At 40.1% G+C, this 255970-nt stretch overlaps 3 protein-coding genes and 1 pseudogene across 9 annotated transcripts; 1 reads left to right on the top strand and 3 right to left on the bottom strand.

Moving 5' to 3' along the window:
- Nucleotides 1–12819: 12819 nt before the first annotated feature.
- SYAP1 (synapse associated protein 1) lies at nt 12820–45411 on the bottom strand. The gene is made up of 9 exons (XM_081278168.1): nt 45103–45411; nt 39057–39175; nt 37662–37728; nt 29867–29940; nt 27458–27597; nt 19538–19686; nt 17741–17799; nt 17143–17290; nt 12820–14429 (listed from the first exon to the last, which is right to left on the bottom strand). The coding sequence occupies exons 1-9, from the start codon at nt 45293–45295 to the stop codon at nt 14302–14304; spliced, it is 1077 nt and encodes a 358-aa protein (XP_081134294.1). The 5' UTR covers nt 45296–45411; the 3' UTR covers nt 12820–14301.
- Nucleotides 45412–50895: 5484 nt separating this feature from the next.
- Nucleotides 50896–154988, top strand: CTPS2 (CTP synthase 2). 6 transcript variants are annotated; one of them, XM_081277061.1, is made up of 22 exons: nt 50896–51496; nt 54444–54596; nt 58788–58991; nt 63012–63047; nt 66429–66599; nt 68334–68434; nt 75752–75868; nt 76013–76096; nt 77671–77751; nt 81121–81272; nt 86517–86649; nt 89949–90037; nt 91050–91144; nt 94589–94651; nt 94742–94785; nt 121657–121753; nt 132442–132497; nt 134295–134391; nt 142599–142743; nt 148281–148298; nt 153040–153150; nt 154046–154988. In XM_081277061.1, the coding sequence occupies exons 3-21, from the start codon at nt 58826–58828 to the stop codon at nt 153107–153109; spliced, it is 1815 nt and encodes a 604-aa protein (XP_081133187.1). In that variant the 5' UTR covers nt 50896–51496; nt 54444–54596; nt 58788–58825; the 3' UTR covers nt 153110–153150; nt 154046–154988. The 6 variants fall into 6 exon arrangements, with proteins under 6 accessions (XP_081133187.1, XP_081133188.1, XP_081133186.1 ...); XM_081277062.1 differs by lacking the exon at nt 54444–54596 and having other exon boundaries at nt 50896–51425; XM_081277060.1 differs by lacking the exon at nt 54444–54596 and having other exon boundaries at nt 50897–51496.
- On the bottom strand, nt 61421–62110 carry LOC308639083 (large ribosomal subunit protein eL15-like; annotated as a pseudogene). Its single transcript has one exon. The product of its transcript is annotated as a large ribosomal subunit protein eL15-like (transcript).
- On the bottom strand, nt 108215–111904 carry S100G (S100 calcium binding protein G; the record flags this gene model as incomplete). The annotated part of the gene is made up of 2 exons (XM_081277067.1): nt 108215–108319; nt 111770–111904. The coding sequence occupies 2 exons, from the start codon at nt 111902–111904 to the stop codon at nt 108215–108217; spliced, it is 240 nt and encodes a 79-aa protein (XP_081133193.1).
- Nucleotides 154989–255970: the final 100982 nt, after the last annotated feature.

Here is a 255970-nt window from a genome sequence, read left to right as displayed (position 1 = left end):
GTGGCTCAGTAGTTGAGTACCCTTGAGTTCAATCCCTAGTACCAAAATAAATAAATGAAAGTAAAAAGGACTGGGGATGTAGCTCAGTGCCCTCAGGTTCAATGCCCTCCCTGTACCAAAATAAATAGCTGGGCACAGTGGCCAGTCCTGAAATCCCAGCTATTTAGCCAGATTGTATTTCAAAACAACAACAACAAAAAATAAACTCTGGTGTGCACATCTCTAATTTCAGGGACTGAGGAGGCTGAGGCAGGAGGATCAAAAGTTCTAGGCCAGCTGCAGCAATTTAGTGAGGGTCTAAGCAAGACCCTGTCTTAAAATAAAAAATAAAAAGGAAGGGGGCTGCAGTTGTAGCTCCGTGGTAGAGTGCTTGCCTAGCATGTGTGAGGCACTGGCTTCAATCCTTAGCACCCCATAAAAATAAATAAATAAATAAATAGTAGTGTGTCCACTTACAACAAAATTTTTTTTAATAAATAAAAAGGGCTGGGGATGTGGCTCAATGGTAAAGCAGTCCTGGGTTTAATCCCCAGTTCCACATTTTTTTAAATAAATATAATAAAAAGGGTTGGTTGTATAGTTGTACAGTGCTTGCCTGGCATGTACAAGACTCTAGGCTCAATCCCCAGTACCAACAGAAAAAAAATCAGATTATCACAATTTTCCAACCCTCAGCCCCCATGAATGAATGAATATGGAGCTGAGCAACAAAGTACCTGCTAGCATTCAAACAGGGAAACCAACTGCCATTTTATGTCTACAGATGGAGGAATTGTAGAGTCTAGCCTTGGACTACCACTCACATGTGCTCGTGCAGAAGCAATCAAAACTGATTTGGGGGGCACTGGGGTTGTGGCTCAGTGATAGAGTGCTCACCTAGCATGCTTGAGGCACTGAGTTGGATCCTGAGCAACACATAAATGTGAAATAAAGATGTTTAAAAAATAGTGGGTTGGGGCTGGGCGCAGTGGTGCATGCCTATAATCCTAGTGGCTTGGGAGGCTGAGGCAGGAGGATTTTGAGTTCAAAGTCAGGCTCAGCAATTTAGCAAGGCACTAAGCAACTCAGTTAAACCCTGTCTCTATATAAAATAATAATAAAAAAAGGGGCTGGGGATGTGGCTCAGTGGTCAAGTGCCCCTGAGTTCAATTCCCAGTACCCCAAACTCCTGCAAAAAATACTGACTTGGTCAGGGTGCAGTGGCCCACACCTATAATCTCAGTGGCTCTAGAGGCTGAGGTAGGAGGATTGTGATAAAAGCCATCCTCAACAATTTAGCAACACCCTAAACAACTTAGCAAGACCATGTCTCTAAATAAAATACAAAAGAGCATCCCTGGGTTCAATTCCTGGTAACCACCCCCCCCCAAAAAAAAAAAAAAAGAAAGAGAAAAGGAAAACACAAGTAAGTGAGACTGTATAAATCAGGGTAGCCTTTGTGGGAAGGGAGGGAGCTGTGAGTGGGACAGACTTTGCAAGTGTGGGAATTCTGGGGATGACTGAGAAAGTTGTATTTTTCAGTATTGTGGCTAGAAGTCAGGTGGGCTCTACTACTGAATCATATTTTCAGGGTTTTTTTTTTTGTTGTTGTTTTGGTTTTTTTGCTGTCAGGATTGATCTCAGGGCCTTGCACATGAAAGTATATTTCTAATTTTTATTACTTTGTTGCTGGGGATTGAACCCAGGACACTTTACCACTGAGCCACATCCCCAGTTCTATTTATTTCTATGCTGAGGGTTCCGCTGAATTGTAGAGACTGGCTTTGAACTTGTGATAATCCTGCCTAAACCCAGAACTGCTGGGATTACAGGTGTGCACCATCACACCCTGGTAGAGACTTCTAGTTCTCAACTCTGAGATCAGTTCCTTAGTAAATAAAAAACTTCCAAAATATTACTTGGACACATGGATGTCCTGAATAACACTATATTTCCCATTCTTCCCTGGCTGGAGCCGTATTAGCTAAGTGGCAAAGTCCTGGCCAAGGGGAGGCTTATGGAAGTATAGTGACTGCTTCCTCCTTACAGGACAGCAGATGGTGCCATTTGCCTCTTGGGCATTTCCTCCATTTTGCTGCTGGGTAGGCAGATAAATAGCACCCTTAGGGAGCTGAGGACTAGAAGGCACCAGAATCCCTAGTTACTTCTTGGAGCAGCCCAATCAGGCCTGCTGCACCTTCATCTGGACTTTATTAATATGAGATGGAATAAGCATCCACTTTAGACCACTGTCATGTTAGATTTTCTGTCACATACCATCAAACTTATTCTGAAATCATAGAAAACTATTCATATAGCCAGGCATCCTTGTGCATGCCTATAATCCCAGCAATGTGGGAGACTGAGGCAGAAGGATTCCAAATTTGAGGCCAGCCTCAGTAATTTACCAGGGCCCAAAGCAATTTAGTGAGACACTGTCTGAAAATAAAAGCAAAACAAACTAACAAATAAAAACAAAAAAGAAAGAAAGAAAGCAATGAGGAAAAAGCTCTGATGCTTTTATGTTGGCCCTCTCATCACACCCATGTGTGTACACACACACACACACACACACACACACACACACACTTCACCCTTTCTGTGATTCTTTTCTTTTTTTAAATTACTTTTATTTGGTGCTAGGATTGAACCCAGGGTCTTGCGCATGCAATCTACCACTGAGTTACATCCCAAACCCACACATTATTTCTGTGTCAATATTATCTACAACTTAGTCATATAGTGTCTTATGTATACATTCTTTTTCTTATTTAACTAGTGTGTGTATGTGTGGTGCTGGAGATGGAACCCAGGGCTTCATGCATGCTAGGCAACTGCTCTGCCACTGAGCTACATCCCCAGCCCAAGAATATACAGTTTAAAATTAGGCCAGACGTGGTGGTGCATGCCTGTAATCTCAGCGATTTGGGAAACTGATCACAAATTCCAGGCCAGTCTCAGCAATTTAGCGAGGGGCCCCAAGTAACTTGGCAAAACCCTGTCTCAAAAAATAAAAAGGGGCTGGGCGCAGTGGCGCAAGCCTGTAATCCCAGCGGCTTGGGAGACTGAGACAGGAGGATTTCAAGTTCAAAACCAGCCTCAGCAATGTCGAGGTGCTAAGCAACTCAGTAGGACCCTGTCTTTAAATAAAATACAAAATAGGGCTTGGGATGTGGCTCAGTGGTTGAGTGCCCCTGAGTCCCTGAGTTCAATCCCCAGTACCAAAAAAAAAAAAAAAAAAGATATAACTGCTGTTAACATTTTGGTGTAAGCCTTCAACATCTGTTTTTCTATGCATATACATGCCTAACACATACATATATACATGTGCATATTTGGAGGAATAATATAATTAAGTATAATAATATTAAATATTTTCATAACTTGCCTTTTATATTTAATTCAACATTATGTGATGAATTTTCTCATGTCAAAAGAAGAGCTTCATCTTTTCATCTTTTCTTTCTTTTTTTTTTTTTTTTTTTGGTTGTGGGCATTGAATCAGGGGTCCTGTGCATGCTAATCACATGCTCTGCCACTTAATGACACCCCCAGCCCCAGAGCCCCATCGTTTTAAGCACTCAACAAAATCCCTTATTCAAAAGAAATCACAAGCAGGCCTGTGCAACGAAACAAATCGACTCAGTTGCCCAGATAGACTCAGAACTAGGCCTTTCCCTTCCCCATAAGCCTCAGGCTTGCTGGGAGCTACAGCGTTAATCTGAAGGGCAATGACTCAGCTTCTCATTTGCATAACCATGGAGCACTGCATGCAATTGATTTTCAAGTTAAAAGCTGTATGTTTCTTTTAATGTATTATTTTGAAGAATGAGACCTTTCTTTACACATGCCTCAAAGAACTGCTGCAAGCATTTGAGCTGGGATTCACCCTCAGTGTGCCAGTAGCCATCACCTGGCACTTGTCTTTCCAGAAGCATAGCTTTTTCTTTCTTTTCTTTTTTTCTGTTGCCAATTATTGCAGGTTTTTGTGGAAATGAATAAAAATTTGAGAGCCTTCTTTTTGGAGGGTTTATCTTTTCATTATTTTATGTCCCTGTTAGTTTTTTTTTTTTCTTTTTGTTTTCCTTGGTCTCTGATACAGTTTCTCCTATTTTTTCCCTAGCTATGTGGTATCACAGGTTGATGGTAATTTTCTCTTTTGGTTAAATTTTTCACATAGCTTAGTTTATCCTGTATTTAAATTTTATGTAGGTGGGATCATTCTGTCTTACTTTTTCTGCTTAACCTTTTATTTGTGAGTCTTAGGTTCATTCACATCACTGTGTGTAGCTGGGTTTTTTGTTGTTGTTGTTTGTTTGTTTAGGTACCAGGAATTGAATCCAGAGGTGCTTAACTACCGAGTCACATCCCCAGCCCTTTTTATTTTTTATTTTGATAAAGGGTCTCACTAAGTTGCTTAGGGCCTTCATAAATTGCTGAGGCTGGCTTTGAACTTGTGATCCTCCTGCCTCAGCCTCCCCCACCCCCAGCTGCTGGGATAACAGGCATTTGCCACTGCTCCTGGCTTAGCTGTTATTTTTTCATGCTCTTTGTTTCTCACTTTGGTACCATAGTATAATTCCAATCTGCTGTTGTTGGACATTTGGGTTGGGTACAGCCTGAGGTCATTAGAACACCAGTATTATGGATATTATTGCACAGTTTACCTAATGGCCCATGCCTTAGGATATATTTCTCTTCCTCTTTACTAAGTAACGGTAATTATCTTCATAAGTGGTTATTCCATTTTGTGCTCACTAGGACAAGTCAGAGAGAGGGACATAGTCAACTTTTCATTTAAGTAATGTCAGTTTTGGCTTTTCCCAAAGAGACTGTGACTATGCCAGCCTACATTTTCTCCAACTTTTCTATTGTTTCACATGCTTAACTTTTGCTAGTTTTAGACTTTTATATGTTTGACCATTGGTGGGTATGAAATCCATTACTTAGGGGCTGGCATTGTGGCTCAGCGGTAGAGCGCTTGCCTAGCACAGGGTGGGGCCCAGGTTCGATCCTCAGTGTCAGATCAGGCCAGGCAGGCAGCCATCAAAGGAGGCAGGTTTAAAAGGGCCACCGAACAGGCTTTATTGAGATATCACTCCCTGGCGGAACTCGATCAGACCCACAGAGGGACAGAGGAAGGGTCTGAGGAGAAACCGCGTGGAAGCTCGACCGGACTGGACTTTTATGGGGCTTACAGCAGGAAGGGAAGAGCTTAGGACAGGAAAAGGTGTTTTTAGAGTCCCTTGCCCCCTTGGAGTTGGTCAGGGAAATTGGCTGAACTCCAGGATTGACCAGAGGGTCCTGCTGACTGACAGGCGTTAGTCAGGAGATCTGGCTGATTGACAGGCGTTTCCGCTGGCATCTGATTGATGTTCTTTTCCAGCGAGGGCTGCTTTGTTCTAAGTTGCCACTAAGTCGCCACCACCGACCTAACACTCAGCACCACATAAAAGTAAAAAAAGGTATTGTGGTATGTCCATCTACACCTAAAAAAATAAATATAAAAAAGATATCCCTTACTTAAAATATTTGTATACAATTTTATTATATGGGTGAGTCATCATTTGTTCAAATCAAGCTTATGGCAGCCAGGTGAGGTGGCATACACCTGTAGTCCCGGCAGTCTGGGAGACTGATGCAGGAGGATCACAAGTTCAAAGCCAGCCTCAGTGACTTAGTGAGGCCTAAGCAATGTTGTGAGATCCTGTCTCTAAATAAAAACTAAAAAGAGCTGGGGATGTGGCTCAGTGGTTAAGTACCCTGGATTCTATCCCTGGTACAAAAAAAAAAAAATATATGGCATAAGATATGTGCTTAGTTCCCAATTTTTCTATTTTACAATCGAAGCAATGTTTGTTCAATTACTTCCTTTGAATAAATTCCAAGAGTAAAACTGCTGGATTAAATGTTCTCTATATTTAAATTTTGATCCAAATTACCCTCCTGCCATTTGGAAATATTGAACAATTTTACATCCCCGTGGACAATGTTTTATATACCATTTCCCCTACACACCTGTCAAAAGTAGGTATTTCTTCTCATGTGTGGTAGCACACTCCTGTAATCCTAGCAACTTGGGAGGCTGAAGCAGGAGAATCACAAGTTTAGGCCAGCTTGGGCAACTGAAGGAGACACTTTTAAAATACAAAATGAAAATGACTGGGGTGAGGGGCTGGGGTTGTGGCTCAGCGGTAGAGCACTCGCCTAGCATGTATGAGGCCCTGACTTCGATCCTCAGCACCACACACAAAAAAATAAAAAAGTAAAATAAAGGTCTTGTGTCCAACTACAAGTAAAAAAATAATTAAAAAAAAGAAAATGGCTGGAGTGTAGTTCAGTGGTGGAGGACCCCTGGTTTCAATCTCCAGTACTGCCAAAAAAAAAAAAAAAAGTTGATGTTTCTTTAAAAAACACCTGAGTGAGGGGCTGGGGATGTGGCTCAAGCGGTAGTGCGCTCGACTGGCATGCGTGCGGCCCGGGTTCGAGCCTCAGCACCACATACCAACAAAGATGTTGTGTCCGCCGAGAACTAAAAAATAAATATTAAAAATTCTCTCTCTCTTTCTCCTCTCTCACTCTCTCTTTAAAAAAAAAAAAAAACACCTGAGTGAGGCATGTATTTAGAAGTCAAATTACAAAGTTGGAGAATTCTAGCTGGGCCTGGTGGCACAGGCCTATAATGAAAGTGGCCTCGGAGGCTGAGGCAGGAGGATCGAGAGTTCAAAGCCAGCCTCAGCAATTTAGCGAGGCACTAAGTAACTCAGTGAGACCCTGTCTCTAGATAAAATACAAAATAGGGCTGGGGATGTGGTTCAGTGGTTAAGCATCCCTGAGTTCAATCCCTGGTACTAAAAGAAAAAAAAAATCAAATTACAGAAGGCTTTTAAAACAACAGAGATCCTATAATCTGCCCTTCCCTGGGTTTCCTACTTCCCAGGAATCACCATTTAAAACTCTTTGTCAGTTTCTTCTATTTGCTTCTATATCTCTTATAATAATATGCTTATACCATTCAACCTTGATTTTCATTTTTAGATAGTGGCAGAAACTGCAAGTTGCTTACCGTGCTACCAGTTTTTCCTTATGCTTCAGAAGTAGCTGCCTGTAGAATTCCCAAGCCTTTCCTGGCTTCTGAAGCATGAAAATGTTCTTGTCATCACTTGGCTGCTGTTGCAAGCTCTTCTATTTTTGTCATTTATGAATTTATACCTTTTCCTCTTCATCTTTCCCCCCACTCCCCCTTGTGTACTGGGGATTGAATGCAGATGTTCTTTACCATTACCGCAAAACAAACAAAAAATTGCAGAGTGACTTGGTCATTTTGGTGTATCCAGGTTTTGCATTGTCTAAGTGCAGCAATGGTAGAGGGTATTATATACTTAATGAGTATTATCAGGATTACAGTGTATTACTATAGTAGGAGTCAACAAAATCTTCTATTTTGATTAATTGATCCATTTTTTCTATATAAATGTCATAGAAGAGGGTAAACTTCAGAGTTTTAGCTCTTGCTAGCAGAAAGCATAGTTACCCATAGCTCATCAAGATATCAGAAAAGAACAAGGCAGAGCACTGCATATTATCATTGTTGACATGAGAAATCACACCATAGCCTTATAGTACAAGATCCATTGAGTCTGTGGGGTAGAATGATTTTTTTTGGTAGGGAGGAGGTGATATTGGGTATTGAACCCAGGAGGAGCACTTTAACACTGAGCCACATCCCTAGTCCTTTTTTTTTTTTTAATTTTGAGACAGGGTCTTGCTTAATTTTAAGTTGTTAAGGGTGTTGAGGTTGGCCATAAACTTGGGATCCTCCTGCCTCTGCCTCCTGAGCTGCTTGGGATTACAGGTGTAAGCCAGATGTCTCTCTGTCTCTGTCTCTGTCTCTGTCTCTCTCTCTCTCTCTCTCTCTCTCTCTCTCTCTCTCTCTGTGTGTGTATGTATGTATGTGCATGGCAGTACTGAGGATAACCTCAAGCAAGGCAAGTGGTCTGTCTACCACTGAGCTACATCCTCAGCCTAATGATGATGTTTTATTATGAAGGACAATTCATTGGACTGGAGTAAAAGGCTACATTGAAAGTAAAATGTGTTATTAAAACTCCACATTATCTCAATCTAACATTGGAGCCTCCTGTGCAGATCTGGCTGTGCCCTGCCCTGAGTTACTCCATGATGAATAGAACAGCAGTTATCAGACTGTGCCTAGCTCTGAGTTATTTCATTCTGTGAAGCACTAATCTGCCATGAGTTATTCCATTTTGAGTACAAGTACCAAGGTTGAATGACTCTATACCTTGTTTGTACAAGTAAACAACCACCATCTGCACAGCACAACCATAAGGCTCACATTGATAAATTAATTGTGCGCTTACCAAATTAAATCAGAAGCACGTGGCTGTGTGGGTGTGTTGGTCCATGTCAGAGAAACCAGGCTGGTGGTGGGTTTAGCAACCTCTCTGGATGTTCCTCCCTCATCTGAAACCCATAAGAGGAGAAGCACCCCAAGACTTTACAGAGACACACCAACCTGTCATCAGACTATCCTGTGAAGGAGGTCATCAGACCATGCTGTGAAGGGAGTTGACAAGGGATGAACCTCTGAACTCTTCCAACTCTCTGTCTAGCCTAGAATAAATTCTGAGCTCTGACAACTGCACATCCTGAACAAGTTCTTTGGTTCTTATTTTGTATGTGTGGTTCTGGGGACTGAACCCAGAGCGCTCTACCATTGAGCTACATCCCCAGCCCTTTTTGAGCAAGAGTCTCCCTAAATTGCAGAGGCTGGCCTGGAACTCTCTATGCTCCTGCCTCAGCCTCCAGACTCCCTGGAATTATAGGCAGGTACCACTGCTTTGGCAGGTTCTAAACCTTCATCTGACTATCTACAGTGACTCTTTTGCATTTGTATTTGTTCTTGGCTTTGGCTCTCAGTGTGGCCTCCAAAACCCCTGTGACTGAGTTACCCTTACCTCACCTCTCTGTGTTAAAATATATGTGTGTGTGTGTATGTGTATACACACAAACATAAGTATAAATATATATAATTTGTGTAACATATGATATAGGACTTGAGTGTTATACATATTAGTGGTTAAGATTAGAATAAAAGAACCTGTGATCACTGGCCTTATGATTATCAGGTGACCCATGAATATTTGCTAATGTAGCCTATGAATTTATTGTTATCCAATAAATTCTTATATTGTGGAAAGACACAAATGTGTTTGGTCTATATTCATTGAGTATCTCACCCATGATATCTGCCTACAAGGTACCTTTGAAATATTTACAGGTTCTCTCTTCCAAAATAGAATTTTTATCTATTCAGGAACAACCATTATAACTTACATTTACCACTAAAAGCAATGTTTGCTTATTCAGGACAAAGTGTAACATAATTTTCATTTTGGAAATAAATTAGGATTGAACAAATACTGTAAAAAAAAATCATAGTTTAAACACTGAAATTATACATGGCTTACTTCTTTAGTGTGAAAACCAGATAAATAATTTGGTGTGAGGCAGACAGTGGCTGAGGGTTGGGCTTGGAAAAAAATTCTTATTTTTCAGCCCAGGAGGAGTTTATTACATTTTTGTTCATTCCATTTTCTATACCCACATCATTTTTACATAATTTTTCCTGCCTGACAGACATCTTCACAGCAACCCACCAAGATAATGTTACAACAGCACAGGGAACCAGGTTAGCAGTTTACAAGTAATGATGCTAATAAGTCAGATTTGTTCCTGAGATACAAAATCAAGGGTAAATGGTCTATCCATGCATGTGCAAAGCACATCTATAGGAAAAAAAATGTTATGATGATTGTTGAGAACTACATAATGACTTGTGATTAAAGTTTCATATATGTATATCATCACTCATGACTTTTTTTTTTTTTTTTTGGTGGTGCTAGGGATTGAACCCAGGGCCTATGCATGCAAGGCAAGAACTTTACCAACTGAGCCACATCCCCAGCCAGCCCTGTCATGACTCTTTAGTTTTCTTTTTTCAGTAATGGGGATTGAACCCAGGGATGCTATATCACAAGCCCTTTTTATATGTTTTTGTGGTGCTGGGGATTGAATTTTGGACCTCCTGAACACTAGGTAATTACTCTATCATTGAGCCATAATGCCCAGCCTGCCCTTTTCATTTTTTTTAATATTTATTTTTTAGTTCTCAGCGGACACAACATCTTTGTTGGTATGTGGTGCTGAGGATCGAACCCGGGCCGCACGCATGCCAGGCGAGCGCGCTACCGCTGGAGCCACATCCCCAGCCCGTGCCCTTTTCATTTTTGAGAAACGTACTCCCTAAATTGTAAAGGGCCTTGCTAAATTGCTGAGGCTGTCCTTCAATTTGTGATCTTCCTGCCTCAGCCTCCTGAGTCGCTGGGATTTACAGGTGTGCACTGAGGCTCTCAGCTGCCTCGTTAGTTTTCTAAGCACCATCATTTTGTGGTACTATAACATATATTTTGAAATTTTCTATTTTGTTTTGTGGTTTTGGGAATGGAATCTTGGGCTTCAACATGCTAAGCTCTACCACTGAGCCATGTCTCCAGCCCTTATTTTTTTTTTATATATAAACAGTTTGTGGAAGTAATCATTTACTAAAATGGCCCACATTTCCCTTAACAAAACTGATTGTAGGGCTGGGGCTGCAGCTCAGTGGCAGAACACTTGCCTAGCATGTCTGAGGCCCTGGGTTCAATCTCTTAGCACAACATGGAAGTACATAAAGGCCTGCTGTTCATACACAACTAGAAAAAAATTGAAAAAAAACCCTGTAAACTATAAGCTGTATAAAAATTTCTACCAGTTTATATATATTTTGGTCCTGGGAATTTAATCCCGGGCTATAGAAAATGCTAGGTAAATCCTGTACCATTGAGCTACATCACCACTCTTTTTGTTTTTGAGACAGGATCCTGCTCAATCCATGACACTGGCCTTGGAATTTGTAATCCTTTTGCTTCAGTCTTCAGAGTAGCTGGGATAACAGCCCTGTGCCTCTATGCCTGCCTGGCTTCAGTTGTATTTTTAAAAGCTGAAAAGCAAATTTGCTAAGATTGAATGTACCTCATTTTCATAATTGAAAAATGTTTCTTTACTTAAGAATGGGTGGGGAATCTCATTAACAGAAAGAACAACCACAACCAATTTAAATTTTAGAAACACACTCAGAGCCCTGGTTTTAAAAATTCTTTTGGTACTAGGGATTGAACCCAGGGGCACTTAACCACTGAACCACATCCCCAGCCCTTTGAGACAGGGTCTTGCTAAGTTGCCCAGGCTGGCCTCAAATTTGTGATCTTCCTGCCCAGTCTCTGAAGTTACTTGGATTACTGGTATGCTGGGGTCAGAATCCTATTTTTTTTTTTTTGTTGTTGTTAGATGGACACAATACCCTTATTTTTGTGTGGTTCTGATTCGATCAGTGCCTCACCCATGGTAGGCAAGTGCTCTACCACTGAGTCACACCCGCACCCTTTTTTGCATTTTATTTATAGACTGAGTTGCTAAGCGCCAGGCCATTGCTGAGGCTGGCTTTGAACTCGTGATCCTCCTGTCCTAGCCTCCTGAGCCCTAGGGATTATAGGCATGCACCACCATGCCTGGCCTAGAGCCCTGGTTTTTTAATACCAAAGCAAAGGAGGCAAATCAAATATTCCTAGTTAGATATGATCTTTTTTTTTTTTTTGATAAGTGTCTTAACATTCATCAGTAAGCTTTTTTTTTAGTGTGTATACTAAGAGCCAGGCGCTGTCATGAACAGATGTGCTTGGATTTTTTTCATCTGCTTAAAAACACGTAACATGTTTCTTTTCTTCCAGTAAATTGTTAAAAAACAAAATTAAAAATCTCCCTTCAATAGGGTTATTTCAGAAGTTGCCAGTCATCTATGAATCCAAACTCAGAAATAAACAACTGTGGCACTACAAGTAGAAATTTTTCTTCTTTTTTTTTTTTGAAACCAGGGATTGAACTCAGGGGCACTCGACCAGTGAGCCACACCCCCAGCCCTATTTATATATATATATTTTTTAAGTATAGTTTTTAGGGGCTGGGGTTGTGGCTCAGTGTTAGGGCACTTGCCTCGCATGCCTGAGACACTGGATTCAATCCTTAGCACCACATTAAAAAAAATTAGATAAAATAAAGACATCATGTCCATCTACAACTAAAAAAATTTTAAAAAACATTTTTAGATGTTTATGACCTTTATTTATTCATTTATTTATATGTGGTGCTGAGAATTGAACCCAGCGTCATACATGTGCTAGGCAAGTGCTCTACCACTGAGCCACAATCCCAGCCCTGTTTTTTGTATTTTTATTTAGAGACACTTAGGGCCTCACTTTTGCTAAGGCTGGCTTTGAACTTGAGATCCTCCTGCCTCAGCCTCCTGAGTTGCTGGGTTTGCAGGAGTGTGCCACCATGCCTGGCAACAAGTGGAAATCTTTTGATAATGAGGCTGATGTTTCATAGCATACATGAGTTTATTGCTATAACCCAAATAACACTATCTGAAGCAGCCTGGCTCATTCACATGTGCCCATCTACAAACACAAGGGTAATGCTTAAGATCCATTCCCAGTTGACTTATTGCCTATGCCTTTGCCAGAGGACCAGAGACTAAGCTTTATGAGTCCACGAATATCAATATGTACGTTTTTCTTATAAAGAAATGTCTTGATTTTATTCCCCTTTATGAAATAAAGGTTGCTTGAAAAATACAGAAGGTTTGGGAAAACAAATGCTTAGCAAGTTCCTAATGTTCAACCACCTTGCTCCTTTAAAAAAATCGTATTCTACGAACATGTGCCTGCTGCTATAGCAGAATACAAGTTTTAATCAATAAGTTCTAGAGTCGTACTCAAGAACACAATTCCATAAAGACTGACAGTTTAATTAAGACAAAGCTAGAACATGTACATGTAGTGACCATTAAAAGAACAATAGACGTTAAGGTGAATGGGCTTCTGAATGTGATTAATACAAAAAAGGACAGAGGACAGAAGGCTCCACTGTGTACAAACTATGAAAACCATGAAGTGAAATTTGTGGTATAGTTTTTTTTTTTTTTTTTTAAGAAGAGGCCCAAGGGAATTTTTTTTTTGGTACCTGGAGATACTTAATCATTGAGCCACATTCCCAGACCTTTTTCTTTTGAGACAGGGTCTCAATAAGTTGCTGAGGCTGGCTTTGAACTTATGATCCTCCTGTCTCAGACTTTCAAGTCGAGCCACTGCAATTTCAGGTGTGCACCATAGTGCCACAGAAAGACACATTTTTTACAAACACGTTTGCACAGTTTTTTTGTCGTTTTGGTTCTGGGTACTGAACCCAGGGACTCACACATGATAGGCAATCACTCCACCACTGAACTTACACCTCCAGTCCTTTTTATGTTGAGAGAAGATCTCACTAAGTTGCTCAGGCTGGCTTCAAACTTGCATCCCTATTATCTGTTTCCCAAGTAATTGGAATTACAGGGGCTCCCCACCATGCCCAGATATTTTTTTAAAATTGCTTTGCTGGTGATCAAACTCAGAGCCTAGAGAGTCTATCACTGAGCTACATCCCCAGCCCTTTTTATTTTTTGAGACAGGGTATTGCTACATTGCCCAGGCTGGCCTCAAACTTGAGGTTCTCCTGGCTTGCTCTCCTCAGTTGCTGGGACTACAGGAGTGCCCCCTGTGCCAGGCTATAGCTTATCTTAATGTCAAATTGTGTGATGTTTATATAATTAAAATCAACTTCACTATTTTACCTTTTGGCTTTCAGATGGAATTTTAGAAAATGCCTAGCAAGGAAATAGTCCTGAAAGTGCTTCCTCTTAAGTTCTTTGGTATAATTTGGTCATTTTGATAGTAATCAATCCATTAAGTACTTTAACATCATGTATCAACAAAAATGCAATGAGGAATTTGAATGTTTTGAAAACCACGACTGAAGACTAAATTATATTTCTGTCCTTGTGGAAAACATAACCTAAAATTTTACCTGTGTTTCTGTGGCAAAGATATTCCCTACTGCCTATAAGAACATCTCTAATTCAATTTATATTAAAGAAATGCTATCCATAAAACATCCCTTTTCTTGATTATTAGAATAACTGTTCTATACACTTTTTTAAAGTAGAAGAGGAGGCAAGTTTCAGCTGGAAAAAAGAATAATTTGGAATTTCATAAAGTTACGCTCTTGTGCCTTCTGACTCATCGAGCGAACGCTTAACATTTAGAATTTCATGTCACTTTGTAGAATGTTAAGGATTATTATTATTATTTTAATTTCAGGAGGCAGCTAGTTTTCTTCCTGGAGCATCTTCTCTATTTCTTTATCCCAATTTTCATCCCGCTTCTCTGATTCTGTCACCACTTCATATTCTTGAAGCTCCTGTTGCAGCTCCTTTTCCCAATCAGCAGAATCTTCTGCAAGGAACAAAGGAGAAGGAAAAGAAAGATTTTTTGCTGAACTCAATGCTGGCGGTAGTAACAATTCAGGCAACTTTAATTACCTATGCGAGTCCTAGCCATGATAATTTATTTTTGTGGCTCTGGGGATAGAACCCAAGGGCCTCACATAAGCTAGGCAAGCTCCCCACCACTGAGCTAGCTCCCCAGCCCAATGTCTCAAGCTTCTTTATGCACTCAGAAAAAAAATTAAAGTGATCAAGGAACAATATAATTAGAACAATTTATTAATATGGAAACAAAGATGTCAGCCTCTGCTTGCCTCCTCAGGGGTCTCTGCTACTAGTGTCATTACCCATTAAAGGAAGCCGTGGAAAGTTTTCTCTTGCTATTGCCTACAACACACGGGCTCATGCACTCCTTCCTTCTGTGGTGGCCAGAACCTACCCTTCTCTTATCAAAAAACAGACAGGAAGTGGGTGGGCTCCGGAGTGTAGGTTTTCACTTGCCCACTTACTTCTCTTGGCCATGCCCTACACCCTTCTTTCTCAATTCTGTCCTCAGAGTTTCTCTGAGATGGTAAGCAAATAGGGTTCAGGTTCACCTTTCTAGGCCACTTTTCTGAACAACTGTGGGAACTGCTGGTTTGTTGGATGTCCTGTAAATCTGAAAAAGGTTTCAGGAAACTGTTTACTTGCTTTTTTTTTTTTTTCCTTTTGGGTATTGGAGATGGAACCCAGGGGCACTTTACCACTGAGCTACATTTGGTGTCCTTTTAATTTTTTTTAATTTTTTTTCTTAAATATTTTTTTTAGGTGTAGATGGACACAACACAATGCCTTTATTTATTTATTTATTTATTTTTTTTAAAGAGAGAGTGAGAGAGGAGAGAGAGAGAGAGAGAGAGAGAGAGAGAGAGAATTTTTAATATTTATTTTTTAGTTCTCGGGGGACACAACATCTTTGTTTGTATGTGGTGCTGAGGATCGAACCCGGGCCGCACGCATGCCAGGCGAGCGCGCTACCGCTTGAGCCACATCCCCAGCCCCTATTTATTTTTTTTAATGTGGTGCTGAGGATCGAACCCGGGTCCCGCCCATGCTAGGCGAGCGCTCTATTGCTGAGCCACAATCCCAGCCCCTTAATTTTTTATTTTGAGAAAGGGTCTTGCTAAGTTGCTGAGGCTGGTCTTGAACTTACCATCCTCCGGTGTGAGCCAGTGACTTGGGATTATAGGTGTGCACCACTGCACTCAGCTAAACTCTTCATTTGATAATGATTAACTCAATCTTTTTTTTTTTTTTTTTTGTGGTACTGGGAATTGAATGCAGGAGGAGCACTTTACCACAGAGCTACATCTCCAGCCCTTTCTGGTTTTTATTTTGAGATAGAGTTCAAAATAAGTTGGTGAGCTGGGTGGCACATGCCTATAATCTCAGTGTCTCCAGAGACTGAGGCAGGAGAACTACGAATTCAAAGTCAACTCAGCAAAAGTGAGGCACTAAGCAACTCAGCGAGACCCTGTCTCTAAATAAAATATAAAATAGGGCTGGGGGGCTGGGGATGTGGCTCAAGCGGTAGCGCGCTCGACTGGCATGCGTGCGGCCCGAGTTCGATCCTCAGCACCACATACCAACAAAGATGTTGTGTCCGCCGAGAACTAAAAAATAAATATTAAAAAAATTCTCTCTCTCTCTCTCTCTCCTTTCTCACTCTCTCTTAAAAAAAATTAAAAAAAAAATAAAATAGGGCTGGGGATGTGGCTTAGTGGTCAAGTGCCTCTGAGTTCAATTCCAAGTACCCCACCCCCCAAAATAAGTTGGCAAGCCTGGTCCTGAACTTGGGGGTTTCACCAGGGGAGCTTTAATATCAAACCAAACTCCCAAATCTTTTGGGAGTGCTTAAGATAGAGGAACATAAGGTCTGATCATGTTTGCTAGCATCTACCTTCTAGTAGGAACAGAAATATATACTTTTTTGTAGTGCTGGGCATAGCTTCATGCAAGCTAGGCAAGTGCTATATCCCTAACCTCTATTCTGCAGATTTTAATTGGCTTTATTTACAATTCTTGAATTGGGGCAGCAAGTCCTGATGACAAGGGGTACAGAATGCCATTGAGAATCAAATTTTTTTCTTTTTTTTTGTGGTGCTGGGAATGGAAGCCAGGGCTTTGCACATGCTAGGCAAGTGCTCTACCACTGAGCCATAGCCCCAGCCCTCCAAAAATCAACTTTGATGCCAAATTTACATTGCAGTTTTATATACTGGCTTTCCCTCTCTCTTTCGGTTTCTTGTTTTTCCATTGTATTTTTGGTACCAAGGATTGAGCCCAGAGGCTTTAACCACTGAGCTGCATCATCAGCCCCCTTAATATATATATAATATTATTATTATATATTATATAATTAACATAATATATAATCATATTATTATATAACTTTGTTACATTAATTATATATTACATTAATAATATACAATATAATATTATATATAATTAATATAATTTATATATATAATATGTATATAAATAATTTTTTTGGGATGGGGTATTACTATGTTGCCCAGGCTGCCTGCCTTTGAACCAATTTTTCTGCCACGTATCTGGGATTACAATTGCATGTCACCATACCTGGCTGTATATCAGCTTAAAGATAACATTTTTATGCAATCAATGTTGGATTTAAGGAAAAGAACAAGTTTCTTTCTTTTTTATTCATTTTTTTTTTTTACCTTCGAGTCCAGCTGTCTCATTTTCCTTTTTGTCAAGCACAAGTTGCTCCATTTCCTTCCTTAAATCCTCCTGATTTAAGTTACAGGCATCGAAGGCATCACTGACAAACTCAGAAACGCCTGGGCTAGTAGAAATCTCCTCCTCATCCTGAAATGCAACACAAGAGTTCTTGAAATGATTTCCTCGGTGACATTTATGCGCTAGAATTCTGGCCTACAGTTGTCTCAGTGGAATACAGCCTGGTTTTTGTTCTCTCCTCTGCTAGCTGGAAGACAGTGACCACTGCTCTCCAACAGTCTAACTTGCACAGTTGCTTGGTAACTAAATGAGTTACCACCCGAGGCTATTATTTGTTCTCACAGTCTGGATCACTCTCACCATTTCTTCTAATCCCTGCTGAGCACATCTAGAATGATTTATGCCAGCAAGTCACCTAGTGTCAGCTGTTGGTCCTTGACTATTCAAATACTGGACTCCTTATCTTAGAAACAGATAAGACCCACACTCCTAAGCAGTCTTAAGCAGTATCAGAGATCGTTAACTCAGTTACTTCATTTTCAGACATCAACTACTAGGTACAACATAAAACTGTATTACCTCTTGAGTTTTAAGCTGAGATTTGATTACGACAGGTGGCGTTTTGGGCCGTACTGCCTCTAAGAAGCGAGAATAAAAGAGAATAATTGCTTCAGTTCTGAATACATATTACAATAACTGCTAAAATATCCACAAGTATAATGATACTAAATAATTTTCAGAAATGATATTCTATATTTTCAGCTTTTTGTTAAGTTATTACAAGAAATAGCCATGAGCAACCATCTCAAACTCTTGCTTTTGGGGATATTTTAATGTTACCATATTGATTGCCCCCCTTTTTTGATGGGGGTACCAGGGATTATCTCAGGGGGCACTCAGCCACTGAGCCACATCCCCAGCCCTATTTTGTATTTTATTTAGAGCCTCGCTGTTGCTGAGGCTGGCTTTCAACTCACCATCCTCCTGCCTCAGCTTCCCGAGCTGCTGGGATTACAGGCATGCACCACTGTGCCCAGCTCTTGAATGCCCTTTATATAAAAATTTCCAGCAGGGAATAATTTTTGACTTCAGTGTTAGCAAAATTAATTCTGATCTTTGAGGATAATGAGAATGGAAGTTGTTTAGCAAAGTTTCCCTGTTGTCAATACTCAGTCACAGTATTCTTTTTCTCATGGGCCTCGTATTTCTATCTTAATAAACTTAAAGATTGACAGTCTTTACCAAATACTGTCTTAAGTCCATTTTGTTACACAGGCAGTATTTGGCAAAATGGTTATTTTTCAGTAAAAGTAATATTAAAAAAAAAAGGATAGACCATTGGGATGCAATATTAACATCTATAGGCCAAACAACAAATCACCCTGTGGGGAGGAACTTTATTATATTTACCTGACCCTAATGCAGTTTTGGAGTCTTTTCAACAGTCTATACAACTCTAATCTTAGGTCATGCTGTTTTCCTTAATCATCTAAAATTCTGCAAACTAAAATTACCCCACTTATTGTGGGATGAATGTCCAGGTGCAATTAGTACCTACCTATACACAGCGGGTGCTCATACAAAATTAAAAATATTGCACAAAATACATTTTTTGGGGGCTGAGGATATAGCTCAGTTGGTAGACTGCTTGCCTTTCATGCACAAGGCCCTGGGTTCAATTCCCAGTACCACAAACAAACAAACAAACTACAGTTTATTTTGTATTACTCAATCAAACCCAAGGCCTCATGCATGCTAGGCAAGTGTTGTACCACTGAGCCACATCCCCAGCACCCACATTCCTTATTTTAATTAGTATAAGATATTTAATAGGTGCAAATAGTTGCTGATATCATAAAAGTCTTTCTCTCACAACCAGGGCTAACATGTCACAAGAAGAAAACATCAAATGTTTAACTGAATAGAACTGAGCTTGGAGCAGGACACTTGTAATTTGGGGCACAATGGAGCTTTGCTCTACTCCACAGACCACACATACAGAGGAAACAAGGTTGAATGACAGTCCGAGAAACAAAGGGAAGGAGAGTGACTGAATGACAGTGGAGGTCAGGAAGTAGAACATGGTAAAGGGAAAGAATAGAGATGTGGGGAGGATGATTGGTGTTGGAGAGAGAAAAAAAAAAAAACCACCAAGAATAGCAAAGTAATGGAAGGCCTGGGGAAGATATGGGTGAGCTGGGTCAGAGAGAGGGCAACAAGAATGAAAATTTCCTCTGGAAAGAAAAAGAATTTTTCTCTATAGTGATGTCAACATTTCTGGTACATACAAGATGACAAGCTCATTAGCATCTCTAAGAAATTTTTTTTACAGTAATTCTCTTTTTCTGGAGTTGAAGTCTTATCCCCAGAACATACCTGTCAGAGGCAAATCATTCTCTCTATTGTTGCTTTTCTCCTCCTTTCCTGAGGCCTGCTGCTGGGCGGCCAGGGCAGTAAGCTGAGCTGACTGCTTAATCAGGGAGACGCGGTAAAAGTAGTTCCTCCAAAATACTTCTTCCTTCACCCTTTTAAAGACAGACAAAGGTGCAGGTGAGAATGAATGTGCATGCAGGGGCTATCTGTTGCAGAGGAGACCTGAATAAATGATTTTTTTTTTCAGTACTAGGAGTTGAAGCTAGGGCCTTATGCATGCCTGGCAACTGCTCTACCGCTGAGTTACACCATAGATGCTGGAATAGATGAGTTTTAGGAGAATTTTTATTTTATTTGAAATTAGCTTTATATAGTTATATATAATATCTGGGTTCATCCTGATAAGTTCATACATGCATGGAATTCGATTTCAGTTCATGACCCCCCGACTTCCTCCCCTCCCCTGTTCTCCTTCCTCTATTCTAATAGATTTTCTTTCACTCATCTATTTATATTTGATTGGTTCTCTCTACCTATACAAGTTGAAATTCCCTATGTATATTTATATATACACATGTTTTTTTAGATGTTGATGGACCTTTATTTTTTAGTTGGAGGTGGACCCAATACCATTATTATTATTTTTTTTAATGTGGTGCTGAGGATCTAACCCAGTGCCTGACGCATGTTAGGCAAGCACTCTACCTCTGAGCCACAACTCCAGCCCCACATAACATGATTTTTAAGACTCCATTCTGAGCCGGGCGCGGTGGAGGACACCTGTAATCCCAGCGGCTCCGGAGGCGAAGGCAGGAGGATTGCAAGTTCAAAGCGGCCTCAGCAATTTAGTGAGACACTAAGCAACGCAGTGAGACCTTGTCTCTAATAAAGTACAAAATAGGGCTAGGGATGTGGCTCAGTGCTCAACTGTCCCTGAATTCAGTCCCTGGTACAAAAAAAAAAAAAAAGAGAAAGACTTCATCTGCATTGCCTTCCCTTCCTTATCCCTCCACTCTGTCTCTTGATCTCCTTCTTCTATGTTTCTATGTTACTGATCCTCCCTTCATCTTTATGTTATCCTATCCTTCCCTCCCCCTCTTTAGGAGCATTTTTAAATCTGAATGTGGTTCAAAGGAAATTCTCATTTGCTTTACAACTCAAAGCTGAACAACAGAATAAACAGAACAGCTATCTCCTCCTTAGTGGCAAAAAAAAAAAAAAAAAAAAAACAAGTTATATAACACCAATGAAAGTGCAGCATTTTTTTTTTAGGTACTGGGGATGGAGCCCAGGGCCTAGTGCATGCTAGGCAAGTGTTCTACTACTGAGCTACATCATCCATCCATTTCATTTTTAAATTTTATTTTGAGACAGGGTCTTACGAAGTTGCCAAGGCTTGCCTTGAACTTATGATTCTCCTGCATCAGCTTTTCAAGTTGCTGAGATTACAGGCATGACCCATCATGCCTGACTTCTTGGTATTTTAGTCTATTCTGTCCCACTGTCCCAGGTGTGCAACACGTACAAAAACTTAAATTGAGCAACACATATTAACCTATTTTAATGTACCTGTGCTGTTGAAACATTTACAGAGTTGAAATCTTGGGACTTAATGGGTTAAGGAGACCAACACTGCCCTTGGTAGAGGGAAACAGAATTGTTGTGAGGCAGTGTGACCAAGGCAGGGGACTGGAAGCAGAGCCAGGACTCCACCAATCATTAGCTGTTTCCTAGAGGATTAAATGCTTTCAAACAGTAAGAAAGCATTGTGGGTGTTGTTCCTTATGAAAGAAAGGGGTGGGCAGCTTGCTAATTAACTAGCAACTGGTAAGAGTTAGTGATGTGGCAGGGGATGATTACAGAGCTTACTGCCCCCCTTGCCAGCTCCTGGTGCTGGGGACCAAACCCAGGGCCTCACCCATGATAGGCAAATGCTCAATCACTGAACTATATCCCCAGTCCTTTCGGGAAGTGGTTGATAAAATGAGTGAAGTGCAGTTCAACTTAAGAACTGTCGCTGATTCTCAAACTTGGCTGCATATGAGAACTGCCTGGCATGGGGTGTTGGCATCCAAGTGGGTTAAGCTAAGTGCCTATGATGAGTGACCTGGAATGGAGTAAGAACCAAGGAGAGGAGGGGGTGAAGGCGAAAATAGAAGCTTGGTCACATGCGGGATTTAGCCCGGTGGCAGAGTGCTTGCCTAGCATGTACAAACCCTGAGTTCAATCCTCAGCACTGAAAAAAAAAATGCAATGATATTATGGTCATCACAACTGTGAATGGTGGAGCTGGGCCAGGAAACTAGTTTTTTAGTGTCGGGGACAAAATGCAAATAATCTACACAAGCTAGGCCAGGCAACAAGATGGAATCTGCTGCAAGATATGGCCCATCTTTTATTTTATGAATTCCACTAATATTTATGAAGTGTCACATGTGTCAAGCATCATGTTAGGTGCTGGAGGGATGCAGGGATGGATAAAACAAGTTGTCTGCCATCACAGATAGTCAGTCACAGGCATAGTAACCTCTCACTTGTTAAACTCTTTTTGGTACTGGAAATTGAACCCAGGGGCACTTTACACTGAGTTACATCCCTAGTCCTTTTTTAATTTTTATTTTGAGACAGGGTCTTGCCAAGTTGCCCAGGCTGGCCTTGAACTTTCAATCTTCCTGCCTCAGCCTCCTAAGTCACTGGGTTATAAGCAAGCACCACCCTGCCCAGCTTATTAAGTTCTTACTATGTACCAAGCATTTCCCGAACCCATGTGGTTACATGTCTCTTTTTCTCTTTCTCTGTTATTCTTTTGCAGTGTGGTGATTGAACCCAGGGCCTTATGCATGTTAGGCAAGTGCTCCACCACTGAGCTATATCTCTAGTTCTATTTATTTATTTGGTACCAGGGATTGAACTCAGGAGCACTCAACCACTGAGGGACATCCCCAGTCCTATTTTGTATTTTATTTAGAGACTGGGTCTTGCTGAGTTGCTTAGTGCCTCACTTTTGCTGAGGCTGACTTTTAACTCAGCGATCCTCCTGGCTCAGCCTCCCGAGCCGCTGGGATTACAGCCATGTGTCACTGTGCCGGGCTATTCATTTATTTTTAAGAGAGGCTAGTCTCACTATGTTGCCCAAGCTGGCCTTAAACTTTAAGCCATCAAACTGCCTCAATCTTTTGAGCAGCTAGGACGACAGGCATGTACCACAGTGCCTGGCTCACAACTCTCTTTTTCTCATAACATCTTTTGGAAATAGTTCTGCAAAATGGAGAGCTGGCTTACCAGCAGTTTATAACTGGTTATAGCTGACCGCAAGTTTAACTGAGCAAGCAACAGTATATTACAGCTTCCAAAAGAGCTAATGAAGCAGGCACAGTGGTACAGACCTGTAATCCCAGCAACTCACAAGGCTGAGGCAGGAGGATCACAAGTATGAGGTCAGCCCAGGCAACTGAAAGAGATCCTGTCTGAAAATAAAAAAATAAAAGGGTTGGGGTGTAGCTCAGTAGTAAAGTGTTCCTTAATCCTCAGAACCAAAGCAGGGGCAGGGTGTGGGGAGAGGTAATGAAATCTTCACCTACATTAAAAATTGCACAAGAGAAGTCTTCTGCAAATAGGAAACATCATATTCACTCCTGAGAATTCATTTTAATGGGGACACTGACAATTCAAAAGGTATCTAGAGCTGGAGTGGTGGCACACGCCTGTAATCCCAGCAACTATAGAAGCTAAGGCAGGGGAATTGCAAGTTTGAGGCCAGCCTCAGCAACTTAATGAGGCCCTAAGCAACTGTCTCAAAAAGAAGAAGGGCTGGGGATGTGACTCAGTGGTAAAGCACCTCTGGGTTCAATCCCTAGTAGCAAAAATACCCCTAAAAACAAAACAATAACAACAAAAAAAATCAACAATGGTATTTGGAGGTAAATCACCTATATAGTAAGGAGGATACAGAGGTAAAGAGAGGGGCTGGGTGTGATGGCACACACCTGTAATCCCTGTGACTCGAGAGGCTGAGGCAGGAGGATCACGAGTTCAAAGCCAGCCTCAGCAACTTAACGAGGCCTTAAGCAACTCAACAAGACCCTGTCTCTAAATAAAACACAAAATAGGACTGGAGATGTGGCTCAGTAGTCAAGTGCCCCTGAGTTCAATCCCTGATACCCCCACTCCAAAAGAAGACCCCCGAGGAACTAAGCATTGGGCCTGTTTAACCTGACAAGCTCCAGGATCTTAAACCATATAACATTGGAACCATACAAAAGTGAACTGGCCCTTCCCAGGAGGTAGTGGGTTGCCTAAATCCCTCTTAATTCTAAGCTCCATGAAATACCCAACATGAACCGTGGGTGTACTTATGTCTCCATGGTGACTCATGGGCACTGTTTGCTCTTCAGATTAACAAAAACAACCATTCAGCCAGGCATGTCTTTAATCCCAGCAACTTGAAGTCTGAGGCATGAGGATCACAAGTTCAAGGCAAGCCTGGGCAACTTAGTGACACCCTGTTTCAAAATAAAAACTACAAAGGGGCTTGGTGGTGGAGTACTCTTGGGTTCAATCCCCAGTACCATAAACAAAGAAAAAAATTATCAGCAGAGAGGATCCAAAATAGTCAAGAACCAAAATTGTGGATATTCCTGCCCTAAGTACCTTGGGCTATAGGTCCCACCAATTCAGCACTTGATGATACTTGACATGAGTTATGGCAGGGAGCCCAGCACATGGCCCAGAGTGATTTGAATGATCCTGAGGTTAATGGAGTCTAAAGGTCATGAAGCCCACCTGGACCCCACAGCCTTGCTACTCTTCCCTCGGAGGCAGTTATACAGACTAGGCATGATCTCAAATTATAAGATGAAAGAGCTTCAAACAGATAGGCACTCATACACACATTATATATATAAAGGGTTTAAAAGTCAATGCCTGGGGCTGGGGTTGTGGCTCAGTGGTAGAGTGCTTGCCTCACACATGTGAGGCACTGGGTTCGATCCTCAGCACCACGTAATGATAAACAAAATAAAAATTTTAAAAAAGTCAACGCCTGCTGGGCGCAGTGGCACATGCCTGTAATGCCAGCTACTTGGGGGGTCTGAGGCAAGAGTATTGCAAGTTCAAGGCCAGCCTGGGCAACACAGCAAGACCTTGTCTCAAAATAAAATTAGAAAAGGGCTGGGCATATACTTTGGTGATAGAAGCCCTGGATTCAATCCCCAGAACCACAAAAAAAGCCCCCCCCCGGCCCCCAAAAGCAAATTTCTAAAGTTTTATGAGCATATGCAATGAAACATTAGATGGGGGCTGAAGTTGTGGCTCAGTGGAGCACTTGCCTGGCATGTGTGAGGTCCTGGGTTTGATTCTCAGCACCATATAAAAAAATAAGTAAAATAAAGGTATTGTGTCTATCTACAACTAAAAGAAATATTTTTAAAAAATTAGATGGTACATTTTCTTTATATCATTGACTTTTAAAAGGAGCTATTTTTAGACAGATCTATAGATGAGATTTGTAATGAAATTTTAGCCATAAAACATGTTTTTGGGGGCTGGGGCTCAGTGGCAGAGCGCTTGCCTAGCATATGTGAGGCACTGGGTTAGATTCTCAGCACCGCATAAAAATAAATATATAAAATAAAGGACAATTGACAAATTTAAAAAAAACATGTTTTTCTTTGGGGAGGGTAGGTAAAGCTGTAGAAATTTACCACCAATATGTTAATAATTGTGGAGAGAAGAGTTTCACTATAAAGAAAAAAAAACAGAAAGAAGGGATTCTATATAACTGGTTTTTCACGTCTGGAAGATCATTTCAAAAGAGGTGCTTTCATAGAGACAAAGACCTGTGCTCCTGTGTGGACCCAAAGGCTAGGCAATATTTGTCAAAATCCCTATGTGGCCAGCTAAACATAGCAAAACAAACATGTGCTCATCTCAACTCCCTCGGAAAATGCCACGGAAATAACAGAAAAGGAATTAAACAGATTAATCCCACAAGGACGACGAGAACAGGAGAGCGAGGGACGGTGGAAGCTGAAAAGTCAACAGGCAAATAGTAACCTACTTTGTTGACCAGAGAAAGCTGCGCCGGGCTGCCTGCAGAAGTGGGGGTGTGCAGCCAGAGAGAAGCAGGCCCGTTTATTGGGTGGGAGATGCCAGGCCTTTTCTGTTTCCTATCTATAGCCAGCCAGGAGGCTGAGGAGACTTCTATGGGGAAGCTACTCTTTTTTTTTTTAATTTATACATGACAGTGGAATGCATTACAATTCTTATTACACATATGGAGCATGATCTTTCATATCTCTGGTTGCATATGGGAAGCTACTCTGTTATAGCTACTGAGCTACCACAATCCAAAAGGCCTGTCCCAACATGGAGTGTCCAAGTACCCTTTAAGCACAGCACCATTACTGCAGAAGAATGGGTAAGCAGGGCCTGCGACACAAACAACAGAGCCCAAAATAAACAAAGAGATTCTGAGAAAACCACATAGGAGGTAGGCGTGGTGGTGCATGCCTGTAATCCCAGCGGTTTGGGAGGCTGAGGCAAGAGGATCACAAGTGCAAGGTCAGCCTCAGCAACTTAGTGAGGCACTTAGCAACTCAGCAAGACCCTGTCTCTAAATAAAATATAAAAAAGGGCTGGGGATATGGCTCAGTGGTTAAGTACCCCAGGGTTCAATCCTCAGTGCCAAAGAAACAAAAAACCAAACAATCCACATAGGAAAAAAAAATGTATGTCAAGAAAATTATAATCCATGTCTCAGGGAAGAGGAAGATCATGTATCCAAGAACAAGAGTAAGAGTGCTAAAAGTGCCTGTGATGCCACCTACTCAGGAGACTGAAGTAGGAAGAGTGCAAGTTCAAGGCCAGGCTCAGCAACTTAGTGATATCCTGTCTTCCTGTCTTAAAAAATGAAAAGAGCTGGAGGTGTTGCTCAGTGGTAGAGCACCCCTGGGTTCAATCCCAAGTATTCTCAAAACAAACAAACAAACAAACAAACAACAAAAAACCCAGTATTATTAAACATGACAGAAACCTGGTGTGGTGGAGCATGCCTGAAATCTCAGTGGCACGGGAGACTGAGACAGGAAAATCACAAGTTCAAAGTTAGCTTCAGCAACTTAGTGAGGCCCTAAGCAATTTAGCGAGACCCTGTCTCAAAATAAAAAATAAAAAAGGGCTGGAGATATGGCTCAGTGATTAAGTGCCCCTGGGTTTAATTTCTGATACCAAAAACAAAAACAAAAATCCAAACAAACAAACAAACAAAAAAACCCAACAAATGCACACAACAAATTCAACACAAGGAAATGAACTAGAAAAGGATGAGGAAAGGAACACAAAAGCCAAAGGAAGCAGCAGAGGAGAAGGGTGCCCCCTGCTGGCAAAGCCAGGTCTGAGAGCACATGCTTATTTATGATGGAGCTAAAGGGACAGCAGGGATTTTCTGAGTGGGGAAAGGCCTTCGGGTGGAGGAAAGACTACAAGAACAAGAACAAAACACAGCTGCTGGAGAGCAGAACCTGAATAGAGACCATCCTCGGCTTGAAAAAAGGCAGGAGCCTGTTCTAAAATGGCAATGGTCTTAATGAACTCTGTAGACCTGACTTTTATTTGAGGAGACACAGGAATATTTGTTGTTTCTGAAAGAAAATGTGTTCCACCTTCTAACTGGGAGAAGAGCACATCCTATCCTCACCACAAACTTCCTGCCAAGTCGGTCCTGGGTTTGGAGTCGATGGCACCCTGCCAGCTGGGAACTATGAAGGGCTGCAGGGCCCATTTTTATGGGTGGATAGTCTTGAGACTATCCTGGCCCTCTCTTTGATGATTCTTCCCTGTCACTGTGCACATAACCATGGCCATCAGGAAATGGAAGTCAGAGCTGTGTGAGCAGTGCCACTCCAGCTTGGGAACAGTGCTTACAGTTTAGGAACCAGGGCGAATCTCATCTTGCTCAGTAACTCGTCCTCTTGGAGCATGACCAGGGCAACGGGGTACATCTGGTCAAAGTCGAAATTAAATTGCACACCAGCTGGAGGGTCGCGAAGGAAATTCCTCTTGTCCTTTGATGAAAAGGGAGAAAAACATGGGGGGGGGACCACAAACTGCAATTAATAGGTCACAATGTTCATAGATTGGACAAGTATTGAATTCTACCTAGAGCCTTCAGCCACAAAGTCCACTAAGCTATCACTGACCTACCCACTTAAGAGAGACTAGAGAACAACAGATCCTTTCATGGATTTTTTAACACTCACCTGGAGAGAGCCTCTTGGGAGGCCAGGCAATTCAATCATGTGACTGGCTGAAAGCACATATTTTGAAATCATACAGACACACGTTTGTTTTAGTGGGCACCATTAGGTATGTGAAAAATGAGTGTAAATCCTCTTAGAAACATTCTAACCCAAAGTTGAAGAGTCAGTGAGCCGTGTGGTCATGTGGGAAAAGTGAAGTCCACAACCCATCTCATTTCTTTTTTCTTTTTTGCAGTGCTGTGGATCAAACCCAGGGCCTCACACATCCCAGAAAAGTGTTAGGCGCTTGCCTATCACTTTTGAGCTACACCCCCAACCCTTTTTCTTTCGTTCTTTTTTTGTGTGGTGCTGGGGATTGAACCTTCTTGTGCATACAAGGCAAGCACTCTACCAACTGAGCTATATCTATAGCCCTTTCTTTCTTTCTTTAGAAAATGTTTTCATTTATTTTTTTTAATTTCCAGCCCTTTTTAACCAGTAAGGGAGACAGTGGTTCTTCTCAGAGTGGGTACAAATTATTGCTCAATACTTACCCACTATTCTGGCCTATTTGCTAAGGATTCCAGGAAGCAAACACCTCTATTCTTATTTTACACATGAGGAAAAAGGGTCAGGGAAGCAAAAATGGCCTGTCCAAGGTCAGGCATGTGGTCTATTGAGGGGCACAGCCAGAACTCCAAGTCTGCCCCTCCCAGGTACAGTTCTGCTTTAGCAGAGTTTCAAACTCAGTGTGCTATCTTACACATCATGTAGGTTTTCTGGACACTTTAATCCAGAACAATCACTTGACTCTGCAAGATGAACACTGCCACAGGGTGGGATACTACCCACAGGGATGGTGACACAGCAAGATCCTGCCACCTTAGGATTATGAACTTGAAAGTTAGTTGCTTCTAACTTTTTCACACAATCCTTTCAACAGATCACTCCTGGACACCTGGTGCCTCTTGCTAATTTCTTTTTATTTAAAATTTTTGGTGCTGGTGATCAAACACAGGGCCTTGAGCATGCTAGGCACATGCTCTACCACTGAGCTACACCCCCAGCCTTCCTTATGCAAGTTTCTGATGCCAAAGGCATTGTGCTAGGATGCACACAACAGAGAGAGGAGAAGAGAATAACTGGCTCCCCTCAACTTTTCCTTGACCTGTTATAAACCAACCTTTTTTACTTTTAATACCCAGGGATTGAACTCAGGGGCATTTGATCACTGACTCCGCAGCCCTATTTTATATTTTATTTAGAGACAGGTTCCTAATGAGTTGCTTAGCGCCTCAAAGTTGCTGAGGCTGGCTTTGAACTCATGATTCTCCTGTCTCAGCCTCCCAAGCTGCTGGGATTACAGGCCTGTACCACTGGCCCAGCAATCTTTTTTTTTAGTTGGGGATTGAACCCAGGGGTATTTAACCACTGAGCTACATCCCCAGCCCTTATTAATTTTTATTTTGAGACAAGGTCTTGCTTATGGCCCTTTCTAAATTGCCAAGGCTGGCTTTGAATTCGTGATCCTCTTGCCTCAGCTTCCCAAGATGCTCGGATTACAGGTGTGCACCACAGCATCTGGCCTAAATTACTTTTTATTTTGAGATAGGGTCTCATTAAGTCTTTGAGGCTGGTCTTAAACTTGGGATCCTCCTGTATCAGTTTTCTAGTCACCGTCTCCCAAGTCACTGGGATTATAGGCATGTGCCACCATACCTGGCCAAAAGTGTCCTTTTAAGGCTGAAAGAATTTTCACATAATAGGCTATACTTTTACATTATGAAAAAAAAACCTTAAGGATAAACTAATTGAAAGTAAGAAGGGCTGACAATGTAGTTCAGTAGCAGAGCACTTATCTAGCATGTAGTAGCCCTGGATTCAATCCCAAGCATGGCCCAACAACAACTAAAAAGCCCAAATCTAGAAAGTTAATAAAAAATAACAATAACAGTTGATGTGGACATTTCTAACATCTCAAAATGTTTAAGAAAAACTACAGAAGAAAAAATTCAGTTAAGGACAATAATATCTACAGAGATGTACAAGGATAGGAAGTAAGTACTTTATATTCAGGATATCTCAAGAAACTTACAGCGGATAAGGCCAAGATTTGTTGTTGAATTGTTTCTTCATCATTACTGTCGACCCATGGTGGCACAGCTGCTTCTGTATAGTTTTTAATGGCAAAGAAGAAAGGATAATAAAATAGGTTATAATGGTTCCACTGTAATCTATGGTTTCAAAGAATGAGAAAGTTTCTACATGATTACTTAAAATGGCAATTTAGCAATAAGTTCCCAGACATGAACATTCATTGTAATATCCAGACTTAATTTATGAATTTGATGCATTTGGTAAAACTTTATGAATTTGGTAAAAAATAACTCTACTTGAATATACGATGGAGAAACTGGATAATACCTTAACTAGGTGATCAAAATCAACGTCATCAACAAGGTGGGAGAACAACACTGTAGACCTCCAGATGTGATATCCTGAGGATACACCACCACCTACATGATATACTGGCCAAGAATTCATAATATGAATCTAATGATGAGGAAGCATCAGACAAAGCCTGAATGTAAAAGGAGGAAGAGGAGTATTCTTCAAAAACATTAATGTCATAAAAGAAAAAGAAAGGCTACTGGAATGTTCCATATTAAAGGAAGTTAAGTAACATGTCCAATATCTTGTCCTTGATTAGATTCTGTACTTGGGGGAAATGTTATAAAGGCTGTCACTGGGTCAACTGACAAAATTAATGGATAAATGATAAAGCATTATACGAATGTTAAGTTTCCTAATGCCATTAACTATACTATAATTATGAAAGAGAAGAAGCCTAGGTTCTTTGGAAGTGCATACTGAATGGATCAGGAAAAAAAAGACACACAGACACAGCAAGAGCGAGGAGATACTACACAAATGAACAAAACTTTAATGTTCTAGGTACTGGCAATTGGGTGTTCTTTGCATTATTTTTATTATTGCAACCTTTCTGTAAATTGAAATAATTTTTCAAACAAAAAGATTTTTAGGAAGTTACTGTAACTGATTTATGACAAAAGGTGATGAGGATTGGTTCTAAGTGAGTGATCAGGTAAGGACAGGGTAGTGCATACCTGTTGTCCCAGCTACTCAGGAGGCTGAGGAAGGAGGATCCAGGAGTTTGAGGCCAGCCTGGGGAACTTGGAAAAACCCCATCTCAAAATCAAAACCAAAACCAAAGCAAGATATGTGACTGGGGGGCTGGGATTGTAGCTCAGTGGTAGAGCGCTTGCCTCACACTCATGCGGCTCTGGGTTCTATCCTTGGCATCACATAAAATAAATAAAAATAAAGATATTGTATCCATCTACAACTAACAAAAATTTTAAAAAAAGATATGTGACTGGGAATGAGAAAGGGTTTTGGGGAGTGAATGTAAATAAAAATTAAAAGACAAATCAAAGGCAATAAATAATAGGCCTGGATCAAATCCTCAATGAGCAGTTAGAACCTAAACACTGGGAATACCCAAATGACACAAATGCAGCCCAAGTGTTTTGGGGCCTACAAAATAGAGATGATTAGAATTCAGCTCTGTAAATTTCATGTCAGACAACAAATGACAATCCCCTGGAGAAGTGTGTCCTCTAAGGTTTCCTGGGTGTGTTCCCTAAGGTGACCTGGTATTTTTTTTTGTGTGTGTGTGTGTGTGTAGGGGGGGGTACCAGGAATTGAACTCAGGGGTATTTAACCACTGAGCCCCATCCCCATTTTATATTTTATTTAGAGACAGGTTCTCATTGAGTTGGTTAGTACTTTGCCATTGCTGAGGCTGGCTTTGAACTTGTGATCTTCCTGTCTCAGCCTGCCAAGCTGCTGGGATTGCAGATGTGTGCCACTGCACCCGGTCCATAAGGTGACCTGGGAGCCCTGTCTTAGACTAGAGGAGAAGGAGGTTCATGATGGATGGGGTGGGGTATTCAGAGTGGAGAGGAAAGCAATGAGGGGGACGCTTTTTTCCCACCTGAGCAGTGTGCAGCTGGAGAAGGTCACTATACACTACAAAGAAGCCAGGAGTGGGGCGAGGGGAAAGAGGGAATGGTGTGGAATTGGGAGACCAGGTGTTGGGGGGGAGTCTTTAATACTCTGCATTCAGCAGCCCCCAACAACAAGACTAGGATGGGAAGTGCTTAGAGCACAAATTCCACATCACCCCTCCAGCGGGTATCAGATTCTAGCACTACCAATTGCGTGACACATGTCAGACCCAGGGAAATCCATTTCAAGGTGAAAAGGCAATTGTGCGCTGGAGTGCCTGCTTCTACTCTGCCCTCATTCTGCACTCCAATGAGGTGACCGTCATGGAGGATCGCTCAAAGCCCTCATTAAAGCAGCTGCTATAAATATTGAACCTTTTCAGCCTGGCTTGTTTGCAAAGACTCTGGCCAATGTCAACATCAGGAGCCTCGTCTGCAATGCGGGGGCTGGCAGACCTGCTCCAGCAGCTGGTGCTGCAGCAACAGGAGGTCCCGCCCTTCTGCTGCTGCTGCTGCCCTTCTGGGCAGAAGCAAGCAGAAGTAAAGAAGGAATCTGGTCTGATGATCCTTCTTTATTAAAGAAGGGGCTTTACTAAACCCCTACTGTAGCTGTTCAATAAAAAAGGTGAGCTTTTATTTAGAAAAAAAAAAGTGGGGGGAGGGTAAATTTTGCAAAATGCACAGTCAGAAAAGTGACTCTGGAGAAAACTGCCTGCATTACCACAAAGCCACCAACAAAGAGGACCCGGCAGTTAGGGCAGCGATAGCTGAAGGAAACATAAGTCTGGTGACCTAGCAGATACTTCAAAAGAGCTTCTGAAGACCAAGGGGTGATCATGACGGGCTCTTGGGAGAATGAATACTGTCTTGGAATATTTTTGTAGAAATAACCCTTTTATTGCAATAGTCAAACGGAAGGCACATCCTTATCGTGTACCAAGTATGAGAAAAGTTATGCGTAAGTATGGATGGACACACGGATGGCTGGAGAGATAAGCACATAGTTCTTTCTTTGGTTCATCCTAAACCAGCAAATGGTAGCAATTATTGTGGGGAGCCACATTGAGTTACCACACTTTCCAGTCCTGATGCATCATGGAGATCTGAAAGATCACTGTACTCTGGTGCAGTAGTGCCATGATCTTTTCCCCCTGCTCAGATAGCAAGGCCAGTCTTCTGAGTAGGCATACCCCTAGGGGTGAGCTACACTCACTTATTCTTTTGTAATCCTAGCCCTTTGCCCTGTTCGGGATAGAATGCTCCATGGAAACTCCCTTTGTATGTCCTCTTCTCTTGCTCTGCCTTTGGGTGTGGCCTTCCTAGATGTTAGTCAATCTGCTGACTGAAATCTGACCCCTTGCTTCATTTGAATGGCTTCTCCCCAATAAAAGGGTTCAGCATGTGCTCTCTCTCACTCTCTTTCTGCAGACCCCTAAGGTCAGAGGAGCGGTCAGAGGACCCAAAGAAAAAGGTATCTCTGTCTCTGTGTGGTTATTTTGTGTAGCCCAGTTCACCTGGAGTGATCCTGAGTGTTTAGTCGTGGAATGTGATACATTCTGCTAATTTTTTTGGTACCAGGGTTTGAACCCAGGGGCACTTAACAATGAAGCCACATTCCCAGCCCTTTTTATACTTTACTTAGAGACAGGGTCTTGTTAAATTGTTCAGGGCCTCACTATATTGTTGAGGCTGGCTTTAACTCACAATCCTCCTGCCTCAACCTCCCAGGCCTCTGGGAATTACTGGTGTGCACCACCACACATGGCTACATTTTAAGATAATATAAACATATTTTCATACTTTAGAGAAAAAAATTAGAGTACAGCACCCCAAGACACTTTTTCCCCACACACTTTACTATAAACATTTGGTGCCCATTTTAATACATTTTTTTTTAGAGAGAGTGAGAGAGGAGGGAGAGGGAGAGGGAGAGGGGGAGGGGGAGAGGGGGAGAGAGAGAGAGAATTTTTAATATTTATTTTTTAGTTTTCGGCAGACACAACATCTGTTGGTATGTGGTGCTGAGGATCGAACCCGGGCCGCACGCATGCCAGGCGAGTGCGCTACTGCTTGAGCCACATCCCCAGCCCCCATTTTAAGTTCTTTACCTTGGGTCACCTCTCCCAGCACTGCTTATCTTCAGATGAGGTCCCTCCCAAGGCCCAAGTTATTGGGTATGAAGAAGACTTCCCCTCCCACCCCTGATTCTTCTGAAATTGCTCTTTGTAGGGTGGCCAATAACCTCCTGGTTACCTAAACTCCTAAGGATACTTCTTAATTCTTTTTTTTCTATAGCAGGTTTCCTTATCTGCAAATTGATAAGGAAAGTACTTCCCTGGGTGCTATGACCATGAGAACAAATGCAGGAGAAACACCCCCCCCCCCCAGTGCTTTTTGTTGGTGGTGCTGGGGACAGAACCCAGGGCTTTTCCCATGCTAGACAAGTACTCTATCACTGAGCTACCTGCCAGCCCTGCATGGTGCCTTTTTTCATGGTCACTGTAACTGCACCTCTCAGCCTATTCCTGGAAATTCTCCCCCTCTGGGCTTCCATTATTTGTCTTGCCTAGGGGTCTTCTCTCTTGGGTAAATGGGCATTGGAATTATTTTTTGTAGTGCTGGGCAATCAGACCCAGGACTCTATGCATGCTAAGCATGCATTCAATCACTAAGCTACACCCCTAGCTCCGGGGATTGTTTTTTGTGAGGGGGGCAGTACTATCGACTCAATCTAGGGGCACTTTGCCACTAAGCTGTATCCCTAGCCCTTTTAATTTTGCGACAGAGTCTGGCTAAGTTCCTAAGGCTGGCCTTGAACTTGCAATCTTCCTGTCTTATCCTCTTTCAGTCACTCAGATTACAGGTGTGCACACCATCATGCCTGGTTGGGCACTGCTTTTTTTTAAAAAAAATATTTTTTAGTTGTTGATGGACCTTTATTTTATTTATTTATATGTGGTGCTGAGAATCGACCCCAGTGCCTCACACATGCTAGGCAAGCGCTACTCCACTGAGCCACAACTCCAGCCCCTTGGGCATTGGCTTTAATAGTAGATTTCAGTTTTGTCACTTTGTGACTTTCAGCAAATTTCTAATTTTGCTGACTGCATCTTTTATTAAATGAGATGCTGTATACAAAATGTCTGTTACTTAGCAGGCACCGGATAGCTGTCAATTCTTCCATTCCTCTGTTCCCTAAATACTGTGAATCTTCTCATCTCCCTTTATGCTTGACATACTCTTATGGAGGAGCTCATCTATTTTTATGTGACTTGACTATTAATCTGTATCACTACACTGAATTCTGTTCTATGCTTTAGACAGGAGCAAATGACTACAGGAACCAGATAATTTATTTAAAGCTGAAGTGATGAACATGACTTTCTATAATGATGGAAATGTTCTAGATGTGCAGGGTCTACACAGAAGTCATTAGTCTTCTGCTGGTTGGGGTGGTGCATGCTTGTAATTCTAGTGACTTGAGAGGCTGAGACAAGAAGATCTTAATTCAAGACCAGCCTTACCAATTTAGTGAGACCCTATCTTTTTTTTTTTTTTTTTTTGAGAGAGAGAGAGAGAAATTTTTTTAATATTTATTTTTCAGTTTTTGGTGGACACAACATCTTTATTTTATTTTATGTGGTGCTGAGGATCAAACCCAGTGCCCCATGCATGCCAGGCGAGCACGTTACCACTTCAGCTACATCCCCAGCCCAAGACCCTATCTTAAAATTTAAAAAATAAAATAAAAAGGGCTCAGTGGTAAAGTGCCCCTGGGTTAAAACTCTAGTACCAAAAATAAATGAATAAGTAAATAAATAAATTTTAAAATAATAATAATAATAATAAAAAGGAAGTCATTAACCATGTGTGGTTATTGAGCACTAAAAAAGGTGGCTAGTGCAACTAAGGGACTACATTTTCTCCAGATAAACCACCTGTGTTCCCTTCTCTGCCTCTGTACCCCCTTCCTCTCACCAGGATGTCTAATGGGTACCTCAAAACTGAAATCGTCTCCAAGTTTTTCAGTCCCACTCCCTCACAATTCCTAACGCAGAGGCACCTACAGCAAGCAGCCCACCAGATCAGCTTTATTGCTTCCATTTAATCACAAAATTATGCTAACTTGTATAGTTTGTCCAAAAGAGCTCTTCACATTTTTTTTTTTTTGTCCTAGGGATTGAACCCAAGGGCATTTAACCAATGAGCCACATCCTCAGCCCTTTTTATGTTTTATTTAGGACAGGGTCTTGCTAAATTCATTAGGCCCTTGCTAAACTGCTGAGACTGGCTTTGAACTTATGATCCTCCTGCCTCAGTCTCTTGACCAATCCCAGGGATTATAGGTGTGTGCCACTGTGCCCCCAGCTACTTCACACTTTTTAATTTCTTTTTCTTTTTCTTTTTGGGTACTAGGGATTGAACTCAGGGGCACTTGACCACTGAGCCCCATACCCAGCCCTATTTTGTATTTTATTTAGAGACAGGGTGTCACGGAGTTGCTTAGGCCTCACTTTTGCTGAAGCTGGCTTTGAATTCGAGAACCTCCTGCTTCAGCTTCCCGAGCTGCTGGGATTATAGGTGTGTGCCATAGTGCCTGGCTGCTTCACATTTTTTAAAGTTTTTTTTAATATATATTTTTAGTTGTAGATAGATACAATATCTATCACATTTAAAAAACTTTATTCTTCTTTTAATTATTTTAATGTAGTACTGATGTTTGAACAGTGCCTCAGACATGCTAGGCAAGTGCTCTACCACTGAGCTACAGCCCCAGCCCCTGCTTCATACTTTTGAATTCACCTAGGCACAATAATACCTGGTGGGAACTTATCATTGGCTGAACTATGGCACAGCTCAAACTGAATCTATGCTACTTTTGCCAAATTCAAATACAGGAGGTTGGTTTTAGGTATGCATATCATCAAATGGTAAAAGTAGGCATTTTTGAGTCCTTATAATTGCAAACATTTAAGCAGGCATTTGTCAGTAAAGAAACCCCAAGACTTTTCATAGTGATGTCACTTGCAGGTGTCCTGGCTCCCCCAGAAAGCCACTCCATTTCTTTTAAAGAAAACAGGAAGGGCACCAAGATTTAATAAGTGCCCTTTAGGTACACAGTGTTCACTGCGCTGGGCATGTGGTATGAAATGAGCAATGAAAGCTTACTTGCCCTTTCAGAGCCAACTCCCTAGAGGGGCTGTTACAGGCTTGACCTCACACACTGTCCCAGTCACTGGGAACAATTTACTCCCTTTCTTTAAACCGCAAATGTTTATCAGTATGTCTTCCCCACTACTCTTTGTGCAATCCGAAGGATGGGGGCTGTTACATACACTTTTTTTTTTAATGCTGGAATGGAACACACATTTTACCACTGAGCTACATCCCCAGCCTCATACACGTTTAAAAAAACATTTTTTTTAAGTTGTTGATGGACATTTATTTCATTTATTTTATTTATTTATATGTGGTACTGAGGATCGAACCCAGTGCCTTACACATGCTAGGCAAGTGCTCTACCGCTGAGCCACAACCCCAGCCCTCATACACATTTTTTTTAAATATCATAGCCTGGGGCCCAGGATGTGGCTCAAGCGGTAACGCACTCGCCTGGCATGCGCGGGGCGATGGGTTCAATCCTCAGCACCACATAAAAATAAAATAAAGATGTTGTGTCCACCGAAAACTATTAAAAAATTCTCTCTCTCTCTTTTTAAAAAAAAGCAGAGGGGGAAGCGGTGCCCTTCTGAGTTAAAAACAACTTTAATAAATAAATAAATAAATAAATAAATAAATATCATAGCCTTAGTATCATTCCAGCACATAACAGGTATTTAAGATAAAACTATACTGTACCAGACTTCTTTGTGTGCTGTTCCTCGACAAATTTTTTCTGCTCCTTCTGAAAATCTCCTATAATTGTCTGTTAAAAAGAATACATAAAGAATCAAATTACATTTCTTTCTTTCTTTCTTTTTGGTACTAGGGATTGAACCCAGAGGGTCTTTACCACTGAGCCACAACCCAGCCCTTTTTTAATTTTGAGAAAGGGTCTCACTAGAGCATCTAAGTTGCTGAGGTTGGCCTTGAACTTGCTATCCTCTTGCCTCAGCCTCCTGAATCACTGGGATTACAGGTGTGCACCACTGTACCCGGCTCAAATTACTTTGAAAAGTTTACTACTAGATAACAATTTACATTCAAGATTTTGAAGTCTAATGGGGATATTTTATCCATTTCCTTTGAATAAAAAGGCTAAAAATGCAATACTTCTCCATTTCCTCAACAAGAATGGATCCTTCAGTGTTTTTCAATTTTGAGTATAAAACTTCCTTTATGACACATGATCCTTTTCAAATTAAAAAATGAAACCCAGGGCTGGGTGGCTCAGTGATGGAGCTCTTGCTAGCACATATGAGGCACTAGGTTCGATCCTCAGCACCACATATAAATAAACAATAAAGTTATAAAAAATGAAACCCAATTTTAAACAATAAAGGAAGCTGGGCACAGTGGTGCACACCTGTAATCCCAGCAGCTTGGGAGGCTGAGGCAGGAGGATCACGAGTTCAAAGCCAGCCTCAGCAAAAAGCGAGGCACTAAGCAACTCAGTGAGACCCTGTCTCTACATAAAATACAAAACAGGGCTGGGGATGGGGCTCAGTGGTCGAGTGCTCCCGAGTTCAATTCCTGGGACCAAAACCAAAAACAATAAAGGACACGTTGAATCTCATTCTAATAGAGTATACACAACAAAAACATCTAACAACATATCTAAGTCTGAACTAATGACCTCTTTAGTTCAAATCATTATCAACATAAATGAAATTCCCTAGGCTTGCACATTAACACTGGAAAAAAATGAACAAACTTTCCCCTTAAGAGTTGTTCCTAATGGGCTTAGACTTTAAAAAACTTAACCAAATTACACAAAGATATAAATAGACCCTGAGATAGCCATAGTTTATTACTAAACTCACAACATGAAAAGTTTACTTATATAATTCAACAGTATAAAGGCATTTCAACTATATTCAAATAAAAACCAAAGCTATTTATAACCAAAGTAATTAATATCTCAGTCACTTACTGTACAGGGAGAAAAAAAAACCCAAGAGTCTCAACAATCTAGATTTTTATTAGAATATGATACCCTACTTGCATTTTTAAAAAGTTCCTAAGAGAGGACTGATTGTATTAGCTGTTAATAAATTTCATATACTTCTACTTCCAAAAGATATTTAAGTGTACCTTTTCAATGATGTCATCTATTTTTCCTTCTTCTACAGATCTCTTTATTGTCTGTGCCGTTTCAGCAACTGATTCAGTTATCTTTTTTGTGGCAGCACTTGCGAAATTATATAGATAGTCTATAAAGGATAAAAAGAATCAATGTTTCATTCCAGTATAATGACTACAGGTGTCCCTCGGTATCTGGGAGGGGGTTTGTTCCAGGACCTGCTTGGATATATCAAGATCTGTGGATGCTAAAGTCCCTCATATTGTTATTAATTATTATTATTTTGGGTACAGAGGGTTGAACCCAGGGGTGCTAATCACTGAGCTACATTCCCAGCCCTTCTTACATTTAGAGACAGGGTCTCACTGAATTGCTTAGGGCCTTGCCAAGTTGCTGAGGTTGGCCTTGAACTTACAATCCTCCTGCCTCAGGTCCTGAGCTGCTAGGATTACACATCATACATATTTTTTTTTCTTTCTTGGTGATACTGGGGGTTGAACCCAGGGCCTTGTGCACGCTAGGCAAGCACTCTACCAACTGAGCTATATCCCCAGCTGCTGCTGGAATTATAGTTGGGCACCACATGGCATTCACATGATAACTTATGCACATTCTCCCATATAATTCTGTTATATTCTCCCATATAATTCTGTTATATCTCTAGATTACTTATAATACCTAATACAATATAAATGCTGTATAAACAGTTGTTATACTATATTGTTTAGGGAATAATGACAAGAAAAGTCTATACATGTTTAGTATAGACACAATTTCAAATATTTCAATCCATGGATGGTTTAACCAACAGATGTGGAACCCATGGATATTATGTTTCTCCCTTAAATAGAGATTTTATAAGAGCCAAGTGCAGTGGTGCATGCCTGTAATCCCAACATCTTGGGAAGCTGAGACAGGAGGATCACAAGTTTGAGGCCAGCACTAGAAACTTAGTGAGAACCTAAGCAACTTAGCAATACCCTGTTCTCAACATAAAAAATAAGATGGGGGCTGGGGATATAACTTAGTTGGTAAAGTGCTCACATGCATAAGGCCCTGGGTTCAATCCCCAGCACAACACATACACACATAAAAAAGAGATAGGGATATAGCTCAACTGTAAAGCACCCCGGGTTCCACCCTCAGTACAAAAAGAAAAAAAAAGTAGATGCCCCTAAGATGTGTTCCGTTGGCATATTTTGGGGATGGGGACAACAATCTATAATACTCTGTTGATAACTTGGTGAATGTCTTCTTAGCTAAAGGCCTATCCTAAGCCCCATTAGGGCAGGGATTGAGGCTGTCTGATTCACTACTATATCCCCACTGGGTGACCAGTAAATACTTGTTGAATGGATGGACCTAATTAATGCTGAGTTTTAGAAAGAGCATCATTTCTTTGGTTATAACTATTCACTCCTTTGGTTACAAATAGTTTAATGTGCAATGTGGTATGATAAAATGTATAAACAAACAGTCATGCTATTTATGTAAAATTATTCTTTGCAGATAAAGAAACAAAGTTTTGAAAGAAGAGTATTCCTTTTATGGTTTTCTCATAGCTGGGTGAGGTGGTGCATTCCTGTAATCCCAGCAATTTTGGAGGCTGAAGAAGGACGATTGCAAATTCAAGGTCAGCTTCAGCAATTTAGCCAGACCCTGTCTCAAAATAAAAAAGCTGGGGTTGTAGCTCAGTGGTAAAGCACCCCTGGGTCCAATCCGCAGTATCAAAAAAAATTTTTTTCCTTCAGAAATCCATTTTGAATTTAAACTGTCATTTTAATCTAAGGGAGAAATTTTAAAAATACCTTTATTTTATTTGTTTATATGTGGTGCTGAGGATTGAACCCAGGGCCTTGAGCATGCTAGGCAAGTGCTCTACCGCTGAGCCACAACCCCAGCCCCTAAGGGAGAAATTTCATTGAAAAAGTGGTCTTTTAGCATAATAATCTCAATTCTTACATTTTAGTGACTACCTGGGCATTTTACTGATGCCTTGAAAAAGCATAATTCTCACCTTCTAGGAATTTATTAGCCTAAATAAATAAAGGAATCAAAGACAACAAGAGTATTCATTCAACTGGGCAGGCCCAAGACTGCTATCTTTGGAAAGGCCTGTGTGTGTGTGTGTGTGTGTGTGTGTGTGTGTTTGTTTCTAGGGATCAAATCCAGCACCTTGCATGTGTTAGGTAAGTGCTCACTCTACCACTGAGTTATACCTCACCCCCTAAAAGGCCTGCTTTCAAGATTGGCTATTGGCTAGTGTTTGGGAACTTGGATTTCAGTAGGGTTTCTACCACTCCCCAGTATGCGAGTGGCTCACTGAACTGTGTGTGAATATTATGGTTCATAGTCAACACCTGCTTTCCTTCTGGAGTCTGGAATTACAGTACACTGTAGACATAGGGTGCCCGTGTGACCTGCCATCCATAAAAATCCTGGGCACTCATTTTCTAAAGAGCTTCCCTGGTAGAGAACATCTCACATGCATTGTCGCAACTCACTGCTGGACAAATTAAGCATGTCCTATGATTCCACTGGCTTCCTCTGGACTTTGCCTCATGCACCTTTTCCTTTTGCTGACTTTGCCATCTTCACTGTGATAAATCAGAGCTGTGAGTCCTCCTAACCCATCATTGAACTGAGGTGATTTTGGGGACTTTGAAGGGCAGCAAATTATTACTTTTACCCACATCTAATTAGAAATTTCTTTTCACTTCTCATATGACACTTTCACCTGTCAATTTTAGGTCTGACATCTCACAAAATGAAAATCATTTCTAAAGCAATGTCCCTAAGATATTTCTTTTTTGAACTAAACCCCCAATTCTAAAGAATATTGTGCATAAGCCATGGGATTCAAACTCATGACCATTTGTACTGTGTATCTGACTCTGTCATCAAAACTGTGGTCACTGGAACTCAATTAGATAGTCTACTTCTACATGAAAGCAGACACATTACTTTTCCTATGTACACACTAACTTTTTGAGTCTTCTTAGTTTCTAAGTCAGGCATCTGGAACTTGAGATGGATTTTCTCTATAGGGGAAAAAAAGGGAGGATGCCTTCATTCACAAAGTCCCACCGCAGTAGCAATCCTCAAAAGAGCAATTAGAAGAGGTGGCCAGACCTCCATTCCTGGGCACAGGCTGGTCTTATAGGGACTACGCTGAAAAAGCCATAACTTGAAAATATTGGCTATCTTCCCAAAAGTATAAACTGTGTGAATGGGCTGGAGTTGTGGCTCAGTGATAGAGGGTTGCCTAGCATGTGTGAGGAACTGGGTTTGATTCTCAGCACCACATATAAATAAATAAATAAAATATAGGTCCATCAACAACTAAAAAAATTTTTTTTTAAAAAACTGTGTGAATGACTCAGATTCTTAAAACTCCCAGAAATACAGGGTATTTTTTGTTGTTTTGCTTTTTAAGAGTCCAGATAATGCTCTGATTTGGTAAACTAACAAACACCAACCAATCTGTACTGAATAGAAGTTACTTTGGGGCATGGTGCCTTTAAGGGGAAAGGAGAATATATATATATTTTTGTATCAGGGATTGAACCCAGGGGCACTTAATCACTGAGCCACATCCTCAGCCCTTTTTATATTTTGTTTAGAGAGAGGATCTCACTAAGTTGCTTAGGGCCTTGCTAAGTTGCTGAGGCTGGCTCTGAACTCAAGACTCTCCTGCCTCAGCATCCCAAGTCACTGGGTTTACAGGTGTGTGCCACCAGCTGAAAGGAGGAATTCTTGAGTTCCTGTACTGTTCCCTCTTTGAAGACAGTGACCATAGGACATCATAAACTTATGGGGGTGGGAAAGATCCAAGGATCAGGTTTAGTTTTGGGTAAGAGAGAGGAATGTAGCCTGGATGTCTATCATTGGTAACTGGTGAAAGGCCTAAATTCATAAATAGATCACTATCAACAGAAAACACCTAAGGTCCAGTTGAGGCAGGCACTCAACAAAGGTGTGCAGAACAAAGGAGGTTCCTAGGAGAATCCATGTAGATTTCAAAAAATTAAAGAAACCAATCTACTCATGGGGAATTAGGCTCAGAGATGTTTAATTTCAGTTTTCAAACTATCTGATCATCTATCTTATTTCTCTCAAAGTTTGTGTATATACTTGAACCTTTACACAGTCCTAGAACCACATAAATTTTAGAAGAGCTTTCATTTATTCTGAAACTTTCAAATTACAAACAATGTGTGAGTGGGCAGGTACTTCCGTCTAACCCCAGTCTCCTCAAATATCAAAAGAGAACCTGGTGAGGAAAGAAAGATGGCAACATTAGCTCCAAAGTAGTCAACCCTATCAAAACTACATTTTTTCCTCCTTGTGATGCTGGTGATTGACCTCATAACCCATGATGTCATAAATGCTAGGCATGTGCTGCACCCTAAGCCACACCCCCAGCCACCCAGAAGACATTTATTAAAAACTGTTCAGAGGTCTTTATTACTAAATTGAAATATAAAGTTTCAAATCAACAGTAAAGCCCTAAGTTTTAAGAAACCAACTTTGATTCTCTCCTTATGACATGAAAATGGTTCTATTTAATCATGTAAATACCTACAAGCTATAGTTCACAGTTCATAACTTTATCCCACTTTCATCTATCTCAACCACCTAATAGACCTTCTCTGCTTTAGCTAGGCCTATGTTTCTTGAAGGTTTCTTCAGAATCAGAATCACTACAGCATGCATTTATATTTTTCATGCGTATTGTACTGCCTGTGCCCCCTATAACTAAACTGTAAATTCAAAACAGAGAGGTGGCACACGCCTGTAATCCCAGCAGCTTGAGAGTCTGAGACAGGAGGATTTCGAGTTCAAAGCCAGCCTCAGCATTTTAGCGAGGTGATCAGCAACTCAGAGAGACTGTCTCTAAATAAAATACAATATAGGGTTGAGGATATGGGTCAGTGGTCAAGTGCCCCCAAGTTCAATCCCCAATACCGCTCTCTACAAAAAAAAAAAAAAAAAAAGCACCGCTTTGAAATTAGACAGATTAAAATACCACCTCTACCATTTACTATCAGCATAACTTCAATCCAGTAGCTCGGGCTTGTTCCCCCAAATCACGAGGATGTTAAACCCATTTTGTCCCACCATCCCAGATGTGGATCACCTGTAAAAACTTAAATTGAGAAACATATCACTTATGGTAGCTTCAAAATAGTATTTGAACATCTGTGTTCAAAGAATTGAAAACTGGGGACTTAATGGGTTAACAGATGAAATGAGACATGGTTCATAAAACATCTAAGTAATTTGATAATTGACCGCTCTTTTTCCACATCAAGAAAAAGGTCCTACTGCACTCAAGATGACCAACCAGGACTTCTACCCTAAGGGCAAAAAAGCATTTTTTTCCCAAGGACTCCAGTCCACTGTGGGGTGATTGGGTAAAGGTGAAACGTGACCTGTTGAACAAAGCAGATTATTTGTAAAACCTGAAGACAAATGGGACCAGACCCACTGCGGCCCTGCTGCCAATGATTAAAAAACTTTGCAGAGGGGCTGGGGTTGTGGCTCACTGGTAGAGCACTTGCCTTGAATGTGTGAGGCAATGGATTCCATTCTCAGCACCATATATAAATAAAAAGTAAAGGTTTGTCAACAACTAAAATGAATAAAATAAAAAAAAAAAAACTTTGCAGAGAGCTGGAGTTGCAGCTCAGTGGTAGAGTGCTTGCCTAGCTTGCACAAGGACAGATCTATGTTCGATGCCAAGCACACCCCCCCCCAAAAAAAAAACTACTACAACAAAAAACAAACAAACAACAACAAAAAAAAACTAAGTAAAAGAAAAGTGTGATTAAAAAAATTTTTTTTCAGGATGGCATGTCACCAGGAACTTCAGGGACAGGATTTGACTGCTAGACGAAACTTTGGCTTTGCTCAGATTCTCACCAATCTCTCATCTCTAGAGGACTGATCCGCAAATCCACCTTCCTCCCAGGCCCCCGCTCCTGCCAGCCAGCCTGGCTCGTAAATCAGGGACACCCCGCACCCCCTTTCAATCAAGGATCGCGAGAGACTCACTGCTGAGGCCTCTGGCCTGGTGGAGGAACTCTTGGTCCTCCGTAGACTGCTGCTCTATCTCGGTGGACTCCGCCACCGTCTCCGAGGGCTGCTCAGGAGGACTGTCTCCCGCTGACTGCCCGTCTCCTTGGGATGGCTCGTCCACCGCCGCCGGCTGCTGCAGGCCAAACCAACTACTCAGCCCTCGGAACATCCCGCCCGCCCGGCCGCCGCCGCCGCCGCGGTCCGGATCCCCCTAGACCCCTGTGGGAACTGCCTAGTAGCTACTCGACTCTGCGAGACTCCGTGGGAAATGGCCGGAAGTCGCAGAGACGCTGGTGCCGCCCATCTACCATCTACCCAGCTTCTGTGACGACGCTACCGGTGGACGCGCAAGCCTCATTTCCGTCCAAAGGCTCCACCCCGCCCCCTCCGCAGCGATTGTGACAGATTGGTTGCCAGCGTGGAAAAAGTACAAAGGGCTTTCCCCAGTAGCTCAGCCCCACTCCGCCCCTTTCCCTCCTTCCCAGATTTGTAGGTGATTTACCTGAGTGTTTGGACAGCTTTTTTTGTCACATTCATACCTAGTTTCATTTTATGATTGCCTCTAAGAGCTGGGCTGGTGACATAGCCTCACCTTTTTAGGTCCAGCTAGACCTGCCCCCCCCCCCCCCCCCGCGGAAATTAACCTCCACTGAGCCCAAGTCAAAACTAACCCAAGGCCACGGCTGCTGATGCTGCTTCTTTTTTAGCTTTTCAAAGATTTTTTATTTTATTTTTTCTAAGCAGTTATACGTGGTAGTAGAATGTATTTTCACATATTATACATATATGGAGTATAACGTCTCATTCTTTTGATGGTACATGATGTAACATGCATTGGTCGCATGGCGAATGGGAATAAAAGATAATAGAATGAATGGGGCATTACTATGCTAACCCAAGTCTTCTAAATCCAATTTACAGGTGAAGTGGCACCCCCTTTCTCCACATTAAAGTCTTCACTGGGCTTCTCCAGAAATCTGCACCATGGCTGATTTTAGGACTGCCAGCAAGAGTCTCTGCAAAAGAGTTCAATGTAGATAAACTTCCTATTTTCCTGTAGCCCTGTTTTATTTGGCCACTGGCCAAGAAGATACCAGCACTCCAGGTGCTGGATACCCCCTTACTAGTTTCTCACAAATGTATCCAGTATAATAGTTTGCAAAAATGTGTAAACAAGGCCTCTGGCCTTGAGCTGGGCTTCACAGAGATGTCTACATTTTTAAGATAAGTTAGCAATTGGGCTCCATGGTAACAGCTGGCAGGGGGAGGAAAGAAAGGGGAGAAGAAGCTCTCCGCTTCCCAGGTGTTGTCCTTGAAGGATTAACTTGCCCAAAACAGTGAAAGAAAAAGCTGCTTTTATGCGAACTTCTGCAAACTGTGAACTTGAGGCCCTCCCTTTACATGCTGGGTATAAAACTACCAGAACTCGGGGTTCAGGGGATTAATTGATTACAGCAAAAGCTATGCCCTCTGAACCTGGCTGCAGACAAATAAAACTGTTCCTGCTATCTTTGGTGCCTTGCCTCTTTTGTCCCTAGAATACAGGGAGAAAAGAGGCTACTTGTACATTTTATTAGGATCCTAATTCAGCAGAAACTTTGAAAAAAATTATGATGCTTATAATTGGAAATTTGGACACTGAATAATTGTGAAATTAAGGAATTGTGAAAATTTGAAAAGTCTTAGTGAAGCACACCTGTAATCCCATCTACTCCAGAGGCTGGGGAAGGATGACAAATTCAAGGCCAGCCCCTCTACAACTTGGACAGGCCCTCAGCAACTTAGACCCTGTCTCAAAATAAAAAATAAAAGGACCAAGATGTATTAAATGCCCCTAAGTTCAATCCCCAGTACCAAAAAAAAAAAAAAAAAAAAGTGGTGATGGTATTATATATGTATGTTCTTAAAGTTTTAAATTTTAAATATAAACTGTACTGTACTGAGGAATTGACCAAAGAAATGATACCATGTATGGAATTTGCTTCAAATTAATACAAGATGGGGGCAAATGGACAGGTAATAGATTAGACAAGTCTGGCCATGTATTGGTAATTATTGATGCTGGATGATTATGTTTATTACATATATACATATATATAAATACATATACATACACACACACACACACTCACACACACATACCTCCAGCAATCTATTCTGGATGGTTGCCAATGATTCCTTCTCCCCCACCATTTTGAGATCAGTAGGACAATTCCAGTGACCTATGGTATAAGTGAGGGGACTGATTACAATTCTGATTTCATCACTGTTCACTTTTCCAAACTGAGCTATATTGACATTTTATTCAGGTTCAGGGCTTTATCTTAACAAGTCTGACCTGTTTCCCGCCCCACCCCCTCAGCTTTACTGACATATTTAAAGTGTATAATTCAATGGCAAATGTGTGTATGTGTATATGTATATGTGTGTGTGTGTGTGTGTGTGTGTGTATGGCTTTTTTGGGGGGGGTACAGGGGATTGAACCCAGGGGCACTTAACCACTGAGCCACACCCTAGCCTTTTTGTATTTCTTGCTGAGAAGGTCTCACTGAGTCGCTTAGTGCCTGGATAAATTGCTGAGGCAGGCTCTGAATTCACGATCCTCTTGCCTCAGTCTCCCAAGATGCTGGGAATACAGGTGCACCCACCACGCCGGCTTCTTTTTTAAAAAAATCAATGTCATGTGGGTAGTAGTCCATGAATAGACACCTACTGAATGAGGACACACCTTTATCATGTACAATTCAGTCAATCTGCACCCCCACCCCATTTTTTTTCCATTACTGGGAATTGAACCCAGGGGCACTCTATCATTGAGCTACATCCCCAGCCCGGGCCTCGAGAGTCTCTGGTATTACAGGTGAGTGCCATTATACCTGATCAATCTGCTCTTTCTTTTTTCTCACCCTAACCAAGGGTTTTTTCCACTGAGCCACATCGCCAGCCCCTCAATCTGCACTCTTATCAAAAAATTTTTTTTCTGTCTATGTTTTTCATGAGCAGATGCTCATGAACTGTGCCCTGTGCCCAGGTCATAGTTAAATTTCCAAACTCCAGATGCAATATTTACCATAATAGCACCCTTCCTTTGTATTTGCAAAATATCTTTCATCCACTAGCCTCATAGAATAATAAAATAAGATAACTGGATCAGGTCCTGTATCCTGTAACGAAGAGTCTGGCTGTGGGGACAGACATTTGACATTGATGCCCCTGGCTTTGCCACTCATATTAACTAATTGTCTTTGGTCAAGACATTTCCATCACTGGGAATTGAACCCAGGGGCACTCTATCATTGAGCTACATCCCCAGCCCGGGCCTCGAGAGTCTCTGGTATTACAGGTGAGTGTAATACCAGAACCTCGGGCTCCTCATTCCAAAAAGGGTAAACGGAAAGTGAAGTTCTGAAATGTGCAAAGGAACCTTACAAACACCCCAGGTGTAAAGTATTATTACCCACATCAATCCCTTTAAAAGCATCCCTTCCACTCTGCCCTCTGTAAGAAGACTTGTTTCATTAACAAGCTTCTCTGTGCTTCCAGCCTTTTTACAAGGTAATCTTTTATTTTATTCTCCCTCACTGGGGCAGGATTGGGGGGAGACCTGGGGTCTTCTGCAAGGATACCCTGCTAAGTGATGTCTCTGCTTATTTTCCCAAAAGAACTCAGTATCCCAAGCTCCTCCTGTTTCTTCCATAACACTACTCTTTCATTTGTGGCAGGGAAAAATCTGCTTATCTTAGAAATTCATTAGCTTTTCAGTATGGAGATTTCTTGGAAAATTGGGAGTGGAACCACCATTTGACCCAGCTATCCCACTCCTTCATCTATACCCAAAGGACTTAAAAACAGCATACTAGACAGGGTCTCACTGAGTTGCTTAGGGCCTCACTTTTTGCTTAGGCTGGCTTTGAACTGGTGATCTTCCTGACTCAGCCTCCCAAGCCACAGGGATTACAGGCATTAGCAACTGTCCCTGGCACCAGGCAACCTTCTTAGTTGCAGTCATCTGTCAGCTTTGGGGACACTCCCCCACAGTCCCTGGAAGTTCCTTGGTTTCAATGGAGTAAGCTCCGTTCACCATCCTTCTGCCCCCCTCCACCATGTTCAAAAAGAGGGCCTCCAGGCACTAGACCCTATTCCTGGCATTCCCATCTCACTTTTCTATTCCATTTCAGCAGCCATCTCTTTGTTTCATCTTCTGGAATTGCTTCCTGTGTGTGTGTGTGTGTGTGTGTGTGTGTATGTGTGTATGTGTGTGTATGTGTATATGTTTTTTTTTTTTGTACCAGGGATTGAAACCAGGGGCACTCAATCACTGAGCTCCCCAGCCCTATTTTTTATTTAGAGACAGGATCTCACAAGTTGCTTAGTACCTCGCTAAATTGCTGAGGCTGACTTTGAACTCCCAATGCTACTGTCTCAGCCTCCTGAGCTGCTGGGATTACAGGCATGTGCCACAGTGCCCAGCCTCTTTATATTTTTTGGTACCAGAGATTGAACCCATGGGCGCTTTACCACTGAGCTACATCCCCAGCCCCATTTATCTATCTAATCTATCTATCTGTATTTAAAGACAGGGTCTTGCAGTCAGGCGTGGCGGCACATACCTGTAATCCCAGCAGCTCAGGCGACTGAGACTGGAGGATCCTGAGTTCAAAGTGAGCCTCAGCAATTTAGTGAGGCACTAAGCAAGTCAGTGAGACCCTGTCTCTAAATAAAATACAAAATAGGGCTAGGATGTGGCTCAGTGGTTGAGTGCCCCTGACTTCAATTCCCAGTGTGTGTGTGGGGGAGACAGGGTCTTGCTAAAATGCTGAGGCTGGTTTGGAACTTGGGATCCTCCTGCTTCAGCCTCCTGAATTGCTGGGACTACAGGTCTGTGCTACCGCAACTAGCTCCTGAATTGCTTCAGCTTTGAAGTCTTTGCCTCCAATATCACACTGCTGCCAACTGGCCAGTCCTCTAGTACTCTCTTTGGGCCTTTCTCTCAGCCTATCAGTTCTCTGCTGGTTTCAGTTCCTGTCCTCTAGGACTAGACCCGTCATCCATTACTACAATTGCATCCTTCTAGCACTGTCCAATTCTGCACCTTCCTCTTGCCCTACTGGATTCCACCAGCAAACTCTGGTCTTGCCAATCAGATCTTTATCTACTGATAGATATAGATATGTTGCAAAATTATAACTGGACATCACTACACAATTATTATTTGTTCCTGTTGTGCTGTTGCTGGGGATAGAACCCAGGGGCTTGCGCGTAGGTCAGGTCTCTACCACTGAAGTATATGTCAAGTCCTATTTAAATTTCATTTCTAGACAGGGTCTTGATGAGTTGTTCAGACTTGCCTGGAATTTGATCCTCTTGCCTCAGCCTCCCTACTTCAACCTCTGAGAGTTGCTGGGATTACAGGCAATGCACCCCCACCTCGCCCCCCAATTCACAATGATAATGTCTAAACTCCGCCAGGTGTAACTTGTCGTGCTAGTGTCTCACACTGGTAATTTAAAAATTTACGACTATCCTGAATCTTTGGTTTACTTCAACTCTTTCTATTGTTCAGTTAGTCTTTCTCCTTCAGAGGTTTGTTTACAGTTTTGTGTTCGCCTAAACAACCTCCCAGGTCCCTTCCTAGTACCAACCATCCTACAAACCCTTTAAAAAAAAAAAGTCACTCTGTAAAGTCTTAGTAGCCGCCCCCCCCCCCCCCCCCCCGCGTCGTCCCTGATGCGCAGTAGCAAGTATTGTTCTATGGAAATTCACTGCTTCCCATAGATATGTAAACCTCCCCCCAGACCTGAGCTCAACTAGGGCAGAAACGCTCTTTCGTTTTCCTCCTAAATCTTCTTAGGAGGAAAGAGAATTCCTGCATTTTAGTGATCCACAAACGACTGTGAGTGAAGTTCGCTGGGGACCCGATCGAAGGTCTCGGTTGGCCGGGAAACCAGATCTCGGCGGGAACCGTGGAATTCACTGCGCACCCGAAGTGTCTGTGCAAAGTGAGCCACGGGAGGGAGGGAGGAGCAGGCCTGGGCTGAGCGAGGCCTGAGGCCACGGGCGGCCAGAGCAGGGGGTGTCGGGAGCTGCCTGTGTCCGGAGGAATCACTTTTTAGGCGCTTGTTTTGGACCATCGCACAAAACACGGTTGCAAACCCAAGCTCACTAGCGTGAGTCAGCGAGGCCAGTAGCCAAGCGGAGAGGGGAAGGTGGGCGAGGAGGGCTCCGCGGTGCGGGCGGCAGGAAGGACCCGGTGGTGACTCCGGACAACCCCAGAGGCGGCCCCCTCCTCAGCTCGACAGGTGAGCGCCAGGCTGGCCGCGGGGCGGAGCCCGCACCAGCCTCCCTGCAAGGCGCCAGCACCACTGCGCAGGTAACTCCCCTGCTGGGCCTTCCCCCGACCCCCAGGGCCGCGGCGCCTGGGCCATCCCAAACCCCCTGGGCCTCCCTGCCCCCGTCCTACTCCCCTAGTCCCTATGCACAGGAGAGCCAGGAGCCTTTGTCCCCTCCCGATGGCGCCCGCGCCTTCCCTGGCGCAGAGTCCGAGTCCCGCTGGCAGCGGAGTGCGCCCTACACTTCGCGCTTGCAGACCTTCGCGGCCCGGCTGGACGCCCACTCTTGCCCAGGGCGATCAGAGACAGTCCTAGGGCTGCCGGTGTTCCGGGGTCAGGAGCGGCACGTCCCTGGGGCGCACTCCCCCGCCACCCGCGCCCCTAGCCCCATTTCTCCTGGCCCCCCAGAGCCCCGAGATGGCGTTGGCGGAAGTGAAGCCCGGCGCGGGAATCGAGCGAGGCTGGTGATAGCTTAAGGAACAAGGTCTTTCTGTTCCCTCCTGGCCCTACTGCCCCGGTTAGACAACGACCCTCGCTTTCCTGGTGTATTAGCTGGTTACTGCACCGAGTGCAGAACTATGCTATTGCCACAAAATAGCTTTTTTGGGAAAAATTAAACAACAAAAAAAATCAATGCATATATAATAAAATGCCACGTTTTAAGTCTGCAGATCGATGGGACTGACAAATTATACATCCATGTAACTACCACCCATCGTAGACTTAAAACCATTTATATCACCCCAGAAAGTTCCCTTGTGCCCCTTTCCAGTAACTCCACCTTCCCACCCCCACACTGTTTTGATTGCTGTTCTTGGCTTAGTTTTTCCTGTAAATTTTGAACTTCATAAAATGGGCTCTTTCAGAAAGTACTCTGTTGTGTTTGACTTACATTGGTTTGTAAATGGCGGTTATTGAGAAGGTGTATCTTGGTGCCTCTGGGTGCTTTTAGTTGCTCTTTGCTTTTCTGATCTAATGTAGAAGCCACTGGCCACATGTGGCCACTGAACACCTGAAAGTTGGCAAATCTGAATTGAGATATGCTTAAGTAAAAGCACCTGATTAGTAAAAGGTGGTAACATGAGGGGCACAGTGGTGCTGGCTTGTAAGCCCAGTGACTGGGGAGGCTGAGTCAGGAGGATTGCAAGTTCCAGGCCAGACCTGGCAACTTAATGTGACCCCGTCTCAAAAAATAAAGAAAGGGTCACAATTGTAGCTCAGTAATAAAGCACCATTGGGTTGGATCCCCACTGCTGCCAAACAAAACAAAAAAGGAACAATCTTACGCCTAAATTCTTTTATTGATTGTAATTGTGAATACATTGTTTGATAAGATACGTTATTAAAATTAACCTCATTTCTCTTTATTTTTAAAAAATATTTTTTTAGTTGTAGATGGACACAATATCTGTATTTTATTTATTTATTTTTATGTCATGCTAAGGATTGAACCCAGTGCCTCACACATGCCAGGCAAGTGCTCTACCACTGACCTACAACCCTAGCCCTCTCTTTATTTTTTAAACGTGGCTACTAGAAAATTTTAAATTACTAACCTGGCTTACTGTGTAGTATTTTTATTAGGCAGCTCTGCTAACACTGTTCTATTTCCTATTTTATAAACATTTGGTTCTGTTCACCACATTTGAGTAAATGAAAAACTTGGATCTTCATACTAGAAATCATCCTTATTGGAGGAAGTGATTTAAAACAGCCTACCTTGCAGTTTTAAAACTTCTTTCAAACTTGTTTGTTGAGATGAGGTAGAATTAGGCCCACCTTTTAGAATTAAGTTATATTTTTCAAAAAGGACTCTTAAGTATCTATTGTACTTTAAAAGGGAATCTTGTGTTTTTGAAAATACTGAAAACTAATAATTGTCTAAAACCCAATCACCTAAATACATTAAAATTTAACATGGTGTATTTTTAATATATTTTTAATTTGTTTTAATTAGTTAAACATGACAGAATGCATTTTGACCCATCATACATAAATGGAGTATAACTTCTTGTTTGTCTGGTTGTACATGATGTAGAATTACACAGGAATATGGTGTTTTTTTTTTTTTATCAAATTAAGATCCTGAGGGGTGGGGATATAGCTCAGTTGGTAGAGTACTTGCTTTGCGTGCACAAGGCCCTGGGTTCAACCCCCGGCACCACCAAAACAAACAAACAAAAACTTGACAATTAAGACTTTGATCTTAATTTTTTATATATATATATATATAAATAAATAAATAATTTGGTACTGGGAATTGAATCTAGGGTCGCTCTACCACTGAGTTATATCCCCAGTGCTTTTATTTATTTTATTTTTTAAATGTTTTTTTCTTTTTTTTAATACTTTATTTATTTAGTTTCCGGCAGACACAACATCTTTGTTTGTATGTGGTGCTGAGGATGGAACCCCGGGCCTCACGTATGCCAGGCGAGCGCGCTACAGCTTGAGCCACATCCCCAGCCCCTTATTTATTTATTTTCTGTCTCCTCCCTTCCCCCTCCCCCTGTTGTTTTTTCCTTTTTGAGGTACTGAGGATTGAACCCATGGTGTGCTGTACCTGAACTACATCCCTAGCCCTTTTTATTTTATTTTGAGACAGGGTCTAACTAAATTTCCCAATCTAGCCTGGAACTTGCAATCCTCCTAAGGGGTGGGACTTACAGGCATGTGCCACCATGCCTGACTTATCTTAATTTTAAAAAGCATATTTGAGATAATATTTTTATTCAATTTTATACCTGCTTCTTTTTTTTCCAAGTAAAATAAGCATTTTCTTATATGAAAAATTCTCAGGCATCTTGTGACTTCACATGATTGTCTTCCAGTTTTCTTGACCATTACTTTCATGGCACACTTTGATTTTTGCTGACTTTAACAAACAGGAAGTCAGTCATTTGACAGTTTACTTGCTGCTTAATCTCACAAGAAAAGTAAACTCCAAGAGGGCAGAACCTTGACTTTTTGTTCATCCCTCATCCCTAGGACCTGGGAACACATCAAGCATGAAATAAGTGTTCAATAAACACTTGTGAGCTCACTGATGGAATCAGTAAATAGGTGGATGTGAAGAATAACAACTGGACGCCATTTTGCCCTTAGGCACCCTGTTTGTAAATTCTTGCACAGCTTTCTAAGGTAGCTACTATCTTTAGCCCTGTATATTGCATGAATTGAGGAATATAAAGTTTTGAAAAGTTAAAGAATTTATTTAGGATCATAGATGTAAGTGAATCTAGTTTGTCTGACTATAGATCAATAGTGGGATAAGGAAGATATGGAGCAATAAAAGTGGAAAGATGAATATCAATTACATTTGGGATCTACAAGAGAATTCTGGGTTTGGATTGAGAATCATTTAGGCTATAAATATATAGATCAGATTAATAGGAAGAAGTGTAGTGATTCTGAATGTGACCATACCATGGTAGAGTAAGGCAGACCCAGGGATTTAGGGAGGACATTTGGGATGGAACAAGTATATCTTAATTCAGCGGACCAATAGCTATTTCAAATGAAACTCGTAGCTCTGAAGTGAGATTAGTCTTAAGTGCGGTAGCTATTAAGATAGTTTATTTTGAAAAATAAGCAGAGGAAGGTACAAAATCAGAATGGGCATTTCTTTGAGGAAGAGATACAAATAATGGATGGGTAACTGAAATTAATGCATTTGTGCTTAATTTCCAAGTACTTTAAAAATGTGTGAATTATAACAAAAAATGAAATGTATAGTTATTAACTTTTGTTAGTTTCTCTTTTTTGGCAGTTGTAATTTCATATTAGCAGTCTCAAGGAATTGCCCATTTGCCTGCCACGACTACACAAATAATATCATTAAGGAACTACTTTGTTGTACTGGTAAAATTACAAGAGCAGATGGCCTCTGCATACACTCAAAGGAAAATGATGGTACTTAAAGAAAATCAAGATATTGGACTTTTTAAACATTTGCATCAGACAACAGCAGAAAAAGAAAAATTCCTTGGGACATATTTTCTTTTTTAAAAAAATATTTTTAGTTGTAGATGGACACAATTCTTTGTTTTGTGTATGGTGCTGAGGATTGAACCCAGTGCCTCACATGTGCTAGGCAAGTGCTCTACCACTGAGCCACAACCCCAGCCTAACATATTTTCTTTTAATTTTCCTTTTTGGATTTTTTTTTGGGGGGGGTACTGGGGATTGAATCCAGGGATATTTTACCACTGAGCTATAGCCTCGGTGTTTTTTTTTTTTTTTTTTTTTTTTTTTTTTTTTTTTTTTTGCTCTGGGGATTGAACTCGGGGCCACTCAACCACTGAACCATATTCTCAGTTTCATTTTATATTTTATTTAGAGACGGGGTCTCACTGAATTGCTTAGTGCCTTAGTTGCTGATGCTGGCTTTGAATTTGTGATCCTCATGCCTCAGCCTCTGGAGCCACTGGGATTACAGGCATGTCCCATCACGCCCGGCTACCCCCAGGTGTTTTTTTTTTTTTAATTTTTTTTAGTTGTAGATGGACACAATATTTTTATTTTTATTTATTTATTTTTATGTGGTGCTGAGGATCAAGGGCCTTACACATGCAAGGCAAGCATTCTACCACTGAGCCACAACCCCAGCACCCCCAGTTTTAAAAACTTTTTTTAGTTGTAGGTGGAGACAATACCTTTAATTTATTTGTTTTTATGTGGTGCTGAGGATCAAACCCAGTACCTCCCATGTATGAGGCAAGCACTCTACCACTGAGCCACAACCCCCAGTTTTTTAAGAAACATTTTTTTTTTGACACAGGGTCTTGCTAAATTGCCCAGGCTGACCTTGAATTTGGGATCCTCCTGCCTGAGCCTCCCAAGTCTTTGGCATTATAGGCTTGTGCCACCACACCTGGCTTGGATATTCTTCAGTAGTAAAACTGAGTAATGAAAAAGATTATGTTCAGCACTCTTAGTTAAAATGGATATATTCATAATAATATGATATAATAATAAATAATCATAAACGGGGGGTGTAGGTCAGTGGTACAGCACTTGCCTAGCAAGCAAGAGGCCCTGGGTTCCATCTCCAGCACTAGAAAACAACACCAACAACAATCAAAAAGCAAAAAAGATGTTAATAGTTAATAGCTGGGGCTGGGGTTGTGGCTCAGTGGTAAAGGGCTTGCCTGGTATGTGCGAGGCCCTGGGTTCCATCCTCAGCACCACATATAAATAAATGAAATAAATGTAAAAAAAATAAAACAAAAAATACTTAATAGCCAACTTTGTTTTTCTTTTTTTATTGGCACTGAGGATGGATCCTAGGGCCTCTTGCATGCTAGGCATGGGCTCTACTACTGAGCTACACTCCCGGCCTCAAATCTTAAGCTTTTACTCTATGCCCTCCCCATAACATCAGGCATCAGAAAATGTTTTCTGTAAAAGACAGGTAATAAATATTTCAGGCTTTGTGGGACGGAATGTCTCTGTTGGCACAAGATTCAACTGTGCCACCCTAGTGTGAAAGCAGCCAGTAACAGTAAGTCAATGGTTCTGACTCACGGATGAATGAATCCCAGATTAGTCAATCAAGAGTGAAGACAGGGTTGGGGATGTGGCTCAAGCGGTAGCGCGCTTGCCTGGCATGAACGGGGCACTGGGTTCGATCATCAGCACCACATAAAAAATAAAGATGTTGTGTCCACTGAAAACTAAAAAAATATTTTTTTTTTTTTAAAAAGAGTGAAGACAAAGCCTGCAAAGGCACTTACTTTGGGTCCTGGGTGAGAGGCTCAGGGAACCAATGATGAAGCTGATCCTATCTGAGCCATGGTACCTTAATTGTTAAAAAAAAAAAAAAAAATCGTTCAATGACACTTGTTAAAGCACTATAAGAAGAGTTTTTTCGGGGCCATTGCAATAGGTATAGGGACCACTGTAATGGGGTCTGGAATCAGGGGGGAGAGATTGGGCTCAACTCCAAATATAGCATGGAAAAGGGGGGATTAATACCTGAGGAGCAGGGTATTGGGGCATAGTGGCCAGTGGATTGGAAAAAGAAGGTAACAGCAGTAAGAGAGACAGACTAGGATCACACATCACATGGGAGATGGCACAGAATGAGGATTCTGATCAGATATCAATGATGATCAAACATTGAGGGTGCAGTGTTCTTGCTAAATGAACTTATCAGGGTTCTTTGCTAAAACTGGCTTTACATGGAAGTGTACAGAATATTCAGAAGTTTGGCCAAGCAAAGAATCTTTGTCATGACAAATGTGTAATGCCATGTATTCACCATTATCATATCATACAGAGAGTATTGTCACTGCCTTTAAAATCCCTCATGTTCTGCCTATTCATCCCTATCTCCCTCCTACTCCCTGGCAACCACTGATCTTTTTTACTGTTGCTGTAGTTCTGCCTGTTCCAAAATGTCATATAGTTGAAGTCGTACAGTATTGATTGGCTTCTTTCACTTTGTAACATGCATTTAAAATTCTTCCATGTCTTCCGGGCTTGATAGCTCATTTCTTTTTCTTTCTTTCTTTTTTTTTTTAAACCAGGATAAGTTTGCAAGAGAGAGAAGAATTATTCTATTTATTTTAGTTGTAGGTAGATACAATATCTTTATGTGGTGCTGAGGATCGAACCCATTGCCTCACACATGCAAGGCAGATGCTCTACCACTGAGCTACAGCCCCAGCCCGATAACTCATTTCTTTTTAGCATCAAATAATATTCCAAGCATTTGGTATCTTTATTCCATTTCACAGATGAAGAAGCAGACATGGGGGCTTGGGTTGTGGCTCTGTGGTAGAGCACTTGCCTGGCATGTGTGAGGCACGGAGTTCGATCCTCAGCACCACATAAAAATAAAAAGATATTGTGTCCATATACAACTAAATTTTTTTTAAAGAAGCAGACATGGAAAGGACAAATACTTGCCTATGTGTAGCTTGTATAGATCTGTCTGACTTTAGAGTCTGAACTTGTAAATATTTTACTATGCCTCTGATTCCCAAATAAATTTGATTTCTTGTGATACATTTGGCCAAGGTACAGAGCCAGCCACTTTGCTTTCTGACTTATTTTTTTTTTTTTTTAAATTTTTAGGTGATACTGGGAATTGAACCCAGGGCTTTGTGCATGCAAGGCAAGCACTCTACCAACTGAGCTATATCCCCAGCCTTCAGCTTTCTGTATAGTGACAACAATTAAAAGCCCACTAGATTACACAAAAGTTTTGGGTATTTAGTTCAAGTAGAAAAATGCAATGCTATGTGCTTTTGAAATTCTAGTTTAATGCACTTTGATATTTTGAGAAAATGTTTCTCTTCCTTGACTATTAATTTTATTGCTTGTCAGATTATACCTGGGTGCTGGCAACCAGCCACTCTTCACCAATGAAGTATATCCTGGTTACTGGTGGGGTCATCTCCGGCATTGGTAAAGGAATCATTGCCAGCAGCATTGGGACGATTCTCAAATCATGTGGACTCCGAGTTACTGCCATCAAAATCGACCCCTATATTAACATTGATGCAGGGACTTTTTCACCTTACGAACATGGTATGAAAGGATCATTTCCTTCTTTATAAAGCACTGCACTAAACTGCATTTCTTTCTTGTATTTTGATCTGTTTCTTTAGGACAGAGTTCCAGAAGTAGGCTTGCTGGGTCAGGCCTTAGGAATGTGTCGATGTGCTTATGGTCATTGATAGTATTTCAGATTACTGATAACATTCCAAGTTAGCCAACCCTTTTAGAACATTGTGTCTTCTGCTATGGATTATGTTTTGTTTTATTTTATTGTAAAGGTTATATATTTCTGTTAATACTTCCCACTGCCTGGGGTAACTATTATTAATGTTGACATTTTGATGTATATATTAATTACCAAAAAAGGTATGAACCTTTACATAGTTTTTTTCATGTTTTCATTAGTGCATTATAGTTATACATAATACTTGAGTTCATTTTGACATAATCATACATGCATGGAATATAATTTGTTCCATTTCGGTCCCCATTATCTCTCCCTCCCCTCCTTCTCTTCCTCTGCTCTACTGGTCTTCCTTATATTTATCTATTTACTTATTTATTTTGGCACTGTGATTGAACTCAGGGGCACTTGACCACTGAGCCCCAGCCCTATTTTGTATTTTTTTTTTTTTTGGGGGTGGTGCTAGGGATTGAACCCAGGGCCTTGTGCATGCGAGGCAAGCGTTCTACCAACTGAGCTATATCCCCAGCCCCCCTATTTTGTATTTTATTTAGACAGGGGACAGGGTCTCAATGAATTGCTTAGCACCTTGCTTTCTGCTGGCTTTGAACTCGCAGTCCTCCTGCCTCAGCCTCTTAAGCTGCTGGGATTACAGGTGTGTGCCACCACACCTGTCTTTATTCTACTGATCTCCTTTATTCCTTTATTCCACTGATCTCCCTTCTTTCTTCATGGGGTTCCCCGCTTTTTACCCCTTATTTTGCTCTAGTTTCTGCATATGAGAGAAAACTTTTTTTTTTTTTGGGTGGTGCTGGGGACTGAACCCAGGGCCTTGTGAATGTTACGCAGGCACTCTACCAACTGGGCTATATCCCCAGCCCAAGAAAACATTTTTTTTCACTTGTTTAATAGTCATTTATTCCTTTAGTTGAACAACTTCTACACACAATGAAAATGTTTGGGCTTTTTTGTTTTGTTGGGTAAAAAGGAATTTGATTCTCAAGGCTTTATGAGCCGGCTTCAGATTATTTCCTGGAAATCAATTGACTTGAAATTGCTTAAGAAAAATCAGTTCAAGAAGGGCATCAATTAGATTTTAAAATTGAAACACCTATAATGTCAGCAAACCCAGAATTTGAAGACTAAGGGGAAATTCCTCCACATTCAACTTCACCCTAGGAAAGAGCAGCCTAATCTACAGGAAAAGATTAACAGAAATGAAACAATGTGGTAATATTCTTAATTGATGGACCAACTCAAAGATCTGGGGGATTGCTTCACCAGGAATGAGAAAAATAGACACACAACATAAAGTTACGCAGGTAACAACTTTTTAAGTACCCTTGTCTGAGTTCCTGGTGACTTGACTGAGCAAATAAGTGCTTTTAAATAGCCAGACATACATTTGCACATGTGGCTTGAGGATTCAATATGGTTTCAAACTGGCATTATGTACTTTAAAAGTCTTGATCAGGACTTTTTTCTAATCTTGCAAATACTTAGCAAAAGCCACCGATTCACCAGCTACCCACCCTAGCCTACAAATCTTAAGTTAAACAATGAATACTCGAACCTGTTTCAAAAATACACTGATGTAAATGTCACAGAAAACTGTTGCAACAAGTTCAAAATGCTGGATCCACCAAGCCACATTATTAAACCAGATTTTACTCTTTATGTGAACTTATAGGACGTGGTGAAGACTTTTGCAATTTTGTTTAGCCTAGATTTTTTTTTAATTTCTAAGATTCTTTTAATTTTCTAACAGATTTATTCCTCTGAAAGTTTGACTGCATTTGGGAAGCTTTTCCCCTCTCAGAAGCAGCAATTACACAAATGAAACACTGAGTTAAATTTTAAAATGTGGGCTTTAAAATTGAATGCACATAACCATGTTATAGGATTAGGATATCCTCCTCCCATCTTAATCAAAATCTAAAGTTTGAACTGCCACACTCCAAAAAGCCCAACCACTAGTGGAGCATTACATCATCCCAATGAAGTTGTAGGTCTTGTCACATGCACCAAAACAAATCTATAGGGCTAGTTCCAGCACCCCTCTTTTTAAAGAATTTGACACCTACTATACCACATAGCATATTTTAAACAGACATATAACTCCCTAATAAGATAAAGCAAGACAGAAAGTTTATCTTATTAGAAACAATCACTTATTGTCTTCAAACATTATTGCACTTTAACTTCCATAATTTGACAAAGCATTCATGAAATAATCTGCAGACTAGTTTTAACAAATAACACCTTTAAGCAGACATGACTGTCCTAAATTGTTTATTAGGTATGAACTTTACAAACATCATACTTATATTAGCGATAACGGTGGAGCTGGAGAGTATTGCGCCTTCTCCAAGCTGCACGGCGAGAACCACCAATAGTGTGGTGGAACTTGTGGCCCTTTCCAAGGCCAGGACTCTTCCGGCCTGCAGATGTTAGGCCGCGCATCTCCCTGTGCTTGTGGACTGGTTTAGTGATCCACTGAGTGTCAGGATTTCTTCTGATAGCTTTATGGAATGGATCAATGAGGATAACCTCAAAGAATTTATATGTGGAATCTTCACCAACCCAATAAGAATTCAGGACTCTCAGAGCCCCACAGTGGCGTCCAGCTCGCTCCTCAGCAACAGACTGAAGGCTTCGTGCAAACTTTAGCTGGTTAACACCATGATGGACAGGCTTGCCATAGGTGGCACCCTTAGGAACTGGGCGTTTGCGGCCACCACGGCACACACGAATCCTGTATATGACATAACCTTGCTTGGCCTTGTATCCCAGTCTGTGCGCTTTATCCGGCGGGGAGCCCTGTGGAGCGCCGAGAGCTGGCGGTATTGCCAGCAGCGGACCTGCAGAAGAAAGCGCATCACATCCGACTGCTTCTTCCTCCATAGCTCCTGGTTATACTTGTACGCGCCCATCTTGGCTTACCTGATGGCTGCCGCCAAACCGAAAGCCCAAGAAAACATTTTTTAAAAAATGTTTTTTTTTTACATACAAGCAGAAAAATGCATAATCATAAGTCCTGATTTGATGAATATTCACTAAATGAACCTATTATATAACCAGCCTCTGATCAAGGAACAGAAATCCTGTTTGTGTCCTTTGTTCTCAATCCCAAACTCCTAAGAAAACTGCTCTCATGTCTTCTGACACTGTGCATTAGTTTTGCTTTTTTTGGGGGTGGGGTGGGGGCGGGGACAGGGTCTTGTTATGTTGTCTAGGTTGGCCTTGAACTCCTGGGTTGAAGCAATCTTCCTGCCTCAGCTTCCTAAATAGCTGGGGCTACAAGTGCAGCACCACGCCCAGCTAATTTTTTGTGGTTTTGAACTTTCATTTAAACTTTGAATTTAGTTGAATTTTACAGTTATAATATCTTTTTGTGTCTTTTTTTTTTTCTTTTTCTTGTGGTACTGGGGATTGAATCCAGGCCTCATGCATGCTAGGCAGTGTTCTACCACTGGGCTACATCCCCAGCCCTTTTTCTTTTATTTTGAGACAGGGTCTTGCTAAATTGCTTAGACTAACTTTGAGCTTGTGTTCTTCCTACCTTGGCCTTTCTAGTAGCTGGGATTAAAGGTGTGGGCCACTGTGCCCAGCCGCAATACTTTTTAATCTAATTTTTAAAATTTAATATACTATGGACATATTTATATATTCTACACTGCACAGAACCTATATAATAACAGTAAATGATTTTTAATTCATTGACATTGTGAACAACACCATGATAGAAATCTATAAGATTTAATTTTTTAAGCATGCATTTCTAGGTGCATAAAGTTCTGATTTGAAAAGTAAGGATGTTTTTCAGTCTTTTAATACATAATGCATATTTTGTTCTTTTTTTCCAGTGCAGGGGATGGAACCCAGGGCCTCGTGCATGCTAGGCAAGTCTCCATCACTGAGTTACAGCCCCAGCCCACAGAATGTATATTGCTAAAGGTTTTTAGGTTCACTATCCCTTGTCTTCAACTCTGAAGTCTGAAAAGTTCTGAAAATTTAAAATACTTTGTAAATTTATGGCTATTTGTAGTGGGTTTTTTTTTTTTTTGTACCAGGGATTAAACCCAGAGCATTCAACCACTCAGCCATATCCCCAGCCCTTTTTTGTGTTTTATTTAGAGGCAGGGTCTTGCTGAGTTTCTTAGTGCTTTGCTAAGTTGCTGAGGCTGGCTTTGAACTTGTGATTCTCCTGCCTCAGCCTCTAGAGCGGCTGGGATTATAGGTGTGCACCACCATGCCTGGCAGTCAAAATTTCTGAAAACTCTTTATATGTTTGTGGCTATAGATTTTTTTTTCTTTTTTTTTTTTTTTTTTTTTTTTTTTTTGTGGTGTTGGGGTTCAAACCCAGGGCCTTGTTGCAATCGAGGCAAGCACTCTAACAACTGAGCTATATTACCAGCCTTATAGATTTTATTTCACTTTATTTCATTTGTAATGTATTTGATTATGGGGGTATTATTATTTCTTTCTTTCTTTCTTCTTTCTTTTTTGGCAGTGCCTGGGATGGAACTCAGGGCCTTGAGCATGGAGGCAAGCACTGTACCACTGAGCTACACCCATAGCCCATTGGGTATTTTTCTTTTTGGTACTAGGGATTGAATCCAGGGGCCCTTGACCACTAAGCCAAATCTCTGGCCCTTTTTACTTTTTTTATTTTGAGACGGGGTCTCACTAAATTGCTGAAGACCTTGCTAAGTTGCTGAGGCTGGCTTTGAACTTGCAATTCTCCTGTCTCAGCCTCCCGAGTTGTTGGGATTTCAGGCATGTGCCACCACACTCGGCAACTATAGAGTATTTCCTAATATATAGGACATGTTCTATATTACATTCTATAATCCCAAAAAGTTCAAATTCCAACATCCATCTTGTTCCCAAGGATTTTCTGATGAGGACTGTGAATTTGTACCATACGTGAAACAATGTCAATTTCTTTATCTCCTTGCTGAATATTATTTTTAAACTTTATTAACCTGACAGTAAAACAAACAAAAAATATTTTGTTGTTTTAATTTAGATTTCTTTGATTTTGATCTTGTGAATGACTTACTCAAGTCTAGAGATTGTATTTTTGTTTGAATAGATCACCCAACATCTTTCTGTGGAGTACGTTTCCCACCTCTAGACGTTAGACTTTGGCCACTTGGGGTGGCTAACTTCTCCTGTTTTGTTTGGAACCTTCCAGCTTTAAAACTGAAATTCCTTTAGTCCTAGGCTAATGGAAGAGATTGGTCATTCTCTTTGGCAACGTGATTTATTTTGCCCTTTGAGACATTAGCAAATGTGACATGCCTTGTCGAAGGAGAAATGTTAAATGCAGATGCACGATTTGGTTCAGTTTCTCTTGTGCTTCTGCCATCTGCCATGAGAACAGCTTGCTCTGTGTACGGATTTCTTATTCATCAGGGGTCCTGGAAAGAGGAGACATAAAGAATAGACTCTCAGCTAACCCACAGCCCCTCATGAGGGAGAAATAAATGTTTTCTAAGTTGGGAGACTTGGAGGTTACTTGTTTTTTCTTTCTTTTTTTGGATACTGGGGATGGAACCCAGGGGTGCCTAATCACTGAGCAACAATTCCCCAAGGGGGGGGCATATTTAAGGGAATATCATGCTTCAAACATTATTTTATTTGTTTTTTTGTGATGCTGAGGATTGAACAGAGTGCCTCACACATGCTAGGCAAGTGATCTACCACTGAGCTACAACCCCAGCCCAACGACCCTTTTTAATTTTTATTTAGAAAAAGGGTCTTGCTGCCATGACTGTGTGAGTAGATTAATGTAAAAAGTAAATAAGTAAGTAAATAAATAAATAAGAAAAAGCGTCTTGCTAAGTTGCTGAAGGCTGGCTTTGAATTTGGGATCCTCTTGCCTCAACCTCCCAAGTTGCTAGGATTATAGGAGTGAACCACCATGCCTGGTGCTTAGTTTTAATTTTGAGACAGGATTTTGCTAAATGCCCAAGTTGGCCTTGAATTTTCCATCCTCCTGCCTCAGCTTCCTGAGCTGCTGGGATTTCAGGTGTGTGCCACTTTGTCCATCCTCACTAGGATTCTTTACAGGGTATATTCATTTTTTTTTTTTGGTTTTGGTAATCTCACCTATTTTTCTTCCAAATTAACTTCAGTGTCTTTGTCAAGATAAAATCTACTGGAATTTTTATTATGACATATCTAAAAAACTGTTTTTATAGTTCATCTTTCTTTTCTAAGAATATAATATGTGCATATTTTTTAACATTTGGTAATTTAGACATTTGAGACTTTGACATATACATGGAGTTTTGCCAACCTGGATTTAATGTGAAGTAATTGAAGAAATTTCAGAGGTTGTGCACTCCCACCCCAATCCCCCAAAGAATGTGTTGGACGTTAAGAACACAGATCAAAGGGGGAATACTTTTCCATCAATTGGTGATTCCTGGTGAATATGAGAGAGTAGAATTTGAACTTGAACTGGAATTTGGAAAATATAAAAATATTTAAATTTCATGTTGTGTTCTTTGATCCTTAAGTTCATCTTCCCACTTATGTATTTTATGAAGAAGATGTAAATGAAGTTTTTGATTAGGTTCCTAAACTAGGCAGCCTTCATTTTTTGTTGTGAGCATCTAGCAGTAGGAGTAAAGGAGAGTTTCTTGATTAGGGAGAGGTTCAGTTCTTACAAGATGGCTTTAGAACATCTAACTCCCAATTAGTACCCTCAAGTGACAGTGGAGATCCAGAGACTACCCAGTAGTAAAGGCAGTGTGACAAAGTCCATATCTAGATTCTTTGTCACAATGCTGTTGTGCAGGTGGCTTATTGTACACACACTGGTCTTTTTCCTAATTTCACAAAGTTTTCCCATGGGCTAGCCATGGACCTTTGTGACTTTGTTGTCTACCATCTAATAGTGGCTTTAACCAGATGACAATTGAGAATATCCTTATACCAATTCCAGAGACCAGGATATGGTTGCCTTGAAGTAAATTGCTATTTGTTTTCAAAATTGCTGTCTTAAAATTCTCTTTTCAAGTGGTACCTGAGGAGTTTGGAAAAGCTAAATCTCGAAGACAGAATTTCAGTGTGACTAAAAAGATACTATGATAGAATACCAGAATTTTTCTAATGCATTTTCATAGATATAATCGAAATTTTAAATTTCCCCATTAAAATAAGGATATGGTAGTAGAATACGGCTAATAAATACAGTTTTTACCGGCTTTTTAATAAAAATGTGTCCATCTTGGAAAAGTAATCAATTTCTACATTGCCTTTTATCCTAGGCGAAGTATTTGTCTTAAATGATGGTGGAGAAGTTGATTTAGATCTTGGAAATTATGAAAGATTCTTGGATATTAACCTTTATAAAGACAACAACATCACCACCGGGAAGATATATCAGCATGTGATCAATAAAGAGAGGCGTGGTGATTACTTGGGGAAAACAGTTCAAGGTATGCCATACGCAATATGGAACCCTGTGTGTCAAGAACCAGCAAGCAGGCTGCTCAAAAATAGAGCAAAAATGTCTTGGGCCCCAAGCTCCATAAATTCAAATCCTTTTGAAGTCTATTTTTTTTTCCTTTTCCATAAAAATGTAGTTTACCCCTCCCCCCATGTTACTGATTTTATTTTCATCAGTGTTTCTTTTCTCCTCCTCCTCCTCTTTTTTCTTTTTTTCAAAAATTATGTCATTGTTCCCCTTAGCCCATCCCTTCTTCCCTCTCTTTCAGCTTTGGTTCAGAAAATCTACAGAGAACCATTTAATTATTTTTTAATTGGAAAGCTTATTTTTGTCTTTTATTTAATGTATCTGTATTTAATATATTCTTCTTCATTTTTCTTATAATTTGCATGGATGGTGATCATGCCCGTTTGAAGAGGAGTAGCACTGGGGAGGGATAGAAGGATTGAACTGGAGTGTCAGGCAGCACCATCTGCAGATTCCTGACATTTTTTTTTCACTAACCCTTTTCCTGGGTGGGATGATTCTATTTTGTCTTAGAAGGAACCCTTTTGGTACCCTCTAGAGTGTTTTTTTTTTTAATCTTTATTTACTTATTTATATGCAGTGCAGAGAATTGAACCCAGTGCCTCACACGTGCTAGGCAAGCGCTCTATCACTGAGCTACAGCCCCAGCTCCCCTCTGGAGTTTTGTATCCTTATTTTCCTATGGAGGTGAAAATTCCCATCCCCTTTAAATCATTTTCAAGTTGGAGTCAGTTGAGCAGTAGATAGTTGGAGATCTGAAGATCAGCTGTGAAACTGGGCAGTGTGCTTAGACCTCAGCTAAATTGTGCTTCTGAGGTGGTTTTTTTTTTTTCCCCCAAGTGACAGTCTTGGGAAGATCCATTGGAGGTGGAGTTGCTGCCTCACACTTGCCACATCCCAAAGATGGGAGAGAGCAAGGCTCCTGATTTGGGCCCTGTGAGCTCTGACACCTTAGCCCCCAGGTGGAGGCCCACTGCGCACATGCGCAGTGGATGGTTCACCAATCAGGCAACTTTCTCATTCAAAGTAGCCTAAGGGCTAGTTGGAACTCCTTGTTCCTTCATTTCAGCCTCCCAGATTCCATCGTTTCTACTTCCTGCATCAAGTTAGGAGGTTGAGTCTCTGTGAACCTGTGGACATGTCACCTTTTTTTTTCTTCAAAGCTGAGACCAGCAACTTTAGGCCTGTTCACCTCCTATGGGACCCCTGGGTTTCAAGTGTAGGTGAACATGCACCCTTTAACCTCTTCCTCTGACATTAACAGTCATGGGCCTCTTCACCCCTGCAGGGGTCCCTGGTCGGTGGGTAGGCTTCCCTCATGCTCTTGAAGTGGACCTTGGTGGCCTCCCCTGGTGTCCCAGCTGGGTGTCCTTCCCAGTGGAGTCTAGCGTTCAGCTTGCTTGGCATCCCTCGTTGCATGGTTCTTAGTAGGTATTATAGGTGTTTTCTAGTTTCATCACAGATGCCACTTGTACTTTCTGTGTCTTGTTCTCTGTGACTGGTCAGTTTCAAAAGAAAAGGCCTAACATTTAGGTGACTCAACCTAAATTATATCAGTACCTGCTCATTTCAGTAAAGGAAGCATGAGACCTGCAGCTTGTCTTATTTGACAGGTGACTTTCAGATCACCTGAGAGGTCTAAAGTACTTCCCTTTCTCTTGAGTGTGAAATAAGCTGTTATTACTTTTTTTTGCAGTTGTCCCCCACATTACTGATGCTATCCAAGAATGGGTTATGAACCAAGCCAAGGTGCCTGTGGACGGTAATAAGGAAGAGCCCCAAATATGCGTTATTGAGGTAAGCATAAAACTTTTCTTTATAAACTTATACCCTGCTGGGTCTTTAAGCATCTGATCTTTGTTCACTCTACATATGTGTACAGATGGCTTCCTGGGTGCTGAACACTAGGCCAGGAGGTAGGGAGGAACAACATAGAGGGTCCCTGCCCTTGTGGTTACAAGTCAGTGCACAAGATTGTCATTAGATGAAAAATGGCATGCATTCCTGGGGTGGGTGTGCAGTGATCTGCTTGTAGAGACAGATCTTTAACTGATCAAGTCAGTGTTAGGGCCAGGGCCTGGAATGGGCACAGTCTCTGTCCTTGAGCTTGAAAACAGCCTATTCCATGCACAACAGAATGTATCCTAGTACATATTATTTGAAAAAATAATCCTAGTACATAGTATTTGAAAAAATATTTGTAAAGTGCTTCGGAAGTCGACTGAATTGGGCAAGCTAGATGGTAGAGGTGAGAAGTAAGTATCAACTGATAAAGAAAGGGAGGTAGAAGAAAGAAAGTAGTGTCTGAATTGGGCACTTGGCATAGCTTTCACCTTCTTCCCCTCCTCTTCATGTGCAGAGTGAGAATTACATTTATGTCCATCTCATCTAAATGTCAGTTAATCTAATTATCAGGCATGGGAATAGAATGTTGGATAGTATTGTTCCTAGAGTCAGACTTCTCAGGTTCAAATTTCTGCTGTGACCCCCCCCCACCCCCCAAGTGACTTTTTTTGGTGCTGGGGATTGAACCCAGGGGTACTTTATCACTGAGCCACATCCCAGCCCTTTTTAGTTTTTATTTTGAGACAGAGTCTCACTAAGTTGCTTAGAGTCTTGCTGATTTGCTGAGGCTGGCCTCAAACTTGTGATCTTCTTGCTTCAGCCTCCTGAGTCACTGGGTTTACATGTGTGCACCACCACACCAGCCCCAGGTGATACATTCTAGTGGTTGAGAGTCTGGTGCTGGACTGCTTGGGTTAGCCCAGGTGGGTCTTTTGCCAGCTGTATGGTCTTGGACAAGTTCGATTAACTTCTCTATGCCTCAGTTCACTCATTTCCTAAATAGGCATAATAATAATAATAATTATTATTATTATTATTTTTATAATTAAGTCTCTATACCTAGTGTTTAGAATGGTGTCAGATATAGGAAGTGCTCAAAATTATTAGCTAGTATTAGGATGCCTATATAATTTTTAGCACATTACTTCTTATTACTCAAAAGTACTCATTGATAATAATATGATACTATGTAATACTGTAATAGCAAGGTGATAATGAAAGGATTGTTGAGAAGATTAAATGCAATAGTATAAAGCACTTGGCCTTATCTGGCATTTAGGAAGTGCTCAGTAAACACTCATTAACCAGACCAGGTGCAATGGCACATACCTATAATCCTAGCTATTCAGGAGGCTGAGGCAGGAGGATTACAAGCTTGAGGCCAGCCTGGACAACTTTGCAAGACCCTGTCTCAAAATGAAAAATAAAAAAAGGACTGGGGATGTAGCTCAGTGGTAGAACACCCCTGGTTTCAATCCCTAGTAACACATGCACACACACACAAACACACAGACACAAAATATGCTAGCCAGCTGGGCACATGCTTATAATCTCAGCTACCTGGAAGATCTGAGGCAGGCTTGTGAGTTCAAGGTGAGCCTCAGCAACATTGTGAGATACCATCTCAGAAACAAAATATATCTATGAATATATTAGCTGTTATTATCATTATTATAAGCCTTTGCAGATTGATAATATGCTATGTAGAAGAGCCGCTGTTAGTAGTACAGCTGATAAACAGGATAAATGAATGTACTATGTCATATATTATCTATATATTATACTATTGTAATAATATGACTGATCAATATAATATGAATGCATAATGTAAAGTGTTACACAAAATTTTCTCTCATTGGGTATTTCTTTCTTCCTAATTTTCCCTGAGGAAAGATAAAATTCTTCCTTTCTAATTTTATATTATTTATTTTGCAGTACTGGGGATAAACCCAGAGCCTTGTGAATGTTAAGCAAGCATGCTATCAATGAATAACAAACAATAGCATGAACAAACAATAGCCCAAACCCCTGGCTATTGTTTTTGAGAATCTTCTTTGAACTAAACTTTTATGTTTCATTCTGGGGCCAGTGTACCTCACTCTTTTTGTCATCTTTTTACAAAGAAGTATACTGTAGATTTAGACTTTTAATTGTTGACATTTTCACTTGCATAATAGAATTAAGAATTCTCAGTGACAGCCGAATGCAGTGGTGCAGGCCTGTAATCCCAGTGTTTTGGGAGGCTTAGGCAGGAGGATTGCAAGCTCAAGGCCAGCCTCAGCAATTTAGTGAGGCCCTCAATAACTTAGTGAGACCCTGTCTCAAAATAAAAACTGAAAAGGGCTGGGGATGTGGCTCAGTGGGGACCTGGGGCTTAATCTCTAGTACCAAAAAAAAAAAAAAATAAAAAAAAAAAATAAAAAAATAAAAAGAAAGAATTCTTACTGACAAAGCTGGGTGTGGTGGCAAGTGCCTGTAATCCCAGCTGCTCTGGAGGCTAAGGCCAGAGGGTTGTCTGAGCTCAGTAGTTGGCCACCAGCCTAGGCAATATAGACAAACCCCATCCCTGCACCTACCCCAAAAGAATCCTCAGGGACATCTCAAATTAAACTGAAGTTTCCATCTCAACAAGCAGCAAGCATTTTTAGGCCTGTACCTGGCAAATTATTTCCCCCCCTTTTTTTTGGTCATTTCTAGGTTCTTTATTATTTATTTTTTTCTTATTCTGCCCTTGAATTTACTTTTTCAGTTTAGCAACCATTCATTTAGCACATAATATGTACTAGCCTGGTGACAGCTGCCAGGGATGCAAGGTTGGATGTGACCTCTTCAATGAAGAGACGACCAACCTTACACATCCATAAATTTGCTGCTGCTTTGGTTTTTAATCTAAAAGCAGGGTGTGGTGATGCATGCCTGTAATCCCAGCAACTTGGTAGGCTGAGACGGGAGGACCACAAGTTTGAGGCCAACCTCAGCAATTTAATAAAATCCTAAGCAACTTAGCGAGTTCCTGCCTCAAAATGAAAAAATAAAAAAAGGGCTGGGGTTGTGCTTAGTGGTGAAGCACCCCTAGGTTCAATCCCCAGTACCAAATAAAAAATAAAAAAACAATTTTTAATCTAGTAGTCTCCCTTTATGTGTGGCAGATTCTTAGCTTGGATGTGTAAAACCTCAGATAGTATCAACTCTGTATGTACTATGTATTTTCTTTTCTTTTTTTTTTTTGTACTATGTATTTTCCTACACATACATACTTAAAGTTAAAAAAATTTTTTTTAGATGTTGATGAGCCTTTATTTTATTCATTTATTTATATGCAGTGCTGAGAATTGAATTGAGTGCCTCACACATGCTACGCAATTGCTCTACCACTGAGCCACAGCATCAGCCCTGTAATAAAGTTTTAATGTATAAATTAGGTGCAGTAAAAGGTTGAGTGATAACTAATAATAAATAGAAAATTATAACATATTATAATAAAAATTTAAACTTATGAACTGTTTATTTCTGGAGTTTTTCATTTAATATTTTTGAGCTGTGGCTGACTAGAGGTAATAAACTGTGGAAAGTGAAACCCTGCAGAAGAGGAACTGAAGATTTCTGAACAGTGGTAACCTTGACCCAGAGGCATAGGAAAGGGAACTGCCCAGTAGATGGAGAGAATGCTGTACCAGCAATGGCCACTTGAGGGCAGGCGTGGATAATGTTTGAAGTTTTAAAGTTTTGGCCTCTTCGCATTCTCTCCCAGAGTACTCCCACTAACAATCAGAAAAGGGATGGGAGTGTGTAGCTTAGTGGTAGAATTCTTGCCTAGCATGTGTGAGGTCCCGGGTGCCTCCTCCAGCACTTCAGAAAGAAAGAAGAAAAAAACAAAAAAAAACCTAAGACATCCATACATGGTTTCAGTTCAAGTGCAGACCTCTTCTCAAAAAATCTCGTTTTTATTAAAATCTGGTGTGTTGTAGTGAGTGAGCTCTTACACTCTCCATCCCCACCAAATTCTTGCCTGCATGTGATATGTTTTTGCTACTTGGAGTTTCATAATTGTGTGATTCTCTTACAGAAAGGTCATATCATGTATTCCTATCCCCCCCCCCTTTTTTTTGGTACTGGGGATCTAATCCAGGGGTTCTTTACCATTGAGCTACATCTTCACCTCCCTTTTTTTTTGAGAGAGAGAGAGAATTTTTAAATATTTATTTTTTAGTTTTTGGTGGACACAACATCTTTATTTTTTTCGTATGTGGTGCTGAGGATCGAACCCAGCGCCCCTCACATGCCAGGGAGCAAGTTACTGCTTGAGCCACATCCCCAGCCCAACCTTTTTTTAAATTTTAAAATATTGTTTTAGTTGTAGGTGGACACAACGCTATTTATTTATTTATTATGTGGTGCTGAGGATTGGACCCAGTGCCTCACAGGTGCTAGGGAAGTGCTCTACCACTGAGCCACAACCCCAGCCCAATCCCCAGCCATTTTTATTTTCTTTAATTTTGAGATAGGGTGTTGCTAAGTTGCTTTAACGCCTTGATAAATTGCTGAAGCTGGCTTTGAACTTGTGGTCCTCCTGTCTTAGCCTCCTGAGTTGCTGGGATTACAGGTGTGTGCCATTGCACCTGACCATATATTCCTATTCTTTCCATACTCGGGAATTTTGAATTTCAATTATGTTTTGTTATTTGAATTAAAGTTAGTAAGGAATAATCTCTTCCACATCAGGGTGGTCTTAGACTTCTTAGTTTGATTCTGTTGTAGTTTTGGTAACAGTTCACTAGAACACTTACTTAGGATTTATGTTACATTTTGAGACCTTTCTTTGCATCTCAATCACTAATCTAACCTCTCAGTGCAGCATGCTGGGTGCTAGGCATGTGGCCTTGTGGGGATGCAGGTTGCTCTTGGAGGGTGCTCAGGGTCAGCCTTACTGAGGGACAATCTCTTTTCTGGCTGAAGAGAAAAAAAGAGCATGCTGTAGATGAAGAGGGACACTGGGGGACCTTAAGGGCAGAAAGAGTGTGGCTCATTTTGGAGCAGACAGTAGGGCTATGGGGACAGGTAAGATTAGAGACTTGGGCCAGATCATGAAGGGCCTTTGGCTGGCCCATAAAGGAGTTGAGATTTTATTTTTTAGTGAAGCAGCAAGCTGAGGTACTAATAAGCTTAGGAGAGACATTTTGAATCTTTTTTTTTTTTTTTTCTGTGCTGGGAATGGAACCGAGGACCTTGCATATACTCTAATGGTGGAGCTATACTCCTAGCTCCATATTTTAAATTTTTAAGTTTACTCTGGGGGCTGGGGTTTGGCTCAGTAGAAGAGAGCTTGCCTAGCATCTGGGTTCAATTCTCAGCACCACATAAAAATAAATGGAATAAAGGTCCATTGACAACTAAAGAATATTTTTAAAAAAGTAGTTACTCTGCTGGTGTGAGACAAATGCTTTCATTGTAGGATGGGACAGGGTGGAAGTTGGAAGACCATTTAGATTGGAGGTCTGCAACCTTTTTCTGTGAAGGACATGATACTAAATATTTACAGCTTTGCGGGTCAGAGAATCTGTGTGACAACCTCTCAATTCTGTCATTAAGTGTGAAACAGCCTTAGACAATATGTAAGGGAATGGGCAGGGATGGGGGTGTACTTGACTGACAAAGCATTTGCCTATCATTTATCAGGATCTCTTGATCTCTAGCACTGCAAAAACAAAAAGAATGGGCATAGCTGTGTGCCACTCAGGCTTTATTTATAAAAGCAGGCACTGGGCCATAGTTTACCATCCCCTGGTTTAGATTATTGCATTTATCCTGGCAAAAGACGATACTAGCTGGGTGCATCTAGGGTGGCAGCAGTAGAGAGATACTCGGGAGATTTTGAGCTGTGACTCACTAGACTAGGTTGGGTGAAGAGAAGACCATTCAGTCAGTAGAGGGAGATGCTCTTTGCTGTGATGTAGAAGCACCAAGGAATACAGGCTTTGGGGGAGGGGTGATGGGGGACAAGAGTTTACTTTGGGAAGCATTAAGCTGGAGTAATTGTTGAGCCACCTAAGGTCTCAAGGACACGATGGCTCCAAAACTCAGTGCTGCGGGGAGAGGGTAGGGTTACAAGATTTCAGATCCATCCAGGTAGCTGAAGCCAGAGACGATGGTGAAATCTGGAACTGGGCTCACTATGATCCCTCCTCCTCCAACATCTGCATCATTCCACTGAGTACTCAAGTTTATTATGATAATTTTTTCTCTTTTGTGATACTGGGGATTGAATCCAGAGGTGCCCTACCACTGAGCTACATCCACAGTCTTCTAAATTTTGAGAAGGGTGCTAAGAGAGGCCTTGAACTTGCCATCCTCCTGCCTCAGCCTCCTGAGTTGCTGGGATTACAGGCGTGTGCCACTGCACCCAGCAAGTTTTACTCTTGAGCCCTGTCTTGCTTTTCTTGTTAAATTCTGAGCTCCTTAGGAACATGTCGCAAATTCTTTCCAACACCTTGCTTATAGTGTTGAGCATGTAGTAGAGGCTCAAATACTAGAGAATACATTTTCAAATCCATGTGATAGTCTTTAAGTATTTAATATAAAGAGGATGAGTGAGTTAATGTGAATTTTATCTTGGTCTAAGTGAAATGCTTTAAGTAACTTTATTGGAACCACTTTGTAAATTAAGTTGACATTTATCAAAGGATTACACTGTAAGGAACATTCATAGGGCTTTTGGTACTATTTGTTTCAGAAAGCCAGCATGTTTTAATAAGATGATTCCATTTTTATAGGCAACACTGTAAGGAGTCGTGTAGGCATGTGTATGTGAGTGTGTATAGAATGTGGGAGAAAGAGAGGGAATGCTCATTATTTAAATTCAGACAGAACCAGGTGATTCTCACCTTTCTCATATTGTCACTGGATTTGAATTTTTCTTCTGATTGGAACCACTGGTAGAAAGTAGCTTACCTTGCCCCCTCTGTGGTCCTATTGCTCTTTCTTTTTTTTGGGGGGGGGTACCAGGGATTGAACCCAGGGGCACTTAACCACTGAGCAACATCCCCAGCCCTCCTCGTTATATTTTATTTTATTTTGAGACAGGGCCTCACTAAGTTGCTGAGGCTGGCCTTGAACTTGTGATTCTCCTGCCTCAGCCTTCTGGGCCGCTGGGTTAGGCACGCACCACCACACCCAGCATTGTGCTTAGATTATTAAGAATTATTCTGTTAGCTTCTGGACTAATGGAAAATGTTAGATCATTTGTGTCTTATTTTTGTTTTCCATTCCCAGCTGGGAGGCACCATTGGAGACATTGAGGGAATGCCATTTGTGGAAGCATTCAGACAATTCCAGTTTAAGGCAAAAAGAGAGAATTTCTATAATATCCATGTCAGCCTTGTCCCACAGGTAGGCTTTCCAGATAAGTATATGGACAGCAACTTTGCTCAATATTTCTATGATATTTTATGTGTCCTATATTTGAAACTGGGGAGCCATTAATTGTCCAAAAGGCTACTTGTCTGGTGTATTGACAGACTCATTTCTTTTTAGCCCAGTGCTACTGGAGAACAAAAAACTAAACCCACACAGAACAGTGTCCGTGCGCTGAGGGGATTGGGTTTGTCTCCAGATCTGGTGAGTTAACCACAGTGGGTAAGTTTATCCCTAAAATCACTTGGAGTAGGACCTCCATATCTTTTTTTTTTTTTTTTTTTGGTGCTGGGGATTGAACCCAGGACCTTCCACATGCTAAGCACGTGCTCTGTCTCTAAGCTACACTCCCAGCCCTTAATCTGTTACATCATCCAAGTCCTTTGTAGTTCTCCAATGGTTCCTTATGACAATGAGCATTTTGTATCTGGGAACCAGGAAAGGCTTATTTCCTTATGTTTAAATTGACCATTTATTCTTCTTCAGGCCCTCATTTGATTGGCCACATTGACAGCTGGGCAAGTGCAATGGTCTTGCCATTTGTGTGGTTCCTGGATCCTTTAGATTGAAGGTGGGATCCTGGGATGTTTCTGTGACCCTGATAAAGATGGGCTATCACTGCAGTTGTTATTATTATTACTATTTTTGGTGGTGCTGGGGATTGAATCCAGGGCCTTGTGCATGTGAGGCAAGCACTCTACCAACTGAGCTGTATCCCCAGCCCCACTACTGTTATTTTAGTTTAAAGAGCGGTGTGGCCTTGTAGCACATAATCTGGTTATAACCAATAATCTAGATTAGGGATCTGCAAATAATAGTTCTCAATTTAGCTGCCTATTTTTGTAAATAAAGTTTTTTTTTTAAATCATGGATCCAACCCAGGGGTGCTTAACCACAGAGCCACATCCCCAACCCTTTTTATATTTTATTTTTTTTAATATTTTTTTTTTTTTTTAGTTTTCGGCGGACACAACATCTTTGTTTGTATGTGGTGCTGAGGATCGAACCCGGGATGCACGCATGCCAGGCGAGCGCGCTACAGCTTGAGCCACATCCCCAGCCCTTTATATTTTATTTTGAGATAGGGTCTCACTAAGTTGCTGAGGCTGGCTTTTTTTTTTTTTTTTTCATATGGGGGATTGAACTCGGGGGCACTGGACCACTGAGCCACATCCCCAGCCCTATTTTGTATTTTATTTAGAGACAGGGTCTCTCTGAGTTGCTTACTGCCTTGAAGTTGCTGAGGCGGCTTTCAACTCTCGATCCTCCTATCTCAGCCTCCCCAGCTGCTGGGATTACAAGCATGAGCTACTGCGCCCAGCTTGGAGATAAAGTTTTATTGGCATGCACTCAGTTATTTCCATATTGTCTATAGCTCCTTCTGCACCGCAGCAGCACAGCTGAGGATCAGGACAGTGACTGACCTGTCAATTTAAAACAGTTCCCAACTGGGTTTTTGGAGAAAAGGTTCATCAACCCCTGATCTAGCTCTTTTCTTGTATTTAATGAAGCAACACTTGTGAGCCTTGCCTCTGTTCATCAGAGATGTGCTGACATTTTGAGCTCTTTCTGGTAGATTTGTGTTGAATTTTATTGTTTCCTTAGATATTGGGCTCAGCACTAGTATAATAGTCCAGTGGACTGCTTAAAGTGAGCAATGCATACCTGGCCAAATCTTTTGTACTATAAAGAAATGAATTTAGTGTCATGCTAAAAATCAGTGCAACATGAACATCCCAGTTCCCACTGGCTGACCTGTGCATAACTGGCTTTGACAGATTGTCTGCCGAAGTTCAACACCCATTGAGATGGCCGTGAAGGAGAAGATTTCTATGTTCTGTCACGTAAACCCTGAACAGGTTGGTGCTGCCCTTCAGATTTTATTGTCTTGCACGAGCTTCTTCTGAAGCCAGAGTTTCGTACCTCTTCAATATTGTATTGTTTTGGGGGGCACTTACATAAGCTTTGGGGGGCATCTTATCCAGCTATGGCTTCCTAACTCTTAAGTGAACAATCTTGAGTCTCCTGATTCCTTAGACATCATTCCTTAATTTATAGGCACAAACCCACTGTGAGCTTTCTAACTCACAAACTTCACATAGTTCTCTCACTATTTTGAGACAGGGTCAGCCAATAAAGCTGAGAGACTTGCTAATTACTGAGGCTGGCCTGGAATTTGTAATCCTCATGCCTCAGCCTCTTGAGTTGTTGGGATTGCAGGTGTGTGGCACCACGCCCAGCTTCTCCTAATTGTCTTTTTAATCATGTCTTTCCTTCTGGACACTTACTGCTTTCATTTGTTTCTCCTTTGTACAGCTTAACTCACCCTAAGCCACACCAGTACAGTAACACTTGTTCTCTCTCTGCTAATCACAACAGTGGCCTCAGTTCGTAGCATTACTATAGAAACTGTACTATGACTTGGGCTCAGGCCCTATGTTCTGCAGAACTTTTCACCTGAGTATTGTGACAAATTAGTTTTTCTTTTTCTTTCCTTCTCCTATCTATTGTCTTTTGTTTCCAGAAGGCTCTAGCCCAAGGGCTGGGACTTGGCTATAGTTTATAAAGTGGCATAATAGTGCTCAGGCAAAGGATGAGGTTTGGCAGAAACCTTTTCTACATATGAGCCCTGAGTTCTCTGAAGTCTAAAAACCATTTAATGGGGTTTTTAATATCTTGGGAGGCAGGCTGATGAACAGCCCCCTGCCTGACGCTTCAAAGTTAGTAAATGAGTTGGAACTACTTTGAAAAAATAAAGAACTCTTTTGTCTTTGTCTTTTGTCATACCATTTTTTTTTCTTTCAGTCGTTTGGAGTACCCATCCTATTGGTAGATAGTACTTTGTGTATATATTTTGAGATAGGGTCTTGCTAAGTTGGTGAAGCTGGTCTCAAACTTGCGATCCTCCTGTCTCAGCCTCCTGAGGCCACTGGAATTATAGATGTGTGTCACCACACCTAACTAGTCTCCCCACTTCTTAATTGCAGCCTTTTCATGAGTAGTGGTGAATCTGCATTTCAAGTTGTTTTCATCTGTATCTCTGAGGAGGTGATGAAGAGGGCCACAGGCATCTCTGTGGACATGGCCCATCACCATATTTAAAAAATCTCTCTCTGGCCTGGAGGATAAATGAGTAAATAGTTCCACATTTCATGCCTTCCACTTTTGGGAGTTGCAGCTGGGCAGAGATTTCATTAGCAATTGGGGTGGAGCCCCATACTAGTGATATCTTGTGTCTTGGAATTGCATTGGTGCATGCACAAGAGAGGCTCTGTAATCTGAGTATCAAGTTGATGATATTCAAACAGCTTAAGAACACTTGACTTAGAGCTATGGGCTTGGGTAGACTGAACACAGAGTTGGCAGAACATTTCTTGGCATTTATTTAGGATGTGGCAGATCCTTAAATGACTACAAGTAGCCCCTTGGATGTATTTGAGAGGCTGTTGAAAGCTCATTAGGGTAAATGTGAAAAACAACCACAGCCAGATATCAGCTGCTATTTAAAAGTATTCTTCTCTTCTAACAGGTATAATTAATTTTACTGTGGTCAATGTGCACCAGCAAATGTACCCAAATGAAGGGAGCAGGGGACAAGATTACAGACAGAAGCAACTATAGTAGCAGTGACAATAAACGAAGGGACAAATAAACTATATACTCACACTTAGAAGACAAGGTGCATGTGTTCAGTGCGACTGCTTTAACTCACACATAGAAGATAGTGGCTTGGATATTGATCTATAAAGCATCTACATTCTAATACCAAGTCTCTGACAACAGCACAGGGTCACTTCTGATACTAATTACCCAGAGTGAGCATCCAATGCCACAGATTTAAGGACTCACTTTCTTATAAGACCCCCCCCCCACCCCACTTCATGCAAGTTTCCATTGTTCCCAAGCCACCCGAGCTTCTGCCAGCTAACTACAAGTTTGGGGCTTCCGTGATCCCCTTCTTTGATAGTGCACTAGAATAACTCACAGAACTCAGGAAAATGCTATATTTATAGTTCCTATTTTATTATAAAAGTGCAAATGAACAGTTAGATGAAAAAATGCAAAGGGTAAGGTCTAGGAAAGTTCTAGGCACAGGACTTGCTGAATCAGGGTGTGTCTCCCTCTTGGTACCTCTATATAGTTTCCCACTGGGAGGTTCCCCTACAAGCTTTGTTCTTCCAAATTTTTTATTGGGGTATTATTATGTAGGTATGACTGAATACCTGGCCATGTGTTTGAACTCAATCCCCATCCCCCACTTCTTCCCTCCCCACAGGTTAGGCTGGTGGCTGAAAGTTCCAGTCCTCTAATCACTTGGTTTATTTTTCTGGTCACCATTCCCATCCTAAAGCTATCTAGGGGTACCGGGAGTCACCTCAGCTGCATAATAAAGATACTTTATTACTCGGGAAACTCTGAAGATTTTTCAAGTGCTGTACCAGGAACGGGGGACAAATATCAGTCAGTTGTCTTTCATCATTTTCAAGTGATTGGTTTTAGGACCCCTGTGGATACCAAATTCTGTGGGGCTCAAGTTCTATTTTAATATAAAATGGTGCACATAACTTACATTTATCCTCTTTTTTTAATTAAATTTTTTTTTGTACCAGGGATTGAACCCAGGGATGCTTAACCACTGAGCCACATCCCCAGTTCTTTAAATTTTTTCTTTCGAGACAGAGTCTTACTAAGTTGCTGAGGCTGGCTTCGAACTTCAGATCCTCCTGCCTCAGCCTCTGGAGCTGTTGGGATTATAGACATGAGCCACCTTTGTGCCTGGTCACATCCTCCTGTATACTTTTATTTATCTCTAGGTTGCTTATAATGTCAAATACAATGCAAATATTATGTAAACCGTTGTTATGCAATACTGTTTAGGAATAATGACAAGAAAAAAGTCTGTACATGTTCAATACAGATGCAGATATTATTTTCTAAATATTTTTGATCCATGGTTGGTTACATCCATCAGTGTGGAACCCGTGGATATTGCTGTATATTTACTTTTTATTTTACCATGATACCCATTGTTCTGGAAGTAGAGTAATTTACTCAAAGAGTTGTATTATTAAATCAAACTCACCTTGTATTAATTCTGACTCTCATTTAGGTTACTGGATTTTCTTAACTCAAGAGACTGGCAGTTTATTTATATTGATATTTGTCTCATTTCTGTGGCACATTTGAGGCAATCTATCTAAGTGTGGTGTTTTATTATTATTGATTAGGTCATATGTATCCATGATGTTTCTTCCACCTACCGAGTGCCTGTGCTTTTGGAAGAACAAGGCATTGTTAAATACTTTAAAGAGCGATTGGACCTGCCCATTGGTGATTCTTCAAGCAATTTACTTTTCAAGTGGAAGAATATGGCTGACAGGTATGTGAAAGGAATTACTTATAGAATCTTTAATAATTCCTGTACTCTGAAAATGTCTGGAGCCTTTGATTTTTGCATTACTTAAACCAAAGTGAATTGAAGGAATTTTTACCTAGAAGGAATATTTTTAATTCTGGAAGGATTTTTAAATCTTTATTTACTTTTATTTTTAAAATTTTTGTAGCTGTAGATGGGCAGCATGCCTTTATTTTATTTGTCTATTTTTATGTGGTGCTGAGGATTGAACCCAGTGTCTCACATGTGCAAGGCAAGTACTCTGCCACTGAGCTACAGCCCCAGGAAGGATTTTTTTTATATTTAATTTTTTTAGTTAGAGGTGGACACAATGTCTTTATTTCACTTTATGTGGTGCTGAGAATTGAACCTAGTGCCTCATGCATGCAAGGCGAGCACACTACCTCTGAGCCACCACCCCAGTCCTAGGATTTTATTTATTAATTTCTTTTTCTCTGTCTCTTTCTCCCTTTTCTCTCTCTTCTCTCTCTCCTCTTTTCTCTCTTTCAGTACTGGGGATTGATCCCAGGAACACTCTACCACTGAGCCATATCCCCAGCCCATTTTTATTTTATATTTGAGACAGGATCTTGCTAAATTGCTGAGGCTGGCCTTGAACTTGTGATCTTTTTGCCTCACCTCCCCAGTAGCTGGGATTACACACATGTACCACCATGCCGGGCTAGTTTATTCCTTATTTTCTTAAGTTTTACATTTTTTAAATGTTGCAAGCTTTTTGTTCTGTTTTATTTGTTTTTAAGACTTGGCTAACATTTCCTAAAGAAAATCCTGTTGAGTGGGAAGTTTCAGCTATTACCATTAATGTTCAATTCTGCAGCTATTAACTAGTTCATATCATTATTAAAATTCCTGACAGGTTTTAGCTTTAATTTAACTATTTTAATTTAAGCCAAGTTTGCTTGAATTTCAAGTCCTAGAAATAAAATCCCAGAACCCTGTTTTCTTTTCTTCAATGCAGTTGAGGTGTGACTCTACAAGTCACAGGCTACCTGATTGCTTGTGCAGCTTAGGTCAGTAGATTCTGGATTCAGACTCTGGCTGTCTTACTAACTGTAAATCTGGGTAGATTACTTCACTTCTCTTGGCTCGTCCTATTATCTATACATATCAGGGGCCTACCAGTACCCACCTAGTGGGAATTAATGAGAGAAAACACAGGACTTCACATTGAGTCAGGCACCAAGTATTGGTTGCTGATGTTGGCAAACAATTAAAATGATTTGACCGTGACAAAAATCACTGAGTTTGGTAGACTGAAATACTCTTGCCCTTTCACTTAAATATTTTTTTTTCATTTTTTGGTTCTGTGCTAAGCAGGTGCTCTGCCACTGAGTTATACCCCCACACCACTTTCACTTAACAACAACAACAACAACCCTGAAACTGCTTTAGACTTTCTGGGGCAAGTAGAATCAAGAATAATGCACAATTTCTGACTTAGGTACTCTAATAAATAATGATATAATCAAGCCTCTGCCCTCTAGAAAGCTTTAAAGAATCCATCATTTTGTAGGAATTTTCTGAGTAGCTTGGAGCTGATCCTTTTTAGCACTAGGATTTTTAGTATTTAACTCTTTTATTGAAAATAGCTTTATGCTTCTAAACTTTCTTTTATTATTATTATAATATTTTTAAATATTTATTTTTCAGTTGTTGTTGGACACAATACTTTTATTTTATTTATTTTATGTGGTGCTGAGTATTGAACCCAGGTCCTCGCAAGTGCTAAGTGAGTGCTCTACAGCTGAGCCACAATCCCAGCCTGATTTCTATTATTATTATTATTATTATTATTATTATTATTATTGGTACTGGGGATTGAACTCGGCATTTCTTTCCCACTGAATAACATCCCCAGGCCAATCCCCACTTTAAAATCTTTTATTTCGAAACAGGCTCTCACTAAGTTGCTGAGGCTGGCCTCAAACTTGTGATTCTCCTGCCTCAAACTTGTGATTCTCCTGCCTCAGCCTCCTGAGTTGTTGGGATTACAGGCATGTGCCACCATGCCTGGGTGCTTATATGCTTTCTAAAGCCAAATGTTTGGTCTTTGTATTAGTTTACTGTAGCTGCTGTAACAAAGTACCATAACCTGTGTGGCTTTAAACAATAGAAATTTATTCTCTCATAGTCCTGGAGGCCAGAAGTTCCAAATCAAGATATCCATAGGGTTAGTTCCTTCTGGAAACTCTGGAGTATCTGTCCCATGCCCCTCTTCTACTTTCTAGTGGCTTCCTGCAATCCTTGATGTTCCTTGGCATATGGTCCTAACACTCTAATCTCTGCCTCTGTGTTTATATCACCCTTTCCCTTGTGTCTTCTCCCATTCTCTTCTTTTGGAAGTATGCTTGTCATTGGATTTATGGCCCACCCTAATCCAAGATGATTTCATCTGGAGATCCCTAACTTAGTTATATCAACAAAAACCCTTTTTCCACATAAGGGGGACATATTATTTAGGTGGGCACCATTAGCTTTATCATAGTCTTTACTCAAAGGAGATGTTGATAATTCCACATGGGCTGTGATATTGGTTAACTGATAATGGTGATGTAGGATATCCACTTTTTTTGTGGTGCTGGAGATGGAACCCAGGGCCTCACACATGCTAGGCAAGTGCTCTACTATTGAGTTCCACCAGTTCCTATTCTTTCTTTTCTTTTCTTTTTTTTTTTTTTGGTACTGGGTATTGAACTCAGAGACACTTTACCACTGAGCCACATCCCCAGCCCTATTTTGTATTTTATTTAGAGACGGGGTCTCACTGAGTTGCTTAGCACCTTGATGTTGCTGAGGCTGGCTTTGAACTTGAGATCCTCCTGCCTCGGCCTCCCAAGCTGCTGGGATTACAGGCATGCGGCCCTGTGCCTAGCCATATTCTTTCTTTTTTTTGAGAGATGGGTCTCACTATGTTGCCAGGCTGGCCCTGAACTCCTGGGCTCAAGTGATCCTCCTGCCTCAGCCTCCCAAGTAGCTGAGACTATAGGCATGAGCCAGTTCATCTGACTAGAATGTCCATTCTTTAGATGTTGTTCCCTGCCTACTCTTATTCAAAGGAGCAGCCTCAACGATGGAAGCCTAGTGATGCCTGGAGCCAGGGGTCCTTGGTTAAACTGGAAGGAAAGCTCGTGGAGCACCCCTCTTGGCTTTGGGACCTGCCTGGGGATAGGCTTGCAAAGTGGATTCCCTCTTCTGTTCCTGCAGCAGCTTATAGTTGTACCCAAAGCTTGCCTGTACCCCCTGGTGTTAGCTTTGTGTGGAGCATACCAGGCTGTTCTGGGAAGGGCGAGTCAAGAGGGAAAAAGGGCACAAGGGATTGCCTGCACAGTGGCCCCTTTCTGGGAGGTGTGACCCATGGACTCACCCGTTCTAGCCACCACTAAGTGACTCCTCCTCCTTTGGGAAGCCCAGACATGAAAGAGCCAGAGGAGGAGTCGGCTGGAGCAGCTTCCTTCCCAGGGCAGAGCTGATGCCCCTCCTCTCTTTGGAGGAGGGAGGAGGAGTAAGGCCCAGCCAACCTGCTATGCAGAGGCAGCTGTGATTGCCAGGACCCAGGTGTGGGTCACCTGCCTCTGAAGTCATCATCATTGCTGATACTTGGCTTCCTATCAACTAGCTTTCTGTTATCTGAATCCCTTAGGGAGAGATGGCATGAGATGTGGGTAGCTGTGGAATCTCCAGAGCAACATAAACTTTAGCAGAGAGGTCAAGGTTTAGCAGCTTTCTGTAGGTACTTCAGTCACCTTCCTAGAAAGTACTTTCCTAAACTGGGCATGGTGCCACATGCCTGTGATCCTGGCAGCTGTGGAACCTGAGGCAGGAGGATCACAGGTTCAAGGCTAGCCTTAGCAATTTAGCAAGGCCCCTACCAACTTAGTGAGGCCCTGTCTATAAATAAAAAATTTAAAAAAGGGCTGGAGATATGGCTCAGTGGTTAAGCACCCCCTGGGTTCAATCCCTGGTACCAGAAAACGAAACAAAAAAACCCCACAAAAACCAAACCAAAAGCAGAACAAACAAAAGGAAGTATTTTTCTGGCAGTTTTGACCTCTTATTGAGCATTTTTCTCCACCCAACCTGTTTTTGGCCATGCTATTCTTGTATAGAAGAAAGATATTTCTCACCGTGGAATTTTTGGGAGGTGTTAGTGCAAGGGCCACATCAAAGACCCAAAACATCTTCAGCCCCAAGATGACATTTCCACCTACTTAATATCAGGTCACATGTTTTTCTTGTTCTTTGAACAGATTTCTTGATGAAAGCCACATGAAGGATTATGTCTCTAATGGTGAATTGTGATTGAGCATCTTCTATAGAATGGAACTTTCTCATAAAAATGATCTAAATGGCTTGTAATATTTTAAATAGTTCTCTTAGCACCATTCTTCAGGCATGGCATGAATATGCAGACATTTGTGAGCCAGCTGGGAATGCAAGAATTTAAAATGGAGACATTTTGAATGCACTTTCTTATACAATGTCACCTTACGAAATTAATATAGGAATGTTTTCTATTGACAAGCAGAATGCTTTTTCTTATTCAATGTCACCTTATAAACTAATTTATGAACAGCTCTTGTTTATGAGATAGCTTTTTAAATGTCTTGTTTTGAATGCTTTTAAATTTTCTCAGATTTATATCTGCACCTGCTTATACAAGCCAACATTGGCATTTATTAGGATTTTGAAACCTGGTGAGGAGATTTTGGTGCTTTGGAGGGGAGATTTGACTCGGGTTCATCAAGCATGAGCCTTATCTGCTCCTAAGATTTCTTTTTTTTTTTGTGCTGGGGATTGAACCCAGGGCCTTGCGCCTTGTGTATGCAAGGCAAGCACTCTACCAACTGAGCTAAATCCCCAGCCCTGCTCCTAAGATTTTATTAAGTACTAAGTGCCTTGAAACTGGAGCAGTGCTGTTTTTTTTTTTCGTACTAGGGATTGAACTCGGGGGCACTTGACTACTGAGCCACATCCTCAGCCCTTTTTTGTATTTTATTAGAGACGGAGTCTCACTGAGTTGCTTAGCATCTTGCTTTTGCTGAGGCTGAGCTTGAACATGAGATTCTCCTGCCTCAGCCTCCTGAGCTGCTGGGATTACAGGCGTGCACCACCATGCCTAGCCTTTTTTTAAATTTTTTTTTTAATTTTCATTTTTTTTATGATGTTCCATGACATGCATATAAACTTTAAGCTTGTCTTTCTTCTCAGGTATGAAAGATTACAGAAAACATGTTCCATAGCCCTGGTTGGTAAATATACCAAACTCAGAGACTGCTACGCCTCCGTGTTCAAGGCCCTGGAACACTCAGCCTTGGCCATCAATCACAAGTTGAATCTGATGGTGAGTCCAGACCAGGTCTCCCAGATATGTCAGCCTTTAGTCCAATACCTTGCGTTCCAAAGGGACAGGTTGTGCCAAAGGGTCCCTGCAACCACACTCAGATGGACCAGGACTCACAGGACTCAGCATAATGTCATACTCATGGCTAAGATTTACTGCCAAAGAATATAAAGCAAAATTGGCAAAGGGAGAGGTCTGGGGAAACCAGGTGCAAGCCTCCCCCAATGGAGTCTCACAGATTGAACTTAATTCCCCCAGCAATGACTTGTGACAACATGTGTGAAATGTTCTCTACCAGAGGTGCTCATTAGAAACTTATGCCCAGGTTTTTTCTTTTTTTCTGGGATGCTAGGGGTTGAACCCAGGGTCTCTTGTATGCTAGGCAAGTGCTTTACCCTTGAGCTAGCACCCCCAGCCTGTGCCCAGGGTTTTTATTGAGGGTTGGTCATGTAGGTACTCTCTGCTTACTATGTACCTGAATTCCAGCCCTGCAGGAGGGAACCATGTACTCAGAGTAAATCTTGTTGTTTGTAACAAACACTTTAGGTACAAAGAGCTACTCTTATCAGTTCTTGGAATGATGGGAACCCTTCTGAAATCTATGCTTCCAGATGCCAACCAAAGGTCAATCTTTTAAGTAGTCCTCTCCAAGGATAATGGTTATGTCTTCTGTGCTAGCTTTTTTCTGCATACAGGTTTAAGGCACATTTCTGAAATTAGACTTTGCATAGCCAGTTAAACATATATTTCATGCTCATTTAAGCACATTTTATTTACCTAACAAGAAAATAATAGAACATTCCTTTCCCTTCAGCATTAGGTAGGATAGAATCCAGATTTTTAAAATATTTTCCTTTTTTTCATACTGGGGATTGAACCCAGGGACACTTTCCCACTGAGCTACATCCCTAGCCCTTCTTATTTTATTTTACTTTGAGACAGAGTCTTGGTAAGTTGCTGAGGGCCTCACTAAGTTGCTGGGTTGTTCTTGAATTTGTAATCCTCCTGCCTCAGCCTCCTGAATTGCTGGGATTATAGGCCTGTGCCATCCTGTCTGGCCTATATTACCCTTTCTGACTTGAAGGAATAGTCCCTGGTAAACAATGGTTATTTGTTTTCAAAATCATTATTATGGAATAGCAGAAGTGTGGTTATTATATATAGCCTGAATATCTTCCCCACTGGCTTCTAATCACCAGTCTTCCCTCTCTTTTCCATGCTGTACCAGTGATCTTTCTAAATTCTCTTTTTGTTCCTGTCATCCTCTTACTTAAGACTCTTCAGTGGTATCTGAGTCTGTTTGGGCTGCTATAACAAAATACCACAGACTAGGTGGCTTATGAACAATAGAAATATATTTCTCAGTGTTCTGGAGGCGGAGAGTTGATCAGGACCCTTCTGGTGAGGGGCCTCTTCCAGGTTGTAGATGGTAATATCCTATTCTGGTAATATCCTCATTTGGTGGAAGGGGTGAGGGAGCTCTCTAGGGCCTCTTTTATATGGGCACTAATCCTTTTCACGAGTGCTCTACTCTCATGACCTAGTTACCTCCCAAAGATATCTACTACTATCATACTGGGAGTTAGGATTTCAACATATGAATTTGGTCTTTTTATTTTTTTTGGTACTGGGGATTGAACCCAGGGGCCTTAACCACTGAGCCGTATCTCTAGTGCTTTTTATTTTTTCATTTTGAGATAGTCTCCCTAAGTTGCTTAGGGCTTCGCTAAATTGCTGGGATTGGCCTGAAATTTGTGATCCTTCTGTCTCAGGCTTCCCCGCCGCTGGGATTACAGGTGTATGCCATTGCACCTGGCTCAACATATGAATTTTGGGGACACATATTCAGTCCATTGCAAGTGATTTCATGTGTCATGGCTTCTCAGCTTCATCATTTACTTCCCTCTGACCAGTCAGATCTTTCCTCTGGCTAGGCAGAGCCTCTTTTGAGGGTCTTAGAGTGCAGAGTGAGTGATCAGCACTTTTTCTTTTCTCTGAGAATTCATAGCCTTCTCCCTTCCCTCCTTCATCTCCTGAACACCTTCTTGGTCACCTCTTAGTGCGTGCGCGCGCGCGCGCACACACACACACACACACACACACACACACACACACGCTTATTCTTGGTGCTTAGCTTTTTAGATATCATCTCTCCAGAGATTTTTTTTTTTTTTTGGTACCAGGGAATTGGATTGAATCTAGGGGCACTTAATCATTGAGCCCTAGCCCTATTTTATTTATTTATTTATTTATTTATTTATTTATTATTTTTTAGTTGTAGTTGGACACAATCTTTATTTTATTTATTTATTTTTATGTAGTGCTGAGGATCAAACCCAGGGCCTTGTACGTGCTAGATGAGTACTCCACCACTGAGCCATAACCCCAGCCTGAGCCCCAGCCCTTTTAAAAATATTTTTTTATTAATTGTTGATGGACCTTTATTTTATTTATATGTGGTGCTGAGAATTCAACCCAGTGCCTCACACATGTTAGGCAAGTGCTCTACCACTGAGCCAGAACCCTAGCACCATCCCCAGCCCTTTTTTTTATATTGAGACAAGGTCTCACTAAGTTGCTTAGGGCCTCTCTAAGTTGCTGAGGCTGACCTTGAACTCTTATCCTCCTGCCTTAGTCTCTGGAGTTATTGGGACACGCTACTGTGCAGGCTTTCCCTTTTTTCTTACAGTGTTCACCTCTATGTTAGGTGTGGTTCCTATTTGAAGCATTTTCTTCTTTGCCTCTCCTAGCCATGATCCCACCACAGTACAGATGTCTGTTTATTTGGCTTTGTAATCTTTGCAAAGATTACAAGCCACAAAATAGTGAACATCTTTTTCCAGCCCCAGTGCCCAGTGCTGTGGTTGCGTAATGAGTACACAGTCTCTGACTTATGATGATTCCACTTATAATTTTTCAGCTTTATGATGGGGTGAAAGCACACCCATATGACTACCCTGTTTTTCATTTCAGAATGGTGTTTGATAAAAAGCTATTAAATGCTTTATTATAAAATGGCTTTGTGTTAGATGATTTTGCCTATAGATGACTATAGGCTAATGTAAATATTCTAAGCTTGTTTAAGGAAGGCGGGGCTGAGCTATGATGTTTGATAGGTCAGGTGCAGTTTTCATTTATGATATTTTCAACTTGCAATAGGTTTATCAGGCTATAATCCCATCACAAGTTGAGCAGCATCTGGAATTATTGAATAATTGTGTCATAATGTTAGACAGTTCTAGTATTTTTGAGTGCTTATTTTTCTTAAAGCTTCCTTTCATCTGTTGGATGTTTTTTAGTACATAGACTCCATTGATTTGGAGCAGATCACCAAAATCGAGGACCCTGTGAAATTCCATGAAGCTTGGCAGAAGCTATGCAAAGCTGAGTGAGTACCGGGGCTGTTCGCACAATGGCTTTTCCTTTAATTATTCCATTTACTCCAATTACTAATTTTTGTGCATTTTGAAAGGTAATTTAAAATAGCTGTCTTCACAGGTGGCTGTGCTGCATCCAACATTGCTTTGAAATGCGCCAGATTAATGTTGGTGGAGTGTGCAACAGAAATGGTTTTATTTGGGGAGGATGGGGAGACTGTATTAGAGGGAAGGTGTGTTGATTCTACCAAAAGATAGAGATGAATAGTACATACACAAAGCTACAGGACAAGAATGACAATCTTTTCCCCTTGATTTTTCTTTTCTTTTCTGCATGTTTTGCTTCTAGGTTTTATTTCACAAGTAATGGACAGAACTCTTGGGGGCAGCATTGTATCATGAGGTAGCATGACCTTGCCGGTTTTTCTCTTGAATGCTTCTAGTCTTTTCACCTCAATGACTAGACAGCCTCCAGCCAGGATATTTTCATTATAACTATTTAATTAGCAATTGAAATCTTATGCTGATTTTACCAGTTTAACTCTTTTTGGTTATGCAGGAGAGATTAACATTTTTACAACAGGGCTTTGAAAAGAACCTGTTTTCATTCATATTCTTCTTCCAGTGATATTTTTTTTTCTTTTTTTGGGGGGGAGGTGTGGGGCAGTACTTAGCCTTAAAATCTGGGCTTTCAGCATGCTAGCCTAGGAGTGTTAACCCTGGCCTTCAGTGGCATTCTTTATTGGATTGAGTTTCCCAGTTATTACATTCAGATGCCACAAAGAGCTATCAGAAAAATATATATCAAGGTCACTGGTGTGAAATTGTCATAACTTCTTCATACCATTGAGAGGATTTCAAGAAGAAAGTCCAGGATATGAAATCATGTAATCGATTCTGAAAATAGAACTTGAGTATAGTTTTTTGGATTTGGAACTAGTAAGCACGAATGGCTGAAAACACAAGGTTTAAATATAAAAATAATGGGTGGTCATCTTTACCCTCCTCTTATGTTGATTTCAGTGGTATTCTGGTGCCTGGAGGCTTTGGAATTAGAGGAACATTGGGAAAACTCCAAGCAATTTCTTGGGCAAGGACAAAGAAGATTCCTTTTCTAGGTAAAACTCGTATTTATTGATCCTGACTATGGACTTAGATTTTTTTTTTGACACCTATTAGGGGTAACACTCAATAAGGTTTGCTATCGTGAAGATGTGAACTTAGGTTTGAATATGTAAAGGTAAAATTTCTAAGCTGATTCTAAGCCGTAGAGCCTGGGTTAAAAAGTAAGACTGGGCTGGGGATGTGGCTCAAGTGGTAGCGCGCTCGCCTGGCATGCGTGCGGCCCGGGTTCGATCCTCAGCACCACGTACCAACAAAGATGTTGTGTCCGCCGAGAACTAAAAAATAAATATTAAAAATTCAAAAAAATGGGCTAGGGATGTGGCTCAAGCGGTAGCGCGCTTGCCTGGCATGCGTGCGGCCCGGGTTCGATCCTCAGCACCACATACCAACAAAGATGTTGTGTCCGCCGAGAACTAAAAAATAAATATTAAAAATTCTCTCTCTCTCTCTCTCTCTCTCTCTCTCTCTCTCTCTCTCTCTCCTCTCTCACTCTTTAAAAAAAAAATTCAAAAAAAAAAAAAAAGTAAAAGACTAGGTATTGTTAAAATTCCTCTGCTACCCCCAGAACCTGTAATCCCTGTAGCTGTTAGGACAATACTGGAACTGCCCAGTAAATATTTCCACTGATTCCCTGGTTGTTTAATAGCTAAGGGCTCTGAGTAGCTCGGCACGTAGGCATCCAGGCCCCAAACCAATCAGTTTGAATGTGTACCCCGCTTAGGAGTGACCAATCACCCCTGCCCAGCCTGTTCCCGCCAATGAATGGACTAATCATGTATCAGAGTTGTTGTTCAATTTTCCCGCGCCTCATGATGATTTGTTCTGATGTATGCAAAGCCCCCCGCCCTCTCCAAAAAGTGTACTTAAGCTCTGCTTGACCTCTGCTCTGGGCTCTGGGCTGCTCTCCTTTCTTGAGTGGGCACTGAGCCCCAGCATGCTGGTTCAATAAAACTCCCCCCTGCTTATTGCATGAAGCTGGTCTCTTGTGGTCTCTTCCTCCGACGCTTCGCCGGACCCTTACAAATATTCAGGCACCAAATAGTCTGCTATAGGGGTTAGCAAACTCTTATTTTGCAGGCCAAATCTGGCTCATAGCCTGTCTTTGTTTTGTTTTGGTACTGGGGATTGAACTCAGGGGTGCTTTACCATTGAGCTATATCCCTAGTCCTTTTTATTTTTTATTTTGAGACAGGGTCTCACTAAATTGCTGCATTCTCCCTAAATTGCTGAGGGTGGCCTTGAACTTGCAATCCTCTTACTTCAGCCTCCTGAATTGTTGGGATTATATGGGAGTCCCTGGGATTATAGGCGTGGGCCACCACACTTGGCTCTATTTTTGTAATAAAAAAATTTTATTGGAACACTACTATACCAGTTTGTTTTACATATTGTCCATGGCTGCTTTCGTAGTAGAATGACAGTTTGAGACCCTATGGCTTGCAAAGCCCAGAATCTTACTGTCTGATACTTTCCAGAAAGAGTTTGTCCCCCTTAGGAGAACTTGCCATTGTTCTCGCAAGTTCTGGGTAGCAAGAGGCTGGGAGAAGTCTGTCTGTGCTTGCTCTGACCTCTGATTCCCATTCCAACCTGTTCTCTTGCCACATCAAGCAAAGAGCCATTCAGTAGAACTCCATAGTAATCTTTCTGTTTAGAAAGGAAGTGTGTTTCAGTTGAAATGTATACGCTCATTTCTAGAAAAGATAATATAGAAAGGGCAACCGATGTCATAGGAACAACTTTTAAAATTCGGTGGTCAGGTTCTTTTTTTTTTTTTTTTTTTGTGCTGGGGAGTGAACCCAGAGCTTTGCATGTGCTAGGCAAATACTCTACCTCTGACCCACACCTCTGGCCTTTAATTAATTTATTTATTTGGTGCCCAGGATTGAAAGCAGGGGCAGTTAACCACTGAGCCACATCATCCCCCACTTTTTATTTTTTATATTGAGATGTGGTCTCACTGGAGTGCTTCAGTGAGCCTGTTCAGTCTTTTTTTTTTTAAGAGACAAGATTTTACTATGTTACCTAGGCTGGCCTCAAACTCCAGGGCTCAAGTGATCTGCCTTGTCCTCCCAAGTAGCTGGGACTAGAGATGCTGTACGCCATGCCAAGTATAATGTTGGGTGTTTTTAATGGTCTTGTTCAAATTAGAAAGCATGGCTCTGTACCAGGAAGCCAGATGAAATGGAACGTTGATGTGCTTAAAGGCAACCCTGCGGCTGGGGATTCTGGTTGGAGGCCTCCGGTGAGGTGGGGGGGTATGCGTGGAGAAGCCTAGTTTTCCACTGTACTTTGGATGACAGATTTATGAGCCGATTGGATCAGTTATCTTGATACCTGTTTCGTTTTACCTTGGTCTAAGCTCATCTGGGCCTTTGTTTTCTTTTAATGTTTCTATTTAAACTTGGTTTCCATCTAAACATGATTAATATTTCTAAGATAAGTTTCACTGAACAGAATGGTTTGTGAGTCTTTTTAGGTTTCTCTTGAACACAGCAGCTCTTTGTGTTCCAGCCATATGGAACTTTCTGGAGTCCCCCGAGCACTCAGCTGTTTCCTGCTTATCGACTTTTGTTCTGGCATGCCCCGTGTATTGATTTCTTCCTGCGTTCCATCCCCTGGATACCTTGTATATGTCTATAACAGCATCTGCAGTGCTTCTTGGCATTTTATTTATTTTTTTCAGTGCTGGGGATGCAGTCCAGGCCTCACCAAAGTGCTCTTCCACTGAGCCATATCCCCAGCCTTTGGTGTTTGTTTAATGGAGAGAATTGGTGGACTGTAGTGAATGTGGAGATGGATTTGGGGGCATCCAATGGCAACAGGCCTTGGGTGACACAGTTCTCAGCCTTATGCCATCATTGAGTTCCCTGTTCAGTTCCATTTTGTGTCTCCTTCCCTACCGTCTGCCATGCTCACACCCACAGGGCAGGTGCCAGTCCCCACAACTGCTCTGCAGATCAGCAGCCTGAGGCTCCTTAAATACTAGCCCTTTGGCTGGCCTGAGGCTGCCCTCAGGCCACACCTGAATTTTGGGTATGAAATCTTGTGAAGTCCCAGCCCAGGGAGCCTCCCTCTTAATTCACTGTTGTTAAATATTCTCTTAAGAAATCAGGCCCTCTGAGGTGGCTCTGCAACCCACACACCTACCTTGATTTAGGTGGAGATGTGGAAAGCTTCTAGAACTTTGTCCTCTTCTGTTCTCCAATGCCGCGTTGTTTAACTCTGCACCTTAGGTGGAGCCTTAGTAGTTTAACCCCCTTCCTGGTTCTGCTGGGACTTTTCTGAGCACTGAGGGGATAGTAGGGAACAAAACAGGCAGTCTTGCTCTCTTGGAGTCTGCATTCTAGATGGAGGAGATAAGCAGATACAAATGAGCGGAAAATGTGAATAAATACAAAATGTGTTCATTTTCTGTATATGTGTGCATTTTAAACTAGGAGTTTGCCTTGGGATGCAACTAGCAGTGATAGAGTTTGCAAGAAACTGCCTTGATTTGAAAGGTAAGTCTAATAAACATTTATTTAAAAAGTTATCACTTAAATGTTTTTAGCAATATTGGTAAATTACTGAACTCTTTTCTTAATTTTCAGATGCTAATTCCACAGAATTTGAACCAAATGCCCTAGTTCCCATGGTAAGTGACTTGTTTATCTTTCTGGAATATTCTCTGGGATATTTTACTTTATTTTATTTTTGTGGATGGATCCCAGGGCCTCACACCTGCTAGGCAAGCACTCTACCATTGAGCTACATTCCATTCTCAGCCTGTTGATCTTTCTGGGTCCAGTCATTGTCATTTCATTTCTGGCTCTTGCCTAAGCTCATAAGGGGCAATTATTATTTTCCCTTACATTGCCAGTACATTTAACTTTTTATATGAATTTATTATTATCTATTATTTTTACATCAAACGGCTTTGTTCGCAGTTGTCTATCTTGTCAGCTGTGCCTTGAAGAAAAGATACAGTCCTGGACTGATTTCTCTTTGTAGCAGCTTTCAAGCTTAATGTTTAGGAAAGGATTAAATTGGCTGTGACAACAATTTATAACAGTTAATATAAATAAATGAGCTGTCCTGTCTCTAGACTCATCCCCGGTCTATTTTCCACATTGGTGGCCATCTATCTTTCTAAAACAAAAGTGACAACCATTCTGCTGCTGGGCCTCATGTTCCGCCAATTCCTTTCCCCCTAAAATATTCAGTGCAGAATTGTTGGCTGGGCCCCAAAGGCTGTTGTGATCTGTCACATGCTGCTTTGTTCATTTGTCCCATAGCATCCCAATTCCTCCCATGCTTTGGGTTTGATGTTTGAACACATGTAGCCTGAGATGTCCCCCATCTTTTGGTCTCAACAAAACCAATGAAGAATTTAGCTAAAGCAACAATTTGGTTATTAGAAACTTTCTATTCATCCTGAGAAGCTTCTCCCGACCTCGTGTCTTTCCCTGCCTCTGCCTTCTTTGGCCACATTCACTGCTAATAAGGCAAACTCTACATGATTGTTCTTAGCCTGAGTTTGCCTGGTCACCAGTTGCTTGTGCACACACAATTGTGTCCTGGCTGCTTAGCACCCACCTCTAATAAGAACATGTGACTCACCAACCAGTTGTGATTGTGGTTTTTTTTTTTTTTAATTTTTCTTAATTTGTTCTAATTAGTTATACATGATGATAGGATACATTTTGACATATTATGCAAAAATGGAACATAACTTTCTCATTCTTCTAGTTGTGTGTGATGTAGAACTACACTGAATATGATTTTTTTAAAATATTTTTTTAGTTGTCAATGGATCTTTATTTCATTTATTTTTATGTGGTGCTGAGGATCAAACCCTGTGCCTCACACATGCTAGGCAAGTGTTCTGCTGAACCACAAACCCAGTCCATGATTGTTTTTTTTTAAACAATTTATTGAGATATCATCACATACTATGAAATTTAGCTCTTTGAAATATGCCATCCAATGTCTTTTTAAATTTTTTTTAGTTTTAAGGGGACACAATATCTTTATTTTATTTTTATGTGGTGCTGAGGATCAAACCCAGTGCCCGGTGTTCACCAGGCGAGCGTGCTACTGCTTGAGCCACATCCCCAGCCCCAATGTCTTTTTTATTTTCTTGTACTGGGAATTCAACCCAGGGGTGCTTAACCACTGAGCCACATTCCCAGCCCTTTTTATTTATTTTTTTTATTTTGAGCCAAAATCTTGCTATTTTGCTTAGGGCCTCATTAAGTTGCTGAAGCTGGCTGAGAGCCTGTGATCCTCCTGTCTCAACCTCCTCGGAGTCGCTGGGATTACAGGCATGCACTGTCTGCCCAGCTCCAGTGTCTGTCTTTTAGCATATTCACAGATCTGTGTCACTATCACAGCATCAATTTGGGATCATTTTCATTACATCAAAAAGAAATTCTCCTACCCCATAGTTGATATCCCCAAGCCTCCTGTCCTCCACCACTCCCCACCATGGGCAAACATTAATCTACTTCGTATGTTTATAGATTTGCCTATTCTAGTCCTTTTATATAAATGGAATAATAAAATATGTGACCTTTTATGACTGGCTTCTTTCACTTAGCCTAATGCTTTCAATATTTGGCTATGTAGTAGCATGTATCAGCACTTCTTTTCTTTTTATGGGTAATGAATATTCCATTGTATGGACATATGCATTTTATTTTTCCATTCATCTGTTGATGGGCATTTGGGTTGCTATTGCAAATAATGCTGCTTGTGAACATTTATGTACAAGTTGTTGTGTGGATATATTTTCATGACACTTAGCAGTGGAATTGCTGGGTCATAAGGCATCTCTATATTTAATCCTTTGAGGAGCTTCCAGAGTTCTCCAAAGAGGCTACAACATTTTACCTTCCCACCAGCAATGAGCAAGGGTCTCAATTTCTCCACATCCTTGGGAACACTTGTTACTATCTGACTTTTCGATCATAATCATCCCAGTCGATATGAAGTGGCATTTCTTTGTGCCTTTGATTTGCATTTCCCTGATGGCCAAGGATGTAGAGCATCTTTTCAGATACTTATTGGCCACTTGTATGAATTCTTTGGATATTCATATCCTTGGCCCATTTTCAAATTGGGCTATTTTTGTTTTTATTGCTGAGTTGTAAGTTGTTCTTTATGTATTCTAGATACAAGTTCCTTATCAGATATATGATTTGTTCTGTGGACATTTTGGATCAGATAATTCTTTGTTGTATGTGAGACGCTAGATGCCAGTAGGACCCTATCCCCCAACTCTGAAAATACCTCCAGTTTCCTGGGGGCAGGTGCAGAATTGCCCCTATTGAGAAGTGCTGACTTAGAGAGATCTACTTCTGTTCCTGTTCCCTCCTTTCCCTGATGATAACCACTTGTTCTTTTTGGTTTATTTTTCCATTTAAAAAATATGAGTAAGGGGGGCTGGGGTTGTGGCTCAGTGGTAGAGCACTTGCCTGGCACATGTGAGGCATTGGGTTTGATCTTCAGCACCACATAAAAATAGATTGTGTCCGCCTACAACTAATACACACACACACACACATACATACTTACATACGTACATACATATGTAAGACCCGTATGTCTCTCTGTGACCTCTCCCCTTCTTAGATAAGTGATACAAACTCTCCATGTTTTTTTTTCCTGCTTTGCTCTTTCCACAACATTATATGCTATAGATAATCCCATGGTAGGATATAGATTCTTCATGCCTTTTTTTTTTTTTTTGGTATTGGGGATTGACTCCAGGGACACTTAACCACTGAGTCACATCCTGAGCCCTTTTTATTTTTATTTTGAGCCATGGTCTTGCTAAGTTGCTTAGGGCCTCACTAAGTTGCTGAGGCTGGCCTTATACTTGCAGTCCTCCTGCCTCAGTCTCTCTGGTAGCTGGGATTATAGGCATGTGCCACCACACCCGGCTCTTCATGCCTTTTTTTTTAAATTTTTTTAAATTTTTTAAATTGGTTGTTCACAACATTACAAAGCTCTTGACATATCATATTTCATACATTAGATTGAAGTGGGTTATGAACCCCCAATTTTACCCCAAATGCAGATTGCAGAATCACGTCGGTTACACATCCACAATTTTACATAATGCCCTATTAGTAATTGTTGTATTCTGCTACCTTTCCTATCCCCTACTATCCCCCCTCCCCTCCCCTCCCATCTTCTCTCTCTACCCCATCTACTGTAATTCATTTCTCTCCTTGTTTATTTTCCCATTCCCCTCACAACCTCTTATATGTAATTTTGTATAGCAATGAGGGTCTCCCTTCATTTCCATGCAATTTCCCTTTTCTCTCCCTTTCCCTCCCATCTCATGTCTCTGTTTAATGTTAATCTTTTCTTCCTGCTCTTCCTCCCTGCTCTGTTCATAGTTGCTCTCATTATATCAAAGAAGACATTTGGTATTTGTTTTTTAGGTAGCTTTGAATCAAACCATAATGAACCATAGCTTCCTAGCCAGACGGTACTTTCAAATCTTATGCTCAGAAGTCCTAATACCAGCAAAGAGTTCCTTATGAAGTTTTAATATAGACTCATTTCCTGACTAATAGTTGAGATATCTATACCAGGAAAATAATGGGTTTTCTTAAAGGTATACTTTGAGATAGGATGTGATTTTACCAGTAGATGCCACTGTTAGATAACTTTGGCATAGCTCATTCTTTGATGACTTTTCTTCTTTTTTATGGTACTAGGAATTGAACCCAGGGGCACTTAACCACTAAGCTATATCCCCAGCCTGCCTCCCCCTTTTTAAAAATATTTTTAGTTGGCAATGGACCTTTATTTGATTAATTTATTTATGTATTTTTATGAGGTGCTGAGAATTGAACCCTGTGCATCACATATGCTAGGCAAGCACTCTACCACTGAACCACAACCCTGGCGCCCCCAGCCCTTTTTGTTTTTTGTTTTGAGACAGTGTCTTGCTAGATTGCTGAGGCCAGCCTCGACCTTGTGATTCTCTTACCCCAGCCTCCTGAATAGCTGGAATTATAGGTGTGTGCTACCACACTCGGCATTGATGACTATTCTTTATTCTCTGTGCGTGTGTGCATGTGCACATGTGTGTACACTCATTAAATTTGTAAACTCAGGGTAAATAAAAAAGGTTAAGCCCTGGGGCTGGGATTGTGGCTCAGTGGTAGAGTGCTTGCCTAGCACCACATAAAAATAAATAAATAAAATAAAGGTATTGTGTTCAACTACAACTAAAAAAAATATTTAAAAAAGTTAAGCCCTGCTGTAAAAATATTTCTTATTTGCTCCCACGTCATCTCAGTTTCCTTCCCTAGAGGCAACTGCCTTTATCTATTTCTTTTGTTATTGGTTCAGAAGGTGTGTGTGTGTGTGTGTGTGTGTGTGTGTGTGTGTGTGTCCTACCCACGTGTGTGTATAGATGTATTTTTTTTTTTTCTTTTTGGCTGTGCTGGGAGTGGAACCCAGGGCTTTGTGCATACTGGGCAATTGCCCTACCACTGAGTGACACTCTTGATCCCTGTCCTCCCTTTTAAAAACTGATACATGCTAGTAAGCTTGAGACATTGTTCTCACCTTGCTTTTTGTACCAGTTGCCCCACATCAATGGATCTTTCCCTGCTTGCTCTTATTTAGCTGTATGTTCTATGGATACATCAGTTTTTATTTAATTCGTCTTGTATTCAGGTTGTGCCCTTTGCTTTGTTAATCTTAAATCATGCTGCCAATTAGTCTCTGTGTACATATGTCCCACCCACACGTGAACACATCTACAGGATGAATTCCTCGAAGGGGAATTGTTAAGTTGGAGGCTATGTGCATTTTACATTTCGATGGCTCCTATACACATAAGTGAGATGAGAACAATAAAACCTAATTGCTATTGAACATCTTTATAGCCTGCAATCAGTTTGCTGGAGAAAAATAGCCATAAGAGCCAGCATTTGTACTAATGGTGAGAAGGTTATTAAAGAAAAAGACTAAGGTGGCAGAATCACAAGGCAGCCAATGGATGAAGCCTAGGAAGCCACTTTACTTGAACAAATCACAATAACCTAGTGGTCCATGGTCATTCTGCCATTCTAGCTAAAAAAGTAAGCAATTTGGAGGCTCTTGTAGGGTTTATTTGCTGCTAAAATCTGTTTTGTGGGCATCATGATCCTCCTTTGGCATGCATGATAATGTTATGGTTGCTTATGGAATCACTGGAGATCCTGGCACCCAGAACAGATCTAAGAAGAGGTGACTCTTACACATAAAAGAAGGAACATAATGTTCTCTAAGGGTTAAGGTCGACTCTGAATCTTAGAGTAAGTAAAATCTATCTTATAGTGTCATTTCTATGCTTGATCCACAAGGTGTAATAGCAGGCTCTGGGATATTACAGTGTATTTAGGGTTCTATATCAACTCTGGTGTTTTGGATTGTTTCAAAGTAGTCTCTGCCTTCTAGATGATGATTATGAAGAACATAGCTGACTTACATTATCTATGTCAATCCCATGTCAGCTGCTGACGTTGTTGACCTTGACTTTGGCTTAAGATCTCTTTTGTTCATCTGTAGGGTAGTGTATAACATTATGGACTTGTGGCACCGAGGCACATACATAAGGAGTGATCTCAATCTAATGTTTAGACATGTGAGCTCCGTGAGGATAAGTAACTATGAGGAGACGGGGAAAAAAATAGACATGTGGATCTGCTTAACTGAAACCATTTCATTTTCATTTGTTGAAAAAGATAACCAAAACCACAATAAATAAACAGAACTGTTAGGGACCGGCGGAGCGTCGGAGAAAGAGACCACACAAGAGACTGGCTCCATACAATTGGCAAAAGGGGATTTATTGATTCAGCATGCTGAGGTTCCAGGCTCACTCAGGAAGATAGAGCAGCCCAGAGCCCAGAGCAGAGGTCAAGCAGAGCTTAAGTACATTTTTTGGAGAGGGCAGGGGGGCTTTGCATGCATCAGAACAAATCATCATGAGGCGCGGGAAAATTGAACAACTCTGATACATGATTAGTCCATTCATTGGCGGGAACAGTCTGGGCAGGGGTGATTGGTCACTTCTAAGTGGGGTACACATTTAAACTGATTGGTTTTGGAGCCTAGATGCTTACGTGCCGTGCTACTTGGAGCCCTTAGCTATTGAACAACCAGGGGACCAGAAGAAATATTTACTGGGCAGTTCAGGTATTGTCCTAATAGCTACAGAGATTACAGGTTCCGGGGGTAGCAAAGGAGTTGTAACAATGCCTTGTCTTTTACTTTTTAGCCCAGGCCTTGCCATTTAGAGACTTTACAATGCCCGGTCTTTTACACTTTAACTCAGACTTTTGCAGCTTAGAATCAGCTTAGAAATTTTACCTTTACAGAACAAAATAAACAAAGAAAACTCAAGCCAGATGCAGTTGCATAAACCTGTAATCCCAGTGACTCAGGAGGCTGAGGCAGGAGGATTACAAGTTTGAGGCCAGCCTGAGCAATTTAGCAAGTCCATAAGCAGCTTAGTGAGACCTTAATCTCAAAACAAAAAATAAAAATTAAGGGGCTGGGGTTATGGCTCAGTTGTAGAGTGCTTGTCTAGCACGTGTGAGGCACTGGGTTCAAACCTCTGCACCACATAAAAATGAAGTAAAGAAATTGTGTCCACCTACAACTAAAAAATAAATATTAAAAAAATTAAAACAAAACGGACTGGGTATGTAGCTCAGTAATAGTGTTCCTGGGTTCAATTCCCAGTGCTGCAACAGACAAACCCCCAAACAACAACAAAACCCCCCTGAATTTGCATAACACTCTGGAAACAGAAGGTCTGTTCTAACTGCAAAACACAGCAACACACATGTGCACACCAGGATGGTAGTATTGGTAAGAAAAAGCAAGAAATTTGAAGTACTTTATTAAGATGCAGATAGATATTTGAGACTGTGATAGTTGATATTGTTTCACTTTTGGTTATCATTAGTATGACTTAACTTTCAAAGTTAATTTAATTTTATATCTCATGGTTGATTTGTGAAATAGTCACTTATAATTAAAAGTTAATTCAGGTGAAGAGTAATTTATGTCATACATTAAGCATAATGAATGCATTACATTTTTTGCCTTTATTCAAAACCATGTTTGAAATATTTTCCCTTCCTTAATTTCCAACAAATTTATGTGGTATGCAAATTGAGATGTTTTTAAAAATCCAGACAGCCCATTTAGAGTTACCTTTTAGGCGACTTTTATTACTTTGGGGACTAATTTGCCTTGTGAACATTAAAATATTTCTCAACTGACAAAAGATCTTATAGAAGTTATTTTGAAGTGAGCTGGGCTAAACCCCTTCCCTATAAAAGCAGTTATTAAGAATTCAGCTCTAATGTGGTGAAATAGCTTTTTATGGACCTGTCCTGCAACCTAATAGTTGTTTGATCCTGTCTCTAAAGAGATGTTAGGTCTGAGTTGATAGCAGACTGAGATAGCGACCTTCTACCTGGACAAAGAAAAATTCTCAAAGGGAAACCTTGCACACTGTTGATGGAAATGTAAGTTGGTACAGCCATTATAGGAAAGAGTGTAGAGATTCCTCAAAACTGAAAATAGCTGGGTGTGGTGGTCCACGCCTATAATCCCAGCCATTTGGGAGGCAGAGGCAGGACTAAGACAAGTTCAAGGCCAGCTTCCACAATTTATCATGGCCCTGTCTCAAATAAAAAATAAGAAGGACTTGGGATGTGGTTCAATAGTAGAGTGCCTTGGGGTTCAATCCCTAGTGCCCCCCTAAATCCCCCCAACAACAAAAAACCAAAAAAAAAATGGAACTAAAACTGCCCTAGGGATATAGCTCAATTGGTAGAGTGCTTGCCTCACATGCACACCCTGGGTTCAATCCCTAGCATCACACACACACACACACACACACACACACACACACACAAAATAAAATCAAATGGAACTAAAACTAAAAACTACCATATGCTCTAGCAATCCTCCTTCTGGGTATATATCCAAAAGATGTGAGCTTAGTATGTTCAAGAGATGTCTGTACTTCCGTGTTCATTGCAGCATCAATCACAAGAGCCAAGATGTAGAATTGACCTAAGCGTCCCTCAATGGATAAAGAAAATGTGGTATATATACACAATGGAATTTCATTAAGCCTTTAAAAAGAAGGAAATCCTGCCATTTGTAACAATGTATATGGACCTGGAGGACATTATGTTAAGTGAAATACCCCAGACACAGAGACGAACACTGCATGATCTCATTTATATGTGGAACATAAAAAAAAAAAAAAAAATGGAACCCATAAAGACAAAGAGTGGAAGGGCAGTTACCAGGGCCTGAGGGTGGGAGAAATAGGGAGATGTTGGTCAAAGGGTACAAACTTGCAGTTATTAGATGAATCATTTTGGAGACCTAATGCACAGGCCTAGTGACTGTTAATAGATCTCAAGTGTTCTTGCCACACATGCACACACACATATAAATGGTCACTATGTGAGATAATGGATATTAGCTTGATTTTAATAATCTTTTCACAATGTATGCATATATGAAAACTCATATTGTACATTTTGAATATATATAATTTTTGTCAATCATTTCCTAAAAGAGCTTTTTTTTAAAAAAAAAAAAAGAAATCTCCTTTCCAGGGTGAGGGCCTCTGCCTAATGACTCAGGGCATCTTTTCCTGGCCCTCATCCCTGTGTCTTCTCTTGGAAAGGAGACAGTGTAGCTTAGAGTGAGCACCCATTAGTGAATCACAAGGGTAATCCATTATGTTAACAAAAAAATGAGTGACAAAATGAGTACTTCAAATCTAAAGTAGTTTAAAGCTTTTGTATCTTGAGTTCAATAGGAAATGCCTTAGAAATAAGTATTTCAACCTCTTTAAAGACTTTTTTTTGGCAGTAGGAATGATTGAATGTTAGTGGAAAGGGATTACTTAAAAAAAAAATCACTGTGTTTGGAGCTTGTTGGCTTCATTGAAGTCCCAAATACAGTGTATTACAAATCAACTGAGTTCATGATTTCTCTTGCAGTCCAGCTGAGGATTCAAGCCAGACTGGAGAAACAAATAACCAAATACATGGGCAGTATATGAGGGTGCCCTCATTAATGTTAATGATATTGTCCACTCTTTGCCATGATGGAATGTTCTATATCTGTGTCATCCAATATGGTAGCCACTAGCCACATAGAAAGCACTTGATATGTAGCTAGTTTGGCTGAGGAATTGAATTTTAAATTTTATTTAATTTTCATTAATTTATACATCAAGAACCATATGTGTCTAGTGGCCACAGTATTGGACAGTGCAGGTAGGTCATTCTTTCTACTTTGTCAGCCAGAGTGTGACCATTTATGGTCACTCTCAAGAATTCAGAGTCAAGAAAAAATACTGTGGGTTGGAGTAAGAAGGGAAGATTATTGAAGGCTTGGGGACTTTATTTTTTTTAAATATATTTTTAGTTGTAGACAGACACAATACCTTTATTTTTATGTGATGCTGAGGATCGAACCCAGTGCCTCACATGTGGAAGGCAAGTGCTCTACCACTGAACCATAACCCCAGCCCAGGCTTGGGGACTTTATAAAAAGGAGAGGAGACATGTGCTAGGCTGGGATATCCAAGATCTGGTCATGAAACAGTGCGTAGCTTGGCAGAAGCACATAGCTCCTGTAGGGAGTATAAAGAATTCAGGGAGATTGGTGCTGATTTGTGAAAGTCCAGGAGTATCTGTGAAAATTAACTTGAAGCCAAAAAGGAGCTAATGGGATAATTTCTGGGCTTTTCTATAGAATGAATAGTTTAGGAAGATTCACCTGGCATGGGAGCTTGAGGAGAGGAGAGAAAAGACTACAGGCAGGGCACATGGGTGAGGATTCTGGGAGCTTCCATCTTCAAGTTAAGGAGCTGGGCCAGAGCAGGAGTCGCAGTAACTGCTGATCTGACTGGGAAAGTGGAACGAGTCAACAAGATTTAGTGACTAGATAGTCAAGAATCAACCACCAAATATCTATTGAGCCCTTCTACATACCAGGTCCCAGTCTAGACTTGAGGATACATCAGTGAAAGAGCATATCAAACCCTTGCCCTGGTAGAACTTGTAATCTAGTGAGGAGTGGAGGTAGGGGGCTGTTAAAATGCTGGACTGTTGATCTGAGGGGAAATGTAGGTGAACTCTGGTGACGTGGGAGATCAGATCAATGTTGTGGAATCGAGGCCAAGAAGGCTAACAACATGAACATATGCATACACACCACTCCACTCATTTCCACCTTTTCTTTTTGGTACTGGAGATTGAACCCAGGGGCACTTTACCACTGAGCTATAGTTCCAGCCCTTTTTTAAGTTTGAGATGGGGTCTTACTAATTTGCTGAGGCTGGCCTGGAACTTGCAATTCTCCTGCCTTGGCCTCCCAAATTGCTGAAATTACAGGCATGTGCCACTGTGCCCAGCTTCATTTTTACCCTTTATGAAGGTTAAACCTCAAACAATTTGTCCATGCCAGCCAATCGGAAGTGTCTCTCCTGTTTGCTATATCTTGTCCCTGTTCTTGCCCTGCTTGCTGTGGAGGCCCCTTGCATGGCCCTGGCTTTCACTGTGTGTCCTCCATACCCTTGTAGGCTCTTAGATGGCACCTACCTCATCTTAAAGCACATTCACGCCATTCTGTGACTCCTGCACCTTCTGATCCCTTTCTGGCCTTGGGCTGGCTCTTCAGCATGACAGCCAAGGACTTTGATGGTCTGAAGCCAGTGTGTCCTCCATTCCTCACACCTGGATTTCCATCCAAGACACAGTGTGTATGTACATGGACACGATGTGCTTATTTGGGGTGTTTTCTTTTGAATAGCCACTGCTGCCTCTTTTTTCCCTGTGTACTCCCCTTCTGGTGCTTCTTACAAATCCCAGATGAAATGCTACTCAGAAGGGGCTAAATGATATCTTTACCATAGGCTAAAATGGGAAGCTAGAGTGCCCTAGATACTACACCTAATGAAGCACAGGCAGCAAATAATAAGCATTCAGACTATTGACTAATGTTGGTTAGGAATGAAGCTGTAAAATCTTAAAATATTAGAGTGGCTAATTTAACGGCATTAGAGAATAATCAATCATGACTGGATACTGTGTTATTGTGGGAATTGAATCAATTAACACATATTGACTGAACAAAAGATGGAGACCCCATAGATGCTCCAAAGACAGTTTATAATATCCACACCCTGGTGATGTCAGTCTCAGTCTCATAACAAATAAGAAGACATTGGTACTTTTTTTATTTTTATTTTTTGGTACTGGAGATTGAATCCAGGGGTGCTTAACCACTGAGCCACATCCCCAGTGGTTTTTTTTTTTTTTCCTTTTGAGACAGGGTCTCCTTAAGTTCTTAGGGCCTCACTGAGTTGCTGAGCTGGTGTTGAATTTGCAGTCCTTCTGCCTTTCCCTCCTGAACCACTGGGAATATAGGTGTGCGTCATGAGTCACACCTGGCTAGACTGGTACTTCTTTTTTTTTTCAGGGCTGAGTCCAAAGACCAAATTCCGGGCCTTATGCTCTGCCACTGAGGTAAATCCCAAATGCCTGATCATTCTTTTTTTTTTTTTTTTTTTTTTTTTTTTTTTTTTTGGTACTGAGGATTGAACCCAGGGGTGCTCAACCACTGAGCCACATCCTCAGCCCTGTTTTTTTTTTGTTTTTTTTTTTTGTATTTAGAGATAGGGTCTCACTGAATTGCTAAACGCCTCACTAAGTTGCTGAGGCTGGTTTTGAACTTGTGATCCTCCAGCCTCAGCCTCCTGAGCCGCTGGACCTGATAATTCTTAAACAAGGGAACGAGTATTTCCCCCTCCCCCTTTTTTTCTCTTAAAATTTCTGCACAGGAGATTGAACTCGGGTCCTTGCACCTACAAGACAAGTGCTCTACCACTGAGCTACATCCACAGCCCTTTTAAAATTATATTTTGAGACAGGGTCTCATTAAGTTTGCCCAGGCTGGCCTTAAACTTGGATGGGGATGGGAGCCTGGGCTTTTGCTCTACTGGCTGCCTTTGAGGGTCTTTAAGCTACTGGGGCTGTGTGTGTGTGTGTGTATGACAGCAGCCACCTTGACTGACACACCCAGTATACACTTAAGTTCATTAGGTTAAAAAGAAAACCCCTGGAGTCTCAGTTTAGGGTAGGATAATACAGCGATCTTTTGAAGGGCTTATACAGTTGAAAAACATTCATTATTACTATTTTCTACATTTTGAAGGGGAAATGGTTCCATAGCTTTCTGATGTGTTCTACAGAAAGTAAAGCTTGGCAATTTTGGCTCCCAGCATGAGTTAAAAATAAAAAAAGATTGAAAAACATTGTTCAGAATGTTGTTTTCTAGAACCAAGATGTTAGGCCGGTAGACCTGAGGCCACCCCTCAGTTAGGAGCAGAGCGACTGACTCTTGGTCCTGTGTTCCTTCTGTTCCCTCAAGGGTCATTCCTTCAAAAGGCACAGTGAGTGCTGGGAGATGACTTAAAGACAAGTGTCTGCTTTTGAAGTTTGTTCCTCACTGGTTATTGAATAACATGAAATAAGGGTTGAAATTGGAAATGACGCCAGGACTGAGTAGTTGGGGGGAGAAAACAAGGAACTGAGTTTTTCTTCTGGAAAAGTGGAGTGAGGACCTTTCTTTGACACTCCAGGATTCTTTTCAAGTCCCTGACACCATCTTTGTGGTCTTGGATACACTCACATAGTTATTTGGAGTCTCTCTCTTTTTTTGTATGGTGTTGGACTTTGCATATGCTAAGCAAATGCTCTACCACTAGCCCCATCTCCAGCCCCATTTTGAAAAAATCTTAAAATCAGATGAGTCAGGAATTTATAGTAATTTTAAATATACTCAGTGAAGAGAGTCAGTACTCAATGAGGGGAGAGATGTCTAAGACTTTCTTTATTGACAATAAGTGGATCTCATAGCCAGATCATTATAATTGTGAAGAATTCAACTGGAAATCTGAGGATTCCATGTGAGTTAGAACCAGGTGCTCTCAGTTCGGGGCTCAGGATGCTATTTTGTTTGCTCCTTCATTGGGATATCTTTTTTACTAACACTTGGAATTCTTCGAAACTAACTTCTCCGTCTCCATTCTTGTCCAGTTCTTTAAAGAGGTCATCGATACTGCTTGAACCCTGGTTTTAGACAAAAAGGATGACATGTTGGGGGGAGATGAATCAGATACTGCTACACATTCTCTGAAATTAGAGAGACTGAGTGTTCTTTTCAAGAAGGCTGCCTGAGTTTCCAGTCATGTGCTCCTGATGGTTAGGTGTGGAAAAACCAGCTTTAGGTTGGTCCATGTCACAGTACCTTTCTTTTTTTTAACTGTATCACATTTAATATTTAATAGAATAATGTGTATTTTATGTACTTTAAAAATATGATCTTAGGATTTTTTCTTTGTGCCTCTAAAATATTCCTCAGAGAAGGGGTCCATGGGCTTTACCAGACTATCCCTGACCCACAAACATTTGAAGACGCCTGCTTCAAGCTTTTCCTGGGAGCTGGTTTTGTCTCTGGCTCCAGGCCTGTGGCTGCCATATAACCAGAGGCATCAGGCAGTGAGGACTAGCTGGCCCATATTGCCGTGGGTCAAGTGAGGCCTTTATAGCCTGTGTTATCCTCTCAGCCACTCTATAGGGGGGACCTACTTTATAGGTGAGGAACCTGAGGTCTAGAGACAGCTGATAACTTGCTCCAGAATGCACAGTAGTTAGCAGAGGGCTTGGGCTTCAGACATTGACCCCAGAGCCCAACACTGTAAGGAGCCACCACCTGAGATTTTCCCAAACCCTGGGCAGCAGCACACCTCTGGATTATCCAAGATGACTTTGGGTCAACAGTTTTCATGCTTTAGCATGCATTAGTCACCTGATGGGCTTCCTGACCTTAGTAGGCACAGATGGCTAGCTTCATGGGGGTCAGAGTTTATCATTCACTAGTCCTGTGGAGGGCCTGACATCTGTATTTTCAACAGGTCCCTAGGTGGGGCTGATGCTGCTGGTCCAGGACCAGGCTTGAGATGCCCCATGAGCTTATGTTCAGGCTTTGTGACTACTGGTATTCCTGTATCCTAAGCAGACTTATTTTTTTTGTGTGTGTCTGCCATAAAGCTCAAATCTTAAAACCATTACTGCTTGGAATTTTAGGTAAGAGTCTATCTGTAGCCAAATGATACTTAGAAAGCCTATTGAAATAACTGTTAAGTTTGTGTCAACTTCAAATTACATTGGCTGTCTCTCTATATCTATAGGTATGTATACACAAAATAGTGGTTAAAATAAACAACATTTAATTTACTTTATTAACTATTTTTAAATGGACAGGTCAGTACTGAGTTTATTTACTTTGCTATACAACAGATCTCTCCAGGCAGGGTATATTTTAATCCTTAAGAGTCCTGCAAAGACACTTGACTCTTTGGGGAATCACAAGGCCAAACTCTTAAGTTATTCAACATCTGCTTTATAAATGCAAAGCATTTACTAATTTCCAAACCATATAAGTTGATAATAATACAAAGTATAGCTGGAAAACCTTAGTAAATATAATCAGGTACATGTAAGCAGACTCTCAAAACTTACTATTAATCTTCCTTTTTCTAAATTATGATAGTCTTATGTACTTTTTGTAGGAAATACATAAAATAAAGAAAAATTCACTAGTCTTTTTTTCCTCTTTGTGCTACTGGGTATCAAATTTTGGAACATTCTACCATTGAGCCACATCCCTAACCCTTTTGAGTTTTTATTTTGAGACAGGTTCTTACTAAGTTTTTATTTTGAGACAGGTTCTTGCTAAGTTTTTATTTTGAGATAGGTTCTTGCTAAGTTGGCCTTGAACTTGTGATCCTCCTGCCTCAGCTGCTAGAGTAGCTGGTATTATAGACAAGGGCCACCATACCTGGTGAGTCTTACCTTTTAAAATGACTCGTTTAGTTGCCTGGGTTTTCCTGTTAGATTGTTATTTTTCTTTTTGTTCTTTTAATTAAGAATCATTTTTTATTGCTAGTGCTTTTAACTGTTTTTAAAGGTTATTTTAGGGCTGAGTATGTAGCTCAATGGCAGAGCACTTGCTTAGTGTGCACAAGACCATGGGTTTGATGCCTATCACCACACCAAAGTTATTTTTAGGAGTTGGGGGTGTGGCTCAAGGTTAGAGTCCCTGCTAGGCATGCACCAGGCCCTGGGTTCAATTTCCAGCAACACACATGCATGAGCTTGCGTGCGCACGTGCGTACACACACACACACACACACACACACACACACGAGTTACTTTATATTGCAACTCTAAGAAAATGAGGAAACATCAGATTATAATGTTGTTGAATTCAGCAGGTTTTTTTTTCTTTTTAGTATTACAAACAGAAATCTTTCCAAATGCCATAGTGGCAGAAGGGGACATTTCTGGTTAAAACCTAGAAAGCAAGGGTACTTGAAACAAATGCTTTCTTCTGAATTGGCTGTAACTGCTGCACAGTCATGTTTAGTTGCAAAGTGACAAAGACAAAAATTATGTCCCTAACCAAATCTTAGCCTTCCTTGAGTCTTCTGCTTGACTGGGCCTGGTGTTGAGCTTTCCTCTCTGGGAATCCAGTTTGAGCAAGAAACCTGCTAAGTCAATTTGGGGAAAATCCTTAGCCCTTGGGATCTGATTGCCCTGGTTATCTTTTTAACTTGGCCTGCCTTTAGCAAAAATCCTGTCAGGTCACTTTATCCTTGTTGTTTCACTAGTATTTTCCACCAGCTGATTCCACCCTGCAAACCTTGGTTATAAACCCCCATCTGTCTTTGTTGGAGTCCCAAGTTGAACTGGTCTCTCTCCCATTGCAAGACCCCATGGTAATCCCCATACTTATCCTGATTGTTCCCCTCCCCCCATCCCCAATAACTGCCTTACTATCTTTAACAAGTGTCATAAATATTTTTTCTCTAACAAAGGCAAAGAAAGTATATCAGAGCAAAGAGAATCAGGCCCCCCACCACCACCTCTGGACACATTATGATTTTGTTGACTCTGGGATGGTTTTGATATGAAACTTGATGGCCAAAGAAATTTAATCCTTTCTGGAAAGTTGTTTAGAAGTGCATGGTTGCCTCATTAACACAAACTTAAGCACATAATACAAATTAGCACAAATTTAAATGGTTTTGAAATATAAATGGGTGCCCACAGGGCAATTTGTCAGACTGAAGCTGGGTTTTCTTAACACATTCCCAAGGAAGTGTTGGTTTTGTTGAGGGCACTACATTAAAAAAAAAATGAAGCACATTCCAGGCCAGTAAATATTATTTTGCAGTCCTCTTTGTTTTCCTAAAGCCTGGCACAGAGGTGCTGAAACCAGGCCAAAGGCCTTAGTGAATTTGCATGGTGACTTGTGGGTCTTGCAGGCATAGCTTGGCCAAAGCCATTTACCACAGAGAGTTCTGTGCTGAGGCCATAGGAGGGGTAGAAGGCTGGGCCCCTCTTTTCAGGGAGTTTGCCTGACTTTAGGGAAAGTGCCTGCACTGGGCTCCTTTTCCTCCTCCGCCCCTCCCACCATCTGAAGATCATTCAACAGCTCTGTAGACCTGTACTCACTTTGAGCAGAGTAGGGAATTCAGTCTGAATCAATAGCTTCAGTTCATCCTTCGACAGCTGGTCCGGATCACCTTCTTTGGCTGCATATTTTTCAAAAATTCTCTTCAATTCTTCGGGAGACTTTTTACAACTCATTTTGGAGTCCTGGAAATTTGGAAGGAAATTAATTTACCAAAAAATTCAAATGGAGTTTTATGCTGAGTGTTATCAGCAGAATTTTAGTTCTACTGGGGCTTTTCCTTGGCCCAGATGGGAGAATAAGAAGAAAGAAAGGAGAAGAGAGGGTCAGGGTGGGAACATGGGAATGGCACTAGTAATCATCAATGTTTTTTTTAAAATACATTTTAGTTGTAGATGGACACAATACTTTTATCATTTACTTATTTTTATGTGGTACTGAGGATTGAACCCAGTGCCTCACGTCTGCCAGGCAAGTGCTCTACCACTGAGCCACAACCCCAGCCCCTGTCAATGGGTTTTAAAAATAATCTTTGGGCTGGGATTGTGGCTCAGTGGTAGAGAGCTTGCCTAGCATGGGCGGGACCTGGGTTTGATTCTCAGTACCACATAAAAAAAAAAAAATAAATAAAGGCACCATTGTGTTGTGTCCACCTATAAAAAAGATTTTTTTTCTCTCAAAAAAAAAATAATCTTGGAGCTAGGGATGTAGCTCAGTGGTAAAATACTTGCAAATTTAAGTGCATAACAGAAATTAGCACAAGTTTAAATGCTTTTGAAATATAAATGGGTACAAGGCCCTGTTTTTGATCCACAGCACTGCATAAAACAAACTTAGATAGTATGTTAAATGTCTGTTCTTAGAATACATCTGTTAGGAAATAATCCCTGGAGATAAACATTTTTCTTAGTAATTAATAACATTCCTCTCTCATGTCCACGGTCTGTACTCTAGGCTGCAGTCTTGAAGAATCTCTGACCATAGCTTCTAGCCTCTAAGTTACTGGTAATATCCGTAGATGGCAAAAACCCACTTTCTCTCCAGCCTACTTACTTGAACACCATTCTTAAAGGAAGCAAAGTATTCCTGCAAGCAGAAGGAGCTCTAGATGGGACTAAAATCACACTAACCTGGTCGCCTGACTGTGCAGCTGCTAGAAGAATCAGAGATGCGTGAAGAGTTGGGAAGGATCCTGTGACTTTTATAGTCTTTAAAGACACACCACCCTGATTATGAAATTTTCCTTTTGTTTGCCTTTTAAGGGTAATTATTAATGGTTTTTGAAACCCAAGCTTAAGTCTGCATAAACCTGTTAATTAAGGGCAAGATCCAATAAAGGGCCACCTCAACAGTTAATTGATTAATGGTTCAGAGTCCCAAGAGCAAACTTGGATTTTTGTCTTCCTTAGGTTGTATTTTCCCTCCAATGTAAAATTAAGATATTTGCTCACAGTTCACATTTCAGATTGAGTTAAATGTGGACGATTGTTTTCAATTTAGTTGCATTCTTAGGCTTGAAAAAAAATCACTTTCTTCATATCCAGGAAAAAAAAAATGCTATCACAGAAGGAAAATGTTACATAGTTTTAAAAATTTTAGCAGGGCCATTCACCATTAAGCTCTAATAAAAAATTTTTAGTATGGCCCTTGAAGTCTCCACTTATGTCTTGGACAAGACAGTTACTTAAATATTTCAATGTATGAATGAATGAATGGAAGTATTGCTTCAGAAGCACTTTTAAGATATGGGAAGGAGATACCTAATAATTTGGGGTTTCATTTGGCAAAGCAAGATTACTGAGTAACATGGTCATTTTTCAACTTTTCCATTATTCTTAGATCCCATTGTCTGCTTTATTTTTCTCATTAGCCTTTTCCTTACCAAGTATATTTTGGGAATCATTCTACAAACTTACAAAAACACTCAGCCTACTCTAATACAATTGGAAATCCTTCAAACTTTTTTTGGAACTGCCAGGATTTAAAATTGTAGACAAAATTGATTTATATTGGAAAGAGTTCCATGAAATAACTAGGCCATTTCCAGGGGACATTGATCTAATACTGATCATAAGTCACAGGAAGGGGTTCCGGGTCGACTTTAAAAGCACTTAACAGCTTTTAAACACTTGTACACTTCCACACTGGTATAATTTTCTCTGACCTGCATTATATCACCTACAAATTGAGGCTTGAACTATCAGATTGTATTTCTCCCTGATGCTTTTCAGCTGTAAAAATCTAGAGCTGTCTTTACATTGGAGAACAAACGTGAAATCTTAAAGGGTTCCTTAAAAGCTTCCTACCAGTCTTGAGTATTTATCATTCTATGTGTCTTCTCTGTCTTGCATGTATTATTATTTTTATTATAGATTATTGAACTCTGGTTTGCACCAGTATAGAATATGTGTTCACTCACTGGTTGGAGTTAAGACAGGCATTGTGTTTTTAGTTGTAAGATTTTATACAAAAATATTCTGATTTTAACAGTGCTTTTTAAATTGAAATTTTAGAAAATTTCTGATGTTTTTATGTGTAGGTTCTGTTCTCTTAGGAAGAAGTCGTCTTTTGTGAATAACCATATCAAGAACTATCTTTTTTCTTCAACATCTTTTAAAAATATTTTGAGTCTATAAAAAAGTACCAAGAATAGTACAGCGAACTCTAGTCTATCTTTTGACTAGATTCATTAATTGCTAATATTTTCATGTTTGCTTTCTCTTTCTCTGGACCAACCCCTCTCCACCATGAGCCATTTGAGAATCAGTTGTGAACATTTACGTACTTACCCCTAAATGCCTCAGCATGTGTCCCCCCCACCCCCACTACAAGGACATGCTCCCACATAGTTGCAATGCCATTATCACAGACTATATTCAAATCTCTCCAATTATTGAAACAGAATCTTAAGATTATCTGTCCCCTCAAATGATCACTGTGAGCTACAGTTAGTTGATGGGGTGGTTATTATATTTCTCTTCTAGTATGTATATTGAAGAATATGATTGTAATAATTATCTAACTTTTTTGTGGTTGTGGGAGTTGAGCCCAGGGCTTCATGGATGCTGGGCAAGTGTTCTACCCCTGACCTACACCCTTAGCCCAATAACTATAGAATCTTTTTTGTGTGTGTGTGTGGTTCTGGGGATTGAACTCAGGGCCTTGTTCATGCAAGGCAGGCACTCTACCAACTGAGCTATATCCCCAGCCCCTATAATCTTAATAGAAATAGATTATATGACAGATAACATTTTATATAAAGAACACATATAACACATGACACATGGTGTATATGACATGTACATATACGTGTGTGTGTGTGTGTGTGTGTGTGTGTGTGTGTGTAAATACATTCTAAGAAGTGCTTTTATCAGCTAACAGTCTTTCAGGTTACAACTTCTCATTTCAAGGAAAGATCCCCAATTAAAATGGGCCCAGTGCTGCTTGTCAGAACTTATACAGCAGCAAATGCTAACAGAAATTGAAAAACAACATGTGGGTCTTTTCAGTTGTGCTTGCTCATTTCCTCCAGTGACACCTCTTTACCCATAGACTTAAATCCACGAGGGTAAGCCTGCAGTCAGAAACACTAAATCCACTAATAGATAGTCTCATGAAACATTAACTAGAAATATATGGAGACAAGCGATAAATGCAGGGTGTGTTCACAAGAGTGCATTTTGAAATGCGAGAAGGGGAAAGAATGACAGGTACAAGGTTGGTAATGGAAAAATGGAGAGGCAAAGGTTATTTATCATCTTGCTGCTCAATTGCTTGATCTTTGAACAGACTTAACTTTTCCTTAGGAAAACCAAGAGTAATTTATTTTAAAAGCTCAGGGTGCCACAAACTTCCATAGCCATGTTATTCTGCTCCAAGTGAACAGTATGCAGTGCCTGAAAAAGCCCTTCGAGAAAGAGGGTACAGTGTTGGTACCCAGTCTTTGCAAAGCAGAACACGTGTGGAATGCTATCATGTGATCTTGAAGTTTAAAAGAAACCTTGAATACTAAATTACAGCTATTCCTAAAATCATCTGTCTTCTCAAAAGATCACTTGTGAGCTACAGTTGATGGGGTGGTTATTATATTTTATTATGATAACCACCCCATCAAATGATAAATACTCAAGACTGGTTATTATATTATAGTTTGCCTGTCCCCTTATCTGGTGCCTGCCTTCCCTGGACCCTCAGAGTTCACTTTCTTTTCTACTTTTAACCTTTCCCTGGGTTGTGAGTCTGTTGCCTTTGGGCCTGTCTGTGTTCATGCTCAGTGATTGAGTTTTAGAGGCCTCCTGATTATAGCCAATGCTTACTGAGAGTTTATTTTTACCATGGACACTCCTTTGTCCTAAGCACCCGACTTCAGTGACATCATGAAATCCTCACAACAGTGCTATGAAATGGATGTCTACAGAAACATCTAAATAATGTATTAGCTTCTTATTGCTGCTGTAACAAATTACCACAAACACAGTGGCTTGAAACAATAAAAATTTCTTTTTAAAAATTTTTTTGTGGTGCTGGAGATTGAACCCAGGGCCTCATGCATGTGAAGCAAACACTCTACCAACTGAGCTATATTCCCAGCCCTACAGTACAAATTCTTTCAGTCATGGAGGTCAGAAGTATAAAGTGGGTTGGTTGGCAGAGCTGTGTTCTTTCTGGATGTTCTATGGTGGAATCTGTTTGCTTGTTGTTTTTTTTTAGCTTCTAGAGGCTACTTAGTCTTGGCCCACCCCCCATCTTCCAATCTCTGTATGATTCTGTCATTAAGTTACCTTCTCTGATTATTACCTTTGTGCCTCCTCCTTTTTAGGGCCTACTCGGTTATGTTGAGTTCACTCTCATAATCCAGGATAATTTTCTATTTTGTGGATGGGTTCCTTATAAAGGCTAAGTTTAGCCTGCCCCTCTCTCTCTCTCTCTCTCTCTCTCTCTCTCTCTCTCTCTCTCTCTCCCCCCCCCCCTGTGATGGCTTCTGCCATGTTATGACACAGCAAGAGGGCTCTCAAGAGCCTTAACTTATCTGCAAAGTCTTTTGCCACGTAAGGTCATGGATTCTTGGGTTCCAAGGACTAAGATATGGACATCTTTGTGGGGGGGGGCATTATTCAGCCTTCTCCGGGGACTAACTGAAAATAAGTTAACAATGTATAGATTATTTATTTGGGAGGGTGGGCAGAGCAATGGTATTAATTATGGGGCAAAAAGGTGGACTGGAGGATATCCCTAAGGCATGGGCTCTTGTGGAATGGGAGGGAGAAGGTGCCTTCAGAAAAGGATTAAAGAGGTGGTCTTGTGAATCAAAGGGTAGTGGGAGGAAGTGGAGGAGCCCTTGGTATTAGACCAGTGTAGCTGAGGTAGACAGCAGGTTAGAATCCATAAGGAGAGCACAGCTAGCTGGGCTCATGCATGAGGTGATACCTGAGTGCCCCCAGCAGTTTAGATCTGATCTGTAGGGACGGAGGCTGCAGGAGCTAGCTGTGTAAAACAGTATTAGGTAAGTACCATTGACAATAAAGCTAGCCCATATGTTTTTGTACAACTTGAATATGGACTTGTAAAGAATCAAAATCAGTAAAGAAGAGAAGGAAGAGAAAAACCAAAGAGTGCTAGGAAAGGAATGGGTTGGGGAATCCTTGTAAATATACTCAGAGAATACTCAAAAATACCTGAGCAAATTGCTTTGCGTGTTGCCTGAGATACTGAAGATGGTCTGCTAGATGTGAAGCTTTCCCATTGTACCCGAGTGAAATATCCAAAGGCAAAGGAAGGAAGGAAGGAAGGACCAGAGCTCCATCAGACAGGCCCCATGCACACTGCCATTAGGGGTTGCATCATTAGTAAGAGAATTGAATGTCCTTACACTTTGCTGTTGAAGGTACCCGAGTGCAATAAGGACTTGAACCCATTATACTTTTATTGTGGTTTGAAGAAAAGTTTAGTAAAGGTTAATTAGTATCATATTTATCCTCATGAAGTGCTTTTACATCTCCTAAAGCTTTATTACTTATTGATCCTTTTTTATTCTTTTTATGTCTATGGCTCAATTCCAAGAATGGACAGATCTGGGGAACAGATGACAGCCAGTGTTCTGGCCAAATTAGAGGGGCCAAGGCAATCCTTTTGCAATGGAAGAGGAATTTGCTTTTAGATGCAAAGTCTGGGTTATTTTGAAAATGTTGGCAACAAATCTATAGCATATTTCAGGTTATTTTCTTTGATCACCCAGCAATAAGAAAATAGTTAGGAGAATGTTCTCCTATCTCTCAGGCTTTTTTTTTTTTTTTAATGAGGGATTGAACTCGGGGGCCCTCTTCCACTGAGCTACATCCCCAGCCATTTTGTTATTTTGAGACAGGGTCTTGCTAAGTTGCTTAGGGTCTTGCTAAGTTGCTGAGGTGGGCTTTAAACTTGCAATCCTCCTGCCTCAGCAGCCTGAGTTGCTGGGGTTACAGGCATGTACCACCACACCCAGCTGAGGCTTGTTTTGGAAGGAATGCAAGGAACAAAGATGTTTGGGTTCTTTTTTTTGCTGAGTCAGGTTGCTTATGACTCAAGAGGCTGTCTGGCCCATCTTTTGAGCAAATAGTGTTGTTTGATAACTGTGAGGTTCTTTGCCTGAGTAAGACTTGAAAAACAAAAAGGAACAGAAAAACCTAATGGACAGCAGGAAAGAAAGGGGTTGGGGAATCGTTGTTGAGGAACACATGAGAAATTCTTTTTTTTTTTTAAGAGAGTGAGAGAGGAGAGAGAGTGAGAGAGAATTTTTAATATTCATTTTTTAGTTCTCCGCGGACACAACATCTTTGTTGGTATGTGGTGCTGAGGATCGAACCCGGGCCGCACGCATGCCAGGCGAGCGCGCTACCGCTTGAGCCACATCCCCAGCCCCACATGAGAAATTCTGAGCAAGTCCTGGGCATCCTTTAATGAGCCTCCTAGACACACCCAGAGAGACCCGTCCTGTTCCCTCCTTCCCTGGTACCTTTCCTATTGATCCTCTCTGCTTTTCTCCTTCCACTCTCCAAGGCATCGTTTGGAGTGGGGGGACTGTTTCCCTTGCTCCCCAATCTCTTTGCACTTTTTCTTTACTGTTCCTGTGTTAGCACACTGCAGTCAGAGCAGCACTGTAGATGTTACCCTTTGGGATTTCTTTCTTTGCTCTCATTTTAGGGAAAGGTCATGTTTATTACTTCTGAACACACTGTGGAAAGTGTGAACTAATACCCTCATGTAAGGCCTTAGTAATACATTTCACTCTTTGTGCCTTAAACTTTTATTTTCATTAAAATAATATTATGGGCAAAGCCAACAGTTCCAAAGAACTGTTTCTTCTATAATGAAAGAATCAGTACTCTTTCCTCACCCTCTCAACCCTTCTAGATGTTTCTCCTGGTATTTGCCTCCAGGTTTCTTTCTTTTTTTTTTTTTCAATACCCATCTGGGTGTTTTTTTTTTTTAGTTGTTGATGGATCTTTATTTTATTTTATTTATTTTTATGTGGTGCCGAGGATTGAACCCAGTGCCTCACACATGCTAGGCAAGTGCTCTACCACTGAGCTACAACCCCAGCCCTTACCTCCTCCAGGTTTCTAAATAACATCCTCACATTTTTCTTTTAGGAATTTAAACATTTTCCCATGTTGGGTGAGTATTTAATGGCCTTAGTATTTAACAGCCTCCGTGTCTACTACATTTTCCTTCTTTCCCTCACCACCTCCATACTTTAGTTTTGAAAATGTTTGCTTGTCTGGAGATATCTGTTAACTTCATCCTAAGTAAGCACAGACAGGTTTCCTGATCTTAGTTGGGTAATTTTATCTATTCTCAGTGGTTCAGATCAGAGCATTCTTGAATATCAAAGTCACCAATAACCGAACATACTACATTGTAAGAATGTGTGTTCCTGGACTCAGCTAAGTCAGTAAGGTGGGTGAATTGAATGGAGAATTACAGTATCTTTTTTTTTTTTTTTTTTTGGTAGTACAGGGGATTGAACCTAGGAGTACTTTACCAGTGAGTCACATCCCAAGCCCTTTTTAAATTCTTTTCTTTTTTTAATACTTATTTTTTAGTTTTAGGTGGACACAATATCTTTATTTTACATTTATGTGGTGCTGAGGATTGAACCCAGTGCCTCGTGCATGCTAGGCGAGCATTCTACCACTGAGCCACAATCCCAGCAATTTTTTTTTTTCTTTTTGAGACAGCATTTCACCAAGTGGCTTAGGGCCTTGCTAAATTGCTGAGTCTGGACTCAAACTTGCGATCCTCCTGCTTCAGCCTCCCGAGCTGCTGGGATTACAGGCATGTGCCATACATGTTTAACAGGATGTTAGTAGAGTTTATTGTTGTGGTCTGCCAAGATGGTTTAGATTGTCTGAACTTAAATGGAAGTTAAATGAGATTGAGGCTCTGAATACACTCAGGACTTCCTGTGAGTCCATGGCAGGTGGTGTGGTCTTATCTGCCCTTTCCTAGAAAATACTTAGAAAGGCCAGGTGTTCATAAGCAGCTCAGCTTCATAAACTGGAAGCCAATGTCCTCTCTCACCTCACTCCAGTAATACTTAATCTAGCCATAATTAGCCAAGGAAAGAAGATAGGGAAGAGATGCCAAGGCCAAGAGCAGTTCCGAATGGAGCACTGCATCCAATGAGGGATGTAATCCACATTTTTCTCCACCCCTTCCCCTCAGTGACTCTTGGAGCTTGCTTGGGACACAGAGTTCAAATGGTTCTAAAAGTTCTGGGGCACTGATAAGATCAGTTGTTTTCTTAGAAAATTCTTACCTCAGGAAATTCTGGCTGTCAGGGATGCCAGTGGAGCAATCAATATGTGACAGTTAGGGTGTGGGGGGAAAAAAGGAAAGGAAGTTTCAATGAGGGAAGCCCAAGCAATTCCATCAGCACAGGTCAATTTACCCAACTGTAATCTGCTATAACAACTTAAAAAAAAGAGATGAACCAAAACCATGAGATCATATTGAACCCGGAAAACACCTGAATTACCAGATTAACAAGAAGAGGTGAAAAACTTAAAAGTCACTTGTTTCTGAATTTCTGTGGTATAACTATAAAGATGAATTTGAAATTGTTTCTTTTGAGTTCATTCATTCATTCAGCATATACCATGTGCTAGATCCCACACATGCCAGGGACTAGGAATGCAATGGTGAGAAAAAACAAAGCCACCCCAGTCTCACACTCAAAACACCCACCAGACAGACTGAGAAGGGCAGGGACAGGGGAAGAACTTGGTTCTGTGAGGCCACAGAGAGAGGGCCCTCATTAGGCTACTGCTCCTTAATTGGACAAGAGGGTCTGCAGGTGGTAAATCATCAGGACTTGACAGATTGGATAGGAGGAAGAGGGAGAGATCAAGGGTGCTACTTAGGTTCCTGATCCACAGAATGTTCTAGAATGGATATTACTTTTTGATTTTTAAGGAATTCTTCTAATGGTTTTCTATAGATAAGATACTTCTGATTTACCTTTCTACAAGGACTGACAGATTTACTTATGGAAAATCTTTAGAGAATGTCTTGCAATGGGTGGCAAGAAGTTTATCCTGGGAGAGACATGAATACCAAAATAGAAGGCCTCAGAAGCCCAGAACTTGAAAAGTGAACATTGCTTGGAACTGACAGATTGAGAAATGATAGGAAAAGGGTCATAAGGATGCTCCTGATAATTTTTTAACAAGTGATTTGAATGAAAGATGAGAAGTAGAGATGAAATGGAAGCGCAGTGTGAGGTGGGTATGAAGGATGGCTGCTTTTGGACAGGCATCAAGGAACTGATCAGATATTATACGTTGGGGAACATGCTGACCCAATGACCATTTCTCTAAAAGTACATTTTGAAATTTGGGAAATGATAACTTTACAAAATAGTAAAACTGAATCTGTTTTATTTCCTAAGGTGATTGACATGCCTGAACACAACCCTGGCAATTTGGGAGGAACGATGAGACTGGGACTAAGAAGAACTGTTTTTAAAACGGAAAATTCAATATTGAGTAAGTTTCCCAGATGGTTTATTTTACAAGACTTCTGGCTGTTCACGTGGCCATGACAGGAACCCAGCCCATATTGGAGGCTCAGCCCCATCCCTTCTAGCAGCTTCAGGACTTTCGACTCTATCTCTTGCTTGTCCCTTTTCTCTCTTTTTTTTTTTTTTTTGAGAGAGAGAGAATATCTTTTCTTTTTTTGTAGATGGACACAACACAATGCCCTTATTCTCACGTGGTGCTGAGAATCAAACCCAGGTCCCGCCCGTGCTAGGCGAGCACTCTACCCCTGAGCCACAATCCCAGCCCTGTCCCTTTTCTCTTGCTGGCCCCTCTACTTTGGGCATTCTTCTCCCTGGAAAGGTTCGCTTGGGGCCAGGCAGGACTTGGTAGAACACAGCATAAATGCTCCTTCTCATTTGAACTGCAAGACACTTTGTTCAGCAAGCTGTTTTGTGAGTTTACCAGTGTGCTTGGAGATGAACTTGGACTGGGGGAGAGCACTCTGATTCAAACTCAATTCTTTTGAATCCACAGTTCTCTCTACATTGAAACTGGCTCTTTGTTGCAGTCTGACTGGCCTTGGGTGCCTCATTAATGAACTTCCTAAGGAGGAAGGCTCAGAAGTATGTCTCAGTATTTTTCTTCTGGGCTGAGGGTATGGCTCAGTGGTACAGAGAGTGCTTGCCTATTATGCCCAAGGCCTTGGGTTCCATTCCCTCACACCATACAAAATAAGGAAGTGATGGCTGTAGAGGGCCCTTTTGTGGGGCAGGCAGTGGGGGAGGAAACATTGATTAGGACAGCCACACAGGGGATTCTGGGATGATTGGCAAAAAGTTCTGTTTATTTGTTTTGTAGCACTGGGATTTGAAATCAGGAGGAGCTCTACCACTGAGCCACATCCCCAGCCCCTTTTTAAAAATTTTAAATATATGTTCCACTGTTCTCTCAGTATCCCAGAGGAGAAAGTTTGCTATTTCTTTGTTCCCTCACTGTCCCCAGCAATGGGGGAGGAGAGTTTGCCCAAGCATCTCGGACATCTAGAGTCATTCCTGTGAAGTTATAAGAATACCTTAGGGGCCTGGTGCTCCGTGGTAGAGTGCTTGCCTAGCATGTAAAAGGCCCTGCTTTGGATCCCCAGCCCCACAAAACCAACCAAACAAAAAGAAAATACCTTAGACAAATGCCTTCTTAGCTAATAGGATGAGTAAGACCAGAAATATGAGCTTCTGCTTTAAAAATGAATATAATAGTTCTAAGGAATATAGTTCTTTCTAGCAAGAATGAAATTGAAAAAGTTTTGAAATGAATACATTTCTTTCTTTGGCTAAGAAGCATTGTTCTTTAAGTGACTACCATTTTTCTTTATAAACATAAGATGCTTCCTCTTTGTGGGTATTAGTGATGCTTTGGCTTTCAGATAAGGCTGATTTGTTTTTCTTACAGTAGACATGAAAATAATGTTGACAATTTTTGTGAATCTTAAATACAGCACCAAAGCTTGTTTAAAACATTTTTAAAAAACAGCTTTATTGAGATATAATTCACATCCCATCAATTCATCTGTTAGTAGTGTACAATTCACTGGATTTTATTGTATTCTTATTTTATTGCAGCCATTACCACTGTCAATTTTAGAATAGTTTCATCACCTCCACTAGACAACCTGAACTCCCTCGTCATCACCACCCCTACTCTATCAGCCTCTGGAAGCCATTGATCCACTTTCTGTCTATAGATTTGCCCATTCTGGATATTTCATATAAATGGAACCATATGCTAGATCTTCTTTTGTGTCTGCCTCTTTCAATTACAATGTATTCATGATACATCCACAGTATAGCATGCATCATTCCTTTTAATGGCTGAATAATATTCCATTCTATGGATACATAACATTTTGTTTATTCATTCATCAGCTTATAGACATTTGGGTTGTTTTCAGGCAATAATTTGTTGAATTTTGTTGCCTTAAATTTAGATTGTGCTTCTTAGTTTGCAAAAGGCAAGTGATATGTGAACCTATGGTCCTCAAAAAGCATAAAAATTTGCCTTCCCACCTGTGTGAGACTGGCTTGCATGGGTCTCCAGAAAAGATTATGTTGGGGATAAGAATATGAACACTGTGCATAGCTCTATTAAGTATCATAGACATATTAAAAACAAATAGCACCATGGTGTTTTATGGGCTTCCCCTGCCTCCAGTTGCCATATTTCGTTTGTGGCATCTTATTATTTTTTTTATAAGCTGACACATTTCTCTTGTAGGACCTCCCCTACTCCCAATTTGGCACATTTCCTTGGGTAGGCATTTTTTCCAGTAAGCACATTTTTACAAGGATGGTATGAGCAAAATACATTTGCCTACATTGCTTGTAGAAATGTAGAACAGTTTTGATAGAAAGCATTTTGAGGCTTTTTTTAAATTTAAATTTGATTTATGGAGGGCTGGGGTTGTGGTTCAGTGATAGAGCACTTGCCTAGCATGTCTGAGGCACTGGGTTTGATCCTCAGCACCACATAAAAGTAAGTAAATAAGATAGATATTAAAATTTTTTATTTATAGGCCAGTACTTACAATGTTGTGGATTAAGTGAAAAAAAAAAAACAGGAAAGAAAAGAGTTGTTTAGTAGAAGAGACTGTCTTAAGGTAGAACCAGAGCCTGAAGAGGTTACTGGACATAAAGGGTGGATTACCAGAGTGATTCTATTTTTATGTTCAGGAGTAATTCCTACTTTGTTCAGTCATCGGTTAGTCCCTTAAGGGTTATGAAAACATGAAGTCACTTTTTCTGAGGTGGAGATGATAAGTATAAATTGATTTGAACAAAAGTACTGCTAGTTATCATTTGCTTTGTTTATAAGAAATGTGTTCCTGGAAGCTCACTCCTGTTCTGTGTTCCATTTGTGTGTTTTTGTCTTTGTTTACAAAGCCTTTTTCTTATAAAAAGATTAATGACAGTGTGTGTGGAATTTTCAAAGCTGGCTTAAGGGCCTTTAGAAATTAGGTATTTTAGCTGTGTATGGTGGTGAACATCTGTAATCCCAGGTACTCAGGAGGCTGAGGCAGGAGGGTTGCAAGTTCAAGACCAGTCTGGGCAACTTAGTGAGACCCTGTCTCAAAATGAAATTTAATAGAAGGGTTGGGGGTACTTGCTTAGCATGTGCTAGGTTCTGGGTTCAACCCCAGAAAACAAACAAACAAACAAAAAGGAATCAGGTAATTTTCTAAATTATATGTATGACCTTTTACCTAAGTTGGTATATCCATGATCTTTTCTAAACTTTATATTATGTTTAGTTTTTACATAGTCTTATTGTAGCATATCTTTTTCATATGATGGAGTTCATGTCTATTATTTGGGCATATACTATTTTCATGTATTGGGAATCAAATCAAGGGCCTTGCACATACTAGGCAAGTGCTGTACCACTGAGCCACATAGCAAGTCCTCTTTTTTTGTATGTGATGGAGGCTTGCTATGTTGCCCAGGCTGGCCTGCAATACATGGGGCCCAAGTGGTCCTCCTGCATAAGCCTCCTGAGTAGCTGGGATTTCAGATGTGTGCCTAGCTCTGGGCATATAGTATTTAATTGAGTTAAGGACTCCTAACTTGCTGATTCATTTCCTGTTGATAAACATTTCAGATTGGTTCTAGCATTTTATTAGAGAAACGCTGATGTAAACATCTCAACATGGTGTTTTTGTTCCTTTGAATGTTTCCTTAAGCTAGATTTCCAGGAGTTGGATTATTAGGTTGAAAGGTATGAACACTTTTATGACTGGTCATTCTGCCAGATTGTTTGAAAGAAGGGGCGAGTCAGTTCCTAATGACGTTAACTGTGCTAAGGTGCTTGCTTTCCCTAGTCTTTCTTGGGGCATTAATATTTTTCTTCCTGTTCTGTTAGCAAGAGCGAAAGGAGCCCTTTATGATTGTGCTTTATCTTGCTTTTCTTTTCATTGCCACAGAGTGAAACTTTATACCCTCAAATGTTGATTTACTCATGTGTAGACTGCCCAAGTCTAGGGTCTTCATCAGCACTTAAACATGGCAAGGGAGAGATCTACTTGCCCAAAGCCCATTATCTAAATCACCTAAACCTGGGATTTACTACCCAGGGTGGTAAACATTTTTGGCTCTGAGGCTATTGTGGTGTGAGAGCAACCATAGATGATTTGTAAATGAATGAGCATGGTTATGTGCCAATAAAACTTTATTTATGACCACTGACATTTAATATTGTTTAATTTTCTGGATTGTTTGATGTTTTCCAACTATTTGAAATGTGAAAACTATTCTTAGTTCAGGGGCCAAACAAAAACAAGGGAATTGTATTTGGTGGTGGGCTGGGCCATAGGTTGCTGAATCCTGGTCTAAACAAGAACCAGCACATGATGAAGGACAGCAAGGTTACTGCTTGTCTATTCACCAGCATAAATATTCCGTTTAGGGACAGAGAATAAGACAAGAGGGCTTCCAGAAACCATTTGATCCAACATCTTTATATTTTGGCTGAGCAAGTAGAAAGTTGAGAAGGGGCACCTGATGGTTGGAAGAGTCAAGAACAGGACTCAGGATACTGTGTCCCATTCGTTTCTAGCTTTCCACTGAGCCACGCCTCCTGACTCCACAGTCCCACCATTATAATCACTCTCCAAAATGTAACTCTTTTTTTTTAAAGAGAGAGTGAGAGAGAGAGAGAGAGAGAGAGAGAATTTTTTTTAATATTTATTTTTTAGTTTTCGGTCCAAAATGTAACTCTTAACATACATGTCTTACAATTGTTAGACTCGCTGAATGCCCTCCTCTTTATTGCATAGATATTATACCACAATTAAAACAACATTCTATCTGGGCCGGATGCAGTGGTGCATGCCTATAATCTCAAAGACTTGGGAGACTGAGGCAGGAGGATTATAAATTCAAAGCCAGCCTCAGCAATTTAGCGAGACCCTATCTGAAAATAAATAAATAAAAAGGGCTGGGGATGTAGCTTAGTGGTTAAGTGCCTCTGGGTTGAATCTCCAGTACCCCCCTCCAAAGAAAGAAAGAAAGAAAGAAAAAAGAAAAAGAAAGGCAAAACCCCCCCACATTTTATTAGGGAATTTAGGCACTAGAACCTGTCTTCTTATAGTGACACCAGTAGTCGATTGGTTCATTAGATAACTTTTGAAAAGCGGGGAGAATGGCACAGAGCAGTTCATTATGAACTGGGATACTTTGAAGAATAAGAAATCAAGATGGAGGGGCTTAGGCTCAGGTGAGAGTGGGGGAGGTGCACTGAGGAACTTGGTTTTTAAACTTCATCATTTTTGCTTGTGGCCCTCAACTGAGCACAAGAAATGGGAACATAGTAAAGCACAAAGAAATTTAGGCAAGGTTCAGAGTTCATTCAGGGCATGTTTGACAATATGTTTGATGGTGCCTCCGAAATGTTACAGACCTCAGTCTTCATTTGTTCTAAAAGAACATGGCTTCTGGACCATTCAGTTAAAAGGTTTGAATACTGCACAATCTGGTTTATGTGCATTAAGTATGGATGCTGGTTAACATTAACCTAACTTAAGTTCCCAAATACTTATGCCCTCCAAACTAACACCCAAATGCTAGGGTCTCTTTAACCTTTAGAAATAGGGGGCTGTCATGGGGTGGAAGGGTGCAGAGAGGTATAGAGAGGGCCTAAGGGCTCTGGGGGCCATAGGAGGGCCACTCCTTGAGTGCAGTGCTGGGTTATGGGGTCTTTAAAAGTGAGGTGGACGCCATTTCCCCCTCCATGGGTGTCCAGTGCAGTTTATTCAACTGGAGACTAAGACCTGTTGATTTCTTGTCAGAGTTCTGAGAAGGTGGTCCTCATCTTCAGGGCAGGCACCCAGGACCAGGCAGAAACTTGATGCAGGCAGGTGACAGCTAGCAAAAGAGGATAAGGAGAGTTCTTCAGGGTATGGAGTATGACACCAGCAAAGCCATCTGGACAAGGCATGTGTCAATCAAATGCCTTAAGAAAAGACTTCATTCGTTTCAGGAACCTCCTCTGCATTTCCTCATTTTAAGGAGAAGAACTTGACTAAAATGGTTGATTCTGCTTTACTATAAGAAAAAAAAGGTTTTCTTTCTTAAAGAACAGAGCAAGAGCCAATTAGGAAGGTATTGCATGAATCCCAGTGTTAAGGGTCTGGGGAACATTCATGGCACTGGAAAGGCAAAGTGGTCAAATCTAACATTTGAAAGAGCTGAAAGAAATGTGGTTAGGTAGAACATATTTTCAGGGGCTAGAAAAGTTACTTTTGCTTTCTTTCCTCTTATCAAAGCACTGCTACAGATAAACTGCTTTGAATTTCTAGTGTGATTAGAAAGTTAAAACACACACACACACACACACACACACACACACACACACACACACACACACACACACATAACCTTTGCCTGGTTATTGAGGTGGTTTACAAAATGGTTTAGAAGCCCATGCTATGGTAATTTGTCACCGTGCTGACACATGAATTAGGAACGAGTGTGGTGGGACCTGTGAGAGACTATGCACAGACCCCAGGCTCACCCCACAGAGTGGCTCTCTTCCTTGCTTCTTGCCTTTTCCTGGGGAAACCATTTGCTAAAGTGTATTTGTTAATATGGAGGCTCAGAGGTCTGGGACAGAACTCCTTTGAGCCTACTGGTAGGTGATATTTATGTCCACCTGACCAGATTGGCACTTCCTAATCACTTCACCAATGGCAACTAGTGCAGTGGTTCTGAGTTCAGCCCCTGAGGCGACATTGCTTACCAGAGGTCTCTTGGCCCAGTTCTCGGTCACTGGCTGTGCATGGCTACTTACTCTTACTGCACCTCAGTTTCTGCATCTGAAAAATGGGATAACAAGAGTGCCTGCCTCACTGAGGTTTTTGTGAGTGTTAACGTGTGAATCCTTATAATGTTGTCTGGCACAGAGAAGGCACAACTCTTATGTGGCCGATGGGATGGTAAATGTGAAGGACTTATATTGACCTGTGATCCTCTCAAAGCTCAGGGCGAACTTGCTTATAATCTGGCACTAAGGGGATCAGTCAGGTTGGGGGTGTAGCTCAGTGATAAGTGCTTGCCTAGCATGTGTGAGGCCCTGGGTTTGGTACCCAGGACCACAAAAAAGAGGGGAGGTTATCCTAAGGTCGTGGGAGGGGAGAAGTGAGTGCTGTGAGGAGGGGCACAGGGATCCCCTGAGTTTTCCAGGTTCTCTCTCTTCCCTCTATTCCTATCTCTTGGCTCTCCTTCTTGCCAATATACCCTATCAGAAGAATTAATAAAAGCTAAGAAAAGAGATGCTAAATATGAGTTAAGAATACTAAGCCAGGTGTGGTGGTGCATGCCTGTAATCCCAGCGACTTGGGAGGCTGAGGCAGGAGGATCTTCAGTTCAAAGCCAGCCTCAAAAATTTAGCAAGGCGCTAACCAACTCAGTGAGACCCTGTCTCTAAATAAAGTACAAAAAAGGGCTGGGGTTGTGACTTGGTGGTTAAGCACCCCTGGATTCAATTCCCGGTACCAAAAGAAAAAAAAAATTATCCATCTGCCAACACTTTGCAAATCAAATACACCAAATACCTGCACCCAAGGCAGCCTCTTAGGATCTCTGAATTAGACACACAGCAGCAAATTCGTGCAGGTGAATAGAAGGTTCCTAAAATGCCTAATTGCATAGGGCATTATTTTGGGCAGTCCTGAAAGAGAATTGAATTAAGACACTGGATGAAGCAGTCCCAAGATGTTTGTGCAACTTGGTAATGAAGCCCATTAGGTAGTGATTTTGTCTTTTGTAGAGGATATGGGTTATTTCCTGCAGCCCCCCTGGAAACAGGAAATGTGGAACTAGGTGACAGATGGCTCAGAAGGTGTAGATGGGAATTGACAACATGTGGGTGACAGCTCCAAGGGCGTGAATGTGGGAGAGGAAGTGGGGGATTCTGTTTTGCGCAGGGGGCCTCTGTTAAAGATGAAGAGCAAGTAAATGGGCAAGGGATCCCAGAGTGGGTGGGGATGTCACTCAGATTGCACCTGCAGAGAGCAGTACTGGAACAGGGAAAAAAGCCAGGGGTAAGAGAGAAGCTATGTAACTTGCATTTTAAAAAATTTTAATTGTAGTAAAATTTATTGTATTAACTTTTTTTTTTTTGTACTGGGGATTGAACCTAGGGGTGCTTTACACTGAGCCATATCCCCAGTCTATTTTATTTATTTTTATTTTTTTAGAGAGAGAGGGAGAGAGGGAGGGAGGGGGAGAGGGAGGGAGGGGGAGAGAGAGAGAGAGAGAATTTTAATATTTATTTTTTAGTTCTCGGCGGACACAACATCTTTGTTGGTATGTGGTGCTGAGGATCGAACCCGGGCCGCACGCATGCCAGGCGAGCGCGCTACCGCTTGAGCCACATCCCCAGCCCCCCTAGTCCATTTTAAATTATTTTTTTTTATTTTTGAGACGGGGCCTCTTCACTAAGTTGCTAAGGCTGGCTTTGAACTTGTGATCCTCGTGCCTCAGCTTCCCAAGCTGCTGGGATTACCGGCGTGTGCCATCATTCCTGGTGCTATACCACATTTGTTTATCCATTCATCCATGATGGACATTTGGATTGTTTCCACTTCTAAATTTGCATAACTTTTTCCTGGGAAAAATTTTAGTTCTTAAAAGGAGATAGCATCAGGTGTGGTGGTGCACACCTGTCTTCCAGGTAACTCCGGAGGCTGAAGTAGGAGGATCACAAGTTCAAAGCCAGCCTCAGCAATTTAGTGAAGCTCTAAGCAACTTAGTGAGATTCTGTCTTAAAATAAAATATAAAGGGGCTGGGGATGTGGCTCAGTGGTTAAATGCCTCTGGGTTCAATCCCTGGTACCAAAAAAAAAAAAAAATTAAAAAGGGCTGGGGATGTGGCTCAGTGGTAAGTCCCTTTGGAGTTAATCCCTGGCACCCCCACCTCCAAATAAAAATAAAAAAATAGAAAGGAGAGCAATAAATTAGGTTGAATTGCTTAGGATTACTAACATGAGGGTGGGGATAGGCAGGGCCATTAATGTGTTAAAAATATATTAAGTGTGAGACAGATGCTAGCCAGTAGCAAATTACAGAAAAAGATGGTATAGTTTGGCAAAGTGCTTTTGTTTCTGATAACCCTCTTATGCACATCATTGGTGTCTTGCTGCCTGCGTTGGGAGCATTTTAGAGGTCCTAAGGCTTCTATCAATTGTCTTTCTCTAAAGCCTTGCTGACACTTCTTAAGTGAACCTTAAGCTTATGTGCAGTTAATCTCTGCTGTACTTTATTTTGTCTCCAAAAAGACTGGGAGAGAAGACTATGTCATTTTGTTGAGATATCCCCCCCATGCCTAGGGACATTGTATGGCACTTGATCTCAACAAATCTGTCTGTAGGACCACTCATAACAACATGGTGTATTGTTAATCTACTTCTGCTAGATGCTTTTGAGTGTGTGTGGTGCTAGGGATCAAACCCAGGCCTTGCAAGTGCTCTACCATTGAGCAGCACCCCAGCCCAGAAGCCAAATTTTAGGGTCAAAGGTAACTATATATTTTTTAAAATAAGATCTCTTTCTTTTTTAAAAATATTTTTTTAGTATTCAATGGACCTTTATTTTATTTTATTTATGTGTGGTGCTGAGACTCGAACCAAGTGCCTCACACATGCTAGGCAAGCCATGCTACCACTAAGCCACAGGATAAGTATGTTTTTTTTTTTAAATTTTAATATTTATTTTTTAGTTGTAGTTGGACACAATACCTTTGTTTTATTTATTTATTTTTATGTGGTACTGAGGATCGAACCCAGGGCCTCACACATGCAAGGCAAGTGCTTTACCACTGAGCCACAACCCCAGCCCCGGATAAGTATGTTTTTAATGTGGGGTATAGACTAATGTGGCCAGTACTGTGTGAAAACACAGAAGTGAAATGTTGGAGAGAAAGCATTGGGCCAGATGTGCCGAGGCCTCTGCTCCAGAATCGACTGTGCTATCCAGAAGGGCAGGATTGGGTAGGGGGAGGTTTGGGCAGGTCCTTTGCTTTCATTTTGTTCTTTTAAAGATGAGCCTTGTGGTGAGTGCACACAGAAGCAATGGTACGGAGGTTACTCGATTTTTCAGTCCTTCAGGCAGGTGTATTAAAGGAGGATCCATGGTCGATGTTCTAGGATCTGCTGGATTCCATGGTGGGCTCGTATCCTGGCATTGTACCAGGCTTCCCTGATGTAATGCAGTGGTGATGGTTTACTTAAGAACTGTTTCAGGGTTTTGAGGAGGGGTGAGGGGGCATGGTGGCAGGAAAGATGGTGGAATGAGATGGACGTCATTACCGTAGGTACATGTAGGACTGCACATATGGTAAGACATTACATCATGTATAACCAGAGAAATGAAAAGTTGTGCTGCAATTGTGTACTATAGTGAATCAAAATGCATCCTGCTGTCATATAAATCTAATTAAAATAAATTAATTAATTAAAAACTGTTTCAGGGTTTTGAATTAGCTAACACCGCCTTCCACTAGAAGAGAAGAAAATCTAGATTCCTACTCAGAGTATGATCATTTGGGGGCTTCTGCTAGAGATCACAGAGGCTTCTTTCACACATGTGCCAATGAATGTGCTTCTGAAGCTTGATTACACCAATGTTAATATCACTGTTGTATCTCTACAGGGAAACTTTATGGCAATGTTCCTTTTATAGAAGAAAGACACAGACATCGGTATGAGGTATGCCTTTCACACAGAATCACTATGGAATGTGGATGCTTAGTGTGAGGGACCCCAGTGATTATAAGCAGACCCTCTGGAGAAAGTTTCTAGCCCCATAGCATCCAGAGGGCCAGGGAAGACATGCCAGATTTCCCAGAGCCTCTTGCTTTCAGATGAGGTGGGTGGGGCTAGGAGATTCTTCTCTCTTTGGCTTTCCAGAGGCAAAAGCTTTCAGTGTCTGCACATGGTTCTTTGTTAACTCCAACCACCATCTTCCAGAGCAAGATAAGCCCTGTATTCCCCTTCTTTAACTCCTGCCCTTTATTTTCCAGGTTTGAGAAAATGGCAGTAGCTCCAAAGAGAGACCAAATGCCTCTTGGGATAGGGATGAGTTCCTACATATTATATGGTGGATTCTAGATTTAGGAACCTCTTTGGCAGCTTACATTGAGCTTGACGTTTAGTGTCACATGGTTAAGAGTGGTTAGGAGTTGAGATTGCCACATGAGAAGCATAGGTGCCCAGAACTGCAGATTGTCTGTACCAAAATTAATATATCAATTATGATGCTTTTGGCTGTAATGAACAGAAATTAGTCATTCAAACAAGTCTAAACAATAAGGAAATTTATTATCTCAAGTAACAGGTAGTCCAGAGCCTGGGTAGATTCTAGGCATGGTATAGTCAGGGCTTCTGTCACCTCTGTGGTTTTCTTGGCCCTACCCTTTTCTGTGTGTCTGCTTTGCCCTCTGACTAGTCTCCCTCACAGTTGCAGAATGGCTGCCAGCAGCAACTGAGGTGACATGCAGTTTTTCTTCAGTCTGATTGGGTTACCTTAGTTTACTTTACCAGTCTGTGAATTAGTAACCATTTTAACCTTTTGGTGGGTTTAAATCTGGGTTTTGTTTGTTTTTTTGGTACTACGGATTGAACCCAGGGATACTTAACCACTAAGCTGACAAGGTATTAGTTAAGTTGCGTAGGGTCTTGCTAAGTTGCCCAGTCTGGCCTTGAACTTGTGATACTCCTGCCTCAGCCTCCCAAGTTGCTGGGATTATAGGAGTGCACAACTGCACCTGGCTTAAACCTGGGTTTTTGCAACATTCATCTACCAAGAGGGATTGGTTTATCTTATTTGGTTTAGACCAATTGAGGTCAACCTCTGAAGTGGGACAGACAGAGTTCCAAGTCCAAGGAAAAGAACAGTTTCAATCCTCAAACAAATTTATTCTTTGGAGAAAGATAGTTAAGTACACACCACTCAAGGAAGAAGCAAGTACAGGTTGTAACTAGCTAGTCTCAAAGTTCCAAGTCAGAATATCTGTGTCATAGTTCTACTTTTTTGAATCTCATCTTTGGGTGATAGAAGGTGGGCCTCCCACATTGAAGTGATGGGTTTAGACTTAATGTCTTAAGTTCATTATGAGTTTAAAATTAGGCTTTGGGTATTAAGTAGAGAAATTAAGTACTAGTTAGAGTATCCCTGAAATGGAAAAATCCACCCAAACAATAAAGGATTTTTTCACAAGCTCATATGTCTGTATTGCACTACAGCTCAAAAACACTTTCCTAGCTGGATATGGTAGTGCACGCCTGTAATCCCAGGAGCTTCGGAGGCTGGGGCAGGAAGATCATGAGTTTAAAGGCAGCCTCAGCAAAAGCAAGGTGCTAAGCAACTCAGTCTCTAAATAAAATACAAAATAGGGCTGGGGATGTGGTTCAGTGGTCGAGTGCCCCTGAGTTCAATCCCCGATAGCAACAACGGCAATAACAACAAAACCAAAAACGAAACCACTTACTTTCTTGTATTTCCAGGTGAACCCGAACCTGATCAACCATTTTGAGCAGAAAGACCTAAGTTTTGTTGGTCAGGATGTTGATGGGGAGAGGATGGAAATCATCGAACTGGCGAGTAAGTGAGCTCTTTGTTTTTGAAAAGCCTTGTGTCAACCACAGACTAATTTGAGATCTAGGTTTTCGCTCTTCCTATTCCTCTTGCCTTTGAAAGAAATATGAAATTATGGGGTGTAGGAAAAACAGATGGCTTCTAGTCCTAATCATTTGGGGGTCTATTAGTCTGAATCTACTATAAAATAATGGCTTTTCCCAACTCTACCAGTTCTACAAGTAGTAGGCTTCTTTTCTCTCCTCATCTTCCTATTCTGGGGTTTCTCCTGTATGTCAGCCTCTAGGTTAGATGCTCTGCAGAAGGCAGACAGCTCACTGTTAACTGACACTAAGCTTGTTTTCCTTCTTTGAGGATGAATGGCCACCTTGCCATTGGTGACTGCTGTTGATGTCTGTTGTGTGAAGAGCCTGGCTCCTCTCCTGTCCTTTCCCTTCTGCTCATGCTCAATGGTCAAGCTCAGGCCAGTCATTTTACTTCCAAACTTGAATCACTGCACCTAGACTTCTTTGTAAGACCAAAGAGAGCACAAAGGAATTGGATTTCTTTTTTTTTAAATTTTTAAATTTGTTTTAATTAGTTATACATGACAGTTGAATGCCTTTATGCACTTTGATATATTACACACAGATGGGATATAATTTCTCATTTTTCTGAGTGTACATGTTGCAGAATCATATTGGTCATGTAGTCACAAATATACATACAGTAATAATATCTGTTTCTTCTACTATCTTTCCTATCCCCACATCCCCTCCCCTGCCATCACTTCCTTCTACCTAATTTTAGGTAATGCTATTCTTCTCTAGTGCCTCCCCGCCTATTGTGAATGAGCATCCACATATTAGAGAAAAAATTCAGTCTTTGGTTTTGTGAGATTGGTTTATTTCACTTAGCATGATATTCTCCAACTCTAATCACTTACTAGCAAATGCCATGAGTTCACTATTCTTTAAAGCTGAGTAATATTCCTTTGAGTATGAATTCCACATTTTCTTTATCCATTCATCTGTTGAGGAACACCTAGGTTGGTTCCATAGTCTAGCTATTGTGAATTGAGCTACTATAAACGTTGATGTGGCTGTGTCACTGTAGTATGCTGATTTTAAGTCCTTTGGGTCTAAACTGAGGAGTGGAATAGTTGGGTCAAATGGTGCTTCCATTTCAAGCTTTCTGAGGAATCTCCATACTGCTTTCCATAGTGGTTGCATCAATTTGCAGTCCCACCAGCAATGTATGAGTGTACGTTTTCCACCACATCCTCGCCAACATTTATAGTTGCCTGTATTCTTGATGATTGCCATTCTGACAGGAGTGAGATGAAATCTTGGAGTAGTTTTGATTTGCATTTCTCTAATTACTAGAGATGTTAAACACCTTTTCATATATTTGTTGATCAATTATATTTCTTCTGTGAAATGTCTGTTCAGTTCCTTAGCCCATTTATTGATTGGGTTATTTGTTTTTTTGGTATTAAGTTTTTTGAGTTCTTTATATATCCTAGAGATTAATGCTTTATTGGAGGTGCATGTGGTAAAGAATTTCTCTCCTCACATTATTGTTTCCTTTGCTGGGAAGAAGCTTTTTAATTTGAATCCATCCAATTGAATGATGAATAGATAGTAGAAGAAATCAAGGATTAAATAAAAAAATTCTTAGAGATAAATGAGAACACTGATACGACATATCAAAATCTCTGGGACACTATGAGGGCAGTACTAAGAGGAAACTTTATTGTATTGAGTGCATTCATTAAAAGAATAAAAAAATCAACAAATAAGTGACCTAAACACTACATCTAAAAGCCCTAGAAAAAGAAGAACAAATCAACACCCAAAGCAGTACAAGACAGGAAATAATTAAAATCAGAGCTGAAATTAATGAAATCAAAACAAAAGAAACAATTGAAAAAATTGACAAAACAAAAAGTTCTTTGAAAAAATAAATATGATAGATAAACCCCTGGCCATGCTAATGAAGAGAAAAAAAGAAAACTCAAATTACTAAAATAGAAGATGAAGAAGGAAATATCACAACGGACACATCTGAAATACAGAAGATAATTAGAAACTATTTTGAAAATTTATACTCTAATAAAATAGAAAATATTGAAGAAATTGACAAATTTCTAGAGACATATGACCTACCCAAACTGAATGAGGAGGTCATACATGATTTACTTTTATTTATTTATTTATTTTTGCGTTGGTTATTTTTTTAAAAAAAATTTATTTTTGTATTACAATTCTTACTACACCATTATACCATAATTTATCATATCTCTGAATATATATAAAGTATGTATAAGGTATATGAAGGGAGACCCTCATCATACATGATTTAAACAGATCAATTTCAAGTAATGAAATAGAAAATGCCATCAAAAGCCTACCAACCAAGAAAAAACCAGGACCCGATGGATTATCAGCTGAGTTCTACAAGACTTTCAAAGAAAAATTAACACCAGTGCTCCTCAAAGTATACCATGAAATAGAACAGAGAACCCTTCCAAACTCATCCTATGAAGCTAGTATCACCCTGATACCAAAACCAGACAAAGACACATCAAGGAAAGAAAACTTCAGCCCAATATCCCTGATGAACATAGACGCAAAAATTCTCAGTAAAATTCTGGCAAATCACATATAAAAACATTAAAAAGATAGTGCACCACAATCAAGTGAGATCCATCCCAGAGATGCAGGATTGGTTCAACATATGGAAATCAATAAATGTAATTCATCATATTAATAGAGTTAAAAACAAGAATCATATGATCATCTCAATCGATGCAGAAAAGGTATTTGACAAAATACAGCACATCTTCATGTTTAAAACACTAGAAAAACTAGGGATAGTAGGAATATACCTCAACATTGTAAAAGCTATATATGTTAAATCCAAGGCCAGCATCATTTTAAATGGAGAAAATTGAAAGCATTCCTGCTAAAAGCTGGAACAAGACAAGGATGTCCTCTTTCACCCCTTCTATTCGATATCATCCTTGAAATTCTAGCCAAGGATTGGATTTCTGTTGTAGAAGAGCACTGAAATTGTTTGTTGCTGGGCTGGGCCACCCCTGAGAACAGAGGCACAAAGCATTCATTTATTATTGATAAAACATTCAGGTCTTCAAGGACATGGTAAGTCCATGGTCACAGCTGGCCTCGGCTCTTTGACATTCGAGCCCACGTAGGCCAAATCCAGCCTGCTGACTATGTTGTGTGGCTAATGAGCTGAGAATGTTTTTTACATTTTTAATGGGCTAAAAGAAGAAATGGAAGAATAATATTTGTGACACATGAAAATTATATAATTATGTGGCATTCAATTTCAGTGTCCATAAATAGTTTTATTGGAGTATAGCATAGGGGCAGAAAGGTGTTACCTTTTCCTCACCCACTGTGAGGGTCATGGTGGACACTCCTCTGACAAAAGGTTAATGAGAGAAAAGCATAACAGATTTATTTAATGAAACTTGTACACGACATAGGAGCCTTCAGAAAGAAAGACCCGAGGGTCCAGGGAAAACTATCTACTTTTATGCTTGGGTTCAGTGATGCATGGACAGCTGTGTGCAAATTTGATTGGATAAAAGGTTTTGGTCTAAGGCCTGTCTTCAGATTCTTCTTGGCTTCTCTGTGTATCATTCCTTCTCAAGAGATGTAGGGCAGGATCCCTCTGGAATGAGAGTCTCAGACCTACTTTCACGCAAAGTAACAGAGGCAGAGATTTTATGACCAGAAGGTCAGAGTGACCTTCTTGCTTCTGGGCCTGCCCCATCTCCTTCCATTCAGAGTACTTCCTGGTAAGGTTTTTTGAGTCTTGACAATAGCCACACTCCTTCTTAATGTTTTGTCTGCCAGTGGCAGAGATGAGCAGTTGGGAAAGAGACCTTGTGGCTTGCACAACCTCAAATACTTATTATTTACTGATATATTTGCCAACCCCTGGTGTAGACCTGCCTGGGTGCGCTTCATTTAACACACTTGAATTCAACATTTTCAGGTGCCTCCTTGCCCCATTTGTCTATCTGGATGTTCTCTTGGCACTTCCATCTCAACTTATTTAAAACTAAATTCACACCCTCTCTGACTATTCCTGTGAAAGAGTCTTGTTGACTGGAATTTCTTCTGCTGACCACCAGGGACTTTTGAAGCATGATCACCTTTGTTTCTGAGCTGTCCTATGTGTTGTAGAGGATTTAACAGCATCCCTGGCCTCTAAAACTCGATGATAATAGTAGATCTCTTCCCCTCCCTCTTTCTTATGACATTCTAAAATATATGCAGACATTGTTAAATATCCCTGGGAGGCACATTTACCCCTGGTTGGACCATTAGTTCTTCTTCCCCTTTACAAATTGTAATCAGTTGTTGAGTCCTGTAGGTCTGTCTCTGGAAAGAAAGATGTTTGAGATTGCATTTCCATTTGTGCCACCATAGTCCCAGTGCATGGTGACTCCGGCTCTGTGTCCTCAAGCCCCTCCCTGACTCTAGTTTCTTTCCTCTCTTGTAACTCCTAATAAGGAGGACAAGGCTCTGACAGATGCAGTGCCTTTGACACTAATTTGTTGGAGCAACTTCTCTTATTTATTGAGTGCTAAGGATATATGGGATACTCTAAAAATGGTAGCATGAGACTCTAGAGTTCACCTTTCAACCTCTATGCTTTAGGTCCCAAACTGTCTGTGTAACTTTGTTACTCCTTTCTCCATCTTGGCCCATGTCACTGTTCTCTACATCAAGTGCCTTTCTGTTCTTTGCCCTTTCTGTCTCTAATCTGTTCAAGTACTTCAGGATTTCCAAGAGGAGGGGAACTGATGTCAGAGAAGGCTCCTTTGAACATGGTAGCATTTTACCTGGACCCTGGAAGAAGGAAAGCCATGCACTCATTACATGTTTGTTACTGGACTCTTTATTGAGGACTCCACATGCCTGTGTAATTTACAAAGCAGGGATGCTCGGCTCAGTTTATAGAGGAGGCTGGAGTGAAGAGAGGTTAAGTAATATGCCCACAGGCACTGGTGGGGCTGGAGTAAGACCAGGTCCTTGTCTCCACTGCCTCCACCTTCATCTTCATTCACTACTCAGCCTAAGATTATCAATCTCTGCCTAGAGGTTTTTTTTTTTTTTTTTTTTTGTACCAGGGATTGAACCCAGGGTCACTTAACCACTGAGCCACATCCCCAGCCCTTTTTAATTTTTTTTTTTTAATTTTGAGACAGGGGGGGGATAGTAGGGGATAGGAAAGGTAGCAGAATACAACAATTACTAATAGGGCAGTATGTAAAATTGTGGATGTGTAACCGACGTGATTCTGCAATCTGCATTTGGGGTAAAATTGGGAGTTCATAACCCACTTCAATCTAATGTATGAAATATGATATGTCAAGAGCTTTGTAATGTTGTGAACAACCAATAAAATAAATAAATAAATAAATAACAGAAAAAAAAAATTTTGAGACAGGGTCTCACTAAGTTGCTTAGGGCCTTACTAAGTTGCTGAAGTTGCCTTTGAACTTGTGATCTTCCTGTCTCAGCCTCCCAAACTGGGATTATAGGTGTGCTGCCACCGTGCTCAGCTCTGCCCAGAGTTTCAAGTTAGAATAGTAAGGATATATTCTAGGGATCTTTCTGATTAAAAATGCCCATCATTTAGAATTACAGCATGGATCACTGTTTGGTGTGGAAGCCTCTTAAGTCCTTCTAGCATGTGAGAGGGCGGAGAATTTCTTAAATTACTCTTTGTTTACTTTGCTCAAGTACTCATTCTCTTTTAATTCACCGGGTTCCCATTATTGTCTGCAAATAATGAGAGTCCTCTTTCATCATGAAGATTTAGATTCCCATCAATGCTTTCAAATTTCACGCAGGTTAGAAAGAAAATGAGAGCCACTGTAAAACCTTACGATTTTTAAAAACCGACTGCAAGGAAATTTATTTTATGAAGGAAGATTCCCCAGATGAAGCACATTCAGGGATCTCCACTGTCCTGAAAGGGTTCGAAGAACAACAACAAAGCTTGAGATTCTTACAATGTCAGAATTTGGCCGGGTGCAGTGGCGAACACCTGTAATCCTAGTGGCTTGGGAGGCTGAGACAGGAGGATCATGAGTTTAAAGGCAGCCTCAGCAAAAAGTGAGACACTAAGCAATTCATTGAGACCCTGTCTCTAAATAAAATACAAAATAGGGCTGGGGATGTGGCTCAGTGGTCAAGTGCCCCTGAGTTCTGGCCCAAGCACTACCACCACCCCCACAAAAGAATTTGGCTTAAAGCCAAAGTAGTGATTTTCCGTGCTGGGGATGGAGCCCAGGGCCTTGCTCATGCTAGGCAAGTGCTCTACCACTAAGCTACCCTCCACCTTGCAGCCCCTGAGAACATTATTTTAAAGCTACTTTATCTGACTGATAGAGGATCATCAAAATTTAAAACTTTTAAGTCTTTCCTCATACTGGTGTAGAGAATTTTTTGGATAGAGTGATTCAGAACAATGATTCATTCATTCAGATATTCTATCCCTGGCTTTGACATGATCCATTTCTCAGCTTCTATCTGTTAGCACCACAAAAACACAATTACTGTCTGCTTTCTTTCCAAGACTATGCTATAAGATTTACCCTGACTTAAATTTAAAGCTACATTGCTTAATTTCTTCTCTAAGTGTGGATGATTTCTCTTTTCTCAAAGGGATGAATTCCTGGGACAAGGAATGTACTATTTACCAGACAAAACGTTCATACCTAAGTATCCTTCTAATTCAAGGAGGCTTCTTCTTACATACAGAGGATTTCTGCACTGGATTTTTCTGAGATCAGAGCTGCTATGATAGAACTATTCTGCCCTGTTTAGTATGGTGGCTACTAGCCATATGTGGCTACAGAGCACTTGAAATGTGCTTGATTAATTCTAGTGAGTTCAAATAGCCACATGTTACTAGAAACTACCATTTTGTAGGCTAAATGATAACCTTAGGAAGTAGAAATTTTTTGTTCATTCATCATTTCCTTATTGCTATACAGTACCTTTGGGTCTCTAGGGGTGACAGGAATTTGTGATTTTGATTCTATACCAGATTTTTAGACCACTTGATAAAACATCTTATTGAAAGCTTTGAAGTTATTTTATTTCCCCCATAAAGCATTTTATTTAATTATATTCAGCTTGATACATATAGCAATTATTTTTGAAATTTGGAAATACAGCCTAATAACCATGCTCTATACTATGATAATGATAGGATTAGAGAGACATTTTCAGTCTATGTGCTCCATGATCTAGGAGTACACATAGCTTTATAGAGTTGTGATTGGTGGTGGTGGTGAGGAATATGGAATTTCTACCCAGATTTGGAAGTGTCACCCTTTTAATTCTTTTTATTTTAAAACAAGATTCTGGATATCTGGGAAAAGCTACTTTAATGTTTCTATTACCTGAGGGAGAATTTGAATTCCTCATATAGGGGGTTCTTATAACCTTTGATATGAAAATAGCTTAATTTTTCTTCATGATAATGTAACACATGCTCATCATGAAGGTTCACCCAATATAGAAACATATAAGGAAGAAGAAAAGAGCTTGAACTCTTGCCACCTTGAGATATAGCTACTGTGAACATGTTGAAAGCCTATCTTTTCATCACTCAGACAAGTTGGCATAGACTGAAATATGAGTACCAATTCCATTTTATGGTGTTATGATTAATACCCAACAAAGCTGTGACTAGAAAAGCAGTTGTCCTTGTTGTTTCCCAGGGGCAGACCACTGGGTCAGCATTGTGTTTGTTTATCCCTGGGGACCCTTCCCTCAGGGACAGAGAAGACTTTACAGGAAATGGCCTGAAGCCATCTCAGAAAAAGAATGATCCTGGGTTAGCCTGCAGTCTGAGGGATACCATGGAAACAGAGCCAACACAAGTCTGCAAAGGGCCTTCTAGAAGCAGGCTGACTTTGGGAATGTACAATTCATCATAGCACTCACAAACTATCTCTTAGTTTTGCTAACACCTTCTACAGATAAAATCCTGAATTAAGTGAGATATGCTTTATATTTAGAATTCTACTCCAGAAACGGATCATGAAAGTAACTGTGATGACAAGTTAAAAAATCATCTTAGCATTTAATGAGTTTTCTTATTCAAGGATATGAAGACCTTTCAAGCAGTTCTTATATTTGTCTGCTTCAATCACATCCTGATTGCTCTCATTTCAGATCATCCTTATTTTGTCGGTGTCCAATTCCATCCTGAGTTTTCTTCTAGGCCGATGAAGCCTTCCCCTCCATACTTGGGGCTCTTACTTGCAGCAACTGGGAACCTGAATACCTACCTGCAACAGGGATGCAAACTGTCCTCCAGGTAACCAGCTCACTACTCCTAGCAATGACCCGAGATGTGCATTTATTAGCATCTTATGTTTCTAAAATCGAATATTATTATAGCATTTTTTTAAAGGATCAGTTCTTCACCCTTAACAATTTTCTCTCTCCAAAATAATTTAATCATGTTTACAGCAATAATGTGCTAGTTCTCCAGATCATGATGACACTGGGTATTGTTTCATATAATTTTTTTTTCATTTTGAAAAGTAAAAAATGACTTTCTTTTGTTGATCTTTGATTAATAATTATATATGAATATCATAGTTCTCTTGGCTCTTTGTTTTATGAAAAGATTTTCTGTTCTTTTGCTCCCTTTTCCCTTTTGTATTCTTTTTCATACTGACTGGTAACTTCTTTAGTTATAAGGAAAATTAATCCTTTGTTAGATTGTATGCAAATTTTTTTCAGAATGATTTTGTTTTTCTTCTGGCTTGTTAATGGAAGTTTTCATCCTTCCTAAGGCATTTTGGATAAGGACTTTATGTAGTCTCTATGGTGTTTTTTTTTTTTTTTTTTTTTGGTGGAACCGGGGAATGAACCCAGGAATGCTTAACCACTGAGCCACATCCACAGCCCTTTTTTTTAATTTTAATTTTTAAGATAGGGTCTCACTAAGCTGTTTAGAGCCTTGCTAAGTTGCTGAGGTTGCCTTTAAACTTGTGAGCCTCCTGAGACACTGAGATTATAAGCGTACACCACTGCACCTGGTTTATGTATGTTTTGTAAAAATTTATGTAAAATTTTGTTTTTTTTTGTACTGGGGATTGAACCCAGAGGTGCTATACCATTGAGCTACATCCCCAACCCTTTTTTATTTTTTTTTAATTTTGAGACAGCATCTTGATAAGTTGCTGAGGCTGGCCTCCAATTTGGAATCCTCCTGCCTCACCCCCCCCCCCAAGTCACTGGGATTACAAGCATGTGCCACCATGCCTAGCTATTTTATAAAAAATTATGTAGTCAAATTTTTTACTTTTCTGGATTCTACCTTTAGGATCATGCCTAAAGTCTTTTACTATGCAAAGACTATTTAAATAATAACCAGGATATCTTCATCTTGCACTATTATGGTTTTGATTTTTTGGTTTAAATCTATAATCTATATGGACTTTATTTTTAGCACAGCATTTAAGGTAGGGATCTGGCTCCCCCTCAGCTCCCTATGAATTGTAAGTTGGGCAATTTGGTTTCATTGCAGAGATTTGTTCAATTGATGATTTTATCTTTCATACCTGAACCTTCACTATTCTTTTCACTGTCAGAGCATTACTGTAAAGGAAGACCTCATGTACTCTATTCATGTTGTTCAGTTTTTAAAAATGTATTTTGCTATTCTTCCAGATGAACTGTACAATGATTGTTAGATCAGGTTCAAGTAAAAACTCCTGAGGGATTTTCATGAGAACTTCATTATATTTAAATATCACTTTGGGGATAATTTCTCTCTTTATTTCTTTTTATCCAAGAATAAAGTATGCCAAAAATTTAAAAGTGGAAGGAACTCAGAATATCAGAGATTAGGAAAGGTCATTACCACAACAATCCTCTGTGCTGTTTAGAAGATTGCCATTGCCAGCCCTCTTCCTAGACAACAACTCTTGAGGGCTGCCTGGCTCTATGCATGGGTGTATGTGTGAGATTGTGTCACAAAAGCCTGCTTATTAATGCCATTGCTTGCTGGGAGAAGCTCACAGCTCTCTAGTATTTCCTTTAGCTGTGTATTTATATGGGAATGGTTTATATATTTTGCATGCTGTGCACCTTACTGAATTAACTATTGCTACTTGCATTCTTTCAAACTTTGCCCACAGAGCTGAAGTCTGGGCGTGGGGTGAAGGCACCCTGGGCACTTCCCTGCTTCAGCCAAGTGGCTCTACACTCTTTAGCTCATATGCTGTGGTTCTGCATGAGAGATTTCATATGAAGAAGACCTTCCTGGGTTGTCAGGATATACAGCTGATACAGCAGATTGAAAATTCCAGGGTGGTTCGGTGTCATGTGTGTGCCGTGACCCTTCACAGCCAATCATCTCTATTATTTCAGGTTCTCACACTTGAAAGGGGCGGGGGTGATAGTGGAGCGAAGTAGATGGCTGGGAGAAATTTTTCACTAATAACCATCTAATTGTTTGCAAGCATTAACTAATATATGGATGTTGTCTGGTGTGTGTGGGTTGCCCACCTATGTGCTGTGTGTCCTGCCAATTCCTTCTTGGAGGTTCGCCGTCTTCAATGGAAGCTTCTTGGCAGTTTCTGCTTGCTAGTGACTCCTGAGCAGGATGCAATATGTCTTGGAGAATCAGAATTCCAGCTGATTGCAGACTTCCTTGGTTGTAAGAGAATTCCTACGAATCGGCTACAAACTGGCTCATTCCTTAGAGGCAACTGGCATCTTATTTATCTTTGTCTCCCTGGCTCCCTAGCACAAGGGATTGTTTATTACCCGTTAAAGTAGTAAATACAGGTGTCAGGAAAGGATGGATGTTGTCTAGTCTGGTCTTGACACATTGCAGGGGATTCCCAACTAAGAATGGTGACTGTGAATTAATCCAGAGACAGATACCAGGATGACTTCAGCTCCTCTCTGCCCAGCTCCATGGGATTAGTGCACTTTGAAAAGCAAATAACTGCTTTGATGGCCAGACTCTAATGTGAGCTGAGTTGGAGCTGAATTTCTTTCAGATAAGATTACTGCTTCTAATTGACCCTAGAACAAATGCTAGAATAATGACTTCCTTTTCCAGAAATTGGCTCTGATGATATTCAACTGTATGGCACATGGACAGCTGATATCTCTAAGATACAGAGTGTAAAAATCCTTGGCTTTCAGTAAGAATACCTGAGCTGTAACCTCTGCATTCTGTTTAGTGGAAGATATTTATCTTTGAGCACAAGGGAGGTTGTAGTAAGAATATTTTGGGGGTATTTAGAGCTGGTGATTTAACTTGTCAACCATTCCATTATCTCCAAAAAGACAGCAGTTATGAAGACCAGTTCTACTTGGTTTTAGATGGGTAGTGGTCTGGGCTCAAGGGCTCATGTCTGGTCTCAAGGACATGAAATTTTTAGGGTAGTATTTTTTTTTTTTGTGAGCTACTCAAAAGTATATGCAAAATCAAACTGAGAGTCTGGTTTTTAGGGTCTCCCAAGACCACTTGCACAGTGATGATTCTCAAGGAATCAGAATATAGTTGAACTCACAGCTAATATTTATTACAGTGACACAGTAAATATATACAGCAGGCTCAGTAAGGGAAAAGATGGAAGTGGAGTCTGGAAACATCCATTTGCAGGTTTGCAGTGCTTTCTCCCTTCTGTGATAAGTCACACGGAGCTCACCTCCTAGCAGTGAATGCAACATGTGCATGATATTTCTGTCCAGAGAAGTCTGTCTGTCTTTAGGGATTTTGTTGAGGACTGATCACGTAGAGGTTCTCTGCTTAGCAACCCCCCAAATTCCAGACTCCTAGAAGGACAACTGTGTTCACTATAAATCAAATTGTTTGTACAAACAACCTGGGCCCAGCAAAAGGATTTTAATCAGTTAGTAATGGAGCATACATTCTGAAAGGCACATGTACAGACACCAGCCAAGAACCAACCCTGTTGGCCTTTCTAAAGATGGCTGCCTCAGGCCTGCTATGCTGTCTTCTTTGTACAAGTATAACTTTAATTGTACTGAGACATAATACCTTTATTTATTTATTTTTATGTGGTGCTGAGGATTGAATCTAGTGCCTCGCACATGCTAGGCACTGAGCCACAACTCCAGTCTTACAAGTGTAACTTATTAATTACGGCATTAAACCTTTTTTTTTTTTTTGGTGGGGGGTACCAGGGATTGAACCCAGCAGCACTCAACCACTGAGCTACATCCCCATTCCATTTTTTTTTTTTTTAAAGACAGGGGTCTCACTAAGTTGCTGAGGCTGGCTTTGAATATGCAATCTTCCTGCCTCAGCCTTCTGAGCTGCTGGGATTACAGGTGTGTGCCACTGTACCTGGTTAGACCATTTTTAGAATGAATGAATCTATGGGAAATTGTGGTCCATTAAATAAAGCTTCTAATTCTTTGGTGATGTCTCTCCTCTCGTGTCTAAGTATAATTTGTCCCATGTATAAAAGGGTGGTCTTGCTGATATAGTGGAGGGAGACTGTCTCATGTAATTGTAAGAAAACAATTTAGCTAGTCTATGGTAGGAACTTAAATAGGAATGATGATGCTATTATTATTCTTTTACCTTAATTCCAATTTCCTTCATTGCTTGCCTACTGCATAGCCTCCTACCTGGTCTTGTGCTTTCCTCCTCCTAATCCCTCTTCTGCCCTCAGAATGATCTTCCCACATTATTTTGGAGCTTAAAACCCACCCTCAATGTCTTCCCTGGGCATATAGGATAAATCCATGTGAAACAGCTTGTAGTCCTCTGAACTCCCCAGAGGGTTTTAATGTCTTTGCCTCTTGGCTTTTGATATGTATTTCTGAACTGCTTAGTGAGCTGGGAAGACCAGTCTATATCCTATCAGTATGCCAGCCCACAGGAATGGTTAAGGTGGGGCATGGAGGTAAGAGTAGCCCTCTGTTTTTGGCAGAGTGGTCATTTCTCCCTCTGAGGCATGCTTACTCCATTTGGGATGAGTCAGAGTAAGATGCTGTTTTCCCCTGCATGAATTGATATTCATTGTCCACCACCATTTCAGACTTGGAATCCTTTTGCTTTTTTACTTTTTTGGGCTGCAAGGTTGATGTTGCCTGGGGTTGTTATTACAATATATGGTGCAAATATTTTCTGTGGGGACAGTATCAACACATAGAGCAAGTACTATGCATTTGGCTTCTGGCTGTATCACTGGGAAATTTTGTCCAAGTTACCACTCTTCACTCTTAGGGCTGCTATGAGGAATAGTTGAGATGGTGCTTTATGAACCATTATCAAAATACTAGTTTCTCCCCTTTTTGTATTTCAAGCATAAAGGAATTGAAAATTAGCAAAAAAGAAGCAAGTTCTTTTTTTTCTATCTTTTTTTTAATATTTATTTTTTAGTTTTGGGTGGAAACAATATCTTTATTTTTTTATGTGGTGCTGAGGATAGAACCCAGTGCCTTACACATGCTAGGTGAGCACTCTACCACTGAGCCACAACCCCAGTCCTTTTTTTGCTATCTTTTGAGCAGCTGTTTTAAACATTTTAAATCTGTTCCCCTGCTCTGGGACGAACTTCAACTCCATGCCTGGAGATCCTTTTTTTCTGATAAATTATTATTAAAGAAATCACATTTGAGTGCACCTTACCTTAGGGGTTATATACGGGCTAAAAAAGACGTTCTCTATTGATGTTGATTAACTCTAGTGTTGATAATGTGGGGCCAGCCAGAGTGGAGTTCAAAGTAATACAGGATTCTGTGCTTTTAATGCCCTGCCTGGGTCGATTCTACTGTTTACTATGAAATGCAAAACTCATTCAAAGCATACTAAGTTTTTATTCCATTGCTCTTATATTTTATGGCTTCCAGGGGCCCTTTGAGAAGGAAGTAAGTATAGCAGTAACAATGCTTTGGGGAAAACTGTGTGCATGGCAACGTGTTTTAAGACATGCTTTTTCACATGAAATGGATTCTGATAGAAAGTATTGTAGGAACTCATGCATGCTGGGAATCCTAACTATGCCATTAAAATATTTTAAATTCGAACCACCTCCTTCCGTTAATGAAGAAGTGATTTAATGGTTGCCTTGAGGTTGCACAAAAGGTGGGTTATATGAGGCATTACTATACCCTTTCTCTGGAGCCTTGGAATATGTTTTCTTATAATGGGAATTTATTAGGAGCCAGGACAGATACGCTTGACTATGACAAGCCTTTTGTCTCTCAACCACATGGAGACCATTGTAATCAAGTTTTTAAAGTCAGGCTAGTGTCATGAGGATAGGAATTCCCATGAGTCGCTGCTGCTGATTTTCATTTTGTCTTGAAGAAATGGTCCTGTGAGATACTTTCTTGAAAGAAGAGTTTCTACTATTTGGGGAGGGCACATGTATGCATGAGAGATATTTGCTGTGATTTTTAATTAACTATAGGTATCCAGACCTTTAAAAACACTGAGGACCATTGCATGTTGATTGTAGTTTGTTTTTTAAAAACTCATTATTCATTTCTTTGTAAATCAGCACTATCCATTAAAACTTTCTGGAATGATGGAAATGCTTAATAATCGGCATTATTAAATATTGCCATCACTAGCCACACCTGGCTATCGAGCAATTGAATAGTGCAAATGAGGAATGGAATTTTTAATATTATTTGATCTAAATTTGGATAGCCACTGTGGCTTGTAGCTACCATATTAAACAGTTCAGGTTTAAAACCTTCCCCTTCTCAAAGGTAACAAGGCACACTGAATGTGTCTGTACTTGGTGGTACTTCATAGAATTTAAATCTAATATCTGATAATTCTTCCCATTGAGAAGCTCTCTCTCTGTGTGTGTATGGAGATTACTCAAAAAGATGGGTTAGTTTTAAGATGGAGCTGATATATATTAAATTAAGTGAAAATTCGCCCAGATAAATCTAGCTTATGACTTCTTTTAAGTTTGTTCTGTGTGCCTCATGCATGCCAGGCAAATGCTCTGCCATTGAGCTACAGAACAGTAGTTCTGAGTGTCATGGCTTATCTCTCAACCTATACAAAAGAAAATTGGTGAACCCAGTCATTAGCATTGCAGATGCACAAACTCAAGCTAAGCCTCATTTTGTCATATCAATTTGGGCCATTTCGATGTATTAGCAGAGTTCTACCCTTTGGATAGAATCGAGAGCCAGTAGATTCGAAACAGACCCACATAAGTCCACTGGCTAATGTGGATAGAGAATTACACTTGGTACCAGAAACAATTCTGAAAACCATGCACTTAACAGTTTTCAACTGATTCTTTATATTTTACGAGTTTTGCAGGAGATATCAGTATGAATATGTAATCCTCATAAATAGTAACAACATTTTTATGTAACTTTCAGAGCAAGTTTATGTATATTCTGTTTTGGCCCTCATAACATTGTGGTGAAGTTGTTATTATTGCCACGTTTTCTTGGGTCTCAGGAGTCAAGTGACCTTGTCCAAAGATACATGGTTAATATATAATATTTATTTATGTAAATAAATAAACACTATTAATATGTGAGGGGGAATATGAGAGGAAAAATGTGAGCCCACCCTACTCCTTTCAGGGCTTAGAAATAGGGAAGGAAGTGTGTGTACCATGTGATACCTGAGGAAATGGAGGTCCCTTGGTCCTTGTAGTGTCAGGTGACATGCCCTGGTGGGCTTGACTGCCCCATTGCAGCCCAACTTAGAGATGAACTTGTGGCCTGGGTTAGTATGATGGAAATTCTAGCCCCATCTCAAACAAGTTGTGTGCTAGGTAGGTCACTTGAACACCCTTGACTTTCATTTCTTCTCCTATAGGGAGTTGAGTACAACTTCTGAATTCCCTCCCTTTGCTAATTCTCTGACAACAAAATGAAGCATGGAACCAGCAAGGATTGAGCATTTGAGTAGGGAGAGGTTATATCCAATTTTTGACCAGGTTTTTAAAGAATATTTATTTTTTAATCTCTTTTTTCCCTTTTAAATGATTATTTCTGTGTGACAGAAATGATTTTTCCTGAACTAAAGTCTAACTAGGTGCCATTTTCTACTTTAGTGAATTTAAGGATATATTTTTTATATGCTTATTTAACATATCTTGTTTTTTCTGCCAACAATTTCTTTTTCTTTTTGGTACTGGGGATTGAACCCAGGGGTTCTTTACCACTGAGCTCCACATCCCCAGCACTTTTTACTTTTTATTTTGAGATAAGGTCTCACTAAGTTTCTCAGGCTGGCCTTGAATTTGAGATCTTTCTGCCTCAGCCTCCAGGGTAGCTAGGATTACAGGTGTGTGCCACCAACCCTGGTTTTTTTTTTTTTATCTGTTCTTAATCTTTATCTCCTCTCCCTGCTATAGCGCCCCTGTACCTCTGCTGTTTGCCCAAAAGTCAGGGAGGACAGTGAGAATGCAAACCAGAAAAGATATATGGTCTTTTATGATTTGGTTTATCTATTTATTGATATTCACTCAATAGGTAGAGAATAAACTCTTTGTTTTCTAGCCCTTCAGCACAGAGTTTCTCCAACTGTTTCATTTAAGAAAAAGGCAGGTGGTGGTGGTGATTTCACCTGTTATGAAATTCAGACATTGTTACTAGTCAGCAAAAGCTTGGCCAAGGTTAGGGATGGGTCACGCATGGAACGCTTCCTGGCAGTGTGTCTCCACAGATCAGTAGAACTCTAGTGGAGTTCATCGATGTGCTGATTTATTTTTTAAACCAAGCAAAAGGAAACCCAAACAGAGCCCATGGCTCAGAGCAAAAGTTCAATTGCAAAGGTAACTGATGGTGAAGATGTATTTCTAAGGGAACCCAGCATGGTGACAGGTGTCAATAATCGGTCCTATTCTGAAGGCTATATGTGACTCAAAACCTTGGATTAATGAGAATGATTGTTGGAACGGAAAACTTTCATGCTGCTGACATATAAATCACTGTGAAAATATGATCTGAAGTGGATAAGATTTCAAGGTGAGTTTAGAGAGTGCATTAGCACTCTGGTGCACTGCTGGTGTTCCCTGGGTCTTGAGCCAACATGCATGTCTAGTCCTAATGACCACCAAGTTCAAGCTCCCTGTGGAATGTGCTGACCATAGATGACAGGTTCCCATGTAATGAGGAGCTGCTGTTATCTCAAGCACAGAGGCAAGCAGAATTCTGTATCTAGGGAGGAGCCATAGTTCTTAAACAGAGGCAAAAGCCAACCTGCAGCTGACTAACAGAATCAGGGACACACAGCTGTGTTTACTGTTCTCTAATCCTTTCACGTGGCCAGTGAGGAGGAAAAACCATCTTTTCCTCTAACCATCTTAGTTTCTGGCTGAGGCCCCTATAACAAAAGATAGATCAACAACAGAAAAGCACACACATTTATTTGTGTTTTATGTGACATGGAGTCTTTATAAGGAAATGAAGACCCAAACAAACAGATAAACACTAGTGTTTTTTTTTTTTTCTCTTTTGGTACTGGGGATTGAACCCAGGGGCACTCGACCACTGAGCCACATCCCCAGCCCTTTTTTATATTTTATTTAGAGACAGGGTCTCGCTGAGTTGTTTAGGGCCTTCCTAAGTTGATGAGGTTGGCTTTGAACTTGCCATCCTCCTGCCTCAGCCTCCCCAGCCACTGAGATTACAGGCATGCACCACCATGCTCAGCAACCCTAGTGTTTTCTATAGCAGGTAATGAAGAGTGGTGAGTCATGGAGAAATAGAATAGAGCAATGAGTATAGTGTCATGGTAATGAACCAGGGGAAACTTAGCAAGGTCATTTTATTCAGATTATTTTTCTCTGTGTCTCAGTGTTTTCTGAGAGAAGAATACTCCTTTCCATTGGGGTTTAGGGAGAGTACCTCTCAACTGAGGTTCTTATTATCTGCTTCAGGGCCAGAGGGCAGGGGAAGGTCCAAGAGACCTTCTAGCACATACTGTCTCTCAGCATCCTATGGCTTAATATTGTCACTCTGCTGAGGTGCTGTATTCTGGAGTAGTGTGTCCTGGACTCCCTTCATTGCCTAAAGAAACAGTTGTCATCAGAAGGGCAAAAAGTGAAAGAGCTCTAAATAGCCATGTAATATTTTGTGCACTTGAGAAAATTGTGGTCAGTTGGAATAGGTCTAAATGTGGCTCAAACTCAGATGCACTGAGCTTTATTTAGCCCTTAGTTGGACAAGAGTAGATTCACAGAGAATAAAAGGGTGCATCAACTCAGGCTTTTATTTAAATCAATTTACTAATAGAACACCTCCAGTAGACAGCAAACAATAGGTAAGGTTGGCAGGTGGGAAATCAAGGCTTTTGTTGAAATATACAAGTGATCAGTGTCTTCAGAAAATTATAGATTTCAACTTAAATTGAAATGCTTTTCTAAATTTTCTGAAGAAGTAACTTCCAATTTTCAAAGCACCCTATCAATTTCTCTGACCAAAGAAGTCAGCTGTTACTTGTGGTTGGACTAACCTCTTTCTGTAGTGACTAGAACGTGATAATAGAATATTTCCTAATACTTTCTCTGAGTAGAGGTTAATTATGGAACATGTTTGGAATGGAAAATTGAATCATTGCCCAGGTTTTTGTTTGTTTGTTTGTTTGTGTTTTATGCCTTGTTAAATTCCTCTTTTGATCTAGTGATAGATACAGCGATGCCAGCGATGACAGCTTTTCAGAGCCAAGGATAGCCGAGTTGGAAATCAGCTGAAGCTAATACATGACTTGGAATAACGGGGACTGCCTAAAAGGGTAAGATGGAATCTTTGAGCGTTTTTGTCTTATAAGCTTATGGGAGTGTTACAGGACTTGCGTCTCAGGATCCTTCTCCCTTGGGATGCTCCTATTTGACTGGTACAGTTAGTAGGATAGACTCAATCCAAATGGAATGCATCTGAGGTCAACAATTTACAGGTACACCTATAAATGGGTACCTGAAGGATGGAGGGCATAGAGTTGTAAATGGTCTAGATTTAGACTTGACAGTTTTTTTTTTCCTGTAAGGCCAGTCCAGATAGTAAGTCTCTTAGGATTTATGGATCTTATAGTCTCTGTTACAACTACTCAATTCTGCCACTGAAGTAGGAATCCAGCCACAGGCAATACAGAAATAAATGCACATGGCTGTGTGCTAATAAAACTTTATTTACAAAAATCATTTTGCTGACTCCTAGTCAAGGCCACTCCTCCCAAAGCAGATTTTCTTGGATTTGTATAAAATAAAATAGGATTTTATTTCTTTGTAGGGAAGTGCCAGAGATAGGTTTGGTGTCCAAGGGCAGCTTATTTTCCCTGTGGCTCTGTTATGCATTATTAAATTTATATTCAAAGGTGGACATGGTTTGGGAGTACCCTAGGGTTTATGGCTGGCCTCAAATTGGATAAGCTTCTCTTTAGTAGGGACAACAGCTTTTGGAAAACTTGTCACGAGTTTATTGTTCTAGTGTGAGCTCCCTTCATATTTGTATGAGGGGCAGACTATGAATGTTCACTGGGGGGAGGAAGCTAAACTGTATCCATTTAGGTTTGCTTCAGATGTGTTGGCTTTTAGGAGCAAGTTAAAATGGTGTAAAGACTATCTAGAGGTATTTTAAGGACATGTATTATTTTATTTTGATGTGGCTAATACTTGTGTTTTTTTTTTAAGCCTCTGAAGTAGTTGTAGTGAAGATGAAGGAATTATCTGAAGAAATCACCACACTCATAAAGAATCGCTTTGTTCTCCAAATATGGGATATAAAGGCTCAAAGGGAATTTGGCAATGCTTACTTCCATGAACCAGAACCAAAGGGGTAGTTTTCTTCTCCTTCCATAGGTGGCCTTTGGTATTCACAAATTTCCATAGTTAATTAAACTTTCCCTAGCAACAATAATGGGGGAGAAAGTGTGTCTGTGTTTTGTCCAGTGCATCATGATGTCAAGGTGGTGAGCAGGGATCCAGGTAATTGGGCCTTCCTGGTGTTATGTGGCAGGGCACATGCCGTAATTAATTTTGAGTAAAAAATGATTTGTTTTGTTACCTGGAACTCAGCCTCAGGTTCATGTGTGGGTGAAGATTATTTCAATTTCTCACCCTGCTTATTTCCAGTTAAAAGTGAAATTTAGCAGGTTGAAGACTTGGAGTGGCAAGTAAAGGTCTCACCTTAGACACAATATCCAAAAAACTCAGGAATCAAGATCAGTAATATATACAAATTTTTAAATTGAGGTAAAATTCACATAACATAGAATTAACCATTTAAAAGTGAATGATACAGTAGCATGCACCGATGTGCAACCACCACCTTTATCTAGCTCCAAACATTGTCAATAATCCTTAATAAATCCCTGTACCCGTGAGCAGCTCCTCCTCATCCCCCCTCTTTGTATCTGCTGGCAATCACAAATCTCTCTTTGATTTGTATAAATTTTCCTATCCTATATTTCCTATCAATATATTTCATACATGTGGAATCATATAGCGTGTGACCTTTTGTGACCTATTGTGTCTGATTTCTTTCATATATTGTAATGTTGGTGAGGCTTGTCCATGTTGTAGCATGTAGCAGAACTTCATTCCTTTTTATGGCTGAATAAAATTCCACTGTATATTTCTACCACAATTTATTGATTCATTTGTTGATGGACATTTGGGTTGTTTCCACCTTTGGGCTATTGTGAATAATGCTGCTATGAACATTCACTTGCATATACATTTTGGAACACCTTTTTTTTTTTGTACCAGGGGTTGAACTAAAGGGCACTCTGAGTCACATCCCCAGTCCTTTTTTTATATGTTATTTAGATTTAGAGACAGGGTCTCACTGAGTTGCTTAGGGCCTCGCTAAGTCGCTGAGGCTGGCTTTGAACTCAAGATTCTCCTGCATTAGCCTCCCAAGCCACTGGGATTATAGGCCTGAGCCACTGTGCCTGGTTGTTTTTTAATTCTTGGGGGTTTATACCAGGAATCGCTGTGTTATATGGTATTTCTGTTTAACTTTTGAGGAACAATCACTAATATTTTCATGCAATATTTTTTTAAAATCAAAATCAATTTAAAAAATTAGGGCTAGCCATAGAGTACTTGCCCAGCATGTCCAAGGCCTTGGATTTGATACTCAGCACTGCAGGAAAAAAAATCCACAGTGAACAAAATATCAAATTTTAAAATAATTGAAAAATTTAAAAATATAAAAACAGTCCTGCACATTTCTCACTTCCTTTGGTCCTGGCCCTGATACAAACATTCTCATCTAGTATACTTCCTGTTTTTACATTTTAACTTTCTAATAGTAATTTAAATATTTTAACTGCTCTATTATTTTCTTTTTTGGTAGGTTTTTTTTGTTGGCCTTTCAATTTTTTTTTAATACTACAAGATGTTACAGCATTATTTTGTAAGACGTTACAGGAAATTCATCTACCAAATACATGCAGAAATGAAATGAACAATTGTGGTAAATAAAAAAGAGCTTCAGGCCCCATTTGTGAAAATTACAGCTCAAAGATCATAAGGGGTTCCGAATGAAAAGCCCAGGTTAAAAGCTGGAATAGGTCTCATAGAGAGAGGGATAGAAACACAGAGGGGGATACTTTTAATATCACAAAGGGGTAGTCTGACTTAAATGGAAGTTTTCAATTTTAATGATTAGGACTTCTAAAGTCACTTATAACAAAGTGCTTTTGCTTTGGACCAGTGGTGTATGTAAATAGGACCAGAACAGAGAGCACTTACAAAACAATAAGCTAGCCTCTCTGTTGTTGGTACATGAGGTTTTTCTCTTTTGGACACTCTCCTTGAACTTTGATTCTAGCGAAGCACAGAACAGTCGTGGCATGGCTGCTTAGAATACCAGAGCAACTGAAGGACGAGAGCTCCTAGGAAGTCATTATGAATCATTCATTCAACAAATCTGTCTTAAGCCCTCAGCATGAGCCAGGCATGGTGTCAGGTACAGGATATAGGGGGGAGTCTCTTACCTCTTACACTTGCCTGTCTCTTGGGGCAGGCAGGTTTTAAATCTATAGAGAAATAAGTACATAATTATAATTGTGGTATGTTCAGGGAGCTGAGGGTGTCAAAGAACAAGAACAAAAGGGCTTGTAAGAGTATAAAATGGGGTCCTGTGACAAGCTGGAGAGTCAAGGAAGGCTATTTGGGCAAAGTGAGTAAATAGTTTACCCAGATGTGTGCCTGGCCACATAGTGTTTCAAGATGGTGGACCCAGACCTAGGAGACCTAGTGGGGATGGCTTTCCCTGATGATGCAGTTGGTTGGATGGTGATACTGTTTTAGTGACTGTGTTGTCATCCACTTGCTGTCAGCCTCAGCCTATACTTCATTTGGATTGAAGTATAGTTTGGATTGAAGCTGAAGAGATTTTTAAAATTTTTTCTTCATAAGCCATCTAGTGCCAATCTTTTTTTTGGGGGGGGGAATAATGGGGATTGAACTCAGGGGTGCTTGACCACTGAGCCTCATCCCCAGCCCTATTTTGTATTTTATTTAGAGACAGGGTTTCACTTAGTGGTTTAGTGCCTCACTTTTGCTGAGGCTGGTTTTGAACTTGCAATTCTCCTGCCTCAGCCTCCTGAGCTGCTGGGATGACAGGCATGTGCCACTGTGCCTGGCTTAGCACCAATCTTAATGATCACTTTTGCTACTTTATTTCTTACTTTGCACTTTTTTTTTTTTTTTGGAATAGGTCCTAGTTCCATGCAGATCTAGCCTCTGTTAAGGTCAGTGCTAGACATTGGCACTCAGCAGCATTGCCTCCAGCAACGAGGTTCTGCGGCTATAGGTGCTGTACAAAGTGAGAGGAGATAAGCAGAAATGAGCAAGGGAGAAAAAATACTTAGGTTTGTGATTGAGGCTCCTATAACAAATGACAGATTAACAAGAGAATAGCACACTGACTTATTTAATCTAAACTCTGTGATATGGGACCGTTTATAACTCTGTGTTTTGGGTGAAACCTGTATAGTGGGGCCATGTAAGATGCCCGCTATTTCATTTGGTAATCTGTCATCTTCAAGTGGTACCACAGGTTCCCTAGTCCTATCACACTACCTTTGGTTTTTGAGAGAGGGCTTCTCTTTTCTTTAGAATTTAGAAGCCAAACTGTTTTTTTTGTTTTGTTTTTGTACTGGGGATTGAACACGGGTGCTTTGACCACTGAGCTACATACACCCCCAGTTCTTTTTTAAAAATTTGTAAAACAAATTTTTGCTAGGGCTAGAGTTGTAGCTCAGTGGTAGAGTGCCTGCCTAGCATGTGTGAGGCACTGGGTTTGATTCTTGGCACCACATATAAATAAATAAAGGTTCATTAACAACTAAAAAAAGAGTCTTGCTAAGTTGCTAAGGGTCTCACTAAGTTGCTAAATACTGGCCTTGAACTTGGATCTTCCTGCCTCGCCTCTCCAATAGCTGGTATTATAGGCATGTGCCACCATGCCTAGCCTCAAATAGTGTTCTTGAAGGGAGCAAAGATACTGCTTGTTTGGTTGGATTTGCTATTCTAACATCTACCATTCTCTACCTATGATAGTTAAAGTTCATTCAGAAACCCCTTAAGAACATTTTCAGGTAATGGTTACTTTCTGCATTTAAAGGAGAAAAAATAAATCACTAGTGTTTTACTTCAATATCTTGTCTTTGATTCAGGCATAGTTTAGAAAACACCCAGATTCCCTGACAAGCATCAGATAAAAGCTGTTGATCTGAAAATTTGTCCCTTCTAGTCATTAGGACTAAACAAAATGAAACTTTTAAATTAAGAAGTGTTGAAACCCATGGATAATTCAATTCACCACCACCATCATCATTATCATCATCGTCATCATCATCATCATTGTCATTATTTGCAGTGCTGGGGATTGAACCCAGGGCCTTGCACATACTAGACAAAACACTTTTTATAGCTGAGCTGCACCTGCAGCCCTATTCACAGCCCTATTCCCCTTTGTGTGGGATACAAAGGTAACTTATAGCCCTGTCTGCGTTCAGAGAAATTCAGTCTGGCATGAGGGACAGGTAGAGATTCAAACATGAGTGGCATCTGTTTCTCAAGAGTGCTTCAGTAGACAGAATAATGGCATGGCGTCTTACTGAAGAAGTGACCACATGGACGTCAGGTTTTCTGTTACTGAGGGAAGCAGTGCACAAGAATGATTGGCTTCAACCAAGGATATAACTGGGTAGACTGGTGGAATTGTGACATGTTTCATGAAAGGATTCTATAAAAATAATAGCAGGACTTTCAGCTGTTGAACAAACAGTAGAAAATGCAGTCCTGATCTGAAACTGGGAACTTTTAAAATTTTCAGATTGCACCACAACCCTTTTTTATACCTCTCTTGATTCCTGGCTATTTTTGGCTTGATAGTAAATAACTATACATTAGTATGATTCTTTTCTAATCTGAAACAGAATAAAGGTAACCTAGGAAGCCTGTAGCAGGCTGGGATTCTTTGATGTTAATGACCCAATCAAAGTTGTTTTAAAATGTCAGTTAAGGCAAACTGTAATTGTGGAGCAGAAAATCCTTCAAGTGTCTATGTAAATGATGTGCTTCTTAATTTAGAAGTGATATTTAATGTCTGTTGGAAGTTTCTTTTACATTTGACATGTAGTCTGGGTTGCTTGGTGGAAAAAAAGAACTCTCTCTCTTATTCCATACTCCATGTTTTGTAGCTGGTCCCATGAAGTAGGAAGCTTGGTGTCTGCTATAGACTTGAATATGTGTGTCCTCACCCCCAATTTGTATGTTGAATCCTAATCTCCATTGTGATAGTATTTGGAGGTGTGCTTTTGAAAGTAATTAGTGGTGAGTGTGAGGCATTAGTGCCTTTATAAGAGAAATGAGAACGACTGCTCTCTCTACCATGTGGAGGATATAGGGAGAAGGTGGCCGTCTGCAAACCTGGATGAGAGTCCTCACCAGACACCAGATCTGTTAGCATTTTGATTTTGGACTTCAGAGACTCCAGAACTGTGAGAAATAAATTTCTGTTGTTTAAGCTATCTAGTCTCTGGTATTTTTTGTTACAACAGCCCAAAGTAAGACAGTATCCAATCCAGAATACATAGTTAGTATGGAGTGTGTGTGTGTGTGTGTGTGTGTGTGTGTGTAGTAACTTCTCTTTATTGGTTAGAAGAATACAAGGTCAAGAATAACCTTAACTTCTGTTTTGTATGTTGCAAATGGAAAACTCACCAAAAACCTAGTAACCAAAGCCCCACTTAATCGAGAATAGACACCTTTACGTTTGAGAGAGATACGGTTTCATCTTCAGATAGGATAACACTGTGCCAGACAAAGGCCAACTGCCTGGCCAAGATAGCTGTTGTTATGGTTTGGATGTGAGGAGTCCCCCAGAAGCTCACATGTGAGATACGGCAAGAAGGTTTGGAGGAGAAATGATTGGGTGATAGCCTTAATTGAATCAGTGAATCAATCCCTGATGGGATTAATTTAGTGGTAACTGGAGGCAGGTGGGGTATAACTGGAGGAAGTGGTTAATTGGAGACATGGCTATGGGGTATTTATTTATTTTAAAATGGTTTTTATTTTTAATTTTTTTTAATTGTAGATGGACACAATACCTTTATTTTATTTACTTTTCTTTATGTGGTGCTGAGGATTAAACCCAGTGCCTCACATGTGTTAGGCGAGCACTCTACCATGGAGCCACAACCCCAGCAGGGGTATTTATCTTGTATCTGGCAAGTGGAGTCTCTCTCTCTCTGCTTTCTGAGCATCATGTGAGCTGCTTCCCTCTGCCACACTCCTCTGCTATGATGTTCTGCCTCACCCTGGGCCCCAAGGAATGGAGCCTGCTGACTGTGGATTGAGACCTCTGAAACTGTGAGCCTTCAAATAAACTTTTTCCTCCTCTACAGTTGTTCTGGTTGAGCCCTTAGTCAAAGCAGAGAAAAAGCTGACTAAAACAGCTGCCCTGGAAAAATACTTAACTGAATTAGGTAGAAGGTAGCCTCTAATATGACAGCTGCTACTCAGTCAGGGTGTGGTGGTATTTCTCTGAGTTCATTTTCTCTTTCTCTTTGTTCAATCTGAGGCCACACAATATGGATCAGCTAATTTTGGAGTAGCAATTATTTGGTCTTGGTGTCTTTCTGGTCTCGTGCAAACAGCCTAACTTAAAACCCAGTTCTCCTCTAAGCAGAAATAAGAATTCAGAAAGAGCCTCAAAGGAAAAGTGACAGGTGACCTAAATTACCACATAGCTGCACAGTGTACGTCTGGTAAACTCAACAGTATTTTTGTTTTCTTTGCTTTGCTTCCTTGATTGCAACTTCACTTTTATGCCATTTGCAGAAACTTAGGAAGGCAGCCATGAGAGCACTTTATGGGTTAAACTATGGAGAATTTAAGCTCTAGGAAAATGGTTTATTTTGAAGGCGAAGCTGCTATTGGGATTCCACAGCTGTGAGAAAATGCAGAATGCCTATAAATTGGGAACCCATCCAATCAAGTTGTTTTATTTATTGTCTGCACCTGAAGTTTTCTTTAGCTTTACATCATTTGAGGTGCAAAAACAATAGTGAAGGAGGTAAATAAGGTGGCATATACTCATTACATAACTGAAAATGCCTTTTTTTTTCCCTAATAAGGCATCTTTTTTTCCCCTCCAAGATTCACACCTAGAAGTGACCTTACACAAGGGACCAAATCCATCTGTTGAAAACTTTTAAAGCCCCTTTGCCATAGCTTATTTAACCTTAAGAAATACTATTTTATGATACTGATCAAAGACAAAGTGATAAAAGTGTAAATCATTTATATGTAAAATAGTTATATGAAATAAATTAAAAATAATTTTGCAGAGAAATATCTAGTGGGCTTTTCTAACTTATTCTTTCACTGAAGGTCACCATTTAATTTCATTCTTGTTTGTGTGTTGGAATGGGATGACCTTGGTTTCAACCCCAACCCATGTTTCCTGTTTCTATGAGGAATATTTCTGGTGCCTTAAGACTCGAGATCTCTTGGGGACTGGCACCAACCATTTATTTGCTCTCACTTCCCACTCTGAAAAGTAGTTGCAGCATTATCTCGTGTTATCTATCTATTTATCTATCTATCTATCTACCTACCTACCTATCTATTCTGGGACTGAACGTAGGGGCACTTAACCACTGAACTATTTCCCCAGCCCTTTTCAGTTTTAATTTAGAGACAGAATCTTACCAAGTTGCTTAGGGCCCCACTAAATTGCTGAGACTGGCCTTGAACTTTCCATCCTCCTGTCTCAGCCTCCTGAGCTGCTGGGATTATAGGCATGTGCCACCATGCCCAGTTTGTTCTTACTTTTTGAGATTTTAGTTCATTTTCTGTTTGCGGCCTTGGGGCTTTATTTTCTTGCAAGCCAAGAAACTCATTTACAAGGATGTTTGTAATATTTTATTCAGCATTTCATAATATTTTGTAGTAGATTTTCAGATTTTTTAAAAATCCTGTTGCCAGAAAGGGAACCATTTGCACAAATTATTGTGTTTTATTTTTTATTTTTTATTTTTTTGCTGGGCTTGCATAATTCGAATCAAGCTATGTAAAAGGAAATGAGATAGTTTATTGAAAAGTATGTAAATACCATCATCACAAACAATTGTCACAAAAAAATCTTACAAACTTAGGCATTTTCTCCCTCCTGTAGAAGATTCCCCTCACAGTCCCCTAATGCAGTCAAGGCTGAACTGGGTGCTACTACCTTTGGGCTCTAGTTCATTGTATGACCTCATCAAAGCTGTTTATACTGTTTGTGACCATGTCCCCATTGTTGGGAACAATGGCTGACACACAGTAGGTGCTCCATAAATATTGCTTGAGATAAAAATGAATAGCTCCTTTTTTCTCTGAAAAGCATGCATTTTTTATTTTTTTATTTTTTTTTTAATTTTTTTTTTAATTTTTTATTGGTTGTTCACAACATTACAAAGCTCTTGACATATCATATTTCATACATTAGATTGAAGTGGGTTATGAACCCCCAATTTTATCCCAAATGCAGATTGCAGAATCACATCGGTTACACATCCACAATTTTACATAATGCCCTATTAGTAATTGTTGTATTCTGCTACCTTTCCTATCCCCTACTATCCCCCCTCCCCTCCCCTCCCAACTTCTCTCTCTACCCCATCTACTGTAGTTCATTTCTCTCCTTGTTTATTTTCCCATTCCCCTCACAACCTCTTATATGTAATTTTGTATAGCAATGAGGGTCTCCCTCCATTTCCCTTTTCTCTCCCTTTCCCTCCCATCTCATGTCTCTGTTTAAAGTTAATCTTTTCTTCCTGCTCTCCCTCCCTACTCTGTTCATAGTAAGCATGCATTTTTTAAAAAATCTCTGGGACAACCTATCACTGAGCTACATTCCTAGTCCTTTCTATTTTGAGATGGGGTCTCACTAAGTTGTTGAGGCTGGCTTTGAACTTGTGATCCTCCTGCCTCAGCCTCCTGAATAGCTGAGATTATAGTTATGCACCAATGCACCTGACTGAAAAGCATACAGTTCTTTTTTAAAACAATATTTATTTTTTTTAGTTGTAGGTGGACACACAATATCTTTATTTCATTGTTATGTGGTGCTGAGGATAGAATTCAGAGCTTCATGTGAGCTAGGCACACACTCTATCACTGAGCCACAACCCCAGCCCAAGCTTTCTGTCCCTAGCACAGTGCACTTGATCCAGAAGATTCTCAGTGTTTGCTTGAAGAATAGATGCAAGGATTTTTCTTCTTTGGTTACCCCTTTCCATGTACTTGGATACATCATTACTCCTAGTAGAGAGGACTAGCAGGGCTGCCATCACTTGGAAACTAATTAGAAAAGCAAATACTGAGAGTTACTGAATTGGAATTTCCAGGGGCACAGCTTGGATACCCTTGTTTTAATAAAGTGATTCTTATGTACACTAGAGTTTGAGATTTAACTTCTCAGTGCACAATATGAACTCTGAAATCTACGTTGACTCACTTTAAACAGTTACTGAAGCAATCTTGCAAGAGTTAAATGAACTTACAGTTCTTTTCTCTGAAATAACACCAGTAAAGAGGAAGTCACCCAAGGAAATGAAAATTTCTTTGAATTACTCTGCACATCTGGAATGAAAATGTATAATCAAATAGGTAATTGCAGCAATTTCTTAATCATACATTATTTTGAGAGAACAAAATTGAACTAGGAATTATAACATTTGTTGAGTATTTATAATTGCTAATTTGTGAGGTTATAAGTATGCAAAACAAACATGCTGGTTTTTTAGGTGACCAAACTGGTAAAGTTGAAACAAAAGAAAAAGGAAACAATGTATAAATTCTAGAACATTTCTACAATATTAGGAAAAAATAAAAAATATTAACTGCAGTATGTGTAATATTAACTCATTTATATAATATATAATACAATACATAATATATATGATATTAACTCATATGGGCATAAAACAAAGGACCACTTAAAAGAAAATGTTATTAGTGCTTATGTCTGAGTGATAACATTAGGAGTTATTTCTTTATTTTTGTGTTCGTACAGGTTTCTGCACAAACCTGTATTTTTTCAACAAAGAAAAAATTTTTACCTAGAAAAGGGCTTTAGCAAGCAACAAACAGTAGAATGTGGAATTGCTTGAGTTGTAGTGAATGTTAGAGCCATCCATTTTGTTATAATAAAGCACAGCAAAAATGTTAACCAGACTATGGTTTATTTCCTAATGTTACCACCTGTAAAAAGGTCAGGATGTTCCTGGCCACAGTGGCACACACTGTAATCCTGGCGACTCAAGAGGCCAAGGAAGGAGGATCACAAGTTCAAAGTTGGCCTCAGCATCTTAGTGAGACCCTGTCTTAAAAAATAAAAATGGGCCGGGAATGAGGCTCAATGGTTGAGCTTCTTTGGATTCAATCCCCAGTACAAAAAAAGAAAAAAAAGGGCTATTCTTTCTGTTTTTCTCAAAGTGCTTCATGAAAGAGAGCTAAGTTTTGATTCAAGATGGTTCATGTGAATGCAGAGAACCAGACTGAGGTATAATTTCATTAACCAACTATATGCTGGCCAATGATCTTATATACAAAGAACCTGTCAGTCCTAATCCCTTAGGAAATGGGCTGCTAAGGTGGGATAGTACCCAGGCCTTAGAGGACTCTACGAAAAGGAAATTCAATGGACACAACCTGAGTTGAATGAGGACCTTTCTCCATTGCCAGGGAAGTGAGTCAACAACATGTTTGAGGTGTTTTGTTTCTTTTTTCTTTTTTCTTTACTCGCACTTTTCGGTCTCCGGTCCTCACTTTGTATATCGGATATTATTCAGTCCACAAATTGCAAAACCATGTGAAGTGACGTCTTATCCTGCTTGAGTCATGGACATCACCAAAGAGATACTTGAGTTGGGAGTTGGCCAGGAGACTGGCTGTGATTTGGGTTGTCTCCAAATGGAGAGAGCTGTTCATTTTTGTCTGTCTGTGGGAACAGTGCTGTTAGATAATGGCATTTTCAAAATATGTGCAGGAGGGTAATGGTGTATGTATGTGTGTGTACACTGAACTACCAAGGAGAGATTATTGTATACTCTTATTATTTTGTCTATCCAGAGCAGGGAAGAAACCTGTATTATTCACGTTTCTGCTGTAATAATGGCACATAACTAATTCCTCAAATCTCAATGGCTTGCAAAAGCAAGCATTTATTTTTTAACTTAATTAAACATTTTTTTTTTCAGTGCTGGGGATTGAACCCAGGGCCCCACACATGCTAGGCAAACACTGTAGCACTGAGCCACATCCCCAACCCGGTGTTTCTTACTTAGGGATCTGCAGGTGGGTTTTGCCCTGTAGGACATGGCTGCTGGCTGCAGGTTGGTTTCTGTTCTGCTCCATTTATTACAAGTGCCACCCATGGCATATCCTTCTTGAGGCCAGTGGCAGAAGGGCAAAATGAGGTCAAGCCAGACCATGTGAACACAATTAAAGTTTCTGCTTTAATTCCATTAACTAAAACAAGTCACAGTGTCCGAGCCCCAAATAAATGAGGATTGCCTATGTAAACCGTAGTAAAGGAGGGGAAAGAAGGAAGAATTGAGAACAAATAATCCATTTCATCCTACTCTCCATTTTGAGAAATTGTGACTTAAATGTGGTTTCCTCTCTCATATGATTACATCATTATCCAAGTAGCTGCTCCTGTTAGGAGTCTAGGATACAAGAGAGCATCCAGATTGGAAAGAAAAGAGCATTTGTTCAATTTTAGGTATACTGAGTTCAAGGAGTCTGGGAGGTAATCAAAGAGATAAGGAGACTGTTGGCCATATAGATCCATTTTGGTTATTATTTTCCCAGTCAAGCTTGTATAGGTTTTGTGAGTGGGGCTGATGGCAAATGTTATTAGTTTCTTAGAGTCGTCTCCATGAATGTGTCCTCAAAATATAACTTTATGAAGTTACTTTAGATTCAGAACCATGACTGGTCCTGTTTCCTTTCATGTATACATGAAAGGGAAATTTTTTTGGGGGGGAGAGTACCAGGTATTGAACTCAGGGGCACTCAACCACTGAGCTACATCCCCAGCCCTATTTTGTATTTTATTTAGAGACAGAGTCTCACAGAGTTGCTTAACACCTCACTTTTGCTGAGGCTGGCTTTGAACTCACGCTCCTCCTGCCTCAGCCTCCCAAGCCGCTGCAATTACAGGCATGCATCACAGAGCCTGGCCTAAGTGTACATTCTTAAAAGTCAACATCAAGGTTCTCTGTGTGAAATTCTCATGCAGGTTTTTATTACAAGAAATTATGTGACTGAAGGGCACGGGCAGGCTGTTTTAATATTTTAATGTAGGCCTGTTTCAGCCCATGGTTTGTAAAGAGGCTCCTGAGAAAGGAATTTCTGTGTTTGTGTAAATACACTTGAGTCATCATATCTCACACCAACTGTCTGTATTGATTAATGATCTCTTGTTTGCTTCCTTTTGCTTGTTGTATTTATAGCTCACATTACTTATAATTGTTGGATGACATAATATAGACCAGATGGCTTCATTATTCTGAGTTTCACATTTTGAATTTTAAATGTTGTATTGTCAGTGGCCATCTGTGTCCTGGAGGAGACACTGAGGCCAGACTATAGTTCAAAGATTCTGGGCAAGATACCATGGCTGTTGAGGTGTTAGCAATTGAAGTTTCCTCTGGCCTCTTGTTCTTGGTTTCACTTGGACATTCATCCTGGAGGACAAGAGAGGGACAGACTGTGTACTGAAGGCCTTCCCTATTACTCGACTAGCCTATGATTGCATTGTATTTGAAAAAGCTCTTTGCCAATAAGCTTATAGAGTTTTATGATGTTAGGAATTTTAACCATAGCTAATAATTAAAAATGAGTACCAGTCAGGGGCCCATCAGGAAACAGGTGTCATCATACTTAAGTGGGACAATAGAGTACTGTTACTTATGGGAGTATTTATAATGATATAGGTTCAGGAAAACAAGGCACAGTGAAGTAATGTATTCATCACCTTTGCATGACTACAGTGAAATACCTGAGGCAATGATCTTGTAAAGGGAAAAGTTTTATTTAGCTCTCAGTTTGGAGGTTTGTTGTTTTGGCCTCTGATAAGGGCAATGGATGGCAATGATAGGAGCTCATTTCAGAACCAGGAAGCAGAGACAGATGGAGAGATGGGGCTCTCCCTCTTCCCTTAAGGGTATGTCACCAATGACCTAAGGACCCCCACCACTAGTCCCTGCCTCTTAAAAGTTCACAGAATCTCTGAATATTGTTCTGGGGACCAAACATTTAGCATGCAAAATATTAGCAAGTAGTATTTTAGATTTGAATGGGTTAGGGGAAGGAATGGTTACCAGAACCCAGAGTGTGTGTGTGTGTGTGTGTGTGTGTGTGTGTGTGTGTGTGTGTGTATATATATATATATATATATATATATATGTGATTGGACCACATGGTGCCCAGACATTTAGCCAAATGTTATCTCTGTGTGTCTGTGAGGGTATTTCTAGATGAAATTGGCATTTGAATTGGTGGTAAACTGAATAAAGCAGATTGTCCTAATTTGGGTAGGCCTCATCCAATGAATAGAAGACCTGAATAGAACAAAAAGACTAGGTAAAAGGGAATTCTTCTGCGTGCGTGCATGAGCTGGCTTTCAGGCTGAAATTCACAGCATTGATTCTGGTTTTTGGGTCTTCAGATGCAGATTGGAAACATACAATGGCTTTTCTGGGTCTCCAGCTTGACTACTGAAGATCTTGGAACTTCTCTGTAATCATGAGAACTAATGCCTTATAATAAATCTCTCTCTGTGTCTTTGTGTCACTGTTTGTTTTTTTCTCTCTCTTTTTCATATATATATATATATATATATATATATATATATATATATATATATATATATACACACACACACACATACATACACACACACATACACACACACATACATATATAATCTCCTATGCTTCTGTTTTTCTGGAGAATACTAATATAGAGGGTGAGACAACAGGTGCCATGGTTTTTCTTAGAGGGACATATAGATAATCCTGGGCACCAGACAGAGAAGCTGGGGCAATAAATGCCTCTATGTCACCTTTCTCCCTGATGCCTCTAATTGGCTGAACTCACTTGGAAATTATAAGACATGGGAACCAGTTGATTCAGTCTATGAAAGGTCTGGGATAGAGCAGGTTGAAGAAAATGAAAAGTGGACCTAGAGGGACCAATGGAGACTTTCCAGATAACTAGTTTCTATAACAACCATTGTTACCACTTTCTTATATCTCCTTCCAGAGACATTCTATGTGTACAAACGCATATATGGAAATATTGGTAATTTTCATGATATTTCAAACTCTTCCATCACTGTTATGGCTGCATAATATTAAAGAATATTTTATTATGAGGGAGGAGAGAAGGGCAAGGGGAGATACTGGTGGTTGAAATTGATCAAATTATGTTATGTGCATGTGTGAGTATCACAAGGAATCTCACTACTCTGTGTAATTATTACGCACCAAATAAAATTTTTGAAAAACTCAAGTCAATGAGAAAAATATAGACATCTCAATTTTTAAAAGTGCACAAAAGACTCGAATAGGCACTTCATAAAAGAGGCTCTCTGTTGCTAATAAACATAATAAGTTTAAATTTCCCCATTAGTTCTTGAAGAAATTTAAGACATCAGGAGAAGACACTATACACTACTTAAATCCTAGCACTAGGAAAATTGACGATGCTAAATGCTGGCAATGATGTAAAATACCAAGAACTCTTATTCTCTGCTGGTGGTAAATGGTTGGAAATTGGTGCAATCATATTGAAAAATTTGTAACATCTACTAAAAACCAAATCCGGACATAGCTATAATACTTGATGCCATTCCCAGGTACATACCCAGAAGAAGTAACTATTAAATATTAATAACAGCACTATTCATAATAATCATACATTAAAATGGCCTAAATATCTATCAAGAGTTGTATATCTATGTCACAAAATAGATAATTCTCACAAATATGGTGGAGTCAAAGGTGCTGGATACAAAAGAGAACATACCATATGATTCTGTTTATATAAAATCTAAAAATAGAAAAAAACTAATTGGTGGTTATGGAAGTAAGGATAGTTGGTTACCCTTGGGGAAGATGATGACTTGGAGTGGACATAGTGGAGGACTTTGGGACTAATGACTTTTTTTTCTTTTGGTACCAGGGATTGAACCCAGGTGTGCTTAACCGCTGAGTCACATCCCCAGCCCATTTTTATTTTTTATTTTGATACAGGGTCTTGCTAAGTTGCTTAGGGCCTCAGTAAGTTGCTGAGGCTGGTCTTGAACTTGTGATCCTCCTGCCTCAGCCTCCTAGCTGCTGGGATTACAGGAATACATCATTGTACCTGGGTCTCCTAATTTTTAAAAAAAATATCTTTGAGATTTTTATACTTACAACTACAATCCACATTTAGAATTTAAAAAAATATATAGTGTGAGATAGGTTTTCACTTGAAAAAAATTAACTATCTATTTACTTTGTTTAAAAATTAATTGCAATAGCACTCTTACAAGCTTCTATGTTTAGTTGAATCTATGTCTGAAGTCTGCATTATTCATTCTTCCATCTATTTTTCTCTTCCTACAGATACTGTATAACAGATTTTATAGTTAAGTCTTAATATCTGAAAAAATAAATTACCTTTTCATATTTTTCTTTAATTTTTTCCTTGGATGATTTTCTTTCTCTCTTTCTTTCATTCTTTTTCTGGTACTGGGGATCAAACCCAGGACCCTCACATATGCTAGACAAGTGTTCTACCACTGAGCCACCCCCCCCCTTCCCTTGGTATTTTCTTACATTTATTCTTTCATATGAACTTTAAAATTGTTTCATGTGTTAAAAAAATTCCCAATTCATGCTGATTATAATGGCATTTATATATTTGGTTTAGAAGAATTGACAATTGTCTTCCCTTCCAGAGTTATATTCTACTTTATTATTTGGGTTACCTTTACTTTCCATGATTATAGATAATCTAAACTTGACCACAATTATTTTCAGTGTTTATATCTTTTATTTAAATATATGAAAGTATTATTCATTTTACACTATGTGATTAACAGGCAAATACTGTTCATTTGTATAATCACTTAATATTCTAAACATTTCCAACATTTTAAGTGTATCATTTTAAATATGGAAATTCTTCTTGCTCTGTGATTACTGAAAACCTCTGATTCAGGATTAGGTTGGAGAGAAGGAAATGTACTAAAATTAGATTAATCAATTTTATGTAACTTAATAGACACTCATGTATAACTTTTGAATTGGTTATGCACAGTGTCTGGTATGTGGATACCATTTTCCTGTTTTGATCTTCTCATGTAGCAAAGAAACAGGGGAGCAGGTTTGGGATTTGAATCAGATTATGTCCATATTTTCTAGATGAATCTTCTAGAATTACTCAACAATCAATAATGAAACTACTTGGACTTCTAACATTGTCCCCTCACCCCCACCCCAACCACCACCTTGTTGCTTTGAGAGGAAAGAGGCCACTTGCAAATCAAATAGTCAAACTTGGTAAATGTGGATGATCAAAAATGAGCAACATCAGTATTTATTTTACTTTCATATTTTAGTGAGATTTTTGTCTGGCAGGGTAATAGACAAATGTATCCCCAATTTATTGCTTGAGTTTCCCCACAGAAATTATTCTGGAAACACTCAGGCACCGGATGCTCCAAGATGGTTGAGGTTGGGGGGTGAATGGAAGGGAAGATGGGAGTTGATTAGTTCTATATCCAGTCAAGGAAAAGTATCACCTGCTCTTTTACCTTGTTCTAATGCTTCCTCTCTCCTGCCAAGGATAAATCATTTTTGTTCTTTGGTACTGGGGATTGAACCCAGGGCCTTGCACATACCAGGCAAGTGCTCTACCACTGAACTGCATCCCCAGCCCCATTTTTTTTTTTAATTTAGAGAAGATTTTAGTCAAACTGGAAAGTGCAAAGCTGTAAAAAGGAAATATTTTAGGAAAACATTTCTCTTGATCCCTTTATCTAAAATGAAGCCAGCATGAGAATGTGAGGGAAAAATCTAAATATGGTACATTTGGGAGAAAGTGATGACATGATTAACTTGTACATTTTAATTTAAGTCTGTTCTGGGCACATCAGAGTGGGGCACATTTATAGTTGTGCAATATACCCTGTGCTACATGTTAGAATCATCTGGGGTGATATGGAAAATGTTAGAGGTTCTTATATTAAGACCAGTTGATGATCTGGGATTGGGCCTGAGAAAGGGTCATTTTGAAAGGCTAGTTATTCTCATGTGTAGTCAAGTTTGAGAACACTGTTATGGGGAAATTACAAAGGGTCTTGGAGGGTCAGGCTTTCTTTAATAATGTGTGAGACAAAAATCACAGGATGATTTGACAGGGATTGCAAAATAACATGTTAATAGTAATGGGAGAGCTAATTCTAATGGCTCAGGAGGCTGAGGCAGGAGGATTGAGACTTCAAAGCCAGGCTCAGCAAAAGTGAGGTGCTAAGCAACTCAGTGAGACCCTGTCTCTAAATAAAAAACAAAATAGGGCTGGGGATGTCGCTTAGTGGTTGAGTGCCCCTGAGTTCAATCCCTGGTACTTCCCCCCCACCACAAAAAAAGAAAAAAAATAGTAAGTGGGAGACTTTAAAAAAAATAATTTAAGCCATTTTCAGATAAAGTTATTAGAACAAATGAATTTACCAATGTAATAGAGTTCAGTTTCAGTATGAAAAACTGTTTCTTTTAAAACACTATTATATATAATTATTAGCACATATTAATTGCACAAATGGATGGAATTCACTGTGACATCCATACATCCATACATTGTGTCTTAGCATCCTTCCCAGTCCCTAGAAGCCCCTCTTAATTGCTTTCTGTCCTCCTTCTTCTTCCCCTTCTGCAGGGAGACCCCTTTTTTGACTTATCTTATTGGGGAACAGCTAGTGTCTTGCTAGTTATGTTTGTGGGCCTATTTTTCTAATATGGCCTTTTCATACTGAAATATTTTCATCAATTGCAAAAGAATGTCATTCTCTCACATTTGTCATTATTTGAAATCATCTCATAGAGCTATGCCTGCCTGCCACTGTTTTAAAGTGATTTCAACAAACTCAATCTCAAAAATCATGAATTTTAGGTATTTTGTTCTTAAAATATACAAGACCATATTAATTGCTTTATGAAAAATGCTTTGAGTCTGAAATTTATAATTTATATTGGAATACAAGGTCATTAAACCTATTATTCATCCAATTGCTTCTAAAAGAGTTCTTTTTAATAATGTGCAGCTAAAGCCTGGATTAAATGCAGGAGTTTGATTATTCTTTATTATTATTTTTTTAATTAACCAGTTATCATGTTGGCTATGTTCTTGTCACTTTGCTCAGATGCTCCAATCAAAGCCATCAAAAATCATAATGAAATGACAAGAGAGAAGAATATTAAAAAACCATTTGGATCATATCAGGGTATTGACATATGTAATAAAATTAAGTCTTCATTCTGGGAGTATGCCTGCAGGATGCATAGGTCATTCTTTCCTACAAGAAGTTGACTTACATGTTTAATTTTAAAATAAGGAGAATGCTGAATCAGAATTATTTTGGCTGTAATATAAATTCCCAGAAGTTACACTTCTCACTTTGAAGTCTGAAGGAACTCCGTGATGCACTTGGAGGCTCGGGCTACTTTTTGCTCTCCTCTCTGCCATCCCTGGGGTCTACCCACATCTCAATGGTCCAAATGAAGCTAGAATGATCCCATTAACATGTTAAGTAGAGGGAGAAAAGAGAAGGAAGAGGGAGAAAAGAGAAGGGGAAAAATGTGAACTCTTGCTATTAAGAAAGGTCCTCAGATGAGACCACTAGATGAGATCATATTTATAGCCCATTGGCTTGAATTTAGTCACATGGACAACTTAGCTGAAGAGGAGACTGGGAAATGTAGTCTTCCCCTATTGGCCATATCCCTAGCAGAAAATCAGGGATTATAAGAGGATGTAATTATAATGGATGTGAGGAAACAATTAACAGTCTATGCCTTAGCATGTGATGAATAGTCAGTCTCAGGGGAATTATTTTTCTGAAGCTGAATTCTGTTCCAAAAACTTATTTTCTATTGGTAATTCCTTCACACACACACAATTACTATTTAATTACTTTTCAGAATTCCTTCTCTGTGTGTTTTTCTCCCTCTGAGACCACCATGGGATAAATAAATAGAACTCTGTAGAAATCAAATTTAATAGGGAGCATCCCATAGAGAAAAGTCTTTACATTCTAATTTATCTGTTATTCACATAGATGATTCATTTTGTTTTATGACATTTTTATGCAGACCCCTCTAGAATGAGATGGAAAAGGTGGCCACCCAAACAGAAGGATTTGAAAGATATAAAGGCTTTCCTATAGAAAAAAAAGACATTTCCACAGCCTTTTCTATATATCATCTAAGATTCCACCACTAAGAACACATTGCTTTTTAAATGCCAAGTGTCTTGGGGGAATTATACAGCATTAAACTCTTTTTAATATATTTATGCCATAATATAAATTAGTTTGTTAGATACACACAAGTTAGTTGGAATAAGGACTTTGAGAGGTGAGACCAAAGGAAAATATAAATTAGGAACATGATAGGATGCCTGGGTGGAGCTACAAATGTGCCCCACCCATATCTCCTAGGTGCCCCCTCATTTCATTATCAAACATTGCTTTCTATTGAAATATCAGAACATTGGATGGAATGTTTACCAAAAGAATGGGAGATGGGACACAGTGAGAAATAGAAACAATAAACCTCAAATATTACCACTTTAGGCTTCAGCTGAAAAGGAGACCATTTTTAAATTTTACTTGGAAAAAATCATCATTTTACCTTCTAACATTAATTATATCATTCATATAATCAAATAAGAGTAAGTTGCTGTTATGGTTTGGATATAGGGATCCCCCCAAAGCCCCTGTTTTAATGAAGGAATGTTTGGAGTTGAAATGATTAGACTATGAGAGCTGTTACTTAATCAACCCATCCTAGTCTGAATGGACTGACTGGGTGGTAATTATAAGCAAGTGGGGTATGGTTACAGGAGGCGAGTCACATGGGGTGTGCCTTGGAAGGGTTCAACTTCTTTGTAAGCCCTTCCCCTTGCTTGCTTTGCTTCCTGAAAAGAGCAGCATTCCTCTACTATGCCCTCCCACCATGATGTTCTGCCTCATCTTGGGCCCAGAGGTACGGATTCATCTGACCATGGACTAAACACCTCTGAAACCCTAAAAAAAAAAAAAAACTTTTCCTCCTCTAAGTTGTTCTGGTCAGGTATTTTGTTTATACTCATAAAAATATGACTAACACAATCACATTTTGAGGTCAAGACTTTATGACAAAAAATAATCAAACAATCAGGGTTTCTGGATCCAATATTATTTTTACAGACATTTTCTTTCTTGCTTATGGATCTTTCCTTTACTTTTACTGATTAATGGGAATTTGCTTATAAATCCAGACTAACAGTGATAAAATTCATTGGGATAAGGAAGCTGTTAAAATGGTGGGAAGAAGCATTGGAATTAAATGTCATCACCACATCAGCAAACAATGGTGAATACGACTCGTATTCATTGACTTGTTTATTTTTGTCTTCTCTGCTTATGCTCACTAGGTTATAAGGTTCCTTCTGAAATCGTTACTTGAGAACAGAAGAGGTCAAGCCAACCTCTTGGGGGACTGGAGTACAAGTGGGTTGTGTTATATCAGTTGGATAGCATATAGGAAGAACAACAACAGGAATTAATGCAGGAGATCAGTCTAGTCCAGGTGTAGGGTACTCATCATGGTGGAAGAAACTCATGCCCATCTACACTTACCACTCACCATTCCTGTACCCACAAGTACCAATGGCTTCTTACTGGATGCATTTGAAACTGTGACTGAGGGCTTTTTCTGTCTATAAGTGGGCTTGTGCTTTAGCCCTATGTAAGTGTAGGGACTAAAGACTCCTGGGAGCTACACTCAACCAATGACAGAAGGCTTTGTGAATAAATAGCTCAGCTTCCTCACCTCTCCAGTGGCCTGTTCAAAATCATCTCCCAAAGAACCAGCAGAGTTGAGACCCGTTTGCCTATAGTGCTAACTTGCTGATGAATGTATTCTCTATTACTTCCTCTTGTTTTCTATTTCATGTTCCCACTCCCCTACCAGAGCTTCCTGGAATCACCTCCCAAATTAGCTACTTGCATCTAAAACTCTATCTCAGTGCCTGCTGCTTGGGGAATCTTACCTGAGGGTTAGAGTTAGGGTTAGGGCATAGGAAATAAAAGTAATAGAAAACACAACAGTGGTAGAAACAGGACTTCAGTATGTAAAACTCAAGTATGTTTTACGTAACTTAGTTCTCAAGAATTTTGTGAAGGGGCTGGGGATGTGGCTCAAGCGGTAGCGCGCTCGCCTGGTGTGCGTGCGGCCCGGGTTCGATCCTCAGCACCACATACCAACAAAGATGTTGTGTCCGCCGAGAATTAAAAAAAAATAAAATAAACATTAAAAATTCTCTCTCTCTCTCTCTCTCTCTCTCTCTCTCCCCCTCTCTCTCCTTTAAAAAAAAAAGAATTTTGTGAAGGATTGTGAGAAAAGTACTAAGTTCAGAAATGATCCTACCTTGATGAACTGAGATAGAGAATTCCATGCATCAAAATTTTATGTTTGAAATAGTCACTGGAGGGGATACCAGGATACCAGCTATGTCCTCCTTTTCCCTCATGGGAGAAGTCTATGTTAACCCTTTTTAAATAAACCCTGTTTCATATGCTTGCCTCGGCATGCTTCTCTAATGTTCAAACTTCAACATGTAGGGAAGCAGGACTTGTCACCAATAACTGGAGGTATCATATTTGGAGGTTCCACCGAGGTCTACACTGAGGTATACAAGTCTTCAAGGTAGAAAGAGCATTATATCAAGCTGGTGTTCTCCAAACTAAAGTTGTATGAAGCACCCGTCCCCAGATGACTTATGACCTGTTCTTCCCCAACAAGACTTCAAACCATACCTGACTTCTAAAAGGGAACTCCAAAGCTGCTTGTCCCCTTATGTCACCCCCTCTCAGCTTTGAAGCAGCCAGAATGAACTGTCACCCCTTCTCCTTACAGCAGTAAGGAGTTCCTAAAATTAGAGGGGGGAAATGAAGCCAGAATTAGACAGTCAGTGTAGATAGGTAAATTGAGTCAAGTAGGTCAAGGAGGCCAATTTTGAGTGAGTCTGGGAAGTTGGAGACTGTCCCCTGAGGGATCTTATCAAGAACCTGCCCACCCCCAACCTGTTGCCAAGGAATTTGTCCCAGGAATTTCCCCTCCCTACAGGGAGCTATAAGGTTGTTAATGTGTCCTTGTATACTCCATCCTGCCCTCCTCCCTTCAGCCCACCTATTTCCCACCTTTTGGCCATCCCACCAGCATTCCTGGCCTAGTCCCATACACAGGAAGGAGAAAGGTAAGTGGGGAAAAGCAGAAGAACAGAGGAATCCTAGGACATATAAAAAAGGCAGAACACCTCGCTTCTTGGGATACCAGGATACCAGCTATGGCCCCCCTTCTACCTTGCAGGAGAAGTCTATGTTACTCCTTTCTAAATAAACCCTGCTTCATTAAAAAGAGAAAAGAAAGAAATAGTCATTGGAACATGCTTTACTGGGCATGAAAAAGAAAGAAAGAGAGAGGGAGAGAGAGATATTTATATGAATAAATGAAAATTTTGAGTTAGGGACTGGGGAATTCATCCATTCAGGATGAAGAGGAGACACTAAGGTGTGAAAGACAGAAAGAGATGGGAGAGGTCTCACATGTGACCTCTCCCTGAAAGCTCTTAGACCTTGTAAATGTTATATTTAAATCCAAGGGCTGAAGTTGTGGCTCAGTGTCAGAGTGCTTATCCTGCACACATGAGGCACTGGGTTCGATCCTCAGCACCATGTAAAAATAAATAAACGAAATAAAGATATTGTGTTCATGTATATATATGTAAATATTTTTAAAATATTTTTTAAAACTCAAAAAATGCTCAGTATGAGTGAGTTTCTTGTGGGAAGTGGTGAGTGAATTAATTTTTGCATCTTCAGGGACTTGGGACAGAAAAAAAAATGGAATAGGTGGACATCACAGCCTGAGTACCTGCAGGGCAACTCTGGGAAGAAGCAGAGAGGACAGAGAGAATTTAAGGCTTGTCTAAGTCATGGCAGTGGCTGGAGTCTGTGTCCCTTTTTCTCTGGCCTCTAGGTATCAAGGAGTCATGGCTTGCATCTCTGAGATAGGTTGAGCATCAGAAAAGGGAACCCATGAGGAGGCAGGAGTTCCTTCAGAATGCCTTTAAATTTTTCTTTTGAGTTAGTCAAATGTTGTTCCTTTCTAGAACACATAATTGATTTAAATGGTTTTTGGATGTTCTCTGGCTTGATTGACAATTGTGAAAGGAACCTGAAATTGTGTAGCAGGTGGGTACTTCAAAAATTTTCTTGGAAAATTCTAAGAAAATAGGCAGAAGATTTTCTATGACTTGGGGTTCTGTCTTTAATAGCTCATCAAATAATTGCCCTAATTCTATCTTCTGTATTATATTTTCTTTATTTTTGTGGTGCTGGGAATTGAACTCAGGACATTGTGTATGCCAGGCAAGTGCTCTACCACTGAGCTACATCTTCAGTTCTCTGTATAATAATAATTTTTTTTGATGGGGCCTTGCTATGTTGCCCAAGCTCTTCTTGAACTTGTGGGCTCAAGTGATCCTTCTATCTCAGCCTCCCAAGAAGCTTGAACTACAAGTGTGTACCACTCCACCTGGCTCTTCCTGTATAATTGTTTCATATTTTCTTCATGTATCTGTAATTCATGGGTCATATTCTTTTCTTCTACATTTTGCATGGTTGATCCTTCTTTTTCAACCCAAAGAGTCTTTCTTTTCCTTTCTTATTTTAATTTTCCAAAAGTCTTTTTAGACCACAAGGACTTACAGGCTGGGGGTGTAGCTCAGAATCTGCCTAGCATATGCTAAGCCCTGGGTTTGATTCCCAGTGCCATTACACGAACAAACAAACTCAAAAGATTCCATGGTGTTCTTTGCTGTTACTGTTTTTACTCGATTTGATTCTCTAATCCTAAAAAGAGCATTTCTGCCCCCAAATTTGGGGATTTCTTGCTGTTTCATCATTTCAGGTTTTTACCTGCCATAGGGCAGGGAAGTTCTAGGTCCTTCAATGTGGCAAAATGTCTAGAGAGTAGGCCTTTTCTCAATTCTGAGTTGCAGGTTGCCCCAGAGCTTGAACAGGGATATATAAGAAAAGAAAAAAACCTTAGAAACTCTCTTCTAGTTTTCTCTCAAGACCTGAGTTCCTTACCCAGCCTACCTGTTCTGTCCTTTATCTACTATGGTGGACAGAATCATGCCCCTCCTCAGAGGTGACTATGTCCAAATCCCTGATATCTGTGAATTTTGTGAACTTATATAGCAGAAAGGACTTTTAAACCTGATTACGTTAAAAATCTTGAGATGGGGTCTTTATTCTAGACTATGTGGGTAGGCTCAATATAATTACAAGGGCTTTTATAAGAGAGAGGCAGGCCAGAGAAGATGTGACATTAGGAACAGAAGTTGGGAGTGATGTGAGGAAAGTGCCACAAATTGAGGCTTAGTGAAGGATCACCTGGATGGAAGTAGCTAGGGTGGGAGGTAGAGCCAAAGCCTGCCCCTAAGCTCCCAGCATGTCTCAGACCCAGCACAATGTTTGGCCCACAGAAGAGGCTAAAGGGACATGGTGTTTCATCAAAATTAATGGTTCACAACCAGCTGTTTAAAAATGCACAGATGTTGCAGAGATTAAGGGGGAATACTATTTAAGTAAGCAAAAAGTCTTGAAGGGAACAAAACCAGTCAGGCAGTCATGGTAAACAAATGGCTCTTCCAACATGGCTCCCTGACTTCAGACCCTGCCCAGTGAGGTGTTGTCAATTCTATGGAGTGAAGACACAAAGATGGTGGCACGGTAGTACAAGCCTGTAATCCCAGCAACTCAGGAGGTTGAGACAGGAGGATTGCGAGTTCAAAGTCAGCCCCCAGCAAAGGTGAGACATTTAGCAACTCAGTGAGACCCTGTTGAGGTGGCAGAAACACAAAGGCAGTTCAGAATGACAATCAGAGCATATATATAATCCCAGAGAGTATTCTGAAATATTCTGGAGATACCTGAATCTCCACCAATGGCCACGTGATAAATTACCTGACCCAACATGTCTTCTACATAGAGATGAAAGAGAAATAATGAAGGCAAAGTTGTGACAGTAAGGGGCTGGGGATGTGGCTCAAGCGGTAGTGTACTTGCCTGGCATGCACGGGGCGCTGGGTTGGATCCTCAGCACCACATAAAAATAAAATAAAGATGTTGTGTCCACTGAAAACTAAAAACAGTAAATATTTAAAAAAAGTTTTTGCAGTATGTAAGTCAGCACTGCTGAGGAGAAATATACTTGAGCCACTTATGTATTTATTTTTTTTATTGGTTGTTCACAACATTACAAAGCTCTTGACATATCATATTTCATACATTAGATTGAAGTGGGTTATGAACCCCCAATTTTACCCCAAATGCAGATTGCAGAATCACGTCGGTTACACATCCACAATTTTACATAATGCCCTATTAGTAATTGTTGTATTCTGCTACCTTTCCTATCCCCTACTATCCCCCCTCCCCTCCCCTCCCATCTTCTCTCTCTACCCCATCTACTGTAATTCATTTCTCTCCTTGTTTATTTTCCCATTCCCCTCACAACCTCTTATATGTAATTTTGTATAGCAATGAGGGTCTCCCTTCATTTCCATGCAATTTCCCTTTTCTCTCCCTTTCCCTCCCATCTCATGTCTCTGTTTAATGTTAATCTTTTCTTCCTGCTCTTCCTCCCTGCTCTGTTCATAGTTGCTCTCATTATATCAAAGAAGACATTTGGTATTTGTTTTTTAGGGATTGGCTAGCTTCACTAAGCATAATCTGCTCTAGTGCCATCCATTTCCCTGCAAATTCTATGATTTTGTCATTTTTTTTTTAAAGAGAGAGTGAGAGAGGAGAGAGAGAGAGAGAGAGAGAGAGAGAGAGAGAGAGAGAGAGAGAGAATTTTTAATATTTATTTTATTTTTTAATTCTCGGCGGACACAACATCTTTGTTGGTATGTGGTGCTGAGGATCGAACCCGGGCCGCACGCATGCCAGGCAAGCGCGCTACCGCTTGAGCCACATCCCCAGCCCGATTTTGTCATTTTTTATTGCTACATAGTACTCCATTGTGTATAGATGCCACATTTTTTTAATCCATTCATCTATTGAAGGGCATCTGGGTTGGTTCCACAGTCTAGCTATTGTGAATTGTGCTGCTATGAACATCGATGTGGCAGTATCCCTGTAGCATGCTCTTTTAAGGTCTTCAGGGAATAGTCTGAGAAGGGCAATAGCAGGGTCAAATGGTGGTTCCATTCCCATCTTTCCCAGGAATCTCCAAACTGCTTTCCAAATTGGGCGCACCAATTTGCAGTCCCACCAGCAATGTACAAGAGTACCCTTTTCTCCACATCCTCGCCAGCACTTGTTGTTGTTTGACTTCATAGTGGCTGCCAATCTTACTGGAGTGAGATGGTATCTTAGGGTGGTTTTGATTTGCATTTCTCTGACTGTTAGAGATGGAGAGCATTTTTTCATGTACTTGTTGAATGATTGTATATCCTCCTCTGAGAAGTGTCTGTTCAGGTCCTTGGCCCATTTGTTGATTGGGTTATTTGTTATCTTATTGTCTAATTTTTTGAGTTCTTTGTATACTCTGGATATTAGGGCTCTATCCGAAGTGTGAGGAGTAAAAATTTGTTCCCAGGATGTAGGCTCCCTATTTACCTCTCTTATTGTTTCTCTTGCTGAGAAAAAACTTTTAAGTTTAATTAAGTCCCATTTGTTGATTCTTGTCACTTATGTATTTAAATTTTTTATATTAGTCACATTAAAAAAGTAAAAAGAGAGCTGGGGATGTAACTTGGCTGGGGAGTGCTTGCCTAGCATGTGAGAGGCCCTGGGTTCAATCCCAGGCCTCCCCTGCAAAAAAATTTTTTAAAAATACATAATCTTTTTGAAACTTATTTCATTTAACCCAAGAGATTCAAATTATGATTATTCAATATTTAATCAACATAAAATATTACAAATGAGGTAATTTACATTTTTCATGTTAAAAATTTGAAATCTGATGTACATTTTACATTTAAAGCACATTTCAGCTCAGACTGACCCACTTAAAGTGCTCAATATCTCCATGTGACTAGTGGCTGCCATGTTGGAGAGTATAGGTCTAATTCTATACACTCTGGTTACTAAAATAACTCCAAAGCTTTTTGTTAAAAAGAAAAAAAACAAGCAGAACTTGCTGTAAAAGCTTGCTTATCTCGCTGACTACATTTCCCTTTTCCATAACAAACAAAAATGAAAATCAATTATAGCATGCACAGTCTCTTTATTTTGGAAGACTGTCTATACAAAAGGCTTCTGAACTGCTTATGGGCAAGAGTGACTTTTGAGATGAAAAATACATCAGAGTTATCACTGATGAATCAAAAAATAAAAAATATTACAGCTATGTCAGTATAATGACTACTTAGGTGATAAATCTCTGCAGGAACTAGCTTAAAAATGCAACTACTGCTTAATTCATTTTCAGGAGTCCTCTGAAAAAAATTCTATGCTGTAAGAAATAAGGTATTTGCTTATTGGAAGGAAAGGAAATGGCTCTTTTTTTCATTGTTTGGAATGGCTATATTTGACTCATCAACCTTTTCTTCTCTGATGCTTATATAAGCCCAAAATTCCAGCCACACCATCCTGGAGTTTGAATAGGTCAACTTACAAACCTTGTGTATTTCAAAACCTACACAAATCAGGTGAATATTCTAATAGGAACACTATTTCTGTTTCATAGCTGATATAGTTGTGCCACGTGACAACTGGATAGACTCAATATGAAATTCGCTTGGTCATGCAGCTTTGGAATTATGGGATTCTAGAATTTTCAAAGTTATGAATTTTCTCACATGTTGCATATAAAGTGAGACTTTGTTAATCTCATACAAAATGACAAACATAAATTGGCAGAAAATGAACACATGCTGAAATTCCTGGGCTCAGCCTCCATGTCCTGCATGCTATTGAAACTCTCATGTCTGATTCTTTCCAGATGGTCTTGGGAGGCTCAAGGAGTATCTCACGAAGGTTCCATGAACTAGCTCCTTTGGCCAAACTGTAGAAACCATGAATGTCTCCTTTCCTGCTCAAGAACTCTGTGGGAAAATCTCTTCATACTGTTAATGCTCCAAATGGCAGCCAGTTTACTTACTGTTGGTGGCTTTCAACAATGAAGCCAGAACTGATGTTTGTCTTGAAGCTGTCCAGGTCCCATGCTGAGGGCCAAGGCTTGTTTGGAAGGTGTGGTTTCTTTTGCTGTAAGAGCTGTGGGTCCTGTTGCCCATGAATGAAACTGCTGCAGTTGACACCTGGCATTATAGCTCTTATGGGTTTTGCTTGCTTCTTTCTTTCAGCCCCTTGCCTCTGGGGCTTCATCATAAATCCAGATGATCTGAAGACCTATCTCCTTCTCTGCTCTTGTTCACTGTTCTGGTGCTCAATTTTTTTTCTTTATGAGCCTCTTTCCTAAGGCACATTTTAATAAATTCCTGAGGACCCCCTGTTCCATCTCCAAAGCCCTTGAATGTACTTGATTTCTGGGATGAATAAAATTTAGGTTGAAGCTGAATTCCTTGCTCTGCTTAAGGAGAATATTCTAAATTATATTTTTCCTTCCTTTTCATTCTCCTTAGTAGAGTGCTAAGTTATCCAGTAAGTAGCATCTTTTTCAATTTAAATTTAATAATCAGAAGAAAATCTGGCACACAATAGGTATTCGATGAATATTTGTTGAGTGAATGAGAGCTTTTATTTGTAAGATTTTGAGAACAAGACTGAGTCTTTTTTTTTTCTGGTGTGCTCATCAAGGTCAATTTCAATCTTTATTCAGAGCACCTGTTCCTTTTAGTATTAGTGTCAGGTGTCTGTGTAGAGGCATGGGCGTGGACTATTTCTTCATAGCATTGTAGCTAGTGTGGGTTGAGGGCAAAAAATAAGAGAACTCAGAAAACCACATTGCTTCTGCATCCTTTTTATTCTTTTGGGGGATGGTGGTGGTGAAGTGGGGTGGTTCCTACCTGAATTAATTTTATTTGAAATACAAGCATAGGGAAGAACTTCAGGGAGATTAGAAGTAGTTTCAGATTCTTTGTGCAGCCATTTCGGAAAGTTCATTCGGACTTTTCATGTTGGAGTGAGGGGAGAAGGATCAGTGTTTCCTTGAAGAAAACAAAACAGCATTGTATACACAATGGAAAAAAAAACATGTTGGATAAAATGAAAGAGTGATTGTGCTTTCAATCAGAGGTGATATTCAAAAAATAAGTAGCCTCCCCTTACCTAGGGGGGATGTTGCAAGACCCCTAGTGGTTGCCTGAAATGAAAGATAGTACCCTATATGTACTATGTTTTTTCCTATATGTACATACCTATGATAAGGTTTAATTTATAAATTAAGCACAGTAAGGATTAAAAATGCTGACTAATAATAAAATAGGACAATTATAACAATATACTGCAATAAAGTTTTGTGCATATGGTCTCTCTCTCTCTCTCTCTCTCTCTCTCTGTCTCAAAATGTCTTACTATATTGTACTCTCTTGTGAAGATGTGAGATGATCCAATGCCTTTGATGAGATGAGATGAGGTAAATGACACAGGCATCATGATCTCGTGTTAGACTGCTTTGACTTTACATGAACACGAGCACCACATCGCGTTACTGCGACAGTGGATCTTATAACCAAGATCCAATGGCTACTACGTGATTAATGGGCTGGTAGTGCATATAGCTGGAAAAAGGGATGATTCATGTCCTGGGCTGGATGGAAGAGGATGGTGCAAGATTTCATAAGGCTACTTAGAATGGCATACAATTTACAATTTATCTATTGTTTATTCTGTAATTTTCCATTTAATATATTTTTTCTTTTTTTTAAGAGAGAGTGAGAGAGGAGAGAGAGAGAGAGAGAGAGAGAGAGAGAGAGAGAGAGAGACAGAGACAGAGAGAGAGAATTTTTAATATTTATTTTTTAGTTCTCGGCGGACACAACATCTTTGTTGGTATGTGGTGCTGAGGATCGAACCCGGGCCGCACGCAAGCCAGGCGAGCGCGCTACCGCTTGAGCCACATCCCCAGCCCCATTTAATATTTTTTGAACCGTGATTTACTGTAGGTAACTGAAACTTCAGAATTCAAAACTGTGAAGGGGGGACTACTGTAATCTTTTTGCTGTCCTGTGGAAGATGGCCATGCCATTCCAAGGGAGTACAAGCTTGCAATGATTGGCCACAGCCTTGGATACAGGTAGGTACTGGGCATTTGTTCAATGGTTGCCAACTTTGCCCACTGGAGTGACATCTCCCCAACTGGGGACTGACACTTCTCTGTCTTGGAGGATACATAAAGATTAGTGCTGGTTCTTGGGAGTTGTGGTGGGCTAGTTGGAAAGCCAGTGGGCCCTGAATGCCCAAGCAACACCCAGTTGGAAGTCTCCAGAGCTGGGATGGTCAGGCCAGTATAATAGAGAGCACTTAAGGGATATGGGGCAGTAGTTATTTAACAATTGGGATGAGAACAGTTCTACATTTAACAACCTTGTTTTGACATCTTCCCAGTTAAACTGGTTGTTTGGTGGGATTCCTGATTTCTGTAGAGAGATAACAATTAGAACAAAGAGACATTGATAAAAAGAAGGTCAAGGGGATTAGAGGTCAGGGGACAATACATAGAGTTAGGCACCAAGGTAGAGCTCCAAAATATTTCCTACAGATGGCAGCTTACTCCAGTGCTTCTCATAACCTCACTCCCTCCTTCAATTAGTCTGGTTTCTCTGGGTTTTTTTTTTTTTTTTTTGGTCTGGACATTTTGACATATCTCCTCACTCTCAAATTCCTTTGCTTCTACAGAAGATTTAAATTCCCTTCCAGGGAGCAAAAATGCCCACTAACCAAGATAAATTGTAGTTGTAAGCAGAAGTATGAGTCATTTAGTGTTAGCCTTCAAGGGAGGTGGCCATGAAAAATTGTCTGCAAAATTAATTTATGTAAAAGGATAAATTTCTTTCAGCTGATTATGTTTTCAGAGCTAACACTTTGGAAAACAAGACCATGATTCTGCAAGTGCTCAGTAGAAGATATTTTGCTCCAAATAAAAGAGTTCCTGGTTTCAAACAGGCAATGAAAAGTAGTGCTTCTTATCATACATCATGAAAATTGGCTAATGGACATAGTAGAATAGATTTGGATTTGAACTCTCCAAGACTTATTCCTTAACATGGAATTGTCTGCCTCTTGAAGTTTGTACCAAATGGGCAATTGTTTATGTTGGCAAGACATCACAGTTCAACTAAGCTCCAAAATTCATGCCAGAGGGTGAGACACAAAAGGATAATTAGACTGACAGCCACAACCCCTTAATCCAGCTTGGCCATCAGGTAATTATGGATGTTGTGGTCTTTGTATTTCAGGAAAAATCAAAGTGACCTTGTATACCTACTACACTTTCTTGACCTGCCTGGGCTTTTCTGAGTTACTTGGCACAGGATTTCCAAGTTAAAAGTCTGAAAATTATTTGAGATAGAAAAATTACTACCTACGTGGGTTTTACTGTTGATGGTAGAGACTAGCATGTCTCAAACATGTCATTTTTTTTCAAATGACTTTCTCCTTTCAGTATCTGCAGAGACACCAGGATGGTGGTGGGGAATCATAAATCAATGGATATGCATCTCAATGTCCATTGATTGAAGTATTATAATTCCAAAATACCATGGCTGCAAGATGTTTCACTGCCTACTACAGAGTCAGCCAGACAACCTTCCCTGAATTAATTCAATTTTGATGAAGCTAAATAGTAATCTGTAACTCAAAATCAAGAACTATAGCAATCGAAAATCTCACCAACCCCAAGACACTTTGATAGTGCATCAAAACAAAGTATCCTTCCTCAAAATTGGAAGAATGTCATTGGCACATACAAACATTCACATACAAACATGCAAACAAAACTCAGCAGTATTCAAAAACTTGTCCCCATGAAAATACATCAGGGAGGGAAGCCACATCAGGCAGCCTGTCTCCTGAACTCTCCTGATCTGTAGTATTGCTTTCAGGGGTTCCTAGACCAGACTTTGGTAAACACTGAATTAAATAAAATTTTCAGGGTGACTGTGAGGATTAAAAGTGGTTTACTCAAGACTGGAAGGCAAGGTGGTAGATGGAAGAATCTGAAACATTACTTTTGAGGATCAAATTCCAACTGGTTTTGCCTATTTTCCACATTAGTACTCCTTTCTATGGTTGCAAGGCCTCCTGGAAATGATCCTTGTAATGAGGATGCTTCATCATCTGTCCTCTGAGCACAATCTCCTGACTTTCCTATTCTTACACTTTAATTTCTAGAACATCTACTCTACTACCTTATTGACTCAATTCCTTTGCTGCTCTCTTTCTCCTAGGCTTTTAGCCCCTTCCTGGGCTCCCTTTCCTTTCTGGTGGAGATTTCATAATACATAACTTCAACATCCTTCTGTCACTATCTTCCAGTCCTCTTCCCTTTCCATCTTGCCTATACTACAAAGCCCAGACGAGGCTAAATACAACCCTTGCTCTTGCCATCTTTCCATCTGGGTTGCTGAAGCCTGCTGAAGAAAATCATCCAGCTCTGAAGATTTGTACCATAAAGGGACCAGCAACAAGGCAGAGTGAGCCAATGTGGCCCCAACTTCTGCCCCACTTGAGTGTTGGTTTAAATGGAAATAAGAAAAAGAAGTCATCAGGTGCTCAGAAGAAAGAAGAGACTCATAGTACCTAAGCTGATTTTCTGTGGCCTGAAGAACCAGATGTAACCATCAGGTATGGGGACTAAAGGTTTAACATCTACAACTATAACACATGTGGATTCCTTATCTCATGAATTTGAAGAGTAAAATCCACAAACACAAGAGTGAGAGCAAAGTAACAGGGTTTATTAGAGTAATAGAAATAGCAGAGGTTCTGAAGAGGGAGGGGTCCCAAGAGGGGGGTGCCAATGGGTGTCTGTTGTCTAGGGGTTTTTATGGACTTATTCTGTCCCTATGGGTGATTGGTGGGATGACATATACATATTGGATTCAGAAAGTGGGGGTCAATCAGCTCTCTCTATCTTGTCTTTTTCAGCAAATCTGGAGAAGAGTGATTTCTAAGCCTTTGTTAGCAGAAGGGTTGGGTGAAGTTTTGTTGGCACAAGAGGAACTATCCTTTGTGATTGGTCATGTCTAGAAGCTATTAAGAAACTGTTCTTGCCAGTCATGGTGGTGTACTCCTGTAAATCCCAGCAGCTCAGAAGGCTGAGGCAAGAGGATCAGGAGTTCAAAGCCACCCTCAGCAACTTAGGCCATAAGCAATTTAGTGAGACCCTGTCTCAAAATAAAAAATAATGAAAAAAACCAAAGGGGGCTTGGGATGTGTATCAGTGCTTAAGCACCTCTGGTTTCAATTCCTGGTGCCAAAAAGAAAAGGAAGAAAGAAAGAGAGAAAGAAACTACCCTGGTGGCTATGACCATGTAGGGTCAGAAACTTGATTTCCTAATCCTCTTTTCATCCTTTTCTTCTCTGAGACCCTTTTCCTGAACGCTTATGGGTGGTCTATATTCTGATTCATAACCTAGAAAAATACTCAGGTTACTAAGCCCTTTTTGCCACGACAAAGAATATGGATGATCCTAGGCTAGGACTACAGGAAGACTGCAGGAGGATAGGACCATCCACTTAAAAGAGGTGTCCTTGGTTTTGTGTGATGTGTGGAGATAGAGTCGAGATCCTTGAAAGGCTGGCTCTTGTGTAAGGGTAACTGGAAAACTCTGTCATGGGTCTAGGAAAGAAGCAATCTGGTGGCAGCTGTAGTTTGGTATGAGGAAAAATTAGTCTTCTGTGAGAAACTGAGACCCTAAATCTGTACCATACAAGGCGCAGAGGCTGAATTTTTAGTTTCTGTGTGAATTAATGTAGCTGATGCCATAAGGCAAGTAAAAGAGATAAGAAGCACAACTTTTCTAAAAGAAGAAATAAAACTGTGATCACTTCTAGGCCCCATGATTATCTATCTAGAAAATCCAAAAGAATCCTCAAACTATTATAATGCATGAGTGGATTTAGCAAGGTACTGTGTGTTCATGTGCAAAACCGAAAACAGGGCCAGACACCATGGCTCATGCCTGTAATTACAGTGTCTTGGGAGGCTGAGGCAGGAGGCTTGCAAGTTCAAAGACAGCCTAAGCAATAGAGAGGCTCCAAGCAACCCAGTGGCACCCTGTCTCTAAATAAAATACAAAATGGGGCTGGGGATGTGGCTCAGTGGTCGAGTGCCCCTGATTTCAATCCTGGGTACCAAAAAAAAAAATCCTCCAAAACCAAAAAACTGAAAACAGTTAAATAAATTAAAATCTTGGCCTCATGCCTCAAACCACCATCCATGTCATCATTTGGCAGAGAAGAAGGAGATGCTAAGGTTTGGGCTCCTACAACTTCCTGACCTTGTGACCTCAAACTTACCTAAGTTGGCTCCCACCCATCTTTCCTGTATTCATAGGGGGACAACTTTTCCCTTGTCTTTTTACAAACCAATCTCTTTCCTTTTACTTTTAAGTCTCTTTTTCTCTCAATTCCACCTATCACAAAGACCTGGCTTTCTCTGATGTTTCTTTTTCCTTCCTTATAGCCTTTAAAGATACTCAAGTTGCTGTTATCTCTGGGGATACCCCTCTGCCCAAATCCCCAAAGTTTAACAAGCCTTGGAAGACCCCTAAATCATTTCTAGCAATTACATTTTTAAAAAAACAGGCTAAGGTCACTGTATCCATTTCTTACTATTTAAATGCTCTTTAGCCTATTTCAATCAGATTTCCTTTTCTATCACACTTCTAAAATGGCTTTTATGAAAGTGACAGATGACCTCCTTATCTGCTCAATCTGATGGACTCTTTCCAATCCTTTGGCACCCATTCCTGGATTGCTCATCCAGCTCAAGACCCCTCTTTATATTTTGACTATGAACTTCTGAGCCCTTGGAAGGGCCCGTGGGGCCTTTACACTCCATGCTTTATATTCAGTCTTGGTTTAGCTCTTATAGTTCTAACATAGGGTTGTCTACATTCCTCATGATGGTACCAAGGGTCTAGGCAACTGGGTATCTTTCTAGGTGAAAGTGTGGAGTCAAGGCAGGCAAAAGTCTGAGATGCAGCCTGTAATTTCAGTGTCTCAGGAGGCTGAGGCAGGAGGATTGCAAGTTTGAGGCCAGCCTTACCAACTTAAGGAGGCCTTAAGCAACTCAGTGAGACCCTGTCTCAAAATATAAAATGAAAAGGCCTGGAGATATGGCTCAGTGATTAAGCACCCCTAGGTTCAACCCCCAGTATCAAAAACAAAACAAAACAAGACAAAAGGGCTGAGATGCAAGATACGGGTTACAACAAGACCATGATAATTTCATTGAGGCAGTTCTCTGCTGGCTTTTTTTTTTTTTTTAAAGAGAGAGAGAATTTTTTTTAATATTTATTTTTTTAGTTTTTGGCGGACACAACAATCTTTGTGTATATGTGGTGCTGAGGATCGAACCCGGGCCGCATGCATGCCAGGCGAGCACACTACCGCTTGAGCCACATCCCCAGCTCTCTGCTGGCTTCTTTGTTTTGCTTCTTGATGAATATATTTCACAGGAAGCAGGAAATTTTGTAATTCATAGGTTGCTAGACTATTTTTTTTTTTGGCTATAAACACAATGGTTTGAGACTGGTTTGGTGGCTGAGACATTTTACAGCCAGGGGAAAGGGAGAGGATTTGGGTTTAGAGGAACTGGGTTCAGTGTTTGTTTTGGGTTGACTTAAAGACAACAAAGAAATGTGGCCTTTCTTGCACAGTTATTTGTTAGCTGAGATTCACACCTGTTTCTTATTAAAAATGTCCAACAAATGGTACCTTTTTATATGGAGAATAATTATCTAGCTCCCTGAATCTGCCACAGGCAGCTGTTTAAGCAGCTATAGCTTGGTGCACTGGATTCCAAAGGTGGGCCTGCCCACTTCTTACTGCAGGGCCAGCTGAGAAAGAAAGATTGTTGTACAGACAAAGTCAACTTGTAGCATTATTTGACCTAAAGAGGGGCACCTGAGAGACTTGAGATTTTATAATGGGTAGAGGCTGAAAAAAAGACATTTGGCTCTTAAAGCACTGAAATAAATTTATTCTAAGCAATGTTTTAGTCCAAATGCATCAACTAATGCAAGAACAAAATTTGAAACTTCAGCTCATTATTGTTCTGGTTGTGGCAGCGTGATTTTCCCTGAGGCCTTTTAATTCTTTCTTTGGAGGCCTCTATATTAACTCGGAATCTTTGATGTGTTTTCAAATATTGGCTTAAAGCATCACGGGTTGTTATTTTATTTAAGTGAATGAATCGGCTGTCTGAATGTATCCTATTTCATATACCAATGCATATTTTCATACAAATAAGACAAAATTCCATAGGAAGGTGTTCATGACATAAGGTGTCACAGGAAGGTCATGCATATTTATTGATTCTCTGAGTTCTGGTTTCCTGATTACATTATCATTAAAATAGTTTTGTTTATATCATTACTTTGTTAGTAGTGGGAGTAAATGTCCCAAAGCATTCCTTTTATTATTTCCATCATTCCCTATATCACACACAAACAGACTTTAAAAAGAAAACCCTGCTGATGTGAATATATAGCAAGAATTTTTGCAGCTTTAATTATCCCAATGATAAAAGATCCTCTTGCATGCTTTCATTTTACTCATCTTTGTCTTTTGTCTTCCAAATCTCCATCTGCTGCACCTTCTGAGCCTTTATCATATTGTAAATTACCTTCCCTTACCTTCAGGCAATCCCAGAATTGAAATCCAGATGATACTTTAGAGATTTAATATTCAAAGTGTGGACCATTTTGCCCCATCTCTGTTAATGACTGAATCTTGAACTCTATTTTTTTTTTTTAGTACTGGGCACTAACCCAGGGCTGCTCTAACACAGATCCTCACTCCCAGTCCTTTTTCTTTCTTTTTTAAAAGTTAAGACAAGATCTCACTAAGATAATAAGGCTGGCCTCAAACTTGTGATCCTCCTGCCTCATCTGCTAGAGTAGCTGGGATTACAGGCATGTCCAATAGCAATTGTCAAATGGTACGAGGACAGCACTTCTCCATTTTAGACAAAACAAACACTTTGAGTTGTTAGTGCCCATGTGGTACAGCAACCTGATGATAGCATTTTATTTGTTGCATTAAATCTATCTTTCAAAGACACAGTGCTAAAATTACCGTGAGTGGGATATCCTGACAGAATTGGTGGTAAAATTTTCAAATTTTATCAATGTCTTTGAAGTCTCAGCTTTCTGCTGTCATGTAGAGGGCCAAGAAAAATTCATTTACTAACATGTTGATATACCACATATATTCTACCAAATGGGAATAATGTATTGTACAATTATACTGTCTTCAGTTGTGCAATAGTGAGACATCCTGTTTAAATTTTTAGCTCTTTTCTTCCTCCTTCACTCTCTTCCTTTTATCTCTTCCTTTTTCTCTCCCACTTACTTGCTTTCCTTCCTGTGTCTCTTTCCCTCCCTTCCTGTATTACTCACCTTTGCATTTCTGTAACAAAATACCTGAGGCAATCAACTTAAAAAGAATAAAGGTTCACTTTGGCTTACAGTTTTGGAGGTTTCAGTCCATGATTAGTTTGTTCCATTACTTTTGAGTCTGCAGTGAAGCAACACATCATGATGGGGAGCACGTGATGGAACAAGTTGCTTACCTCATGGCAGCCAAGGAAGCAAAGAGAAACAGAAGGTAGTGTCCCAGTATTGCTCCCTTTCCAGGGCATGCCTCCATCTGGCCAGAAAACTTTCAACTAGCTCCTATCTTCTAAAGATTCTATATGGGCATTTTGATGAGGTAACTGTCCCTTAAATTAGCTAAGTGGATTGTCCCTTGAATTAGCCAAATGGAAGTTCTGTCTTTGTTACCAGCTTTTTTGAGGTACAATTTACACACTATAACATTCATCCATTTTAAGCGTGCAATTTACTGATTTTAGTAAATTTATGGAGTGTGCAACCAACACTACAATCCTGTTTTAAAACATTTCCATGACCCTCAACACACCTGCACTGGCTGAATATTTGAAATCTATTTTTACCTATTTTCTCTTGTTATAAAAACAATACAAAGTTACTTTAGATAATTTAGAAAACATAAGAACAGGAAAGAAGAAAACAAAAAACTATCTTCATTCCACAATCTATAGATAACCACTGCTATTTTGGTATATTTAATCCTTCTCTCTTCCTCTTTATTCCTCTAAACCTACTATTTAAGGGATGCTGAGAAGCTGATTAGATCTGGGGACATAGCAGCTACATATTAATAACTTAAAAATAGCAGGAGGACTTCTTTTTGTATTACTGATATTAAAAAATTTGAACGGATTTTTGATTGTTGAACTACCACATTAGATATTTATGTGCAAAGGTAAGAAGTCAGTTAAGGCAACGTATAGGTCATTGTATACTGGGATTGAAATATGGTTTTACTGGGATTGGAAGTGTGGATTTGAAATGTGCTTAAGGTGAGGGTGGTGAAGGAGGGGAGGGGATTTAGTGATAGCTGCTTTCAGGCCTCATAGAGGTGGATATTGGGCTGTGGGATTCCCCATCCCTAGCTGGAAATAGACAGTTTATGTGTGGTATTACAAAGAAGCTGGTTAAACTGTCACTCATGGCATCTTGGGATTCAGACCTTATGTCCACTGAGGCTGAAGCTTTGGGGAAATTGGCAGGAAAACAAGTGAAGGTGCTGGAATATATTGGTGACTTTTTGTGGTCTCTGGTAGTTTTTACAAGAAAGAAAAGCATCACAACTTGAGGATATTTGAAGGCTTTACTGTTAGCAGTCCTTTGGCTTACAACCAGTAATCCAAGTTTTCTGACAGAAAGTCAGGAAATCTTGACCCATGCAGATCTAGAAAAGGTGAATTTTCTTTGAGAGGCTAAAATGAAAACAAAGTAGGTGATAAGATTGGGGCCTGGGGAAACCTTCACATTCTTGCTTCTGTCTCTCTTGGAATCTTCTGTATGTTCCCTGACTAACAAAGGTATAGAATGTACAGTTTGAGGATAGATACAGAGTAGCTGTGCCTCCTGGGTCCTGCTATTATTTTGCATTTGTCTGAATCAGATGTCAAGTTGGCAGTCATTAAGCTGAAGGTTGGAGGCTAGGCAGAGCACTGAGATTGGTTACTGAAAGATGGTAATTCTTAAATTAGTGTCTGAATTCATATACTATGACTTGACAAAATCTCTGACTTTAGTTCTTGGCTTACAGAATTGACTGAATATAAGCAAAACTCATCAAGCTTTTAAGCCAGTTGCATGTTAAGAGAAACCCTAAGTCCAATGGGCAAAGGTCTGTGATCTCCTGTTTAACTAAAAAATGTTATTTTTAGGCCCCCAAACCTGCAACAGAGGGGATTAAGTTGATAATATGTGTAGCCCCATAATAGGACATCCCTTATCTCAGGTGTAGAGGTGGTGAATAATGACCAAGGGAGCTTCTCCCAAAGAAGAAAACCAGATGCAGCTAGGGTTTTGGGGGAGATTTTTGTTTTTGAATTTTCTGACAAGAAGGATGTATTCTTGCTCTTTATATTGTATTTCCCCATTTTTTTCTTTCTTCAAGCAGGAGTTGTTTTTCTAATAGTGGTCTGTTTTTCTGCCATCCCCAAGTTTTGTACACTGGGTCTACTTACTGTTGGTAGTAAACTAGCCCATCCATAGACTTCCAGAAAATAAGAAACCACATTTAGACTTGTCTGGGAGACATCGGCCAGGTATCTTGAGTAAAATAAGTTAATCACAGTTAGCATTGGGGTAGGAGGTAGCATTTGGGAAGGGGGTAGGTACAATTTTGGCAGTTCATGAAACAAACAGTTCCATAATAGTTCAAAGGATACATCTAAAAAACTTTAAGTATGGAAAGAAAGGTGTATATATGTTATGAAATCAAGGGGTAGACTGTAGGTCTGATAACATTGTTTGATAGAAATGTGACTGAAACTGTAATTCCTTTACTGTACTTTTCCATTAATTATTAATTAATTCCCTTTTGGTCTGAGTTTGAGTTGATTTTATTATCACAGGTACCAAAAATATATCTGTCTAATCAATATTATCACATAGTCTCAAGTGCAGATAATACATAGGGGCAAATGGTGTTAGCAAATAAGAAAGTAGACATATTTGTAAGTAAATCAATTTATTTTCTAGAATATAGTTACTTTCTACTAAAGTTGTTCTTTGAAAAGAGGGAATATTTCCTGCTTTGTTTGTATCCAAGCTTCTGTTAAGTTGATTCATGGATAGTGTATCTTTCAGATTTTAGTCAATGGCCATGACTATATGTGGACTTTGAACACAAGAGGATCAGATAGTTAAGGTATTTAAAAATTATACTTTCATTATTAGTGGATATATTTAGAGGTTAGAATCTAGTCTTTGTGGTTATTTGCTGCTGAACATAGTAGATTATCAGATTAAATACTTGGCTAAAGAAATTTTACAAATAATTTCCTAAACTATAAACCATGTCTATGCGATTCACAAATGTCTAAAGATAATTGGAAGATGTATTAATACCAAGAGAAAGATAATTACTTTCACTCATAATTAAACTAATATTTCCTTGTAAGTCATTAAATATTACTTCACAGTCCAATCATTAAAGACTTTGTTCCACAGTGCGATGGTCTGGATGTGGTTTGTCTCCCAAGAATTCATGTGTTGGAAGCTTGTTTTTCAGTGTGGTGATGTTGAGAAATGGTGGATCCTTTAAGAGGTGGGGTCTAGTGAGAGGTGTCGAGGTTCATTAAAGGTACTGCCTTTTGTTGCAGCCCTCTCATCTCTTAGCCATGGCCATTAATTCAGAAATTGGACAAGGAGTGATGGGGAATGAAGAAAAGACAGACACACATAGAGAATAAAAGGTGGGGCCAGGTGGTTCAGCCAATCCCTGATGGGGGAACACTGACCCAGAGCTAGCTCAGCATGTTTGTTATATAGGTTTCATCAAAAGGTTATTTGTGGGAAAGTTTCAGCAAAGCAGGCAATCTGAAGGATACAGAACTGGTGATACATTAGGGTCATCTTGTTTTGCTCAGAATTCTCTATTCCTGGGAGTTGGTATCTGATAACTACTGTGTGCTTTTGCAAGTAGCCTCCCTGGGCCAGTGTCACCATAGCAACTGGGCCATCTCAGTCTGCACTTTTGCACAGGCAGTTTTCAGTGCAAATGCAGCCATGAGGGAGCCAGAAGGGCAATGATTCAAACCACAACTCTCCACAGCCTTTGGAAAGGATTAATATAATTTTCCAGGGATCCCAGTTAGTTCCCACAAGAGCAGGTTGTTATAAAAAGATCAAGCCTCACTCCTGATTCTCTCTGGCTTTCTGTCTTGCCATGTGATCTCTTCTTGCATGCATTCCTGCTACAGTGTTGTGACGTAGTCAGAAGGTCCTCAGTACATCCAGTAGATGATGGTGCCATACTTTTGAACTACCAAGAGTGTGAGCTAAATAGACCTCTTTTTAAAATAAAGTTGTTAGCCTCAGATATTTTGTTAGAGTGATGGAAAATGGTTAAAACACACACTGCAGATCATTTCAATGCAAGTGAAATCTTAAATGAAAAAAATGTTTTATCTAGCCTGTACACTAAAATTCATTATTAATAGCATTATTTTCAAAGAGTTTCTCCAATACTTTGTCTGGTATTTCCCCCATTTTCCAGAATTTTGTTATTGCTTTCCCTTGTTGACATTTTTAGTGTCGTTGGGGAAATAAACAAAAGTAGATGTACTTTTAATTTGTCATTTTAAGTTGGATGATACCATATATATTTAAAGTGCCATATTTAAGTCCACAATAATAAATGAAAACAGTTATTTTTGTGGGGAGTAAGATGGTGGGGTATTAAAAATAAACTAATTCTATGTATTTCATTTATTTTTCTATCTTTCTTTTTTTGGTGCTGGGGATTGAACCCAGGGCCTTGCACATGGTAAGGCCTGGATTCTACTGAACTACACTACCAGTCCAAGATTGGACTTTTGATAAATTTAGATGAAAGCATTTTCCAGCACATGTGAAATACATACAATTCTTAATTTTTAATGGATTTTTGGTTTCTTTTGTTTCCTGTTAGTTTTGTAATGCATATTTAATTTGAAAATTCTGAGCTTATTTTGACTGAAATACAAGGAAGCAGGATCTCCTCAAACATTGTTGTGATTGTTAGGATAATCTTTGTGGTACCACAGCTGGTCACTACCATTACTTATGACTTCATATCAGTAGAGTTCTCATCTTAGTTGTACATTTGTATGTTATTTAAAATTCCTTTTATATTGATTTTTGTTTTAGTGAATTAATTTCATTATTGTTCCTTCATGCCATGATAAAAATATTGCCTGTGGTGCTGGAGGAAGCCTTGGTTTTAGTGGACAACACATCTTATCAAATTCTGTACCCATTTATTGTCCACCATCTTCCAAATACAAGCTCCTGCAGTAGAAATATCACTATAGAAGATGAAAACCACATCCTCTGCATCTAAAATTTAGTAGAAAGGCTAAGACAAAATGTACAGGTAATTAAAGTGATGCAGAAAATAGCAAATTACTTACCATTACATAAAGTGCTTACTTTGTGCTAATTGCTTTTTTTGGGGGCGGGGGTACTAGGGATTGATCCCAGGGGCACTTAACCATTGAGCCACATCCCCAGCTCTAATTGTGCTTTTAAGCACTTTAAAAATAGTTAATCAATTAAAGCCTTAAACTCTGATTATTTTCTCCATTTTCATATGGAAAAAATAAGGCACATAGCAATTTTTCCAAGTAACAAATGGCAGATCTGTTTTTTGTTTGTGAGTGAAACATAGGGCCTTGCACATGCAAACTCATCAGTGAACTATATCCCCAGTAGAAGGCTGCTTTTAATTTAATTATTTATTTTGAGACAGGCCAGACTCAGCTTGTGATCATCTTGCTTTAGCTTCCCAAGTAATTGGGATTACAGGCATGTGCCACCAAACCTGGCCAAATCTGGGATTTGATTCACTTGTTCTAAGAAGTCAAATTGCAGAAATGGCATGCTATACTTATGTTAAGTCAAGTTCTATGTGCCTACTCAAATGAGCAAGTGAATCTGTGTACTCATGCATGCCTGTGCATGGAACAAAAGGGGACTTAAAAGAGAATATGGCATTTAAGCTACCTTTCTAGTTTCATGAACTTCTATGTTCAACTCATTACATCTTGATCTTTTCTTAACATCCCAATTATACTCTGCATGAAACACTTCAAAACTCCTGAATCTCTGGTTTCTCCCATTAGCTATCTAAATTTAATCAGGTCAGAACTTTATGAGTGTGGACCAAAAAGCCTTTGCAAAATTCCCAGGGAGAAGAGAACGTACATTATGCTCTTTAAAAGGTTATAGGGTTTCAGACAGAACAGACCGAAAGTCACTGAGTCTATGTCCACACATTACAGAGTTGATTTTATGATGGGAATTATTAGGACAGTTCATTACTGTGTTCAATTGACACAGTTCATCACTTTGGTTCTGATTTTTGAGATTGGCTGAGTAAAGATAGTGTAGAAAATGTCTGAGCAAAAGAAACAAACTGTGAGGTGAATAGAGAGCCTACATCTTGGGAGCAAATCTTTACCCTTCATACATCAGATAGAGCACTAATCTCTAGTGAATATAAAGAACTCAAAAAGCTAAGCACCAAATAAATAAATAAATAAATGACCCAATCAATAAATGGGCCAAGGACCTGAACAGACACTTCTCAAAAGATGATATACAATTAATCAACAAATATATGAAAAATGTTCATCATCACTAGCAATTAGAGAAATGCAAATTAAAACTACTCTAAGATTTCATCTCACTTCAGTCACAATGGCATCTATTAAGAACACAAACAACAATAAGTGTTGGCGAGGATGTGGGGAAAAATGTACACTCATACATTGCTGGTGGGACTGCAAATTGGTGCAGCCAATATGGAAAGCAGTATGGAGATTTCTTGGAAAATTGGGAATGGAACCACCATTTGATCCAGCTATTCCTCTCCTCCATCTATACCCAATGGACTTAAAAACAGCATACTACAGTAACACAGCCACATCAATGTTTATAGCAGCACAATTCACAATAGGTAAACTGTGGAAGCAACCTAAATTCCCTTCAATAGATGAATGGGTAAAAAAAAATGTAGTATATATACACAATGTAATATTACTCAGCAATAAAACAGAATAAAATCATGACATTTGTGGGTAAATAGATGGAGTTAGAGAAGATAATGCTAAGTGAAGTTATCCAATCCCCCAAAAACCAAATGCCGAATGTTTTCTCTGAGATAAGAAGGCTAATTCATAGTGGGGAGCATGGGAGAAATAGACGAACTCTAGATAGGGCAGAGGAGTAGGAGGGGAAGGGTGGAGGCATGGGGTTAGAAATGATGGTGGAACATGATGGACATTATTATCCAAAGTACATATATGAAGATACAAATTGGTGCGAATATACTTTGTATACAACCAGAGATATGAAAATTGTGATAATAAGTGTGAAAAATTGTGATAATAAAATATGTGTCATAAGAATTATAATGCATTCAGCTGTCATATAATAAAAATATTAATTAAAAAAAGAAAGAAAATGTGAATGTGTCTGTGTTGAGTAAGTGAAGTGAGAATCCCTGCTTGGGCCTAAGTTGTGCCAGTCCTTCAATTCACTTATACTTGGGAAGGAATGCCTAATGTAATGCCAAAGGTCTGTAGGCAGGAGGGTTTAGGGAAGAATAACAAGGAAGCACAAGTATGATTATGGAAAAAGACTCTGGAAAGGATAGCTTGGTGTCCATCTTGGAGCTGCTCTCCAAGATGGCCCCATGGGCTTATGGTTGAGCTTTGTGGTTGGAGGCTGTAGACAGCAGGTGCAAGAGTGGCTGTTCCACAGAGGGTTCATGTGACTTGGAGGCATAAAAAAAAAAAAAAAACATGTGGGTGCCATTGTGAGAAAACATGACCAAAGAGGTAAGGGGTATTTTCCATTCTTGTGGAGCTCAGAGTAACTTCAATGTGGTAAGAATCCCAAAGAAGGGATGAGGACCCTCACTGGAGGCTGTGAATGGGGGACAAAGACAGCTCAACTGGCAGAGGTATGATTGACTTGTTTACAGATTTTGTGAATTGTATTTGGGGATTCCTCAAAATAACTTAGAGGGACCTTGAATGTAGAGATAGAAGAGAATAGGGTGTGCCTCATGTTTGATAGAGTACCTACTAGCTAGTGAAGCTCAGGAAATGGGTTAAGAGGTAATTGTTCTTTTGCAAACTACCTTTTGAACAGATAATATCACATTAATTTGTTGGAGTTAAATAATTCTAAACACAACTTTGTCATTGTTCTAAATTTGCAAGGTAAGCTGCTTTCTTAGTGAAGTTCCCCCTGAAAAGAAGACTTTGAGATAAGAGTCTATGCAAATAGTTTACTGTTGACTTAGTCCCAAGAAACACTGGTAAGGAAGTGGGGACATGAAAAAAGGATAAGAAGTCAGTTGATAAAAGGCAAATTATTACACCAATTGCTACTGTGGGCAACTAGGATGCAATCTTGGGAGAATATGCAGAACACATACCTCAGAGTCATGGCACTTGAGATGTAGGGAAGCTGGGGTGCATTAGTCAGTTTGTTGCTGTGACCAAACTGCTTGACAAGAACAAGTTAGGGGAGGAAAAGTTTATTTTGGCTCATGGTTTCAGAGGTCTTAGTTCACAGTTGGCCAACTCCATTGCTCTGGGCCCAAGGTGAGGCAGAATACCATGGCAGAAAGGTGTGGCAGAGCAAGGCTTCTCGGCTCATGGCAATCAGGAAACAAAGGAAAGAGAAAGAGAAAGAGAGAAAAAGAGAGGGGGGGGGAGAGAATATTTGAGAAGCCAGGGACAAGATATATAATCCCCAAGGGCACAACCCCAGTGACCTACCTCTTATAGTCACACCCCACCAGACTAAGGTTATCACCCAGTAATCCATTCGAATATTAATCCAGCAAATGGATCAATCCACTGACTAGGTTATAGTTATAATATAATCTAATCATTTTACCTCTAAACATTCCTGCATTGTTCCTGACTTCTTCTGGGGGACACCTCATATCCAAACTGTAACATGGATCATATATTCACCCACTCTTGTTGGTTATTGACTGAGAGCAATTCCTGGAGGGGTGTTGTTAATCCACCAACACTTGCAGCAGACGGAACTACTCTCACAGCCAGAGAAAGCTCAAGGGAAGAGAATTGCAGGTGCTGGTTTTTGGAAGTCAGGTTGGTATGCATGGAAAAGATTGAGTGGGGAGCATATGGATGGGGTGCAGACAATGTCTGGTACTATTAGGACCCGGAAAGTCTACCACCTTGTTAGTGCTACTGTTTAACTTTGTCTTGGTCATGTAATGGATTTCCCTGTTGACTAACCCTTGAAAACTTCCAGTGCCACCTGTGTTCCTGGTTTCATTCTTGCTCTTTGTTACCCTTGCTCTTTGTCTTTCCAGTTCACTGTTCAGCACCATTTTGCTTTAGCTTTGGCGTCAAAGACCTGGGGAAAGCTACTTCCTTCTTTGAATCTCAATTTTTCTGATATCAAAGGTAGTAATAACAATAATATCATTTAAATACTGTTGAGGAATGAATTAACATATATAAAAGCATGCATCCTGTGTTTGAGAAGGGGTAGTTCTCTTTGTATTGCCATACAGTTTTTTCCCTGGCAAAGCCAAAAAATCTTGAGGATCTTATCTTTCCCAAAAAGCTGAGCTGTGTAGATAAAGGCTCAGATTGCCCTCTAAAAGAAAATTATGTGTTTTATTATTTTTCTAGTATTTTATCTGAATTAATTGATTACATGGTAAAATTTGATATTTAGTAGAATAATGCAAAACACACCTCACTGAGATCTAAGCATATTACGTTACTTTGCTGTCTTCCATCACTTCATCTATCCTACAGATAATTAGGGTAGGAAATACTGATTCGATTTCATGAAGCCACAGACATAGCTCTGCCCTAAAGTTAGACCAATTTCAGTGCCATTCATGGGCCTCAGGAGACTGTGTCTTATGTATTCCTGGCCTTCTGTGTCCTGTGGAGTCTATGTTGACTGTTGATTCCATAGATTGCTGATTTTTGTTCTGAATTATTTAGGATGGAGGGAGGGAGAGGGAAAAAGGAGAAATGGGGGAGGGGAGTGAGCAGGGAAGAGAGCTACTATTGTTGGCTTCTGAATAACCTGTAATTATTATAATGACACTTTCCTAGATATGCTCGTGTTGTACATGATTACAAAGTCTTTTTACATACATTTGAAAATTTAATCCTCCTAACTATCCCATAAAATAAGCAGGAAGAAAAGGATCTATCAAGAATAGGTTTGCATTAATCCTTCAGAGGAGGCAACTGTGAAGAAAAGGAGACTCAGAAAAATAAGATGCCAGATACCACTCCAGTAGAGTTGTGCCTTTTATTTGCTTACAGAAGAAAAATATTCCCCTGGGGTTTATATGAAGGTCTTCATTGGTTTTTGTGCCAGCCCAGCCCAGTGTACGCGGAAGTATTGAGGCTTGAACCAGTCTCAGCCCTGGCAATTCTGAGGTGAGTCATTTTGAGAAAGGCCTCTGATGGATGTGAGTCCTAGTTTACTCATCTGTAAAATGGACATAAAAATACTTGCATGAGAGCCGAGCATGGTGTTGCATACTTGTAATCCCAGCAACTGGGGAGGCTGAGGCAGGAGAATCACAAGTTCAAAGCCAGCTTCAGCAACTTAGTGAGACCCTGTCTCAAAATAAAAAAAAATTTTAAAAAAAGGCTGAGGATGTGGCTCAGTGGTTAAGCACCCTGCGTTCAATCCCTGGTACCCCAAACCAAACCAAATCAAACCAACCAACAAACAAAAAAACCAAACAAACAATAAAACTCCCTCAAAACCCCTTTCATTATGGACCATAATATGGGGCTGACTGCAGGAACTTAAAGGGTGAATAAAAGTACAGTGTAAGCTATAAAGTACTATAGAGGATACTGCACCTACTTCACTGTAGAATTGGGAAAGTATAGCTGGTTGTGTTGGCACACACCTGTAAACCCTGGGATTCCAGAGGCAGAGAGAGGAGGATCATAAGTTCAAGGTCAGCTTCAGCAATTTAGTGAGGCCCTGAGCAACTTGGTGAGACCCTGTCTCAAAAACAACAACAACAAAAAGGGCTGGGAATGTGGCTCAGTGGTAAAGTGCTATTGGGTTCAATCCCCAGTAGCAAAATCAAACCAAACCAACCAACCAAAAAAAAAAAAAAAAAAAAAGAGTTGAGGGGCTGGGGTTATGGAGGTAGAGCACTTGCCTAGGATGATTGAGACCTTAAGTTGGATCCTTAGCACCACATAAAAAACAAATAAGCAATAACAAATAAATAAAGGTTAAATTCTTAAAAAATTCTTTAAAAAAAAAAAGAATTGGGAGAGTATAAAATGCCAAACTAAGAGTTGACTGCTTAATAGCATTGTTGGGACTCAAACTTTTATTTTGTTGTTGTTTTGAGGTTGAAAACATGTCTGGTAGAAGATTGCTTAATTAGTTGTATGTATGTATTTTTTTTTTTCTTTTTTGGTATCAGGGATTGAACCCAGGGGTGTTTAACCACTGGGCAACATCCCCAGCCCTTTTTATTTTTTACTTTGAAACAGGGTCTTACTAAATTGCTGAGGGCCTCACTAAGTTGCTGAGACTGGTCTCAAACTTGTGATCTTTCTGCCTCAGCCTCCTGAGCCATGGGGATTACAGGCATGAGTCACTGTGCCTGGCTATTTTTAAAAGTAGGATATGAACACTGATTTATTTATTCAGTACTTGTATTAACAGTGGAGGGGTAATATCAGAATATTTTGGAGGCACTTTTATCCATATATTTTAAAATAATGTTTATACAATGTAGAATCGCCATGGATTTGCCAGGTAATGGAATAAACTTTTATTTTGTTAGGTTTTTTTTTTTAAATATTTTGTTGGGTTGATGGGTTTTGAAAAATCTGGGTTCAAGTTTATGTCCATGTGTATAGTAGCTACATGACTGGGACTAGTTATTTTGCTTTCTCCTTTGTAAAAAAGGGTAAAAGTTTTCTTGGGGGTCTTTTTGAGGATAAAGCGAAACATTGCATGAGAAAAATTCTAAAAACTCCTAAAATATAATGTAACATAATTAGTGTCATTATTCATGTTTAAAGAAATGAAACCAACAAGCAAATATTCAATGATACAATTTAGAGAGAATCAAGTCAGAAATTAATGAGGTGTAGTCAATAAGGAGATGCAGATTGCTTTTTGATAATGATTTCTTTCCATATGGCTTTGATATGGGATGCTTATGGGTGATAAATGGGAACTATGTAAATGTGATGCATATGCACACATTTATTTCAAGATTCATAGCTAGCCTTGTTGGCAAGCTACAAACTTCTAGGAGCTTCATTTGAACTTGCTCATTCCACTGCATGTTTAGACTTAGAAGACTTAAGTCAGATTCAGCCTCCAGAAATTCTATAAAGAAGGCATGGACTCCAGGTGTCAGAGGGCAGTGTAGGAGTTCCAACTATGCATAGGGGCTCACTTGGGCAGGCCAGGTGGCTATACAGATGGGGTCTCCATAGGATACCCTTCCTGTGGTGAATTTGCCACAGCCTGCACTCTGGGTGTCAGCATTGTAGCATATGAAATCCAATTTTGTCAACATATGGAGAGTGGATCTTTCTGGAATGGACTCACCTTATTTCTACTCATCACCAGAAGTTTAAGACCTTAATGCCCATCAACTAATTTTCAATAAGAAACAGTTACCAGAAAGCTCAGATTTTCTAGTTAACATATGAGAAGACAAATTATTATTGGAAAAATTACTTAGCTTGGAATCTGGGCAGGCATATCAGTCATCTAATGGGAAAGTTCAAGGGCTTATTGAGTACAGTCAGGCAACAAAATTCTCTGATGATTTGCATATGCAAAAGAGGAATTCATTGAGACTTCTTGAGCAGCTCCCAAAAATGATGGACAAACTCCAGATCCAGGCTCAGAAAACAATGGGAACCAAGAGAGGCGATGAATGGCAGGGCATGGTATAGTCTGTTCAGTGGACCACTCGTCTCCCTACTCTGAACAGTTCATGTTGCTGCTACCTGTGAACTCCTAATGTTGCTGCTATTGCTGCTGCTGATATTTGGAATGGTCACACCACCAGCTATAGCTTCTTAATTGTTTCCACATCTTTGCTTTTCTCCATCAATGTCCAAAGACTTAGGTAGGAACATCTGATTGCTGAGTTTGGGTCATGTGTATCTATGTAGCAATCAGGATGATAGGAGAGGGAACACATGGCCCCTAGATGGGGCTTCTGAAAGTGGAGTCTGCAGGCTAATGCCAGGCCTTAGAATGATAATTTTTATTTTATAATGCAGCAAGGAACTTGCGATAGCATATAAATCAATTTAGTGCTTTCTGAACTCTTTATTATGGATAAAGTGTCACCTTAATTAAAGAGCATGCTACTAAATAGAACAGCACTTTCTTAAGACATTGAGGTGGGAGGCTAGGGCCTTCCATGAGAGGGTCCCCCCCCAAAAGGAAGAATATTTGGAAACTGTATAGTAAAAATCACACAAATATCCACCATTAATGAGATCATGGTAAGTAAGCATGATGCCTACCTCACCACAGGGACATTCCTGCCATCAGTAATATGTGAGTTACGTGGCTCTGGACATACCTTCACCTGGGTGGTACTTAGTTGGGTATGATGATTTTGACTCTTTCACTACTTTTCTTTTCCATAGGGCAGATCTGTGGGCAATGCAGTTTACCCCTTTGGTCAGGGAAAGGTAAGGGAGACAGTTTTATGACCAGGGCAGGTGGCTGCTTGAGTACCACTCACTATGATGGGAACCACTGACACTCAGATGACCATAGAGCAGGGTCAGTCATCTGTCCATTCTGAGTCCTGACCTTTCTGTCTTCCATAAGCCAAATACATAGTACCTTGATGGAGATATGAGCCATTCTTTACCCAGGGACTTTGATTTGGCTCTTTTAGCCCTTTGTATTATAGAGACAAAATCCTCACTGTCTAAGCCTTGGGCTTAGGTCTTCTATGGATGTCCCCTAGTATCTAATTCTTCTACTTCTTCATTCTTCTGAGAACTTCTCCATTGAGTTCCCTATCTCAGCACCTCCCCGGGATTCACTAACCCATCCTATAGAATAATAAAATCCCTATCTCTTCTTCAGACTTGAATTTAGACTTCCCAGTAGTCTGTGGGTTAAAAAGAGATTTTTCTGGGGGAAGGGAGGGGGCATGGGGTTAGAAATGATGGTAGAATATGATGGACGTTAATATCCGAAGTGCATGTATGAAGACATGAATTGCTGTGACTCTACTTTGTGTAAAACCAGATATGAAAAATTGTGCTCTATATGTTTAATATGGTTTGTAATGCATTCCACTGTCATATATAAATAAAAAATTAATAAAAACACTTAAAAATAAAGTGCTTTCTCCTCTGTGTTAGCAGGTACTACAGTATGGGGAACTAGTGTCCTATGAATAGGGTGGAGAAAAGATGGTGGTTACAAAGGATTTCTTTCTTAGGTTCTTAAAAAATGGAATCACCATGTACTATCTAGAGGACTCATTGCCTTCCAAAGACTACTTGAAAATTACATAGCAATAATGGCTTTGGAGTTATTCTTTTTTTTTCCAACCAAGAGATTATATTGGAGTACTGCCTGAAGGGGAAGAAAAGGAGAGGCAGAGAGCAGAGAGGAAAGAGAAGAGGGAAGAAAGCAGAGAGAGGAGAGAAAGAAGAGAAAGAGGGCAGAGAGCAGAGAGGAAGAGGGCAGAGAGACTAGAGTTATTCTTTATTGTGCTAATTCTGCATTCATTGCTAATACATCTTAAAGTTCTATTTACAACTTCCCTGAGATAGTGGTCCGTGAAGTTGCTCTTCTCCAAAATTCAGTGTTCTTCTAGCCTCTAACTCTAATTGTGGAAGAAGGCAATGTTGGGGAAGTTTTAGTTCAGCCTACTTAAGCCTATTTTTGCTATAACTGACAAAACTCCAGTTCTCATAGACAAACTAACCATCTATTGGTTATAGACATAGTTTGTGGTTTGAGAGTGATTCTGCACCTTTAAGGAAACCTAGAATTTCTGATGTTATAGATTTATCTGAGATGCTTACCACTTACCATGTTGCCCACCTAAAAAAACTGTGTAAAATGCATTTAGTCCTGTGGACTTGAAAACACACAAACACACATGTGCGAGCCGGGGGGGGGGGGGGAGAGAGAAGAAAGCAATGGAAAAAGAAAAATAAGAAAAAGAAGGTAGGGAGGAAAGGTAGAGAAGAAAAATAACTTATATTTAGGGAACACAAGGTTATTTTCAGGTTGGTTCCAATGAGATGCTTCAAACCAGTATTAAAAAATCCTGGATCCTCATAAAGCCCTACTATACCTAGATTTATCAGGAGAGTTAGATGGGAATGGGGTTGATGAACTTCATTGTTTATAAAATCAGGAGTGCTGATAAAAGAAGTAAAGCTTTGAAAGGTTTGTGTCCTGTGCTTGCTTGTGGTCTTGTTTGAATACAGAAAAAACAGTCTGCCTATGAATTTAAGCCAGCCATCTTAGATGGGAACATGGAATGTCACCATACTCTGGTGTAAGTACCACTCACTATGTGGCATAAATAAATGCATCTGTGCGATGCACCACTAAAAAAAAAAAAAAAAGATTTTCATATCTTTCAAATGTTAAGCAGAGGGTAGGGTAAAGTAATTGGAATTTTCTGGTGTAATTACTTGCAGTGGAATGGTAAATATTCTGTGCCTGTCAAGGAACTCATGCCATAATTATTAATTTTTTCTGATGAAGAAAAGAATGGGAAATATGTTAACTTTAGTATGTTAGTTCAGCCTCATTCCAAAGGGATTTGCACTGGAGAGAAAGGAAGAATTTTGTTTTTAACCCTAGATGATCTGAAGACAAATGTGCTTTGGGCTTTTTTTCGATTTCATTAAAAATGATCTTCTTTAGCTGTCTTCATCCTATACCTCCGAAGTATAGGATTTGATTTCACTGAGATGATCTAGTTTAGTGTTATGAAGGTGAAAGTATTGTAAGTGACAATAGGAGACAGGAAAATTAAGGGAGAGTGGGAATGGAGAAGAAAGACAATGTATGAGAGGAGGAAGGAGGCGTGTATATTATTGTCACAGTCGGAGGTGGGAAGGGGAGCAGGTAGGACTGTCTTCACCTGGCGTCAATGTTCTCTGAATTTCACATGTATGAGACAAAAATCAATGAGTTTCTTAGCAAACATTTTAATGAGTATTATAAACGGAGCAGTGGGAGAATTGGAGATGTTAAAAATGTGGAAACATCCAAAATTATAACAAAATATTATGTATGGCAAATGCTAAAGGCTGAGTGGAATAAAAGTGTTGAGATCTCTGAGAGGTTAGCAAAGGTGCCTTGGAGTTGCTGGACCTTGATTAGGCATCAAAGGATTGGATGATGATATCAAGAATTGTGGAAAGTCTTCGATTTGACCCTTACAAGCTAACAAGTTAGCCTGCCACAGTTTCATAGATACTGGCGGAAGATATAAGAAGCCTGGATCAGAGATAAAGGATTTTATTGCTCACAGTACAGCAAGCAGAATGAGCCAGGATTTTTTTTTCTTGTTTTGAAAGAGAAATTTTATAGCAAGAATAATAAGGGAAAATAAAGAGATCAGGAAGTGCAACTTGTTCCTGACACAGTAGCAAGTAAGAATCCAAATTGGGTTTTGACACAGCAGATGTGGCTGAGACAGTAGGGCTTGGCTACACATACAATTATCTCTAAGAAGAGGGCTGGCTTCCGGCTCATTCCTTATTTCTCTCCCACGGCTCACTCCTGCTGGCCTTGGTCTCTGATTTCTGTGGAGAGCTTAGCAGAGAGTTCAACTGCTAACTGAAACATAGTGAACAAAAGGTCATTATTCAAGGTCTGTTTTCTTTCAGGGTTACCTTCCCTTGTTCCTGTGCCATCTATTACTGTCCCTATAAGCTACATGCAGTGTGGCTAGTCTAAACTGAAGTGAGTTGTAAGTGAGAATTACATACTGGATTTCAAAGATTTAATTTTAAAAAAGGAAAATGCCTCAAAAATACTTTTTTCTCCATGTTAAAAGGATAATATTTTGGATAGATTATTTAAATAAAATATGTCATTAAATTAATTTTACCTGTTTCATTTTGCTTTTTTAATATGAAGCTACAAGGAGTTTAAAATGACTTATGTGGTTGATATTTGTGGCTCATGTTATATTTCTTTTGGATAGTGTGACTCAGGTATATTTGAATAAGAGGGAAGGCTCTGTATGTCTCTCCTTATTATCCTCCAAAGGCCGTGTTACTGATTTCCTGTGTTATCATGGACCACAGGTGGGCACATTGTGAGCCACTGACCTGCTGTCTCTAACCAGAGTGTCTTCAAAAGAGAAGAAGGAGATGGTCAGGATCCACTTCAGTTCATGACCTCATAGCTCATTTCCCTTCAGAGCACCCTCACAAAGTTTTGTAGGTGATTCAGGATTTACTGAAGGGTTGAAGAATACTAAAGGGAATTACAACCTATCAGGGAAGGAATTTTAAGTTGTGTATTGATTTTTCTTTATTTCCATAGTTCATGGAAAATGTATTCAAGGATTTAAGCCTTTGCGGGAGAGTTCTTTGGGGATGCAACATAGTTGAATTTTTAAAACCTTGCTCTCCTGGCTTTGAGTCTCTACTCACTGGGGAGACCATCTTCTCCAATATCTGCCATGAGAGTCATGACATTCCGCTACTTACCTTTTATAAAACTCTGCCATCTACTCATAAGGAATAGTCCTTATCCAAGGATGTTTCCATCCTGTTCCCTGCTCCCTTTAAATCTGGATTCTTTTTTTTAAGTATATATTTTTAGTTGTTGATTAAATCTGGCTTCTTGAGAACGCCACCAAAACAACTTGTTGAGAAGACAAAGTTGAGTTTGTTCTTACTGTAGTAAGGGTGAGCATTGCAGAAGCCTCTGGGAAGTGTAGTCTTTGAGAGGGAATGACTTTGCTAGGGTCTGGCCCCCATTTCAGGACCATGGGTTTTAAGAAGTTGAATACCAGCACCATGGTGGCCACTGTCAAGCTGAGGAGAGCCTGCAACATCAGAAGAGAATTCCTGGAAGCCTCTGGGGCTACAGGCTGCAAATCCACCTGGGCACCCTGGGGGTTCTGGGTGGTATAGTTCATTCTACCAGCACAACCCCCACTGTGGAGGCTTCTGGAACTGAGACCTTAAGCTTATCTGGGTTCCTCTGAGGATTATGGTAGTGGAATTTCAGTATTCTGCCTCAGTATGCAAAATTTCAGTATGCAGTCCTCACTGCAGAAGGTTACGGAAGTTGAGGTCCCCAAGGATTCTGGGTAATGAAATCTGAACTTGAACCTGAACTTGACCTTGAACTTGAAACTTAACTTGACATGACTTTTCAAAATAACTTGATCTCAAGTTTAAACCTGAGCCTGAACCTGACCTTGAACTTGATGGTAGCACATTCTGTGAGATGGGGATCCTGGGTGGCTGGTGCCAGTAACCTCTTCCAGGCCCAGGATTGCCAAGGACATGGCAGGCTATGGGTGAGCTGTATGATAGCTTTCTGGAAGCTGAACTCTGAGGCTCCTTGTAGGGTATTGACACAGTCCTGAGCTGGCTGCGGATTGGTTCTTTGAGCACCCTGTTCAGGACTGAAACAGAGCATAGGGAAGGGGGAAAGGCTCTGGGAGCTGTAACCTCCTTCTCAGTAGGCCCAGCCTTCCTCCTCCTTCCAGAGGTTCTTTTTTTTTTTAAATTAATTATCATATGTAAAGTCCAAACAGCACTGTTCCTAAAACATTTTGTCTACCCCCCTTTGTGCCAGCCTGACTTCAGCATGGGATCCTGAGTCCCTTCAGGCCCCTCACTGTTCCCTGCCCTAGGGTCTCATGCTCACAGCAGCCTGAACCAAGGTACAGATGACAACAGGTGTAAAGGACAAAATAACCCCCTGACAGCATGCTTCTCAGGGCCTTCCAGCAACTACATAGACCGGACACCCCCACCCTGAATTCTTTTACCCACTTGCAAGATTGGAGGTGCAATCAGGACCCTTGGTGGGGCCATAGGAGGCCCCCACCTCCAAAAGGAAGATGTTCCCTTGGTGGGACCAGGAGCCTCCCATCAAAGTCACATACTCCTGCCATGTGCTGCTTTCTGAAGAGCCAACCCCTAGCATCTGATCACACCCCTTCCCAAGGTCTGAATAACCCCTGACAAGTGCCTGCAACCAGGACAACACAGTCCAGGGGACAATCAATGCTCGTCCTGCTTAGCCTTTGTCCTCAGCTGCCTGGGCTCTTGAGAGTCACACTTACTGCCTGGGAGGAAGGGGTGGAATTTGTCAAATACCAAGTGCCAGTTCTGAGCTTCAAATAATGTTTTTGGACTACAATCTTGAAAGCTAGGTTTCCTGTTGAGAAAGGAAAATATTTTTTTTTTCCTGCATCCTAGGCAGTAGACACAATACAAAAGGGCTGTCCTTACCCTCAGAGTGGAGGGAAACCCTGGGATACCAGGAGGTGAGACCTGAGAAAAGCAGGAACAGCTTGGCCCTGGGGAGGAATCCATCACTGAGTGTGTGTGTGGGGGAACCAGAGACTGCCCAGGAGAGCTCCCCCCAACCCAGGGAGCATGAGCTTCCAGCCCAACAGAGAGGGTGTCTACACAGATGGTATGGTATCATCCTCTAGGCTGCTCTCACCCACCTGTGGCTTGTAGGACTCCAACAGGCTGACAAAATGGGACCCATGAACAGTCACTCCCCATCCCCTACCCAACTCCATCCCCACCCTAAGAAATCACTAATCTATACTATCCCCATTATAGTTATACAAAGTAGCTTGGTTCATTCCCACAAAATCATACATGCATGAAATTTGATTTCAGTTCACATTTTCTCCCTTTGCCCTCCTCTCCTCCCTTTCCTCCTTCTTCTATTCTATTGGTCTTTCTTTCACTCATTTATTTATTTATTATTATTTTTTGTAATGGAGAATGAACCCAGGGGCACTCTACCACTGAGGCACATCCCAGCCCTTTTTGTTTGTTCTTTTGAGATAGGTGGCTTGCTAAGTTGCTGAGGCTGGCCTAGAATTTGCAATCCTCCTGCCTCAGACTCCTGAGTTGCTGGAATTACAGTTGTGTGCCACCACACCTATTTATTTATTTATTTTTAATTTTTTTTCTTAGTTGTTGATAAATCTTTATTTTATTTATTTATACGTGGTGCTGAGAATCGAACCCAATGCCTCACACATGCCAGGCAAGTGCGCTACTGCTGAGCCACAGTCCCAGCCCTATTTATTTATTTTTGATTTTTTTTCTACTTATACATAAAGGTGAAATTCCCTGTGATATATTTACATATGTATATAGCATAATTTTTAAAATATTCATCCCGCATCTCCTTCCTTTTCTCATTCCTCCCCTCTCCCTCTCAATCTCTTTCTTCTACTCTACTGATCTTCTCTATGTCTTTGTAATATCTAATCCTCCCCTCCCTCTTTCTATTATTTTGCTCTAGATTCCACATATAAGAATAAATATTCAACTCTTGATGTTCTGAGTCTGGCTTATAGAGCATGACGTTCTCCATTTCCCTCCATTTATCAGCAAATGCCATAATTTCACATTGTGTATATATACCACAGTTTCTTAATCTATTCATCTATCTATGGGCATCTGGGTTTGTTCCATAATTTGGCTATTCTGAATTGTGCTTCAATAAACATTGAAGTGACCATATCACTATTGTATGCTGATTTTAATTCTTTTGAATAAATACCAAAGAGTGAGATAATTGAGTCATGTGGTGGTTTGATTCCTAGCTCTTTGGGGACTCTCCATGCTGCTTTCCAGAGTGGTTGCACTAATTTGCAGTCCCACCAACAATGTATGAGTGTACCTTTTCCCCTACAATGTCATCAGCATTTATTATTATTCATATTCTTGGTCATTACTGTTCTGACTGGAGTGAGATGAAATCTTAGTGTAGTTTTGATTTTCATTTCATAAGGTTTATTTCTTGATTTACAATCCTCTTCCATTGGCTCATGTGTCCACCCTTAAGCCAGTACCACACTCTCTTACTACTTTGGAGTAAGTTTTGAAATTGGGAAATGTGAGTTCTACAGCTTTGTTCTTCTTTTCTAGATTATTTTGACTATAATGAATCTTCTGCATTTCTATTGGCATTTTAGGATCAACTTGTCAATTTCTGGAAAAAAAAGGCAGCTGGGATTTTCATATGGATTGCATTGAATCTATAGATCCAAAGATTACTTTTAGAATTCATTGCAAAAAGTTGCTAAACTGAATTGTTGTTTTCAAGCACTTGAGTTTTTTCCATTCTTGTGTAAACTGTTAATAGTGTATTTTACCTTATCAATAAAGTAGATCTGAGCTGGGCTTGGTGGTGCATGCCTGTAATCCCAGGGACTAGGAGGCTGAGGCAGGAGGATCACAAGTTCAAGGCCAGACTCAGCAATTTAGTGAGGTCTTCTAAGTAACTTAGCAAGACTCTATCTCAAATATATATATAAAAAAAGGGCTGGGAATGCTACTTAGTGGCTAAGCACCCAGTACCAAAATCAATCAATCAAGTAGATCTGTTAAGACCTTTGCTGATAGTGCTTTGACACTGATTTATTTATAACCCCACAACTCACTAATGTCTTAAATCATTCACCTGCCAGTTAATTAAATTTATAATAGGGTACGTGTATTAGCTATGTATAGAGAGACAAAGGAGAGGAAGAAGCTGATAAAAATTTGTTGAAGTAGTATAACTCAGTCTTTTGACTGTAGAAGCACATTCTAATGTGCTTCATCAAGCACAGGACATTAAATAGATCGGTAGTTTCATTGAGCTTTCCTCATCATTATGTAAATAGATAAATGAATCTTAATGCCAAAATGTTCTCAGGGAGATTGAATTGCTTTTTTATTCAGATGTTATGAAATTAGAAAGTATTGTTTTAATAAAAAGTATTTTGAATGAACCATTACAATCACCCCAAAAGCAAGTGTATTTAAATGAAAAAAAAAGGTAGAGTTACTTTTAAGGGTGTAGAATTATAAACCCAGAGGGTATTTCATATATATATATATATATATATATATATATATATATATATATATATATGGGTTTGTGCTTGATTTCATAAAGAAGTTGCTAGGTCAAATAATTTTAAGATGTTATAAATTAATCTGGGATACCAAAAAAGTTATTGCAGACATAAATCTTTAAAATGTTGTTCACAAAGCTGTCAGTCATGATCATACCAAGAGAATAAAAGACACTTAGGCTACAAAGACAAACTCCAAATTCCCATGACTCAGTCTAGCTTGACTTTCAAGTAGGCTGGACCTCTAGAGCAACCCAGAGAGGAACTGGGACACAATGAATCAGGCAGGACTTGGGTTTGCATATATGTCTCAATAATAAAGAAGAATTAACATTCACAACACAGTGTCTTAAAGGAGCTGCAGATTTGAGCTGAGTTGACCTTGAACTACTTGGACCTGGCTGGAATGTCACAATTAAAGAAAAAATGTTAAAAGCTTGTTTCCCAGAAGGTAGGGCCATTTGATGTAGTATATCTATGAATTACAGGAATACATTGGGGGCTGGCAGCATGAATGACCCATAAGAGGTCTTATTCTTGAAAAGAGTAAGGTGAGATGCTTTGTTCAGAGCTGGGCTCAGGGCCATCCAGGACTCAGGAACTGAGACAATGGGTCCATCATACAGCCTGTTCAAATGAACCTGAGTCTTGATATGGAAGGCTGTACATGATATGTAGGTCAAGGCCAAGATCTGAGCACATGTAACCTGTGGTGGCCCATTTTGTTCCCTATTTTCCCACTAATGTTAACAAAATTCCTCATGAATTCTTACCTTAAACAAGACTAGATGTTGCTGAAAGTATTGGTACATTTAGTCGTGTTAGAGAAGGGCTCATATTTCTCATTGGTGTAACAAGAACCTCACGGTTCTTTTCATTATTAGTTTTTTTTTTTAAACGGTGAACATTACTTTATACTAGGTTCTATACTAGGATTTGGGAATATGGAGATGGAGGGGACCTACAACTTCTGATGGAGGCCTATTATGCCAGATTTTTGGGTGGATCCTACTATCATTTTCCAGATGCTAATTGAAGTCATTGACATTGATAAAGTCACACAGATTCTGTAAAGTAAGGAAGAGAGAAGCATTAGTGTTGAAACCCTGGAGAATCTTTACAGCACAGCAGTGAGAACTAATGAATGCTATTGTCTTAATACACATTGCTGTCACATCAGTGAATTTACATTTGAAAAGCACGAATAAACTTGCAAAACATATTCAAAAGAAAATTATCACAGGAAATACAGTCACAGAACATTTTGAAACTAGAAATTTAGAATTTGGGCCAATCATAAAATCCAAAGTACTTTAGAATCAAAGAGGAAGTTCAGGTATGAGCTATATTAAGGGAGTAATATAGATAAAGTGATCCAAGTTTCTGAGCCCAAAGCAGGCTCTAATAACTTTGTTCTTATGGGAACCATGGGGCATAATATTTAAAATGGAAACTGTCTGAAATGCTTGATTGAGATCCATACAGAACACTCAAGTCACAGAAAGACTGTTCAGACATTAAAGCTATGCAACTAAGAGAAATAAGGGAGCAAGATAGTTAGACAGCATGGACCAGAATATAACTTCCCTGGTAGGATAGGGAAAAACACCTGGGAATTTTGGGATGCTTGGAAATTGTAGATGAATGCAGGTTTTAGTAAGAGTTATGTGCTCTATGTAATTGGATTCCTTTGTGGAGGGATGGTGCTTTTTTTTTTTTTTTAAACAGTTGCACCTGCTTCAATGACATTGCTTATCTTAGAGAATTTTGGACTCCAAACTTTACTTGGGAGAATTGACTCTTTTTGCGTTATTCTTATCTTCTTGGTTTATTTTTCTGGGAAGTTGATGGACTCTGTCTGGACTCTGCCATGGAAATACCAAGAAAAAGATTTTTTGAGTTGTTTAGCTAGAGATGAAGGAAAAACACCAAGGCCATCAAAATGAGAGAACAGAAAGGTGACTCCAAAGCTCAAGGGTGAGAAGGTTGGTTTCTTGCCACAGTTATCACTTTGCTACGGTTAAATTCCAGTCAAGAGCTTTTCTCTGCCTTGGAGATTTTATTTAGTGCTATTTTCTTGTGACAATGGCTCTCAGCTGTAACAGGGGAGCCCATTGTATGGTTTGGAAGAGTTCCATGTGTGACACTGATATTCTCTTCTTCCCCTGTCTCCTTTCACATCCAAATGTGAAGTATTGTCCCAGGGGTTCTCCACCAACTACCAAATAACATTTACTCTTACCTTAAACACTCACAGACCTGTCTTAACATGACATTAGACACTCACAGAACTTCTTAATGTGGTTTCCTCTGTCCATCCCTCTCACTTTCTTCCCAGCTGGAACCCATTCCTAAGGCCAGGTCAGAGTGTCCCAGAACTCAGTGCATCTCACAGTCCTCAGCTCCACTGTTTAGCACTAGCATACTGGACCCTTCTTCATCTGCCTGCCTACTGAAGATTTTCTCATTCCTTAAGACCCCACTCAGGTCTTTCTTATTTTATAGCACTTTCCATAAATGCTGCAGTCACATTGATTGGACCTTGTTTCTGGAATGGGAGGAGCCTGTGATTGCAGAGATAGATTATTGTGGGGCACAGTGGCACATGTCTATAATTCCAGTGACTTAGGGGGCTAAGGTAAGAACATTGCAAGTTCAAGGCCAGGCTGAACAACTTAGTGAGACCCTGTCTCCAAAAAAAAAAAAAAAAAAAAAAAAAGAAAAAAAAAGAAAAGAAAGAAAGAAAAAAGAAAAACAACCAGGTTATTTATATGAAGTCTGCTGACAACTTCCTATAGTTGAGTTAATCTAATGATCAATGCTTTGACCAGAGGTTTCCAGTGGTTTGAGCAATTTTTTCCCCAAAAAGGCTTTTAAAATCCCTTCTGCCCTCCTATCCTATCACAATGTTTCGAAGTTTCTTAATGAATGTGATGCTGTACAAGTTGACCATGTGATTACCACAGCCAACAAGCAACTTACTGAAATATGTATATTTGAAAATCACTAAGAGATTGGTTTTGCCAACTTGAAAATGGTGGAGATTGGTTGGGGCAGGGGGAGGAGAGGAAAATATCATCCAGATAAGGGGAGCATCAAGGACAGGAAAGGGAGTGGAATTCTATATTAGAGCAAGTAATGTTAAGACACTATTCCTTCCTAGAAACAAATTATACTATAATAAGTCTTCAAATAGTTGCAAAGTATTTCCCTGTTTCAATGTACTATAAAGTCCTCTACCATTCCCCTATTGTATATTTAATTTTTTTCTATTTTTTTGAGAGAGAGAGAGAGAGACAGAATTTTTTAATATTTATTTTTTAGTTTCTGGCGGGCACAAAACTATGTGGTGTGAGGACTGAATCCAGCGCCCCGCGCATGCCAGGCGAGTGCGCTACCGCTTGAGCCACATCCCCAGCCCTTTTTTCTATTTTTTTTCCTTTTTTTTTGATGCTGGGGATGGAACCCAAAGCCTTGCCCATGATAGGCAAGTGCTCTACCACTCAACAATATCCTTAGTCCTGTTTCTAATGTTTTTATTAGCATGAAGAACACTTTAGTGACCATCCTTCCTCATCTATATGTATGCTTTTTTCTATAGTTCATGATTTTTTTTCTTAATTGCTTGACTCCATGAATATAAGCAAGCTGTTCAGAACTTTTAGGGCCATACCTGCTTAAAAAAGTCCACATAGCCAGGTGTAGTGGCACACACCTATAATCCCAGTGACTCGGGAGGCCAAGACAGGATGATCCTAAGTTTGAGATCAGTCTCAGCAACTTAGCCAGACCCTGTCTCAAAATAAAAAATAAAAAGGACTAGGGATGTAGCTCAGTGGTAAAGTGCCCCTGGGTTCAATCCCAAGTATGAAAAGAAGGAAGGAAGATATGAAAGAAGAAAAGGTCTCATCAACATTTAAATTATGAATTTTAACAAAGTATCTGCTAAAAGTGGGAGTTGTGTGTATGCATATATTTTCTTCAAAAAAAAAAAAAAAAACCATCATTCACGGAATTGTGCAGGTTTTTTAAAAGGATTAAACGGGGGTGGGGTGGGGTATAGCTCAGTGGTAAAGTGCCCCTGGGTTCAATCCCTGGCCAAAAAAAAAAAAAAAAAAAGTCCCCATAGTTTCATGCTTCATAAATCAATAAATACCATGGTTGATCAACAAGAGTCACTAACTTTACTGATTGATAAGGAGTTATTGCACTTACACAGCCATCTCATTATAAGTCTACTAAACGTTTCAGCATTTTAAAAATGTGCCAGACTTTTTCAAGAAGTCAACTTGAAACCACTGGGATAAATCAGAAGCAGGTATGGGAAGGGCAAGCAAGAAATAGCTGAGTAGGTGGAAAAAGAGGATGAGAGAACACAGTAGATAAAGGGTAATGGTTAATAGCAATTAGTAAATATCAAAAGCAAATAAGGATAAGACGTGGCTAATGATTGTGCTAGAAGTAGGGTGGGCAAAACGAAAATATAGGATCCAATAATTCTTCAAAGGCTGCTTGGGCAAGTTAACTGGAAAATATGACAAGAGTTTGCTCTATGAGCTACATGATGAAGACAAAGGTCAAAGATGAAAGCTGTGTTTAAAATTCCCATCAGCTGTGTGACCAGCAGAGGATGAATGATCAAATGAACCACCTTGGGCAGTTGAACAGCTTTACTTGTCAAAACCATTAGCCATGAACCTTTCTTTAGCAAGCTGCCTTTCTAAAAGTAAAGACAACCCCAGATGGCCACTGATTAACTTGAGCAGTACTTTTCTCACAGTTGCAAGACAAAATTTGTGGAAAATAGATAAAACCTTACTCCACAGTTTATTAGTCCAATAGCCAGTGGTTCTGGAATATATGATATAAAAAGTCCTGAACTCTCATTTTAGTATCTAAAACATCAAGAGATCATACTGGGGTGGTCAGACATATATATTCATCCAATATCATTTTGTTAGTCAGGAGTTCAGTGATGACAAGATGGCAGAAACAGTGTTTAAAAAAATACCACTGGAGGACAAAACAGAGAGAGGAATCATTATGTCCCTGTCCCATCACCATGACAACTCCTGCCGCTGAGGGCTTCTCACCTTGACTGCTCCCACTACAATTTTGGTATTTTAAAATGACCAATGGGAGTAAAGTGGGCAGTATTGCCACTAGATTTTCTAAAGTAACCAATGTGGGAAAATTAGACAATATTTTAATTAGGCATCATAAAGTAACCAAAAGGAGCAAATGGGGTAAGGTCTTCAATCTGGTCCATATAGGAAAAAGACCACCTCACAGCTTGGCATATGACACTAATTTCTAGTCGTTGGGGCCTTAAGCCTCTGTTTCTTGCTTGGCCCATTCCTCTCTACCTTAAGGAGTGCTACTTCCACCTTCAGCTTCAATAAGTCTGTACTTTGCTTGTTACTTCTGTGTGTCTTACTCAATTCTTTGTTTGAGACACCAGGGACCTGGACCCCAACTGGACACCCCAATGGTAACAATTTCAGAATTTCTGTAACTATCAGATAAATACAACTCATTATACATTATAGGCAGTATATATAAATTTTCTAATTATAAAAATATGACTTGATTATTAGAAAAAGATGAAAGGTATAGCAAAAATCAAAGCAGCAGGATTACTGTCTACACCACCATAATTAATCCACTTATTCAGGCCATTTCAGAATGTTTTCTTCCTATCTTAAAATGCATTTTTAGAACAGAGTTGAGACCATACAACATACAAGATTTATATTCATACTAGCTATTTTAATTTACCCACCTAAGAGCAACCATATATTCTGAAAACTGATTTGAACCAAAGAAATGAAGACTTTGATAAACAATCAGGCAGAATAAATGAATAAATAAGTAAAATCAGGCCAGTACCTTCTTACTTTCACCAATCAGAAACTCACCCTTTCGCTTCCTCATCCTGTTTATTGAATATCCTTTACTCTTACCTTTCCTTCCTAATCTTCTCCTCCTTGAATATACTTATTTCTATTGATTTTTTGTTTCTCTATTATGCACTAAATTTGAGAATTGACTTACATGATGTCTTGTTTTCTAATTTTTAAAAAATATTTTTTAGTTGTCTATGAACCTTTATTTTATTTATTTATATTCAGTCCTGAGAATCAAACCCAGGGCCTCAAACATGTAGGAAAGCACTCTACTACTGAGCCTCAACCCCAGCCCCTTGATTTCTAATTTTTAAAAGATTATATCTTACCTCACTTTTACTCTTTGAGAGTAGGGGACATCATTTATAGCTTTTATACCTGTTTTATTAAGTAGTTAACAGCCAGGCATATAGTAGGTGTTAAAGAAATACCTAGGGATAACACCAAAAGTGTTTTAATAAATAGAAGAGATGTAATAAATTATCCATACCCATATGGATAAATAAAAGCCATAGCTGTAGTATACAATATGGCAACCATTAGCCGCATGTGGCTATTAAGCATGTGAGTTGTGACTAGTATGAATTGGGATGTGCTCTGAGTATGAAGTACACTGGATTTCAAAGACTTGTATACATAAAAAAAGAATATAAAATATCCTAAATATATTTTACATTGGATGCTTGTTGAAATAATATTGTGTATATATTGAGTTAAATAAAATTTATCATTCAAATATTTTTTCTCTTTTTACCCTTTTTAATGTGCTACTAGTAAATGTAGAATCACATTGTACATATATTTTATGGGACATTGCTATTCTGTATGACAATAAAATGTAATGTTTGAGGTGATTCTTTCTATAGGGGAGAAATTTATTCTATTTCCAGATAAAATACATATGCTTTTCAATGGATAATAATCATTTGCATTTCTAACCATTTTCTACATTTAATTTCTCTACCCTTTACAGAGTTATAAAATAGCCTAAACAATGCAGGACAATCAAAGGTGCATACTTGTATAGATTCAGATAACCAGGCAAGGTTGATATCCAAATGATAATAATCTTTTGCACATTTCTGAGTTTTTGAAGATTTTTTTCCCTAGGAGCATCTTTCCATATTCTTTTGTTACTTTTCTAAGTGAATAAGACAAGACCACTTTTTCTTTTCTAGTTAATATGGACAAAATATATTTCAAAATGCACATAGACCAAAATCATTGCTTTGGTAACTATGATGTTCCCAGTAATAAGGGTAAAATTGTTGGGAGTGATGCTAGTGTTTAATCATATAGAATAAAATCAAGCACATTTAAAATAATTAAAAATAGTAAAATCAAGTAATTACATTTTGTTGTTATTCTTTAGCTCATCATACTGTTGTCCAAATGGATGGAAATCAGGTTCTTTTCTACGTTTTAATTATCTGGAAACAAAACCTGGCTGTTGGTTGACTAAATCTAGTATCCCCTCAACCCCACCTGCCAAGTTTTAATTAATTAATCTGCTATTTCATATTTATTTTAATTGACAAACAAAATTATGCATGTATTTATGGTATGCAACATGATGTTTTAAAATATGTATACATTATATGGAATGGCTCAATGAAGATAATTAACATGGATTATTTCACATACTTATCATTTGTAGTGAGTATACTAAAAATCTACTCTTAGTGATTTTCCAGTGTACAATATACTGTCATTAACTGTAGTCACCATGTTACATGACAGATCTTTTGAACTTATTCTTCCCATCTAACTTGGAAGCCTTTGATGCCCCCATCCCCACCTCTACCCTCAGCCCCAGGTAACCACTATCCTACTCTCTGCTATGTGTTCAATATGGTTAGATTCCTCATGTAAGTGAAATCATTCAGTATTTGTCTTTGATATATTTTAAAGGAAATTAATTTTTCTGTTTAAATAAAAGTTCTCTGGAGACAAAAGCAATTCTGGGTCTGATCACTCTGCTATGGAGATTAACAAATATTAATTAGCTGATGCCTGCTGTGCAGTGGAATTCGCAATCAATGCAGTATATAATAAAAGTGGAACTTTTTGGTGTTACCATTTCTAACACTTTAGAAAAATATATGTAAAGGAAAAAGCTTTTTATGAAAGTTATCCATTTAAACACCCCTTTTAGTCCAAAAAAGATTAAAAATGGCTAAGAAGAGATTACAGCAACATGTTTTGTTTCAAATGTTTTAACACATCCAAAAATTTAAATAGACAACTGTATGTGAAAGTTAGCTGCTCCAAGCTTGGTTTGATACTTGGGATATTTCCTCTCCTGCTCTGGCTCAGATCGGGGAGTTCTTAGTGGTTGGATGGAAGAGTAGGGGAGGGAGAGGCAGGAAGATCCAGCTATGGTTCCACTTTCACCCTAAGATCCCACTTTCAGTGTGCCCTGGACTTCAGATTTCAGGGTCAGTTTCTCTGGCCCAGACTGGCTGTGGAGTTGAGGTAGGTGTTTGTGTTATTAAAGAGGCTTCAAAGGACTACAGAAGCCTCAAGCCTCAGTCTTTTCACTTAGCTCTATAGGAGCAGGCTTTCTTGCAGAAATGCGCCAGGAAGTTCCTCACTGTGTTTGATATTGGTGATGTTTTTGAGGCATTGTTTGAATAATAAAAAGTTAAATACAATTCTTAAAGCTTACTTTTTGAATGTTAGGATTGAGAGGGCACTGAATAATTTCACAAAAATTAGAAACACACACACACACATACACACACACACACATACACACACACACACACACATAGTGTTGTGGGATTCTTGCCCAGAGATAGGGCACCAGTGCATTCAACAGGAAGAGGTATTAGTGTCAGCACTGGCCCAGTGGGTTTGTATCCAAAGGCTGAGCCCTGACCGCAGGAAGCATTACTTTATATACTTCTTGTTAGTTCTTCTATACATGCTTATTCTTTGTCTCCCATATAGGTGACAGACATTTTTTTTATTGGTTGTTCACAACATTACAAAGCTCTTGACATATCATATTTCATACATTAGATTGAAGTGGGTTATGAACCCCCAATTTTACCCCAAATGCAGATTGCAGAATCACGTCGGTTACACATCCACATTTTTACATACTGCCCTATTAGTGACTGTTGTATTCTGCTACCTTTCCTATCCCCTAGTATCCCCCCTCCCCTTCCCTCACATCTTCTCTCTCTACCCCATTTACTGTAATTCATTTCTCTCCTTGTTAATTTTCCCATTCCCCTCACAACCTCTTATATGTAATTTTGTATAGCAATGAGGGTCTCCCTTCATTTCCATGCAATTTCCCTTTTCTCTCTCTTTCCCTCCCATCTCATGTCTCTGTTTAAAGTTAATCTTTTCTTCCTGCTCTTCCTCCCTACTCTGTTCATAGTTGCTCTCATTATATCAAAGAAGACATTTGGTATTTGTTTTTTAGGGATTGGCTAGCTTCACTAAGCATAATCTGCTCTAGTGCCATCCATTTCCCTGCAAATTCCATGATTTTGTCATTTTTTAATGCAGAGTAATACTCCATTGTGTATAAATGCCACATTTTTTTATCCATTCATCTATTGAAGGGCATCTGGGTTGGTTCCACAGTCTAGCTATTGTGAATTGTGCTGCTATGAACATCGATGTGGCAGTATCCCTGTAGCATGCTCTTTTAAGGTCTTCAGGGAATAGTCCGAGAAGGGCATTAGCAGGGTCAAATGGTGGTTCCAATCCCAGCTTTCCCAGGAATCTCCATACTGCTTTCCAAATTGGCTGCACCAATTTGCAGTCCCACCAACAATGAACAAGTGTACCCTTTTCCCCGCATCCTCTCCAGCACTTGTTGTTGTTTGACTTCATAATGGCTGCCAATCTTACTGGAGTGAGATGGTATCTTAGGGTGGTTTTGATTTGCATTTCTCTGACTGCTAGAGATGGTGATCATTTTTTCATGTACTTGTTGATTGATTGTATATCCTCCTCTGAGAAGTGTCTGTTCAGGTCCTTGGCCCATTTGTTGATTGGGTTATTTGTTATCTTATTGTCTAATTTTTTGAGTTCCTTGTATACTCTGGATATTAGGGCTCTATCTGAAGTGTGAGGAGTAAAGATTTGTTCCCAGGATGTAGGCTCCCTGTTTACCTCTCTTATTGTTTCTCTTGCTGAGAAAAAAACTTTTAAGTTTAATTAAGTCCCATTTGTTGATTCTTGTTATTAACTCTTGTGCTGGTGACAGACATTTTGATTGGGCATTCTATTTCTATAACAGAGTTACAACAGTGTTACAACAGAGTTGTGGAATGTGTACATTGATACTGATGGTGCCATGGTTCCTTTATTTTGAGAACGTCCCTATCACAATTGTAATCACTAAAATTTCATTATATTCGTGGGGATAAGAATTATAAGGTTTTCCTTATAAGTATCTCTTCACTGTCAGTTTTGCTGTCAATTTCTTTCCCTATTCTATTATTTGGAATTTTAACATAACATATTCATAATCACCTCATTATTTTATAAGATTTCACTCTTACACTAATATATAATCTTTGTGGAAATGTCTATTCAAATCCTTCACCTGTTCTTTGATGAACATGTCTTTAAATTGAGTTTTAAAAGTTCTTTACATATTCCAGGTACCAGTCCCTTACTATGTGCATGATTTGTACAGAATATCCTCCCATTCTGTAGTTTGTCATTTGAATTTCTTGATGGTAATATTTATAGCATGGATGGGTGAATTTGTGAATGAAATCCATGGACAGAAGGATGAGAGCAAAGAAAACAGAATTTACTAGAGTACTAGAAAGAAAGTAGACCTACTGAAGAGGGACAGATCTAGTATCTAGGAGTTGTTATGGGCTTGATCTGTCCTTATAGGTCTTTGGTGAGATGATATATAAGTCTAGGATTCAGAAAGGGGACCAATCAACTCTCTATTTTTGTCTTCTTCAGCAAATCGGAAGAAATGTGATTTCTAAGCCTTCATTAGCACAAGGGTGGGATTGAGAGTCTGTTGGCACCAGAGGACCTTTTGAGGCTGGTCATGTCTAGGGGCTGATAAGGAACTGTTCTTGTGGCTAGGGCCAGCTGGGTCAGAAAGGTCCCAATCCTTTCTTCCTCCTTTTCTTTTCTGAGTCCCCTTTCCTAACTGCTTGTTGTGGTCTATCTTCCTGTCTCAGCTTCACATTCATTTATTGGCCATCTATTATGATCCAGGTTCTCCACAAGACTCCGGGTATATAAAAATGACTAACATAATTTTACTCTTAGCCTAATGGAAGATTAGGATGATCAGAGCACACTTCTAATCCTCCTAAAAGATATATGGCTTGTAATGTCCTCAGCCATATGATTGAAATCTATGGTAGACCAATTGCAAACATTCTCCATCCTTAGGCCCATAACATTCGCCATGTGATTTTGCAGTTAATCTCACTAAAGGAGGAGAGTCTATTTCCTTACCTCTTCCATCTGACCTAACCCATGTGCTTTGCCCAATAGAGAAGGTCAAGGCCACAGGAGGCCCTACATCTTTCCACTTGTTTCCTTAAATACCTCTGAATTTGTCATGAAAACATGCCCAGGATAGCCTGTTGGAGAATGGAAGACATATGGAACAGAGCCTTATCAACTTGACTAAGGCCAACCTAAATCAATCAACTGAAGTTGACCCACTAGACAAGAGAGCAAGCCCCAAGAAGACCCTGTGGAACCTTTAAGAGGTGGAACCTAATGGGAGGTGCCTGAGTCACTTGGGGCCCTTCAACCAAAAGGATTAAGAAGTTCTTGATAGATGGGTTGCTATAAAAGGAACAAGCCTGGCTCTTCCTCTCTGTCTGCTTCCTGCCTTGTCATATGATCTTTCCCCAGCACATGTTCCTGCCAACCACCACAGGGCCTTTGTCAGAGCCTGTGCTATGCCATTTGGACTTTTAGCTTCCAAAACCTTCAGCTAAATAAACCTCTTTTCTTTATAATGTTAATTGCCTCAAGTATTTCACTGTAGTGATGAGACACTGACTAATACAATTTTGTAAAGAGCTTCTGGCAAGTTACTGTGCCATTTCTTTCCTTTTTTTAGAAAAGTAATCAGATGCAGATTAGTTTCTTTCTGATTATCCTGAAGTAATATGAGATGAGAGAAGAGGACATGGCCTGTGGCACCTAAAGAAGGTCCATTTTCAGTAACAAAGCTGGAAAACTTTTTGTGTTCTTCCAGTTTGTGAGTTTATTATAATTGGAAAGCCTTTCCTTTCAGATATAGTTTAAAAGGTTTTTTCAATTTCTTTGTGAGATATGATGAGCTGCTGGAAAATCCTGTCTAAATTGCTTACATTGTGATGCCCACTTTTTAGGGGTTATCTATTTGCATCTTATTTTTCATTTTCCTTTAGTGTCTCTATGCTAAGAGATGTGTGTGTGTGTGTGTGTGTGTGTGTGTGTGTGTGTACATGTCATATATCACATAACAATGCTTCTGTCGATGATGGACTGCATTTTTTTTTTTGGTACCGGGGATTGAACTCAGGCGTACTCGACCACTGAGCCACATCCCCAACCCTATTTTGTATTTTATTTAGAGACAAGGTCTCACTGAGTTGCTTAGTGCCTCGCAGTTGCTGAGGCTGGCTTTGAACTTGCAATCCTCCTGTCTCACCTCCCAAGCCGCTGGGATTACAGGCATGCACCACTGCTCCTGGCTGGACTGCATATTTGATGTAGTCTCATAAAATTATATGAAGGGGTTGGGGATATATCTCAGTTGGTAGAATGCTTGCCTTCCATGCACAAGGCCCTGTGTTTGATCCCCAGCACCAGCCCCCCCCCAATTATATGACCTAGTGACATTGTAGCCATCTTGGTTTGTGCACATACAGTGTGTTGTGTTGTTTGCACAACAACAAAATCAAGTAATGACCTGGGGTAAGCCTAGGCTCCTTTAGTCTATCCAAGGTAATGGTGGTACCCAGGCTCTGGAGTGTTGGGTAGGAACTTGTGCTAGGCTGATGGTAAAGTTTTTTTTTTTTTTTTTTAAATTCCATATGATTAGATTCAATGGTGTGTGGGCTTCTGTTTGAATTCTGGCTCCAGTATCAGTAAATGACACTTTTTAAATCTGTTGTAGTAGTTTTGTGTGCTTTAGGATCATTGCAGTAAATGTTTTGGATTCCTCCTGTGGGTTACTTTCTATTATGGGTTGAATTGGAGGCCCCCAAAAGATAGGTTGAAGTCCTAACCCCCAGTACCTGTGACCTTTTTTGGAAATAAAATCTTTGAAGATGCAATCAAGTTGAAATGAGGTCATCAGGGTACACACTAATCCAATATTACTGATGTGTTTATTTTTGGTTCTGGAGATTGGACCCAGGGCTTTGCTCATACTAAGCACATGCTCTACTACTGAGCTACACTCTGAGTCCTGATGTATTTATAAAATGAGAGGATAATTCTCCATGAAGACAGAAGACACACAGGGAGGAGGCCATATAAAGATGGGACCAGAACTTCTGGGGCTACCAGAAGCTAGAAGAGGCCTGGAAGGATCCTCCCAATAGGGGTTGTGGAGGGAGTCTGGCTCTGTCAACACTTGGATTTTAGATTTATGGATTTTTTGATCTTCCAGAGAGAACAGGGTGAAAATAAATTTCTGTTGTATAAAGCTACCAAGTTTGTGGTTTTTTTTTTTTTTTTTTTTTTTTTTTTTTTTGTTATAGCAGCTAATACACCTTCACAGATGGTTCTGGAACCACAGAAAGACAATCTCATTCTTTGGCTGTATCTTCTTTTGAAGTGTTTGTCAATAATAAATATAGTCCTTACCATGCTGCAAACTGGTTTCCAGAAAGGAAACCTCAAATGGCTTTAAAGAGCATGACTGAGATGACAATATTGTCTTCAAAGTGTCCAGTTCTAACGTCACAGACAGAAACACCATGACCAACATGTATTTTACTGATGCATATTAAAGTGGCCATGATGTTCAGTATAGTGACATATTCGGTTTCAGAAACAGAACTGGAACAGATGTGGTTGCTAATAAAAGCCCAGGGTGGTTTTTTTTTCCTTGTGGTTTAACTAATTAACTCACTAAGAAATATGCTGATGATTTGCCTTTCCAAGTTGAAGTTGCTAAACTGTTTTGGGTGAACAAATTTCTTCAGCACATGAGGTTACAGGTTGATGTTAGAGGCAGCGTGTCTCTGCATATGCATCTGTTGCCTCCAGAGCATTTGAATGTTTAAAGAAGATTTAAAAATTCCAATTCAGCCCTTCCAAAGTCATTTTGAATCCTAGGAAGTGGAAATGTAGCTCGCACCTGTATTTCCCAAGGGATTGATGCAATGCAATTTGTATAAAATAATCATAGTGAGAGAGAGGAAAGAGTAGGTCTTTGCATTAAAATAAAATCAGCCCCAAAATCGCCCTTTTCAGGGTCTGCCTTTCAAAACCCCATTTAGCTTTTAAAGAGACTTCTCTGTGCAGACTTGCTTTGATGAGCTGCTCTCATCTCAGTGATTACTTCTGACATTTAGCTGCACGTACAATTAACCAGAGCCATTCTTTCCTCTTGGAGAAGGACTGTGTGCAGCTAATATGCGTTTGTAAAGTGTTCCCTTGACTTGCAAGAGTGGTTATGGAGAAGTAGTTACAATGACGCCTGGAGTAATTTCAAGTTTGTGATGGAGAACCCGGCCACTCACCCTGAGCAAAGCTAGGTGTGGTTATTGGCACATGCCTGCTCTGCTTCCTTTCTATTCCTACATTAAAGCTCCTTCAGTTACCAGGTAAGCTGGTACTTCTTATCTCAGGGAAGGAAAAAGAAAATCAGATAAGCTTCTCCAGGGATTAAGAACTCCATATGCCGCCCCTACAGGTGACTGCATTTTTGTCTGAGGTGCTAAATAAAACACAAGGAAATGACTCAGTAAAAGGATTGAAGTTTTTGTGATGGGATTTTAAATATCAAAGTGGGAAACATTTGTTCTTCTTGGCATGACCTTGCTGGGGCTTAAATCTGACCCAGCAGTAGAACAGGCAGAGAAGGAATAAATCAATATGAGTGTAGCAAGGATCCTAGGGTAGAGATATTGTTGGAGGTTACATTTCCCAAATCTCTTTGCAGGGCAGTAGGGCCACATAACATTTCATCGTGGTGGCTTGTGAGTGGAAGGGATGAGTCACTCATGGCTGGATTACTTTTGAAAACCAGAAATAAAGTTTGATTGATCTGAGTCATTGTTTTGTTTGACCTCCTTAGTTGTGCTTACTCCATAACACACAACACATTGCTGCTTGTTTCTCCTTCACTAGTGTAACACCGAGTTGTGTTACATGAATTCTGTGTCTCATGAATTCAAGCAATGAGATTCACAGACTTCAGAAGGTGAAGGCAAAGTATGAGAACTTATTAAAGCAAAGTACAGTAAAGCTCTCAAAGCTGGGAGGAGACCTGAGAGGGTTGCCAGTGAATGGCTATTGTCTAGGACTTTATATAGATCTGTAGATTTAAGGACATGAGCTCCCGGCCCAATCCTGGGTAAGGCACTCAGCATCCATGCAGCTTTTAGTCAAATTGAAATATTGATCAAGCCCCTTTCCTTCTTTGGAGAGGCTGTGGACTCCAGGTCACATATGTTCCAATTTAAAAATAACCTTTTTGCAATTTTCTCAGCAAAAGCCTGCAGCTGCTGTTTGCACTCTGCTGCTCTGGAAGTTGCCCAGGAGCCCATTTCTCTATTCACCTAGCCTTATTTTTTCCTTCTCACTTCACTAGTATGTAAGTTCCATAAGGGCAGAAACTTTAGTCTGTCTTGTTTGTTGCTGCATGCAGGCAACAAACAAGTTTCCAGAATATTGCCTGATACTAAGTGCTTGATTGTGTTTGTTGAATGAATGAACGAATAAGTGCAAGGCATATGTTATGATTTGATGGAACGTAGAGATCTTAATTTTGGTTTAGCCAGATACCATGACTAGAGCATTTCATTTGAAGTTATTTTTGTGTCTGAATGGAAAAAGGGGATAGAATCCCAGTTCAGAATAATTTACTGAGAATTACATTTTGAAAATCTGCATTAGTTATCTATTGCTTGTAACAAATCACCCTCCAAATATCATAGCTTATAAACCAAAAAGTTATTATTTCATAATTCTGAGGGCCAAGCCCTAGGAGTGGTTCTGAATTAGAGTCTTTTATGAGGTTGCGGCCAACTGTCTCCTGGGGATGAAGTCATCCAAAGGCTTGACCGGGGTTGTTTCCAAGATGGCTACTCACCTGACTATTGTCAGGAAGCCTTACATCAACATGGCTATTGGCCATAGGCCTTCTTCAGTGCCTTCCCACATGGCCTCTCCATAGGCTAGCTCACAGTTAGCTACTGGCTTGCCTTATAGCATAATTAATTTATTTTGCAGTTTTTGGGAAGGAAGCCAGGGCCTTGTGCATGCTAGCAAGTGCTTTACCCTGAACTCTGCCCTATGTCTCATCACATTCTCTTTGTTAAGAGCTGATTCACCAACTCTAGTCCATATTCAACGAGGAGGGACAGGCTCTACAACTCAAAGGGAGGCATAGCAAAGGCTTTGTGGACATATTTTAAAAACTACCACAAAATCTTATTTCGAGGTTGTCATTTTTAACAGACAACAGTCATTGAAACAAGTACCTGATGCCAATTAATTTATCGTTTAAGAGATTATAAAATGTTTGTTTAAATGCACATTTCAGTTGCTATGAAATTTAGAAGCAGTTTTCTTTCTGAGGTGTAAGAAAATATCAACATTTTGTTCAAAATGAATATTTTATGTACTTAAATCCTCTTTAATATACTATCATATCAAAACACCAAACATGTATTAGGGTTTAGAATATCAAACTTTTTTTTTTTTTTTTTTTTGGTACCAGAGATTGAACCCAGGGATGCTTAACCTCTGAGCCACATCCCTAGCCCTTTTTAAAAAATATTTTAGTTAGAGACAGGGTCTCACTGAGATGCTTAGGGCCTCACTAAGTTGCTGATAGTGGCTTTGAATTCATGATCCTCCTTCTTCAGCCTCCCAAACCACTGGGATTTAGAAAATCAAACTTGTAAAGATTACATTGCAAAGACTGAGTATAAGATTAATGAAGATCACATGTATGTGTAGTATATGGAAATGTATTTTTAAAAAACAGAAGGACATCATTTTTATTTATTATTTGTTAACTAAAAAAACTCCCAAAATTTAGAGGCATGTGTGTATCCTCCAAAATATATACCAAAAAAATCTGATAATTATGTTATTAGCCTCTGTATATGCCATTGCCCTTGAAAATCATCTCTAATTGACAAAGATATGATTGCAGGCTTGGGATGAGTACAATAAAGAACTCACATTGCAAAGCATTTTCATTGACAGTATTACATTTGACACAGCAACTCTGCAAGCTGCATATCATCGCTGACATTTTACATATGCAACAACCTGAGGTTCAGATATTAAAGACCTTGGCCAGGACCACGTAGCCAGCAAGTGGCACGATTTTCTTTTTTCAAATTTGGAATAATACATGTACATGGTTCAAAAACTAAAATGATATTTTGAAAGTACAGACTGATAAGTTTGCTTCTACTTATTCCCATCTGCCTGGTCCCTCCTTGCCTCCTATGATAACCTCTTTTGTCAGTTTGGTCTATTTTTCCAAATGCAAGCAAATATGAGGATGTTTTCTTATTTTCCCTCCTTTTTACATAAAAACAGTATAGGATAGATTGATGATTGCTTTGATTTTTTTCACTTAGTATTTCCTGGGATTCTCTTGGTACCACTAGATGGAGATCTTTCTCATTCTCTTTTTATGGCTACATAGTTTTCCTTTGCATATTTATTCAGTCAGTCCCCTTTTGATGAATTCTTGGGTTGTTTCCATTCTCTTGCTATTAATAGCTTTGCTTTCAATGACTAACATAGATATACTGATGTGTTATTTTGTATAGGAGCAGATGGATTTGGAGGCTCATTGTCAAGAAATGGGAGGAATGGGTTTTGAATCCAAGACTGGATGGATGTAGGATGCTCTCCCCACACAGCTTACCTGAGCTTCTGCTTTTCTTGGCTGCATTTTAGCCATACCAGTGCAGATAATAAATAATCATTTTGATTCTCATCTGTTATTTTTGTGCTTCTAATCCCCTTAGGAGTCCCCAAAGGGTAAATGGAGTGACCAGGCAAGATTATGGCATCCCAAAGCCACTGACACTACTATCATCAATTCCAGTTTTAAAATTTCATCCTCTTTCGGGGGCTGGGGTTGTGGCTCAGTGGTAGAGCACTTGCCTCGCATGTGTGAGGCACTGGGTTTGATCCTCAGCACCACATAAAAATAAATAAATAAAATAAATGTGTATCAAGAACTAAAAAAAACCCCTCATCCTCTTTCCATTATACCATCCATGGGGTAATTTAGAGCAGGGCTTCGGCACACAGGAGGAGTTGGGAAATGCAGCAATGGCCAAATGCCATTTGGGCGATATTTTTAGTTACCTAAATAAACTGTATTTCCACAGTGTCTGCAGAGCTTATGGTTTGTGTGCAGTAAATAAAATGATGGAATGCCACAAGGGAGCCCAGCCAGATGACTCCATTTGTGTGCATTCTGTTCCCGAGGAATCCCTTAAACAGCAGACGGGCTCTGTGTGATTCAGCGAAGGCGCACAAGCTGCTCTCCAACCACTGAGTTTTCTTTCTTGTTCCTGTTATTGTGTGCCAGTCTCACCACAACACGCAGAGAGCAGTTTCCCAGCTAAAATGGGGACATTAAATATCTGGAGATCTGTGAGCAAGTGAGTTTTGAAAACGCTACTTTGGGCACAGTTGAATAAGGTTTGTTTCCATAGAATGTGTTAGCACTGCTAATAATATTATGAGGGTGCTATGTTAAATTGTTATCCAAAATCATTTGAACACAAACTCTTTTCTTCATCACCCTCCTTCTGATCATAGCAGGAAAAGTTCTCTATCTGCCCCCTTTCCTCACTGCCTGGCTGCCCCTCGACACAGGGTACTGGGGATTGAACCCAGAGTCTCCCACATGCACACATACACTTTTCTTATTTAAAACAACAAATGTTAGTTAATGCCTGTGCCCATTATCTATCTCTTGTCTCTTAGCTCTAAATCTGCTATTTGCTCTTGGTTGAAAGCTGGAAGGTTTCTGCCTTACCCACCTACACGATGTTAAGCTTATTTTTAATTGTTTTTTAAAGAGAGAGAGAGAGAATTTTTTAATATTTATTTTTTAGTTTTTGGCAGACACAACACCTTTGTTTGTATGTGGTGCTGAGGATCGAACCCGGGCTGCACGCATGCCAGGCGAGCACGCTACTGCTTGAGCCACATCCCCAGCCTGATGTTAAGCTTCTTAGTGGAGGGAGCTGAGGAGGCTCTGGAGGAGGAAGGGTCTCCCTGCTCTTGATCTGCTTTGCTTGTCTTGCTCCTGTGGCACTGGGCTGGGCATGTGGGATGCCCAGTGGAGCTCACCCTGGCGAGTTTCAGTAGAACTCCCAGAGGTAGCTTCATGGTCAGTTTTGCAGGTGCCACAACTGTGGTGGGCTTGGTGACAACACTTTCCATGGGTGTCGTGGCAGGCTTCCTCATGAGTTTGGCTGCACCTCCTGCAGGTGGTGCCCTAGTGGCTTTCTGGAGAGGTCAGTCAATGTGCTCACCACTTTCCCAGGAAATTCAATAGCATTTCCCAAGGAAGCTTCTCAGTAAATTTCATCAGTACAGAACAATGATCAGTTTCCTTTCCATCAACCTTGGCCTACTGGTCACCTATATGGGGATTCCCAGCTTGCCACTCTGACCCACTGTTATGGTCATGAATCTCAGTGTATAGACCAAACCTAGTCCAGGGCAATCCCAGAATAACTGGCAAACTTCTTTGCCATCCAGGGGGCTGCAGCCACACCCTCTCCAGCAAGGGCTGAAAGCCAGCATTTGGGAGCCCTCCTTTCTAATCGCAGTCTAAGTTTGCTTCTTCCTTGATATTCTCCCTTAGTGGGCTTCCTCTCTCCCACCCTTCCTTCTATTCTCCTTCTCTTCCTCCCTATTTTTAAAATTTAAGATGTTATTCACATACCATAACATTTACCCTTTGAAAATTTATAATTCTGTTTTCCACTATATTCACGAAGATGCACAATTATCACCATAATGTAATCCAAAAGATTTTCATTACCCCCAAAAGAAACCCTATATCCATTAACAGTCACTCTTTGTTTCCCATTTTCTGTCCCTATAGTTCCTGATAACCACAAATCCACTTTTAATCTCTATAAATCTGTCTTTTCTGGAGTGTTCACATAAATGCAGTCATATAAACTTTTTTTTGGTGTAAGCATCTTTCACTTAGCATACTATTTTCAGGGTTCATCTATGTCATGGTGTTACAGAGCTGGGGCCTTCCAGGAAACTGAGACATTCAGAGACCCCCCTCCACCTTCTTCAAACCCCTATTCTTGCAATCATGCCAGAAAGATTTCAGACATATTGCTCAGAGTAACAGGCATGAGTTGATTGAAGGGATAGGAAAAAGGAAAAGGGGCATCCTCAAGGGACAGTCCTTTCAGAGAGGAGAGGGACAGTGTGTGTCTTCTGTTCTCTAGCTTTATTGAGGGTCCCAGAGAAGTCTCCAGAGAGTTCCACCCATATCCACATCTTGAGTTTTGACTGACAGCAGGGTGACATCAGACTTTCAAGTCTCCACTGCCATGACCACTCTAGGACACTTTGGCCCATTGTGACTGCTTCTAACTGGAACCAGTTCTTATGGATTTTATGGTTGGGGGAATTATCCTCAGATATCCCTGAGTTTTGGGATCTAGTCTGTGTAAGGGTCACAAAATCTCACTCTTACTTCAGGGTAACTTGTGTTCTTATTGGCATTTTGGGCCTGCAGATAACAGGTAATTTACTGAGAAATGTAACATTCCTGTCAGCTTAAGTCAGTCAGGGTCACAGGTAAGTTGCTTTTTAAAAAAAGAAAGATTGTGGGAATCAGCACAGTGAGCCCAGTTTGCAGAATTATTCCCTTAACCTAATGTTCTCAAGTCTGTCTGTTCCCTGTCAGTGGGATGCATGAGAATTCCATTCATAGCTGAATAATATTCCATTGTATGGAAATAAACATTCTGTTTATCCTCAACTGATGGACATTGGGTTGTTTCCACGTTTGGTTGAATAATGAATAATGCTGCTATGAACATTCCTGTACAAGTGTTTGTGTGAACATATATTTTCATTTCTCTTGGGTATATACCTAGGACTGGAATTGCTGGGTCATGTGGTGACCAAGTTTAACTTTGGATTTGACCAGTAAAGTATCAGGTGATTCATTGCCTTAATAAAAGATTGACCACGTTATTTTAATTACCAAACAAACAGCCTTGGTATATTTAAAATACAATCTGGCCTGGCGTGGTGGTGCATGCCTGTAATCCCAGCTACGAGGGAGGCCCAGGTAGGAGTTCAAGGCCAACCTGGGCAATTTAGTGAGACCGTGTCTTAAAATTTAAAAAAATAAAAAGGACTGGAGATGTAGGTTAGTGGTAGAATACCCCTGGGTCCAATCCCCAGTACCATAAGCACACACAAAATAACAATAACAAAAACCCAAAAATATAATCTGAGGCATCGTCGAGAATAGCTGATAATATGGGTTTTGGCAACAGGCAGGCTGAAGTCGGACTCCACCTCCATCATTGATACCTGAGATGTGAATGATGGGCCTGGATCAAGTCCCCCCTCTATAACTGTTTGCTGTATTAAGGCACATTCCATAAAAGAAAGAGCTGAGGATGATTTCCCCTACTCTGTTATGGAATCAGAACAATATTTTTTAGTGACTTGACGTACTAAACTTTGTTATGTTGCGTGTGGAAATGAAGTCTTCTGTTTAGTTAAATATTCTGGCTGATAGAAAATAAAATATCACAGACTCACCACAGATAGATTGCAAATTATTTTGCAAATAATTTGATTACAAGAAATACCCACTCCACACTAGAAGTCCATCAATAGCGCTTTGTGATGGTTTGAAGTGGATTTCCAGAAATCAAAAGTGATGTTGCCTGTCACAACTTGAGGGATCAGGAAGTAAAGCCAGACACCACCAGATAATGAGATGGCAGTTCAGCTGAGGTGGGGCAGAGAGGAACTTTCTCAGCTACTCCAAGACCAGACACATGTGTGGTTGAGTGTTTTGAATATTTGTGACTTTAAGGTAATCAGAACTGGTTCCTATATCTTCTCGTTAAAATATACATGAATAAATTGTGCATGTGTTATGTAGAGGTACACTCTAGTCATTCATTACTTGTGATTGAGATCAAGCTAGTAAAAGTTTTAGTAGTAACTGTGAAGAGCATTTAGCCTTTGGAAATTCTCAGCAATTTCCTTCCCCTCAATCAAAGGGCTTTCTAGTGGTGAAAGCATTTCATACAGTAAATGTATTAAATGCTTTCTCGGATTTTACTATTCCAGTTAATGATTCTATTTTCTTCACAGAGCTATTGACTGAAATGAGAGTGATTTTCACACGGGAGGCATGATTACACACTTAATATCTGAGGGCTTCCAGCAGCCTCTCTTGGTGCTATCCTCTGAAACTGCAAACTATTAGAACTGGAGCAAGTCTGTGATTGAAGCAGGTCCACTTTCAGATGTGGTTTCTCTGGCTGCAGAGATTTCAGGGGCTTATCAACATCCCATGGAAAAATGAGTCTCTAAGAAAGCCTACATTAACTGCATAGGCAATAGAGAAAAAAAAAATAATTCACCTGGGGTGGAGGGCCATGCATATGGATGACACAAAATTATAAATACTCAGGCCATGTATAATCCATGTGCATCTAATACACTTGCAGCAGATCATGCTGAATGATCTCAGAAATTCAGATTATTGTGCAATGAGGGAAAAATCTAGGGCAAGGCAAGTGGGGGTGGATACTTTTTGCAAACATCTTTCCATATATTCTTCATGTCTAAAACTTCAGAGAAATATGGGTTTATTTTAGGGCTCATTTTCCATGGATCATTGATAATAAGCATTAGAAATACCTGCAGAGTGAAATTCCCAAATGCCCAAAGACAGGGCAGCAGCAGCACCAACATCTGCCTCAGAGACATATATTGCATATTATAGAATATAGTCTCTATTAAATAAGCATTATATATCAAATATTGCATGTTATATGTGATAATCTGAAGTTGTTATAGCTTGCAGGTTCAGAGAATGGGTAGGAAACTTGACTGCATGCAATATGTTGAATGCTCAGATAAGAAATATTCGAACATATAAAACACACACCCATTTTGATCAATAATCTGATGTATGTGACAATTATTAAATGCTGATGTAGGCAACATTGAAAGGTTTTCTATTATGTACATTCATAAACCAGAATCAAACTTATTACTTCTCCTCTTTAGCACAGTGATAGGTGATATTGCAAAAATATTGCCAGGCTTTCTTAAATAATAACAGGAAGTAGGACAGGGTCCAGGAGAATAGTATGTGGGAATGTCCAACCAGTAAAAACAACAACCAAGATCAATGGTGCCTCGAGTTTTTAAGAGAGAGGTCATGAATCTCCCAAACTATAGACCAGTGAATTTGATATTGACTGCAAATCAAAGGTCAGCAAACTTTTTCTCTAAGAGTACACAGAGTGACTATTTTAGGCTGTATGGGCCATGTGGTCTCCATCATGACTTCCATATTGCTACTGAAGCTCAGAAGCAGCCACAGACAACATGTACATGAGTGAGCACAGTTATGTGTCAATAAAACTTGATTTTCAAAAATGGGTGGAAGGAGGAGGAGAAAGAAGAGGAAGAAGAGGAGGAGGAGGAGGAAGAAGAAGAGGAATGGACTCTGGACCCTTAAAAAGAGATGTGTTGATCCCCAGGAATTTGCATGAATGCAGTGGTCCTTGGCCATGACTATACATTAGAATCACCTGGGGGAAACTTGAAAAACCTTGATTCTCAGCATACATCTCAGACCAATTAAATCTTAATTTTGGGGGGCAGGGCTCCAGGAATCTTTTTTAGAGAGTCCCTAAGTGATTCCAGTGTGAAGTCAAGGTTGAGAAATATTGCATGAAGTCATGAAGTAGTGCCAGGTTAACTTCATTCCCATCCCCCCAGCCCCCAAGCATCAAATCGTGATTCTTTGGTACTTTTTGCATTTGTTGTTTTTAATATTTGTATCTTTCCACCTTTTATCCCGCACACTTCTTCCCTCCCTCCCTCCCTCCTTCCTGCATTATTTTGTTCCTTTCTTTCTCTCCTCCTTCTCTTTTTGGATAAGATACTCAGCAATATTGAGACAAAATAGTAGCCACCTTCTATAATAGTTTTTTTCAGGTGTCAACTTGACTGGATTAAGGAATATTGTTATGGTTTGAATCTGGAATGTCCCCTAGAAGCTCATGTATTGAAGACAATGGCATAATGTCCAGAGGTAGCTCTTTTAGAAAATGATTGGATCATGAGGGCTCTAATCTCATCGGTGGATTAATCCATTTGATGGATTAATAATTTAAATGAAATGTTGGGTGTTAACTGTAGGCAGGTGGGGCATGGTTGGAGGGAGTAGTTCACAGGACAGGGTGTGACTTCTAGAACTATATCCTGTCCCTGGCTCCTTCCTCTCTGTGCTTCCCAGCTGCCATGAATTGAACAGCTTTTCTCTACCATGCCTTCCACCATGATGTGCTCCCTTACCTGAGGCCTAAAGCAATGGAACTGACCAACTATGAACTGAAATCTCTGAAACTATGAACCAAAATAAATCTTTATTACTTTAAGTTGTTTTCTCAGGTATTTGTCATGTTGATGCAAAACTGAAAAAATACTCAGAAACCCAGAAAATTATTGAGTGTGTCATTGAGGGTGTTTCCAGAGGAGATTCGCATGAGAGTCTGAATGGAGTAGATCGGGACAACCTGCCCTTAGTGTGCAAGGGCACAGTCCAATTGGCTGTGTACCTGAGACAATAAATACAGAAGGCAACTTAGTATCTCCTGCTGTGATCCAGAACACATCTCCGGCCTTGGACATCAACACTACAGCTTTACAGTCTTTTGGATGCCAAGAATTGTACTAATAGTCCTTTCCCTGTTAATCAGACTTTCAGCCTCAAACTGAGAATTCCATTACTGGCTTCCCTGGTCTGAGGCCTCAGACTTGGATGGAACCATGCTACAGACAATGTGTTGTGGGATTTCTCAGCTTCCATAATTTCATGAGCCAATTTCCCTAATAAATTCCCTCATATATCTATATACATATACTAGTGGTTCTGTCTTTCCAGAAAACTCTGCTAAAACACAATTCATCTGGATTGCTGCTAGCCATTACTAAAGGCTTTCAAAACTATCTCAGTGGACAAATTAGAACAATGTAGGTGGATGACAGAGCTGGGCTCTGATGAATGGAGTAGATATCACCTCCAGAAGTCTTTCAGAGTCCCATCCCTGCATGCAGGTGACTGCAACAATAGCCATCTAATAAATCTTTGTTGAGGGGACTGGAAATCCACTTTATAAAAAATGATTGAATGAACCAGAAATGTTAAACTTGGCACACAAGAAACTTGTGGTGAGGGTAGGGGATGTGTAAACATGATAGTGGTTTTAAAATACTTGTTGGGCTGTTATACTGAGGGAAAACAGGTTCCTTTCAAATTTTTCAAAGGAAAAATAGATCTATCTTGAGAAGCCACTGAGAGGTACTCATTCATTTGACAAATCGTTTTTGAGCAAATACTCTTTACCAGGTCCTATTTAGGCACTGGAGACATGTCAGTGAAAAACATAGGCTAAGACCGTTCCCTAGAGACTTATTTTCACGTGTTTGATGATTGAAATGGTCAGTACTTAGAATTGGATACTTTAGAAGGTGCTGGTTGTAGGTTGGATAACCTCTCATTCAAGGTCATTATGAGCCACAAAACTCTTTTAGCTTCTAGTGTCCCCGAGTCTAGGAAAGTACCCTGTTCCTCTTTGGATTCAGGTTCCTTCCTTGGTAGTCCTCTAATCCCACCACTCATTTCTAAGCTAACAATGGCAGAAGTTTATAGTTCCATCCAGTAATGCTGAGGCTCCAGGCAGGAGAATCCCAGAGAGTGTGGACAAACCGTGTCAGTGAGGAGGCAGAGAGGGGCTTGGCTTCTGCTTTGGGTTTTTGGGAGCTGTTTCATGTACAGTGCCACCATGCACATTCCATATAACGAGAGTTGACAACCTAGTATTTGGGGCCATAAGAATTTGAATTATGCGTTTTGGGGCCTCGGGGTTTCATAGCCCACTGGCTGGTTGTTTGATAAATGGTGCTGGAGCAAGATGCTTTGTGTGTATATGTCTGTTCCTTCCAAGTCTTTGTCACAACTACACTAGTATGGGTTGCAATAATGAGAAAGCCACAGGAGGAATGAGCCTCTATCTTCTTTCTCTGATTTCAGTGGTACACATACATATATACACACACATATCTTTACAGTCATCCCTGGGTATCCTCCAGTGATTGCTTCAAGGACTTCCTGTAGATAACAAAATATACAGATGTTCAAGTTCCTTATAAAAATAGTGTAGTGTTAGCATATAAACTATACACATCTTATTTTATCCTTTAAATGGTCTCTACATTACATGTAATACCTAGCACAACGTTAATGCTCTATAGATAATTGTTATACTATATTGTTTAGGGAATAATGAAAAGGAAAAATTCTATAGATTTTCAGGACAGACTTTATTTTTAAAAGTATTTTTCATCTGAGGTTAGTTCCATCTGCAGAGCCAAAAGCTACAGATACTGAGCCAAAAGCTATAGATACTGAGCACTGACGGTACTCATATGTGTGTATATATGTGTATCTCTACAAATATTTATTGAGTGTTCTGTGGTGAGTAGGCAAGAGATTGAACACAATGAGACAGTGGAGGTGACAAAGTGGCCCCATGAAGTGTAGCACATCCCCTATTTCAAATGCCAAGTGCTGATCTCCTAAAAAGAACAGGATAGGACATTTCACCATTTGGGAAGAATGAGGTTAGTGTTGCAGCTCTTTTAGAATTTGTCTAGCAGGCTTTCTGGCAGTTGCTGGAAAGCCCAAAAAAAAAAAAAAAAGAATGAGGTTAAATCAGAGGGTAGGAAAACCAGAGGATATTAGGCAGCGAGGCCTCAGGCTGGACTCAAGGCTGAGGGACAAGGAATATGAAATAAGAGATTGAAAGTCTTGGGACTCCAAGTTTTAGGGACAAGGAGGGTCACAAGGTTTTGTTTTTCTCTCTTAAGCACATAGATCATATTATATTTGATGTAATATTTGTCATTTTGAGGATTCATATCCCACAAGAAAGTAAAGGCACTATTGTACTTTGTTACCAACTGAATCGAAGTTTTAGAAACATCTGGACAATGTAAAAACTATTTAAATGTTGTAGAGAGTTTCCATGACACAATTAAAATAGATGAATTAAGACATCTTTAGGTCTCGCTCCTAATGTCGCCTATATCATATGAAGCTAAAGCTAACTGAAAAATAGTTTCAGTTTCACCATTTAGGGTCATGTTTGTTCATGGTCTTTGCCCAGAATCTTCCTGAAAATACAGGTTGGGAGCTTGGCCCCAGAGCCAAAGTCAGGAGTGGATGGTGTAGAAAAATCAATGTTAAGACATGGCCATTCAGTGAAGTCTTTTCTGTTTTCAACATCAATTGAGAAGTAATTTAATAATGTTTTAAATTAGCTCAGAGGACAGCAGGGCTTCCCTGCAGAATTACAGATCATATAGATTTTTCTCTACAAGCAAGATAGTGTTGTCGGAAAGTTTAACTAATTCCCATGCTGCTCTGTGATTCTTTTGATAGGAGGAAGATTCTGTGTGTCTATTTCACTCTAGGAGTGTGGCTGGTCCCTCAGAGAGACTATGCTGTGCCTTGTTGTTTGTGGATACAGATGTCTTGCTCACACCTCAGTCCTCTGTGTGGTGCCTGCATTCTCTGAACCTGGTGCTCTTTCTTGCTCTTGCCAGCCCCCTGAGGAACTGCTGCCTGGCCTAGGCATGTGATAGCAAGAGGCATGACACCTTTAACACAGTGGTTCCCAATTCTGGCGACACTTTATAAATGAATGCTGACATCCAGGCCTGCTCCCAGAGATCTGAATTAATTTGTCCTGGAGCGGGCACTGGGGATTCTGAGACGCAGTCAGGATTGAAAATATTGCTTTTATAAGTTGTGATTTTGGCCCAGATCTTTGACTATTCACCAAATGTTAGGATAAACTTTAAGGAAAATCCTATAGTAGGGAGTGTGTGACTAGATCAGGTCAACAGGTTTGGGAATATTAAATGATACTTTCAATGGTCCAACAATGAAAGTTGAGGAATGATTTCTTCCAAAGGGGATTTAGAGTCTTTTAAATTACATTTGCATACTTCTATGAATGATATGCTTGCATTTTAGCTTATACTAGGCTTAATGAGTAACATTAATATATAACCTTAAGTTTTGTCCCCTATGTCTCTGGATTTTGGGGGGGCTGTATTGAATTGGCATGAACCAGTCAGGATTATAAGCTGTGAAATAGTATAAAAAAGAATGAAATATGACAGCTTGCCACATTCACTCAAATTCTGGGAAAATGCTTATATAGGGAAGTACTGAGCCAATATCTGCAGAATACATTTTTCCTGATAAATGACTGATTTCCTTAAATTTTTAAAATCCTGTTGGCAGAGAGGAGTCAGTCACATTTTTTGAGTAGAGCTATGACATGATGAAACCTGTGTTTAAGGATTACTTCCCCAATAATAAAAGTAGCTGGAAGGCAGGAGAGGGAGAACCCCAGGAGAGCAGTTCAACAATATACCTCAGATCTGTAAATTGTGAAGGGAACTGCCATTGTGGCCAGAAGCTCTGACAAGTCTTCAGGGAGGGCAGGGAAATTGATCTGATCCCTAAAAGACACAAAGGGTATTTGGAGGAAGGTCAGAGTCATCCCAGGGTGGGAGACATTTATTAATTGCTGTCTAGTCACATTAAAAATGAAAATTTTAACATCTTATTTCAGAATACTCTTTGCTGCCACCCTTCCTTATCATTTGCATTGCCATTTGCATTTTGGGCAATTATTATCACTTCTACAGCCTTCCTTCAATCTGCACTCCATGCCAGGGCCTTGAGTATGCTGTGACACACTCATATATCTGAGATCTTTTAAAATGTCTTCTCTTGTTTCTCCTCTCAGCCATTCAATTCTCTGTCTCCAGCCCAGATACCACCACCCACCTCACTCTTCCCTCCAGGATCCTCCACTTCTCCCCTTTTTTCCCATATGACAGATTATAATCCTGTCCTTTTTTTCTTCAGTCTCATGTACTCCCACTCAACACTTAGTGCTCCTTAGGTAAGGAAAAGCCATTTTTTTCTGGGGATAAGGCATTTGGGGGGGGCACCTCCCATTCTCTCCACCCCCCTCCCCAGCCTACTGTTAAGAAGAGAAGATTATTCTTTGTTCTTTCTTACATTGGTGCATTCCAATTACGTGTAATAGCAGGATTCATTGTGACACTTTCTTATTGCACATAACATAATTTGGTTAATTTTCATTTAGTATGCTCCCCTCCCCCTCCCCCTCCTTTCCTGTACTCTACAGATCTCCTTTCTAATTTCATTAGGTCCCCCCACACCTTTATTTCTCACTAGCTTCCACATTTTAGAGAAAACATGACCCTTGACTTTCTGAATCTGGTTTATTTCACTTAACGTCGTATTCTCCAGCTCTATCTATTTCCCTGCAAATGACATAATTTCATTGTTCTTTATGACTGAGTAAAACTCCATTGTGCCTATGTACCACATTTTATCTATAGAATGGAAGATTTTGATAAAGGTGCTTTTCATTGTGCTACTGTAGTATAAAACACAAGCCCCTGTCTTCAAGGAGTTTGTGATTGTCACAGGAGAGTGGGGAGCTATATCTCTAAACTTTGGTTCTTTCCTGATGAAACAAAATTTAAAATCAGACATGAAAATCCGAGCAAGAGAATTTTATTATGATTGAAAGGAAAGTAAGGCTAAAGCAGAGAGCACTCTCCAGAGAGAGTGGGGCATCTCTTAGCAGAGAATGACAAAGGAGACAATGCCGCTTCCATATTTATTACTGTTGGATGTTTGCTGGGAGGACTAGGGTCCATTTTCTGCAACCAATCAGAAGATTGACTCCTCCTTCACTTCAGGTGGGGGAGTTTTTGACCCTAGCTGGTCCTCTCCAGAAGTGAATATCCTATTAAGGGGAGCTTCATATAAAAGTCAATCCTATATTAATGTAGGTGCTGGGGTCAATGACCTGCTAGAGAAATTTTCCTTCTGAAATAACATCGAGGAACTTATGACCATAAATCCTAACTTTACAATGACCTCAGTAGACCTTGTCAGGAGTTAGCCCCATCTATGTTTCCTTCTTGACATAATTCTTAATTAGCTTCCTTTGTTTGCAAGTGTTTATTCTCAGGGTTAGTGTGCCTGTTATTTTTCTACAAGTTCCTAGATTATTCATTAGCCTTAAAAGCAATTTAAAGAAAACCTGAGACCCTGCCATGTTATTGGTTTATATTCCACTGCTCATTGCTAACTACTCCCTAATGTGATCTCTCTATCACAAGACTGAAGAAAGCAGCTAGCACTGGGCTAAAATATTGGGCATAAACATGGTAGGTGTGGTGTCTGAGCTGGAGGGAAAAGATAAGCCAGGAATTGCAGAGCTCAGAGAAAAGACTTGGGGAGGGAGAGATACTTAGAGGAAATCTTTTGAGATATGTGAGCAATATATATTCCTTATTCATCTTCTCGGGAGGTTCAGTAAATTTTCACTAATTCTTTGGTGAAAATTGGCTCTTTTTGGTGTCTGGAAAGATTACTCAGTCCTTCTTGAGGTGAGAGGACAGAGGCTACCATCTGTAAGGTGGACACAGGGACTATTCTTATTTATTTCCTCTTGGTCCAGTGTGGTGGGACACAGGCCAGATGCTCACTAATTAATTTTCATTTGAATGTATTTTTATTTTAACAACTTTCTTTGAGGCTTGCAATTTTATTCATGTTATCTAGATAAGACAACTGGGAGCCTGAAGTACCAGGTATTTTGCTTCCCAGATTCTTGCATATTGTAGGAGATATATTTTACGCCAGTTACCATATTCTATTTTATACATTATAACTGAAAGCACAAGTCTAATTTAGGAAGCTGGGTTCGTACAGGAAACTGGATTCATAAGACAAAGGGCTAGGGACAGACTTCTGGCTCTTCCGTATGTTATAGGACTGGGGGCATGCTGGGTGGAGCCGGGGCAGCCACTGCAGGCATTGGGTGCTGGCTCTTGTGACCCTCTTGGAAAGAATTCAGGCAAAACACACAATAGTAAGCAAAAGCTTAATAGAGTGAAAAGCGAGGATTCCGTACAGCATAGGAACTACATCGGCTTCCTCAAAGAGAGGACAGTATGGTGCTCACAAGGTTGGAGGTTTTTAAGGAACTGAGTTCCTTGTTTGTATCTTGATGTCCCTGTCTTCCTTAATTGGTTTATTCCCCTTTGGATAACCCTCAGCAAACTTTGTGAGGGTCTCAAGATTCTGGTTGACGGTTATTTTATGACATAGTTTTGGTAATAAGGGAGGGTTTCAGCAACTTGGTTGCAAGAAATGATGATGACATTGTCTGGAAACCATAGTGCCCCTTGAGTTATAATTAGCTGTAGCTAGTGGGGGAAGTCTTGACTTACCAGACCCCACTTCTCTAACAGTTATTTGTTTCAGTTAGAGTCCCCTGGATATTAAGTAATAATTCCCTCCAGGGATGATAATTCTCTACAGTTTGGGAGAAGGAAGCACAATCCAGCTCTCATTTCCAAATACTCGCTTGTTCAGATAAAGTTCCCCACTGTTTCAGTTTTATGACTCCTGGATTCTTCTTGGTGCATAGGCCTGATGTCTGTCTTTCCTTGTCCTTTCTCTCTATCCACATGTTCATGGCTAAGTAACCTACCTAACACTGACATGGGCCCAAATCCCAGAACTGAATCATGAGAATGATCAGAGCAGAGGGCCAAGTCCTGTTGTGAGCCACACCTCAAACATGGGGATGTGGAGGGAGGATGCAACTTTCTCCTCAAGGCTCACCATATTTTCTTATCATGACTAGGGCTCCTGCCATTGCCATTGTCTGCCATTGTCTGTTTCCCCCAAGGGCTCTGGGGTGCAGCAGCAGGGGTTAGGAAAACAGGAGGAAAAGAGAGGAGATGGAAATGTAGGACAGGGAGTGTGGGGTGTTCAGAGTAAAGCAAGGAGCAGCAGGAGCCGTGGCTTTTCATTTCTTCTCACCCTCCTGCCTCACTCTTCAATGAGGAACTCTAAGTAATGAACAGGGAGGGTTTTCCTAATGACTAGCATAAAAAAGCGGAAGAAAGTTGAAGAGGCAAGGAATAAAGTCCAGGGTTAATAAAAAGCACCTTTACTATTGAATTCTTCTGAGAAAATTTCAGAAGTAAATTTCCTGGGCAAATTTTAGTTTCTCTCTCATAATAGGGAAATGTCAGCCACTCTCCTCTAATTAGCATTACTAAAAGCCAAGGTAAGACTTGAGTTAAGGCTTTCATTTCCTGTTGCTTTTGTACCTGGCAGCTGCCATCACAATCAATGTCCCCATAGCTTTCATTCTCTCAACTCTTGGTGTTTTCTCTGACATTAAGAGAGTCTCTTTCTCAATAGAACAAGTGTCATTTTGTTAAAACTGGATTATTCCTTGCAACTAATGTGCATTTCATCAAAGGGTTCTGATGGTTCACACAGCAGTCCCATAATGCAATTCTCCATTGGAAGCCATTTTTATTTCCTGGGTCTATTAATTGGCTTACAATAAAAACTATTAAGCTCTCCTCTTTCCTGAGAAAACTGCTCTCAGAGTCAGCAGGATTGAGCATAGATAATAGGAAGACACAATAAACTCCTCTTGCATGTAACTAAGCTATCTTTTCAAGTTTAGTTTGTCTGCCTGACTTGGGGAATTGTGAGATGCCCTAGGTACTGTTCCTAAGATTTAATTTGCATGTTGTGAATTTAGGGTTGTTGCCCAGAGATTGACTCTTCTTAGAGAGGGTGACCTGTCCATGTAGCAACCTTGGGTGGGTCTGTGGGTGCATCCTTAAGAAAAATGAGGGCTCACACTGAATTTAAGGCAGGGTTTCACAACTGGGACACATACATTTTGGACTGAACAACTGTGTCATGGTATATGTAGGGTGTTGCTCTGTGCATTGGAGGTCATTTAGCAACATCTCTGACCTTTACCCACTGGATGCTAACATCCTCCCCAAAATATGACAATTCAAAATCTCTTCAAACAGGGCCGAATATCCATTGTGAGAACATATCACCCCCTGTTGAAAAACCATTGCTGTAAAGCAGACACAATTGTCTCTTCTGGGCAGTTGGAGAAGGCCTGGAACACTTTTCTTCAAAGGGTTTCACAGTCTTAAGAAACCACTAGAGGGCGAGCAGGGCTTCTAATTTGAGCTGCTCCATGAGGGTATCACTAAGGGACCTGGCAGAAACTGGGGAGAAAGGTAGATCCCTTTGAGAGTTTGGTGGAACCATTGATAAGATCAAGTCCTGGGATTCTAAGAGCTTTAAGGAGCAGCCACCATTATGGACACACTGAGAAGACTCTGGATTAGGAGGTGACTGTCAAGTGACAGGCTCCATCACCCAGAATGAGGTATCCTTCTGTGATTATTGGTCTTGATACTGAAAACTCCATCTTTGTCCCCTATGCTGATCCAATAATGAGGACAAAGTTTTGAGAAAAGGGAAGAAGTTTTATTGCTTTGCTGGCAACGGAGAAAGGCAACAGACTTACTTCAGGGAGGCTGCCATAGTAAATACCAGGGGGAAAAGAGGTCTTTAAAAAGGGGAACCCAAGGGCTGTTTTCCAGATAGTATCAGTAGGTGTAATTAATGTTCAACTTTATCCTTAAGAGAGCTGTTTTCCCATTGCTAAGTGTGAATTTCTTTGTTCAGGTGGGTAGTAAATGGAAGGACAGATAACTCAGCTTAGGACAAGAAGAATGTCAATCTTGTTTCCCCCACAGTAAGGGAAGGGAAGAGGGAGAAGAGGAAACAAAAATCAAACCAAACTAAATCATGTCAATTTAAAAATAAGCCACCACTGGTTCAACAGCAAAGTTTATATTCAAATTCTAAAGTGTACTCCTGTTACATGAAAGGGACCCCTGTTACAGTCCTATGGTTTTTCATAAAGGGGAATCAGGACTCAGTTCTATAAACACCTATTTCATATCTACTATTTTACTCATTTCTGTGTTTGGTTATGGGGACAATGATAGATTACATAAATAGCCACTGTTATGGTTTGGATAAGTGTTCTCTTAAGGCCCATGTGTTGAAGACATGATCCTCAATGTGATGTTATTGGAAGGTGGTAGAATGTTTAAGTGGTGGGGCCTAGTAGGAGGAAATTAGGTCATTGGGGGTGTAATCTTGGAGGGGATGGTGGGACACTGTCCCTTCTTCTCTCTCTTTTTGCTTTTGCTGCCATGAAATGAGAGGCTTCATTTGCATGGATTCCCACTATGATGTACTACTTTGTCCCAAAGCAATGGGACCTACTGATCAAAAACTGTGAGCCAAAAATAAACTTTTCCTCTTTTGAAAGTTAATTACCTCAGGCATTTTGTTACCATTACAAAGTTTACGAACATAGTCAAATTATTTATTGCTAGGAGCCACAAGCAAATAATATGATGCATGGCACTTTCGGTTGTAAGGTGACATGCCAGCTAGCCACTGAGATGATATGATTATGTTAAGATTTACATTCATATGGAAATTGGACTCCTGCTGTTCACCTTGGCCTGCTAGGGACTCATGTTATGGGACTCCTGGAGAGTTCCCATTGGTAGACGCGCACGTGGGTGGACCGTTTTTGGCTTGCCGGCATGTACGGAGTATTGGCGGCTTTTTCAAAAATAAAGTTTTGTTCCTGCTTGAGTGGCTCGTGATTCTGTGCCCAGCCAGACTGAGGCAATTTATCATGCCTTTGAATGGTTCCTTCCCATAGTAATTGTGGACATACCCATGCGATTTGATTTTGCTAATGTGTCAATAGCAAATGTGATACAAACGGAGGCCTGAAAAGCTCTTGCTCATTTAGGCTAATTTACTCTTGAGGCTCTTCAGATCCTACTATTGCTGTCATGTAAATGATGAGAGACCGGTGGCTTCCTATTGCCACAGCTGACAGTCAACTTCCAGAAGCTAAGATGCCTTGCTGATCAGCAGGTAACTGGTATGGCTTAGCTAAGTACAGCAGAAGATCGCAAAAGAGAGGCCCAACCCAGATTGCCAATCTACAGAACTGTGAATGACATAGATGGCTGTAGTTCTTAGGTCACTTAGTTTTAGGGAAGTTTGTTATACAGCAAAAGCTAACAGAAACACAGATGGATAAGATATGGTTCTTGCTTTCGGGACTTCACAGTTTAATAGAATAATTTGCTTCAAAGGGAACCTCCTTGTGTAGTTGGATCCTTAGAGCTATACCAGACAGTAATACTCGTCTCTGAAATTCTTCCCCCATCCCCTGCCCCCAGAATACTAGTTAAAAGCATGAGCCTGGAAGCCAAAGTGCTTAGATTCAAATCTAAGCTTCATCATTTACTGGCAGTATGACTTAGATTGCCTGATCTTTGGGTCTCTATTTCTACAGACAGGGGGTAATAATAGAACCTTCTTCATAGAGTTATTAACGGGATTAAAGATACACATTTCGTATAACAGAGCCTACTAGTGAATGTTTTAAAAGCATCAGCAACATATAGTTGCTCTAAAATAGAATCAGGACAGGCTGCTCTGAAAAGCCATCTTTGCATTGTTCCTGGTCTAGCTCCCCCACTCTCTGCAACTACCTCCACCTTTATTGATTGATTGATTGATTGATTGACTGTGTGCTAGGGGTTGAACTGGGCCTCATGCATGCTAGGCAAGCACAGATTTCTTTTTAACTTGCTGCATTGATCACCTGCATGCCCCACCTTGTTAGACACTAGCTCTGACATCACCAAGGATTTAAAGGAGAAAAAGGAAGTTATGGAGGATGCAGAGGATGGAAGAGATGCTCCCGATAATGGGAATGATAATGAGGAAAATGGGGATCAGGAGGCTGACAACAAGGTATATGAAGTAGAAGAAGAGGGTGATGAGGAGGAGAAGGAGGAGGAGGAGGAGGAGAAGGAGGAGAGGGTGATAAGAAGGAGAGGATGAAGATGAAGATCAGGAGGTTGAGGCAGCTATAGGCACATGGGCAGCTAAAGATGATGAGGATGACATTGTTGACACCAAGAAGCAGAAGATTGATGAGGATGACTAGACAGCAAAAAATAAAAGTTAAACTAAAAATAAAAATCTTCACTCTTCATTTCCCAGCTTAGAATCTAAACACAGTCCCCTTGGAGTAGAGAGCCCACGGTGGGCAGTGCCACCTGCAGATGACACACTCTCCACTACCCAACCAAAACCACAACGTGAATTTGCAACAGGGAAGGGAAAAAGAAACCCAAACTTCCAAGGCACTGCTTTTTATCTTAAAAGTACTTTGGGGCTGTGGATGTGGCTCAAGCGGTAACGCACTCGCCTGGCATGCACGGGGCGCTGGGTTAGATCCTCAGCACCACATAAAAATAAAATAAAGATGTTGTGTCCATCGAAAACTAAAAAATAAATATTAAAAGATTCTCTTTCTCTCTTTAAAAAAAGTACTTTAAAAAGGGGAAATTGGTTTGCACGTTTTATTTACATTTTACAATTTTGCACCTATTGTTAGAGGTCAGCCATTTTTAATGATTTCAGATGACCAAACCAGCCTTCTGATTGTTCTCTGGCCTACTTTTGACTTTACTTGTGGTGTGACCGTGTTTGCTATAATCTCAAAGAAGAAGAAAAACTCTTATAATTAAAGCAAACTCAGAAAAAACAACTACAAAAAACCCCCGATCATTTCTAACATTCCAGTAATTTGTGTGTGTGTGTATGTACTTTAGCTGTACTGTAAGTAGTTGGTTTGTAAAGGCTAAAGATAAAAGGTTTCTTTTTTTCCTTTTTTTTTTTTTTTGTCTATGAAGTTGATGTTTATTTTTTTTTTGGCTTGTTTGATATATATGTGAAATAATGCTGTCTACCAATAAACCAGAATTTTAAAAAATAGAATAAGCATTAAAAAAATCTTTTTCTTTTTGAACTGCACTTTCCCCTAATGCAAAAGTAAGGTGTGTTTTTTGTGGAAAATTGAAGAAAAAAAAACCCCACTAACAACAGGAAAGCTGAAAAGAAGAAAACAAAGGACATCCCTTAGATTTTGCTCCAACTTTAGCAAAAATACCTTTTATTTTAAGTCAAGCTACTATGATCAGCTATTGGAGAAAGGTCATTCAAGATACTCAGGGAATAAATGTATCAAGTGCTTAGCCAAGTGGAGCCCTTTATAAATACTCTACTGAGTGTAGATTTCTTCATTTGGATTGAAGAGGATCAATAGTTCCTTTCCTACAGCAACTGGGAGATAATTTGTAGACCCCCATGGACTAAATGAGACATTTGTGGCTATGTTAGTCACTTCCATTGCTGTGACAAAATAGCTGACAAAATCAATCTAAAGGAGGAAATATTTCTTTTGGCTCATGGTTTCAGTGCGTGGTGGTTTGGCCCAGTTGCTCTGAAGCCTGTGGTGAGGCAGTATATCATAACAGAGGCATGTGGCACAGAAGAGCTGCTGAGTTCATGGCAGCCAGGAAGCAGAGGGAGAGAAAGAGAGCTCATTTTATAACATAGGCTCCCCAATCCCATTAAAGTATGAGTCCATCAATGAGTTAATCCATTGATGATGTTAGAGCCCTCATGATACAATCACCAAAGGCCCCACCTCTGAATAGTACTGTGTTGGAGACCCAACCTTCAATATATAAGCTTTGGGGGACATTTAAGATCCAAACCATAATATTATTTCCCTGGCTCCAATTCTCACATCCATCTCATAATGCAAAATGATTTTAGTTCATCTCCAAGTGTCTCCAAAGTTCCAGAATTGCTCAAAAGTCCAAGTCCAAAGTCTACCCTGAGATTCAAGGCAAATTCTTAGTTGTAAACCCTTGTGAAAAAGATTACATACTTTCAAGGTTAAATTGCCCAAAGAAAACATTCCCATTCCAAAGGAAGGAATAGGAGAAAATCAAGGAAGGATGAGACCAAAGTAAGAGTGAAACCCATCAGGGAAAACAGTAAATCCTGTAGCTCATGTCTGGCATCTACAGCACAAGTTGATGTGATACAAGCAAGACAGGGGATTGAGCGGCCCCATATCTATAGCCCTGCCAGACATACCCGCATAGCCACTCTATTGGGCTTGCTCTGTCTGCTGCCTGCAGCTTCCCTTGGCATGTGTTCCACATCATTGCCATCTTTAATATTCTGGCATCTCCATCGCAGCTTTGGCTTCAGAGACTGCCAGCAGGAACTCTGACCCCACGATAAACTGCCTGGCCTCACAGGCCTTCCTTTGAAATTTCAGTGGAAACTTCCATGACCCTATAACTATTAAATCCTGTATGCCTAGGTGGATGATCCAAAGTCTGCTGTTATGGTTTGGATGTGAGATGTCTCTCCGAAATTCCTGTGAATGCAACAATATTCATTAGAAAAATTAGATTAGCAATATTCATTGGTGAAATTAGATTATGAGAGATGTGACCTAATCAGTCCATCTTGGTTTGAATGGACTGGATGGCAACTGTAGGCAGGTGGGGTGTGACTGCAGGAGGTGGGTCACTGGCGGAGTGCCCTGGAAGAATGCATCTTTCCTGTGGCTCCTTCCCTCTCCGGCCTCCTGGCTTCCTTGCTGTTATGAGGGAGCAGCTTCCCTCCACACACCCTTCCCCCATGACGTACTGCCTTACCTTGGGAGCAGAGCAGTGGAGTTAGCTGTCTATGAACTGAGACCACTGATACCATGTGCCGAAATAAACTTTTCCTCCTCTGAATTGTTCTTTTTTTTTTTTAAAGAGAGAGTGAGAGAGGAGAGAGAGAGAGAGAGAGAGAGAGAGAGAGAGAGAGAGAGAGAGAGAGAATTTTTAACATTTTATTTTATTTTTTTTAGTTCTCGGCGGACACAACATCTTTGTTGGTATGTGGTGCTGAGGATCGAACCCGGGCTGCACGCATGCCAGGCGAGCGCGCTACCGCTTGAGCCACATCCCCAGCCCCCTCTGAATTGTTCTTGTCAGTTATTTTGGTAACAGTGACACAAAAGCTGACTAAAACATCTGTCCTCAGTGGGAGCAGTATCCAGGTCCCCTTGAACCATGGCTGTGGTGGCTTCTGAGCGCCTAGAGAGCTGAACACAGGGAAATGAATCCTGGGGAAACAACTTCCTAGGTGGTTCTGTGGGAAGAGGGCACCTAGGGACTCTCGCCTCAAATGAAAGGTTTACACTTTTACACTTTCAAACTTGCAGGTGGAAGGGGTCTTGTTCATTTTTAACATGCTTTCAAAGCACCTTTCCTATTGTTCCAGTGCAAAATAAGTGACTACTTTTTTTTTTCTTTTGGTACCAAGGATTGAATGCAGGGATGCTTAACCACTGAGCTTCATCCCCAGCCCTTTTTTATACTTTATTTTGAGACAGGGTCTTGCTATTTGAGCTTTGCTAAGTTGCTGAGGCTGGCTTTGATTTCCCAATCCCTCTGCCTCAGCCTCCTGAGCAGCTGGGAAATGGCTTTATTTTAAATAGTGCTAATATTTTCAGCAACTACCTTCCTCCTTGGCTATAACTTTACATGTCCTCCTTTTCTGACCAAATGGCAAATTCTTCAAATCTTGCCACTATTTTTGCTGTTGTTGTTGTTCCTAATTTTCACTGTAAATCTGGCTAAAAGCAGTCATCAATACCCATGCCTTGAAATTTCCTTCATCTGATTAAATTTAAGTTCAGTGTCACAAAAAGTTTCAGGGTATGAACAAAACGTAGATGAGTTCTTTGCCAGAATGCAACACCAATGACCTCTAGTCCAGTTCCCAATAGAGTCCCCATTTCTATCTGAAACCTCATGAGCAGTACCTTTACTCTTCACATTCTTATCAGCATTCTGGTCTTCTGAGCTCCCAACAGAATTAGCTATTAAGCTCTGCTTGTAACTATTGGCATGAAACAACAATTCTGCTTTAAAGGAAACAAGAAGATAGTTTGTTGTGAGCCAAATATAAGTACTATGGTCCTGGAACACAGACACAAGTTACCCTGGGTGACATGTTCCATTGTGGAAGAGGTTATATGAACTTTTATAGTTACAGGGGAAAAAGTCACAAATCAATACATTTACCAATTACATTGGTGGGAATCACATTGTCAGGTACAGTCACAGCAATAAGCCCACTTTTTGGTACAAATTTTCTGTGTTAGCTTTTCATCTATAACAAAATATAGACTATAACAAATACCTCAGAATATCAACTTAAAAGGCTATAGCTAGGTGCAGAAATGTCTTCTATAGTTTTCAGAAGTTATAAAATTCTTAATTTTAGTGTTGGAGGAGGCTATAGATCTGCTACACTTAGTGATACATTCTGAGAAGTTCACATCAGAGTCAAAAGAATGTTAGATGAGCTATAAAACGTAAGGTATATGGCTATTAAAGGGCTTAAGGTATCCCAAGATAATTTTGGCTCTTGGCCTACAATCTTCCATCTCTCTATAACCATGATGTCCTACTCAGTCAAGGTCAAACAGTCCATAGGATCTTTGACATAGATGCAGCTTCTTCAAAAACTTCAGTTCACATTGCTTTCTAGGTTGTTTTCTAGCCTGCTCCCCTAAACTCTTCAAATTTTCTACAAACCCATCAGGTACAGTCATAGCAATGACCCCATTTTTTGGTACCAATTTTCTGATAGCCAACTTTTCATCACTGTGACAAAATCTCTGAGAACATCAACTTTAAAAGGACTGGGGACAAAATATACTTTTTCAAAAGCATGCTCCCAGTGACCTACTTCCTTCAACTAGGCTTCCAAACAGGCTATTAGGCTATGAATCTATCAATGGATTAATCCTTGATGAAGTCAGAGCACTTATGCTCAAGTCACCTCTCAAAGACCCCTACCTCTGAACACTACTCCATTGGGGACCAGGCCTTAAACACATGACCTTTTGGGGGACACTTAAGACCCAGACCATAATAGGGACAACTTGAAAAAGAAGGCCAGCAAGAAAGATCTGGACTTGTGGATCATTTTAAACTAAAGAGCATGTTCTTTAATTTTTTTTCTTAATTTTTAAAATTAATATTTTAAATTGACAAATCATAATTATATACATGTATTAGGTACAATGAAATGCTTTGATATATGCATACAATGCAGAATGATTACACTAAGCTAATTAATATATCTATCACTTTGTTTACTTATATTTTTGTGATGAAATGTTTGAAATTTACTCTTATTTCAAAATGTACAATATGTTATTGACTACAGTCACCCTGCCATGCAGATCACAGAGCATATTTCTCCTGTATTTGAAATTTTGTATGCTTTGACCAACAACTCCACACCTCCCCCCAGCATCTGGCAACCATTGCTCTACTCTCTTCTTTTATAAGTTCAACTCTTAGATTCCACATATAAGTGAGAATGTGTGGTATTTGTCTTTTTGTGTCTGATTTATTTTACTTAATGTCCTCTAGGTTCATCCATAGTCTTGAAAATGACAAAAGTTCCTTCTTTTTAAAGGCTGAATATTACTTCATTGTATATATATACCACATTTTAAAAATCCATCCAACCATTTAGGTTCACTCCATAGCTTGGCTATCGTGAATCATGCTATACACATGATTTGAAAATTTGAAAGAAGAAAAATAACCAAATCATATATCTATATATACCTTTGATTTGTTGATTTCATTTTCTTTGGTAGTATATTCAAAAGGGAGAGGGCTAGATCAAATGGCAATTTTATTATTTAGATTTTTAGGAACTTCCATATGTTTTCCATAATGGCTATATTAATTTACATTCTCCTCAACAATACTCTTTTCTCCACATCTTCACCAACACTTGCTATCTTATATCATTTTTTAGAAATACAAGTAATTTAAAGAGCCACCTCTTGATGTACAGGGCTGTTTGTTATGTCTGAAAGGGTGGTTGTTATTTGACTGACTTTTGAAGAAGCAGAAGCTGCATTTAGAATGGTACGACAGCTTATTAAGGTCATATAGGTAGTGACTGGCAGAGGTGGGCTTATGCCAGTGGTCTCTGATGTCTGGCATCTTTCA

This window comes from Spermophilus citellus, assembly GCF_964194105.1.
Source record: "Spermophilus citellus genome assembly, chromosome: X".
Classification (NCBI taxonomy): domain Eukaryota; kingdom Metazoa; phylum Chordata; class Mammalia; order Rodentia; family Sciuridae; genus Spermophilus; species Spermophilus citellus.
Note: the sequence above shows the minus strand (reverse complement) of the source record. Positions and strands in the feature narration are given on the sequence as shown.

Coding starts and splice junctions, on each gene's coding strand:
- CTPS2 (XM_081277062.1), top strand. CDS start 58,826: ATGAAGTATATCCTGGTTACTGGTGGGGTCATCTCCGGCATTGGTAAA. Junction 58,992..63,011: donor TTTTTCACCTTACGAACATG/GTATGAAAGGAT, acceptor CTTTTTTTCCAG/TGCAGGGGATGGAACCCAGG. Junction 86,650..89,948: donor ATCACAAGTTGAATCTGATG/GTGAGTCCAGAC, acceptor GATGTTTTTTAG/TACATAGACTCCATTGATTT.
- SYAP1 (XM_081278168.1), bottom strand. CDS start 45,295: ATGTTCCGAGGGCTGAGTAGTTGGTTTGGCCTGCAGCAGCCGGCGGCG. Junction 17,800..19,537: donor GAATGATTTGCCTCTGACAG/GTATGTTCTGGG, acceptor CTCGCTTCTTAG/AGGCAGTACGGCCCAAAACG. Junction 17,291..17,740: donor CTCAGCTTAAAACTCAAGAG/GTAATACAGTTT, acceptor GTTGCATTTCAG/GATGAGGAGGAGATTTCTAC.